Consider the following 288,358-nt stretch of genomic DNA (forward strand, 5'->3'; position numbering starts at 1 on the left):
GCGCAGTGTCATCAAGAAGTTTAAAGCCCATGGCACTGTGGCTAACCTCCCTAGATGTGGATGGAAAAGAAAAATTGACGAGAGATTTCAACGCAAGATTGTGCGGATGGTGGATAAAGAACCTCAACTAACATCCAAACAAGTTCAAGCTGCCCTGCAGTCCGAGGGTACAACAGTGTCAACCCGTACTATCCGTCGGTGTCTGAATGAAAAGGGACTGTATGGTAGGATACCCAGGAAGACCCTACTTCTTTCCCTCGTGAAAAAAAAAAAGCCAGGCTGGAGTTTGCCAAAACTTACCTGAGAAAGCCTAAAATGTTTTGGAAGAATGTTCTCTGGTCAGATGAGACAAAAGTAGAGCTTTTTGGCAAAAAGCATCAACATAGAGTGTACAGGAAAAAAAAAGAGACATTCAAAGAAAAGAACACGGTTCCTACAATCAAACATGGCGGAGGTTCCCTGATGTTTTGGGGTTGCTTTGCTGTCTCTGGCACTGGACTGCTTGACTGTGTGCATGGCATTATGAAGTCTGAAGACAACCAAGAAATTTTGCAGCATAATGTAGGGCCCAGTGTGAGAAAGCTGGGTCTCCCTCAGAGGTCATGGGTCTTCCAGCAGGACAATGACCCAAAACACACTTCCAAAAGCACTATAAAATGGTTTGAGAGAAAGCACTGGAGACTTCTAAGGTGGCCAGCAATGAGTCCAGACCTGAATCCCATAGAACACCTGTGGAGAGATCTCAAAATGGCAGTTTGGAGAAGGCACCCTTCAAATATCAGGGACCTGGAGCAGTTTGCCAAAGAAGAATGGTCTACAATTCCAGCAGAGCATTGTAAGAAACTCATTGATGGTTACCGGAAGCGGTTGTTCTCAGTTATTTTTGCTAAAGCTTGTGCAACCAAGTATTAGGCTGAGGGTGCCAATACTTTTGTCTAGCCCATTTTTGGAGTTTTGTGTGAAATGATCAATGATTTGATTTTTACTTCATTCTCTTTTGTGTTTTTTCCTTGCAAGCAAATGAAATGAAGATAATAATAAAAAAGAATTTGTGATTGCAATCATTTTCAGGAAGAAACTGAGTATTACCTGACAGAATTGCAGGGGTGCCAATACTTTTGGCCAGCACTGTAGTCTCTGCTTAAGACTTGCATCATGGAATGTCTGACTAAGATACTGGTTTGCTGTGAATTCCCTGACAAGAAGGTTTTACGTTGGGCCAAGGGAAGCGTGTTATCACTGATTGTCTATTTTGGTTTCCTGTTCAGTTGTATGCAAGAATTGTAGTTTCCTTTTTGTCTAGCTAATAAATGTGGTGAGTCTTAGTTGCCACACAGAAGACTCTACCTGCTGACAATGCATGTCGCATGTATTTTGTCTCTCTCCCTTCATCGATGAAGTATTTTAATTTGAATCTCACTGGCAATGTGAAGACCCTTTGCTGTCTATTCCAAAGTTCTCCTTAATAACAAAGAGGGTCTCCATAACACAAGTTACGTCAATAAGCTTGCAAGGCATCGTTCCTTAAAGGGAACCTGTCATGTCATTTGTATAATTTAAACTGTCCCCAGGTCACAGTTAGTGATACAATGTGCATCACTAACATGCTTTTTCCATGAAAATCTCTGCTGTACTCATTTGCCCAAACCACTTTATATACTTATAACTTACTTGCTCATTCAGTCATAGGGGTGTTCTTTCCTGTATTCAGTCATGGTAGTCGCCGCCAACTCAAATTTGCATTCTGTCCGAGTGTTTGCGGCGGCTTTCAAATTCCACGCTTGCGCAGTTTTCAGTATTATCCAGCTTGTGTTGTGTGTGTGTGTGTGACATCCGCGCTTGCACAATGTGCAGGTTTAAGCCGCGCTTGCGCATTGTCCAGGGGGTCAAGTACAGCCCAGCATCCACCGCTCGCTTTCCCAATGAATGCAGAGCAGAGGGAAAGCGCGCGGTGGATGCTGGGATTTGACGTGCTGTGAAACCCTGCCCAGAGCCCATCAATCAGCGGGGAGCGCGTCACTGAGTTACGCCCGGCTGCAGCCATTACTAGACATGACATCAGCGGATGCCAGAGCCAGCTGAAGCCGAGTCATGTGATGCCTGGTGAGCGGTCAGCAATAGCGCCACTCACAGGCAAGACGCACAGCAGAAGGTATTTACAAAAAAACTTATTTCTACTGTTTAAATATATTGGAGTATTCTCCATAGTAGTGGATAACCTCTTTAATTAAAACTCCCATGTCCGGTCTGCATGTTGCCTCTTCAGCCCACTTTTCTAGCTGTCCAGGTTACATCTTGTAATATTTTACCTTTAGGGAATAATAATAATCTTTGTTTTTATATAGTACCAACATATTCTGCAGCGCTTTACATACATTAACATCACTGTCCCCATTGGGGCTCACAATCTAAATTCCCTATCAGTATGTCCCCACGAAAACACGGGGAGAACATACAAACTCCTTGCAGATGCCATCTTTGCTTTATTGATAACATTAGAAGAAATAGTGCCTCAGGTGAATTAGGGACGGTTAGGCCAGTTATCCTCTTGAGAAGAAGGACCACTTGTATCCAAAAATTCTTTATTGTAGGACACTCCCACCAAATGTGCGTCATCGTCCCCTCTCCCACTCCACACCTCCAACATCTGGCGACAATGAATGAAATACCGAGCACGCCAAAATACAGCACGCCGAAAGGGTTAATGAGGCATACTCGCTCATCACTAATCTCTACTGATTTTTTCCAGTAGGGGTTTAAAGTTGAGCTTGAATTATTGGGAGAGATCTCTATGAATTTGAATTCCCAGATATTTTATTCCCTGAGTTGGCCAGGCAAAGGAAAAATTAGATTGGATAAACGCCTGTGTATCACTGGAAAAGGAAATGTTTACGCTTCAGATTTGGATGTATTGACCATAAAATTCGACCAGGTGCCAAAGTGATCTATTTCAGCCATAACTGAGGGAATGGATGTGGGTTGGGTAATATATAGCAGAACATCGTCCGCGAACGCCATGCATTTGTATTCTGTCTGCCCTATGGTGATTCCTTTAATATCAGGGCTTTCATGGAGTAACCACATCTGATGCAAGTATATATTTTTAGCTAGCAGAGCCTGTAACCTATTCACCAGCATTTTAGCATATATTTGCAACAGCAAATTTAGAGGGAGCTTCTGTATGCCAATTCTATTAGTTTGTTAGCTTCTTGTTGAGCTGCTACTAGATCTCAAAGTATTGCCGAGGAACGGGCACGTTGGGCCAGCTCAAGGAATTCTACTTTATGGAGAGCGAGGTTAGGATCATGTGACCTATCGAAGTCGATCTCAGCATTTCGGGTGCAAGGGGAGGTGAACGCAATACTCACCTCCTCTCCCGGCCTCCAGCGCTGTCTGCCGCTGCTTCCCGGATGTTGCCATGACAACCCGATGTCGTCATGACAACATCCGAGTCACCAGACAGCAGGAAGATATTTTGATCATGCGCAGTGCATGACCAAAGTATCTTCTGCATCTGCAGTGCTGACAGCCTGTATAGCACAGGGATGGTGCTCCATCCCTATGCTATGTAGGCGATCAGAATTAAAAAGTGAAAGTCCCATAGTGGGACAAAGTATAAAAGTAAAAAAAGTATCAGAAAGTGAAAAAAAAAATAAAAAATTGTAAAAATATAAAAAAATAAAATAAAAAAAATAATCCACCAAATAAAATATAATGTACCCATCAGTAAATATTATTATGAAAAAACAAAACAAAACAATAAAAGTACACATATTTGGTATCGCCGCGTCCTGAACGACCTGACCTATAAAATTGTCCCACTAGTTAGCCCTTTCAGTGAACATGGTAAAAAAATAAATAAAAAACAAAGCAAAAAACAATGCTTTATCACCATACAAAAAATGGAATAACACGCGATCAAAACAACTAATATAAATAAAAATGGTACCGCTGAAAACGTCATCTTGTCCTGCAAAAAACAAGCTGCCATATAGCTCCATCAGCCAAAAAATAAAAAAAGTTCTAGCTCTCAGAATAAAGCTATGCAAAAAAATATTTTTTCTATAAAATAGCTTTTATTGTGTAAAAGCGCCTAAACATAGAAAAATGATATAAATGTGGTATCGCTGTAAACGTACTGACCCGAAAAATTAAGCTACCTTACCAATTTTACCACATGCGGAACAGCATAAAAATTTAAAAAGAAAAAACAGTTCCTGCCTACCAAAAATCGGAATAGAAAGCGATCAAAAAATGTCACATGCCTGAAAATGGCACCAATAAAAACGTCAACTCATCCCGCAAAAAACAAGCCATCACATAACTCTGTCGGCCAAAATATGGAAAAATTATAGCGCTCAAAATATGGCGATGCAAAAACTAGATTTTACAAAAAAATGCGTCTTTTAGTGTGTGACAGCTGTCAATCATAAAAACCCCATATGATTCTAGTATCACTGTAATCGCACCGACCCAAAGAATAAAGTCGTCTAATCACTCATACCACACAAGGAACGGTGTAAAAAATAAACTCTAGGGTTAGGGTTGTGCTACGGTTAGGGTTGGGGTTAGGGTTGGGCTAGGGTTAGGGTTGGGGTTAGGGTTGAGGTTAGGGTTGGGCTAGGGTTAGGGTTGGGCTAGAGTTGCACTAGGGTTAAGGTTGGGCTATGGTTAGGGTTGGGCTAGGGTTAGGGTTGGGATTTTTTTCAAAAGTTAAAAAAGAAAAGATGACAATATGGCGACTAGTGTTGAGCGCAAGTGCTCGCTACTTGAGTTTGCATCGGGTGCTCGGGTATGCACTGAGTATTGCGGGTGCTCGAGTGACATGCTCGAGTCTCCACCCCATATGCTTCGTGGCCAAAAAAAACTCGCGGGAATTGCCCACGATGCACGAGCGATCACCGCATGTTTTTTTTGGGTGTCTAATATCCGTGAAACATGCGGCCGGGTACTGGAACAGGTCACTCGAGCACCCGTAATACATGGTGCATACCTGAGTACCCTATGCAAACTCAAGTAGTGAGCACTTGCGCTCAAGACTAATGACAACTTATTCAATGTGATGACCTAATGTTATCAAATTCTGTGTCATACCTCTGGGTTCAAAATGTTCACTACACCCCTTGATAAAATCCTTGAGGGGTGTAGTTTCCAAAATGGGTCACTTGTGTGGGGTTTCCACTATTTAGGCACATCAGGGGCTCTCCAAACGTGACATGGCGTCCGCTCTCGATACCAGCCAATTTTGCGTTCAAAAAGTCACACAGTGCTCCTTCCCTTCTGAACTCTGCCGTGCGCCCAAACACTGTATTTTCCCCACATATGGGATATTGGCGTACTCAGGAGACATTACACAAAAGTTTTTGATTTCCATTTTCTCCTCTTACCCTTGTGAAAATAAAAAATTGGGGCTAAAACATAATTTTTGTGGAAAAAGTTAGATTTTTTTATTTTCATGGCTCCATGTTTTAAAACTCTGTGAACCACCTGGGGGTTAAGGGTGCTCACTACACATCTAGATAAGTTCCCTGTCTAGTTTCCAAAATGGTGTCACTTGTGGGGGGTTTCCACTGTTTAGGCACATCAGAGGCTCATCCGCTAATTATTCAAGCAAATTTTACATTCAAAAAGTCAAATGGGGCTCCTTCCCTTCCGAACCCTGCCGTATGCCCAAGCAGTGTTTTTCCCCCACATATGGGGTATCTGTTTACTCAGGAGAAATTGCACAACAAACTGCGTGGTGCAATTTGTCCTGTTACCATTATGAAAATGCAAAATTGGGGGCTGAAAAACATTTTTGTGGGAAAAATGTGAAAATTTTATTTTTACGGCTCAATGTTATAAACTTCTGTGAAGCACCTGGGGGTTCAAGGTGCTCACCACACATCTAGATAAGTTCCCTGAGGGGTCTAGTTTCCAAGATGGTGTCACTTGTGGGGGGCTTCCACTGTTTAGGCACATCAGGGGCTCTCCAAACGCAACATGGCGTCCGCTAATTATTCAAGCAAATTTTACATTCAAAAAGTCAAATGGCGCTTCTTCCTTTCCGAACCCTGCCGTGCGCCCAAACAGTGTTTTTTCCCCACATATGGGGTATCTGTGTGCTCAGGGGAAATTGCACAACAAATTTTGGGGTCCATTTTTTCCTGTTACCCCTGCAAAAATAATGAAAATTGGGTCTAAAATAACATTTTTGTGAAAAAAGTTAAATGTTAATTTTTTTCTTCCACATTCCAAAAATTCCTGTGAAGCACCTGAAGGGTTAATAAAGTTCTTGAATGTGGTTTTGAGCATCTTGAGGGGTGCACTTTTTAGAATGGTGTCACTTTTGGGTATTTTCTGTCATAAAGACCTTTCAAAGTGACTGCAAATGTGATGTGGTCCCTAAAAAAATGGTTTTGTAAATTTTGTTGGAAAAATGAGAAATCGCTGGTCAACTTTTAACCCTTATAGCTCCCTAATAAAAAAAAAAATTGGTTCCAAGATTGTACTGATATAAAGTAGACATGTGGGAAATGTTATTTATTAACTATTTTGTGTGACATATCTCTTTGATTTAAGGGCATAAAAATTCAAATTTTGAAAATTGAAAAATTTTTGCCAAATTTCTGTTTTTTTCACAAATAAACGCAAGTGATATCGAAGAAATTTTACCACAATCATGAAGTACAATATGTCACGAAAAAACATTCTCAGAATCAGGGGGATCCGTTGAAGCATTCCAGAGTAATCACCTCATAAAATGACAGTGGTCAGAATTGTAAAAATTGGCCTGGTCATTAACGTGCAAACCACCTTGGGTTGTAAAGGGGTTAATATCCCCCCATATAACTATTAAATGCTGTAATGTTCTAAATCCAGCTACATGACTACCAGTGGATATAGAAAAGGGAGGAGAATATCAGGGTGGAGGAGAGGGAGGGACTGATCCAAAACCTGCCCCTTTAAACTAGTAGATGAGGAAGTTCAGTTTGACACTGACACATGATCATGACTGTCCGGCATTGATGGAGGCAGAAACATAGGGCTTGTTAAATATCACTGTTGTACCACTCACTAACCCCTCTACTGAGTATTTTGTAGATGATTCCAGAGCTTGGAACAACGATCAAGGACGGTTCATCACAGGGTATGCAGCAGTCCACAATGGTAAGGCAGTAATACATGAACCACTCTCCTCCAGCTTCTCTACACCAGAGGCTGAGCTGAAGGTACCCACTGCAGCATGCAATCTGGAAAAAGAGATTAATGCATTTTCAGACTCGAGATATGTTTAAAAGCGTTGCACATGACTTTGGCGCCATTTGGCGGAGCTGTAATTTTCTGGCCTCTGCTGGCTAACCTATGAGGCAGTAGAACAGCTACTCACAGCACTCACCCTTCCCTGAAGGGCATCTATCAGCACACACACTGAACAAACTCCCTTTGCAGTAGGGATTGCCTTTGTCAACCAGGCAGCTAAGGAAGCAGCACGACTACCTTTGACTTGAATATTGGCCATAGCAGACACGGCCCTGCTCGGGAACTCAGTGACCAAAAGTGTGGAAAGCACCCTTTTAACAAAGGAGACTGTCACCGCACCAGCCCCAGTGGCCGTTGATCGTGAACTACTGCAGGTCTTTCAGACCCAGGCTCCCCCACACGAACAGAACGCATGGGCCAAAGCGGGTGCTCTACAGTCAGAGTCAGGGGTATGGCAGGTAAACACCTTGATTTGCCTCCCACGCTGCCTGTTCCCCATGATGGCTGCCCTAGCACATTCCCCCTGTGAACAACTCAAAGGGTGTTATGTGTGCAGTGGTGCTACAAAACTGGTGCTCCCCAGGGTTCCCGAATGCGCCTACAAAGTATGTCTCGTTTGTGCGAACCATAACCCCGGTAGACCTATTTGAGTCCCACAAAATGCACACCAAAAGCAGATTACCCGTTTCAGACACTGCAGGTGGACTACATACAGCTACCTAAGGTGGGTACTTATGAATACATCCTGGTATGCATCAATCTCTTCTCTTGGTTACCTGAAGCTTTGGCCGTGACCAAAACGAACACAAAAGAAAAAATGATAAGTGAGGTGGTTTGTAGATATGGGGTGCCCAAACCATAGAGAGTGACAGAGGCACGCACTTCACTGCAGAACTGATGAAACAGATCATGGCCACTCTGGGGATAAAACAGGTTTTCCATGTTCCCTATCACTCACAAAGTAGTGGGAAGGTGGAACGCCTTAATGGCACTCTGAAATTAAAAATCTAGAAGTGCATGGAGGAAGCACACTTGTCCTGGGTAGATTATATGCCCATTGCATTATATTCATTGAGGACCACCCCAAGGGGTAGAGAGAAGCTGTCACTGTTTGAAATACTAAGACAGGGTTGTATTTCCCTCAGCGGCTGCAGGCCTCCTACAGTTCCCTCACTGAATATGTCTTGGAGTTGCACAAACATTTGACTGTTACTCATAAACGTGTTCTTTCCTCTATCCCAGACCCCAACTGTATAACCGGCACAAACACACATTGGTACCAGGAGACTGGGTCATGGTCAAGAGACATATATGAGGAGACCACTGGAACCCAGATACAGTGAGCCATTTCACATACTACTGACCCCTGCCACTTCTGTCAAGCTCCAAGGCAAAGATGCTTGGATCAACGCCATCCAGTGAAAAAGGTCCTGATCCCCGGCAGCAGCATGCTGATGGCAATTGCATCCCTTGCCCTAACTCTCAATGAAGTACTAAAAGAGGACTGGGACAACAAACTGATAAGTATCACCAAGTCCTGCTGCGAGATATGTGACGCACCCCCTGGGCCATATTCTTTAGGGGAATACCCAGAGCCGGATCAGATGGGGGTTGTAGTCTCCGAGTGGCTGTGACCCGGTCCGTGCCCAGGGTGTCAAGCTCAGAGTATGTGGCAGTCCTACAGATGTTATAAAGTTCTATATGTCGACTACGCCACCCGTTGTATTGCGGTCACTATGGCCGCCGCTGCAGCTGGGTCCGCTGAGGCTGATGGTGTTGGTGCAGCTATTGATGGTATAACCCCCAACGGGTGGGGTATAGCCTCAGGGGGTCAGGTGCAGAGGATGGGGGTTGTGGTGGTGCAGCATAGGTGTTAAATGAAGACAGAGTCGGGTTATGCAGTTTAGGGTATTTACTCACTGCTGATGTTCCGGTCACTCCAGCTTCAAGTGACCTCCCGAGCCGTGCTGCATCCACCAGGTCCTGGATCCAGCCAACCCCCAAGCAAGTCCGGAGCGTGACCCTGAGCTCTCCTTCTGTCCTTTCTCTGGCCGTCCCCACTAGTGATCCACCCAGGTCCAGCTCCCTCGGGCCTTCTGTTGGGAGACCCTTGGCCTTGGGTTCCCTGACCCTCCACGTGGTATGCCTTCGTGGTGGATGTGGTGGGTGGCCGTGGCAGACGCTGCCCACGGCCTCCGGTCTCTGGCTGGGGTGTGTTTTTGCCCCCACCAGCTTGGGTTCCGGTACCCTGATGCCAACTCTTCACCCGCTGATGGACTTTGGGTTCTCAGAGTTCCTTTTCTGTTTCCCCCTCTGGGTCTTTCTTGCTTTCTCCTCTCTCTCTCTCTGGGGCTGCTCTGCTCCTCTTCCTCTGACTTCTCTCAGACTGACCCTGTTCTTTGATGGTGCCCACCTTATATACACCCTCTATGTGTGAGCTCAGGTGACCAGCACCCAATGAGCTCCTATCTTTACCCAGGCTGCTCCCCCTATCTGCCCCTACACTACTCGGGATGTACCACCCCCCTCCCACTCCAGCCAGGAACAGACTCGGTCGTACCTGCACATTTCTAAGTGGGAGTACCGTTGGTCTGTTCCCCGGAAATGGGATGTGTGTAGTGCATGCAGCCTACCGAGCTCAGTTCCACACTCCATCCTTACCCGGGAGTGGAATATCACACCTCTGGGTTGAGGTGCAATACCCCTGTAGCAGCCGAATCCTCAGGGTGCTACATTCCCCCCTGGTAAATCACAGCACGTCCTCGGGCTGTAAGACATAACACCAAAACATACAAATTTTTTTTTTTGCATAAACATATAAAACATATAAAACATATAAAACATTATATATATATATTTCAATTTAAAACATTCTCGTCGCCTCTGGCTCCTCCTCCGGTCACTGTGCAACGTGTGACCGGGTAAAGTGAGACAGTCTCTCTAGAAAACTGGTTTTCCTATAAAACCGGTAGGGGGCGCTTTAGGACGCGCAACTATATACAAGGATATGGCCGCTCTCAGTCCTCGGCCAGGTATTAGGGAGGAATGACCGCTCTCAGTCCTCGGTCAGTGGGATTAAGGGAAATACGGGTAACAGTTCACACATGCTGGTCCCAACGGGGACTATATTAGCAACAACAGTTTTAGTTTCAGTTTACTGTTTCAGTTTCAGTTTCAGTTTACTGTGCCCCGACGGGCAACTATATACAGCTTCTGCTTCGCTGTCCTTAGCGACGGCGTCCTCCTGCTCTTGCTTTATGGTTACCTTTGGCTCTAGTTTCAGACCCGTCCGGGTCCTCTTGTTCTTCCTCCTCACACCGCAGCTCTTCCTCCGTCAGGCGATGCACATGGAGGGCGTAGGGACCTTTGGCACACTTGTGCCGGGTGAAGGTGACCTCGTCCCCGATGTAAAGGTCACGACCTCTGTGTCCCTCCGGTAGGTGGGACTCAACGTCTCTCCTGGTTACGAAGACGTCGCCTAGGGTGTGGTGGTCTCGGATGAAGCCCCACCCATGCTGCAGGTTAAACTTTATCACAGTCCCGGTGGTGCGGGGACTATGCGCTGCACGGGGGTCTCTCCTGGCCCGGCTCTTCTGCTCCGCGCTCTTTACTTGAGCTAGCTGTTCCCGGACCCGCCTCTCTCTCCGCTCCCTCTCGAAATCCTCGAGCTGTTGGCGGCAGCACTCAGCACGCTCCGCTGCAGCTGCCCGAGTCTCTTGAGTGAACCCCATAAGATCTTCTCCGGTGGGGTCCCACTCAAACTGTGCTTCCGCTAGCGGGGGCGAGATCCTCTTTACGGGCTTTGGAGCCGGGATCAGGGGTTCATCCAGGGGTCTCTCTCTCCGGAGTCGGGGATGGTGGAACTCCGGTGGCCATATAAATGGCTGCCCATCCGGGCACGTATGCTGGGCGTACAGGTCCTCTCCCAGATGCGGCACTCTTGGTCTTATGGGCGCGGTGGTGTTAGCGCCCGGGTTGCCCGGGCCTTGCGGCCAGGCCTGGGGTATCTGGAAGGTAAAGGGCACCGTAAGGACGGCGGCGCCCTGGGCTACTTGGCCCTGTGACCAGGCCGGGGGCTCCGCGGAGGTAGGGGGCGCTGTTGGTATTGCGGCGCCCGGGGGTACTAGGCCTTGCGACCAGGCTGGTGGTACTTCCTGCTTGGTCACGCTCGGGGTCGAGGCGTGTGACGTCACAGGGGTCGCGGCTCCCGTTTGAGGCCTAGTCTGTGGCGGTGACGTTGCAGCGACGGGCACGGCAGGATAGACTTCGGGCTCTGCGACGGGGAGCTGGGGCAGGTACGCGGTTTCCCGGTCTGGGGTATAGACGTCCCCTTTACCTGCCTCCACTCGTTCGGCTCCCTTCTCGGCGCCGTCTCCGGCCTTCAATCCTCCCGCGCCATCCTCAGAGGCGGTCTGTCTCCTCGTCTCGGGTGGCGTGCTCCGCTGACAGGTCTCGGTCTGCTGGGCCATCTCACGGCTCCACTCCGCCAACGTCTCTCGCTGCACCCGGGCCATCCTCCTTGCGAGGCCCTCCAGAGCGGTCTGTGCACACTCCCGGTCTCGGGGGAGCTGTGCTAGGACCTCCACTAGGCCTAGTGGGGTCGTTGTTTCCAGCAGGCTCCTGACCAACGGGTCGGTGCTGCTCTGCTCTCCTACAGTCGTCTCCAGCAGGCTCCTGGCCAGCGGGCCGGTGCTGCTCTGCTCTCCCTCCTCGGTTTCTAGCAGGCTCCTGGCCAACGGGCCGGTGCTGCTCTGCTTTCTCGCCATCTCCGGGTAAGCTCCTCCGATACTCTTCTCCAGGCTTCTTGCCTCCGGGTGCGCTCGCTCTAGACTGCTCCAGGCGGCACCCATCTTTGTTCTCTCCTTTCGTCTCCTCCCACCTCGAGGGCGGTCCCGGGGCCACTTGGTGACTGTCAGCTCCAGGGGCAGTTCTTTCACGCTGACAGACACCTCTAGCATCACAGTCTCTGTTGGTGGGGGCGGTTTCCACTTTTGGCGCCATTTTCGGTCCTGGCCCACGATGGGAGGTGGCCTCTTGCCATCCTCTGGCACGCCCATAATGGCGTCCGCTCTCTTCGGAAATGGCGGGAACCGCTTCCCAGTGGCGGGAAACTCTGCAGATGGCGGGAAAAAGCTGTTAATGGCGGACAACCGGCGGGAATCGATCTGTGACGGAGTCCGATGGCGGGGACCCTCCGGAACCGGCAGGAGACTTCTTTCTGAGGTAAACTTGCACTTTTCTTCAGGCACGCAGTACCCGGTTGTTGTGGGCACGTAATCCTGCCGACTACGCCAAAGTTGACGCACCCCCTGGGCCATATTCTTTAGGGGAATACCCGGAGCCGGATCAGATGGGGGTTGTAGTCTCCGAGTGGCTGTGACCCGGTCCGTGCCCAGGGTGTCAAGCTCAGAGTATGTGGCAGTCCTACAGATGTTATAAAGTTCTTTATGTCGACTACGCCACCCGTTGTATTGCGGTCACTATGGCCGCCGCTGCAGCAGGGTCCGCTGAGGCTGATGGTGTTGGTGCAGCTATTGATGGTATAACCCCCAACGGGTGGGGTATAGCCTCAGGGGGTCAGGTGCAGAGGATGGGGGTTGTGGTGGTGCAGCATAGGTGTTAAATGAAGACAGAGTCGGGTTATGCAGTTTAGGGTATTTACTCACTGCTGATGTTCCGGTCACTCCAGCTTCAAGTGACCTCCCGAGCCGTGCTGCATCCACCAGGTCCTGGATCCAGCCAACCCCCAAGCAAGTCCGGAGCGTGACCCTGAGCTCTCCTTCTGTCCTTTCTCTGGCCGTCCCCACTAGTGATCCACCCAGGTCCAGCTCCCTCGGGCCTTCTGTTGGGAGACCCTTGGCCTTGGGTTCCCTGACCCTCCACGTGGTATGCCTTCGTGGTGGATGTGGTGGGTGGCCGTGGCAGACGCTGCCCACGGCCTCCGGTCTCTGGCTGGGGTGTGTTTTTGCCCCCACCAGCTTGGGTTCCGGTACCCTGATGCCAACTCTTCACCCGCTGATGGACTTTGGGTTCTCAGAGTTCCTTTTCTGTTTCCCCCTCTGGGTCTTTCTTGCTTTCTCCTCTCTCTCTCTCTGGGGCTGCTCTGCTCCTCTTCCTCTGACTTCTCTCAGACTGACCCTGTTCTTTGATGGTGCCCACCTTATATACACCCTCTATGTGTGAGCTCAGGTGACCAGCACCCAATGAGCTCCTATCTTTACCCAGGCTGCTCCCCCTATCTGCCCCTACACTACTCGGGATGTACCACCCCCCTCCCACTCCAGCCAGGAACAGACTCGGTCGTACCTGCACATTTCTAAGTGGGAGTACTGTTGGTCTGTTCCCCGGAAATGGGATGTGTGTAGTGCATGCAGCCTACCGAGCTCAGTTCCACACTCCATCCTTACCCGGGAGTGGAATATCACACCTCTGGGTTGAGGTGCAATACCCCTGTAGCAGCCGAATCCTCAGGGTGCTACATATGGACTCTAAAGACTGTCCTAAGAACTGCTGAATATGCACCCATAGCCCAATATCCTGTAATACTATGTCATATCTCGCAGTGACCCTAACCCCATATGAGGCTTTCAACTATAGCTGTTTCCATGAAGAGACTTTTGATACTTCCGGTTACGCTGGAGGAAACCTCACTAGCAGCCATGTGGTATTGGCCAAGATTGTGAGGTGGGTGGAGAGTCCATGGTTACAGATAAATCTTATGGGTAGCTTAAAACATTGATATGAGCTGGACCTAGTACAAGGTAAATTTATAACACACAGGGTTAAGAAGTTTCCAGTAGGTGAGATTCCAGTAAAGCCTGCGATGCCCACACTCCGAGGACTAGGAAAGGTGTGAGAGCACTTCTATGATTCATGATGATAGACTTTTTCAGAAAAATAACCATGGAGTTTTGGACAATAGTGAGTTCTGGCTTACAGATTCTGCCCAGACTTGTGAACGACTTGACCCATTTAATTACCCTTCTGAGTCTAAGACATGCTGAAGGAATGAGGTTGGTTTTCCAAACAACCGAACTTGGTGTGCCAAACCTCCGATGCAAGGACTTTTGACTTATATACATTGTCTTGGGAGACCAATTGATATCATACCCTGCATATTCCCTAAGGATTTATATCTAGTATGTGGTCACCAGGCCTATAAATGGCTTTTCTCAGGTGCAGAGGGAACCCGCACCTTAGCATGCCTTATGCCTGCTGCATTCATACTTCTGCATGGTGACCTAGATATAAATGCTGTCCCCAAATATTCTCTATACAAATGAGCTGCAGACAACCACCCCAGACGTAATGGTAGACCTCATATAGTGGAAATGGGGATAGGGAATAAGAGTATATTTATTTACCCTTTCATTACATAAATGTTGGTACTGCTAATGAATATAACAGCTAGATCTGGTATATTTGTTATGACATCACTATATAGAGAGATGTGCAAGATAAGACATCATAGCCCGTCAGTTAACACTTCAGCAAAATATCACAGTGCTCCTCCAGTAAACACATATGATGACATTTAAACAGGGTATCCGTCGGTGAACGGGATCTGTCCCCTCCAGGTTCACATAGCATGGGGAAGTAGCTGATGGATAAATTGTCTGTAAATAATAAAAAGGAAGGAATTGTTATGGTAAATATTTATACCTTAATTTGATTATTATTTTAAACAATTAAATCTACCTATATATATTTGATAATTTAATATTTTAATATTAGCTTTATAAGTGTTATTCATAAAAGCATTAACACGGGGCATTGTATGTTATATAGAGCTGTCTTTCTGTTACAGCTTTCCTCTGTTTTTTTTTTCCAGTGCATAGTTAATTGGACAGAGCTAGTTTAATTCAAGGACATCTGCATCAGTTTCCAGAATTTACGACATAGTGATTTCCAATTAAAATACTTTCTGTGTTAGGAAAGGCACGTAGTCATCCCCTTTCTTCTGAGGGTGTAATAAAATACTTGTTGCTTGGGATCTGAGGGCAGACAAGAATTGTACACTCAGACAGTGGCTGTGTGTTATTTTCTTTTCTCCGATGCATCGTATTTATTTTATTTTATTTATTTAATTTGTACCAAAGATGGCAGATTTGGAGATAATTTGTATCTCAATCCAAATTAGCTCTTCTTGTAAGGGGCTACCACGACTTTACCTTTGACAGTCGGGTGCGTGAGACGCCATACATAACAGAATTGTAACTGAAGAAAAGCACGTTTTTCTTTTTTGTTAGTTGAGTGGCATAGGGATGCTTTACCTGATAAGTTATCTAAGGTGAGGTCTAATGTTAAATTGAGATCTCCACATAGAATCACTGTACCCTAGACTATGGGAAGTGCTTTGTCTATTAGGTCAAGTAAGAATTGGGCTTGACTTTGATTATCAGCATATGCATTAATAATTGTGAAGAGCCTGTTTTCAATTCTTAACATTAGATCTCAGTGGGTCCAGTGGCCCCTTGTAGAAGGGGGGTACAGTCATGTGTGGCGCCCCTGATGGTTCAGTCGCCACAGAGGTACTGCATCTCACCCAGAGGTGTGGTATCCCACTCTCAGGTAAGGATAGAGTGCTGCCCGGGACCCTAACACCTGCATCCAACACATCCACTTCAGTAGGGCAGGGCGAGATTGCTCCTAAGGGAGAGCACAGTCCCGGGTCCCTGGCTGGACTGGAGGGGAACCAAGTGAGGGGGAACCATGTAGTGGGTGTGGGTGGAGGAAGAAGTTCAGGGGAGCACTTGTTAGGAAGATATAAAAGAGGGAACCATCTTGGAAAGTGAGGAGAGTCCGAGAAGCCAGTCTGAGAAGGAGGAGTAGAGGGAGCAGGGGCTCTGCACGAGCTCTGCACCATTGCGGGCCTAGCCAGGGAGGCCCAAGACTGAGGAGAGGAAGAAAGAGAGAGGAGCAGGAAGGAAGGCTCCAGGAGGAACGAGGGGATTCTAGGGGTACGGGCAGTGCTGGAGGCCACCCGTACGCCCGAATCTACCTGGTGTGGAAGGATCAAGCCACAGAGGGGACCGGCTCCTAAACTAGTGGAGAACTACAAGGCTCAGCTAGAAACCGGAGGCTGCTGTACTTGAAAGGTGCAGTGGCCACAACCACAATTACATCGCCGAAAAGGTGGCCACAGAGGGTCCAGGGGACTGCAGGTCGCCTGACAAGACCCGAGGCTACCGGATTGGGACACTGATTGTGAGACGTAGGGCAGGAGGGCGAGAGCCAGCGCAGAAAGATGACTGAGGAAGGCACATAGAAAGGGGTCCTGTCAGGCACTCTTGAACCACCTGAGGGATTGCTGAACCCCATACCTGGTGAACGCAGCGCGACGTGGGAAGTTACACCGGTACCTGTAACTTGGATTGCAACAACTGTGAGTAAAACCTGAAGACTGCACTCCATTGTCTCCATGAATTACTGCTGCACCATCACCCCCTGCACTACACAGCACTACAACGCCCAGAAACATCCATAACATCTCAGTACAGCCCTGGAGCTAAGCTCTACCTGTGGAGAGCTAAACCAACTCTGCTGCATTTACACCAGCTCCAGAGGACCTGCTCCGCAGCGGTGGCTCCATATAGCCGCATACCACAGGTGGCGTCACGAATAATATTGAGCGAGCACTAAAATGCTCGGGTGCTCGAAGCTCGGGCCAAGCTCACCGTGACACTCGGGTGCTCGACCCGAGCAACGAGCCCAATGTTAGTCTATGGGAGACCCGAGCATTTTTGCGGCAGCACCACCCGGCAATCTGTAGAAAGCCTAAAAGTGCCCAAGACAATAGTGACAGTGCTCAAATGGCATGGGGACAGCATGGGGATCGCCCCAGGAAGCATTTCTGACCCCCAGGTCACTGTTGTCAACAACATGGTCAGAGGTATTAAGCCACTTTTACGGGCTCACAATAAAACGTTCAAAAACTAAACTGAAACTGCTTTCCTGTGAAATATGTTAAGGAAGTTCCTTTCCAGGGTAAAGACTTGTGTATAAGGTAAAATAAATAGCCAAAAACAAAAATACTCCTCCACACCTTGGGCTATGTTCACAAGTAGCATTTTTTATGCATTTTTGCACTTTTGTATTGCTTTCAACCGTGACAAATGCATTCACCAGGAAATGTCATTTTAACATTTTACAACCTTATCTGGCCATGTGCTGTGTGACACATGCATACAGTGCTGAAAAGACATGAGAAGAGCATGGGGAAGACCCCTGGAAGCATCTCCGACACCCAGGTCACTGCCTAAAAGTGTGCCCATCAAAAGTGATCCTTGCCGCATCAGAAGATGCAGACTTGCAACTATCCCCGTGCAAGTCCTTGTCCCAGGGTAGTGTTCAATTGTACCTCCCCCATTCTCTGCCACCCACCCCCAGGCTGCAATACCATACTGCTTGCTTGCTTGCACTTGAAATTGGGCCTTTTAGGCATGTGGAGGCGGAATCTGGCCACCACGTCATGGCTGCGTCGGCGGCCTGGTATCCATACTCAGTCCCCAGCCGCCTGGCGGCCGGGTGTCCACGCTTGGTCTCCAGCCGCCAGGGGGCGGCCGGGTGTCCATACTTGGTCCCCAGCCGCTCTGCGGCCGGGTGCCCACACATGGTCCCCAGCCGCCTGGGGGCGGCCAGGTGTCCATAAGCGGTCCCCAGCCGCCCCTATTTGAAGGACAGCCTAACCACAAACACGTGGACAAGTGAATGTGGCCAGGGATGGTCCATCTCACTGACGCCTTCACACTGGGTTAATATTGTGGAAGCCAGGACACAGTTGGACAATGAGATGCAACACGTCCTTCAGAAATAGAGGATTGCGGGTCCTGGGTCACTCAGGCTTAAACACAAAGTTCAGAAGGTTGACAGCAGCAGTAGTGGGCCTTCTACACAACGAGTAAATTATTCATGATCATGAGGCCATCCATCTCCTTAGCTTTCTGTTCCTTGGAATGCAAGCGCATGTATGTAGTAGCTTCTAGGCCTGAGGTGGTCAGCGTTTTGGCGCATATCCTACCTCCTCCGAGGATTGCTGGATGTTTTCCTGCTACTATCCCAGTTCTATGACTCCCGTTAAAACAAAGCTTCAGGTGATGAATGATGGATGAGGTGGTGGCAAAGAAGAAAGAGCAGGATGAACCCGGACCATTCACATCAATATCAGGCCAGTCAACCACACATGTCTTGTAGGATATGGTTCTGTACCAAAAGGAGCAGTTCGGCTACACAGTTATAGGGCATACAGTGAGTGCAATGCCTACCAAAAATTTCGAGGCACTCCAATGCCCCTTGGAAGTGACATGGAGGTCAGAGGGCCTTAAATAAACCATTTTTTCCATTTATAGCAACTGGGTCTCCTGTACACTGTTGGCCTAAGCAGTGAATGGAAGGCTTTCCAAAAATTATGTGAAACTGTTATGCCCCTTGAAACAGACGCGGATTACAGCGTACTAAAAACCTTCTACCCATTATTGGGGAGTGGGTCTCCCTTAGTGTTCACCTATGCATTGAAAAGCAAAAGCTGACTAAAATTAGGAGGAAATGCATTGCCCGTTGGAAGAGTCGTGGAGGTTAGAGTTAATTAAAAACAACATTTCAATGCTCCTTGGAAGAGCTGTGGAGTTCAGAGTGGTTTAACAAGACGATTTTAATGCCCCTTGGAAGAGACGTGGAGGTCACAGTAGCTTAACAAGACGGTTTTAATGCCCCTTGGAAGAGTGGTGGAGGTTACAATGGAATAAAAAGACAATATCAATGCCCAATGCAAGAGTGGTGGAAGTCGCAGTAGCTTAACAAGATTGTTTTAATGCCCCTTGGAAGAGTGGTGGAGGTCGCAGTGGAATAAAAAGACAATATCAATGATCCTTGGAAGAGTGGTGGAGGTCGCAGTGGAATAAAAAGACAATATCAATGCCCCATGGTAGAGACGTGGAGGTCACAGTAGCTTAACAAGACGGTTTTAATGCCCTTTGGAAGAGACGTGGAGGTCACAGTAGCTTAACAAGACGGTTTTAATGCCCCTTGGAAGAAAGGTGGACGTCACAGTAGCTTAACAAGACGGTTTTAATGCCCTTTGGAAGAGACGTGGAGGTCACAGTAGCTTAACAAGACGGTTTTAATGCCCCTTGGAAGAGTGGTGAAGATCGCAGTGGAATAAAAAGACAATATAATGCCCCATGGAAGAGACGTGGAGGTCTCAGTAGCTTAACAAGACGGTTTTAATGCCCCTTGGAAGAAACATGGAGGTCACAGTAACTTAACAAGACGGTTTTAATGCACTTTGGAAGAGACGTGGAGGTCACAGTAGCTTAACAACACGGTTTTAATGCCCCTTGGAAGAGTGGTGAAGGTCGTAGTTGAATAAAAAGACAATATCAATGCCCCTTGGAAGAGTTGTGGAGGTTGCAGTAGCTTAACAAGACGGTTTTAATGCCCCTTGGAAGAGTGGTGGAGGTCGCAGTGGAATAAAAAGACAATATCAATGATCCTTGGAAGAGTGGTGGAGGTCGCAGTGGAATAAAAAGACAAAATCAATGCCCCATGGAAAAGACGTGGAGGTCACAGTAGCTTAACAAGACGGTTTTAATGCCCTTTGGAAGAGACGTGGAGGTCACAGTAGCTTAACAAGACAGTTTTAATGCCCCTTGGAAGAGACGTGGAGGTCACAGTAGCTTAACAAGACAGTGTTAATGCCCCTTGGAAGAGGGGTGGAGGTCGCAGTGGAATAAAAAGGCAATATCAATGCCCCTTGGAAGAGTGGTGGAGGTCGCAGTGGAATAAAAAGACAATATCAATGCCCCTTGGAAGAGTGGTGGAGGTCGTAGTGGAATAAAAAGACAATATCAATGCCCCGTGGAAGAGACGTGGAGGTCACAGTAGCTCACAAAATGCCCCTTGGAAGAGACGTGGAGGTCACAGTAGCTTAACAAGACAGTTTTAATGCCCCTTGGAAGAGACGTGGAGGTCACAGTAGCTTAACAAGACGGTTTTAATGCCCCTTGGAAGAGTGGTGGAGGTCACAGTGGAATAAAAAGACAATATCAATGCCCCTTGGAAGAGTGTTGGAGGTCGCAGTGGAATAAAAAGACAATATCAATGCCCCTTGGAAGAGTGGTGGAGGTTACAGTGGAATAAAAAGACAATATCAATGCCCCTTGGAAGAGTGGTGGAGGTGGCAGCAGCTTAACAACACGGTTTTAATGCCCCTTGGAAGAGTGGTGGAGGTCGCAGTGGAATAAAAAGACAATATCAATGCCCCTTGGAAGAGTGGTGGAGGTCGCAGTGGAATAAAAAGACAATATCAATGCCCCCTGGAAGAATGGTGGAGGTCGCAGTGGAATAAAAAGACAATATCAATGCCCCGTGGAAGAGACGTGGAGGTCACAGTAGCTTAACAAGACGGTTTTAATGCCCCTTGGAAGAGACATGGAGGTCACAGTAGCTTAACAAGACAGTTTTAATGCCCCTTGGAAAAGACGTGGAGGTCACAGTAGCTTAACAAGACTGTTTTAATGCCCCTTGGAAAAGACGTGGAGGTCACAGTAGCTTAACAAGATGGTTTTAATGCCCCTTGGAAGAGTGGTGGAAGTCGCAGTGGAATAAAAAGACAATATCAATGCCCCTTGGAAGAGACGTGGAGGTCACAGTAGCTTAGCAAGACAGTTTTAATGCCCCTTGGAAAAGACGTGGAGGTCACAGTAGCTTAACAAGACGGTTTTAATGCCCCTTGGAAGAGTGGTGGAGGTCACAGTCGAATAAAAAGACAATATCAATGCCCCTTGGAAGAGTGGTGGAGGTCGCAGTGGAATAAAAAGATAATATTAATGCCCCTTGGAAGAGTGGTGGAGGTTACAGTGGAATAAAAAGACAATATCAATGCCCCTTGGAAGAGTGGTGGAGGTTGCAGTAGCTTAACAAGATGGTTTTAATGCCCCTTGGAAGAGTGGTGGAGGTCGCAGTGTAATAAAAAGACAATATCAATGCCCCTTGGAAGAGTGGTGGAGGTCGCAGTGGAATAAAAAGACAATATCAATGCCCCTTGGAAGAGACGTGGAGGTCACAGTAGCTTAACAAGACGGTTTTAATGCCCCTTGGAAGAGACGTGGAGGTCACAGTAGCTTAGCAAGACAGTTTTAATGCCCCTTGGAAAAGACCTGGAGGTCACAGTAGCTTAACAAGATGGTTTTAATGCCCCTTGGAAAGACGTGGAGGTCACAGTAGCTTAACAAGACGGTTTTAATGCCCCTTGGAAGAGTGGTGGAAGTCGCAGTGGAATAAAAAGACAATATCAATGCCCCTTGGAATAGTGGTGGAGGTCGCAGTGGAATAAAAAGACAATATCAATGCCCCTTGGAAGAGACGTGTAGGTCACAGTAGCTTAACAAGACGGTTTTAATGCCCCTTGGAAGAGTGGTGGAGGTCGCACTGGAATAAAAAGACAATATCAATGCCCCTTGGAAGAGTGGTGGAGGTCGCAGTAGCTTAACAAGATGGTTTTAATGCCCCTTGGAAGAGTGGTGGAGGTCGCAGTGGAATAAAAAGACAATATCAAGGCCCCATGGAAGAGACGTGGAGGTCACAGTAGCTTAACAAGACGGTTTTAATGCCCCTTGGAAGAGACGTGGAGGTCATAGTAGCTTAACAAGACGGTTTTAATGCCCCTTGGAAGAGTGGTGGAGGTCGCAGTGGAATAAAAAGACAATATCAATGCCCCATGGAAGAGACGTGGAGGTCACAGTAGCTTAAGAAGACGGTTTTAATGCCCCTTGGAAGAGACGTGGAGGTCACAGTAGCTTAACAAGATGGTTTTAATTCCCCTTACAAGAGCCATGCAGTACAGGATATTAAAAACATTATTTCCATTATTGGGGAGTGGGTCTCCCACAGTCTATGCCTATGGCTTCCAAACAAAAGCTGCCAAAAATTAGGACAGAGGAACCTGCAATGCTGGCAACACGGACCACAGTCACCCTGGTTGTATAGTGGTCGTGTACGCTGGGGATAAGGAGAAGAGCAAAAAACAGGCGAAATGAGGAAGCGTATACCCATGTGTGGGTGTGAAGCGGTGCATGGGAATACACCTCCTGAAACAACACAGTGGATTTGACTTTATGTTACTCTGCTGTCATTTGGTGGTGATGAAAAGTCTGGCCAATCCAGCCCTTGTTCATTTTGATAAGGGTCAGCTTGTCAGCATTGTCATTTGACAGGCTTATCAGTTATAATTCCCCCAGCGGCACTAAAAACACGCTCCGATAACATAGGCAGGGCAGGCCAGGACCTCCAAGGTGTACAGAGCGAGTTCATTCCAAGTGTCCAGCTTGGATACCCAATAATTAAAAGGCACAGAGGAATCACGGAGGACGCTGGTACGGTCGGCAAGGTACTCCCTCACCATCTTTTGAAACTTTCCACTCCTTGTGAGAGTACCCCGTACCTCAGGGCCTGTAAGATGGGCGGGTCTCAGAAAACTGTCCCAGAACATTGACAGTGTTCCCCTGCCTCTGCTGGATTGGAGTTGCGTCTCTCTCGCCTGTACGCCTTGGTTGGTCAATGAACTGTGACCTCTGCCGCTAGCGTGTTCAGATGGGAATTTTTTTAACAGTTCTGCAGCAAGGGCCTTCTGGTACTGCCCCATTTTTGTAGACCTCTCCACCTCAGGAATAAGAGAGTGAAAGTTCCCCGTGTAGCGGGGGTCTAAAAGTGTCACCAACCAGTAATGACTGTCACCCAACATTTTGACAACGCGAGGGTCATGGTTAAGGCAGCGTAACATAAAGTCAGCCATGCGTGCCAGACTGGTAACGGCCAAGACTTTCGTGTCCTCACCAAGATGACGGCTGACCATGCTCTCCTCCTCCTCCTCCCCCCTGTCCTCAGGCCACCCACGTTGAACCGACGGTATGACAGTTGTACAGGTACTACCGTCTACAGCGCATGATACCAGCTCCTGTTCTTCCTCCTCCTCCTCTCCCTCATTGTCCCCCAATGCACGTTGGGATTAGATGAGGCTGGGCTGTGTGTAATCGCCTGCTATGGGTTCTTGATCCATCTCATCATACTCTGGCTGCAATGCCTCCTCTTTAATTCTCTGCAGAGAGCGTTGCACAAGACAGACAAGTGGGATGCTGACGCTAATGATGGAGTCATCGCCACTCTCCATCTTGGTGGACTCCTCAAAGTTTGTCAGGATGGTACATATGTCAGACATCCAGGTCCACTCCTGAGGGCTTATATGTGGAGTCTGACCTGAATATTGACGGCCTTGTTGCAGCTGGTACTCCACAACTGCTCTCTTCTGCTCACAAATTCTTTGCAACATGTGGAGGGTAGAGTTCCAATGTGTGGGAACATCACACACCAGTCGGTGTGCCTGAAGCTGCAAACGCTGAAGTAACACAGCAAGGGCAGTGGAAGCTGTAGCCGACTTCCAAAAATGAGCTGACAGGCGGCGTACTTTGACGAGCAGATTTGGCAACTCGGGGTACGATTTAAGAAACCGCTGAACCACAAGATTAAGCACATGAGCCAGGCATGGTACGTGTGTGATCTCACCTCGCCTCAGAGCCGCCACCAGGTTACGGCCATTGTACCACACTACCATGCCTGCATGTAGGTTCAGCGGTCTCAGCCACAGATCTGCCTGCTCTTTCACAGCTGTCCACATCTCACAAGCAGTGTGAGGTTTATCACCTAAGCTTATGAGTTTCAGCACAGCCTGTTGCCGCTTGGTTGAGGCAGTACTGCAGTGCTTCCAGCTTGTTGATGATGTGGTGATATCTGAGATGGAGGCTGAACATGAGGAGGAGGAGGATTATATACAGTAGCTGTACACTGTGGGGGAACTCTGACTGACATAGGGCCAGCAATCCTCGGTGTGGGGAGGATGTGTTCCGTCCCAAGATCCGACTGGGTCCTGGCTTCCACTATGTTTACCCAGTGTGCCGTCACGGAGATGTACCGTCCCTGGCCACAAACACCTGTCCACGTGTCCGTTGTCAGGTGGACTCTCCAAGTAACTGCATTGTTGAGGGCGCGGCAGATGTTTTGGGACACGTGCTTGTGTAGTGCGGGGATGGCACACCGGGCAAAATAGTGTCGGCTCGGGACCGAGTACCGAGGGATGGCCACCGCCATAAGGTTGCGGAAGGATTCTGTTTCCACCAGCCTAAAAGGCAGCATTTCCAACGCAAGCAGTCGTGAAATGTGCGAATTTAGGACTGTGGCCTGTGGGGCGTTGGCTGCGAATTTGCACTTTCGTTCAAATCTCTGGGATAAGGACAATTGAACGCTGCGGTGGGATGTGGACGTGGATGTTGATGCTGTTTCTTGAGAAACTGCCATAACAAGTGAAGACTGAGAGGAGGGGGCATTTTTGCATGCTGAATGGACAGGGGATAGCCTTGCACGCACAACAGGGGGTTCTCTTACAGGCACAACAGCGGAAGAAGCAATGGTGACACCCGCTGACACTGGTCGTGGACCCTGGGGTTCGCCCCACAAAGTCGAGTGCTTTGCTGCCATATGCCTGATCATGCTGGTGGTGGTTAGGCTGATAGTTTTGTCACCCCTGCTGATGCTGGCCTGGCAGGTGGTACTGTAGCGCCCCGAGGGTTCGGCCGCTACAGGGGTATAGCACCTCTGCCAGAGGTGTGGTATTCCACTCCCAGGTAAGGATGGAGTATGGACCCGGTCTCAGTTAGCTGCATATAGCACACTCACCCCATTTTCGAGGGACAGCTCAACGGTACTCCCATTAGACAGAAATGCAGGTACGACAGACCATGTCCCTGGCTGGAGTGGGGAGGGGGGAGGAATACCCAGTGATGTAGGAGCAGATAGGGGTTGGTTCCTGAGCGTAGGTAGGAGCCCATTGGTTGCTGGTCACCTGGGCTCATGGCTAGAGGGAGGTATATAAGGTGGGCACCATCTTAGATCAGGGTTCAGTTCAGTCTGTGCGGAGAGAGGAGAAGACAGGGAGTAGAGGCTCTGTAGGAGCTCTACTCCAGAGTGGGCCTAGTGAGAGGCTGAGGAGGAGAGTGGAGAGAGAGAGGAGGTGAAGGGGAGCTGGGGTTACGTCTCAGCCCAGCTCCACGAGAAAGGAGAAGAAGGAGAAACAGAAAAGAGGAGGAAGAGACAGAGGAACAGAGGGGCTCAGGAACAAGAAGGTGGAAGGGACCCTAAGAACCCACGAGAATACAGGCTGAAGGGTCAGACAGATTAAGGGTGCCGGATCCCAAGTTGGTGGAGGAGAAACTACCCTCAGCCAAAGACCGGACGTCGTGATCATTTATTGGTGCGACACCTCATTAAACCTGCTAGGAAGGCACCATATAGAACAGCGGGGAACGGGATCCACGTTTACCCGCACAAGTTTTCGGCAGCTGGACAAAAGTGGGTCACTGGTGAGGCAGGCTAGAGGAAGGATTGAAGGGGGTCCTGAGCCATACTTCTGAGCTGCCTGGGAGTTGACTGAGCCCCTCACCTGGTGGACGCAGCACGGCTTGGGCAGTCATTGCCAGCTGAAGTGACTTGGATATTAACCGTGAGTAATGACCCTGGACTGCAGTACGTTGTCTGTGTGCTTTTTCGCTCCTCCGGCACTACCGGTACTGGGACTCTCACCACCATCACCCCCACCATCCACTACACTGCCCTGGGGCCGCACTCTTCCCGTGGGGAGTCACACCATCCCAGCTGCATACGTCATCAGCCCCAGCGGACTGCCTTGCAGCGGCAGTTCCTAATAACCGCAATCCACGGGTGGCGTAGTCGGACATTATCAACAGCACATAGCAGACTACCATTGGTCTGACCACCCTGAGCCACGGAGCCGGGTTGCCACTACTACCCCCATCGTCTCCCTATTGCCCGGATCCGAGTGCCCCACGGCCCAGGGGGCGAGTCAGTACAAATGGCCTTTTTGGGGTTATCAGCAGAGTCTTTAAAAAACTCCAGACTCTGGAAGACCTACCGGTTGTACTGGCAACGTCCCTCGTGTTGGTGTTACGGGGAACAGTTGCCCGCCTTCTGTCTGCGGCCACCACACTGCTTCTTCCTGCCTGTTGGGGTACTCTGCCTCCCTCCCCCTGTGTGCTGCTGGCCTCGCTCTGCATGTCCTCCTGCCACTTCGGGTCAGTTACTAGATCATCCACCACCTCCTCCTCTTCCACTTCCGCACCACGGTCCTCCTCCTCATTTCGTGGCAATTGTGTCTCGTCATCGTCCACCTCTTGTGACAAATTACCAGCGTCGTCTTTCTGTGGCTGTGGCTGTTCAAATATTTGGCCATCGCTACATGAGATCTCCTCTTCCACCACTTCAAGCGGAGCAGGCGAGGGGCACAAATATGGAAATGGACCAGTGAACAGCTCTTCAGACTGTCCAACTGTGGGATCAGTTGCTGTCTGACGACAGGGAGGAAGGAGCATCAGGGTGAGGAGGAGTATGCAGTCGAGACTCACGGCTACTAAGAATTGACCGTGTGGAAGACAGACCGGAGGTGGTGGTGCCCAGGTAACTGGAAGTATTCTGCTATCCAATTAATATCCTGTTCACACTGATCAGTTCGCAATAGTGGTGCTGTTGTGTGCTTCCCTAGTAATTCGGTCAAGAACTGGGAGCGAGAAGATGTGGCTGTTGGTTGTGGCACATTTTCACCTTGGCCACGGCCCCATCCTCTGCACGCACCATCACCAGAACGTCCAGTTCCACGTCCCTTGCCATGCACCTTGCCCATTGTAAATGAAGTAAAATAGCTTACACTCGCACTATCAATGGCAAAAGGGTCATAAAAAGGAGATTTGAACCGTGGAAGAGGAAAACCACAGTTCTAGTTCTCTGGCCTTACACCAGACTCTTTTAAACAGATATATTGGTGTCTGAATAGTCAGCGAGACACTGAAAATGTTTTTTTTATGCAAAAAAGTGGAGAATACAGAGATTTGAACCGTGGAACTGCAAAACCACAGTTATAATTTCCTGGTGTATACCAGACTTGTTAAAATAGATATATTTGTGTCTGAACAGTCAGCGACACACTCAAACTGTTTTTTTTTTATGGAAAAAAAGGCAAGCAGGTTGATAACACCCAGATTTGAACCGTGGAAGAGGAAAAACACAGTTCTATTTCTCTGGCCTACACCAGACTCTTTTAAACAGATATATTGGTGTCTAAACAGTCAGCGAGACACTGAAAATTGTTTTTTTTTATGCAAAAAAAAGACAAAAAAGGGTAGAATACAGAGATTTGAACCGTGGAACTGCAAAACCACAGTTATAATTTCCTGGTGTATACCAGACTTGTTAAAATAGATATGTGGCACCCCAGAGGGTCTGGTTGCCACAGTGGTAGTAATACCATGTCTGGGAGCAAAACAGGAGTTTCTTGGTCAGGGAACACACTATAGGCAACACCTCCTGCTCCAGACCAGAAAAGGGGAGGATCCTGCCCTATATAACTGGATCTGGAGGTGGGGTTGAGTCTGAGTCTGTTCAGTGTGAGGAGTCAAGCAGGACACTAAGGAGCAAGTGACGCGCCCCCTGGGCTGTGTGTGTTTTGGGATACCCGGAACCGGACCCATTGTGGATGCTGGGGGGTTGTAGTCCTTGCGTGGCGAGGACCCGGTCCCGTGGCTCAGGGTAGTCAACTCCAATGGTCAATTGGCAGCTTACCAGGTCTTGCTCTCATTAGGTAAGCCGGGGTGCAGTTGGTAGAACCCACTGGGATATGGTTATACAAGTCCATCAGAACCGGCAGTTTCTCAGGCCACAGGCTGCGTTCCTCCAGGGGCAACGTCTTGAGCAGGTCCAGTACTACCTGGTTCATTTTCTCACACATCCCGTTGGTTTGGGGGTGGTAAGTCGTTGTCCTTTTCTTCCTGCAGCCATACAGGTTGCAGAATTCCTGGAAGACTTCAGCCTCGAACGCTGGACCTTGATCAGTCAACACTTGCTCTGGATATCCGTGCGGGCGGCAGAAATGCTGCTGAAAGGCTCTGGTGGCCGTCTGAGCGGTTAAGTCTTTGACAGGGACCACCACTAGGAACCGGGAGTAGTGATCTACGATTGTGAGGGCGTAGACGTATCCCGAACTGCTTGGAGCCAGCTTTACGTGGTCCAGGGCCACCAGCTCAAGGGGTTGCTTTGTGATGATGGGCTGCAGTGGAGTCTTCTGGCTGGCGCGGTCCTTCCTCCTTAGGTTGCACGGGCCACAGTCTCTGCACCATCTCTCTATAGCCCCTCTCATGCCTACCCAGAAGAACCGCTCACGCAACAGGAACTCCAGCTTCTTCCATCCAAATTGCCCTGCTCCGTCATGGTATGCTTCTAGGACCATAGCCGCATCCCGCCTTGGGACCACTACCTGCCAGATCAGCTCATGTGTTCGAGAGTTGATGGTTCTGCGGAACAGCCTCCTCTCGTAGAGAAACAGCTTGCTCCTCTCTTTCCACAGCTGATTGGCCTCTTCTGGAGCATCCGGATCAAGGTGGGCATCAGCCTGGGTCAGCATCTCTTTTACCAGGCGGACTGCGGGGTCACTATCTTGTGTCTCTGCCCAGCCGTGGTGGGGTAAGGGATTTAACGTAGCGGTGGCAGAGCACCTCTCCTTTACGCAGTGGGAACACTGGGTGATCCCATGATGGTGGAATGCAGGGAGTTCAATTTCTTCCAGTTCTTCTGGATCCTCTCCCCCGTCCTGCAAGTGAGGCATTCTGGACAATGCATCTGCGTTGGCATTTGCACGCCCTGTCCGGTATTTGATGGTAAATTCATAATTGGACAGCCGGGCCATCCATCTCTGCTCTAGGGCACCAAGTCTTGCAGTGTCCAGGTGTGTCAACGGGTTGTTGTCCGTGTACACCGTGAACTTAGAAGAAGCCAGGTAATGCTTGAAGCGTTCGGTGACTGCCCACACCACTGCCAGGAACTCTAGCTTGAAGGAGCTATAATTCTCAGGGTTTCTCTCTATGGGTCTCAGCTTTCTGCTAGCATAAGCAATTACCCATTCTCTGCCCTGCTGGATCTGGGACAGTACGGCTCCTAGCCCCACATTACTGGCGTCGGTGTAGAGGATAAAAGGCTGGCCGTAATCAGGGTAGGCCAGGATCTAATCCCCTGTGAGGGCCATCTTCAGCTGGCGGAAAGACTCCTCCTCCAGCTTGTCCCACTTAAAGGGCGGCTTCTGACTTTTAGTCTTTGACTGACCTAACAGGAGGTCCTGCATAGGGGCTGCCATTTTGGTGAACCCAGAGATGAATCTTCTGTAGTAGCCTACCAACCCGAGGAACTGCCGCACTTCCTTTATGCTGGAGGGTCTTGGCCAGTCCTTAATCACCGTGATCTTGTCAGGGTCTGGGGCTACTCTGTCAGCACTCACCACGTGTCCCAGGTACTGCACTTTTGGCTTCAGTAGATGACACTTGGAGGGTTTCACTTTTAGGCCGAAGCCTGCCAGGGCATCGAACACCTCTGCCAGGTGCTTTAGATGGTCCTCATAGGTCTTGGAATACACGATGATATCGTCCAGGTAGAGTAGGACCATCTCGAAATTTCTGTGCCCCAGACAGCACTCCATCAGCCTCTGGAAGGTCCCTGGTGCGTTGCAGAGTCCGAATGGCATACAGTTGAATTCACTGAGACCCATCGGGGTGGTGAAGGCGGTCTTCTCCTTGTCCGACTCTGCTACAGGAACCTGCCAGTACCCGCTTGTGAGATCCAAAGTAGAGAAGAAGTTAGCAGATTTTAATGCAGCCAAAGACTCCTCTATCCTAGGTAACGGGTACGCATCTTTGTGTGTTATTCTGTTGACCTTTCTATAATCTACAAACATCCTCATCGTGTCATCCTTCTTTTTTACAAGAACTAGAGGAGCTGCCCTGGTGCTACAGCTATCCCTGATCACCCCAGCCTCCTTCATTTCTCGCAACATACCCTTGGCATTCTTATAGTGTGCAGGGCGTACAGGCCGGTATCTTTCTTTTATGGGTGGATGGTCTCCTGTGGGGATTTGGTGTTCTACCACCTTTACTTGCCCAAAGTCTAGCGGGTGTTTACTAAAGACTCTTTCGTACTCCTGAACCACCAGGTAGACTCCCTGTTTTGCTGTGAGGGAGTGGAGTCGGTGCCCACATGCAGTTTCTGACACCAGTCCTCCATTTGTTTCTTGGAGCCGTTACCCTCCTCTGGTTGAGATGGAGGCAAGGGTTCCACGGCCTTTACAGAGTTCTGGTTAATGGTGAACAATTTGGCTAGAGTGGCATACCGGGACAAGTGTACTTCTCTTTCCCCAATATTTAGGATGCGGACTGGTACCCTCCCATGGCGGACATCAACCACCCCCCATGCTGTCAAAATGGTGGGCCTACTGTCTGAGTAAACGGGTTCTACCATAGCTTGGTAGTCTGGCACCAGATCATCATTTCACTTTTTGAGGGCATGGTGATAGGGAATGGGTCACTCATCCTAACGCTACCAATCTCACCACCAGACAGGTCCACCTGTTGCCGCTTCATCAGGGCTCTGATCTCCTTTTGTAAGACACGCTGCTGGCTGGAGCTGGCATTCATTGCAACCTGCTGTAATATAACAATTATCTCTGAAAGACAATTTTCAATTACGTTAGTACCCAAGGTTATTTTAGGGTGACTTTCACGACGGTCAATGTCCACAATAATCAGTCCTTGCGCCGGCAGTTCAACTTTACCAATTTTGATGGTCACCTCCTTGAACCCCACCTGCGGCACGGGCTGACCATTGCTGGCGATGATGCTCAAGTCATTATCTGGGTAGCGGGTAATATCCGTGTCATCCCAGTACCGCTTGAAAAGCACATAGGGGATGGTGGTTACCTGTGACCCGGTGTCCAACAGTGCACTCATGGGAATGCCATCCAGTACCACAGGCAAGACCGGTCGTACCCCCACATACTTGTCACGCCAGTTTGACGGGCCTGATGATCTTACACCTGGGGGTTGGCCCTCTGCCCCAGGTTTCGCCCGTTTAAATTACAGTACCTCGCAATATGTCCTGGCTGGCTGCAGCGGCGGCAGATGGGTTGTCCATCCTGGTCGTAGCGGTCCGTTGGCTTCCCTCTAGACGGCGGGATCCTCTTCTGTCGGCGCCACGGGACGTCCTCCGGACTGGTAGCCAGCTGGATCTTTCCTGGAGAGGATACCTGTAACGACTGCACAGTCCTGGTTAGTGCGGCAACGCTTTTAGTCAGTTCTTGGACCTGATGGTGCAGGTCTGTAGACGGGGTACTATTCTGTGCGTTGGCTCCTGCAGATTCTGTAGACTGGGGCGCCTCCTCTTGGTGATAAGTGATAGCAGGGCGCCTGGAGGCCGCAACACCACCGGGTACGGGTTCTCGGAGTACCCGGATGGCTCTGTCCTTAAACTGTGCAAAGTCTAACCCAGGGTTCTGCAGGGCCATCAGGCGTAATTGAGTTCTGTGGGTGCTGGACAGCAGACCCTCAATGAATTGTTCAGTCAGCAGTTCATCTGCATTCCTCACACTATCAGGGTCTGCCTGCTTGATGGCTCTCAGGGCCTCTTGCAAGTTCAAAGCATAGTCCCTTATACTGTCTTGGGCCCGCTGCTTGCACCCATAAAATCTCATTTTGATCTCTGCTGAGGTGCGGGTATCAAAAGTGTCCTTTAGACGGGCTAAAATCTCCTTCACGGTCCCCTTGTCCCTGACTGACCAGGACTTTACTTCTCGTTGGGCCGCGCCGGTTAACTGGCCTATCAGTATGGTCACTTTTTGTTCCTCCGTCAGGGGGTACACCTTGAATAGGCTCTCCTTAAAGTCGCTCAGGGTATGCGACTCCCCTGAGTACTGGGGCAACCAGGCCGCTCCGGGGATATAAGGCATCGTGAACGGCATTACTGCGGCAGCGGCCGCGCTGGCGGTGACAGTTCCCTCCGCTTCCGTCATCCTCTTCCCCCCTAGTCAACCATGGCCTACGTTCCATTGCTTTTCTTCTGTAGGCCGCGGCTCCGCAGGGGATCGTCGGGGTTGAGGACCTTGCGCAGCGTCCTGGTGACATCAGCGTCCGCTCGGCTCCTTTCAGGACCTTGCGCAGCGTCCGTGCGTAAGGCGGGGCTCCAGTTCTCGCGCGCCTTCGTCGTCCACGCCCCTCTTCTTCCCGCGCAGCGTCCCAGAGATGGCGCCTGATGGCGAGAAAATGGCCGCGGATGGCGGGAAACTCCACCAAAGTAAGTTTTACAGTCTTTCTTCAGGCACGCTGTACCCGTTGGTGGCGGGCACGAAATCCTGCCGACTACGCCAAAAGTTGACACGCCCCGTGGGCCGTGTGTGTGTGGGGATACCCGGAACCGGACCCGTTGCGGATGCTGGGTGTTGTAGTCCTTGCGTGGCGGGGACCCGGTCCCGTGGCTCAGGGTAGTCAACTCAAATGGTGGTCTATTTGTGTGGTTTTATGATATTTAAATGTCCGACTACGCCACCCGTGGATTGCGGTCAGAGAGTACCGCCGCTGCAGGGCAGACCGCTGAGGCTGATATTGGAAATGCAGCAGAGAATAGTATAACTCCCCACAGGAGGAGTATAGCCTCAGGGCAGAAAGTAGGGATGTTGGTGGTGATGGTGCGCGGGAGCAGCAGTAACCACACGGAGTCTGTCATGCAAGTCAGGGTCTTTACTGTTGGTGGTATTAAAGGACCCATCCGGAATACAGGTTAACAATGGAGGCCTGGTCAGTCTGAGAGCAACTGGGAAATCCCGCTGGTCAGGGGGAGTTTGTAGGCCTACCGTGCTGACTTCACTCTTTCTTGGCTATCCTGCTGTAGTGTAGTCCCTGAGTGTACCGTGTTGTTCTCACCCGTATGACTGGCGACTCGGGCCTTCCGTGCTTCTCACCCCTCCAGGGCAGTAATGGTCCCTCTCGTGTGGCTGAGCCTCCGGGCTTCCTTGGGCCAGAGGACTTGAAGTCCCCTGCGTGGTGGTTTTCTGCTGCTGGGCTTATAACCCTCACAGCCTCGGACTCCAGTGTCCGGCTTAGTAAGTCTCTGGTCAGGACGAACTCTGCTAGTTCCCCTCCTGGCCTCGTGTTCCTCCTCTGCCTACAGGGACTCCTCAGCCTGCTGCTGACCTGTCCCTGTCTCTGGAACTAGACTCTGGCTGGTCTCTGGCTTCACTGACTAACCCCGCCCCAGATCCAGTTTATAAAGGGCCGGTTTCTCTCCTCCCTGGACTGAGGCAGGAGGTGCTGCATGCTAATTGTCCCTAACCAGGGAAGATCCCACCTGCTCTCAGACATGACATTGCTGCCACTGTGGCGACCAGACCTGGGGTGCCACACAAGGAGCTGAGGACTGGAGCTGGCAGAGCTCATCCTGGCCAGTGTACACCGAGAATCGGACACCGGAGTCCAAGGCTGTGGGATCCTTCAAGCCCAGGAGCAGATACCGCAAGGCTGGAGATTGCAGGTCTCCTGGACCCCAGAAGCCCGGAGGCTCAGCCACACGAAAGGACCAGTACCGCCACAGAGGAGCGAAGAATACACGGGATTTGAGTCGCCAGTAGTGTTGAGCGATACCTTCCGATATCAGGAAATATCGTATCGGATTGGATCGGACCGATACCCAAAAAGTATCGGATATCGCCGATTCCGATACCGGAAACCAATGCAAGTCAATGGGACACAAATATCAGAATGAAAATAAACCCTTTCTTTCCTTGTAGGTTAATTCTACATGAAGGAAAACAACTAAGAATAATGTAGAATGTATTACCCGAAAAGCCGACAATTCATCAGCGGCATACACCGGTACCCGACAATTTACAACAGAAAGAATGGAGCTTCACACATAGATTAGATAGATAGAAACATGTCAGTCACATATATATGAAGTACAGTGACAGTGTTGCTTACTGTACTTGTCATTTAGTGTAAAGGATTTATTAAAAAAAATAAGTGTTTTCATGCACCGTCTCTTTAAAAAAGCCGGCCGGCAATTCAGCAGCGGTACCCGACAATTTACAACAGAAAGAATAGAGCATCACACATAGATTAGATAGATAGAAACATGTCAGTCACATATATATCAAGTACAGTGACAGTGTTGATTACTGTACTTGTCATTTAGTGTAAAGGATTTATAAAAAAAAATAATAGTGTTTTCATGCACCGTCTCTTTAAAAAAGCCGGCCGGCAATTCAACAGCGGTACCCGACAATTTAGAATAGAAGGAATAGAGAATCACACATAGATTAGATAGATAGAAACATGCCAGTCACATATATATGAAGTACAGTGACAGTGTTGATTACTGTACTTGTCATTTAGTGTTAAAATAAAGGATTTAATTAAAAAAAAATTGGCGTGGGGGTCCCCGTAATTTTAGGCTCTAGCGGAGGTTAAGCAAACAGCTGGGGCAGATGTTTGAAGCCTGGGAAGGGGGTAATACCCATGGAGCTTCCCAGGCTACTAATATCAGCCCCCAGCTGAATACCTAGCCTTTACTAGCTATTAAAATGGGGGAACCCCCCAAAAAACTGACGTGGGGTCCACCCTAATTTAATAGCTAGCAAAGGCTAGGCAGACAGCTGGGGGCTGATATTAATAGCCCAGGAAGGGTGCCATGAATATTGCCCCCCTCCCAGGCTAGAAACACCAGCCGTCAGCCGCCCCAGAAATGGCGCATCCATAGGATGCGCCAATTCTGGCACTTAGCCTCGCTCTTCCCACTGCCCTGTAGGGGTGGCAGTGGGGTAATAGGGCTGGGGTTGATGTCAGCTTATAATGCCAGCTGACATCAAGCCCAGGTTAGTAATGGAGAGGCGTCTATAAGACACCCCCATTACTAACCCCATAGCCAAAGTTAAAAAAAACACAAACACCCAGAAAAAAGTCCTTTAATTGAAATAAACACACAATTCTTTATTGTTCTAAATTAAACCATACTTACCATTACGCCCATTCCAGCTGAAGCCAACGATCTCCTGCAATAAAAGAAAAATAATAAAGCAACATCATCCTTACCTTTCCATGGTTCCCACGACAGCTTCAGCTCTGCTACATCGAGATGACAGGCTGGACCGCTGCAGAACGCTGCCATCCAGCCTGTCATCCCGCAGACACTGAGAAGCGCAGGCATGCTTGCACTCCTCAGTGTCTCGCTGTGAAGGCATAAAGATGAGCCGAGGTCATGTCCAATGAACTCGGCTCACCTCATGCACGTCACTGACAGCGTGGGAAAATTCTCCTGCACTCAGCGCTTCAGCGTGAGAATTTTCCCACGCTGTCAGTGACGTGCATGAGGTGAGGTCATGTCCAATGATCCCAGCTCACCTCATGCACGTCACTGACAGCGTGGGAGAATTCTCACGCTGAAGCTCTGAGTGCAGGAGAATTTTCCCACGCTGTCAGTGACGTGCATGAGGTGAGCCGAGTTCATTGGACATGACCTCGGTTCATCTTTATGCAGTCACAGCGAGACACTGAGGAGCGCAAGCATGCCTGCTCTTCTCAGTGTCTGCGGGATGACAGGCTGGATGGCAGCGTTCTGCAGCGGTCCAGCCTGTCATCTCGATGTAGCAGAGCTGAAGCTGTCGTGGGAACCATGGAAAGGTAAGGATGAGGTTGCTTTATTATTTTTCTTTTATTGCAGGAGATCGTTGGCTTCAGCTGGAATGGGCATGATGGTAAGTATGGTTTAATTTAGAACAATAAAGAATTGTGTGTTTATTTCAATTAAAGGACTTTATTCTGGGTGTTTGTGTTTTTTTTAAATACTTTACTAGAAATTCATGGTGGTCATGTCTAATATTGGCGTGACCCCATGAATTTCGGGCTTAGGGTCAGCTGATAATGCCAAGCTGGCCCTAACCCCTTTATTACCCAGTGAGCCACCGCACCAGGGCCCTGGATGAGTTGGGTACAGCGCCAAAAGATGACGCTTCTATGAAAGCGCCATTTTCCAGGGTGGCTGCGGACTGCAAATTGCAGCGGGGGTGGCCCAGAAAGCTTGGGCCTCCCAGCGCTGCGGATTCCAGCCCCCAGCTGCCTAGTTGTACCTGGCTGGACACAAAAACAGGGCGAAGCCCCACTTCAATTTTTTTTTAATTATTTCATGAAATAATTTAAAAAAAAAGGGCTTCCCTATATTGTTGTGTCCGGCCAGGTACAAATAGGCAGCTGGTGGTTGTAGGCAGCCCGTTCCTGCCTGCTGTACCTGGCTGGACACAAATATAGGGCGAAGCCCCACGTCAATTTTTTTTTAATTATTTCATGAAATAATTTAAAAAAAAAAGGGCTTCCCTATATTGTTGTGTCCGGCCAGGTACAAATAGGCAGCTGGGAGTTGGGGGCAGCCCGTTCCTGGATGCTGTACCTGGCTGGCATACAAAAATATGGCAAAGCCCACGTCAAAATTTTTGGGAAAAATTAATTAAAAAATAAATAATAATTTAGGGACTGCATCTTTATTAACCCCTCAAGTGTCATTTAGTGTTAAAATAAAGGATTTATTAAAAATTAAATTGGCGTGGGATCCTCCATAATTTTAGTCTCTAGCAGAGGTTAAGCAGACGGCTGGGGCAGATGTTTGAAGCCTGGGAAGGGGGTAATACCCACGGAGCTTCCCAGGCTACTAATATCAGCCCCCGGCTGAATACCTAGCCTTTACTAGCTATTAAAATGGGAGACCCCCCAAAAAAATGACGTGGGGTCCCCCCTATTTTAATAGCTAGCAAAGGCTAGGCAGACAGCTGGGGGCTGATATTAATAGCACAGGAAGGGTGCCATGAATATTGGCCCCCTCCCAGCCTAGAAACACCAGCCGTCAGCCGCCCCAGAAATGACGCATCCATAGGATGTGCCAATTCTGGCACTTAGCCTCGCTCTTCCACGCTGCCCTGGTGCGGTGGCAGGGGGTAATAGTGGTGGGGTTCATGTCAGCGCCAGCTGCCATGAAGCCCAGGTTAGTAATGATGGGCATCTATAAGACACCCCCATTACTAACCTACAAAGTGTTAAAAATAAAAAACACACACTACACCCAGAAAAAAAAAAATTATTTGAAATAAAACACACCATTTTATTTAATTCTTAGTTTACTAAAAAAAAAATAGTTACCTGTCCACGTTCCTGCGCTGATCTCCCATGCACAGCTGTCACATCTGGAGATGTGACAGCTGTCATTGCTGCTGTAAGCTCACGCTGCCGGGAACACGTTCTCTCCCGGCAGCGTGAGCCCTGACTGAGGTCACCGGAGTGCATTCAGTCAGCGCAGCTCCGGAGACCTCCTTTACGGCACTGCTGTACCGTGGGAATTTCTCACGGTACAGCGTGGCCGTAAAGCAGCTAACCGGAGCAGCGCTGCCTGAACTCCGGCGAACCCGCGAGGCTGCTTTACGACCCCATCATTCTAGCCGCGGCGGCGGTTCAGAGCGGTCACATTCTATGTGGCTGCTCTAAACTGGAGATCTTCGTGGGACACTCGTGGACTACTACGAGGGGTAAGGATAAGGTTGTGGTTTATTATTTTATATTTTATTACAGGAGATCGATGGCTTCGGGGAATTAGGTGTCTAGGTGAGTATAGGTGTATTTTTTTATTTTTTATTTTATTTTAGGTGACGATCGGCGGGGACAGGTAATGTATGAACTCATTTATTTTAGGTAACCACTCGCCACCAATGACATGCATTTAAAATTTATTGGGGACCAAAAACAAAAAAAAAATATGGGGGCCTAAAAAAATAAAACATGTATAGGGGCAAAAATATAAACCTATGGGGGCCATAATAACATATGGGGCAGTTTAAATAGCAGGATCAGGCTGATGGGAACTACTGCTCCCATCAAGCTGATCCTGCTGGCACGAGTGGACGGGGGACAGACATAGGCCGATGGGAGTAGTAGTGTCACATCGGCCTATGTTTGCCTGCACGCACACACCCGCAGACATCGCACAGACACCGCGCACACCCGCACACACCCGCAGACATCGCACAGACACCGCACACACACACCGTACACATCGCACAGACACCCACACACACCAATCATGACGGGTCTGGGAGGTGAGGCTGACCTGTGCGGCCGTGGGAAAGTTCATGTGAGTTCATGCAATGCAGTCAAGCATGAACTCACATGAACCCTCCGAGGGCACCGCGGCGACTTCAAATGAACAGCTGATCGGCATCACCTGATACCTCAGCTGTTCATTTGAAATAACCGGCGGGAAAGCGCAGCACAGAACGGGAAAGCCGGCGGTGAAGTCTTTTCACTGCCGGCTTCCCTGCCCTGGTTCTTCGCTCCCCGCTTCTTGGTGCTGTGCTCCCCGCCCGGTCCTAACTTACGATCGGGATGGGAGGTGGCGAGGGGAGCGGAGGATCGGGGTGGGAGGCTGCTGGGAAGCAGTATGGGGCTGTGTGATTGTTTAAAAGCCGGCGGCTTTTTACCGCCCGGCGGCTTTTAAACAATCAGGAGAATTCTCTCACGCTGGGATGGGATTCTGATGACAGGCTGGATCGCAGCTGAGCGCTGCCATCCAGCTTGTCATCCTTGAGAGACACTGCAGAGCGCAGGCATTATGGGAACTTCCGATTCCGGTATTCGATATTCTAAAAGTATCGGAATTAAGTATCGGAATTCCGATACCGCGAATATCGGCCGATACCCGATATTTCAGTATCGGAATGCTCAACACTAGTCGCCAGCCATACGGGTGAGCACAGCACGTCACACTCAGGGACGTGGGCTACAACACGACTATAAGTGGGATAGCCAACAGAGTACAGTCAGAACGGCAGGCCTACAACTCCACCTGGCCAGGGGAATTCTAGGATTGCTCCCAGACTGACCAGGCCCTCATCCCTAGCAAGTACTCCCATTGGGGCCTATATAATTACCACCAGTAAAGACCCTAGGACTGCACTGCAACGACTCCGTGTTATCTTTACTGATCCCGGCACTATCACCACCATCATCCATTCATGCTGCCCTGAAGCTACACTCTTCCTGTGGTGAGTCACATCACCTTGCTGCACACACCATCAGCTTCAGTGGACTGCTCCGCAGCAGCGGTTCCCAATAACCGCATTCCACAGGTGGTGTAGTCGGACTATTTAAACCAGATACACATAGACTACCCTGGTTTGACCACCCTGGGTCACGGACCGGGTCGCCGCCACGGTGACTACTACCCCCAGCATCTACAAGGCCCGGCTCCGGGTATCCCCATGGCCCAGGGGGCGCGTCAGATATATTTGTGTCTGAACAGTCAGCGACACACTCAAACTGTTTTTTGTTTATGGAAAAAAGGCAAGCAGGTTGATAACACCCAGATTTGAACCGTGGAAGAGGAAAACCACAGTTCTAGTTCTCTGGCCTACACCAGACTCTTTTAAACAGATATATTGGTGTCTGAACAGTCAGCGAGACACTGAAAATGTTTTTTTTTTATGTAAAAAAGTGGAGAATACAGAGATTTGAACCGTGGAACTGCAAAACCACAGTTATAATTTCCTGGTGTTTACCAGACTTGTTAAAATAGATATATTTGTGTCTGAACAGTCAGCGACACACTCAAACTGTTTTTGTTTTTTTTTATGGGAAAAAGGCAAGCAGGTTGATAACACCCAGATTTGAACCGTGGAAGAGGAAAAACACAGTTCCAGTTCTATGGCCTACACGAGACTCTTTTAAACAGATATATTGGTGTCTGAACAGTCAGCGAGACACTGAAAATGTTTTTTTTATGCAAAAAAGACAAAAAAGTGGAGAATACAGAGATTTGAACCGTGGAGCTGCAAAACCACAGTTATAATTTCCTGGTGTATACCAGACTTGTTAAAATAGATATATTTGTGTCTGAACAGTCAGCGACACACTCAAACTGTTTTTTTTATGGAAAAAAGGCAAGCAGGTTGATAACACCCAGATTTGAACTGTGGAAGAGGAAAAACACAGTGTTAGTTCTCTGGCCTACACCAGACTCTTTTAAACAGATATATTGGTGTCTGAACAGTCAGCAAGACACTCAATTTTTTTTTTTTTTTGGGGGGGGGGAATACCAAAAGATTAATAAGACAGGCATTTGTACAGTCTGACTGAGGAAAAAAAACAAACAGGATTTAGATGAAAAAAAAAGGATTTTTCCTGGCCCCTGAGACCTGGGGTTAAGTCTAGCAATTTGACCAGCAGGAGCACACAGGACTGTAATGCAGTGTTTGTTGGTATAACCACTGTGTAACCTATACAGCCTGCCTGTCTGATATCTGGGATGGATATTAGTCCTGAGAAGGACTGTTTGTTTGATTTAGCAGGCTTTAGAGACCCTACACTAACTATTTTGCAGTATAAATCTCTCCCTAGCTCTGCAGCACTGACCCTACACTGTCTGATCCGGAGCGACACTAGTCACGAACTGTATGTAAAAACTATAGATCCCCTGTAAATAATCCCCCTTTTGATTGACCGCCCTGGGTCACGGACCGGGTCACCACCACTGTGACATCACCCCTAGCAACGACCGGCCCGGCACCGAGTACCCCACGGCCCAGGGGGCGCGTCACATGCGTCTAGGTTCAAACCCTTGAGCCTGTGCTTTATTGTTAGTTTCTCTGTCCACCAAGCTACAGCAGTTACACCTTTTCTCTGTCTGTTTAGTTTCTGTTATCCTTGCTTCAGTGTTTTTAGGATAACAGGTGTTTTCTTTTACTCATTTGTCTGCCCTATCACCTTTCGGGTGTAGCTTTATATACTTTCCCCCTACTGGTATTTCCTGCTGGTGATAGTCTCATTTGGATGTCTAGCCATACTGCTGTAGTTTTAGCCAGCCAGTGAAAGACCAGCTAGGGTTTATCTCTTTGCTGTTTATGTTCTTTATCCTGCACATATCTTCTGTTTTCTTTTTAGGAAGTAGGCAGCATAATTTCTAACAGTACGTAGTTAATCCTTTATTTTTTATTTCGTGGTTGTTTTACTCCCTTTGGGATCTCTTTCCATTTCAGCACACTTTCCCTTCTATTGTTAATATACATACTACTCTGCCTTCCGGTTCTTTAGGAGTTGTGTGAAGCGCTCAATGACCTTTCAGGCAACCTAGGTCTGAATTTTCATCATCTAGTCTGTGGTTATGGATATCTCAGCTCACATAGTAACCACTAGGGACTGCTGGGTCAGGATCTTCAGTCTGTACAGGAACCGGCAAGGTCAGTTGCAATTTTGAGTGTGTTACCTATTTACCCGAGTGAGTTGCTACACCATCATAACAAGGAGCAGGGGGACACATGTGAGCCCCCGGACAGTCATGTGGGTGGTGGGCACCGCGGCTGTCTATGTGAGCTACAGGATAAGCTCTATTATTAGTCACATACATTTTTGTGGGGCTGTGACCAAGTGATGTTTTGTTTTTGCGCTTTTATTTCCACTCCCCCTTCTTCCAAGAACTGCAATTTTTTTTATTTTTCCATCTAAATAGCCATATATAGGATTGTTATTTGCATGACAAGTTGTAGTTTTGAATGACATCATTAATTTTACCATATAACAAACTGATCAGTGGGATACAAATCAGCACTAGTCACAAGTCTGCCATTACTTTTTGGGCTTCATTTTTACAGCGTTCATTGTTCAGATAAAATTATCTGATAACTTCTTGGTCTACTGAGGCTGTTGATGCTTTTGCTGCACTCACGACAGCTTTCTCTAAAGTTCCTATCCTCAGTCAAGCCGATGTTGATTTCTCTTTGACATAGCTCCCTGGTACTTAGAACAAGGAGTATGAGGGGGAGCTGTTGTTGGGTTCCAGACGTGTCAGACGTCGACGACAATATCACGTTAAATGGAAAGGTTTTGGCCCGGAGAATATTGCTGGGGTTGATGCAAGAGATTTGCATGCTGGCCGCCTAGTGAGGGAGTTCTGTCTGCAGCATCAGCGGTTGGGGATCTCTTCGGGTCCAATGGAACCTCGTAGAAGGGGGGTACTGTCATACTCCTGGATTTGATCCCTTGAGTTTGTGTTCTGTGGTCGGCTCTATTTTCTGCAGAGCCACAGGAGACACACCTTTTCACTGGGTGTTTAGGTTCTGCTATTCTGGCTGCAGTCTGTTTAGCTTAACACGGATGTTTTCATTTCTCTGCCTATCACCTGTTGGGTGCAGCTTTATATTCTGTCCTCCTACTAGCGTTTTCTGCTGGTGATAGTGACGCGCCCCCTGGGCCGTGGGGTACTCGGCGCAGGGCCGGTCGTTGCTAGGGGAGATGTAACAGTGGCGGTGACCCGGTCCGTGACCCAGGGTGGTCAGTAAAAAGGGGATTATTACAGGGGATTTATATATATAGTTTGTGACACCACCTGTGGTATGCGGCTAAAGGGAGCCGCCGCTGTGGAGCAGGTCCTCTGCAGCGGATGTTAGTGCAGCAAAGCTCAGGTTGCACTGTCCAGCTTACAGCCTCCCTCGTCGTGCTGCGTTCACCAAGCAGGGTTCAGCAATCCCTCAGGTAGTTCAAGAGTGCCTGACAGGACCCCTTTCTATATGCCTTCCTCAGTCGTCTTCCTGCGCTGGCTCTCACCCTCCTGCCATGCGCCTCACAATCAGTGTCCCAATCCGGTAGACTCAGGTCTTGTCGGGCGACCTGCAGTCCCCTGGACCCTCTGTGGCCACCTTTTCGGCGATGTAATTGTGGTTGTGGCCACTGCACCTTGCAAGTACAGCAGCCTCCGGTTCCTAGCTGAGCCTTGTAATTCTCCACAAGTTTAGGGGCCGGTCCCCTCTGCGGCTTGATCCCTCCACACCAGGTAGATTCGGGCGTAAGGATGGCCTCCAGCACTGCCCGTACCCCTAGGATCCCTTCATTCCTCTTGGAGCCTTCCTTCCTGCTCCTCTCCTCAGTCTTGGGCCTCTCTGCTAGGCCCACTCTGAGGCAGAGCTCGTGCAGAGCCCCTGCTCCCCTCACTTTCCTCCTCCAACCAACCTGTCTTTTCAAGTTGGTTCCCTCTTTTATATCACTTCCTTTCCTGTGCTCCTCTCATCTACGTCCTCCACCCACACCCACTACATGGTTCCCTCTCACTTGGTTCCCCTCCACTCCAGCCAGGGACCAGGGACTGTGCTCTCCCTTAGGAGCAATCTCGCCCTGCCCTACTGAAGTGGATGTGTTGGATGCAGGTGTTAGGGTCCCGGGCAGCACTCTATCCTTACCTGAGAGTGGGATACCACACCTCTGGATGAGATGCAGTACCTCTGTGGTGACTCAACCCTTAGGGGCGCCACAATAGATTCTGGTGATCTGACATTCTATTGATGTTTGAGCCAGTCTGTGAGGTTTCAGCTAAGGATTTTCACTTTGTTATACTTTGCACCTATCTTTTGTTTATCTTTAGGAAGTAGACAGTGTATTTGTTAACAGTACTTGCTGTACTCTTTGTTTGGTAATTCATTATTTACTTTACTCACTCCGGGATCTTTCGTTTGTTCAGCACACTTCTCTTGTAGGTAATTCACACTCTGCTCTGTCCTCCATTTCTTTAGGAGGAACCTGAAGTTTAGGAGTTGCCATCTCCTAGTATGTGGTTAGGGTTATCACTGTACCCGCAGGCACCACTAGGGACCGCGGAGTCAGGATATCTAGTGTGTACAGGAACCGCCAGAGTCAGTTGCAGTTTTTTAGTATGTAACCTATTTTCCAGAGTGAGTTGCTACACAGGCATAACAGTAGGAGCACTATAATATACCCTTGTGTATGTGGCTCATTCCAGTTAATGAAAGCTTTTTGGTACACTAAGTTTTTTGTCTGGATATTTGAACATACCGTCCTGTGACAGGGTCTGATAGGGCCAGTCAGAGAGAGCCGATGCTGAGTGGGGCCGCCATTTGCGTACTGCGTAGGGTACCAACCTCTGTGGCAAGGCAGGGACACTATAGCTATTTATTAGGGTTGTTATAGCCTTTATGAATTTATCTATTGGGAGCTTCCAGACAAATATATTCGTATTGGCCAGATTTATTTGTTTTTAATTCACTTTAGGAGTTTTTAGAGGTTTAAAATAAAAGTGATGTTTTATCATGACTATTTGACCATAGTGTGTAAGTCGTTGAATATGTTAGAATTGTTCTTGCACTGGTTTGACTATAATTCGGTGAATACTAAATACTGTATTACCCAGTGTGAAATAAAAATAGCATGTACTGAACTCCGTTCCAGCAATGTTGGCACCGGGTCTCCCAAGGTTTGAATGACATTGTTATGCCATGTGAGTGCTGCAGCCAATCAGCAGCTGCTACTTCGCTCTTACTCCCCTTGGACGAAACTTGCATGTGCAAGTGAAGTGAGAGAATTGTAGCCCTTTAGCAACCTCTGATTGACTGCAGCTTTCATGTGGCATAACAATGTCACGTAAGTCCTGGGAGACCTGGCGCCAAAATCGCTGAAAGGTTGCCAATGAGGGAAGTAACTGTTATTTTTATTTTACATTGAAAAATAAAGTATTTAAGAAGTGGTTGTCCAAGTAGTGCACAACCCCTTTAATTAGTGCTATAAAATCTTGTCTCCAAGACATTTGTTAAAGTAAAATTGACAACCACTTTCACAGTATAAAAAGAGATTTAAAGATATTGGGTGTGGGGAGGGGGTGAGGAATTAGTATGCCCAAATTCTTATATTTATTATGCGTTTTAGTCATGATCTGTGGCTCGTACTACTAAGGACGTACCTTTGTGTGACTCAGTATACAATACTGTGCACCAAAAAATGCACCATCATTTTTACTCAAATGTCGGACAAAAATTAATCCTACTAATGGGTGGAGTTAACTTTCAGTAGACAGTCTAGATATGCGCCAATTTCATCAAACAACATGAACCACTGTGATAAATATGTAATAAAGTTTTAAAGGGGGATTTATAATGATGAGCATTTGTGTGCGGGTTATGAACTAACCGCACGCTGCAGTAAGGTGCAGAAATTAAAAAAGGAAAATGAGAGGTACAGCAGCTACAAGCTTTCACCTATTTCAGCTACAATGAATGCCATTTTTCTGGTGTACATTGTAGTATATTTGTCTTGTGGCGGCTGATCCTTTTCCAGTTTTGCTAGCCCCGCTTACATTTTTTTTTAAAAGGGTCAAAGCTGTTGCAAATATTGCAAAATTTTGAGGCAAAGGCCCCTTGCACTAAATTTGGTAACTTTTTGATGCAAGAAAACTAGCACAAAGGGAATGATAAATTCCCCCACACTGTCTAAAAATAGTTTTAGTAAATTGGCTAAATGATTACTGTTATGGTTAATATTTTATAGCTTGATTTGATCATAAATTAAACAATTTATATATATACAGTACAGACCAAAAGTTTGGACACACCTTCTCATTTAAAGATTTTTTCTGTATTTTCATGACTATGAAAATTGTACATTCACACTGAAGGCATCAAAACTATGAATTAACACATGTGGAATTATATACTTAACAAAAAAGTGTGAAACAACTGAAAATATGTCTTATATTCTAGGTTGTTCAAAGTAGCCACCTTTTGATTTGATGACTGCTGTGCACAGTCTTGGCATTCATAGTTTTGATGCCTTCAGTGTGAATGTACAATCTTCATAGTCATGAAAATTCAGAAAAATCTTTCAATGAGAAAGTGTGTCCAAACTTTTGGTCTGCACTATATATATATATATATATATATATATATATATATATATATATATATATATATATGTAGATCTAACCCCCCCAGCTTTGTTTTCACCTTCCTGACGAGGCCACATTTTACAATTCTGACCAGTGTCATTTTATGAGGCAATAACTCTGAAACATTTCAATGTATAACAGTAATTCTGAGAGTTAGTGGTAATTTTAGGCCAATATTTTTTGCGTTTGTTTGTGAAAATATCAGAATCTGGGCGAAAATATTGAAAAGTTTGCAATTTTTAAACTTTTAATTTATATGCCCTTAAACCAGATTGTTATATCAGACAACATAGTTAATAAATAACATTTACCACATGTCTACTTTACATCAGCATCATTTTTAAAATTACATTTTACAGCAAAATTTATAAAAACTATTTTTTTTAGGGACAACATCACATTTGAAGTGACTTTGAGAGGCCTATGTGATAGAAATACCCCAAAGTGACACTATTTTTAATAACTGCAACCCTCAAAGTGCTCAAAACCACATTCAATAAGTTTATTAACCCTTCAAATGCTTCACAGGAATTAAAGCAATGTAAAATAAATACATTTAAATTTAAATTTTTCCCACAAAATTTTTGATTTAGCCCCAAATTTTGCATTTTTCAAGTGTTACAGGAGAAAATGGACCATACAATTTCTTCTGAGTGTGCCGATACCCCATATGTGGTGAAAAACTACTTTTTCGGGGCACTGCAGGACTCGGAAGGGAAGGATCATCATTTGACTTCTGGAACGCAAAATTGACTTGAATCGATAGCAGACACGATGTTGTGTTTGCACAGCCTCTGATGTGCCTAAACAGTGAAACCACCCCACAAGTGGCCCCATTTTAAAAACCATATTCCTTGAGGAACTTATCTAGAGGTGTGGTGAGCACCTTAAACCCAGAGGTGCTTCACAGAATTTTATAATGTTGAGCCATGAAAAGGAAAAAAATAATTGTTTCCCTCAAAAATGTTGGTTTTGCTCCAAATTTTTAATTTTCACAAGGTTAACAGGAAAAAATGGACCATACCATTTCTTGTGCAATTTCTTCTGAGTACACTGATACCCCATATGTGGTGGAAAACTACTATTTGGGTGCACGGCAGAGCTCGGAAGGTAAAAGAGCTCCGTATGACTTTTAGAGCGCAAAATTGGCTGGTATCGAGAGCGGATGCCATGTCGCATTTGCAGTGCCCCTGATGTGCCTAAACAATGGAAACCCCACACAAGTGACTCCATTTTGGAGACTACACCCCTCAAGGAACTTACGTAGAGGTGTGATGAGCACCTTGAATCCACAAGTGCTTTAAAGAATTTTATAACATTGAGTTGTGAAAATGAAAAAATACATGTTTCAAGCAAAAATGTTGGTTTTGCCCCAAATTTTTAATTTTCACAAGGGTAACTGGAGAAAATGGACTGTACAATCTTTTGTACAATTTCTCTTTAGGACATAGATACCCCATATGCGGTGGAAAACTACTGTTTGGGTACATGGCAGGGCTCAGGAGGGAAGGAACGCCAACTGAATACTGGTGCTCAATTTTTGCTGGATACCATGTGACATTTGAAGAGCCCCTAACATGCCAAGACAGCAGACAACCCCAAAAGTGACCCCAATTTAGAAACTACCCCTCTACACATCTAGGGGTGTAGTGAGCATTTTTCACCTTCAGTAGATTCAAAGAATTATATAACATTCGGCTGAATAAATGGAAAATTACCATTTTTTCCACTAAAATGTTGCTTTGCCACCAAGTTTTTAATTTTCAAAAAGGAGAAATAGGAAAAAATGAATGCTACAATTTGTTATGCAATTTCTCCTGAGTACGCCAATACCGCATATGCGGTCAAAAACTTCACAATTGGGCGGTGAAGAATATATAATTGCATTTTTAATTTTTGTAAAGGCTAATAGGAAACATGGACATCACAGTTTGTTGTGCAATTTCTCCTGAGTGAGCCAATACCCTACATGTAATCGGGAACTACTTTTTAGGCACAGTGGAAAGCTCAGAAAGGAAGGAGTGCCATATTAACCCCTTAACAACATTAGATGTACTAATACGTGTCTGTGCCCTGGGACTTAAGAGCCAGACCCGTATTAGTACGTCATATCTTTAATGCGGCACCGCGACTTAAGTCGCGGTGACAGCATTAAAGTTACAGTGCCATCTTACCTCTGGGTAGATGGCGTCATCATCCCGGGGGGTGTCGCCGCCCCCCCCCGCACCAGCGATCGCTGTGATTGGCTGTTCAAATCTGAACAGCCAATCACAGCATTTCTCACTGTTTCCGGCAATGTGATTGCCGGAAACAGTGATCTGCAGCCTAGGATCGGTGCTCCTAAGAGCACCGATCCTAGGCTGTTGTTAGGACACCCCAGCCCTGGCCCCAGGCTGCTATGATCGGTGCGATCGCCGATCACATCGATCACACCGATCATAGCGCGACCGCGTGGTGACAGGGCGGTCATGGGGCGGTGACCGGCTTGTGACCTGCCTGTCACCGACCTATGACCCCCTGTAATGTGATTCAAGCCCCCAGACTGCTGTGATTGGAGCGATCGATGATGACATCGATCGCTCCAATCAGAGTACCTGAATACAGGTGACCGGCGATCACAGGGATGTGTCACCTCTCTGTGACCCCCTGTGGTGCGTGCTCTGCTCCAGCTATGTCTGATTGGTGCAATCAGTGTCACCAATCAGATGGCTGGGGCACAGCATGCACCACAGGGGGTCACAGAGAGGTGATACCTCCCTGTGACCGCCTGGTCACCTGTATTCAGGAACTCTGATTGGAGCAATCAATGTCATCAATGATTGCTCCAATCAGATTACCTCCACCTGTCACCACCCCATCATCACCCTGTGACCGCCCTGCAGACCCTCACACTTGGTGAGGATTTCTACAGAGCGGTCACATCTGATGTGTCTGTGCTGGGCCTTGTAGTGCCACAGAATATTCTGTGACACCACAAGACCATCTTCTCACCCATTCCAGTCGCTGCTGCTGCTGCTGCTCCTGGATCTTCTGCTCCAGCGTCCTGGATCTTCTGCTCCAGCGTCCTGGATCTTCTGCTCCTGACCTGTTGTGGTTCCTGCTCCAGAGCCTGCTGCTGATCCTGCTGCTGATCCTGCTGCTGATCCTGCAGAGAGGACTTTGGTAAGTCTGTTCTCCCCTCATCCACCCCAATCCCCCCTCCCCCCTCTTTTTACCCCCCTTTACCTTTTTTTCTGCTTCCTGCAGCAGTCTCCAGCTCTGGTCTGAGTTTCCAGCTCTGCTCCCGGTCACCAGCTTCGGGTTCCTGGTCACCAGCGCCGGGCTCCCGGTCTCCTGCTCTGGGCTCCCGGCCTCCTGCTCCGGTCTCCTGCTCTGGGTCTTCTGTTCCAGTCCTGCTGACCCTTTGGTAAGTCCATCTCTGATCTCCCCTCATCCACCCCAATCCCCCTCTTCCCACTCCCCTGTCTTTTACCCCTCTTCCCACTCCCCTGTCTTTTTACCCCCCTTCCCATCCCAATTCGCCTCACCCCAGTGTCCCTGTTAATTCTTTTGGTTCTGATCTCCAGCTCCAGTACCGGTTTCCTGCTCCGGGCTCCTGGTCTCCTGCTCTGGGCTCCTGGTCTCCTGCTCCGGGCTCCTGCTCCGGACTCCTGGTCTCCTGCTCCGGGCTCCTGGTCTCCTGCTCCGGGCTCCTGCTCCGGGCTCCTGATCTCCTGCTCCGGGCTCCTGGTCTCCTGCTCCGGGCTCCTGCTCCGGGCTCCCGGTCTCCTGCTCCGGGCTCCCGGGCTCCTGCTCCGGGCTCCCGGTCACCAGCGCCGGGCTCCCGGTCACCAGCGCCAGGCTCCTGCTCCAGGCTCCCGGTCCTGAAAGAAGAACAGAGAGGACTTTGGTAAGTAATCTCTGATCTCCCCTCATCCAACCCAATTCCCCTCTTCCCACTCCCCACACATCTGTGCGCACATCCAGCAGCCGCCGAGTATTGATCGGTGACATAGTTCACCAATCCACACTTGTGCTCGCTGTTTGCACCACATACAGTATTTCCTTTTTCCACACACTCTAAATAAAGTACTGACACACACACACACACTCTCAATAAAGTATTGACACACATGCACCACATACATAACAAACAATGTCCTGCTCATCCCAAACTCGGTATTCAGCGGAGGAGGCATACGCTATTCTTGCCTCCGACACTGACAGCGAGGGTGAGGATCCCACATTTCTTTGTTTTTCCGACTCCTCGTCGTCTTCCTCCTTCTCTTCTTCCTCCTCTTCCTCAGGTTCTGCTGGCCCGCCCCGCCGTCGTCGCAGGAGAGATGTTCCAGCGCCCCCCACTACTGAGCCTATATGGACTTCGCCCCCCGAAAATTATGAGCCGCTGATTCCTGATTTCGTGGCGGAATCAGGAATCAAGTTTGACACCACCGGCCTCACAGAAATAGACTTTTTCAAAGTATTTTTCTCTGAGGATTTTATAAACCTCATGGTGGGCCAAACTAATTTATATGCTCATCAATTTTTAGAACAAAACCCCTCTTCATCATTTTCTAACTGGTCTCCTGTAGACGCAGTATAAATGATGAAGTTTTGGGGCCTGGTCCTTCTTATGGGGATCTTGAAGAAGCCCGAGCTTCGGCAATACTGGAGTGTTGACGTTTTGTATAACACTCCAGTGTTCCGAATGGTCATGCCCCGGACATGCTTTCAGGCCATCTACAAGTTCTTGCATTACCAAGATAATGCAAGGTGTCCTGCACGCGATGACCCGAACTTTGATAGTCTTTTCAAAGTTCGGCCGGTCATCGAACACTTCAACAACAAGTTTGGTGAAGTGTACGTGCCCCAAAGGGACATCTGTGTGGATGAGTCCTTAATTTCTTTTAAGGGGCGGCTTGGATTCCGGCAGTACCTGCCCAGTAAGAGGGCAAGGTACGGGATCAAGCTGTATAAACTTTGTGAGAGTACCTCAGGATACACTCACAAGTTTACAGTTTATGAAGGGAAGGACTCCCGGATTGAACCCCCTGAATGCCTCCCTGTTCTGGGAGTGAGTGGGAAAATTGTATGGGACTTGGTGCACCCACTGCTTGATACAGGTTATCACCTCTACGTGGATAACTTTTATACAAGTATCCTGCTCTTCAAGTCCCTCTCTGCGCGACGTACCGCAGCCTGCGGTACTGTCCGCAAAAATCAGAAAGGTCTCCCAAAGACGCTAATTGGGCAGCTGCTCAAAAGGGGTGAGAGCAGAGCCCAATGTAGCGACCACCTGTTGATGGTCAAGTACAAGGACAAAAGGGATGTCCTTTTCTTGACCACCATATATGGTGATGGCAGCACCCTCAGCACTGTATGAGGTTCCACTACACAGGTCGCCAAACCTGACTGTCTAGTGGGGTACAACAAGTACATGGGGGGAGTTGATCTCTCTGATCAAGTCCTCCAGCCGTACAGTGCTTTGAGAAAGGCCAGAGTGTCGTACAAGAAGCTGGCCGTGTACATTGTACAGATGGCAATGCACAACGCTTTCCTTCTGTCACAATTTGCAGGCCAGACTTCTGCGTCGTATCTTCAGTTTCAGGAAACAGTTATCAAGGCCCTGATATTTGGCAGCGGTGACAGAGCAGGCCCCAGTACTTCTGGAATTGAAGTACCGAGAATTGTACCAGGCCAGCATTTCCCAGGGCAGATCCCTCACAGCGGAAAAAAAGGAAAGTCACAAAAGAGGTGCCGAGTGTGTTATAAAAGTGGAATACGCAAGGTCACCATTTATCAATGTGACACCTGCCCTGACAAACCTGACCTGTGTATGAAAGACTGCTTCAAATGGTACCATACTTCGATGGACTATTAAATTAATTTCTGACGTATGACAACCTGACGAACACTACACAGCTGACATAGTGTTCGTCAGGTTGTCATACGTCAGTTGTGTAGTGTTCGTCAGGTTGTCCTACACAACTGATGTATAACACTACATTACAAAATTCAAAAATCAACTACCACTACCAAAAAGGGGGCACTTGTTGGGCATTTCACTGTTTAGGCACATCAGGGGCTCTGAGAACATGACATGACGCCCGCAGACCATTCCATCAAAGTCTGCGTTCAAAAGCATCACTCCTTCCCTTCCGAGCCCTTACATGTGCCCAAACAGTAGTTTTTTCCAACACATGGGGTATATGCGTACTCAGGAGAAATTGCACAACAACTTATAGGGTGCAATTTCTCCTGGTACCCTTGTGAAAATATTTTTTTTTGCATTTTTGTGGAAAAAAAGTTTTTTTTATTTTCACAAGTCAACATTATGATTTTCTGTGAAGCACCTGGGGGTTCAATGGGCTCACCACACATCTATATAAGTTCCCTGGGGGGTCTAGTTTCCAAAATGGGGTCACTTGTGGGGGAAATCCAATGTTTAGACACACAGGGGCTCTCCAAACGTGACATGGTTCCAATTTGTTAGGGGACACCATGTTGCGTTTGGAGAGCCCCTGTGTGCCCAAACATTGGAGCTCCCCAACAAGTGACCCCATTTTGGAAACTAGACCCCCAAAGGCACCTATCTAGATGCATAATGAGCACTTGGAACCCCCAGGTGCTTCACAAATTGATTCATAAAAATGAAAAAGTGTTGTTTTTTTTCACTTTCTCATTTTTACGAATCAATTTGTGAAGCACCTGGGGGTTCCAAGTACTCACTATGCATCTAGATAGGTGCCCTGTGGGGTCTAGTTTCCAAAATGGGGTTACTTGTGGGGGAGCTCCAATGTTTGGGCACACAGGGCCTCTCCAAATGCAACATTGTGTCCGCTAATAAATTGAATGGAAAATCGGCTCAAATTGTTAGCGGACACCTTGTTGCGTTTGGAGAGCCCCTGTGTGCCCAAACATTGGAGCTCCCCCACAAGTGACCCAATTTTGGAAACTAGACCCCATAGGGCACCTATCTAGATGCATAGTGAGCACTTGGAACCCCCAGGTGCTTCACAAATTGATTCGTAAAAATGAGAAAGTGAAAAAAAAACACTTTTTCATTTTTATGAATCAATTTGTGAAGCACCTGGGGGTTCCAAGTGCTCATTATGCATCTAGATAGGTGCCTTGGGGGGTCTAGTTTCCAAAATGGGGTCACTTGTTGGGGAGCTCCAATGTTTGGGCACACTGGGGCTCTCCAAACGCAACATGGTGTCCGCTAACAATTTGAGCCGATTTTCCATTCAATTTGTTAGCGGACACCATGTTGCATTTGGAGAGTTCCTGTGTGCCCAAACATTGTATCTCCCCCACAAGTGACCCCATTTTGGAAACTAGACCCCCCAAGACACCTATCTAGATGCATAGTGAGCACTTGGAACCCCCAGGTGCTTCACAAATTGATTCGTAAAAATGAAAAAGTGAAAAAAAAAAACACTTTTTCATTTTTACAAATCAATTTGTGAAGCACCTGGGGGTTCCAAGTGCTCACTATGCATCTAGATAGGTGCCTTGGGGGGTCTAGTTTCCAAAATGGGGTCACTTGTGGGGGAGCTCCAATGTTTAGGCTCCTCAGGGGCTCTCCAAACGCAACATGGCGTCCGCTAATTATTCAAGCAAATTTTACAATCAAATGGCGCTCCTTCCCTTCCGAGCCCTGCCGTGCACCCAAACAGTGTTTTTTCCCCACATATGGGGTATCTTCGTGCCCAGGGGAAATTGCACAACAAATTTTGGGGTACATTTTTTCTTGTTACCCCTGTGAAAATAAACAAAATTGGGTCTAAAGTAACATTTTTGTGAAAAAATTTAAGTGTTCATTTTTTTCTTCCACATTCCAAAAATTCCTGTGAAGCACCTAAAGGGTTAATAAAGTTCTTGAATGTGGTTTTCAGCACCTTGAGGGGTGCAGTTTTTAGAATGGTGTCACTTTTGGGTATTTTCTGTCATAAAGACCTCTCAAAGTGACTTCAAATGTGATGTGGTCCCTAAAAAAATGGTTTCGTAAATTTTGTTGGAAAAATGAGAAATAGCTGGTCAACTTTTAACCCTTTTAGCTCCCTAACAAAAAAAAATTTTGGTTCCAAAATTGTGCTGATGTAAAGTAGACATGTGGGAAATGTTATTTTTTAAGTATTTTGTGTGACATATCTCTCTGATTTAAGGGCATAAAAATTCAAAGTTTGAAAATTGCAAAATTTTCAAAATTTTCGCCAAATTTCCGTTTTTTTCCACAAATAAACGCAAGTGATATCGAAGAAATTTTACCACAATCATGAAGTACAATATGTCACGAAAAAACAGTCTCAGAATCAGGGGGATCCATTGAAGAGTTCCAGAGTAATTACCTCATAAAATGACAGTGGTCAGAATTGTAAAAATTGGCTTGGTCATTAACGTGCAAACCACCCTCGGGGGTAAAGGGGTTAAAGTGCAGATTTTGTTGTTATGGTTTGCGGGTGCCATGACCCACTGGAAGAGCCCCTGAGGTGCCAGAGAAGCAGAACCCCCATATAATTGACCCCATTTTACAAACTACACCTATCAATGAATTCATCTAAGGGTGAAGTGATCATATTGACACTATGGGTGTGTCACAGAATTTTTTGACATTGGGCAGTGAAGAAAAAATAATTACATTTTTACCACAAAAAACGTGTTTTAGCACAAAATTTAACATTTTCACACAGGGAAATGGGTAAAAAATGGCACCAAAATGTCTCCCACAATTCACAATTTCTGCTAAACGTGGCAATACCCCATATGTGACTGTACAGTAATGCTTAGCCACACGGCAAGACTCGGGAGGGACTGAGAGCTATTTGACTCTTGGAGAACAATTTATCGTAGAATAGTTTGCAGTTTCCATATACAGAGCCCTTAAGTGCCAGAAGAGCAGAATTCCCCCTCAAGTGACCCCATTTTGTAAATTACACCCCTCTGGGAATTTATCTACAGGTGTAGTGACGATTTTGACTCCATGGGTGTTTTCCAGAAACAAGCAGCAGTGGATGTTGCTGAGTGAAAATTGCAAATCTGCTATTGTAGTGCTTGTACGTTGTAGTGACCAGCACGTTATGCCCAGGTCATGCTTCTGGAGACATGCACTCATAAATTAGGCGGGCTCTCATCACTACAGAAATGACAAACATGTGGATGATAAATGTGATTTAGACTATGTGCCCACGATGCAGAAATTGTCCGGATTTTTTCCTGAGCGTTTCTGCATCTCCCTGGCAGAAAAAACGCATGCGGATTTTACATGCGTTTTTCCTGCCAGGGACAAGCAGAAGTGAAGCGTTCTTCACATGCATTTCCGCATGCAGGTTGTCAAGCGCTTTCCAAGCGATTTTAGCATCACTTGGAAAGTGCTTGACAACTTGGTCACACTATATAAATCCATGCAAACGGCATGGATTTATATAGTGTGACCGTAAAAGAATGGTAAAATATAAAAAATAAATATTATACTTACCTTCTGATGGCCCCCGGTGTCCTTATCCGATCTGTCCTGGCTTGCCAGCAGCTTGCGGTAGTCTAAAAGGACCTGCCATGACGTCATTTAGTCATGTGACGGGTCACGCAACCGCCGACGTCAGCGGTCGCGTGACCCGTCACATGACGAAATGATGTCATGGCAGGACCTTTTAGACGATCGCGAGCTGCCGGCAAGCCAGGACACATCGCTATGGAGACCGGGGGCCATTGACTCGCCCCCTGGGCCGAGGGGCACCCGGAACCGGGCTTCTGGGGTTGTAGTCTCCGTGGCGGCGACCCTGTCCCATGGCTCAGGGTGGTCAGGCCAATGGCGGTCTTTGTGGGGGTTTTAGGGGTTAGTGTCCGACTATGCCACCCGTGGATTGCGGTCAGGGTGTAGCGCCGCTGCGAGGCAGTCCGCTGAGGCTGGTGTGGTGTGCGCAGCAAAAGATGGGATAACTCCCCACGGGAAGAGTATAGCCTCAGGGCAGGGAATGTGGATGATGGGAGTGATGGTGCACGGGCGTCCCAGTACTAGTAGTGCTGTATGCGGTGAGAAAGCAGGAACGACTCAGAGTCTTTGCAGTGCAGTTCAGGGTCTTTACTGGTGACAATAAGGCAGACCCTCCCGGGAGTACTGGCTAGCATAAGGGGCCTGGTCAGTCTGTGAACAAACAGGAGTTCCCCTGGCCAGGTGGAGTTGTAGGCCTCCCCGTCTATCTGCACTCTTCCTGGCTACCTTGCTGTAAGCGAGTGGAAGTAGCCCACGTCCCTGAGTATACCGTGTGGTGCTCACTCGTATGGCTGGTGACTTGGGTTCTTCTGATAGCCTCCGCTCCTCGATGGCGGTGCTGGTCCCTTCCTTGTGACTGAGCCTCCGGGCTTCTATGGCCAGAGGACCTGGAATCCCCTGCCGGCTGGTTTCTGCTGCTGGATGAATATACGTCCCCACAGCCTCGGACTCCGTTGTCCGGTAGTAGTCTCTTCAGCCAGGACGAGCAATATCTCTGCTTCCAGTCCCTGGCACTCAGCTCCTGCTCCTACAGAGCTCCTGCTGTTTCTCTCCCTGTGTCTGCTTGTTCTCCCTAACCCCGCCCCAGATCCAGTTTATAAGGGCAGATTCCTCCCCTCCCAGGACTGGGCAGGAGGTGTTGCATGCTTAAGGGCATTACTGTGGCAACCAGACCCCTGGGGTGCCACACCATCAGAAGGTGAGTATAATGTATATTTTTTATTTTATTCTTTTTTTTTACAGGTACTATAGTACCCGGGTTTGGATGAGAGTCTCTGGATGAGAGCGGAAACGCTTAAAAAACGCATCGTGGGCACACAGCCTTAGACACACTGTGGGGCTCAGGAAGGAGGGAGGCATTTGGATTTGGGAGTGGAGAATTCGCTGGATTTCTTTTGGGTGGGGGCGAGGAGCCAATTTGCTTTTCCAGAGCCTTTGTGCTACCAGTAACGTGGAAGTCCCTATATTTCTGTTAACAGATGATGGACCTGAGTGGGGACTTGCTTTTCTTGTGGACTAAGTTGAAGCTTTTATTGGGAACATTTTACATAACATTTTGGATCACATTTATCCTGTGCTCTATGCTGAACACTTACATTGGGGTTTTCATCTAAATGGCCGAATTGCGTGATTCAGATGAAACCCGCCAGGGATCCATTCACTATAATGAGGCAGCAGAGTTACTCTGGACTCAATCTGGCCTTTGTTCAGCAGTGTCCTGCTTTTCAGAGGTGCTCAAAACTTTGTCCGACCGCCCTTTTATGCACGCTTAAAAAGACGGACACCCCCGGATCATAGGACAGACGGCGTCCACGGTGCCTTCATCTGCCTCATTATAGGGAATCTTCCGTCGTGGGTTCCACCTGAATCACGTCCTTACTGCGATCTTTGGGAGGCAGAATGAACAAATGAACATCAGATCAAGACTTGCTTTTTTTATTTTTTTACGCCGTTGCTCGTGCGGTTTAAGATTACACGACTTTATTCTTCGGGTCGGTGCAATTACAGGGATACCAGATTTATGTCAGGTTTTTATGTTAGTCTGCTATCATATACTAAAAGACACTTTTTTGCAAAAAAAATGTTTTTGCATCGCCATATTTTGAGACCTATAATTTTTCTATATTTCTGCTGACAGAATCATGTGAGGGCTTGTTTTTTTGAGAAGAAGTTGACGTTTTTATAGATACTATTTATACTGAGCTCTCGGCAGCGATCGTATAGGCACTAGAGATGAGCGAATATTTCAATGTTCGGTTCAGATTACAATATTTGCAATATTCACCAAACACCATTGGATTCAATGGGAGGCAAAACCAAACGCATACACAACACCTTCAAACGGGCCCAAAAACTGCCAAAACAGATCAAATTAGGGGCAGACACCAGGAAAGTGGCATCAATTGACCCAGAGTACAAGTAGTATAATTATAATTATTTATTATTTTAGCGCCATTTATTCCATGGCACTTTACATGTGAAAAGGAGTCACCGACTGGTACAAGAAGAGACAGGACCCTGCCCACGTGGGCGTACAAACAATCTACAAGAGATGGGTGAGGATACAGTAGATGAGGGTACAGCTGGTCGTGCAGCAGTATGGTGGAGCAAGGGTTACTGCAGGTTGTACGTTTGTCGGAAGAAGTGGGTGCTCAGCTTCCTTTTGAAGGTTTCCACAGTAGGCGAGAGTCTGATGTGTTGGGGTAGAGAGTTCCATAGTAGGGGAGATGCACAGGATAAATCTTGTAAGCGATTGTGGCAAGAAGAGATAAGAGGGAAGTAGAGAATTAGATCTTGTAAGGATGTGAGGTTGTGCGCAGGTAAGAACAGGCAGACTAAGTTACAGATGTATGGAGGAGGCAGCTTTTTGATGGCTTTGTATGCCAAAGTTAGGCTTTTCAAATATAGTCTCTGGGCAACGGGGAGTCAGCGCAGGGATTGACAGAGGGGAGACGCCAGGGAATAGTGGGGTGACAGATGAGTTAGTCCACCGGCAGAGTTTAGGATAGATTGGCAGGAGTGGTAGAAAGGAGGCCACAGAAAAGGAGGTTGCAGTAGTCGAGGCGGGAGATAATGATGGCATGCACTGGTGGTTTTGTAGATTCATGGTTGAGGAATGTGTGGATCCCGTAGATATTTTGGAGTTGGAGTCAGGAGCAAGTGGAAAGGGCTTGGATCTGTGATTTGAAAGAGAAATCAGAGTCAAGCTTGCGGGACTGGGGAGAGTAGGCAGCCATTGACTTTGATGGATAGTTCAGTTGGGGGGATGAATAAGATCAGGGCCGCCATCAGGGCATTACTGCCCTTACTGTTGTATGGGGCCCAGTGAACAGCAGTAAAGAGCAGGGCCCGGTCCCGGGCCCCCTTGCTCTTGGGCTTCTGCTAACCAGGCCCGGGGGTATCGTGTGCCATTGCTGTGTGCCTGCGTGCCGCCGCCGTCTCCTCCATGCAGGGAACCTTGGAGCTGCACGGCTGTCAAAACTGAACGGACGTGCAGCTCCAGGGGAGTCCCTCCTCCCCTTCAGTGACACGCTGCAGACGGCCGTACGCAATGACGTCATCGCGTACTCTCCGGCATTCAGCGCAAGGATGCTGCCAGGTCAGAAGTGGAGCTACAGAGATCATATAACACTTAAGTATGAAAACTTTATTTTTTTTATAGAACTAAATGGTCTTGGGGGACAGTACATGATGAACTGGGAGTGAGGGAGAGCTAATGATGAACTGAGAGTGTTAGCTAATGATGAACTGGAAGTGGAGGAGGGGAGCTAATGATGAACTGGGAGTGGGGGGTGGGGAGAGCACATGAGAAACTGGGATTGGTGGATGGGGAGAGCTTATGATGAACTGGGAGTGGGGGTGGGGAGAGCACGTGATGAACTGGGAGTGGGGGGTGGGGAGAACAAATGAATAGGGGGTGGGGAGAGCAAATGACGAATTGGGAGTGGGGGTAGTGAGAGCTAATAATGAATTGGAAGTGGGGGTAGTGAGAGCTAATAATGAATTGGGAGTGGGGGTAGGGAAAGCTAATGATGAATTGACAGTGGGGGTGGGGAGAGCACATGATGAACTGAGAGTGGAGGTGGGGAGAGCTAATGATGGATTGGGAGTGGAGGGTGGAAAGAGCAAATGGCGAAGTGGGGGTGGGGAGAGCAAATAATGAATTCTGGGTGGGGGAGCTCAAATAATGATAACTTGGGGGTGGTAGACGGGAGACAGCAAATTATGAATTGAAGGTGTGGGTGGGAAGAGCAAATGATGACTTGACGGTTTAGGGGGAGAGCAAATAATAATGAATTGAGGGTGGGGGCAACAAATGCTGATGAATTAGGGGTGAGGAGAATAAATAATGATGAACTGGGGGTGGGAGAGAGAGAGAGGACATGACAAAACGAATTAGGGTGGAGGGGGGCATGTAAATATAGTGAATCGGGAGAATGGGGAACGTTAAGGATGCAGAAGTGTGACTGGTAATGAATTGAGTGAAAGAGTACAGGTTCTAATTAATTTATATATTTATTAGGTGGGGAAAGTGGCTTTTTACAGTTAGTGGGGGCACAGTGGTGGATTACAATTTATATTTGGAATGGTGTGTTGTATAATAAATATATATTAATGGTGGGTGCATGTCTGTATTCACCTGTGTAGTGTAGAAGTTGGGGAATGTACTCTAGATAACTGTGTGTTATTTAATGCAGAGATGAGTTCTGGTTGGAAGAAGTGATCGCGGTCTGTGCTGGATGAAGGAGAAAAGCGAAGATGAAGGACTTCAACTAGAGACGTCACTGGTAAGTCACTAATTAATTTATATATTTATTAGTTGGGGAAAGTGGCTTTTTACAGTTAGTGGGGGCACAGTGGTGGATTACAATTTATATTTGGAATGGTGTGTTGTATAATAACTATATATTAATGGTGGGTGCATGTCTGTATTCACCTGTGTAGTGTAGAAGTTGGGGAATGTACTCTAGATAACTGTGTGTTATTTTATGCAGAGATGAGTTCTGGTTGGAAGAAGTGATTGCGGTCTGTGCTGGATGAAGGAGAAAAGCGAAGATGAAGGACTTCAACTAGAGACGTCACTGGTAAGTCAATGTGTTATCTGTACACTGACACTATACACTATATACTATGTACAGAGCTCCTTTGTATAATGTCACTGGTGATCACTGTATTACCTGTACACAAACACTATATATAGAGCTCCTGGGTATAATATCACTGATGATCTCTGTATTATCTGTACACTGACACTATATACAGAGCCCCTGTGTATGTCATCATTGGTGATCACTGTATTACCTGTACACTGACACTATACACTGGATACTATGTACAGAGCTCCTGTGAATAATGGCACTCATGGTAATATTAGTATTGTGTTCTTTTTTATTAATGTTCGGTATTGTAGTATTTGGCCACTATGTGGTGGCAATATGTGGTCTGGTCACGGTGTGGAGGTATTTGTTTCTTTTATGTGGTAATATTCGGTCACTATATGGTGGCAATATGTGGTCTGGTCATGGTGTGATGGTATTTATTCCTTGTATGTGGTATTATTCGGTCACTATATGGTGGCAATATGTGGTCTGGTCATGGTGTGACGGCATTTGTTCCTTGTATGTGGTAATATTCGGTCACTATATGGTGGCAATATGTGGTCTGGTCATGGTGTGATGGTATTTGTTCCTTGTATGTGGTAATATTCGGTCACTATGTGGTGGTAATATGTGGTCTGGCCATGGTGTGACGGTATTTGTCCCTTGTATGTGATATTATTGGTCATTTTAAAAAATGTATGTGACACATTCCTTTAAAGAAAAATAAATAAAAATATACCTAAAGAAAGTACTGAATATTTTAAAAAATGTTTAATATGTTAGAGTAGAGTAGAGCCCAGCCAGAACAGTTTCCTTGTTGTGATGGCAGCTTAAAAAATCTTTTAGCCAAAACAAAAGCTGCTGGCTATGTATGTGATATGGTGTTCAATGTGAACTGTTAATGTGTGATTGGTGAGGACATGGTGCAGAAGTGGAGTTTTCCAAGAGTGGGCGGTGGGACTATGGAAGGTTCAAGAATTGGGGGCGGAGCTGGGGTGGAGCCTGGGCGGAATCTCAATGGGGGCCCAAAAATTTTGCCAGTATGGGGCCCTGAAATTTCTAGTGGCAGCCTTGAATGAGATGGTGGAAAGATGATGAATTCATTTTTATTTGATTTGATTTATCCATGTTAAGTTTTAGAAATCTAGCAGAGAAGAAAGATGAAATAGCGGACACACATTGTGGGATTCTGGTTAGTAGGGAGGTTATATCAGGTTCAGAGAGGTCAATCTGTGTGTCCTCAGCATAGAGGTGATACTGAAAACCGTGAGACTCTATGAGCTGTCTCTGGCCGAAGGTGTAGAAGGAGAAGAGTAGGGGTCCTAGAACTGAACCTTGGGGGACACCGACACATAGGGGGCGAGATGAGGAGGTGGTGTGTGAGTGGGAGATACTGAATGTCCTGTCTGTTAGGTACGAGGAGATCCAACAAAGGGCCAAGTCTGTTATGCCAAGAGATCAAAAAGTCTGTAGTAAGAGGGAAAGGTCCACTGTGTCGAAGGCAGATGCCAGGTCCAGGAGGAGGAGGACAAACTAGCATCGCTTGGATTTGGCGGTAAGTAGATCGTTGGTGACTTTAGTCAGGGCAGTTTCAGTCGAATGGTGCGGTCAGAAGCCAGATTTTAAGCGGTCAAAGAGGGAACAGGAGGAGAGGTGGGAGGACAATTAAAAATGGATGTGTTGTTCCAGTAGTTTGGAGGCATAGGGGAGAAGTGAGATGGGGTGATAGCGAGACACAGAGGATGGGTCAAGGGAGGGCTTTTTGAGGATGGGTGTGATCGAGGTATGTTTGAATCATGAGGGGAAGACACAAGTTGTCAGTGACAGGTTGAAGAGGTGGTTTAGGCTTGGGATGAAGACTGTGGTAAGGTTTGGAATGAGGTGGGACAGTATTGGGTCAAGTTCACAGGCAGTGAGATGTGATTTGGAGAGTAAGGCCACGGCCTCACTATCAGTATTTGGTCAGTATTCATTCAATATTTTTTCTCAGGAGTGGGAGCCTATACCACGTGAGGAACAATCAGAGAAAAAGTATAATAGAAACAAGTGCAACAATTCTGTATTTATCACCCCCTCCTGGTTTTGTCTCCCACTCTTGTGACAAAATACTGACTGAATACTGACCAAATACTGATAGTGGGGCTGTGCCCTAAAGATGATCTTCCGTGGCAGCGGAGAAGCTGGTTTTGGAGGAGGAGAGTTGCGTAGTTATTGTTACGGATCAGGGTGGTGGAACCTCTGTGCCGCGGTGCAAAGAGGGACCCAGAGGGGCGTGACTAAGTATCAACTCAGACCGACCCTGGTCGTACGGCGGCTAACGACTCCGTGACCAGGGAGGGACCGAGCAGAGGGACCAGGTGCTACTCTGGGGACGACCTTGTAAGAGAGCAAGTGACTCCCACGGGTCAGCAGACTGGGACTGACTGGTATAGCGGATAGACACAACAGGCAGGCAGAAGTCTCTGGATAGTTGACGGGTGGTCACGGCAAGTGACGGCAGGAGTCTCTAGATGGTCTCGGCAAGTGCTCCCAGGTGGGCGGGCTGGCAGGCACGGCAGGTAACAGGCAGGTAACAGGCAAGTGCTCCCAGGTGAGCGGGCTGGCAGGCACGGCAGGTAACAGGTAGGTAACAGGCAACTGCTCCCAGGTGAACGGGCTGGCAGGCACCGCAGGTAACAGGCAGGTAACAGGCAAGTGCTCCCAGGTGAGCGGGCTGGCTGGCACGGCAGGTAACTGGCAGGTAACAGGCAAGTGCTCCCAGGTGAGCGGGCTGGCAGACACGGCAGGTAACAGGCAAGTGCTCCCAGGTGAATGGGCTGGCAGGCACCGCAGGTAACAGGCAGGTAACAGGCAAGTGCTCCCAGGTGAGCGGGCTGGCTGGCACGGCAGGTAACAGGCAGGTAACAGGCAGGAAACAGGCAGGAAACAGGCTGGCGAGCAAGACTGGTAGTCAGGCTAGCAGCGGGACCTGAGGGCTGAAGCAGAGGTCAGAAACACTGTACAACAACTTTTGCTCGGGCACCTCCATTTTGGAGGAGGCGCCTTATATATGGGAGGACCCTCGGCTATTGGCCGGGGAGTCCTTAGGACGGCGCGCGGCTGTTATGAACTGCTACAAGCACTAAGGAAAGATAGGAAAACTGTCCCTACAATAGGACTAAGCTGATTCCCTATGATGCAGCGGGGGACCTGTTCCTTGTGAACAGACCCACCTAAGTCCTCGGCTAGTCTGAACGCAGACCTCTAGATATAAGGGAGGGGTCCCTACAAGAACTAACGACTGGGATATAGTTGGACACCTCCTAGCAGAAATTGTAGCAGAGCAAAGACAAACAAACAAAAAGTACTAGTGGTCAAAAGACCAAGCAAACTACAGAGTAAGGTACAAGGCACCTGACTAGCTTAATGTACTGACAGTACAGGGGGGTGTACTTACTTATGCTGAACGCTGTATGTATAAAGTACTGAGAGTACAGGGGGGTGTACTTACTTATGCTGAACGCTGTATATATAAACTACTGAGAATACAGGGGGTGTTCTTACTTATGCTGAACGCTGTATATATAACGTACTGAGAGTACAGGGGGGGTGTACTTACTTATGCTGAACGCTGTATGTATAACGTACTGAGAATACAGGGGGGTGTACTGACTTATATTGAATGCTGTATATATAACGTACTGAGAATACAGGGGGGTGTACTCACTTATGCTGAACGCTGTATATATAACGTACTGAGAGTACAGGGGGGTGTACTTACTTATGCTGAGCGCTGTATGTATAAAGTACTGAGAATACAGGGGGGTGTACTCACTTATGCTGAACGCTGCATATATAATGTGCTGAGAATACAGGGGGGTGTACTTACTTATGCTGAACGCTGTATATAAAACGTACTGAGAGTACAGGGGGGTGTACTTACTTATGCTGAGCGCTGTATGTATAAAGTACTGAGAATACAGGGGGGTGTACTCACTTATGCTGAACGCTGCATATATAATGTGCTGAGAATACAGGGGGGTGTACTTACTTATGCTGAACGCTGTATATAAAACGTACTGAGAGTACAGGGGGGTGTACTGACTTATGCTGAATGCTGTATATATAATGTACTGAGAGTACAGGGGGGTGTACTCACTTATGCTGAACGCTGTATATATAACGTACTGTGAATACAGGGGGTGTACTCACTTATGCTGAACGCTGTGTATATAATGTACTGAGAGTACAGGGGGGTGTACTCACTTATGCTGAACGCTGTATATATAACGTACTGTGAATACAGGGGGTGTACTCACTTATGCTGAATGCTGTATATATAATGTACTGAGAGTACAGGGGGGTGTACTTACTTATGCTGAGCGCTGTATATATAACATACTGAGAGTGCAGGGGGTGTACTTACTTATGCTGAACGCTGTATATATAATGTACTGAGAATACAGGGGGGTGTACTCACTTATGCTGAACGCTATATATATAACGTACTGTGAATACAGGGGGGTGTACTCACTTATGCTGAACGCTGTATATATAATGTACTGTGAATGCAGGGGGGTGTACTTACTTATGCTGAGCGCTGTATATATAACGTACTGAGAGTACAGGGGGGTGTACTTACTTATGCTGAACGCTGTAAGTATAAAGTACTGAGAATACAGGGGGTGTACTTACTTATGCTGAACGCTGTATATATAACGTACTGAGAATACAGGGGGGTGTACTTACTTATGCTGAACGCTGTATATATAACGTACTGAGAATACAGGGGGATGTACTTACTTATGCTGAACGCTGTATGTATAACGTACTGAGAGTACAGGGGGATGTACTTACTTATGCTGAACGCTGTATATATAACGTACTGAGAATACAGGGGGTGTACTTACTTATGCTGATCGCTGTACATATAACGTACTGAGAATACAGCGGGTGTACTTACTTATGCTGAGCGCTGTATGTATAAAGTACTGAGAATACAGGGGGTGTACTGACTTATGCTGAATGCTGTATATATAACGCACTGAGAGTACAGGGGGGTGTACTCACTTATGCAGAATGCTGTATATATAACGTACTGTGAATACAAGGGGGTGTACTTGTGTCACCCTGGCCTGGATGCCACAAATATATTAAAGCTGTGTCTGAGAGCAAGTGGGAGGTTCTCTAGTCAGGGGAACATTAGCATGCAATGCCTCCTGTCTCAGGCCAGTAGGGGGAGCTGGCTGCCCCTATAAAAGCTGGTACTGGGGGCAGGGTTATAGAGAACTGGATGACCTGTCTCAGCACTGAGACGTGTCCTGGAGCAGAGCAGGGACAGAAAGTTGTATTGCACCTAAGAGGAAGTGTGGCAGGAGGAGAGCCACAAGCCAGAGACAAGAGGCGAAGTGAGCCTGTCTTGGCAGATAAAGGACTTAATTTACCAGACTTTGGTGTCTGAGGCTGGGAGGATTCCACATTCTCCAGCAGATAACCAGTCCGCAGGGGACTGTATATTCCTTGGCCTAAGAAGCCTGAAGGCCCTGCCACAACAGAAGGGACCAGGAAAGCCGTACCAGGCCGGGAGCAGAAAGGAACCCACGTTGCAGGCCATACAGGCGAGAGTACACGGAGAGCTCGGAAACGTGGGCTGTTACCACTGTTACCACTGTTACTATCTGGAGATAGCCAGAGGGAGCGCAGAAAGCACGGTAGGCCTACACCCTCACCCTGACCAGGGCCAATCTCCCAATTGCTCTCAGACATCCAGGTCCCCTCCTAGCCGGGACTGTTTATGGGTCAGTTTACCTGTTTTAGTAAAGACCCTGGACTGCAACCTGTTGTCTGTGTGCTCCTTCGCGCCTCCAGCACTACTGGTACTGGGACTCTCACCACCATCACTCCCACCATCCATTATACTGCCCTGGGGCTGCACTCTTCCCGTGGGGAGTCACACTACCCTAGCTGCACACCTCATCAGCCCCAGTGGTCTGCATGCAGCGGCGGCACCTAATAACCGCAATCCACGGGTGGCGTAGTCGGACATTATCAACAGCACATAACGGACTACCACTGGCCTGACCACCCTGAGCCACGGACCAGGTCGCCACTACTACTCCCATCGTCTCCCTGTTGCCCGGTTCCGAGTGCCCCACGGCCCAGGGGGCGAGTCAGCTTTGGCGTAGTCGGCAGGATTGTAACCAACCCGCAACAAACGGGTATTGCGTGCCTAGAAAAGACTTTGCACTTACCTGAAAAGAGGTTTCCCGCCATCCGGAGCCGTTTCCCGCCATTTCCAGCCGTCTCCCGCCATCTTCCATCGGTTCCCGCCATCTTCAGCCGTTTTCCCGCCATCGGACGCCATCTTCAGGACGCCGCGCGGGAAGAAGAGGGGCGTGGACGTCCAAACCACACGAGACCCGAAGCTCCGCCCCACGCACCGACGCTGCGCAAGGTCCTGGAAGGGAGAGAGAGCGACGCTGACGTCATCAGGACGCGACGCAAGGTCCTCGTCCAGAGCAGCAGCAGCGGAGCCGCGGCCTACAGAAGAGGATCGTCGGAAGGTAGGCCACGCTTACCTAGGGGTGAGGAAGATGTCGGACACAGAGGCGCCCACTACCACCAACGCAGCTGCAGCAGCGGTGATGCCCTTTTCACTGCCCTACATCCCTGGAGCGGCCTTGCTGCCAAGTACTCAGGGGAGCCCCATGCCCTAACTGACTTTAAGGAAAGGCTGTACAGTTTGTTCCAAGTCTACCCCCTGACAGAGGAACAGAAGGTCAGCATACTAACAGGGCAGTTAACTGGCGCAGCCCAAAGGGAGGTAAAATCATGGCCCACTGAGGAGAAAAGGACTGTGAAGGGTATTCTGGCCCGGCTGCGGGGTACCTTTGACACACGTACCTCTGCTGAGATTAAAATGAGGTTCTATGGATGTAAGCAGTGGGCACAGGACAGCATCAGAGACTATGCCCTAAATCTGCAGGAAGCCTTGAGGGCTATTCAACAAACTGACCCTGGCAGTGTGCAGGAAACGGATAAGCTGCTAACAGAACAATTCATAGAAGGTCTGCTGTCTAGCGCCCACAGGGCCCAACTGCGCCTCATGTTCTTTCAGAACCCCGACCTGACCTTTGCCCAATTTAAGGACAGGGCCATAAGGGTGCTCCGTGAATCTGCAACCAGTGGCGCTATAAACCCCCGGCGCCCTGCTCTCACCTACCCCCAGGCGGCGGCGCCCTCCTCTATGGATCCCGTGGGGCTGATGCACAGGCCCTGAATCAAGCCCCGTCGAAATACCTGCACCACCAAGTCCAGGAGCTGACCAGGAGCGTCGCGGCGTTGACCAGGACCGTCCAGGCGTTGCAAGTGTACCCGTCAAGACCCATCGATTTGGCTTCAAGTCCGGAGGATGTCCCGTGGCGTCGACAGAGGAGGATCCCGTCGTTCCGAGGGAGGCCCACAGACCGCTACGCAGAGGATGGACTGCCCATTTGCCGTCGATGCAACCAGCCCGGACACATTTCCAGGTACTGTAATTTAAACGGGTCCAACCTGGGGCAGAGTGCCAACCCCCAGGCATAAGATCACCAGGCCCTTATAATTGGCGTGATAAGTACGTTGGGGGGCGTCCGGTTTTACCTGTGGTGCTGGACGGTATCCCCATGAGCGCCTTGCTGGATACTGGGTCGCAAGTAACCACTATCCCTTATGTACTTTTTAAGCAGTATTGGACTGATGCTGATATCACACGGTATCCAGACAGTAACTTGAGCATCATCGCCAGTAACGGCTTGCCCGTGCCGCAGATGGGGTTCAAGGAGATGACCATTAAAATTGGTAAAGTTGAACTACCGGCACAGGGAGTAATTATTGTGGACATTGACCGTCGTGAAAGTCACCCTAAAATAACTGTGGGTACTAACGTGATTGAAAATTGTCTTTCAGAGGTAATTGTAATTCTACAACAGGTGGCGGTGAATGCTAGTTCCAGCCAACAGAGAGTCCTCAACAAGGAGATAAAAGCCCTGATGAGACGGCAGCAGGTAGAACTGTCTGGTGGTGAGATCGGTAGCGTAAGACTGAGTGACCCATTCCCCATTTCCATGCCTCCCAAAAGTGAAATGATGATCTGGTGTCGGACTGCAATCATGTTGAGAGGTAGAGACTACCAAGCCATGGTAGAACCCGTGTACTCAGACAGCAGGCCCACCATTTTGACAGCCCGGGGGGTGGTTGATGTCCATCATGGGAGGGTGCCCGTCCGCATCCTCAACATTGGGGAGAGGGAGGTACACTTACCCAGGTACGCTACACTCGCCAAACTGTTTGTTGTCGAACACAAAGCTATCAGGGCCGTGGAACCCTTGCCTCCATCTCCACAGGTGGAGGGTAATGGCTCCCAGAAACAAAAGGAGGACTGGTGCCAAAAACTCCACGTGGGTGCTGACTCCACTCCCCTGCACCAAAAACAAGGAGTCTACCGGGTGGTACAGGAGTACGAGAGAGTCTTTAGTAAGCACCCGCTAGACTTCGGCAGAGTAAAAGGGATAGAACACCACATCCCCACAGGGAGCCACCCACCGATAAAAGAAAGACACCGACCTGTACCCCCTGCACACTATCAGAACGCAAAGGGCATGCTAAGAGAAATGAAGGAAGCTGGGGTCATTAGAGATAGCTGTAGCCCCTGGACAGCCCCCTTGGTTCTGGTGAAAAAGAAGGACTGCACCATGAGAATGTGCGTGGACTATAGACAAATCAACCGTATCACCCACAAAGACGCATATCTGTTGCCTAGAATAGAGGAGTCTTTAACCGCACTAAAATCAGCTAACTTCTTTTCTACTTTGGACCTTACTAGCGGGTACTGGCAGGTTCCTGTGGCAGAGGCTGACAAGGAGAAGACCGCCTTCACCACCCCGATGGGACTGAGCGAATTCAACTGCATGCCTTTCGGGCTCTGCAACGCACCAGGGACCTTCCAGCGGCTGATGGAATGCTGTCTAGGGCACCGAAACTTCGAGACGGTCCTCCTTTACCTGGACGACGTGATCGTCTATTCAAAGACCTACGAGGACCACCTAAAGCACCTGGCCGAGGTGTTCGAAGCCCTGGCAGGCTATGGCCTGAAGGTGAAACCATCGAAGTGTCACCTGCTGAAACCAAAAAGGTGCAGTACCTAGGGCACGTGGTAAGTGCGGAAGGAGTAGCCCCCGACCTTGACAAGGTCACGGCAATCAAGAGCTGGCCAAGCCCCTCGAACATCAAAGAGGTGAGACAGTTTCTCGGGTTGGTAGGCTACTACCGAAGGTTCATCCCCGGGTTCACTAAGATGGCAGCTCCTATGCAGGACCTCCTGATCGGACAGTCTAAGTCCAGGAGTCAAAAGCCACCCTTCAAGTGGGATAAACCGGAAGAGGAGTCCTTCCGCCAGCTAAAGATGGCCCTCACGGGGGATGAGATCCTGGCCTACCCTGATTATGGCCAGCCTTTCATTCTCCACACAGACGCCAGTAATGTGGGACTGGGAGCCGTACTGTCCCAAAACCAACAGGGCAGAGAACGGGTGATCGCATACGCCAGCCGGAAGCTGAGGCCCACCGAGAGGAACCCGGAGAATTACAGCTCATTCAAGCTAGAATTCTTGGCGGTGGTGTGGGCCGTGACGGAACGCTTCAAGCATTACCTGGCCTCCGCGAAGTTCACCGTGTACACGGACAACAACCCGTTGACACACCTGGACAATGCAAGACTGGGTGCCCTGGAACAGCGGTGGATGGCCCGTCTCTCCAACTATGACTTCGTGATCAAGTACCGGGCAGGCAAAACCAATGCCAATGCGGACGCCCTATCAAGAATGCCTCACTTACCTGAAGATGACGAAGACCCAGAAGAGCTGGAGGAGGTAGAACTCCCCGCGTTCCACCAGTATGGAGCCGCTCAATACTCCCACCGCGTGAAGGAGGAGGATCTAACAGCCGTGATGTTCAATCCCCTACCTCACCACAGCTGGGCCGAGACCCAAGATAGTGACCCTGCAGTCCGCCTGGTGAAAGATCTGCTGACCCGGGAAGACGCCCGCTTAGATCCGGACGCCCCAGAGGAAGCCAAGCAGCTATGGAAAGAGAAGAGCAAGCTGTTCCTCTACGAAGGCAAGTTGTGCAGAACGATTGTCAACCACCGGACGCACGAGCTGACCTGGCAAGTCATTGTCCCAAGGCGGGATGCAGCTATGGTCCTGGGGGTTTACCATGACAGAGCGGGGCACTTCGGTTGGAAGAAACTGGAGTTCCTGCTAAGGGGAAGGTTCTTTTGGGTCGGCATGAGTGGAGCTGTAGAAAAATGGTGCAGAGACTGTGGCCCTTGTCACCTAAGGAGGAAGGACCGTGCCAGCCAGAAGACACCCTTGAGGCCCATCGTCACCACGCAGCCTCTTGAGCTGGTAGCTCTGGACCATGACAAATTGGCTCCCAGCCGGTCAGGATACATCTATGCCCTGACAATCGTGGACCACTATTCCCGTTTTCTAGTGGTGGTCCCGGTAAAGGACTTGACAGCCCAAACAGTGGCCAGAGCCTTCCAGCAATACTTCTGCCGTCCACACGGGTATCCGGAACAGGTCCTGACAGACCAGGGTCCAGAGTTCGAGGCTGAAATCTTCCAGGAGTTCTGCAACCTCTATGGCTGTAAGAAAATTCGTACAACGCCTTACCACCCACAAACCAACGGGATGTGTGAGAAGATGAACAATATAGTCATTGATCTCCTGAAGACGTTGCCCCTGGAGGAACGCAGCCTGTGGCCAGAAAAACTGCCGGACCCGATAGACTTATACAATCATATCCCGGTGAACGCTAACAACTGCACCCCGGCTTACCTGATGCGAGCCAGACCAGGTAAGCTGCCCGTAGACCTGGAGATGGGAGTCCTAACACCTGAGGACACCTCCCCGGATGCGGACTGGGATACGGAAAGGCAACTGCAGTACAAGAAGGTACAGGAGAGTGTGGAGAGGAGCCTGGCCCAGGTGAGAGAAAAGCAAGAAAGACTCTTCAACCAACACGCCCCTGCTGGTCCCCTAGAACCTGGTGAGCAAGTCCTAAAGCGAAAAAGAAGACTACATAAGTTGGACGACCAGTGGGAAAGGGAACCCTACACCATACTGCAGTCTGACCACGACAACCCGAAGGTGTGCGTGATCACCAAGGACGGAGGAGAAACCACTAGTACCGTCTCCAGAGACCACCTCAAAAGGTGCCCCGAGCAACTCCGTAGTGCAGAAGAGGATCAGAGTGACCTAGAACCCGCAGAGGACAAGGAAGAAATGATCAGCACCGTTCTCGGAGAGTTCCCTCAGATCTGGACTCGCATAAATGATGCCATAGTGGTTCCCGTCCTGCATTTCCTGCAATCGGCACAGCAACAACCAACACCAGAGCCGGAAGGTGAAGAAGAGCAAGCGGTTCCAGAGGCAGAAGAGCCTGTACCAGCAGCCCAGGAGAGTCAACCCTCTGCTGACAGTGAGCCTGCCATGACTGCGGTAAGCCAAAGGACCCGCAGACAGCTGCCTGCCCTACCTGTACACCCAGCTGGTAGCTGTACCCCTAACGCTAGTGGGGAAAGCCAGGTCAGTCCACCACCAGACTGTGGGTTAAGGAGGTCAACCAGGAGCACAAAGGGGCAGATACCCGCTCGCTGGAAAATATAGGGCGTACTAAAATTGTAAATAACCCTGTTGCCAAATGTTGAATTGTTTGCCAAGTTACATGCGAGATTAGTAATTGTGTGTTTCAGTTCCTTACAGTTGCCGTACAGACTCGAAGGTTATGGACTTTTAATAACCGGGACCTTGTATGGACTGCGTTCGGAGCCTAACCAAGGAATGAACTAAGACTGTAAAGGACTTGGGGTAGGACAGACCCCCACCTGGTTAAGGCTCCCTGTTGTGTTGGTGATATGGACACCCGGTCACAGACCACACTGTGACCTTAAGAACTCAATCTGTGCGTCGTCTGTCTGTTAATGTTTTATGGTCTTGTATATTATCTTTGTTTACTGTTTAGTCCCGGAGTACTAAATTCCACTAGGGGGGAACGTGTCACCCTGGCCTGGATGCCACAAATATATTAAAGCTGTGTCTGAGAGCAAGGGGGAGGTTCTCTAGTCAGGGGAACATTAGCATGCAATGCCTCCTGTCTCAGGCCAGTAGGGGGAGCTGTCTGCCCCTACAAAAAGCTGGTACTGGGGGCAGGGTTAGAGAGAACTGGATGACCTGTCTGAGCACTGAGACATGTCCCGGAGCAGAGCAGGGACAGAAAGTTGTATTGCACCTAAGAGGAAGTGTGGCAGGAGGAGAGCCACAAGCCAGAGACAAGAGGCGAAGTGAGCCTGTCTTGGCAGATAAAGGACTTAATTTACCAGACTTTGGTGTCTGAGGCTGGGAGGATTCCACATTCTCCAGCAGATAACTAGTCCGCAGGGGACTGTATATTCCTTGGCCTAAGAAGCCTGAAGGCCCTGCCACAACAGAAGGGACCAGGAAAGCCGTACCAGGCCGGGAGCAGAAAGGAATCCACGTTGCAGGCCATACAGGCGAGAGTACACGGAAACGTGGGCTGTTACCCTATAAGGAGGAGATAGCCAGAAGGAGCGCAGAAAGCACGGTAGGCCTACACCCTCACCCTGACCAGGGCCAATCTCCCAATTGCTCTCAGACATCCAGGTCCCCTCCTAGCCAGGACTGTTTATGGGTCAGTTTACCTGTTTTAGTAAAGACCCTGGACTGCAACCTGTTGTCTGTGTGCTCCTTCGCGCCTCCAGCACTACCGGTACTGGGACTCTCACCACCATCACTCCCACCATCCATTATACTGCCCTGGGGCTGCACTCTTCCCGTGGGGAGTCACACTACCCTAGCTGCCCACCTCATCAGCCCCAGCGGTCTGCATGCAGCGGCGGCACCTAATAACCGCAATCCACGGGTGGCGTAGTCGGACATTATCAACAGCACATAACGGACTACCACTGGCCTGACCACCCTGAGCCACGGACCGGGTCGCCACTACTACTTCCATCGTCTCCTTGTTGCCCGGTTCCGAGTGCCCCACGGCCCAGGGGGCGAGTCATACTTACTTATGCTGAGCGCTGTATATATAACGTACTGAGAGTACAGGAAGGTGTATTTACTTCTGCTGAACGCTGTATATATAGCGTACTGAGAATACAGGGGGTGTACTTACTTATGCTGAACGCTGTATATATAACGTACTGAGAGTACAGGGGGGGTGTACTTACTTCTGCTAAACGCTGTATATATAACGTACTGTGAATACAGGGGGGGTGTACTTACTTCTGCTAAACGCTGTATATATAACGTACTGTGAATACAGGGGGGTGTACTTACTTATGCTGAGCGCTGTATATATAACGTACTGAGAATACAGGGGGGTGTACTTATGCTGAACGCTGTATATATAACGTACTGAGAGTACAGGGGGGTGTACTTACTTATGCTGAACGCTGTATATATAACGTACTGAGAGTACAGGGGGGTGTACTTACTTATGCTGAACACTGTATGTATAATGTACTGAGAATACAGGGGGTGTACTCACTTATGCTGAACGCTGTATATATAACGTGCTGAGAATACAGGGGGGTGTACTTACTTATGCTGAACGCTCTATATATAACATACTGAGAGTACAGGGGGGTGTACTTACTTATGCTGAACGCTGTATGTATAAAGTACTGAGAATACAGGGGGTGTACTTACTTATGCTGAACGCTGTATATATAACATACTGAGAGTACAGGGGGGTGTACTTATGCTGAACGCTGTATATATAACGTACTGTGAATAAAGGGGGGTGTACTTACTTATGCTGAGCGCTGTATATATAACGTACTGAGAGTACAGGGGGGTGTACTTACTTATGCTGAACGCTGTATATATAACGTACTGAGAGTACAGGGGGGTGTACTTACTTATGCTGAACGCTGTATGTATAAAGTACTGAGAATACAGGGGGTGTACTTGACGCGCCCCCTGGGCCTGTGTTGTGCAGGGGAACCCGGAACCGGGCCGGTTGTAGAATGCTGGGGGTTGTAGTCTCCGTGTGGCGGTGACCCGGTCCTTGCCCAGGGTGGTCAAACCAGTGGCAGTCTTAATGTATAGCAAATGTCCGACTACGCCACCCGTGGATTGCGGTCAGTGGGGACCGCCGCTGCGCTGCCGACCGCTGAGGCTGATGTTGTTTGCGCAGCCGAGTATGGGATAACTCCCCACGGGAGAAGTATTGCCTCAGGGCAGCTAATGTGAGAGATGATGGGAGTGATGGTGTGAGGGTCCCAGTGCTAATAGTGCTGGTGCGGCAAGGAATCACAGAGACGTGAGGTGCAGTTCAGGATCTTTACTGATGGTACAAGGCAGACCCTCCCGGGAGTACTGGCTAGTATAAGGGGCCTGGTCAGTCTGCGAGCAAGCAGGAGTTCCCCTGGCCAGGTGGAGTTGTAGGCCTCCCCGTTTATCTGCACTCTTCCTGGTTACCTTGCTGTCAGCGGTTACAAGTAGCCCACGTCCCTGAGTATACCGTGTGGTGCTCACCCGTATGGCTGGTGACTTGGGGCCTTCTGTTAGCCTCCGCTCCTGGATGGCGGCGCTGGTCCCTTTTTTGTGACTGAGCCTCTGGGCTTCTATGGCCAGAGGACCTGTAATCCCCTGCCGGTTGGTTTCTGCTGCTGGGTATATATCAGTCCCCACAGCCTCGGACTCCTGTGTCCGGTTTTAGTAACTTCAGCCAGGGCGAGCTATATCTCTGCTCACAGCCCCTGGCCTTCAGCTGCTGCTCCTACAGAGCTCCTGTTCTCACTTTCCCTCTCCAGGCTCTGACTGCTCTGCTTGTTCTGCAGGCACTGTCTCTGTCTGCAGCTTCACTCACTAATCCCGCCCCAGACCCAGTTTATAAGGGCAGATTCCTCCCCTCCCAGGTCTGGGTGGGCCGTGTTGCATGTTTAGGGCTCCTGACCAGAGAAACCTCCCACTTGCTCTCAGACATAATATCTCTATTACTGTGGCAACCAGACCCCTGGGGTGTCACATACTTACTTATGCTGAACGCTGTATATATAACGTACTGAGAGTACAGGGGGGTGTACTTACTTATGCTGAACGCTGTATATATAACGTACTGAGAGGACAGGTGGGTGTACTTACTTATGCTGAACGCTGTATGTATAAAGTACTGAGAATACAGGGGGTGTACTTGACGCGCCCCCTGGGCCTCTGTTGTGCAGGGGAACCCGGAACCGGGCCTGTTGTAAAATGCTGGGGGTTGTAGTCTCCGTGTGGCGGTGACCCGGTCTGTGCCCATGGTGGTCAAACCAGTGGCAGTCTTAATGTATAGCAAATGTCCGACTACGCCACCCGTGGATTGCGGTCAGTGGGGACCGCCGCTGCGCTGCCGACCGCTGAGGCTGATGTTGTTTGCGCAGCCGAGTATGGGATAACTCCCCACGGGAGAAGTATTGCCTCAGGGCAGCTAATGTGAGAGATGATGGGAGTGATGGTGTGAGGGTCCCAGTGCTAATAGTGCTGGTGCGACAAGGAATCACAGAGACGTGAGGTGCAGTTCAGGGTCTTTACTGATGGTACAAGGCAGACCCTCCCGGGAGTACTGGCTAGTATAAGGGGCCTGGTCAGTCTGCGAGCAAGCAGGAGTTCCCCTGGCCAGGTGGAGTTGTAGGCCTCCCCGTTTATCTGCACTCTTCCTGGCTACCTTGCTGTCAGCGGTTACAAGTAGCCCACGTCCCTGAGTATACCGTGTGGTGCTCACCCGTGTGGCTGGTGACTTGGGGCCTTCTGTTAGCCTCTGCTCCTGGATGGCGGCGCTGGTCCCTTCTTTGTGACTGAGCCTCCGGGCTTCTATGGCCAGAGGACCTGGAATCCCCTGCCAGTTGGTTTCTGCTGCTGGGTATATATCAGTCCCCACAGCCTCGGACTCCTGTGTCCGGTTTTAGTAACTTCAGCCAGGGCGAGCTATATCTCTGCTCACAGCCCCTGGCCTTCAGCTGCTGCTCCTACAGAGCTCCTGTTCTCACTTTCCCTCTCCAGGCTCTGACTGCTCTGCTTGTTCTGCAGGCTCTGTCTCTGTCTGCAGCTTCACTCACTAATCCCGCCCCAGACCCAGTTTATAAGGGCAGATTCCTCCCCTCCCAGGTCTGGGTGGGCCGTGTTGCATGTTTAGGGCTCCTGACCAGAGACACCTCCCACTTGCTCTCAGACATAATATCTCTATTACTGTGGCAACCAGACCCCTGGGGTGTCACATTCCCCCCTAGTGAATTTTAGTACTCCGGGACTAAACACATTTTTTTAAAGAAACATAAATACAGGGTATAACAATAATACAATAACATATTTACAAGAAGCTTTAGTTCTTTAAAGGTCACGGCGTGTCCTCAACCGGGTGTCCATATCACCCAAGGTGAAGTTTTAAGGGAAGTAGGGGACCTGTCCAAAGCAAACCGCTTGCGTTGTCCTTGGGCGTGGCTGCAAGGCTGGAGCTAGCTACTTTGGGCCGCAAGTAGGTCACGCCAGACAGATTTTCTCTTCCGCGGCCGTCTTCACAAGAGGCACCAAGGTGCAACTATCTGCAAAACTGTTCCGGTTATCCAGCGTCCATAACCTGTTAGTCCATAAAAATCTGCAGGGTAACTGAGAAACATAATTAATAACAGGCAACAAACATAAACCATAAACAGTTAACAGATAAATTCACAGTGCATTAGTTTAGATTCTCCAGCGAGCGGGCATCTGACCTCTAGTGACTCTAGTGGACCTACGGAGCTCACTAACTGGTTCTGCACTACAGGGTGTAGGAGGTGTTATAGGTAAGCTGGGCAGCTGTCTGCGCACTCTTTGGCTCACTAGGGGCACGGCAGGCTCACTACTAGCAGAGGGTTGATCCTCCTGTACTGCTGGTGTGGACTCTTCTGCCTCTTGGGCCGGCTGCTCTTCCAGCTCTACCGGTTCCTCTGTAGGCACTTGCGGGGCTGGCTGGAGAAAGGTGAGGACGGGTACCACGACAGCGCCGTTTACTTGTGTCCAAGACCGGGGGAAGTCTCCGAGTACGGTACTGATCATTTCTTCCCTTTCCTCTGCGGGTTGAGGGTTTCCTTGATCTTCTTCAGGGCTTTGCAGCTGCTCGGGACACTTCTTCAGGTGGTCTCTGGAGACAATGGCTGTGGTTTCTCCTCCATCCTTACTGATTACGCAGATTTTTGGGTTCTCATGGCTTGATGGCAGTACGGTGTACGGGTCCTTCTCCCATTGGTCGTCCAACTTGTGGAGCTGCCTCTTCCTCTTCAAGACCTGCTCTCCAGGTACCAGGGGAACAGCGGGAGCATACTGGTTATAAGCCTTCTCTTGCCTTTCTCTAGCTTGAGACAGACTTCGCTCGACGCTCTCCTGTACTTTCCGATACTGCTGCTGCCGTTCTGTATCCCAGTCTGCCTCTGGCGAGGTGTCCTCAGGCGTCAGGACTCCCATATCCAGGTCAATAGGCAGCTTACCAGGTCTTGCTCTCATTAGGTAAGCCGGGGTACAGTTGGTGGAACCTACAGGGATGTGGATATACAGGTCCACCAGATCGGGCAGTTTCTCAGGCCACAGACTGCGTTCTTCCAGGGGCAATGTTTTTAGCAGATCTATCACCACCTGGTTCATCTTCTCGCAGAGTCCATTGGTTTGAGGGTGATAGGGCGTTGTTCTTATCTTCTTGCAGCCATACAGGTTGCAGAACTCCTGGAAGACCTCCGCTTCGAAGGCTGGTCCTTGGTCTGTCAACACTTGGTCCGGGTACCCGTGTGGACGGCAGAAGTGCTGCTGGAAGGCTCTAGCTGCTGTTTGAGCCGTTAAGTCCTTGACCGGGACCACCACCAGGAACCGGAAGTAATGATCTACGATTGTGAGGGCGTAGACATACCCAGATCTGCTTGGAGCCAGTTTCACATGGTCCAGGGCTACCAGTTCCAGTGGCTGTCTGGTGATGATGGGCTGCAGGGGAGTCTTCTGGCTGGCTCGGTCTTTTCTTCTCAGGTGGCACGGGCCACAGTCTCTGCACCACCTCTCGATGGCTCCTCTCATGCCTACCCAGTAGAACCGTTCACGCAACAAGAACTCCAGCTTCTTCCATCCGAAATGCCCTGCTCCGTTGTGGTATGCCTCCAGAACCATAGCCGCGTCTCGTCTTGGGACCACTACCTGCCAGGTCAACTCATGTGTTCGAGAGTTAACCATTCTCCGGCACAGCTTCTCCCTGTAGAGGAACAGCTTACTTTTCTCCTTCCACAGTTGCTTGGTCTCCTCCAGAGCATCTGGGTCAAGACGGGCATCGGCCTGGGTCAGCATTTCCTTCACCAAATGGACTGCGGGATCACTGTCTTGCGTCTCCGCCCAGTTCTAGTGGGGCAAGGGATTGAACGTCACGGAGCGCCTGTCCTTCACACGGTGGGAATACAGGGTAATCCCATGACGGTGGAACGCAGGGAGCTCAACTTCTTCCAGATTTTCTGGATCTTCCCCTACGTCCGGTAAGTTCGGCATTCTAGACAGGGCATCCGCGTTGGCATTTGAGCGTCCTGCCCGGTATTTGATGGTGAATTCAAAGTTGGACAGGCGGGCCATCCATCTCTGTTCCAGGGCACCGAGCCTTGCAGTGTCCAGGTGTGTCAACGGGTTGTTATCCGTGTACACGGTGAATTTGGAGGAGGCAAGGTAATGCTTGAAACGTTCGGTCACTGCCCACACTACTGCCAGGAACTCCAGCTTGAATGAGCTATAATTCTCAGGGTTCCTCTCCATGGGCCGTAGCTTTCGGCTGGCGTAAGCGATTACCCGTTCTTTCCCTTGCTGGATCTGGGACAGTAAGGCTCCTAGCCCGATGTTGCTTGCGTCCGTGTGGAGGATAAAGGGCTGGCTGTAGTCTGGATATGCCAGGATTTCATCCCTCGTGAGGGCCATCTTCAGCTGGCAGAAGGACTCCTCTTCCAGCTTTTACCACCTAAAGGGCGGCTTCTGGTTTTTGGCTTTCCGAGATTGACCTATCAGGAGGTCCTGCATAGGGGCTGCCATTTTGGTGAAACCGGGAATGAATCTTCGGTAGTAGCCTACCAACCCGAGGAACTGCCGCACTTCCTTTATGCTGGAGGGTCTTGGCCAGTCATTAATCACGGTGATCTTATCAGGGTCGGGAGCCACTCCGTCAGCACTCACCACGTGTCCCAGGTATTGCACCTTTGGTTTCAGGAGGTGACACTTGGAGGGTTTCACCTTTAGGCCGTAGTTTGCCAGAGCTTCGAACACTTCTGCCAGGTGTTTCAGGTGGTCCTCGTAGGTCTTGGAATAGACGATGACATCGTCCAGGTATAACAGGACCATCTAGAAGTTCCGGTGTCCCAGACAGCATTCCATCAACCGTTGGAAGGTTCCTGGTGCGTTGCAGAGCCCGAACGGCATACAGTTAAATTCGCTGAGACCCATTGGGGTGGTGAATGCGGTCTTCTCCCGGTCCGCCTCTGCTACAGGAACCTGCCAGTACCCGCTAGTGAGATCCAAAGTAGAAAAGAAGTTAGCAGATTTTAATGCAGCTAAGGACTCTTCTATCCTTGGTAACGGGTACGCATTTTTGTGTGTGATACGGTTGACCTTCCTGTAGTCTACACACATTCTCATGGTGTTGTCTTTCTTTTTCACTAAGACTAGTGGAGCTGCCCAGGGGCTACAGCTGTCCCTGATTACTAGTGTTGAGCCACCCCCGTAGTGTTCGAGTTCAGTTCGGTTCGTCGAACACCCGTGTGTTCGCCGAACTGTTCGTCGAACTGTTCGTCGAACACCTTCGAACACCGTTAAAACCAATGGCAGGCAAACAAAAACACATAGAAACACATAGAAAACACCTTCAAAGGTGTCCAAAAGCTGACAAACTGCTCAGAAGACACAACTAACACATGGAAAAGTGACAAGTACATATAGTCATGCGAAAAGAAAAGAGGTGGAGGAGTAAAAGGAGGGGGAGACACAGATATAGGCATGTCATGCCCTTCTAAAATCCAAAAAGTGAGAAGCCGACACGTTCAGTCCGCTCCTGCCCGTGCCACCTCCGCGTCGCCGGGTTTGTGCCAGAGCCGCGGTGAACCCTGACGGCCAGCCCCCCTCTCCCAATACTGGTGCCTGTCCGCTGGTGGGTCGAGCGAGCCCCCCTGTGGTGGAGGCAGCTCTAAGCTTTTTAATTTAAATTGTCTCTCTAATTTGAATGAATACACTTTAAATCCATTTACAAGGATCTATTGGAGGGCAAGTCTCATGCCAGCAGCCGCGTAATTCCAGCTCCAGTAGCGTCCACTAAAGCTGCTGCAGTTAAAAAGCTTTTATAAGGATCGAGCTCGGCTGTCCACCGCAAGGCATCCTACTGCCAGTCCCAGCCCCTATGCCTTGGGGTGCCTCCTGATGCTCTTCACTGAGTATCCCGTGGTCCCGAAGCATTTCCTTTGAAAAAATTAAGTGTCCAAACTACAGGTGGTGTAGCTTGCTTAACAGCCGGGATAATCCGCTGACTAGCAGACACTGCTACTAGGCACAAAGTATTTCCTGGGCTAGATGCAGTTAAAAATTTGTAATTAGATACTCTCGTTGGATGCTGAGAAAGCATTCCATAGAGTCTCCTGGCACGCCATATATGATTCTCTTAAAAAGCTTGGGGTAGGGGTCTAGGGGACCCTTTTATAGCCAAAATCACGGCCCTGTATCGCAATACGTCACCTAGGCTGAAGATAAATGGAACTGTAGCACCCTGAGGGCTTGGTTGCTACAGAGGTATTGCACCTCACCCAGAGGTGTGATATCTCACTCTCAGGTAAGGATGTAGTGTGGATCAGGACCCGACACCTGCATGCATTACACCACATTGCCGTGGGGCAGGGCGACCAATATGCCCCTGAGATGGGCACGACAGTCCCTGTCCCTGGCTGGAGTGGGGGGAGGGAACACTGAGGAAGGGGAACCCTGTAGTGCAGGAGCAGGGAGGAAGCAGTTCCTGGGTGCATTGAGAAGGGAGTATAAAAGGTGGGCACCATCTTAGTTCAGTGCAGAGAAGTCTGAGCAGAAGTGGCAGGGAGCAGGGGCTCTGCATGAGCTCTGCTCCGGAGGCGGGCCTAGTAACAGAGGCCCAGGCCTGGAAGAGGGAGAAGGAAGGAAGAGGAGCGGAGAAGGCTCCAGGAACGAGGAACGAAGGGATCCCAGGGGTGCGGACGGGCGAGTCGCCACCGCACGCCCGAATCCACCTGCGTGGAGGGGTCAGGCCAAAGGGGGAGACCGGTCCCCGAAAATAGTGGAGGCAGGAAACGACCCTCAGCTAGAAACAGGAGGCTGTGACATTTTATGTGGCGCAGCCCCTCGCTACACCCGCTAGGAAGGCACCACATAGGGTCAGGGAAACTGGCGCCAAGTTTACCAAGAGGAGGCCCGAGGCAGCCGGACAGAAGGGTTGGTAAGAAAGGCCAGACAAAGGACACACAAAGGGGGTCCTGTGAAGCGCTCCAAAGTTATCTGGGAGTTGTCTGAGCCCCTCACCTGGTGAGCACAGTACGACGTGGGCAGCCGTTACCTGCAGACGTGGTCTGGATAATAAGAACTGTGAGTAAAGGCCCTGGACTGCATCACTGACTCCGTGTCGTTACTGCTGCTGCCCTGCACCATCACCCCCATCCTCCGCATACACTGCCCTGAGGCTATACTCCTCCCGTGGGGAGTTATGCTACGCTCTGCTGCACCCACAACACCAGCCTCAGCGGTCTGCCCTGGAGCGGCGGTTCACTCTGACCGCAATCCACGGGTGGCGTAGTCGGACATTTAAACATCAAAACCACATAAATAGTTCCGCCACTGGTTTGACCGCCCTGAGCCACGGAACCGGGTCGCCGCCACGGAGACTACAACCACCAGCATCCACCAAAAAGGGTCCGGCTCCGGGTGTCCCAAGGCCCAGGGGGCGCGTCAGAACATTTTCATCACCTTTCACAATCACCAATGGGACAAGGCAGGGATGTTCTCTGTCCCCTCTCTTATACATCCTAGTGACGGAGCACCTGCTCTCATCAATTCGCCATAACCCCAATATTAGGTGGATTGAGGTGGGAGGCACCGAGTACAAGTGCTCTCTATTTGCTGATGATGTCCTAGTATATATCACTCAATCACATATATCCATCCATGCTGTTATGGCTGAAATAGATCACTTTGTTACATGGTCAAATTTTAAAATCAATGCAGCGAAGTCTGAGGCCCTCTATGTCTCCCTCCCCAAATCCATATAGGATTCCATCCAGTCCAACTTTCCCTTTGCCTGGCCCTCACAGGGTATCAAATACTTAGGAATTCCTATTCATAGAGACCTCTCCGATCTATGTTATCTTAATTTTGGGCCCTTTATTGAACAACTCCATACAGACCACGGTTGGCAAGTTAGAACTGTAAGATTCACTACGTGAACCACTGGTGTTTTGTGGAAAAGCACATGTACACTGTGTTCCAAATTATTATGCAATAAGTGTTTAGGAGTGATAAGGGAAGAATTTGTTTGTTTGTCAGTTAAACTCATTGATGGTGATGTGTGTCAGGGCTCTTTATATCACTGTAAGCAATTGCAGACACCTGTGCTAATTAGTTTGGCAGGTGTGTCCAATGAAAGGCAAGACTACTTAAGAAGGCTGTCTCACATTATTAAGCAGCCTACATTTTCTGCCAAAATGGGAAAGAAAAAGGATGTGTCAGCTGCTGAGAAACAACAAATTGTGGAGTGTTTAGGTCAAGGCATGACTACAATCAACATTGTGCGATGATCAGGATGAAGTGTCTTGGCAATCAAGAAGTATGTAGCTGATTCACAGTACACACGTGTGCGTGCTGATAAGGGCAAATTGAGGACTCTTTCCTACAGGCAATTACGTCAGGTTGAAAAAAAGCCTTGTCATAGCAGCAGACAAGTTTTTGAAGCTGCTGGTGCCTCCAACGTCCCCCGAACAACAAGATGCAGGGTCCTTCAGAGGTTTGCAGCTGTGCATACGCCATCCTGTCGACCTCCTCTATCCACTTCACACAAGCAGAAACGGCTCCAGTGGGCCAAACATTACATGAAGACTGATTTCAAAACTGTTTTGTTCACGGATGAGTGCCGTGCAGCGCTCGATGGTCCAGATGGATGGAGTGGAGGATGGCTGGTTGATGGACACCCCACGCAAACACGGCTACAGCGCCAACAAGGAGGAGGTGGAGTAATGTTTTGGGCTGGAATCATGGGGAGAGAGATTGTCGGCCCCTTTAGGATCCCTGAAGGCGCTAAAGATGAACTCCATAATGTATGTGGATTTTCTCAAACAGCACTTCCTGCCATGGTTCAAGAAGAAGAACCGTGTATTTCACAGCAAGATCATTTTTTTGCATGATAATGCACCATCTCATGCTGCACATAAAACATCTGCATCTCTGGCTGATATGGGCATAAAAGGGGACAAACTTATGGTGTGACCCCCATGCTCCCCTGACCTCTACCCCATTCAGAACCTTTGGAGCATCATTAAAAGGAGTGTCTATGATGGCGGGAGGCAGTTCACATCTAAGCAACAGCTCTGGGAGGGTATTCTGTCCTCATGCAAAACAATTGAAGCAGAAACCATCCAAAACCTGACAAATTCAATGGACGAGAGAGTTCAGAAGCTCCTTTCGAACAAGGGGTCCTATGTGAAAATGTAACATCACCTAGAATAAAGTTTTGAGTTGAAAACTGTTTGATTTCAGTTTCTAACAACCTGCTAATGCTTATAATTTCAAAAATGACCATTTTTTTGGTCTTTATTAAAATGAAAAGGTTGATCGAAAAGTTTGGGGGATCTAAGAGTGTGGCAACCCAGTAGTCATGATTACTTCGAATTCTGACAATATGAGGGTCATGCTGCAGGTAGTGCAGCAAGAAGGCACTTATGTGTCTTGCGCATCTCGGAGCCCCAAAATTATTTTCCGGGCTAGATGCAGCTAAAAATTGTTATTAATTTTAAATCTGGTGAAGCTTTAGTATAGATGGCCTAATAGGATCTTTGCTGCACACTGCTACAAAGCCCAAATTATTTTCCAGTCAAGATACAGATAAACATGATTAGTAATTTTAAATCTGGTGGAGCTTATTATAGATGGCCTAATAGAATCAGTGCTGCACACTGCTACAAAGCCCAAATTATTTTCCAGCCAAGATACAGATAAACATGATTAGTAATTTGAAAGCTTAAAACGGTTGGTAGGGTGATTTTAACCAATCATCAAGCTTTTACTCTCCCCAGGATGACACAGGGGTAGAAAAGTCGTTTCGGATCCATGATTTGTTCATCTTTATGAACGTGAGTCTGTCTACATTATCAGTGGAGAGCCGCGTGCGCTTATCTGTCAGCACACCACCAGCAGCGCTGAACACACGTTCAGACAGAACGCTGGCTGCGGGGCATGACAAGATCTCCAAGGCGTAAGTGGCTAGCTCCGGCCATTTATCCAGATTGGAAGCCCAAAAAGAGCAAGGGTCCAGTGACACAGTCATGGCTTCAATGTTTACTTGGAGATACTCCTGTACCATCGTCTCTAGGCGTTGACTATGTGTCAGACTTCTTGTCTCCTGTGGCCTTGCAAAGGATGGGCTAAAAAAGTGGTGAAATGATTCCGCAAAATTGATGTTACCAGCAGATACTGTGGTTCTGTTACGGTTTGAGTGCTGAACACTTGACGGTCCCACGGTTGGCAAGTTGGAACTGTGAGATTCACTACGTGCACCACTGGTATTTTGTGGAAAAGCACATGTAAGATTCTGCAACAGTCTCTGCTGATACTCCTGCATGCGTGCATCCCTTTCTATGGCAGGAATAATTTCTGCAAATTTACTTTTGTACCGGGGATCTAACAGTGTGGCAACCCAGTAGTCAGGATTATTTCTAATTCTCACAATTCGAGGGTCATGTTGCAGGTAGTGCAGCAAGAAGGCACTCATGTGTGTTGCGCATCCAGGAGCACCAAGTCCCTGTTGTGTTGGTGGCGAGGTAACAATCATGCTTCCTTCCTCTGTCCTCTCCCCCCAACCTCGCACAACAGAAATGTGATCAAGGTCTCCCTCATCTGATGAGTCTTCCATCAGTTCGTCCTCCACTTCTTCCTGGGCTCCTGCACCTTCCTCACTAGTTTGGCTGCTACCATGCGCCCTGGTAAAACCATCTCCCCCACCCTCACATGCCTGCCGCCTTGGTGCTACCGACCGTCTGGACCTTGCAGATGTTAGCCCTTCCGCATACAACTCCTCCTCCTCTACTTCCTCCACCTCCTCTTGTGCCACCACCTGACTCCGAATTCTGTTTAACATGTGCTCCAGCATGTAAATCACCGGAATAGTCATGCTGATAATGGCATCGTCAGCACTAAACATCTTCGTCGCCATTTCAAAACTGTGCAGAAGGGTGCATAGGTCCCTGATCTGAGACCACTCCTCCAGCGTGATTTGCCCCACCTCTGGATCTCGTTGGCCCAGGCTATACGTCAGAACGTATTGCACCAGGGCTTGTCGGTGCTGCCACAGTCGCTGCAACATGTGCAGAGTTGAATTCCACCGGGTAGGCACATCGCATTTTAGCCGGTGAAGTGGCAGGCCCAACGACTTCTGTAGAGATGTAAGTCGCTGAGCTGCGGGATGCGAACGGCGGAAGTGAGCACACAGCAACCGTGCCCTCTGCAGAAGGCCATCTAGTCTGGGATAGTGGGCTAAAAATTGCTGGACAACCAGGTTCAACACGTGAGCCATACAAGGCACGTGTGTGACATTGCCCCGGCGAAGGGCCGCACCCAGGTTTGCAGCATTGTCGCACACGGCCTTCCCTGGTTTCAGGTCCAGTGGAGACAACCATTCATGAAATTGGTTCTCCAGAGCTGACCACAACTCCTCAGCTGTGTGACTCACATTTCCCAGACATTTCAATGTAAAAACCGCCTGATGACGTTGAGCCCTACTGCCAGCATAGTAAGGAGGTGTGCAGGATTCCTTCTGCGCAGTTAGAAAGCTTGTGGCATGACCAGACAGGCTTTGGGTGCAGGTGGAAGACCGAGAGGAGGTTGAGGAGGCAGAAGCAGTGGAGGAACTTTGACATAAAGAGGATTGACGCACAACTCGTGGGGACGGCAAGACTTGGACAGCAGCCCCTTGTCCTGCTGTCACCATAGTTACCCAGTGCCCAGTCAGCGACATGTAACGCCCCTGTCCATGCCTACTCGTCCAAGTGTCTGTGGTGAAATGCACCCTGTCACACACAGAGTTTCTCAAAGAAGCGGTGATGTTGTGTGCGACATGCTGGTGGAGCGCAGGCACACCTTTCTTTGAGAAGTAGTGCCGACTGGGCATCTGGTACTGGGGCACTGCGACGGACATAAGGTCTCGAAAATCCTCTGTGTCCACCAGGCGGAAAGGCAGCATTTCTGTAGCCAAGAGCTTGCAGATGGTGAAATTCAACCTCTTAGCTTTCTCATGGCTAGGAGGAAATGGTCTTTTACTTGTCCACATCTGAGGGACCGAGGGCTGGCTATTGTGCTTAGACGGGGTTGATAAGGGTGTCCCCGGCAAACTGCCGGTCTGTGAGGAAGATGCAGGCGGACATGTTAGGTTGCCTTGATCCAAAGGTGGTGCTATCGATGTCGGACAGCGCTCAACACCAGCTGGTGTTACCACCTCCAAAGAAAATGATGACCTGCCAATCACGCTGGCTGTTGCGGGTAAAGAGGTGGCAGGTCTGCGCCCCAAAACAGGTGTGACTGCTGTCCCCCCAGTCACAGAGGATGAAGAGGCCGCGGATGCACAAGATATGGCAGACGGTGGTTGGCCCGGCCGGCTAGGCCGCATTGTAGCACACTGAGCTTCCCACTGCAACTTATGCTTCATGTCCATGTGCCGGTTCATGCATGAAGTACTCAAACTATGTATTTTTTGGCCTCTACTTAGCTTTTGCTGACAAATGTTACAGATAACACGAGTTGGGTCATCTTTATCGATCTGAAAAAATGCCCAGGCTATGCAAGGCTTAGCACCCATGCGACCTGAAGAGCCACCACGACTTGTGGTGAGAGGCAGAGTTGTGTTTGAGGATGCAGTTGTTGACGTGCTTCCAGTACTACGTCTCTGTCCAGGAAGGCGCAACCTGACCTCGTCGTCACTAGCATCTTCCTCCACCTCCTCTGCTGACCTCACCTCTTGGCTGACTGTGGGTTGACAGTAAGTGGGATCTCCAACCTCATCATCATCACCCTGTGCGTTATCACACCCGTCGTCCTCAGAGCCAACCTGTTCCTGCCCTGACAAAAAACTAAAGTTGTCGCTCCAATCAGGTATTTGAGTCTTATCATCGTCTTCCTCATTGTCTCCACCAACAGGAGTTACAGTTTGGGAATGAGGGTCTACATTATGGTCAGAACCTTCTGCGTCTGGTCCTGGATCCGACTCATAAAGATTCTGGGCATCAGTGCAGATCATTTCCTCGTCTGGATTCACAGAAGCGCTGGAGTCGACCTCTGATTCCCAGGCTATAGTATGAGTAAACAGCTCTGCAGACTCAACCATCTGTTCTACCTCATACTCAGACGGGCAGCTGGAGATTTGGGAGCTGTGAGGAAGCAAGTGCGATTGGGGTGACACCTTTGAGGACTGGAGTATTTGTGATGTTGAAGTTGATGTGGAGGAGAGCCCACTTAAAGGAGCACTTGATATCCGTTGAAGCACCTGCTGTTTTTGTGCCTCATCTGGAATTTGTAGCGATTGGCGTGGCCGTAAGAAAGGGATCTTATCACATTGTCCGCTAAAAGAAGTAGACATTTTAGTTTGGCTGGAAGATGGTCTTTCTTCTGCAGATGTTACTGTTGCTTTAACACCTACCCCACGGACACAACCTTTTTTCCCCTTCCCAACACGCCTATTCCCCTTTCCACCAGCAGCAGGCCTTTTTCCACTCATTTTGGTGGTTAACTAATTCACAACTCTGGAGTTGTTTGCACAAAAAAACAATGGATGGGAACCGAGCAGAGCTGAGTGGCCAAACTGTGGTATTAGGCCAAAACTATTGGCTGGGTTAGATGCAGAAAAAAATTATATTCAATTTGCAACCTGATGGAGGTCAGTATAGATGGACTAATAGAACAAGTCCCACACACAGCTAGAAGCCCAAATATTTTTTCAGAGGTAGATGCAGAAATTTTTTTTATTCAGTTTGCAACCTGATGGAGGTCTGTATAGATGGATTAATAGAACAAGTCCCACACACAGCTACAAGCCCAATATTTTTTCAGAGGTAGATGCAGAAAAAAAATATATTCAGTTTGCAACCTGATGGAGGTCAGTATAGATGGACTAATAGAGAAAGTCCCACACACTGCTAGAAGGCCAAATATTTTTTCAGAGCTAGATGCAGATAAAAATTATATTCAATTTGCAACCTGATGGAGGTCAGTATAGATGGACTAATAGAATAAGTCCCACACACAGCTAGAAGCCCAAATATTTTTTCAGAGGTAGATGCAGATAAAAATTATTTTTAATTTGCAACCTGATGGAGGTCAGTATAGATGGACTAATAGAGAAAGTCCCACACACTGCTAGAAGGCCAAATATTTTTTCAGAGCTAGATGCAGATAAAAATTATATTCAATTTGCAACCTGATGGAGGTCAGTATAGATGGACTAATAGAGAAAGTCCCACACACTGCTAGAAGGCCAAATATTTTTTCAGAGCTAGATGCAGATAAAAATTATATTCAATTTGCAACCTGATGGAGGTCAGTATAGATGGACTAATAGAACAAGTCCCACACACAGCTAGAAGCCCAAATATTTTTTCAGAGGTACTGTAGATGCAGATAAAAATTATTTTTAATTTGCAACCTGATGGAGGTCAGTATAGATGGACTAATAGAGAAAGTCCCACACACTGCTAGAAGGCCAAATATTTTTTCAGAGCTAGATGCAGATAAAAATTATTTTTAATTTGCAACCTGATGGAGGTCAGTATAGATGGACTAATAGAGAAAGTCCCACACACTGCTAGAAGGCCAAATATTTTTTCAGAGCTAGATGCAGATAAAAATTATATTCAATTTGCAACCTGATGGAGGTCAGTATAGATGGACTAATAGAGAAAGTCCCACACACTGCTAGAAGGCCAAATATTTTCTCAGAGCTAGATGCAGATAAAAATTATATTCAATTTGCAACCTGATGGAGGTCAGTATAGATGGACTAATAAAACAAGTCCCACACACAGCTAGAAGCCCAAATATTTTTTCAGAGGTACTGTAGATGCAGATAAAAATTATTTTTAATTTGCAACCTGATGGAGGTCAGTATAGATGGACTAATACAACAAGTCCCACACACAGCTAGAAGGCCAAATATTTTTTCAGAGCTAGATGCAGAAAAAAATTATATTCAGTTTGCAACCTGATGGAGGTCAGTATAGATGGACTAATAGAGAAAGTCCCACACACTGCTAGAAGGCCACATATTTTTTCAGAGGTAGATGCAGAAAAAAATATATTCAGTTTGCAACCTGATGGAGGTCAGTATAGATGGACTAATAGAGAAAGTCCCACACACTGCTAGAAGGCCACATATTTTTTCAGAGGTAGATGCAGAAAAAAATATATTCAGTTTGCAACCTGATGGAGGTCTGTATAGATGGATTAATAGAACAAGTCCCACACACAGCTAGAAGCCCAATATTTTTTCAGAGGTAGATGCAGAAAAAAATATATTCAGTTTGCAACCTGATGGAGGTCAGTATAGATGGACTAATACAACAAGTCCCACACACAGCTAGAAGCCCAATATTTTTTCAGAGGTAGATGCAGAAAAAAAATATATTCAGTTTGCAACCTGATGGAGGTCTGTATAGATGGATTAATAGAACAAGTCCCACACACAGCTAGAAGCCCAATATTTTTTCAGAGGTAGATGCAGAAAAAAATATATTCAGTTTGCAACCTGATGGAGGTCAGTATAGATGGACTAATACAACAAGTCCCACACACAGCTAGAAGCCCAATATTTTTTCAGAGCTAGATGCAGAAAAAATTATATTCAATTTGCAACCTGATGGAGGTCAGTATAGATGGACTAATAGAATGATGCTATGCCCAAAAGATTTTACTTCACTAGGTGCAGTAAAAAAATTGGTATTCTATACACAGGTGGTATATCTTGCAACACAGATAGGCTACTCCACTGACTAACACACTCTGCAATAGGCCAAAAAGGATTAGCTTTGCTAGATTCAGCCAAATGCTGTGAAAAAAACTTGCACAGCACTGGCACAGACCTGCCTGGCAAAAACTGATAGGAACTGATGTAACCTAGTCCTGAAAAGTACTCCAATTACAATTAGTCTTTACTCCCACAATCTATCTATTTAAGAGCACAGACCTGCCTGATAAAAGTCGTAGGAAATGCTGTAACCTAGTCCTTAAAAGGACTGCAATCACAACTATTCCCTACTCCCAAGCTATCTGTAGATTTGTGCGAAAATTGGCTTGAAATTAACAAGGTATAGCGCACACAGCAACAGCGGTGCCGTCTAACACGCAGCTGCAGCAGTGAGAAAATGGTGGCGACGGGGAAAATGGCTTGGTCTTATAGGGCAAGGACATGTGACATACACTGCCAATGACACATGCCCTTGCTTGTGTGAAAAAAAGCACTTCGCTCCGTGTGTGCGCTGCTGATAGGCTGACAGATTGCACCTCCCCACTGTAAATGCGGGAAAGAGAAAAAAAAAATGGAGATCTTCATTGTTCCTGCAGAGATCCATCCCCTGCCCCTCCCCCCACCCCGCTGTACACTCAAACTGCGTATTAACATTAATTTTCATCATTACTGAGAAAAAATCCAGTTATGATTTTGGTGCACGAACAGTTATCGAACATAACCTCGAACAGCCGAATTTTTCTCAAATTGTTCGTGTTCGCCGAACGGCTCAAACACCGCCCAAAACAGCTCGAATTTGAGATTGGCGAACAGTTCGAGTAGAACAACGCTCATCTCTACTGATTACCCCAGCCTCCTTCATGTCTCTAAGCATCCCCTTGGCGTGTTGGTAGTGTGCCGGGGGTACGGGTCGGTATCTCTCCTTTATGGGAGGATGGTCTCCCGTGGGGATGTGGTGTTCTACCCCCTTTACTCGCCCGAAGTCTAGCGGGTGTTTACTAAACACTCTCTCATACTCTCGAACCACCCGATAGACTCCCTGTTTCTGGTGTGAGGGAGTGGAGTCAGTACCCAAATGCAGTTGCTGACACCAGTCCTCCATTGGTTTCTTAGAGCCGTTACCTTCCTCTTGTTGAGATGGAGGCAAGGGTTCCACGGCCTGTACAGAGTTCTGGTTGATGGTGAACAATTTGGCTAGCGTGGCATACCGGGGCAGGTGTACTTCTCTCTCCCCGATATTTATGATGCGAACGGGCACCCTCCCATGGCGTACATCGACCACCCCCCGTGCTGTCAAAATGGTGGGCCTACTGTCTGAGTAGACGGGTTCTACCATTGCTTGGTAGTCTCTACCTCTTAGACCAATAGCTGCCCGGCACCAAATCATCATCTCATTTTTTGGGGCATGGCAATAGGGAACGGGTCACACATTCTCACGCCACCTATCTCACCACCAGATGGTTCCACCTGTTGCCGCTTCATCAGTGCCCGGATCTCTTTTTGGAGCACACGCTGCTGGCCGGAACTGGCGTTCTTGGCAACCTGCTGTAAAATGAGAATCACCTCTGCAAGACAATTTTCAATCACATTAGTTTCCAAGGTTATTCTAGGGTGACTCTCATGACGTTCTATGTCCACTATAATCAGTCCTTGTGCCGCCAGTTCGACTTTACCGATCTTAATGGTCACCTCTTTGAATCCCACCTGCGGCACGGGCTGACCATTGCTGGCGATGATACTCAGGTCGTCATCTGGGTAGCGGGTTATGTCCGAGTCATTCCAGTACTGCTTAAAGAGCACGTACGGGATGGTGGTCACCTGTGACCCAGTGTCTAGTAGGGCACTCATAGGAATGCCATCCAGTACCACAGGCAAGATTGGATGTCCCCCTACGTATTTATCACGCCAGTTTGATGGGCCTGATGGTCTTATGCCTGGGGGTTGGCCCTCTACCCCAGGTTGTGCCCGTTTAAATGACAGTACCTTGACACATGTCCGGGTTGATTGCAGCGGCGGCAGATGGGTCGTCCGTCCTCGTTGTATCTGTCGCTGGGTCTTCCTCTGGCCGGTGGGGTCCTCCTCAGTCGGCGCCACGGGACGTCCTCCGGTCCGGATGCCAGCTGGATCTTTCCTGGAGAAGAGACCTGTAAAGACTGCACAGTTCTGGTTAGCGCGGCAACGCTCTTAGTCAGCTCTTGGACCTGATGGTGCAGGTCTGTAGCCGGGTCACTGTTTAAAGCCTGCGCATCAGCTCCCACAGGCCCTGCAGACAAGGGCGCCGTCTCCTGGTGGTAAGTGATAGCAGGGCGCCTGTGGGTCACAGCGCCATCTGGTGCCGGTTCTCGGAGCACCCGGATGGCTCTGTCCTTGAACTGTGCAAAGTCCAGGTCAGGGTCCTGTAAGGCCATTGCCCGCAACTGGGTTCGGTGGGCATTGCACAGTAGACCCTCAATAAATTGTTCAGTCAACAGCTTATCTTCATTTCCCACGCTGTCAGGGTCTGCCTGCTTAATGGCTCTCAGAGCCTCTTGTAGGTTTAGAGCATAGTCTCTTATACTCTCATGTGCCCGCTGTTTACACCCGTAAAATCTGAGCTTTATTTCGGCTGAGGTGCGGGTATCAAATGTGTCTTTCAGCCGGGCTAGTATTTCTCTGACAGTCCTCTTCCTCCCAGGTGGCCAGGACTTTACCTCCCTTTGGGCTGCCCCGATTAATTGGGCCACCAGGATGCTAACTTTTTGCTCTTCTGTGAGGGGGTACACCTGGAAGAGGCTATCCAGTCTTTCTCTAAAGTCATTTAGAGTATGTGACTCCCCTGAGTACTGGGGTAGCCAGGTTGCCCCCGGGATATAGGGCATGGTGAATGGCATGACTGCTGCAGCGGATGCGCTGGCGGTGACTGTGGCAGTGGAGCTCCCCTCGGTATCCGGCATCCTCCTCCCCCGTAGTGGACCGTGGCCTACCTTGCGATGCTCTTCTTCCGTAGGCCGCGGCTCCGCAGTCGATCGTCGGGGTTGAGGACCTGGCGTCGCGCTCCGATGACGTCCGCGTCGCTCTTCCTCCCTTCCAGGACCTTGCGCAGCGTCAGAGCGTGGGGCGGAGCGTGGGGCGGAGCTTCGGATCTCGCGCGCTTTCGGCGTCTACGCCCCTCTTCTTCCCGTGCGGCGTCCCGAAGATGGCGTCCGAAGGCGGGAAGCAGCTGCGGATGGCGGGAAGAAGGCAGAAGACGGCGGGAAACGGTCCAAGATGGCGTCTGATGGCGGGAATCGGCTCCGGATGGCGGGAAACGACTCCGGACGGCGGGAAACTTCACCACAGGTAAGTATAAAAGTCTCTTTTTCAGGCACGCAGTACCCGGTGGTTGCGGGCACGAAATCCTGCCAACTACGCCAAAGTTGACGCGCCTCCTGGGCCTGTGTTGTGCAGGGGAACCCGGAACCGGGCCTGTTGTAGAATGCTGGGGGTTGTAGTCTCCGTGTGGCGGTGACCCGGTCCGTGCCCAGGGTGGTCAAACCAGTGGCAGTCTTAATGTATAGCAAATGTCCGACTACGCCACCCATGGATTGCGGTCAGTGGGGACCGCTGCTGCGCTGCCGACCGCTGAGGCTGATGTTGTTTGCGCAGCCGAGTATGGGATAACTCCCCACGGGAGAAGTATTGCCTCAGGGCAGCTAATGTGACAGATGATGGGAGTGATGGTGTGAGGGTCCCAGTGCTAATAGTGCTGGTGCGGCAAGGAATCACAGAGACGTGAGGTGCAGTTCAGGGTCTTTACTGATGGTACAAGGCAGACCCTCCCGGGAGTACTGGCTAGTATAAGGGGCCTGGTCAGTCTGCGAGCAAGCAGGAGTTCCCCTGGCCAGGTGGAGTTGTAGGCCTCCCCGTTTATCTGCATTCTTCCTGGCTACCTTGCTGTCAGCGGTTACAAGTAGCCCACGTCCCTGAGTATACTGTGTGGTGCTCACCCGTATAGCTGGTGACTTGGGGCCTTCTGTTAGCCTCCGCTCCTGGATGGCGGCACTGGTCCCTTCTTTGTGACTGAGCCTCCGGGCTTCTATGGCCAGAGGACCTGGAATCCCCTGCCGGTTGGTTTCTGCTGCTGGGTATATATCAGTCCCCACAGCCTCGGACTCCTGTGTCCGGTTTTAGTAACTTCAGCCAGGGCGAGCTATATCTCTGCTCACAGCCCCTGGCCTTCAGCTGCTGCTCCTACAGAGCTCCTGTTCTCACTTTCCCTCTCCAGGCTCTGACTGCTCTGCTTGTTCTGCAGGCTCTGTCTCTGTCTGCAGCTTCACTCACTAATCCCGCCCCAGACCCAGTTTATAAGGGCAGATTCCTCCCCTCCCAGGTCTGGGTGGGCCGTGTTGCATGTTTAGGGCTCCTGACCAGAGAAACCTCCCACTTGCTCTCAGACATAATATCTCTATTACTGTGGCAACCAGACCCCTGGGGTGTCACATACTTACTTATGCTGAACGCTGTATATATAACATACTGAGAGTACAGGGGGGTGTACTTACTTATGCTGAACGCTGTATGTATAAAGTACTGAGAATACAGGGGGTGTACTTACTTATGCTGAACGCTGTATATATAACGTACTGAGAATACAGGGGGGTGTACTTACTTATGCTGAACGCTGTACATATAACGTACTGAGAATACAGGGGGGTGTACTTATGCTGAAAGCTGTATATATAACGTACTGAGAGTACAGGGGGGTGTACTTACTTATGCTGAACGCTGTATATATAACGTACTGAGAGTACAGGGGGGTTTACTTACTTATGCTGAACACTGTATGTATAATGTATTGAGAATACAGGGGGTGTACTCACTTATGCTGAACGCTGTATATATAACGTACTGAGAGTACAGGGGGTGTATTTACTTATGCTGAACGCTGTATATATAACGTACTAAGAATACTGGGGGTGTAGATACTTATGCTGAACGCTGTATATATAACGTACTGAGAGTACAGGGGGTGTACTTACTTATGCTGAACGCTGTATGTATAAAGTACTGAGAATACAGGGGGTGTACTTACTTATGCTGAACGCTGTATATATAACATACTGCGAGTACAGGGGGGTGTACTTACTTATGCTGAACGCTGTAAGTATAAAGTACTGAGAATACAGGGGGTGTACTTATGCTGAACGCTGTATATATAACGTGCTGAGAATACAGGGTGGTGTACTTACTTATGCTGAACGCTGTATATATAACGTACTCAGAATACAGGGGGGTGTACTTATGCTGAAAGCTGTATATATAACGTACTGAGAGTACAGGGGGGTGTACTTACTTATGCTGAACGCTGTATATATAACGTACTTAGAGTACAGGGGGGTGTACTTACTTATGCTGAACACTGTATGTATAATGTACTGAGAATACAGGGGGTGTACTCACTTATGCTGAACGCTGTATATATAACGTACTGAGAGTACAGGGTGGTGTACTTACTTATGCTGAACGCTGTATATATAACGTACTTAGAGTACAGGGGGGTGTACTTACTTATGCTGAACACTGTATGTATAATGTACTGAGAATACAGGGGGTGTACTCACTTATGCTGAACGCTGTATATATAACGTGCTGAGAATACAGGGGGGTGTACTTACTTATGCTGAACGCTCTATATATAACGTACTGAGAGTACAGGGGGTGTACTTACTTATGCTGAACGCTGTATATACAATGTGCTGAGAGTACAGGGGGTGTAATTACTTATGCTGAACGCTGTATATATAACGTACTGAGAATACAGGGGGCTGTACTTACTTATGCTAAATGCTGTATATGTAACGTGCTGAGAGTACAGGGGGGTGTACTTACTTATTTTGAATGCTGTATATATAACGTACTGAGAGTACAGGGGGTGTACTTACTTATGCTGAGCGCTGTATATATAACGTACTGTGAATACAGGGGGGTGTACTTACGCTGAGAGCTGTATGTATAATGTACTGAGAGTACAGGGGGGTGTACTTACTTATGCTGAACGCTGTATGTATAAAGTACTGAGAGTACAGGGGGGTGTACTTACTTATGCTGAACGCTGTATATTTAGCATACCGAGAATACAGGGGGTGTACTTACTTATGCTGAAAGCTGTATATATAACGTACTGAGAGTACAGGGGGTGTACTTACTTATGCTGAACGCTCTATATATAACGCACTGAGAGTACAGGGGGGTGTACTTACTTATGCTGAACGCTGTATGTATAAAGTACTGAGAGTACAAGGGGGTGTACTTACTTATGCTGAACGCTGTATATATAGCGTACCGAGAATACAGGGGGTGTACTTACTTATGCTGAACGCTGTATATATAACGTACTGAGAGTACAGAGTGGTGTACTTACTTATGCTGAACGCCGTATATATAACGTACTGTGAATACAGGGGGGTGTACTTACTTATGCTGAGCGCTGTATATATAACGTACTGAGAGTACAGAGGGGTGTACTTACTTATGCTGAATGCTGTATATATAACGTACTGAGAGTACAGGGGGGTGTACTTACTTATGCTGAACGCTTTATGTATAAAGTACTGAGAGTACAAGGGGGTGTACTTACTTATGCTGAACGCTGTATATATAGCGTACCGAGAATACAGGGGGTGTACTTACTTATGCTGAACGCTGTATATATAACGTACTGAGAGTACAGAGGGGTGTACTTACTTATGCTGAACGCCGTATATATAACGTACTGCGAATACAGGGGGGTGTACTTACTTATGCTGAGCGCTGTATATATAACGTACTGAGAGTACAGAGGGGTGTACTTACTTATGCTGAATGCTGTATATATAACGTACTGAGAGTACAGGGGGGTGTACTTACTTATGCTGAACGCTGTATGTATAAAGTACTGAGAATACAGGGGGTGTACTTACTTATGCTGAACGCTGTATATATAACGTACTGAGAATACAGAGGGGTGTACTTACTTATGCTGAACGCTGTATATATAACGTACTGAGAATACAGGGGGGTGTACTTACTTATGCTGAACGCTGTATATATAACGTACTGAGAGTACAGGGGGGGTGTACTTATACTGAGCGCTGTATATATAACGTACTGAGAGTACAGGGGGGGGTGTACTTACTTATGCTGAACACTATGTTTAATGTACTGAGAATACAGGGGGGTGTACTTACTTATGCTGAACGCTGTATATATAGCGTACTGAGAGTACAGGGGGGGTGTACTTACTTATGCTGAGCGCTGTATATATAACGTACTGAGAGTACAGGGGGGTGTACTTACTTATGCTGAACACTGTATGTTTAACGTACTGAGAGTACAGGGGGCGTGTACTCACTTATGCTGAACGCTGTATATATAACGTACTGTGAATACAGAGGGGTGTACTTACTTATGCTGAACGCTGTATATATCATGTACTGAGAGTACAGGGGGGTGTACTTGACGCGCCCCTGGGCCTGTGTCGCGCTGCGTTGCGCACGCGGGAGCTTACCCGGAGCCGGATCTCTTGAGGGTTGTAGTCTCGTGGCGGTGACCCGGTCCGTGCCCAGGGAGTCGAACTAAGTGGCAAGTCTATTAGCAGTAGATGTTGGATGACTACGCCACCCGTTGAATGCAGCTTTGGAGCTGCCGCTGCAGGGCAGACCGCTGAGGCCGGTGGAAGTATGGTGCAGCGGGGATGGTATAACCCCCAACGGGAGGGGTATGGCCTCAGGGCAGCCGACGTGGATGATGGGGGTAGCAGGAACCACTCAGAGACGATGCGTGTAGTTCAGGGTCTTTACTTGTGACAAAGATAGACCCTCCCGGAGTACTTGCTAGCGATCGGGGCCTGGTCAGTCCTTGAGCAGATGGGATCTCCCCTGGCCAGGCGGAGTTGTAGGCCTTCCCAGCTAACTGTACTCTTCTGGCTACCTTGCTAGAGGCGGGTAAAAGTAGCCCACGTCCCTGAGTGTACCGTGTGGTGCTCACCCGTATGGCCGGTGACTCGGGGCCTTCTAGTAGCTTCCGCTCAACGACGGCGGTGCTGGTCCCATGCGGGTGACCGTGCCTTCGGGTTTCTTGGCCAGAGGACCTGAAATCCCCTGCCTGACGGATTCTGCTGCTGGATAGGAGTTAGTCCCCACAGCCTCGGACTCCGGGTCCGGTGATAACTTTTCAGTCAGGGCGAGCTCTGCAGCTGCCAGCCCCTGACTCCTTGTAGTACTGCTCCCACAGAGCTCCTGATGTTCTTTTCCTATATCTGCTTCTCTGTCTCTACTTATTCTCTACTCACTAACCCTGCCTCAGCCCTAGGTTTATATAGGGGAAGTTCTTCCCCTCCCAGGACTGGGCAGGAGGTGTGGCATGCACAGGATCCCTGACCAAGAGACCTCCCACCTGCTCTCAGACATAACATTGCCGTTACTGTGGAAACCAGACCCCTGGGGTGCCACATTCCCCCCTAGTGAAATTTAGTACTCCGGGACTAAACATATTTTTAGAAAAACATAGCAAGGTATAAACAATAATAATACAATAAGAAAAACACATAAAGATGGTTACGGCGTGTCCGCAACCGGGTGCAGTCTTTGAAGAAAAGCAAGGTGTCCATTTCACCAAAACAGGGAGACGTAACCAGGTAGGGGTCTGTCCTGCCCCGAGTCCTTAACAGTCTTTAGTCCGTCCTGGGTTACGCTCCAACTATACACAAAGGATTCCCGGTAAATCCACCAAGGACTCCTATAAATAACTAGAAACACAAAATTATACACAAGCAACAAGAAAAACAAGTAACCACAAATAAAACAATTTATACACTTCAAATCCTCCAACGTGCGGGTAACTGGCCTCTAGTGGCCCTAGTGGACCTACGGAGCTGACTGTCTAGCCCTGAACTACAGGGTGTAGGAGCTGTCAAGGGTAAACTGGGCAGCTGTCTACCGGCTCTTTGACTCACTAGGGGTACGGCAGGCTCACTATAAGCAGAGGGTTGATCCTCCTGTTCTGCTTGTGTGGAGTCTTCTGCCTCCTGGACCGGCTGCTCTTCCAGCTCTACCTGTTGCTCCGTAGGCCCTTGGGATGCTGGTTGGAGGAACGTGAGGACGGGTACCACAACTGCACCATTGACTTGAGTCCAGGACCGAGGGAAGTCTCCGAGCACAGTACTAACCATATCTTCCCTTTCCTCTACGGGTCGAGGGTCTTCTTGTTCCTCTTCAGGGTTCCGTAGCTGTTCAGGACACTTCTTCAGGTGATCCCGGGATACAATGGCTATGGTCTCCCCTCCGTCTTTACTGATGGTACAGACTTTCGGGTTCTCGTGGCTTGAGGGCAGTACGGTGTATGGGTCCTTCTCCCACTGGTCGTCCAACTTGTGGAGCCGTCTTTTCCTCTTCAAGACCTGCTCTCCGGGTACCAGGGGAACAGCGGGAGCATACTGGTTGTAAGTTTTCTCTTGTCTTTCCCTATCCTGACAGAGACTTCGCTCCACGCTCTCCTGTACTTTCCGGTACTGCTGCTGCCTCTCTGTGTCCCAGTCTGCTTCTGGTGAAGTGTCCTCGGGTGTCAGGACTCCCATTTCCAGGTCAACAGGTAACTTACCAGGTCTCGCCCTCATTAGGTAAGCCGGGGTACAGTTGGTGGAACCTACCGGGATGTGGTTGTATATTTCCACTAGATCGGGCAGCTTCTCAGGCCACAGACTGCGTTCTTCCAGGGGCAACGTTTTCAGGAGATCCATTACCACCTGGTTCATTTTCTCACAAAGTCCATTAGTTTGCGGATGATAGGGTGTCGTCCTTATCTTCCGGCAGCCATACAGATTGCAGAATTCCCGGAAGACCTCCGCTTCAAAGGCAGGTCCCTGGTCCGTCAGCACTTGGTCCGGGTACCCGTGTGGACGGCAGAAGTGCTGCTGGAAGGCTCTAGCTGCTGTTTGAGCCGTTAAGTCCTTAACGGGGACGACAACCAAGAACCGGGAGTAATGATCCACAATGGTTAACGCGTAGACGTAGCCACTTCTGCTTGGGGTCAGTTTTACATGATCCAAGGCTACCAGTTCCAACGGTTGCCGGGTGACGATGGACTGCAGGGGAGTCTTCTGGCTGGCACGGTCCTTCCTTCTTAGGTTGCACGGGCCACAGTCTCTGCACCACCTCTCGATGGTTCCCCTCATGCCTACCCAGTGGAACCGCCCACGCAGCAGGAACTCCAGCTTCTTCCATCCGAAGTGTCCAGCCCCGTCGTGGTATGCTTCCATCACCATGGCTGCGTCTCTCCGTGGCACCACTACTTGCCAGATTAGTTCATGCGTCCGGGAGTTAACTGTAGCACCCTGAGGATTCGGCTGCTACAGGGGTATTGCACCTCAACCCAGAGGTGTGATATTCCACTCCCGGGTAAGGATGGAGTGTGGAACTGAGCTCGGTAGGCTGCATGCACTACATACATCCCATTTCCGAGGAACAGGCCGACGGTACTCCCACTTAGAAATGTGCAGGTACGACCGAGTCTGTTCCTGGCTGGAGTGGGAGGGGGGTGGTACATCCCAAGTAGTGTAGGGGCAGATAGGGGGAGCAGCCTGGGTAAAGATAGGAGCTCATTGGGTGCTGGTCACCTGAGCTCACACATAGAGGGTGTATATAAGGTGGGCACCATCAAAGAACAGGGTCAGTCAGTCTGAGAGAAGTCAGAGGAAGAGGAGCAGAGCAGCCCCAGAGAGAGAGAGAGGAGAAAGCAAGAGAGACCCAGAGGGGGAAACAGAAGAGAGGACTCTGAGACCCCAAATCCAATCCACGGGTGAAGAGTCGGCATCAGGGTACCGGAACCCAAGCTGGTGGGGGCAAAAACACACCCCAGCCAGAGACCGGAGGCCGTGGGCAGCGTCTGCCACGGCCACCCACCACATCCACCCCGAAGGCATACCACGTGGAGGGTCAGGGAACCCAAGGCCAAGGGTCTCCCAACAGAAGGCCCGAGGGAGCTGGACCTGGGTGGATCACTAGTGGGGACGGCCAGAGAAAGGACAGAAGGAGAGCTCAGGGTCACGCTCCGGACTCGCTTGGGGGTTGGCTGGATCCAGGACCTGGTGGATGCAGCACGGCTCGGGAGGTCACTTGAAGCTAGAGTGACCGGAACATCAGCAGTGAGTAAATACCCTTAACTGCATAACCCGACTCTGTCTTCCTTTAACATCTATGCTGCACCACCACAACCCCCATTCTCTGCACCTGACCCCCTGAGGCTATACCCCACCCGTTGGGGGTTATACCATCAAAAGCTGCACCTACACCATCAGCCTCAGCGGACCCTGCTGCAGCGGCGGCCATAGTGACCGCAATACAACGGGTGGCGTAGTCGACATTAAGAACTTATTAACATCTGTAGGACTGCCACATACAACTGAGTTTGACACCCTGGGCACGGACCGGGTCACAGCCACTCGGAAGACTACAACTCCCATCTGATCCGGCTCCGGGTATTCCCCCTAAAGAATATGGCCCAGGGGGCGCGTCAACTTTGGCGTAGTCGGCAGGATTACGTGCCCGCAACAACCGGGTACTGCGTGCCTGAAGAAAAGAACGAGTGTACCTCAAAAAGAAGTCTCCTGCCGGTTCCGGAGGGTCCCCGCCATCGGACCCCATCACCAGTCGATTCCAGCCGGTTGTCCGCCATTAACCGCGTTTTCCCGCCATCTGCAGAGTTTCCCGCCACTGGGAAGCGATTCCCGCCATTTCCAAAGGTTTCCCGCCTTGGAAGAGCGGACGCCATTATGGGCGTGCCAGAGGGTGGCGAGAGGCCACCTCCCATCGTGGGCCAGGACCGAAAATGGCGCCAAAAGTGGAAACCGCCCCCACCAACAGAGACTGTGATGCTAGAGGTGTCTGTCAGCGTGAAAGAACAGCCACTGGAGCTGACAGTCACCAAGTGGCCCCGGAACCGCCCTCGAAGTGGGAGGAGACGAAAGGAGAGAACAAAGATGGGTGCCGCCTGGAGCAGTCTAGAGCGAGCGCACCCGGAGGCAAGAAGCCTGGAGAAGAGTATCGGAGGAGCTTACCCGGAGATGGCGAGAAAGCAGAGCAGCACCTGCCCGCTGGCCAGGAGCCTGCTGGAGACGACTGTAGGAGAGCAGAGCAGCACCGACCCGTTGGTCAGGAGCCTGCTGGAAACAACGACCCCACTAGGCCTAGTGGAGGTCCTAGCACAGCTCCCCCGAGACCGGGAGTGTGCACAGACCGCTCTAGAGGGCCTCGCAAGGAGGATGGCCCGGGTGCAGCGAGAGACGTTGGCGGAGTGGAGCCGTGAGATGGCCCAGCAGACCGAGACCTGTGAGCGGAGCACGCCACCCGAGACGAGGAGACAGACCGCCTCTGAGGATGGCACGGGAGGACTGAAGGCCGGAGACGGCGCCGAGAAGGGAGCCGAACGAGTGGAGGCAGGTAAAGGGGACGTCTATACCCCAGACCGGGAAACCGCGTACCTGCCCCAGCTCCCCGTCACAGAGCCCGAAGTCTATCCTGCCGTGCCCGTCGCTGCAACGTCACCGCCGCAGACTAGGCCTCAAACGGGAGCCGCGACCCCTGTGACGTCACACGCCTCGACCCCGAGCGTGACCAAGCAGGAAGTACCACCAGCCTGGTCGCAAGGCCTAGTACCCCCGGGCGCCGCAATACCAACAGCGCCCCCTACCTCCGCGGAGCCCCCGGCCTGGTCGCAGGGCCAAGTAGCCCAGGGCGCCGCCGTCCTTACGGTGCCCTTTACCTTCCAGATACCCCAGGCCTGGCCGCAAGGCCCGGGCAACCCGGGCGCCACCACCACCGCGCCCATAAGACCAAGAGTGCCGCATCTGGGAGAGGACCTGTACGCCCAGCATACGTGCCCGGATGGGCAGCCATTTATATGGCCACCGGAGTTTCACCATCCCCGACTCCGGAGAGAGAGACCCCTGGATGAACCCCTGATCCCGGCTCCAAAGCCCGTAAAGAGGATCTCGCCCCCGCTAGCGGAAGCACAATTTGAGTGGGACCCCACCGGAGAAGATCTTATGGGGTTCACTCAAGAGACTCGGGCAGCTGCAGCGGAGCGTGCTGAGTGCTGCCGCCAACAGCTCGAGGACTTCGAGAGGGAGCGGAGAGAGAGGCGGGTCCGGGAACAGCAAGCTCAAGTAAAGAGCGCGGAGCAGAAGAGCCGGGCCAGGAGAGACCCCCGTGCAGCGCATAGTCCCCGCACCACCGGGACTGTGATAAAGTTTAACCTGCAGCATGGGTGGGGCTTCATCCGAGACCACCACACCCTAGGCGACGTCTTCGTAACCAGGAGAGACGTTGAGTCCCACCTACCGGAGGGACACAGAGGTCGTGACCTTTACATCGGGGACGAGGTCACCTTCACCCGGCACAAGTGTGCCAAAGGTCCCTACGCCCTCCATGTGCATCGCCTGACGGAGGAAGAGCTGCGGTGTGAGGAGGAAGAGCAAGAGGACCCGGACGGGTCTGAAGCCAAAGGTAACCATAAAGCAAGAGCAGGAGGACGCCGTCGCTAAGGACAGCGAAGCAGAAGCTGTATATAGTTGCCCGTCGGGGCACCGTGAACTGAAACCGTGAACTGAAACCGTGAACTGGAACTGAAACTGAAACTGAAACTGTTGCTGTTGCTAATATAGTCCCCGTTGGGACCAGCATGTGTGAACTGTTACCCGTATTTCCCTTAATCCCACTGACCGAGGACTGAGAGCGGTCATTCCTCCCTAATACCTGGCCGAGGACTGAGAGCGGCCATATCCTTGTATATAGTTGCGCGTCCTAAAGCGCCCCCTACCGGTTTTATAGGAAAACCAGTTTTCTAGAGAGACTGTCGCACTTTACCCGGTCACACGTTGCACAGTGACCGGAGGAGGAGCCAGAGGCGACGAGAATGTTTTATATTGATATATATATATATAATGTTTTATATGTTTTATATGTTTATGCAAAAATTTGTATGTTTTGGTGTTATGTCTTACAGCCCGAGGACATGCTGTGATTTACCAGGGGGGAATGTAGCACCCTGAGGATTCGGCTGCTACAGGGGTATTGCACCTCAACCCAGAGGTGTGATATTCCACTCCCGGGTAAGGATGGAGTGTGGAACTGAGCTCGGTAGGCTGCATGCACTACATACATCCCATTTCCGAGGAACAGGCCGACGGTACTCCCACTTAGAAATGTGCAGGTACGACCGAGTCTGTTCCTGGCTGGAGTGGGAGGGGGGTGGTACATCCCAAGTAGTGTAGGGGCAGATAGGGGGAGCAGCCTGGGTAAAGATAGGAGCTCATTGGGTGCTGGTCACCTGAGCTCACACATAGAGGGTGTATATAAGGTGGGCACCATCAAAGAACAGGGTCAGTCAGTTTGAGAGAAGTCAGAGGAAGAGGAGCAGAGCAGCCCCAGAGAGAGAGAGAGGAGAAAGCAAGAGAGACCCAGAGGGGGAAACAGAAGAGAGGACTCTGAGACCCCAAATCCAATCCACGGGTGAAGAGTCGGCATCAGGGTACCGGAACCCAAGCTGGTGGGGGCAAAAACACACCCCAGCCAGAGACCGGAGGCCGTGGGCAGCGTCTGCCACGGCCACCCACCACATCCACCCCGAAGGCATACCACGTGGAGGGTCAGGGAACCCAATGCCAAGGGTCTCCCAACAGAAGGCCCGAGGGAGCTGGACCTGGGTGGATCACTAGTGGGGATGGCCAGAGAAAGGACAGAAGGAGAGCTCAGGGTCACGCTCCGGACTCGCTTGGGGGTTGGCTGGATCCAGGACCTGGTGGATGCAGCACGGCTCGGGAGGTCACTTGAAGCTAGAGTGACCGGAACATCAGCAGTGAGTAAATACCCTTAACTGCATAACCCGACTCTGTCTTCCTTTAACATCTATGCTGCACCACCACAACCCCCATTCTCTGCACCTGACCCCCTGAGGCTATACCCCACCCGTTGGGGGTTATACCATCAAAAGCTGCACCTACACCATCAGCCTCAGCGGACCCTGCTGCAGCGGCGGCCATAGTGACCGCAATACAACGGGTGGCGTAGTCGACATTAAGAACTTATTAACATCTGTAGGACTGCCACATACAACTGAGTTTGACACCCTGGGCACGGACCGGGTCACAGCCACTCGGAAGACTACAACTCCCATCTGATCCGGCTCCGGGTATTCCCCCTAAAGAATATGGCCCAGGGGGCGCGTCATAACCATTCTGCGGCACAACTTACCCTTGTAAAGGAACAGTCGACTCTTCTCAGCCCACAGTTGCTTGGCTTCCTCCGGGGCGTCTGGGTCAAGGCGAGCCTCTGGCCGAGTCAGCATCTCCTTCACCAGCCGGACGGCAGGGTCACTGTCTTGCGTTTCCTCCCAGTTGTAGTGAGGCGAGGGGTTAAACGTAGCAGCTTGCTTACTCCTTACCCGATGGGAATACTGGATAGTCCCATGACGGTGGAACGCAGGGAGTTCGACTTCTTCCAGTCCCTCTGGATCTTCTCCTACGTCCGGTAGGTTTGGCATCCTGGACAGGGCGTCCGCGTTGGTATTGGAGCGTCCTGCCCGGTATTTGATTGTGAACTCGTAGTTGGACAGACGGGCCATCCATCTCTGCTCTAGGGCACCGAGTCTTGCAGTGTCCAGGTGTGTCAACGGGTTGTTATCCGTGTACACGGTGAACCGGGAAGAAGCGAGGTAGTGCTTAAAGCGTTCGGTGACTGCCCACACCACTGCCAGGAACTCTAGCTTAAATGAGCTATAATTCTCAGGGTTTCTTTCGGTGGGTCGCAGTTTTCGGCTGGCGTAAGCGATTACTCGTTCTTTCCCCTGCTGGATCTGGGACAGCACGGCTCCTAGCCCGATGTTACTTGCGTCGGTGTAGAGGATAAAGGGCTGGCTGTAATCAGGGTACGCCAGGATTTCATCCCCCGTGAGGGCCATCTTCAGCTGGCGAAAGGACTCTTCTTCTAACTTCTCCCATCTGAAGGGTGGCTTCAGGTTCTTGGCCTTCCGGGACTGGCCTATCAGGAGGTCCTGCATAGGAGCTGTCTTTTTGGTGAAACCGGGGATGAATCTGCGGTAATAGCCTACCAACCCGAGGAACTGCCGCACTTCCTTTACACTGGAGGGACTTGGCCATTCCTTAATTGCGGTGATCTTATCAGGGTCGGGAGCCACTCCATCAGCGCTCACCACGTGTCCCAGGTACTGCACCTTTGGTTTCAGGAGGTGACACTTGGAGGGTTTCACCTTTAGGCCGTAGCTTGCCAGAGCTTTGAACACTTCCGCCAGGTGTTTCAGGTGGTCCTCATACGTCTTGGAATATACGATGACATCGTCCAGGTACAACAGGACCGTCTCAAAGTTTCTGTGGCCCAGACAACACTCCATTAATCGTTGGAAGGTTCCTGGTGCATTGCAGAGTCCGAACGGCATGCAGGTAAACTCGCTAAGTCCCATCGGGGTGGTGAATGCGGTCTTCTCCCGGTCCGCCTCTGCTACAGGAACCTGCCAGTACCCACTAGTGAGATCCAAGGTAGAGAAGAAGTTAGCAGATCTTAAAGCAGCCAAAGACTCCTCTATCCTTGGTAAGGGGTACGCATTCTTGTGTGTGATACGGTTGATTTTCCGGTAATCTACACACATCCTCATGGTGTTGTCTTTCTTTTTGACTTAGACTAGTGGAGCTGCCCAGGGGCTACAGCTATCCCTGATCACCCCAGCCTCCTTCATGTCTCTAAGCATCCCCTTGGCGTGTTGGTAGTGTGCAGGGGGTACGGGTCGATACCTCTCTTTTATGGGAGGATGGTCTCCCGTGGGGATGTGGTGTTCTACTCCCTTGACTCGCCCGAAGTCTAACGGGTGTTTACTAAACACTCTCTCGTACTCTTGCACCACCCGATAGACTCCCTGTTTCTGGTGTGAGGGAGTGGAGTCAGTACCCAAATGTAGCTGCTGACACCAGTCCTCCATTGTTTTCTGAGAGCCGTTACCTTCCTCCGGGGAAGATGGAGGCAAGGGTTCTACGGACTGTATGGAATCTTGATTGATGGTATACAATTTGGCTAGCGTGGATACCGGGGCAGGTACACTTCCCTCTTCCCGATATTTATTATGCGAACGGGCACCCTCCCATGGCGTACATTGACCACCCCCCGTGCTGTCAAAATGGTGGGCCTCCTGTCTGAGTAAACTGGTTCTACCATTGCCTGGTAATCTCTACCTCTCAGACCAATAGCTGCCCGGCACCAAATCATCATTTCACTTTTCGGGGGCATGGCAATAGGGAAAGGGTCACACATTCGCACGCTACCAATCTCACCACCGGAGAGTTCTAGCTGTTGCCGTCGCATCAGTGCCCGGATCTCTTTCTGGAGCACTCGCTGCTGGCCGGAGCTGGCGTTCTTGGCAACCTGCTGTAAAAGGAAAATCACCTCTGCAAGACAATTTTCAATTACATTAGTTCCTAGAGTTATCTTTGGGTGACTCTCGTGTTTGTCAATGTCTACAATGATCAGTCCCTGTGCTGCCAGTTCGACTCTACCGATTTTAATGGTCACCTCTTTAAATCCAATCTGTGGCACGGGCTGACCATTGCTGGCGATGATACTCAAGTCGTCGTCAGGGTAGCGGGTGATATCCGAGTCATTCCAGTACTGCTTGAAGAGCACGTACGGGATGGTGGTGACCTGTGACCCGGTGTCCAGTAGGGCACTCATAGGAATGCCATCCAGTACCACGGGTAAGACTGGACGTCCTCCCACATATTTGTCGCGCCAGTTCGATGGGCTTGGTGATCTTTTTCCTGGGGGTTGGCCCTCTACCCCAGGTTGTGCCAGTTTAAAGGACAGTACCTTGCCATATGTCCGGGTTGATTGCAGCGGCGGCAGATGGGTCGTCCGTCCTCGTTGTATCGGTCGCTGGGTCTTCCTCTGGCCGGTGGGGTCCTCCTAGGTCGACGCCACGGGATGTCCTCCGGTCCGGATGCCAGCTGGATCTTCCCTGGAGTGGAAACCTGTAAAGACTGCACAGTTCGGGTTAGCGCAGCAACGCTTTTAGCTAGCTCTTGGACCTGATGGTGCAGGTCTGGAGCCGGGTCATTGTTCAAAGCCTGCGCATCAGCTCCCACAGGGCCTGCCGACAAGGGCGCCGCCTCCTGGTGGTAAGTGGTAGTGGGGCGTCTGGGGGTCACAACGCCACCTGGTGCCGGTTCTCGAAGCACCCGGATGGCTCTGTCCTTGAACTGTGCAAATCCCAGATGAGGGTCCTGTAAGGCCATTGCCCGCAACTGGGTTGCAATATAAACCCTCTATAAATTGTTCAGTCAACAGCCTGTCCTCGTCTCCCACGCCGTCAGGGTCGGTCTGCTTAATGGCTCTCAGGGCCTCTTGTAGGTTCAGGGCATAGTCCCTTATACTCTCATGTGCCCGCTGTTTGCACCCGTAGAATCTAAGCTTGATCTCGGCTGAGGTGCGGGTATCAAAAGGTGTCCCTCAGCCGGGTTAGTATCCCTGCGACAGTCCTCCCCCCAGGTGGCCAGGACTTTACCTCCCTTTGGGCTGCTCCGGTTAATTGGGCCACCAGGATGCTCACTTTTTGCTCCTCTGTGAGGGGGTACACCTGGAAGAGGCTATCCAGCTTTTCTCTAAAGTCATGCAGGGTATGTGACTCCCCTGAGTACTGGGGTAGCCAGGCTGCCCCCGGGATATAGGGCATGGTGAAAGGCATGACCGCAACAGCGGTGGCGCTGGCGGGGATTGAAGCGGTGAAGCTCTCCTCCGTATCCGACATCCTTCTCCCCCCTAGTGGACCGTGGCCTACCTTGCGATGATCCTCTTCCGTAGGCCGCGGCTCCGCAGTGGATCGTCAGGGATGAGGACCTTCCGTCGCGCTCCTGTGACGTCGGCGTCTGCTGGGCTCCTTCCAGGACCTTACGCAACGTCCGGACGTGAGGCGGGGCTTCAGTTCTCGCGCGCTTTCGGAGTCCACGCCCCTCTTCTTCCCGCGCGGCGTCCTCAAGATGGCGTCCAATGGCGGGAAAACTCCACGTATGGCGGGAAGAAAGCCGAAGATGGCGCCGGATGGCGGGAAAACTCCACCGATGGCGGGAAGGAAGCGGAAGATGGCGCCGGATGGCGGGAATCTTCACCACAGGTAAGTTTGAACAGTCTTTTTCAGGCACGCAGTACCCGGTGGTTGCGGGCACGAGATCCTGCCGACTACGCCAAAAGTTGACGCGCCCCTGGGCCTGTGTCGCGCTGCGTTGCGCACGCGGGAGCTTACCCGGAGCCGGATATCTTGAGGGTTGTAGTCTCGTGGCGGTGACCCGGTCCGTGCCCAGGGAGTCAAACTAAGTGGCGAGTCTATTAGCAGTAGATGTTGGATGACTACGCCACCCGTTGAATGCAACTTTGGAGCTGCCGCTGCAGGGCAGACCGCTGAGGCCGGTGGAAGGATGGTGCAGCGGGGATGGTATAACCCCCAACGGGAGGGGTATGGCCTCAGGGCAGCCGACGTGGATGATGGGGGTAGCAGGAACCACTCAGAGACGATGCGTGTAGTTCAGGGTCTTTACTTGTGACAAAGATAGACCCTCCCGGAGTACTTGCTAGCGATCGGGGCCTGGTCAGTCCTTGAGCAGATGGGATCTCCCCTGGCCAGGCGGAGTTGTAGGCCTTCCCAGCTAACTGTACTCTTCTGGCTACCTTGCTAGAGGCGGGTAAAAGTAGCCCACGTCCCTGAGTGTACCGTGCGGTGCTCACCCGTATGGCCGGTGACTCGGGGCCTTCTAGTAGCTTCCGCTCCACGACGGCGGTGCTGGTCCCATGCGTGTGACCGTGCCTTCGGGTTTCTTGGCCAGAGGACCTGAAATCCCCTGCCTGACGGATTCTGCTGCTGGATAGGAGTTAGTCCCCACAGCCTCGGACTCCGGGTCCGGTGATAACTTTTCAGTCAGGGCGAGCTCTGCAGCTGCCAGCCCCTGACTCCTTGTAGTACTGCTCCCACAGAGCTCCTGATGTTCTTTTCCTATATCTGCTTCTCTGTCTCTACTTCTTCTCTACTCACTAACCCTGCCTCAGCCCTAGGTTTATATAGGGGAAGTTCTTCCCCTCCCAGGACTGGGCAGGAGGTGTGGCATGCACAGGATCCCTGACCAAGAGACCTCCCACCTGCTCTCAGACATAACATTGCCGTTACTGTGGGAACCAGACCCCTGGGGTGCCACATACTTACTTATGCTGAACGCTGTATATATCATGTACTGAGAGTACAGGGGGGTGTACTGACTTATGCTGAACGCTGTATATATAACATACTGAGAATACAGGGGGGTGTAGTGACTTATGCTGAACGCTGTATATATAACGTACTGTGAATAGAGGGGGGTGTACTTACTTATGCTGAACGATGTATATATAACGTGCTGAGAATACAGGGGGTGTACTTACTTATGCTAAATGCTGAATATATAGCGTACTGAGAATACAGGGAGGTGTACTGACTTATGCTGAACGCTGTATGTATAATGTACTGAGAGTACAGGGGGGTGTACTGACTTATGCTGAACGCTGTATATATAACGTGCTGAGAATACAGGGGGGTGTACTTACTTATGCTGAACGCTCTATATATAAGGTACTGAGTACAGGGGGGTGTAATTACTTATGCTGAACGCTGTATGTGTAAAGTACAGAGAGTACAAGGGGGTGTACTTACTTATGCTGAACGCTGTATATATAGCGTACCGAGAATACAGGGGGTGTACTTACTTATGCTGAACGCTGTATATATAACGTACTGAGAGTACAGAGGGGTGTACTTACTTATGCTGAACGCCGTATATATAACGTACTGTGAATACAGGGGGGTGTACTTACTTATGCTGAGCGCTGTATATATAACATACTGAGAGTACAGAGGGGTGTACTTACTTATGCTGAATGCTGTATATATATAACGTACTGAGAGTACAGGGGGGTGTACTTACTTATGCTGAACGCTGTATGTATAAAGTCCTGAGAATACAGGGGGTGTACTTACTTATGCTGAACGCTGTATATATAACGTACTGAGAATACAGAGGGGTGTACTTACTTACGCTGAACGCTGTATATATAACGTACTGAGAATACAGGGGGGTGTACTTACTTATGCTGAACGCTGTATATATAACGTACTTAGAGTACAGGGGGGGTGTACTTACTTATACTGAGCGCTGTATATATAACGTACTGAGAGTACAGGGGGGGTGTACTTACTTATACTGAGCGCTGTATATATAACGTACTGAGAGTACAGGGGGGGGTGTACTTACTTATGCTGAACACTGTATATATAACGTACTGAGAGTACAGGGGGGGTGTACTTACTTATGCTGAGCGTTGTATATATAACGTACTGAGAGTACAGGGGGGTGTACTTACTTATGCTGAACACTGTATGTTTAACGTACTGAGAGTACAGGGGGCGTGTACTCACTTATGCTGAACGCTGTATATATAACGTACTGTGAATACAGAGGGGTGTACTTACTTATGCTGAACGCTGTATATATCATGTACTGAGAGTACAGGGGGGTGTACTGACTTATGCTGAACGCTGTATATATAACATACTGAGAATACAGGGGGGTGTAGTGACTTATGCTGAACGCTGTATGTATAACGTACCGTGAATACAGGGGGGTGTAGTGACTTATGCTGAACGCTGTATGTATAACGTACTGTGAATACAGGGGGGTGTACTTACTTATGCTGAACGCTGTATATATAACGTGCTGAGAATACAGGGGGTGTACTTACTTATGCTAAATGCTGAATATATAACGTACTGAGAATACAGGGGGGTGTACTTACTTATGCTGAACACTGTATATATAACGTACTGAGAGTACAGGGGGGTGTGCTTACTTACGCTGAACGCTGTATATATAACGTACTGAGAATACAGGGGGGTGTACTTACTTATGCTGAACGCTGTATATATAACGTACTTAGAGTACAGGGGGGGTGTACTTACTTATACTGAGCGCTGTATATATAACGTACTGAGAGTACAGGGGGGGTGTACTTACTTATACTGAGCGCTGTATATATAACGTACTGAGAGTACAGGGGGGGGTGTACTTACTTATGCTGAACACTGTATATATAACGTACTGAGAGTACAGGGGGGGTGTACTTACTTATGCTGAGCGTTGTATATATAACGTACTGAGAGTACAGGGGGGTGTACTTACTTATGCTGAACACTGTATGTTTAACGTACTGAGAGTACAGGGGGCGTGTACTCACTTATGCTGAACGCTGTATATATAACGTACTGTGAATACAGAGGGGTGTACTTACTTATGCTGAACGCTGTATATATCATGTACTGAGAGTACAGGGGGGTGTACTGACTTATGCTGAACGCTGTATATATAACATACTGAGAATACAGGGGGGTGTAGTGACTTATGCTGAACGCTGTATGTATAACGTACTGTGAATACAGGGGGGTGTAGTGACTTATGCTGAACGCTGTATGTATAACGTACTGTGAATACAGGGGGGTGTACTTACTTATGCTGAACGCTGTATATATAACGTGCTGAGAATACAGGGGGTGTACTTACTTATGCTAAATGCTGAATATATAACGTACTGAGAATACAGGGGGGTGTACTTACTTATGCTGAACACTGTATATATAACGTACTGAGAGTACAGGGGGGTGTACTTACTTATGCTGAACGCTGTATATACAATGTACTGAGAGTACAGGGGGTGTACTTATGCTGAACGCTGCATATATAACGTACTGAGAATACAGGGGGTGTACTTACTTATGCTGAACGCTGTATGTCTAACGTACTGAGAATACAGGGGGGTGTACTTACTTATGCTGAACGCTGTATGTTTAACGTACTGAGAATACAGGGGGGTGTACTTACTTATGCTGAACGCTGTATATACAATGTACTGAGAGTACAGGGGGGTGTACTTACTTATGCTGAACGCTGTATATATAACGTACTGAGAATACAGGGGGGTGTACTTACTTATGCTAAATGCTGTATATATAACGCACTGAGAATACAGGGGGGTGTACTTACTTATGCTGAACGCTGTATATATAACGTACTGAGAATACAGGGGGGTGTACTTACTTATGCTGAACGCTGTATGTATAACGTACTGAGAGTACAAGGGGGTGTACTTACTTATGCTGAACGCTGTATATACAATGTACTGAGAGTACAGGGGGGTGTACTTACTTATGCTGAACGATGTATATATAACGTACTGAGAATACCGGGGGTGTACTTACTTATGCTAAATGCTGTATATATAACGTACTGAGAATACAGGGGGGTGTACTTACTTATGCTGAACGCTGTATATACAATGTACTGAGAGTACAGGGGGGTGTACTGACTTATGCTGATTGTTGTATATATAACGTGCTGAGAATAGAGGGGGGTGTACTTACTTATGCTGAACGCTGTATATATAACGTACTGAGAGTACAGGGGGGTGTACTTACTTATGCTGAACGCTCTATATATAACGTACTGAGAGTACAGGAGGTGTACTTACTTATGCTGAACGCTGTATATACAATGTACTGAGAGTACAGGGGGTGTACTTACTTATGCTGAACGCTGTATATACAATGTACTGAGAGTACAGGGGATGTACTTACTTATGCTGAACGCTGTATATATAACGTACTGAGAATACAGGGGGGTGTACTTACTTATGCTGAACGCTGTATATATAACGTACTGAGAGTATAGGGGGGTGTACTTACTTATGCTGAACGCTGTATATATAAAGTACTGAGAATACAGTGGGGTGTACTTACTTATGCTAAATGCTGTATATATAACGTACTGTGAATACAGGGGGGGTGTACTTACCTATGCTGAACGCTGTATATATAACGCACTGAGAGTACAGGGGGGTGTACTTACTTATGCTGAGCGCTGTATATATAACGTACTGTGAATACAGGGGGTGTACTTACTTATGTTGAATGCTGTATATACAATGTTCTGAGAGTACAGTGGGTGTACTTACTTATGCTGAACGCTGTATATACAATGTACTGAGAGTACAGGGGATGTACTTACTTATGCTGAACGCTGTATATATAACATACTGTGAATACAGGGGGTGTACTTACTTATGCTGAACGCTGTATGTATAACGTACTGTGAATACAGGGGGGTGTACTTATGCTGAACGCTGTATATATAACGTACTTAGAATACAGGGGGTGTACTTACTTATGTTGAATGCTGTATATATAACGTACTGAGAGTACAGGGGGGTGTACTTACTTATGCTGAACGCTGTATATATAACGTACTGAGAGTACGGGGGGGTGTACTTACTTATGCTAAATGCTGTATATATAACGTACTGAGAATACAGGGGGTGTACTTACTTATGCTGAACGCTGTATATATAACGTACTGAGAATACAGGGGGTGTACTTATGCTAAATGCTGTATATATAACGTACTGTGAATACAGGGGGGGTGTACTTACTTATGCTGAACGCTGTATATATAACGCACTGAGAGTACAGGGGGGTGTACTTACTTATGCTGAGCGCTGTATATATAACGTACTGTGAATACAGGGGGGTGTACTTACTTACGCTGAGAGCTGTATGTATAATGTACTGAGAGTACAGGGGGGTGTACTTACTTATGCTGAACGCTGTATGTATAAAGTACTGAGAGTACAAGGTGGTGTACTTGTGGCACCCCAGGGGTCTGGTTTCCACAGTAATAGCAATATTACGTCTGTGAGCAGGTGGGAGGTCTCCTGGTCAGGAATCCTAAGCATGCCACACCTCCTGCCCAGTCCTGGGAGGGGAAGAACTTCCCCTACATAAACTGGGGCTGAGGCAGGGTTAGAGAGAGGAGTTCCAGACAGAGACGGAGTCTGGTCTGGACACGCAGAAACAGGGACAGATAGACCTCAGGAGCTCTGTAGGAGCCAAGGAGAAGCGCCAGGGGCTGGAGCTGTGCAGAGCTCGCCCTGGGAGAAGATACTAAAACCGGACACAGGAGTCCGAGGCTGTGGGGACTAAGATATACCCAGCAGCAGAATCCATCCGGCAGGGGATTCCAGGTCCTCTGGCCATAAAAGCCCGGAGGCTCAGTCACAACGAAGGGACCAGCACCGCCATCCCGGAGCGGAGGCTAACAGGAGGCCCCAGGTCACCAGCCATACGGGTGAGCACCACACGGTATACCCAGGGACCTGGGCTACTTGTAACCGCCGAAAGCAGGGTAGCCAGGAAGGGTACAGACTAACGGGAAGGCCTACAACTCCACCTGGCCAGGGGGACTCCGGCTTACTCGCAGACTAACCAGGCCCCAACTACTAGCCAGTAATCCCGGGGAAATTTGCCTTGTACCATCAGTAAAGGCCCTGAACTGTACCCTCGCGTTTCCGTGCTTCCTTGTCGCACCGTTAGTGCTGGGACATCCATACCATCACTCCCAACATCATCCACATCCGCTGCCCTGAGGCCATACCTCTCCCGTTGGGGGTTATATCAACATTGCTGCACACCTATACCACCGGCCTCAGCGGTCTGCCCTGCAGCGGCGGTTTCATAACCGCATTCAACGGGTGGCGTAGTCGGACACTAATACCATCATACCAATAACCGCCACTAAGTTTGACCACCCTGGGCGCGGACCGGGTCACCGCCACACGAAGACTACTACCCCCATCGGATCCGGCTCCGGGTATCCCCCTCGCGCCGCACTACAACACTGGCCCAGGGGGTGAGTCATACTTACTTATGCTGAACGCTGTATATATAGCGTACTGAGAGTACAGGGGGGTGTACTTTCTTATGCTGAACGCCGTATATATAACGTACTGTGAATACAGGGGGGTGTACTTACTTATGCTGAACGCTGTATATATAACGTACTGAGAATACAGAGGGGTATACTTACTTATGCTGAACGCTGTATATATAACGTACTGAGAATACAGGGGGGTGTACTTATTTATGCTGAACGCTGTATATATAACGTACTGAGAGTACAGGGGGGGTGTACTTACTTATGCTGAGAGCTGTATATATAACGTACTGAGAGTACAGGGGGGTGTACTTACTTATGCTGAACGCTGTATATACAATGTACTGAGAGTACAGGGGGGTGTACTTACTTATGCTGAACGCTGTATATATAACGCACTGAGAATACAGGGGGGTGTACTTACTTATGCTGAACGCTGTATATATAACGTACTGAGAATACAGGGGGTGTACTTACTTATGCTGAACGCTGTATATATAACGTACTGAGAATACAGGGGGTGTACTTACTTATGCTAAATGCTGTATATATAACGTACTGAGAATACAGGAGGGTGTACTTACTTATGCTAAATGCTGTATATATAACGTACTGAGAATACAGGGGGGTGTACTTACTTATGCTGAACGCTGTATGTATAACGTACTGAGAGTACAGGGGGGTGTACTCACTTATGCTGAACGCTGTATATACAATGTACTGAGAGTACAGGGGGGGTGTACTGACTTATGCTGAACGCTGTATATATAACGTGCTGAGAATACAGGGGGGTGTACTTATGCTGAACGCTCTATATATAACGTACAGAGAGTACAGGGGGTGTACTTACTTATGCTGAACGCTGTATATACAATGTACTGAGAGTACAGGGGATGTACTTACTTATGCTGAACGCTGTATATATAACGTACTGAGAATACAGGGGGGTGTACTTACTTATGCTAAATGCTGTATATATAACGTACTGAGAATACAGGGGGGTGTACTTACTTATGCTGAACGCTGTATATATAATGTACTGAGAGTACAGGGGGGTGTACTTACTTATGCTGAACGCTGTATATATAATGTATTGAGAATACAGTGGGGTGTACTTACTTATGCTAAATGCTGTATATATAACGTACTGAGAATACAGGGGGTGTACTTACTTATGTTGAATGCTGTATATATAACTTACTGAGAATACAGGGGGTGTACTTACTTATGCTGAACGCTGTATATATAACGTACTGAGAATACAGGGGGTGTACTTACTTATGCTAAATGCTGTATATATAACGTACTGAGAATACAGGGGGTGTACTTACTTATGCTGAACGCTGTATATATAACGTACTGAGAGTATAGGGGGGTGTACTTACTTATGCTGAACGCCGTATATATAACGTACTGTGAATACAGGGGGGTGTACTTACTTATGCTGAGCGCTGTATATATAACGTACTGAGAGTACAGGGGGTTGTACTTACTTATGCTGAACTCTGTATATATAACGTACTGAGAGTACAGGGGGGTGTACTTGTTTATGCTGAACGCTGTATATATAACCTACTGAGAATACAGAGGGGTGTACTTACTTATGCTAAATGCTGTATATATAACGTACTGTGAATACAGGGGGGATGTACTTACTTATGCTGAACGCTGTATATATAACGCACTGAGAGTACAGGGGGGGGTACTTACTTATGCTGAGCGCTGTATATATAACGTACTGTGAATACAGGGGGGTGTACTTACTTATGCTGAGCGCTGTATATATAACGTACTGTGAATACAGGGGGGTGTACTTACTTACGCTGAGAGCTGTATGTATAATGTACTGAGAGTACAGGGGGGTGTACTTACTTATGCTGAACGCTGTATGTATAAAGTACTGAGAGTACAAGGTGGTGTACTTACTTATGCTGAACGCTGTATATATAACGTACTGAGAGTACAGGGGGGTGTACTTTCTTATGCTGAACGCCGTATATATAACGTACTGTGAATACAGGGGGGTGTACTTACTTATGCTGAGCGCTGTATATATAACGTACTGAGAATACAGGGGGGTGTACTTACTTATGCTGAACGCTGTATATATAACGTACTGAGAGTACAGGGGGTTGTACTTACTTATGCTGAACGCTGTATATATAACGTACTGAGAGTACAGGGGGGTGTACTTACTTATGCTGAACGCTGTATATATAACGTACTGAGAATACAGGGGGGTGTACTTATTTATGCTGAACGCTGTATATATAACGTACTGAGAGTACAGGGGGGTGTACTTACTTATGCTGAGAGCTGTATATATAACGTACTGAGAGTACAGGGGGGTGTACTTACTTATGCTGAACGCTGTATATACAATGTACTGAGAGTACAGGGGGGTGTACTTACTTATGCTGAACGCTGTATATATAACGTACTGAGAATACAGGGGGTGTACTTACTTATGCTAAATGCTGCATATATAACGTACTGAGAATACAGGGGGGTGTACTTACTTATGCTAAATGCTGTATATATAACGTACTGAGAATACAGGGGGGTGTACTTACTTATGCTGAACGCTGTATGTATAACGTACTGAGAGTACAGGGGGGTGTACTCACTTATGCTGAACGCTGTATATACAATGTACTGAGAGTACAGGGGGGTGTACTGACTTATGCTGAACGCTGTATATATAACGTGCTGAGAATACAGGGGGGTGTACTTATGCTGAACGCTCTATATATAACGTACTGAGAGTACAGGGGGTGTACTTACTTATGCTGAACGCTGTATATACAATGTACTGAGAGTACAGGGGGTGTACTTACTTATGCTGAACGCTGTATATATAACGTACTGAGAATACAGGGGGGTGTACTTACTTATGCTAAATGCTGTATATATAACGTACTGAGAATACAGGGGGGTGTACTTACTTATGCTGAACGCTGTATATATAATGTACTGAGAGTACAGGGGGGTGTACTTACTTATGCTGAACGCTGTATATATAATGTACTGAGAATACAGTGGGGTGTACTTACTTATGCTAAATGCTGTATATATAACGTACTGAGAATACAGGGGGTGTACTTACTTATGTTGAATGCTGTATATATAACGTACTGAGAGTACAGGGGGGTGTACTTATGCTAAATGCTGTATATATAACTTACTGAGAATACAGGGGGTGTACTTACTTATGCTGAACGCTGTATATATAACGTACTGAGAATACAGGGGGTGTACTTACTTATGCTAAATGCTGTATATATAACGTACTGAGAATACAGGGGGGTGTACTTACTTATGCTGAACGCTGTATGTATAACGTACTGAGAGTACAGGGGGGTGTACTCACTTATGCTGAACGCTGTATATACAATATACTGAGAGTACAGGGGGGTGTACTGACTTATGCTGAACGCTGTATATATAACGTGCTGAGAATACAGGGGGGTGTACTTATGCTGAACGCTCTATATATAACGTACTGAGAGTACAGGGGGTGTACTTACTTATGCTGAACGCTGTATATATAACGTACTGAGAATACAGGGGGGTGTACTTACTTATGCTAAATGCTGTATATATATCGTACTGAGATTACAGGGGGGTGTACTTACTTATGCTGAACGCTGTATATATAATGTACTGAGAGTACAGGGGGGTGCACTTACTTATGCTGAACGCTGTATATATAATGTACTGAGAATACAGTGGGGTGTACTTACTTATGCTAAATGCTGTATATATAACGTACTGAGAATACAGGGGGTGTACTTACTTATGTTGAATGCTGTATATATAACGTACTGAGAGTACAGGGGGGTGTACTTATGCTAAATGCTGTATATATAACTTACTGAGAATACAGGGGGTGTACTTACTTATGCTGAACGCTGTATATATAACGTACTGAGAATACAGGGGGTGTACTTAATTATGCTAAATGCTGTATATATAACGTACTGAGAATACAGGGGGTGTACTTACTTATGCTGAACGCTGTATATATAACGTACTGTGAAAACAGGGGGGTGTACTTACTTATGCTGAGCACTGTATATATAACGTACTGTGAATACAGGGGGGTGTACTTACTTACGCTGAGAGCTGTATGTATAATGTACTGAGAGTACAGGGGGGTGTACTTACTTATGCTGAACACTGTATGTATAAAGTACTGAGAGTACAGGGTGGTGTACTTACTTATGCTGAACGCTGTATATATAACGTGCTGAGAGTACAGGGGGGTGTACTTACTTATGCTGAACGCCGTATATATAACGTACTGTGAATACAGGGGGGTGTACTTACTTATGCTGAGCGCTGTATATATAACGTACTGAGAGTACAGGGGGTTGTACTTACTTATGCTGAACTCTGTATATATAACGTACTGAGAGTACAGGGGGGTGTACTTACTTATGCTGAATGCTGTATATATAACGTACTGAGAATACAGGGGGGTGTACTTATTTATGCTGAACGCTGTATATATAACGTACTGAGAGTACAGGGGGGGTGTACTTACTTATGCTGAGCGCTTTATATATAACGTAATGAGAATACAGGGGGGTGTACTTATTTATGCTGAACTCTGTATATATAACGTACTGAGAGTACAGGGGGGGTGTACTTACTTATGCTGAGCGCTGTATATATAACATACTGAGAGTACAGGGGGGGTGTACTTACTTATGCTGAACACTGTATGTTTAATGTACTGAGAATACAGGGGGTGTACTTACTTATGCTGAGCGCTGTATATATAACGTACTGAGAGTACAGGGGGGTGTACTTACTTATGCTGAACGCTGTATATGTGTCACCCTACCTGGATGCCACAAGTGTAATAAAGCTGTGTCTGAGAGCAAGGGGGAGGTTCTCTGGTCAGGGGAACATTAGCATGCAATGCCTCCTGTCTCAGGCCAGTAGGGGGAGCTGGCTGCCCCTATAAAAGCTGGTGCTGGGGGCAGGGTTAGGGAGAACTGGATGGCCTGTCTCAGCACTGAGACGTGTCCCAGAGTGGAGCAGGGACAGAAAGTTGATTGCACCTAAGAGGAAGTGTGGCAGTAGGAGAGAGCCACCAGCCAGAGACAAGAGGCGAAGAGAGCCTGTCTTGGCAGATAAAAGACTTACTTTACCAGACTTTGGTGTCTGAGGCTGGAAGGATTCCACATCCCCCAGCAGAGAACCAGTCCGCAAGGGACTATACATTCCTTGGCCTAAGAAGTCTGGAGGCCCTGCCACAACCGAAGGGACCAGTGAAGCCGTACAAGGCTGGGAGCAGAAAGGAACCCACGTCGCAGGCCATACAGGCGAGAAAGCACGGAAAGCTCGGAAACGTGGGCTGTTACCCTATCAGGAGGAGATAGCCAGAAGGAGCGCAGAAAGCACGGTAGGCCTACACCCTCACCCTGACCAAGGCCAATTTCCCCGTTGCTCTCAGACATCCAGGTCCCCTCCTAGCTGGGACTGTTTATGGGTCAGTTTACCTGTTTCAGTAAAGACCCTGGACTGCAACCTGTTGTCTGTGTGCTCCTTGCTCCTCCAGCACTATCAGCACTGGGACTCTCACTACCATCACTCCCACCATCCACTACACTGCCCTGGGGCCGCACTCTTCCCGTGGGGAGTCACACTACCCTAGCTGCACACCTCATCAGCCCCAGCGGTCTGCATGCAGCGGCGGTTCCTAATAACCGCAATCCACGGGTGGCGTAGTCGGACATAATCAATATAACGGGCTACCACTGGCCTGACCACCCTGAGCCACGGAACCGGGTTGCCACTACTACCCCCATCGTCCCCTATTGCCCGGATCCGAGTGCCCCACGGCCCAGGGGGCGAGTCAGCTTTGGCGTAGTCGGCAGGACTTCGTGCCCGCAACCAACGGGTACTGCGTGCCTGAAAAAAAGACTTTTGTAACTTACCTGTGGCGAAGTTTCCCGCCGTCCGGAGTCTTTTCCCGCCATCCGGAGCCGATTCCCGCCATCAGACGCCATCTTGGACCGTTTCCCGCGGTCTTCTGCCGTCTTCCCGCCATCGGACGCCATCTTCAGGACGCCGCGCGGGAAGAAGAGGGGCGTGGACGTCAAAACCGCGCGAGATCCGAAGCTCCGCCCCACGCACCGACGCTGCGCAAGGTCCTGGAAGGGAGAGAGAGCGACGATGACGTCATCGGAGTGCGACGCCAGGTCCTCGTCCAGAGCAGCAGCGGAGCCGCGGCCTACAGAAGAGGATCGTCGGAAGGTAGGCCACACTTCACTAGGGGGGGAGGAAGATGTCGGACACAGAGGCGCCCCCTACCACCAACGCAGCTGCAGCAACGGTGATGCCCTTTTCCTTGCCCTACATCCCTGGAGCGGCCTGGCTGCCCAAATACTCAGGGGAGCCCCATGCCCTAACTGACTTCAAGGAAAGACTGCATAGTTTGTTCCAAGTTTACCCCCTGACAGAGGAACAGAAGGTCAGCATATTGACAGGGCAGTTAACTGGCGCAGCCCAGAGGGAGGTAAAATCATGGCCCACTGAGGAGAAAAGGACTGTGAAGGGTATTCTGGCCCGGCTGCGGGGTACCTTTGATACACGTACCTCCGCTGAGATTAAAATGAGGTTCTATGGATGTAAGCAGCGGGCACAGGACAGCATCAGAGACTATGCCCTAAATCTGCAGGAAGCCTTGAGGGCTATTCAACAAACTGACCCTGGCAGTGTGCAGGAAACCGATAAGCTGCTGACAGAACAATTCATAGAGGGTCTGCTGTCCAGCGCCCACAGGGCCCAGCTGCGCCTCATGTTCTTCCAGAACCCCGACCTGACCTTTGCCCAATTTAAGGACAGGGCCATAAGGGTGCTCCGTGAATCTGCAACCAGTGGCGCTATAAACCCCCGGCGCCCTGCTATCACCTACCACCAGGAGGCGGCGCCCTCCTCTATGGACTCCGTGGAGGCTGATGCACAGGCCCTGAACCAAGCCCCGTCGAAAGGCCTGCACCACCAAGTCCAGGAGCTGACCAGGAGCGTCGCGGCGTTGACCAGGACCGTCCAGGCGTTGCAAGTGGACCCGTCAAGACCCATCAAGCTGGCTTCAAGTCCGGAGGATGTCCCGTGGCGTCGACAGAGGAGGATCCCGTCGTTCCGAGGGAGGCCCACAGACCGCTACGCAGAGGATGGACAGCCCATTTGCCGTCGATTCAACCAGCCCGGACACATTTCCAGGTACTGTAATTTAAACGGGTCCAACCTGGGGCAGAGGGCCGACCCCCAGGCATAAGATCACCAGGCCCTTATAATTGGCGTGATAAGTACGTTGGGGGGCGCCCGGTTTTACCCGTGGTGCTGGACGGTATCCCCATGAGCGCCTTGCTGGATACTGGGTCACAAGTAACCACTATCCCTTATGTACTTTTTAAGCAGTATTGGACTGATGCTGATATCACACGGTATCCAGACAGTAACTTGAGCATCATCGCCAGTAATGGCTTACCCGTGCCGCAGATGGGGTTCAAGGAGATGACCATTAAAATTGGTAAAGTTGAACTGCCGGCACAGGGAGTGATTATTGTGGACATTGACCGTCATGAAAGTCACCCTAAAATAACTGTGGGTACTAACATCATTGAAAATTGTCTTTCAGAAGTAATTGTAATTCTACAACAGGTGGCGGTGAATGCTAGTTCCAGCCAAAAGAGAGTCCTCAACAAGGAGATAAAAGCCCTGATGAGACGGCAGCAGGTAGAACTGTCTGGTGGTGAGATCGGTAGCGTAAGACTCAGTGATCCATTCCCCATTTCCATGCCTCCCAAAAGTGAAATGATGATCTGGTGTCGGACTGCAATCGGGTTGAGAGGTAGAGACTACCAAGCCATGGTAGAACCCGTGTACTCAGACAGCAGGCCCACCATTTTGACAGCCCGGGGGGTGGTTGATGTCCGTCATGGGAGGGTGCCCGTCCGCATCCTCAACATTGGGGAAAGGGAAGTACACTTACCCAGGTACGCTACACTCGCCAAACTGTTTGTCGTCGAACACAAAGCTATCAGGGCCGTGGAACCCTTGCCTCCATCTCCACAGGCGGAGGGTAATGGCTCCCAGAAACAAAAGGAGGACTGGTGCCAGAAACTCCACGTGGGTGCTGACTCCACTCCCCTGCACCAAAAACAAGGAGTCTACCGGGTGGTACGGGAGTACGAGAGAGTCTTTAGTAAGACTTCGGCAGAGTAAAAGGGATAGAACACCACATCCCCACAGGGAGCCACCCACCAATAAAAGAGAGGCACAGACCTGTACCCCCTGCACATTATCAGAACGCCAAGGGTATGCTAAGGGAGATGAAAGAAGCTGGGGTCATTAGAGACAGCTGTAGCCCCTGGGCAGCCCCCTTGGTTCTGGTCAAAAAGAAAGACGGCACCATGAGAATGTGCGTGGACTATAGACAAATCAACCGTATCACCCACAAAGACGCATATCGGCTGCCTAGAATAGAGGAGTCTTTAGCCGCACTAAAATCTGCTAACTTCTTTTCTACTTTGGACCTTACTAGCGGGTACTGGCAGGTTCCTGTGGCAGAGGCTGACAAGGAGAAGACCGCCTTCACCACCCCGATGGGACTGAGCGAATTCAACTGTATGCCTTTCGGACTCTGCAACGCACCAGGGACCTTCCAGCGGCTGATGGAATGCTGTCTAGGGCACCGAAACTTCGAGACGGTCCTCCTTTACCTGGACGACGTGATCGTCTATTCGAAGACCTACGAGGACCATCTCAAGCACCTGGCTGAGGTGTTCGAAGCCCTGGCAGGCTATGGCCTGAAGGTGAAACCATCGAAGTGCCACCTGCTGAAACCAAAGGTGCAGTACCTAGGGCACGTGGTAAGTGCGGAAGGAGTAGCCCCCGACCCTGACAAGGTCACGGCAATCAAGAGCTGGCCAAGCCCCTCGAACATCAAAGAGGTGAGACAGTTTCTCGGGTTGGTAGGCTACTACCGAAGGTTCATCCCCGGGTTCACTAAGATGGCAGCTCCTATGCAGGACCTCCTGATCGGACAGTCCAAGTCCAGAAGTCAAAAGCCACCCTTCAAGTGGGATAAACCGGAAGAGGAGTCCTTCCGCCAGCTAAAGTTGGCCCTCACTGGGGATGAGATCCTGGCCTACCCTGATTATGGCCGGTCTTTCATTCTCCACACAGATGCCAGTAATGTGGGACTGGGAGCCGTACTGTCCCAAAACCAACAGGGCAGAGAACGGGTGATCGCATGCGCCAGCCGGAAGCTGAGGCCCACCGAGAGGAACCCGGAGAATTACAGCTCCTTCAAGCTAGAATTCTTGGTGGTGGTGTGGGCCGTGACGGAACGCTTCAAGCATTACTTGGCCTCCGCAAAGTTCACCGTGTACACGGACAACAACCCGTTGACACACCTGGACAATGCAAGACTGGGTGCCCTGGAACAGCGGTGGATGGCCCGTCTCTCCAACTATGACTTCGTGATCAAGTACCGGGCAGGCAAAACCAACGCCAACGCGGACGCCCTATCAAGGATGCCTCACTTACCTGAAGGTGACGAAGACCCAGAAGAGCTGGAGGAGGTAGAACTCCCCGCGTTTCACCGGTATGGAGCCGCTCAACACTCTCACCGCGTGAAGGAGGAGGATCTAACAACTGTGATGATGAATCCCCTACCTTACCACAGCTGGGCCGAGACCCAAGATAGTGACCCTGCAGTCCGCCTGGTGAAAGATCTGCTGACCCGGGAAGACGCCCGCCTAGATCCAGATGCCCCAGAGGAAGCCAAGCAGCTATGGAAGGAGAAGAGCAAGCTGTTCCTCTACGAAGGCAAGTTGTGCAGAAGGATTGTTAACCACCGGACGCACGAGCTGACCTGGCAAGTCGTGGTCCCAAGGCGAGATGCAGCTATGGTCCTGGGGGCTTACCATGACCGAGCGGGACACTTCGGTTGGAAGAAACTGGAGTTCCTACTAAGAGGAAGGTTCTTTTGGGTCGGCATGAGAGGAGCTGTAGAAAAATGGTGCAGAGACTGTGGCCCTTGTCACCTGAGGAGGAAAGACCGCACCAGCCAGAAGACACCCTTGAGGCCCATCATCACCACGCAGCCTCTTGAGCTGGTAGCTCTGGACCACGTCAAATTGGCTCCAAGCCGGTCCGGATACATCTACGCCCTGACAATCGTGGACCACTATTCCCGTTTTCTAGTGGTGGTCCCGGTAAAGGACTTGACAGCCCAAACAGCGGCCCGAGCCTTCCAGCAATACTTCTGCCGTCAACACGGGTATCCGGAACAGGTCCTGACAGACCAGGGTCCAGCGTTTGAAGCTGAAATCTTCCAGGAGTTCTGCAACCTCTATGGCTGTAAGAAGATTCGGACAACGCCTTACCACCCCCAAACCAACGGGATGTGTGAGAAGATGAACAATATAGTCATTGATCTCCTGAAGACGTTGCCCCTGGAGGAACGCAGCCTGTGGCCAGAAAAACTGCCGGACCTGGTAGACATGTACAACAATATCCCGGTGAACGCTACAAACTGCACCCCGGCTTACCTGATGCGAGCCAGACCGGGTAAGCTGCCCGTAGACCTGGAGATGGGAGTCCTAATACCTGAGGACACCTCCCTGGATGCGGACTGGGATACGGAAAGGCAACTGCAGTACAAGAAGGTACAGGAGAGTGTAGAGAAGAGCCTGGCCCAGGTGAGAGAGAAGCAAGAAAGACTCTTCAATCAACACGCCCCTGCTAGTCCCCTAAAACCTGGTGAGCAAGTCCTAAAGCGAAAAAGAAGGCTACATAAGTTGGACGACCAGTGGGAAAGGGAACCCTACACCGTACTGCAGTCTGACCACGACAACCCAAAGGTGTGCATAGTCACCAAGGACGGAGGAGAAACCACTAGTGTCGTCTCCAGAGACCACCTCAAAAGGTGCCCCGAGCAACTCCGTAGTGCAGAAGAGGATCAGAGTGACCTTGAACCCGCAGAGGACAAGGAAGAAATGATCAGCACCGTTCTCGGAGAGTTCCCTCAGTCCTGGACTCGCATAAATGATGCTATAGTGGTACCCGTCCTGCATTTCCTGCAACCGGCACAGCAACAACCAACACCAGAGCCGGAAGGTGAAGAGGAGCAAGCGGTTCCAGAGGCAGAAGAGCCTGTTCCAGCAGCCCAGGAGAGTCAACCCTCTGCTGACAGTGAGTCTGCCATGCCTGCGGTAAGCCAAAGAACCCGCAGACAGCTGCCTGCCTTACCTGTACACCCAGCTGGTAGCTGTACCCCTAACGCTAGTGGGGAAAGCCAGGTTGGTCCACCACCAGACAGTGGGTTAAGGAGGTCAACCAGGAGCACAAAGGGACAGATACCCGCTCGCTGGAGAATATAGAGTGTACTAAATTGTAAATAACCCTGTTGCCAAATGTTAAAATTGTTTGCCAAGTTACCTGCATGTTTATTAATAGTGTGTTTCAGTCTCTTGCAGCAACCGTAAGGACTCACAGGTTATGGACTTTTATAACCGGGACCTTGTATGGACTGCATTCTGAGCCTAACCCAGGAATGAACTAAGACTGTAAAGGACTTGGGGTAGGACAGACCCCCACCTGGTTAAGGCTCCTCGTTGTTTTGGTGATATGGACACCCGGTCACAGGCCACACTGTGACCTAAAGAACTCAATTTGTGCGTCGTCTGTCTATTAATGTTTTATTGTTATGCATATTGTCTTTGTTTATTGTTTAGTCCCGGAGTACTAAATTTCACTAGGGGGGAATGTGTCACCCTACCTGGATGCCACAAGTGTAATAAAGCTGTGTCTGAGAGCAGGGGGGAGGTTCTCTGGTCAGGGGAACATTAGCATGCAATGCCTCCTGTCTCAGGCCAGTAGGGGGAGCTGGCTGCCCCTATAAAAGCTGGTACTGGGGACAGGGTTAGAGAGAACTGGATTGCCTGTCTCAGCTTTGAGACGTGTCCCAGAGTGGAGCAGGGACAGAAAGTTGATTGCACCTAAGAGGAAGTGTGGCAGTAGGAGAGAGCCACCAGCCAGAGACAAGAGGCGAAGAGAGCCTGTCTTGGCAGATAAAGACTTACTTTACCAGACTTTGGTGTCTGAGGCTGGAAGGATTCCACATCCCCCAGCAGAGAACCAGTCCGCAAGGGACTATACATTCCTTGGCCTAAGAAGTCTGGAGGCCCTGCCACAACCGAAGGGACCAGTGAAGCCGTACAAGGCTGGGAGCAGAAAGGAACCCACGTCGCAGGCCATACAGGCGAGAAAGCACGGAAAGCTCGGAAACGTGGGCTGTTACCCTATCAGGAGGAGATAGCCAGAAGGAGCGCAGAAAGCACGGTAGGCCTACACCCTCACCCTGACCAAGGCCAATTTCCCCGTTGCTCTCAGACATCCAGGTCCCCTCCTAGCTGGGACTGTTTATGGGTCAGTTTACCTGTTTCAGTAAAGACCCTGGACTGCAACCTGTTGTCTGTGTGCTCCTTGCTCCTCCAGCACTATCAGCACTGGGACTCTCACTACCATCACTCCCACCATCCACTACACTGCCCTGGGGCCGCACTCTTCCCGTGGGGAGTCACACTACCCTAGCTGCACACGTCATCAGCCCCAGCGGTCTGCATGCAGCGGCGGTTCCTAATAACCGCAATCCACGGGTGGCGTAGTCGGACATAATCAATATAACGGGCTACCACTGGCCTGACCACCCTGAGACACGGAACCGGGTTGCCACTACTACCCCCATCGTCCCCTATTGCCCGGATCCGAGTGCCCCACGGCCCAGGGGGCGAGTCATATATATAATGTACTGAGAGTACAGGGGGGTGTACTGACTTATGCTGAACGCTGTATATATAATGTACTGAGAATACAGGGGGTGTACTTACTTATGCTGAACGCTGTATATATAGCGTACCGAGAATACAGGGGGTGTACATACTTATGCTGAACTCTGTATATATAACGTTCTGAGAGAACAGGGGGTGTACTTACTTATGCTGAACGCCGTATATATGACGTACTGAGAGTACAAGGGGGTGTACTTACTTATGCTGAACGCTGTATATATAACATACTGAGAGTACAGGGGGGTGTACTTACTTATGCTGAACGCTGTATGTATAAAGTACTAAGAATATAGGGGGTGTACTTACTTATGCTGAACGCTGTATATATAATGTACTGAGAATACAGAGGGGTGTACTTACTTATGCTGAACGCTGTATATATAACTTACTGAGAATACAGGGGGGTGTACTTACTTATGATGAACGCTGTATATACAATGTACTGAGAGTACAGGGGGGTGTACTTACTTATGCTGAACGCTGTATATATAACGTACTGAGAGTACAGGGGGGGTGTACTTACTTATGCTGAGCGCTGTATATATAACGTACTGAGAGTACAGGGGGGTGTACTTACTTATGCTGAACGCTGTATATATAATGTACTGAGAGTACAGGGGGGTGTACTGACTTATGCTGAACTCTGTATATATAACGTACTGAGAATGCAGGGGGGTGTAGTGACTTATGCTGAACGCTGTATGTATAACGTACTGTGAATACAGGGGGGTGTACTTACTTATGCTGAATGCTGTATATATAACGTGCTGAGAATACAGGGGGTGTACTTACTTATGCTAAATGCTGAATATATAACTTACTGAGAATACAGGGGGGTGTACTTACTTATGATGAACGCTGTATATACAATGTACTGAGAGTACAGGGGGGTGTACTTACTTATGCTGAACGCTGTATATACAATGTACTGAGAGTACAGGGGGGTGTACTTACTTATGCTGAACGCTGTATATACAATGTACTGAGAGTACAGGGGGGGTGTACTTACTTATGCTGAGCGCTGTATATATAACGTACTGAGAGTACAGGGGGGATGGACTTACTTATGCTGAACACTGTATGTTTAATGTGCTGAGAATACAGGGGGGTGTACTTACCTATGCTGAACGCTGTATATATAACGTACTGAGAGTACAGGGGGGGTGTACTTACTTATGCTGAGCGCTGTATATATAACGTACTGAGAGTACAGGGGGATGTACTTACTTATGCTGAACGCTGTATATATAATGTACTGAGAGTACAGGGGGTGTACTGACTTATGCTGAACGCTGTATCTTTAACGTACTGAGAATACAGGGGGGTGTAGTGACTTATGCTGAACGCTGTATGTATAACGTACTGTGAATACAGGGGGGTGTACTTACTTATGCTGAACGCAGTATATATAACGTGCTGAGAATACAGGGGGTGTACTTACTTATGCTAAATGCTGAATACATAACGTACTGAGAATACAGGGGGGTGTACTTACTTATGCTGAACGCTGTATATATAACGTACTGAGAGTAAAAGGGGTGTACTTATGCTGAGCGCTGTATATATAACGTACTGAGAATACAGGGGGGTGTACTTACTTATGCTGAATGCTGTATGTATAACATACTGAGAATACAGGGGGGTGTACTTACTTATGCTAAATGCTGTATATATAACGTACTGAGAATAAAGGGGGGTGTACTTACTTATGCTGAACGCTGTATATATAACCTACTGAGAGTACAGGGGGGTGTACTTACTTATGCTGAAAGCTGTATATACAATGTACTGAGAGTACAGGGGGGTGTACTTACTTATGCTGAACGCTGTATATATAACGTACTGAGAATACAGGGGGGTGTACTTGCTTATGCTAAATGCTGTATATATAACGCACTGACAATACAGGGGGGTGTACTTACTTATGCTGAACGCTGTATATATAACTTACTGAGAATACAGGGGGGTGTACTTACTTATGCTAAATGCTGTATATATAACGTACTGAGAATACAGGGGGTGTACTTACTTATGCTGAACGCTGTATATATAACGTACTGAGAGTACAGGGGGGTGTACTTACTTATGCTGAACGCTGTATATACAATGTACTGAGAGTACAGGGGACTGTACTTACTTATGCTGAACGCTGTATATACAATGTACTGAGAATACAGGGGGGTGTACTTACTTATGCTCAACGCTGTATATACAATGTACTGAGAGTACAGGGGGGGTGTACTTACTTATGCTGAGCGCTGTATATATAACGTACTGAGAGTACAGGGGGGGTGTACTTACTTATGCTGAACACTGTATGTTTAATGTGCTGAGAATACAGGGGGGTGGACTTACCTATGCTGAACGCTGTATATATAACGTACTGAGAGTACATGGGGGGTGTACTTACTTATGCTGAGCGCTGTATATATAACGTACTGAGAGTACAGGGGGGTGTACTTATGCTGAACGCTGTATATATAATGTACTGAGAGTACAGGGGGGTGTACTGACTTATGCTGAACACTGTATATATAACGTACTGAGAATACAGGGGGGTGTACTTACTTATGCTGAACGCTGTATATATAACGTACTGTGAATACAGGGGGGTGTACTTACTTATTATGAACGCTGTATATATAACGTGCTGAGAATACAGGGGGTGTACTTATGCTAAATGCTGTATATATAACGTACTGAGAGTACAGGGGGGTGTACTTACTTATGCTGAACGCTGTATATATAATGTACTGAGAGTACAGGGGGGTGTACTGACTTATGCTGAATGCTGTATTTATAACATACTGAGAATACAGGGGGGTGTACTTACTTATGCTAAATGCTGTATATATAACGTACTGAGAATAAAGGGGGGTGTACTTACTTATGCTGAACGCTGTATATATAACCTACTGAGAGTACAGGGGGGTGTACTTACTTATGCTGAAAGCTGTATATACAATGTACTGAGAGTACAGGGGGGTGTACTTACTTATGCTGAACGCTGTATATATAACGTACTGAGAATACAGGGGGGTGTACTTACTTATGCTAAATGCTGTATATATAACGCACTGACAATACAGGGGGGTGTACTTACTTATGCTGAACGCTGTATATATAACTTACTGAGAATACAGGGGGGTGTACTTACTTATGCTAAATGCTGTATATATAACGTACTGAGAATACAGGGGGTGTACTTACTTATGCTGAACGCTGTATATATAACGTACTGAGAGTACAGGGGGGTGTACTTACTTATGCTGAACGCTGTATATACAATGTACTGAGAGTACAGGGGGGTGTACTTACTTATGCTGAACGCTGTATATACAATGTACTGAGAGTACAGGGGACTGTACTTACTTATGCTGAACGCTGTATATACAATGTACTGAGAATACAGGGGGGTGTACTTACTTATGCTCAACGCTGTATATACAATGTACTGAGAGTACAGGGGGGGTGTACTTACTTATGCTGAGCGCTGTATATATAACGTACTGAGAGTACAGGGGGGGTGTACTTACTTATGCTGAACACTGTATGTTTAATGTGCTGAGAATACAGGGGGGTGTACTTACCTATGCTGAACGCTGTATATATAACGTACTGAGAGTACAGGGGGGGTGTACTTACTTATGCTGAGCGCTGTATATATAACGTACTGAGAGTACAGGGGGGTGTACTTATGCTGAACGCTGTATATATAATGTACTGAGAGTACAGGGGGGTGTACTGACTTATGCTGAACACTGTATATATAACGTACTGAGAATACAGGGGGGTGTACTTACTTATGCTGAACGCTGTATATATAACGTACTGTGAATACAGGGGGGTGTACTTACTTATTATGAACGCTGTATATATAACGTGCTGAGAATACAGGGGGTGTACTTATGCTAAATGCTGAATATATAACGTACTGAGAATACAGGGGGGTGTACTTACTTATGCTGAGCGCTGTATATATAACGTACTGAGAGTACAGGGGGGTGTACTTACTTATGCTGAACGCTGTATATATAATGTACTGAGAGTACAGGGGGGTGTACTGACTTATGCTGAACTCTGTATATATAACGTACTGAGAATGCAGGGGGGTGTAGTGACTTATGCTGAACGCTGTATGTATAACGTACTGTGAATACAGGGGGGTGTACTTACTTATGCTGAACGCTGTATATACAATGTACTGAGAGTACAGGGGGGTGTACTTACTTATGCTGAACGCTGTATATATAACGTACTGAGAGTACAGGGGGGGTGTACTTACTTATGCTGAGCGCTGTATATATAACGTACTGAGAGTACAGGGGGGTGTACTTATGCTGAACGCTGTATATATAATGTACTGAGAGTACAGGGGGGTGTACTGACTTATGCTGAACACTGTATATATAACGTACTGAGAATACAGGGGGGTGTACTTACTTATGCTGAACGCTGTATATATAACGTACTGTGAATACAGGGGGTGTACTTATGCTAAATGCTGAATATATAACGTACTGAGAATACAGGGGGGTGTACTTACTTATGCTGAGCGCTGTATATATAACGTACTGAGAGTACAGGGGGGTGTACTTACTTATGCTGAACGCTGTATATATAATGTACTGAGAGTACAGGGGGGTGTACTGACTTATGCTGAACTCTGTATATATAACGTACTGAGAATGCAGGGGGGTGTAGTGACTTATGCTGAACGCTGTATGTATAACGTACTGTGAATACAGGGGGGTGTACTTACTTATGCTGAATGCTGTATATATAACGTACTGAGAATACAGGGGGGTGTACTTACTTATGCTGAACGCTGTATATATAACGTACTGAGAGTACAGGGGGGTGTACTTACTTATGCTGAAAGCTGTATATACAATGTACTGAGAGTACAGGGGGGTGTACTTACTTATGCTGAACGCTGTATATATAACGTACTGAGAGTACAGGGGGGTATACTTACTTATGCTGAAAGCTGTATATACAATGTACTGAGAGTACAGGGGGGTGTACTTACTTATGCTAAATGCTGTATATATAACGCACTGAGAATACAGGGGGGTGTACTTACTTATGCTGAACGCTGTATATATAACTTACTGAGAATACAGGGGGGTGTACTTACTTATGATGAACGCTGTATATACAATGTACTGAGAGTACAGGGGGGTGTACTTACTTATGCTGAACGCTGTATATACAATGTACTGAGAGTACAGGGGGGTGTACTTACTTATGCTGAACGCTGTATATACAATGTACTGAGAGTACGGGGGGGTGTACTTACTTATGCTGAGCGCTGTATATATAACGTACTGAGAGTACAGGGGGGATGTACTTACTTATGCTGAACACTGTATGTTTAATGTGCTGAGAATACAGGGGGGTGTACTTACCTATGCTGAACGCTGTATATATAACGTACTGAGAGTACAGGGGGGGTGTACTTACTTATGCTGAGCGCTGTATATGTAACGTACTGAGAGTACAGGGGGATGTACTTACTTATGCTGAACGCTGTATATATAATGTACTGAGAGTACAGGGGGGTGTACTGACTTATGCTGAACGCTGTATCTTTAACGTACTGAGAATACAGGGGGGTGTAGTGACTTATGCTGAACGCTGTATGTATAACGTACTGTGAATACAGGGGGGTGTACTTACTTATGCTGAACGCTGTATATATAACGTGCTGAGAATACAGGGGGTGTACTTACTTATGCTAAATGCTGAATATATAACGTACTGAGAATACAGGGGGGTGTACTTATTTATGCTGAACGCTGTATATATAACGTACTGAGAGTACAGGGGGGTGTACTTACTTATGCTGAACGCTGTATATATAACGTACTGTGAATACAGGGGGGTGTACATACTTATGCTGAACGCTGTATATACAATGTACTGAGAGTAAAAGGGGTGTACTTATGCTGAACGCTGTATATATAACGTACTGAGAATACAGGGGGGTGTACTTACTTATGCTGAATGCTGTATGTATAACATACTGAGAATACAGGGGGGTGTACTTACTTATGCTAAATGCTGTATATATAACGTACTGAGAATAAAGGGGGGTGTACTTACTTATGCTGAACGCTGTATATATAACGTACTGAGAGTACAGGGGGGTGTACTTACTTATGCTGAAAGCTGTATATACAATGTACTGAGAGTACAGGGGGGTGTACTTACTTATGCTGAACGCTGTATATATAACGTACTGAGAATACAGGGGGGTGTACTTACTTATGCTAAATGCTGTATATATAACGTACTGAGAATACAGGGGGTGTACTTACTTATGCTGAACGCTGTATATATAACGTACTGAGAGTACAGGGGGGTGTACTTACTTATGCTGAACGCTGTATATACAATGTACTGAGAGTACAGGGGGGTGTACTTACTTATGCTGAACGCTGTATAAACAATGTACTGAGAATACAGGGGGGTGTATTTACTTATGCTCAACGCTGTATATACAATGTACTGAGAGTACAGGGGGGGTGTACTTACTTATGCTGAGCGCTGTATATATAACGTACTGAGAGTACAGGGGGGGTGTACTTACTTATGCTGAACACTGTATGTTTAATGTGCTGAGAATACAGGGGGGTGTAATTACCTATGCTGAACGCTGTATATATAACGTACTGAGAGTACAGGGGGGGTGTACTTACTTATGCTGAACGCTGTATATATAATGTACTGAGAGTACAGGGGGGTGTACTGACTTATGCTGAACACTGTATATATAACGTACTGAGAATACAGGGGGGTGTACTTACTTATTATGAACGCTGTATATATAACGTGCTGAGAATACAGGGGGTGTACTTATGCTAAATGCTGAATATATAACGTACTGAGAATACAGGGGGGTGTACTTACTTATGCTGAACGCTGTATATATAACGTACTGAGAGTACAGGGGGGTGTACTTACTTATGCTGAACGCTGTATATATAACGTACTGTGAATACAGGGGGTGTACTTATGCTGAACGCTGTATATACAATGTACTGAGAGTACAAGGGGTGTACTTATGCTGAACGCTGTATATATAACTTACTGAGAATACAGGGGGGTGTACTTACTTATGCTGAATGCTGTATGTATAACATACTGAGAATACAGGGGGGTGTACTTACTTATGCTAAATGCTGTATATATAACGTACTGAGAATACAGGGGGGTGTACTTACTTATGCTGAACGCTGTATATATAACGTACTGAGAGTACAGGGGAGTGTACTTACTTATGCTGAAAGCTGTATATACAATGTACTGAGAGTACAGAGGGGTGTACTTATGCTGAACGGTGTATATATAACGTACTGAGAATACAGGGGGGTGTACTTACTTATGCTAAATGCTGTATATATAACGTACTGAGAATACAGGGGGGTGTACTTACTTATGCTGAACACTGTATGTATAATGTACTGAGAGTACAGGGGGGTGTACTTACTTATGCTGAACGCTGTATGTATAATGTACTGAGAGTACAGGGGGGTGTACTTACTTATGCTGAACGCTGTATGTATAAAGTACTGAGAGCACAGGGGGGTGTACTTACTTATGCTGAACGCTGTATATATAACGTACTGAGAATACAGGGTGTGTACTTACTTATGCTGAACGCTGTATATATAACGTACTGAGAGTACAGGGGGGGTGTACTTACTTATGCTGAACGCTGTATATATAACGTACTGTGAATACAGGGGGGTGTACTTACTTATGCTGAGCGCTGTATATATAACGTACTGAGAGTACAGGGGGGCGTACTTATGCTGAACGCTGTATATATAACGTACTGAGAATACAGGGTGGTGTACTTACTTATGCTGAACACTGTATATATAACGTGCTGAGAGTACAGGGGGGTGTACTTACTTATGCTGAACGCTGTATGTATAAAGTACTGAGAATACAGGGGGTGTACTTATGCTGAACGCTGTACATATAACGTACTGAGGGTACAGGAGGGTGTACTTACTTATGCTGAGCGCTGTATATATAACGTACTGAGAGTACAGGGGGGTGTACTTACTTATGCTGAACGCTGTATATATAATGTACTGAGAGTACAGGGGGGTGTACTGACTTATGCTGAACGCTGTATATATAACGTACTGAGAATACAGGGGGGTGTACTGACTTATGCTGAACGCTGTATATATAACGTACTGAGAGTACAGGGGGGTGTACTTACTTATGCTGAACGCTGTATGTATAACGTACTGTGAATACAGGGGGGTGTACTTATGCTGAACGCTGTATATATAACGTGCTGAGAATACAGGGGGTGTACTTACTTATGCTAAATGCTGAATATATAACGTACTGAGAATACAGGGGGGTGTACTTACTTATGCTGAACGCTGTATATATAACGTACTGAGAGTACAGGGGGGTGTACGTACTTATGCTGAACGCTGTATATATAACGTACTGTGAATACAGGGGGGTGTACTTACTTATGCTGAACGCTGTATATACAATGTACTGAGAGTACAAGGGGTGTACTTATGCTGAACGCTGTATATATAACTTACTGAGAATACAGGGGGGTGTACTTACTTATGCTGAATGCTGTATGTATAACATACTGAGAATACAGGGGGGTGTACTTACTTATGCTAAATGCTGTATATATAACGTACTGAGAATACAGGGGAGTGTACTTACTTATGCTGAACGCTGTATATATAACGTACTGAGAGTACAGGGGGGTGTACTAACTTATGCTGAAAGCTGTATATACAATGTACTGAGAGTACAGGGGGGTGTACTTACTTATGCTGAACGCTGTATATATAACGTACTGTGAATACAGGGGGGTGTACTTGACGCGCCCTGGGCCTATGTGATGTAGCGTTGCGCACGCAGGGACTACCCGGATCTGATAGGGGTAGTAGTCTCGTGGCGGTGACCCGGTCCGTGCCCAGGGAGTCAGACTAAGTGGCGAGTCTATTAGCAGTAGATGTTGGATGACTACGCCACCCGTTGAATGCAGCTATGGAGCTGCCGCTGCAGGGCAGACCGCTGAGGCCGGTGGAAGGATGGTGCAGCGTGGATGGTATAACCCCCAACGGGAGGGGTATGGCCTCAGGGCAGCCGACGTGGATGATGGGGGTAGCAGGAATCACTCAGAGACGATGCGGTGTAGTTCAGGGTCTTTACTGGTGACAAAGATAGACCCTCCCGGAGTACTGGCTAGCGGTCGGGGTCTGGTCAGTCCTTGAGCTGATGGGATCCCCCTTGGCCAGGCGGAGTTGTAGGCCTCCCCAACTAATTGTACTCTTCTGGCTACCTTGCTAGAGGCGGGTAAAGGTAGCCCACGTCCCTGAGTGTACCGTGTGGTGCTCACCCGTATGGCCGGTGACTCGGGGCCTTCTAGTAGCTTCCGCTCCAAGACGGCGGTGCTGGTCCCACTCTTGTGACCGAGCCTTCGGGTTTCTGGCCAGAGAACCTGAAATCCCCTGCCGGTCGGTTTCTGCTGCTGGGTAGGAGTTAGTCCCCACAGCCTCGGACTCCGGGTCCGGTAAGAAATCTTCAATCAGGGCGAGCTCTACAGCTTCCAGCCCTGACCTCCTCTTAGCACGACTCCCACAGAGCTCCTGATCTTTCTTTCCTATTACTGCTTCTCTTCTTCTCTCTACTCTTCTCACTAACCCTGCCTCAGCCCCAGGTTTATATAGGGGAAGTCCTTCCCCTCCCAGGACTGGGCAGGAGGTGTGGCATGCATAGGATTCCTGACCAAGAGACCTCCCACCTGCTCTCAGACATAACATTGCTGTTACTGTGGAAACCAGACCCCTGGGGTGCCACATTCCCCCCTAGTGAAATTTAGTACTCCGGAACTAAACATATTTTTAGAAAAACATAACCAATACAAACAGAAACGGTACAATAATAAAAAAAAACATATTAGAATGGTCACGGCGTGTCCGCAACCGGGTGCAGTTTTTGAAGAAAAGCAAGGTGTCCATTTCACCAAAACAGGGAGACGTAACCAGGTAGGGGTCTGTCCTGCCCCGAGTCCTTAACAGTCTTTAGTCCATTCCTAAGTTACGCTCCAACCAATTGTACAAGGATTCCCGGTAATCCACCAAGGACTCCTAAAAATAACTAGAAACACATAATTATTTACAAGTAACAGACAGGTGACCACAAATAAAACAATTTAAACACTTCAAATCCTCCAACGTGCGGGTAACTGGCCTCTAGTGGCCCTAGTGGACCTACGGAGCTGACTGTCTGGCCCTGAACTACAGGGTGTAGGAGCTGTCAAGGATAAACTGGGCAGCTGTCTACGGGCTCTTTGGCTCACTAGGGGTATGGCAGGCTCACTATAAGCAGAGGGTTGATCCTCCTGATCTGCTTGTGTGGAGTCTTCTGCCTCCTGGACCGGCTGTTCTTCCAGCTCTACCGGTTGCTCCATAAGTACTTGGGATGCTGGTTGGAGGAACGTGAGGACGGGTTCCACAACTGCACCATTGACTTGAGTCCAGGACCGAGGGAAGTCTCCGAGCACAGTACTAACCACATCTTCCCTTTCCTCTACGGGTCGAGGGTCTTCTTGTTCCTCTTCAGGGTTCCGTAGCTGTTCGGGACACTTCTTCAGGTGATCCCGGGATACAATGGTTGTGGTTTCCCCTCCGTCTTTACTGATGGTACAGACCTTTGGGTTGTCGTGGCTTGAGGGCAGTACGATGTACGGGTCCTTCTCCCACTGGTCGTCCAACTTGTGGAGCCGTCTTTTCATCTTCAAGGCCTGCTCTCCGGGTACCAAGGGAACAGCGGGAGCATACTGGTTGTAAGTTTTCTCTTGTCTTTCCCTAGCTAGACAGAGACTTCGCTCCACGCTCTCCTGTACTTTCCGGTACTGCTGCTGCCTCTCTGTGTCCCAGTCTGCTTCCGGTGAAGTGTCCTCGGGTGTCAGGACTCCCATCTCCAGGTCAACAGGTAGCTTACCGGGTCTTGCCCTCATTAGGTAAGCCGGGGTACAGTTGGTGGAACCTACAGGGATGTAGTTGTATAGGTCCACCAGGTCGGGCAGCTTCTCAGGCCACAGACTGCGTTCTTCCAGGGGCAATGTTTTTAGAAGATCTATCACCACCTGGTTCATTTTCTCACAAAGTCCATTAGTTTGCGGATGATAGGGTGTCGTCCTGATCTTCCGGCAGCCATACAGAGTACAGAACTCTTGGAAGACCTCCGCTTCAAAGGCAGGTCCCTGGTCAGTCAGCACCTGCTCTGGGTAGCCGTGTGGACGGCAGAAGTGCTGCTGGAAGGCTCTAGCTGCTGTTTGAGCCGTTAAGTCCTTGACGGGGACGACAACCAAGAACCGGGAGTAGTGATCCACGATGGTTAATGCGTAGACGTAGCCATTTCTGCTTGGGGTCAGTTTTACATGATCCAAGGCGACCAGTTCCAACGGCTGCCGGGTGACGATGGACTGAAGGGGGGTCTTCTGGCTGGCACGGTCCTTCCTTCTTAGGTTGCATGGGCCACAGTCTCTGCACCACCTCTCGATGGTTCCTCTCATGCCTACCCAATGGAACCGCCCGCGCAGCAGGAACTCCAGCTTCTTCCATCCGAAGTGCCCAGCCCCGTCGTGGTATGCCTCCATCACCATAGCTGCGTCCCTTCTTGGCACCACTACTTGCCAGATCAGTTCATGCGTCCGGGAGTTAACCATTCTGCGGCACAACTTCCCCTTGTAAAGGAACAGTCGACTTTTCTCTGCCCACAGTTGCTTGGCCTCCTCCGGAGCGTCTGGGTCAAGGCGAGCTTCTGGCTGAGTCAGCATCTCCTTCACCAGCCGGACGGCAGGGTCACTGTCTTGCGTTTCCGCCCAGTTGTAGTGAGGTAAGGGGTTGAACGTAGCGGCTTGCTTACCCCTTACACGGTGGGAATACTGGATAGTCCCATGACGGTGGAACGCAGGGAGTTCGACCTCTTCCAAGTCTTCTGAATCCTCACCCTCGTCCGGTAGGTTTGGCATCCTGGACAGGGCGTCCGCGTTGGTATTGGAGCGTCCTGCCCGGTATTTGATTGTAAACTCATAGTTGGACAAGCGGGCCATCCATCTCTGCTCTAGGGCACCGAGTCTTGCAGTGTCCAGGTGTGTCAACGGATTGTTATCCGTGTACACGGTGAACCGGGAAGAAGCGAGGTAGTGCTTAAAGCGTTCGGTGACTGCCCACACCACTGCCAGGAACTCTAGCTTAAATGAGCTATAATTCTCAGGGTTTCTTTCGGTGGGTCGCAGTTTTCGGCTGGCGTAAGCAATTACCCGTTCTTTCCCCTGCTGGATCTGGGACAGTACGGCTCCTAGCCCGATGTTACTGGCGTCGGTGTAGAGGATAAAGGGCTGGCTATAATCAGGGTACGCCAGGATTTCATTCCCCGTGAGGGCCATCTTCTGCTGACGGAAGGACTCTTCTTCCAGCTTCTCCCATCTGAAGGGTGGCTTCTGGTTCTTGGCTTTCCTGGACTGGCCTATCAGGAGGTCCTGCATAGGGGCTGCCTTTTTGGTGAAACCGGGAATGAACCTTCGGTAGTAGCCTACCAACCCGAGGAACTGCCTCACTTCCTTTACGCTGGAGGGGCTTGGCCATTCCTTAATTGCGGTGATCTTATCAGGGTCGGGAGCCACTCCGTCCGCACTCACCACGTGTCCCAGGTACTGCACCTTTGGCTTCAGGAGGTGACACTTGGAGGGTTTCACCTTTAGGCCGTAGCTTGCCAGAGCTTCGAACACTTCCGCCAGGTGTTTCAGGTGGTCCTCATAAGTCTTGGAATATACGATGACATCGTCCAGGTACAACAAAACCGTCTCAAAGTTTCGGTGTCCCAGACAGCATTCCATCAATCGTTGGAAGGTTCCTGGTGCGTTACAGAGCCCGAACGGCATGCAGGTAAACTCACTAAGTCCCATCGGGGTGGTGAATGCAGTTTTCTCCCGGTCCGCCTCTGCTACAGGAACCTGCCAGTACCCGCTAGTGAGATCCAAGGTAAAGAAGAAGTTAGCAGATTTTAAAGCAGCCAAAGACTCCTCTATCCTTGGTAAGGGGTACGCATCCTTGTGTGTGATACGGTTGATTTTCCGGTAATCTACACACATTCTCATGGTGTTGTCTTTCTTTTTGACCAAGACTAGTGGAGCTGCCCAGGGGCTACAGTTATCTCTGATTACCCCAGCCTCCTTCATGTCTCTAAGCATCCCCTTGGCGTGTTGGTAGTGTGCAGGGGGTACGGGTCGATACCTCTCTTTTATGGGAGGATGGTCTCCCGTGGGGATGTGGTGTTCTACCCCCTTGACTCGCCCGAAGTCTAACGGGTGTTTACTAAACACTCTCTCATACTCTTGAACCACCCGATAGACTCCCTGTTTCTGGTGTGAGGGAGTGGAGTCAGTACCCAAATGTAGTTGCTGACACCAATCCTCCATTTGTTGTTTAGAGCCGTTACCTTCCTCCGGAGAAGATGGAGGCAAGGGTTCTACGGACTGTATGGAATTCTGATTGATAGTATACAATTTGGCTAGCGTGGCATACCGGGGCAGGTACACTTCCCTCTTCCCGATATTTATTATGCGAACGGGCACCCTCCCATGGCGTACATTGACCACCCCCCGTGCTGTCAAAATGGTGGGCCTACTGTCTGAGTAAACTGGTTCTACCATTGCCTGGTAATCTCTACCCCTCAGACCAATAGCCGCCCGGCACCAAATCATCATTTCACTTTTTGGGGGCATGGCAATAGGAAAAGGGTCACACATTCTCACGCTACCAATCTCACCGCCGGAGAGTTCCACCTGTTGCCGTCGCATCAGTGCCCGGATCTCTTTTTGGAGCACTCGCTGCTGGCCGGAGCTGGCGTTCTTGGCAACCTGCTGTAAAATAAAAATCACCTCTGCAAGACAATTTTCAATTACATTAGTTCCTAGAGTTATCTTAGGGTGACTCTCGCGCTTGTCAATGTCCACAATGATCAGTCCCTGGGCTGCCAGCTCGACTCTACCGATTTTAATGGTCACCTCTTTAAATCCGATCTGTGGCACGGGCTGACCATTGCTGGCGATGATACTCAAGTCGTCGTCAGGGTAGCGGGTTATATCCGAGTCATTCCAGTACTGCTTGAAGAGCACGTACGGGATGGTGGTGACCTGTGACCCAGTGTCCAGTAGGGCACTCATAGGAATGCCATCCAGTACCACAGGCAAGACTGGACGTCCTCCCACATATTTGTCACGCCAGTTTGATGGGCCTGATGATCTTTTTCCTAGGGGTTGGCCCTCTACTCTAGGTTGTGCCAGTTTAAAGGACAGTACCTTGCCATATGTCCGGGTTGATTGCAGCGGCGGCAGATAGGTTGTCCGTCCTCGTTGTATCGGTCGCTGGGTCTTCCTCTGGCCGGTGGGGTCCTCCTTGGTCGGCGCCACGGGATGTCCTCCGGTCCGGATGCCAGCTGGATCTTCCCTGGAGTAGAAACCTGTAAAGACTGCACAGTTCGGGTTAGCGCAGCAACGCTTTTAGCTAGCTCTTGGACCTGATGGTGCAGGTCGGGAGCCGGGTCATTGTTCAAAGCCTGCGCATCAGCTCCCACAGGCCCTGCCGACAAGGGCGCCGCCTCCTGGTGGTAAGTGGTAGTGGGGCGTCTGTGGGTCACAACGCCACCTGGTGCCGGTTCTCGGAGCACCCGGATGGCTCTGTCCTTGAACTGTGCAAATCCCAGATGAGGGTCCTGTAAGGCCATTGCCCGCAACTGGGTTCGGTGGGCATTGCAATATAAACCCTCTATAAATTGTTCAGTCAACAGCCGGTCCTCGTCTCCCACGCCGTCAGGGTCAGTCTGCTTAATGGCTCTCAGGGCCTCTTGTAGGTTTAGTGCATAGTCCCTTATACTCTCTTGTGCTCGCTGCTTGCACCCGTAGAATCTAAGCTTGATCTCGGCTGAGGTGCGGGTATCAAAGGTGTCCTTCAGCCGGGTTAGTATCCCTGCGACAGTCCTCCCCCCAGGTGGCCAGGACTTTACCTCCCTTTGGGCTGCCCCAGTTAATTGGGCCACCAGGATGCTCACTTTTTGCTCTTCTGTGAGGGGGTACACCTGGAAGAGGCTATCCAGCTTTTCTCTAAAGTCATGCAGAGTATGTGACTCCCCTGAGTACTGGGGTAGCCAGGCCGCTCCCGGGATATAGGGCATGGTGAAAGGCATGACTGCAGCAGCGGTGGCGCTGGCGGGGGTTGAGGCAGTGAAGCTCTCCTCCGTATCCGACATCTTCCTCCCCCCTAGTGGACCGTGGCCTACCTTGCGATGATCCTCTTCCGTAGGCCGCGGCTCCGCAGTGGATCGTCAGGGTTGAGGACCTTCCGTCGCGCTCCTGTGACGTCAGCGTCTGCTGGGCTCCTTCCAGGACCTTACGCGACGTCTGGACGTGAGGCGGAGCTTCAGTTCTCGCGCGCTTTCGGAGTCCACGCCCCTCTTCTTCCCGCGCGGCGTCTTCAAGATGGCGTCCAACGGTGGGAAAACTCCACGGATGGCGGCAAGAAGGCAAAAGATGGCGCCGGATGGCGGGAATCTTCACGGATGGCGGGAAGAAGGCTGAAGATGGCGCCGGATGGCGGGAATCTTCACGGATGGCGGGAAGAAGGCTGAAGATGGCGCCGGATGGCGGGAATCTTCACCACTGGTAAGTTTGAATAGTCTTTTTTCAGGCACGCAGTACCCGGTGGTTGCGGGCACGAAATCCTGCCGACTACGCCAAAAGTTGACGCGCCCTGGGCCTATGTGATGTAGCGTTGCGCACGCAGGGACTACCCGGAGCCGGATCTGATAGGGGTAGTAGTCTCGTGGCGGTGACCCGGTCCGTGCCCAGGGAGTCAGACTAAGTGGCGGTATATTAGCAGTAGATGTAGGACGACTACGCCACCCGTTGAATGCAGCTATGGAGCTGCCGCTGCAGGGCAGACCGCTGAGGCCGGTGGAAGGATGGTGCAGCGTGGATGGTATAACCCCCAACGGGAGGGGTATGGCCTCAGGGCAGCCGACGTGGATGATGGGGGTAGCAGGAATCACTCAGAGACGATGCGGTGTAGTTCAGGGTCTTTACTGGTGACAAAGATAGACCCTCCCGGAGTACTGGCTAGCGGTCGGGGTCTGGTCAGTCCTTGAGCTGATGGGATCCCCCTTGGCCAGGCGGAGTTGTAGGCCTCCCCAACTAATTGTACTCTTCTGGCTACCTTGCTAGAGGCGGGTAAAGGTAGCCCACGTCCCTGAGTGTACCGTGTGGTGCTCACCCGTATGGCCGGTGACTCGGGGCCTTCTAGTAGCTTCCGCTCCAAGACGGCGGTGCTGGTCCCACTCTTGTGACCGAGCCTTCGGGTTTCTGGCCAGAGAACCTGAAATCCCCTGCCGGTCGGTTTCTGCTGCTGGGTAGGAGTTAGTCCCCACAGCCTCGGACTCCGGGTCCGGTAAGAAATCTTCAATCAGGGCGAGCTCTACAGCTTCCAGCCCTGACCTCCTCTTAGCACGACTCCCACAGAGCTCCTGATCTTTCTTTCCTATTACTGCTTCTCTTCTTCTCTCTACTCTTCTCACTAACCCTGCCTCAGCCCCAGGTTTATATAGGGGAAGTCCTTCCCCTCCCAGGACTGGGCAGGAGGTGTGGCATGCATAGGATTCCTGACCAAGAGACCTCCCACCTGCTCTCAGACATAACATTGCTGTTACTGTGGAAACCAGACCCCTGGGGTGCCACATTCTTACTTATGCTGAACATATAACGTAGAGAGTACAGGGGGGTGTACTTACTTATGCTGAACGCTGTATATACAATGTTCTGAGAGTACAGGGGGTGTACTTACTTATGCTGAACGCTGTATATATAACGTGCTGAGAATACAGGGGGTGTACTTACTTATACTGAACGCAGTATGTATAACGTACTGAGAATACAGGGGGGTGTACTTACTTATGCTAAATGCTGTATATATAACGTACTGAGAATACAGGTGGGTGTACTTAATTATGCTGAACGCTGTATATATAACGCACTGAGAATACAGGGAGTGTACTTACTTATGCTGAACGCTGTATATACAATGTACTGAGAGTACAGGGGGGTGTACTTACTTATGCTGAACGCTGTATATATAACGTACTGAGAATACAGGGGGGTGTACTTACTTATGCTGAACGCTGTATATATAACGTACTGAGACTACAGGGGGGTGTACTTACTTATGCTGAACGCTGTATATATAATGTACTGAGAGTACAGGGGGGTGTACTTACTTATGCTGAACGCTGTATATACAATGTACTGAGAGTACAGGGGGGTGTACTTACTTATGCTAAATGCTGTATATATAACGTACTGAGAATACAGGGGTGTACTTATGCTGAACGCTGTATATATAATGTACTGAGAATACAGGGGGGTGTACTTATGCTGAGCGCTGTATATATAATGTACTGAGAATACAGGGGGGTGTACTTACTTATGCTGAGCGCTGTATATATAACGTACTGAGAGTACAGGGGGGTGTACTTATGCTGAACGCTGTATGTATAACGTACTGAGAGTACAGGGGGTGTACTTACTTATGCTGAACACTGTATGTATAATGTACTGAGAATACAGGGGGGTGTACTTACTTATGCTGAACGCTGTATATACAATGTACTGTGAATACAGGGGGTGTACTTACTTATGCTGAACGCTGTATATATAACGTACTGTGAATACAGGGGGTGTACTTACTTATGCTGAACGCTGTATATATAACGTACTGTGAATACAGGGGTTGTACTTACTTATGCTGAACGCTGTATATATAACGTACTGTGAATACAGGGGGGTGTACTTACTTATGCTGAACGCTGTATATATAACATACTGTGAATACAGGGGGGTGTACTTACTTATGCTGAACGCTGTATATATAACGTACTGTGAATACAGGGAGTGTACTTATGCTGAACGCTGTATGTATAACGTTCTGTGAATACAGGGGGTGTACTGACTTATGCTGAGCGCTGTATGTATAACGTACTGAGAATACAGGGGGGTGTACTGACTTATGCTGAACGCTGTATATATAATGTACTGAGAGTACAGGGGGGTGTACTTACTTATGCTGAACGCTGTATATATAACGCACTGAGAATACAGGGGGGTGTACTTACTTATGCTGAACGCTGTATATACAATGTACTGAGAGTACAGGGGGGTGTACTTACTTATGCTGAACGCTGTATATACAATGTACTGAGAGTACAGGGGGGTGTACTTACTTATGCTGAACGCTGTATATACAATGTACTGAGAGTACAGGGGGGTGTACTTACTTATGCTGAACGCTGTATATATAACGTACTGAGAATACAGGGGGGTGTACTTACTTATGCTGAGCGCTGTATATATAACGTACTGAGAGTACAGGGGGGTGTACTTACTTATGCTGAGCGCTGTATATATAATGTACTGAGAGTACAGGGCGGTGTACTTACTTATGCTGAACGCTGTATATACAATGTACTGAGAGTACAAGGGGGTGTACTTACTTATGCTAAATGCTGTATATACAATGTACTGAGAGTACAAGGGGGTGTACTTACTTATGCTAAATGCTGTATATATAACGTACTGAGAATACAGGGGGGTGTACTTACTTATGCTGAGCGCTGTATATAGTACTGAGAATACAGGGGGGTGTACTTATGCTGAGCGCTGTATATATAACGTACTGAGAGTACAGGGGGGTGTACTTACTTATGCTGAACGCTGTATGTATAACGTACTGAGAGTACAGGGGGTGTACTTATGCTGAACTCTGTATGTATAATGTACTGAGAATACAGGGGGGTGTACTTACTTATGCTAAATGCTGCATATATAACGGACTGAGAATACAGGGGGGTGTACTTACTAATGCTGAGCGCTGTATATATAACGTACTGAGAGTACAGGGGGGTGTACTTATGCTGAACGCTGTATATATAACGTACTGAGAGTACAGGGGGGTGTACTTATGCTGAACGCTGTATGTATAACGTACTGAGAGTACAGGGGGTGTACTTACTTATGCTGAACTCTGTATGTATAATGTACTGAGAATACAGGGGGGTGTACTTACTTATGCTGAAAGCTGTATATACAATGTACTGTGAATACAGGGGGTGTACTTACTTATGCTGAACGCTGTATATATAACGTACTGTGAATACAGGGGGTGTACTTACTTATGCTGAACGCTGTATATATAATGTACTGTGAATACAGGGGGTGTACTGACTTATGCTGAACTCTGTATGTATAATGTACTGTGAATACAGGGGGTGTGCTTAGTTATGCTGAACGCTGTATATATAACGTACTGTGAATACAGAGGGGTGTACTTATGCTGAACGCTGTATATATAACGTACTAAGAATACAGGGGGTGTACTTACTTATGCTGAACGCTGTATATATAACGTACTGTGAATACAGGGGGTGTACTTATGCTGAACGCTGTATGTATAACGTTCTGTGAATACAGGGGGTGTACTGACTTATGCTGAGCGCTGTATGTATAACGTACTGAGAATACAGGGGGGTGTACTGACTTATGCTGAACGCTGTATGTATAATGTACTGAGAGTACAGGGGGGTGTACTTACTTATGCTGAACGCTGTATATATAACGTACTGAGAATACAGGGGGGTTTACTTACTTATGCTGAACGCTGTATATATAACGCACTGAGAATACAGGGGGGTGTACTTACTTATGCTGAACGCTGTATATACAATGTACTGAGAGTACAGGGGGGTGTACTTACTTATGATGAACGCTGTATATACAATGTACTGAGAGTACAGGGGGGTGTACTTACTTATGCTGAACGCTGTATATACAATGTACTGAGAGTACAGGGGGTGTACTTACTTATGCTGAACGCTGTATATATAACGTACTGAGAATACAGAGGGGTGTACTTATGCTGAGCGCTGTATATATAACGTACTGAGAGTACAGGGGGGTGTACTTACTTATGCTGAACGCTGTATATATAATGTACTGAGAGTACAGGGGGGTGTACTTACTTATGCTGAACGCTGTATATACAATGTACTGAGAGTACAAGGGGGTGTACTTACTTATGCTAAATGCTGTATATACAATGTACTGAGAGTACAAGGGGGTGTACTTACTTATGCTAAATGCTGTATATATAACGTACTGAGAATACAGGGGGGTGTACTTATGCTGAGCGCTGTATATAGTACTGAGAATACAGGGGGGTGTACTTATGCTGAGCGCTGTATGTATAACGTACTGAGAGTACAGGGGGGTGTACTTACTTATGCTGAACGCTGTATGTATAACGTACTGAGAGTACAGGGGGTGTACTTATGCTGAACTCTGTATGTATAATGTACTGAGAATACAGGGGGGTGTACTTACTTATGCTAAATGCTGCATATATAACGGACTGAGAATACAGGGGGGTGTACTTACTAATGCTGAGCGCTGTATATATAACGTACTGAGAGTACAGGGGGGTGTACTTATGCTGAACGCTGTATATATAACGTACTGAGAATACAGGGGGGTGTACTTACTTATGCTGAACGCTGTATATATAACGTACTGAGAGTACAGGGGGTGTACTTACTTATGCTGAACGCTATATGTATAATGTACTGAGAATACAGGGGGTGTACTTACTTATGGTGAACGCTGTATGTATAATGTACTGTGAATACAGGGGGTGTACTTAGTTATGCTGAACGCTGTATATATAACGTACTGTGAATACAGGGGGTGTACTTACTTATGCTGAACGCTGTATATATAACGTACTGTGAATACAGGGGGGTGTACTTATGCTGAACGCTGTATATATAACGTACTAAGAATACAGGTGGTGTACTTACTTATGCTGAACGCTGTATATATAACGTACTGTGAATACAGGGGGTGTACTTACTTATGCTGAACGCTGTATTTATAACGTACTGAGAATACAGGGGGGTGTACTTACTTATGCTGAACGCTGTATATATAACGTACTGAGAATACAGGGGGTGTACTTACTTATGTTGAACGCTGTACGTATAACGTCCTGTGAATACAGGGGGTGTACTGACTTATGCTGAACTCTGTTTGTATAATGTACTGTGAATACAGGGGGTGTACTTAGTTATGCTGAACGCTGTATATATAACGTACTGTGAATACAGGGGGTGTACGTACTTATGCTGAACGCTGTATATATAACGTACTGAGAGTACAGGGGGGTGTACTTACTTATGCTGAACGCTGTATATATAATGTACTGAGAGTACAGGGGGGTGTACTGACTTATGCTGAACGCTGTATATATAATGTACTGTTAATACAGGGGGGTGTACTTACTTATGCTGAACGCTGTATATATAACGTACTAAGAATACAGGGGGTGTACTTACTTATGCTGAACGCTGTATATACAATGTACTGTGAATACAGGGGTGTACTTACTTATGCTGAACGCTGTATATATAACGTACTGTGAATACAGGGGGTGTACTTATGCTGAACGCTGTATGTATAACGTTCTGTGAATACAGGGGGTGTACTGACTTATGCTGAGCGCTGTATGTATAATGTTCTGAGAGTACAGGGGGGTGTACTTACTTATGCTGAACGCTGTATATACAATTTACTGAGAGTACAGGGGGTGTACTTACTTATGCTGAACGCTGTATATATAACGTACTGAGAATACAGGGGGGTGTACTTACTTATGCTGAACGCTGTATATATAACGTACTGAGAATACAGGGGGGTGTACTTACTTATGCTGAACGCTGTATATATAACGCACTGAGAATACAGGGGGGTGTACTTATGCTGAACGCTGTATATACAATGTACTGAGAGTACAGGGGGGTGTACTTATGCTGAACGCTGTATATACAATGTACTGAGAGTACAGGTGGGTGTACTTACTTATGCTGAACGCTGTATATATAACGTACTGAGAATACAGGGGGGTGTACTTACTTATGCTGAACGCTGTATATATAACGTACTGAGAGTACAGGGTGGTGTACTTACTTATGCTGAACGCTGTATATATAATGTACAGGGGGGTGTACTTATGCTGATCGCTGTATATACAATGTACTGAGAGTACAGGGGGGTGTACTTACTTATGCTAAATGCTGTATATATAACGTACTGAGAATACAGGGGGGTGTACTTACTTATGCTGAACGCTGTATATATAATGTACTGAGAATACAGGGGGGTGTACTTACTTATGCTGAGCGCTGTATATATAATGTACTGAGAATACAGGGGGGTGTACTTATGCTGAGCACTGTATATATAACGTACTGAGAGTACAGGGGGGTGTACTTACTTATGCTGAACGCTGTATGTATAACGTACTGAGAGTACAGGGGGTGTACTTACTTATGCTGAACTCTGTATAACGTACTGAGAATACAGGGGGGTGTACTTACTTATGCAGAATGCTGTATATATAACGTACTGAGAATACAGGGGGGTGTACTTACTTATGCTGAACGCTGTATATATAACGTACTGAGAATACAGGGGGTGTACTTACTTATGCTGAACGCTGTATGTATAACGTCCTGTGAATACAGGGGGTGTACTGACTTATGCTGAACTCTGTATATATAAGGTACTGTGAATACAGGGGGTGTACTTACTTATGCTGAACGCTGTATATATAACGTACTGTGAATACAGGGGGTGTACTTGCTTATGCTGAACGCTGTATATATAACGTACTAAGAATACAGGGGGGTGTACTTATGCTGAACGCTGTATATACAATGTACTGTGAATACAGGGGGTGTACTTACTTATGCTGAACGCTGTATATATAACGTACTGTGAATACAGGGGGTATACTTACTTATGCTGAACGCTGTATATATAACGTACTGTGAATACAGGGGGTGTACTTACTTATGCTGAACGCTGTATATATAACGTACTGTGAATACAGGGGGTATACTTACTTATGCTGAACGCTGTATATATAACGTACTGTGAATACAGGGGGTGTACTTACTTATGCTGAACGCTGTATATATAACGTACTGAGAATACAGGGGGTGTACTTACTTATGCTGAACGCTGTATGTATAACGTCCTGTGAATACAGGGGGTGTACTGACTTATGCTGAACTCTGTATATATAAGGTACTGTGAATACAGGGGGTGTACTTACTTATGCTGAACGCTGTATATATAACGTACTGTGAATACAGGGGGTGTACTTGCTTATAAGATAAGATAAGATATACTTTATTTTATCCCGGTGGAAATTGCTTATGCTGAACGCTGTATATATAACGTACTAAGAATACAGGGGGGTGTACTTATGCTGAACGCTGTATATACAATGTACTGTGAATACAGGGGGTGTACTTACTTATGCTGAACGCTGTATATATAACGTACTGTGAATACAGGGGGTATACTTACTTATGCTGAACGCTGTATATATAACGTACTGAGAATACAGGGGGGTGTACTTACTTATGCTGAGCGCTGTATATATAACGTACTGAGAATACAGGGGGGTGTACTTACTTATGCTGAACGCTGTATATATAACGTACTGAGAATACAGGGGGGTGTACTTATGCTGAACGCTGTATATATAACGTACTGAGAATACAGGGGGTGTACTTACTTATGCTGAACGCTGTATGTATAACGTCCTGTGAATACAGGGGGTGTTCTGACTTATGCTGAACTCTGTATGTATAATGTACTGTGAATACAGGGGGTGTACTTAGTTATGCTGAACGCTGTATATATAACGTACTGTGAATACAGGGGGTGTACTTAAGCTGAACGCTGTATATATAACGTACTGTGAATACAGGGGGTGTACTTACTTATGCTGAACGCTGTATATATAACGTACTGTGAATACAGGGGGGTGTACTTATGCTGAACGCTGTATATATAACGCACTGAGAATACAGGGGGGTGTACTTACTTATGCTGAACGCTGTATATACAATGTACTGAGAGTACAGGGGGGTGTACTTATGCTGAACGCTGTATATACAATGTACTGAGAGTACAGGGGGTGTACTTATGCTGAACGCTGTATATATAACGTACTGAGAATACAGGGGGGTGTACTTACTTATGCTGAACGCTGTATATATAACGTACTGAGAGTACAGGGGGTGTACATACTTATGCTGAACGCTATATGTATAATGTACTGAGAATACAGGGGGGTGTACTTATGCTGAACGCTGTATATATAACGTACTGAGAATACAGGGGGGTGTACTTATGCTGAACGCTGTATATATAACGTACTGAGAGTACAGGGGGGTGTACTTACTTATGCTGAACGCTGTATATATAATGTACTGAGAGTACAGGGGGTGTACTTACTTATGCTGAACGCTGTATATACAATGTACTGAGAGTACAGGGGGGTGTACTTACTTATGCTAAATGCTGTATATATAACGTACTGAGAGTACAGGGGGGTGTACTTACTTATGCTGAGCGCTGTATATATAACGTACTGAGAGTACAGGGGGGTGTGCTTATGCTGAACGCTGTATGTATAACGTACTGAGAGTACAGGGGGTGTACTTACTTATGCTGAACTCTGTATGTATAATGTACTGAGAATACAGGGGGTGTACTTACTTATGCTAAATGCTGCATATATAACGTACTGAGAATACAGGGGGTGCACTTACTTATGCTGAGCGCTGTATATATAACGTACTGAGAGTACAGGGGGGTGTACTTATGCTGAACGCTGTATATATAACGTACTGAGAATACAGGGGGGTGTACTTACTTATGCTGAACGCTGTATATATAACGTACTGAGAGTACAGGGGGTGTACATACTTATGCTGAACGCTATATGTATAATGTACTGAGAGTACAGGGGGTGTACTTACTTATGGTGAACGCTGTATGTATAATGTACTGTGAATACAGGGGGTGTACTTAGTTATGCTGAACGCTGTATATATAACGTACTGTGAATACAGGGGGTGTACTTATGCTGAACGCTGTATATATAACGTACTGTGAATACAAGGGGGTGTACTTACTTATGCTGAACGCTGTATATATAAAGTACTAAGAATACAGGGGGGTGTACTTACTTATGCTGAACGCTGTATATACAATGTACTGTGAATACAGGGGGTGTACTTACTTATGCTGAACGCTGTATATATAACGTACTGTGAATACAGGGGGTTTACTTACTTATGCTGAACGCTGTATATATAACGTACTGTGAATACAGGGGGTGTACTTACTTATGCTGAACGCTGTATGTATAACGTACTGTGAATACAGGGGGTGTACTTACTTATGCTGAACGCTGTATATATAACGTACTGTGAATACAGGGGGTGTACTTACTTATGCTGAACGCTGTATATATAACGTACTGAGAATACAGGGGGGTGTACTTACTTATGCTGAACGCTGTATATATAACATACTGTGAATACAGGGGGGTGTACTTATGCTGAACGCTGTATATATAACGTACTGTGAATACAGGGGGTGTACTTATGCTGAACGCTGTATGTATAACGTTCTGTGAATACAGGGGGTGTACTGACTTATGCTGAACGCTGTATAAATAACGTACTGAGAATACAGGGGGGTGTACTTACTTAAGCTGAGCGCTGTATATATAACGTACTGAGAATACAGGGGGGTGTACTGACTTATGCTGAACGCTGTATGTATAATGTACTGAGAGTACAGGGGGGTGTACTTACTTATGCTGAATGCTGTATATATAACGTCCTGAGAATACAGGGGGGTGTACTTATGCTGAACGCTGTATATATAACGTACTGAGAATACAGGGGGGTGTACTTACTTATGCTGAACGCTGTATGTATAACGTTCTGTGAATACAGGGGGTGTACTGACTTATGCTGAACGCTGTATAAATAACGTACTGAGAATACAGGGGGGTGTACTTACTTAAGCTGAGCGCTGTATATATAACGTACTGAGAATACAGGGGGGTGTACTTACTTATGCTGAACGCTGTATATATAACGTACTGAGAATACAGGGGGGTGTACTTATGCTGAACGCTGTATATATAACGTACTGAGAATACAGGGGGTGTACTTACTTATGCTGAACGCTGTATGTATAACGTCCTGTGAATACAGGGGGTGTACTGACTTATGCTGAACTCTGTATGTATAATGTACTGTGAATACAGGGGGTGTACTTAGTTATGCTGAACGCTGTATATACAATGTACTGTGAATACAGGGGGTGCACTTACTTATGCTGAACGCTGTATATATAACGTACTGTGAATACAGGGGGTATACTTACTTATGCTGAACGCTGTATATATAACGTACTGTGAATACAGGGGGTGTACTTACTTATGCTGAACGCTGTATATATAACGTACTGTGAATACAGGGGGTGTACTTACTGATGCTGAACGCTGTATGTATAACGTCCTGTGAATACAGGGGGTGTACTGACTTATGCTGAACTCTGTATGTATAATGTACTGTGAATACAGGGGGTGTACTTAGTTATGCTGAACGCTGTATATACAATGTACTGTGAATACAGGGGGTGCACTTACTTATGCTGAACGCTGTATATATAACGTACTGTGAATACAGGGGGTATACTTACTTATGCTGAACGCTGTATATATAAGGTACTGTGAATACAGGGGGTGTACTTAGTTATGCTGAACGCTGTATATATAACGTACTGTGAATACAGGGGGTGTACTTACTTATGCTGAACGCTGTATATATAACGTACTGTGAATACAGGGGGTGTACTTACTTATGCTGAACGCTGTATATATAACGTACTGTGAATACAGGGGGGTGTACTTACTTATGCTGAACGCTGTATATATAACGTACTAAGAATACAGGGGGGTGTACTTACTTATGCTGAACGCTGTATATACAATGTACTGTGAATACAGGGGGTGTACTTACTTATGCTGAACGCTGTATATATAACGTACTGTGAATACAGGGGGTATACTTACTTATGCTGAACGCTGTATATATAACGTTCTGTGAATACAGGGGGTGTACTTACTTATGCTGAACGCTGTATATATAACGTACTGTGAAAACGGGGGTGTACTTACTTATGCTGAACGCTGTATATATAACGTACTGAGAATACAGGGGGGTGTACTTACTTATGCTGAACGCTGTATATATAACGTACTGAGAATACAGGGGGTGTACTTACTTATGCTGAACGCTGTATGTATAACGTCCTGTGAATACAGGGGGTGTACTGACTTATGCTGAACTCTGTATGTATAATGTACTGTGAATACAGGGGGTGTACTTAGTTATGCTGAACGCTGTATATATAACGTACTGTGAATACAGGGGGTGTACTTATGCTGAACGCTGTATATATAACGTACTGTGAATACAGGGTTGTACTTACTTATGCTGAACGCTGTATATATAACGTACTGTGAATACAGGGGGGTGTACTTACTTATGCTGAACGCTGTATATATAACGTACTAAGAATACAGGGGGGTGTACTTACTTATGCTGAACGTTGTATATACAATGTACTGTGAATACAGGGGGTGTACTTACTTATGCTGAACGCTGTATATATAACGTACTGTGAATACAGGGGGTATACTTACTTATGCTGAACGCTGTATATATAACGTACTGTGAATACAGGGGGTGTACTTACTTATGCTGAACGCTGTATATATAACGTACTGTGAATACAGGGGGGTGTACTTACTTATGCTGAGCGCTGTATATATAACGTACTGTGAATACAGGGGGTGTACTTACTTATGCTGAACGCTGTATATGTAACGTACTGAGAATACAGGGGGGTGTACTTATGCTGAACGCTGTATATATAACGTACTGAGAATACAGGGGGTGTACTTACTTATGCTGAACGCTGTATGTATAACGTCCTGTGAATACAGGGGGTGTACTGACTTATGCTGAACTCTGTATGTATAATGTACTGTGAATACAGGGGGTGTACTTAGTTATGCTGAACGCTGTATATATAACGTACTGTGAATACAGGGGGTGTACTTATGCTGAACGCTGTATATATAACGTACTGTGAATACAGGGGGTGTACTTACTTATGCTGAACGCTGTATATATAACGTACTGTGAATACAGGGGGTGTACTTACTTATGCTGAACGCTGTATATATAACGTACTGTGAATACAGGGGGTATACTTACTTATGCTGAACGCTGTATATATAACGTACTGTGAATACAGGGGGTGTACTTACTTATGCTGAACGCTGTATATATAACGTACTGTGAATACAGGGGGGTGTACTCACTTATGCTGAACGCTGTATATATAACGTACTGTGAATACAGGGGGTGTACTTATGACGCAGGGGGTTGTAGTCTCCGAGTGGCTGTGACCCGGTCCGTGCCCAGGGTGTCAAGCTCAGTGTGTGGCAGTCCTTACTGATGTTACTAAAGTTCTTTATGTCGACTACGCCACCCGTTGAATTGCGGTCACTACGGCCGCCGCTGCAGCAGGGTCCGCTGAGGCTGATGGTGTTTGTGCAGCTTCGGTAGTATAACCCCCAACGGGAGGGGTATGGCCTCAGGGGGTCAGGTGCAGAGGATGGTGGTTGTGGAAGTGCAGTGAAGATGGTAATGAGAGTCAGAGTCGGGTTGTGCAGTTCAGGGTTCTTTACTTACTGCTGTTCTTGTACCGGTCACTCCGGCCTTGAGTGACCACCCGAGCCGCGCTGCGTCCACCAGGTCCTGGACTCGGCCAACCCCCAAGTAGTTCTGGAGCGTGGTTCTGAGCTCCCTTTCTGTCCTGTCCTCGTCTCTGGCCTTCCCCACCAGGGATCCACCTATGTCCGGCTTCCTCGGGCCTCTTGGTGGTAAACCCTTGTCTCTGGGTTCCCTGACCCTATTCGTGGTCTGCCTTCCGGGTGGATTTAGTGGGTGATCGTGGCAGATCAGTCCTGCCCACGACCTCCGGTTCCTGGCTAAGGTGTGCTGTAGCCTCTGCCAGCTTGGGATCCGGTACCCTGTTGCCAACTCTTCACCCTCTGGTCTAATTTGGGCTCTTGGAGTTCCTTCTTTCTCCCCCTCTGGGTCTTTCTTTCTCCTCTCTCTCTCTGGGCCTGGGGCTGCTCTGCTCTCTTCTGCTCTCTTCCTCTGACTCTGCAAAAGACTGACAGACTGACTGACGTCTCACAGACTGACTGACCCTGATCTAAGATGGTTCCCACCTTATATACTCCCTCTATGTGTGAGCTCAGGTGACCAGCACCCAATGAGCTCCTAGCTTTACCCAGGCTGCTCCCCCTATCTGCCCCTACACTACTGGGATGTTCCACCCCCCTCCCACTCCAGCCAGGAACAGACACTGTCGTACCTGCACATTTCTCTAGTGGGAGTACCATCGGTCTGTTCCTCGGAAATGGGATGTGTGTAGTGCATGCAGCTAACTGAGCTCAGTTCCACACTCCATCCTTACCCGGGAGTGGAATACCACACCTCTGGGTTGAGGTGCAATACCCCTGTAGCAGCCGAATCCTCAGGGTGCTACATTCCCCCCTGGTAAATCACAGCACGTCCTCGGGCTGTAAGATATAAACAGAAACATCCAAAACATACAATTTTTTTTTCATAAACATCAACATATAAACATATAAAACATCATCAGCAGCAATAAACTTTTCATATAAACATTCTTGTCTTCTGGTTCCTCCGGTCACGGTGCAACTTGTGACCGGGTAAAGTGCGACAGTCTCTCTTGGAATAAAACAGTTCCCTATAAAACCGGTAGGGGGCGCTTTAGGAAGCGCAACTATATACAAGGGGATATGGCCGCTCTCAGTCCTCGGCCAGGTATTAGGAAAGGAATGACCGCTCTCAGTCCTCGGTCAGTGGGGATAGGGGAACACACGGGATTCAGTTCAATTTGCTGGTCCCAACGGGGACTATATTTTAACTAAGTAACAGTAACAGTTCTTATACCCTGACGGGTAACTTTATACAGTCTCTTCACTACCGTACTCAACGACGGCGTCCTCCTGCTCTTTCTTTGTGGACAGTTTCAGTTTCAGACCCGTCCGGGTCCTCTTGCTCCTCCTCACACCGCAGCTCCTCCTCCGTCAGGCGATGCACATGGAGGGCGTAGGGTCCTTTGGCACACTTGTGCCGGGTGAAGGTGACCTCGTCCCCTAAATACAGGTCACGACCTCTGTGTCCCTCCGGTAGGTGGGACTCAACGTCTCTCCTGGTCACGAAGACGTCGCCTGGGGTGCGGTGATCCCTGATGAAACCCCACCCATGCTGCAGATTGAACTTTATCACAGTCCCGATGGTACGGGGACCATGCGCTGCACGGGGGTCTCTCCTGGTCCGGCTCTTCTGCTCCGCGCTCTTTATTTGGGCTTGTTGTTCCCGGACCCGCCTCTCTCTCCGCTCCCTCTCAAAGACCTCGAGCTGCCGGCGGCAGCACTCTGCACGCTCCGCTGCGGCTGCCCGAGTCTCCTGGGTGAACCCCATGAGGTCTTCTCCGGTGGGATCCCACTCAAACTGGGTCTCTTCTAGCGGGGGCGAGATCCTCTTCATGGGCTTTGGAGCCGGGATCAGGGGTTCGCACATGGCCCTTGCTTTTTGCAGCTCCAGCTGGATGTATTCCTGGGGCCATACGAAGGGCTGCCCATCCGGGCACGTATGCTGGGCGAACAGGTCCTCACCCAGGTGCGGTACTTTAGGTGTTATGGGCGCCGTGGTGGTAGCGGCGCCCGGGTTAACCAGGCCTTGCGACCAGGCCTGGGCCACCTTGAAAGTAAAGGGCACCGTAAGAACGGCGGCGCCCTGTGTTACTTGGCCCTGCGACCAGGCCGGTGGCTCCGCGGAGGTAGGGGGCGCTGTTGGTATTGCGTCGCCCGGGGGTACTAGGCCTTGCGACCAGGCCGGTGGTATTTCCTGCTTGGCCACGCTCGGGGTCGAGGCGTGTGACGTCACAGGGGTCGCGGCTTCCGTTTGAGGCCTAGTCTGCGGCGGTGACATTGCAGCGACGGGCACGGCAGGGGGTACTTCGGGCTCTGCGACGGGGAGCTGGGGCAGGCACGCGGTTTCCCGGCTCGGGGTAGTGACGTCCCCTTTACCTGCCTCCATTCGTTCGGCTCCCTTCTCGGCGCCGTCTCCGGCCTTCAGTCCTCCTGCGCCATCCTCAGAGGCGGTCTGTCTCCTCGTCTCGGGTGGCGTGCTCCGCTGACGAGTCTCGGTCTGCTGGGCCATCTCTCGGCTCCACTCCGCCAACGTCTCTCGCTGCACCCGGGCCAACCTCTGTGCGAGGCCCTCCAGCGCAGTCTGTGCACACTCCCGGTCTCGGGGGAGCTGTGTTAGGATCTCCAGCAGGCCTTCTGGAGTGGCGACCTGCAACAGGCTCCTGACCACTGGGTCGGTGCTGCCTGGAGTGGCGGCCCGCATCAGGCTCCTGACCTCTGGGTCGGTGCTGCCTGGCTCTCCCTCCATCTCCGGGTGGGCTCTCTCTGGACTCTCTTCCAGACGTCTTGTCTCCGGGTGCGCTCTCTCCAGACTGCTCCAGGCGACACCCATCTTTGTTCTCTTCTTCTGTCTCCGCCCACATCGAGGGTGGTCCCGGGGCAACTTCAGTTCCAGGGGCAGTTCTCTCACGCTGATGGACACTTCCAGCATCACAGTCTCTGTTGGTGGGGGCGGTTTCCGCTTTTGGCGCCATTCTTCGACCTGGCCCACGATGGGAGGTGGCCTCTTGCCACCCTCTGGCACGCCCATAATGGCGTCCGCTCCCCCAAGGCGGGAAATCTTTGGAAATGGCGGGAATCGTCTCCCAGTGGCGGGAAACTCCATGGATGGCGGGAAAAAGCTGCAAATGGCGGACAACCGGAGGGAAACGACCTGTGATGGGGCCCGATGGCGGGGACCCTCCGGAACCGGCAGCAGACTTCTTTTTGAGGTAACGGTGTACTTTTCTTCAGGCACGCAGTACCCGGTTGCTGCGGGCACGTTATCCTGCCGACTACGCCAAAGTTGACGCGCCCCCTGGGCCAGTGCTGTTAGGGGATACCCGGAGCCGGATCAGATGGGGGTTGTAGTCTCCGAGTGGCTTTGACCCGGTCCGTGCCCAGGGTGTCAAGCTCAGTGTGTGGCAGTCCTTACTGATGTTACTAAAGTTCTTTATGTCGACTACGCCACCCGTTGAATTGCGGTCACTACGGCCGCCGCTGCAGCAGGGTCCGCTGAGGCTGATGGTGTTTGTGCAGCTTCGGTAGTATAACCCCCAACGGGAGGGGTATGGCCTCAGGGGGTCAGGTGCAGAGGATGGTGGTTGTGGAAGTGCAGTGAAGATGGTAATGAGAGTCAGAGTCGGGTTGTGCAGTTCAGGGTTCTTTACTTACTGCTGTTCTTGTACCGGTCACTCCGGCCTTGAGTGACCACCCGAGCCGCGCTGCGTCCACCAGGTCCTGGACTCGGCCAACCCCCAAGTAGTTCTGGAGCGTGGTTCTGAGCTCCCTTTCTGTCCTGTCCTCGTCTCTGGCCTTCCCCACCAGGGATCCACCTATGTCCGGCTCCCTCGGGCCTCTTGGTGGTAAACCCTTGTCTCTGGGTTCCCTGACCCTATTCGTGGTCTGCCTTCCGGGTGGATTTAGTGGGTGATCGTGGCAGATCAGTCCTGCCCACGACCTCCGGTTCCTGGCTAAGGTGTGCTGTAGCCTCTGCCAGCTTGGGATCCGGTACCCTGTTGCCAACTCTTCACCCTCTGGTCTAATTTGGGCTCTTGGAGTTCCTTCTTTCTCCCCCTCTGGGTCTTTCTTTCTCCTCTCTCTCTCTGGGCCTGGGGCTGCTCTGCTCTCTTCTGCTCTCTTCCTCTGACTCTGCAAAAGACTGACAGACTGACTGACGTCTCACAGACTGACTGACCCTGATCTAAGATGGTTCCCACCTTATATACTCCCTCTATGTGTGAGCTCAGGTGACCAGCACCCAATGAGCTCCTAGCTTTACCCAGGCTGCTCCCCCTATCTGCCCCTACACTACTGGGATGTTCCACCCCCCTCCCACTCCAGCCAGGAATAGACACTGTCGTACCTGCACATTTCTCTAGTGGGAGTACCATCGGTCTGTTCCTCGGAAATGGGATGTGTGTAGTGCATGCAGCTAACTGAGCTCAGTTCCACACTCCATCCTTACCCGGGAGTGGAATACCACACCTCTGGGTTGAGGTGCAATACCCCTGTAGCAGCCGAATCCTCAGGGTGCTACACTTACTTATGCTGAACGCTGTATATATAACGTACTGTGAATACAGGGGGTGTACTTACTTATGCTGAACGCTGTATATATAACGTACTGTGAATACAGGGGGTGTACTTACTGATGCTGAACGCTGTATATATAACGTACTGAGAATACAGGGGGGTGTACTTACTTATGCTGAACGCTGTATGTATAACGTTCTGTGAATACAGGGGGTGTACTGACTTATGCTGAACACTGTATATATAACGTACTGAGAGTACAGGGGGGTGTACTTACTTATGCTGAACGCTGTATATATAATGTACTGAGAGTACAGGGGGGTGTACGTACTTATGCTGAACGCTGTATATACAATGTACTGAGAGTACAGGGGGGTGTACTTACTTATGCTAAATGCTGTATATATAACGTACTGAGAATACAGGGGGGTGTACTTACTTATGCTGAACGCTGTATATATAATGTATTGAGAATACAGGGGGGTGTACTTACTTATGCTGAGCGCTGTATATATAATGTACTGTGAATACAGGGGGGTGTACTTATGCTGAACGCTGTATATATAACGTACTGAGTACAGGGGGGTGTACTTACTTATGCTGAACGCTGTATATATAACGTACTGTGAATACAGGGGGTGTACTTACTTATGCTGAACGCTGTATATATAACGTACTGTGAATACAGGGGGGTGCACTTATGCTGAACGCTGTATATATAACGTACTAAGAATACAGGGGGTGTACTTACTTATGCTGAACGCTGTATATATAACGTACTGTGAATACAGGGGGTGTACTTATGCTGAAAGCTGTATGTATAACGTACTGTGAATACAGAGGGTGTACTTACTTATGCTGAACGCTGTATATATAACGTACTGTGAATACAGGGGGTGTACTGACTTATGCTGAGCAATGTATGTATAACGTACTGAGAATACAGGGGGGTGTACTGACTTATGCTGAACGCTGTATGTATAATGTACTGAGAGTACAGGGGGTGTACTTATGCTGAACGCTGTATATACAATGTACTGAGAGTACAGGGGGGTGTACTTACTTATGCTGAACGCTGTATATATAACGTACTGAGAATACAGGGGGTGTACTTACTTATGCTGAACGCTGTATATACAATGTACTGAGAGTACAGGGGGGTGTACTTACTTATGCTGAACGCTGTATATATAACGTACTGAGAATACAGGGGGTGTACTTACTTATGCTGAACGCTGTATATATAACGTACTGAGAATACGGGGGGGTGTACTTACTTATGCTGAACGCTGTATGTATAACGTTCTGTGAATACAGGGGGTGTACTGACTTATGCTGAGCGCTGTATGTATAACGTACTGAGAATACAGGGGGGTGTACTGACTTATGCTGAACGCTGTATGTATAATGTACTGAGAATACAGGGGGGTGTACTTACTTATGCTGAACGCTGTATATATAACGCACTGAGAATACAGGGGGGTGTACTTACTTATGCTGAACGCTGTATATACAATGTACTGAGAGTACAGGGGGGTGTACTTACTTATGCTGAACGCTGTATATATAACGTACTGAGAATACAGGGGGGTGTACTTACTTATGCTGAACGCTGTATATTTAACGTACTGAGAGTACAGGGGGTGTACTTACTTATGCTGAACGCTGTATATATAACGTACTGAGAATACAGGGGGGTGTACTTACTTATGCTGAACGCTGTATGTATAACGTTCTGTGAATACAAGGGGTGTACTGACTTATGCTGAGCGCTGTATGTATAACGTACTGAGAATACAGGGGGGTGTACTGACTTATGCTGAACGCTGTATGTATAATGTACTGAGAATACAGGGGGGTGTACTTACTTATGCTGAACGCTGTATATATAACGCACTGAGAATACAGGGGGGTGTACTTACTTATGCTGAACGCTGTATATACAATGTACTGAGAGTACAGGGGGGTGTACTTACTTATGCTGAACGCTGTATATATAACGTACTGAGAATACAGGGGGGTGTACTTACTTATGCTGAACGCTGTATATTTAACGTACTGAGAGTACAGGGGGTGTACTTACTTATGCTGAACGCTGTATATATAACGTACTGAGAATACAGGGGGGTGTACTTACTTATGCTGAACGCTGTATATATAACGTACTGAGAATACAGGGGGTGTACTTACTTATGCTGAACGCTGTATATACAATGTATTGAGAGTACAGGGGGGTGTACTTACTTATGCTGAACGCTGTATATACAATGTACTGAGAGTACAGGGGGTGTACTTACTTATGCTAAATGCTGTATATATAACGTACTGAGAATACAGGGGGGTGTACTTGTGACACCCCAGGGGTCTGGTTGCCGCAGTAATAGAGATATTATGTCTGAGAGCAAGTGGGAGGTTTCTCTGGTCAGGAGCCCTAAGCATGCAACACTGTCCGCCCAGACCTGGGAGGGGAGGAATCTGCCCTTTTAACCCCTTAAGCCCCGCGGGTGGTTTGCACGTTAATGACCGGGCCAATTTTTACAATTCTGACCACTGTCACTTTATGAGGTAATTACTCTGGAACGCTTCAACGGATCCCCCTGATTCTGAGATTGTTTTTTCGTGACATATTGTACTTCATGATTGTGGAAAAATTTCTTCGATATCACTTGCGTTTATTTGTGAAAAAAACGGAAATTTGGCGAAAATTTTGAAAATTTTGCAATTTTCAAAATTTGAATTTTTAAGCCCTGAAATCAGAGCGATATGTCACACAAAAGAGTTAATAAATAACATTTCCCACATGTCTACTTTACATCAGCACAATTTTGGAACCAAATTTTTTTTTTGTTAGGGAGCTATAAGGGTTGACCAGCGATTTCTCATTTTTCCAACAAAATTTACAAAAACATTTTTTTAGGGACCACATCACATTTGAAGTCACTTTGAGAGGTCTTTATGACAGAAAATACCCAAAAGTGACACCATTCTAAAAACTGCACCCCTCAAGGAACCCCCAGGTGCTTCACAAATTGATTCGTAACAATGAAAAAGTGAAAAAAAAAACACTTTTTCATTTTTATAAATCAATTTGTGAAGCACCTGAGGGTTCCAAGTGCTCAAAATGCATCTAGATAGGTGCCTTGGGGGGTCTAGTTTCCAAAATGGGGTCACTTGTGGGGGAGCTCCAATGTTTGGGCACACAGCGGCTCTCCAAACGCAACATGGTGTCGCTAACAATTTGAGCCAATTTTGCGTTAAATTTGTTAGCGGACACCATGTTGCATTTAGAGAGCCGCTGTGTGCCCAAATATTGGAGCTCCCCCACAAGTGACCCCATTTTGGAAACTAGACCACCCAAGGCACCTATCTAGATGCATAGTGAGCACTTGGAACCCTCAGGTGCTTCACAAATTGATTCATAAAAATGAAAAAGTGTTTTTTTTTTCACTTTTTCATTGTTACGAATCAATTTGTGAAGCACCTGGGGGTTCCAAGTGCTCACTATGCATCTAGATAGGTGCCTTGGGGGGTCTAGTTTCCAAAATGGGGTCACTTCTGGGGGAGCTCCAATGTTTGGGCACACAGGGTCTCTTCAAATGCAACATGGTATCCGCTAACAATTTGAGCCGACAATTTGTTAGCGGATACCATGTTGCATTTGAAGAGTCCCTGTGTGCCCAAACATTGGAGCTCCCCCACAAGTGACCCCATTTTGGAAACTAGACCCCCCAAGGCACCTATCTAGATGCATAATGAGCACTTGGAACCCTCAGGTGCTTCACAAATTGATTCGTAAAATTGAATAAGTGAAAAAAAAACACTTTTTCATTTTTATGGATCAATTTGTGAAGCACCTGGGGGTTCCAAGTGCTCACTATGCATCTAGATAGGTGCCTTGGGGGGTCTAGTTTCCAAAATGGGGTCACTTGTGGGGGAGCTCCAATGTTTAGACACACAGGATCTCTCCAAACGCGACATGGTTCCAATTTGTTAGAGGACACCATGTTGCGTTTCGAGAGCCCCTGTGTGTCTAAACATTGGAGCTCCCCCACAAGTGACCCCATTTTGGAAACTAGACCCCCCAGGGAACTTATATAGATGTGTGGTGAGCCCATTGAACCCCCAGGTGCCTCTCAGAAAATCATAATGTTGACTTGTGAAAATAAAAAAAAAACATTTTTTCCACAAAAATGCAAAAAAAAATATTTTCACAAGGGTACTAGGAGAAATTGCACCCCATAAGTTGTTGTGCAATTTCTCCTGAGTACTCATATACCCCATGTGTTGGAAAAAAATTACTGTTTGGGCGCATGTAAGGGCTCGGAAGGGAAGGAGTGACGCTTTTGAACGCAGACTTTGACTGAATGGTCTGCGGGCGTCATGTCATGTTCTCAGAGCCCTTGATGTGCCTAAACAGTGAAATGCCTAACAAGTGCCCCCTTTTTGGTAGTGTTAGTTGATTTTTGAATTTTGTAATGTAGTGTTATACATCAGTTGTGTAGGACAATCTGACGAACACTACACAACTGATGTATGACAACCTGACGAACACTACGTCAGCTGTGCAGTGTTCGTCAGGTTGTTATACTTCAGAAATTAATTCAATAGTCCATCGAAGTATGGTACCTTTTGAAGCAGTCTTTCATACACAGGCCAGGTTTGTCAGGGCAGGTGTCACATTGATAAATGGTGTCCTTGCGTATTCCACTTTTATAACACACTCGGCACCTCTTTTGTGACTTTCCTTTTTTTCCGCTGTGAGGGATCTGCCCTGGGAAATGCTGGCCTGGTACAATTCTTGGTCCTTCAATTCCAGAAGTACTGGGGCCCTCTCTGTCACCGCTGCCAAATATCAGGGCCTTGATAACTGTTTCCTGAAACTGAAGGTACGACGCAGAAGTCTGGCCTGCACATTGTGAGAGAAGGAAAGCATTGTGCATTGCCATCTGTACAATGTGCACGGCCAGCTTCTTGTACCACACTCTGGACTTTCTCAAAGCACTGTATGGCTGGAGGACTTGATCAGAGAGATCAACTCCCCCCATGTACTTGTTGTACCCCACTACACAGTCTGGTTTGACGACCTGTGTAGTGGAACCTCGTACAGTGCTGAGTGTGCTGCCATCACCATGTATGGTGGTCAAGAAAAGGACATCCCTTTTGTCCTTGTACTTGACCAATCAACAGGTGGTCGCTACATTGGGCTCTGCTCTCACCCCTCTTGAGCAGCTGCCCAATTAGCGTCTTTGGGAGGCCTTTCTGAATTTTGCGGACAGTACCGCAGGCTGCGGTACGTCGCGCAGAGAGGGACTGGAAGAGCGGGATACTTGTATAAAAGTTATCCACGTAGAGGTGATAACCTTTATCAAGCAGTGGGTGCACCAAGTCCCACACAATTTTCCCACTCACTCCCAGAACAGGGGGGCATTCAGGGGGTTCAATCCGGGAGTCCTTCCCTTCATAAACTCTAAACTTGTGAGTGTATCCTGAGGTACTCTCACAAAGTTTATACAGCTTGATCCCGTACCTTGCCCTCTTACTGGGCAGGTACTGCCGGAATCCAAGCCGCCCCTTAAAAGAAATTAAGGACTCATCCACACAAATGTCCCTTTGGGGCACGTACACTTCACCAAACTTGTTGTTGAAGTGTTCGATGACCGGCCGAACTTTGAAAAGACGATCAAAGTTCGGGTCATCGCGTGCAGGACACCTTGCATTATCTTGGTAATGCAAGAACTTGTAGATGGCCTGAAAACGTGTCCGGGGCATGACCATTCGGAACACTGGAGTGTTATACAAAACGTCAACACTCCAGTATTGCCGAAGCTCGGGCTTCTTCAAGATCCCCATAAGAAGGACCAGGCCCCAAAACTTCATCATTTCTACTGCGTCTACAGGAGACCAGTTAGAAAATGATGAAGAGGGGTTTTGTTCTAAAAATTGATGAGCATATAAATTAGTTTGGCCCACCATGAGGTTTATAAAATCCTCAGAGAAAAGGACTTTGAAAAAGTCTATTTCTGTGAGGCCGGTGGTGTCAAACTTGATTCCTGATTCCGCTACGAAATCAGGAATCAGCGGCTCATAATTTTCGGGGGGCGAAGTCCATATAGGCTCAGTAGTGGGGGGCGCTGGAACATCTCTCCTGCGACGACGGCGGGGCGGGCCAGCAGAACCTGAGGAAGAGGAGGAAGAAGAGAAGGAGGAAGACGACGAGGAGTCGGAAAAACAAAGAAATGTGGGATCCTCACCCTCACTGTCAGTGTCGGAGGCAAGAATAGCGTATGCCTCCTCCGCTGAATAATGAGTTTGGGATGAGCTGGACATTGTTTGTTATGTATGTGCTGCGTGTGTGTCAATTCTTTGAGAGTGTGTGTGTGTCAGTACTTTATTTAGAGTGTGTGGAAAAAGGAAATACTGTATGTGGTGCAAACAGCGAGCACGAGTGTGGATTGGTGAACTATGCCACCGATCAATACTCGGCGGCTGCTGGATGTGCGCACAAATGTGTGGGGAGTGGGAAGAGGGGAATTGGGTTGGATGAGGGGAGATCAGATTACTTACCAAAGTCCTCTCTGTTCTTTCAGGACCGGGAGCCCGTAGCAGGAGCCCGGCGCTGGTGACCAGGAGCCCGGCGCTGGTGACCGGGAGCCCGGAGCAGGAGACCGGGAGCCCGGAGCAGGAGACCGGCGCTGGTGACCGGGAGCCCGGAGCAGGAGACCGGGAGCCCGGAGCAGGAGACCGGGGGCCCGGAGCAGGAGACCGGGAGCCCGGAGCAGGAGACCGGGAGCCCGGAGCAGGAGACCGGGAGCCCGGAGCAGGAGACTGGCGCTGGTGACCGGGAGCCCGGAGCAGGAGACCGGGGGCCCGGAGCAGGAGACCGGGGGCCCGGAGCAGGAGACCAGCGCTGGTGACCGGGAGCCCGGAGCAGGAGACCGGGGGCCCGGAGCAGGAGACCGGGAGCCCGGAGCAGGAGCCCGGAGCAGGAGACCGGGGGCCCGGAGCAGGAGACCGGGAGCCCGGAGCAGAAGACCGGGGGCCCGGAGCAGGAGACCGGGAGCCCGGAGCAGGAAGACGGGAGCCCGGAGCAGGAAGGCAGGAGCCGGAGCAGGAAGACGGGAGCTCGGAGCAGGAGACCAGGAGCACGGAGCAGGAGACTGGTACTGGAGCTGGAGATCAGAAGCAAAAGAATTAACAGGGACACTGGGGTGAGGCGGATTGGGATGGGAAGGGGGGTAAAAAGACAGGGGAGTGGGAAGAGGGGTAAAAAGACAGGAGAGTGGGAAGAGGGGTAAAAGACAGGGGAGTGGGAAGAGGGGGATTGGGGTGGATGAGGGGAGATCAGAGATGGACTTACCAAAGGGTCAGCAGGACTGGAACAGAAGACCCAGAGCAGGAGCCCGGGAGCCCGGAGCAGGAGACCAGGAGCCCGGTGCAGGAGACCAGGAGCCCGGTGCAGGAGACCAGGAGCCCGGTGCAGGAGACCAGGAGCCCGGTGCAGGAGACCAGGAGCCCGGTGCAGGAGACCGGTACTGGAGCTGGAGATCATAAGCAAAAGAATTAACAGGGACACTGGGGTGGGAAGGGGGGTTAAAAGACAGGGGAGTGGGAAGAGGAGTAAAAAGACAGGGGAGTGGGAAAAGGGGGAAGAGGGGGATTGGGGTGGATGAGGGGAGATCAGAGATGGACTTACCAAAGAATCAGCAGGACTGGAACAGAAGACCCAGAGCAGGAGACCAGGAACCTGGAGCAGGAGACCAGGAACCCGGAGCAGGAGACCAGGAGCCCGGAGCAGGAGACCAGGAGCCCGGAGCAGGAGACCAGGAGCCCGGAGCAGGAGACCAGGAGCCCGGTGCAGGAGACCAGGAGCCCGGTGCAGGAGACCAGGGGCCCGGTGCAGGAGACCAGGAGCCCGGTGCAGGAGACCAGGAGCCCGGTGCAGGAGACCAGGAGCCCGGTGCAGGAGACCAGGAGCCCGGTGCAGGAGACCGATACTGGAGCTGGAGAACAGAAGCAAAAGAATTAACAGGGACACTGGGGTGGGAAGAGGGGTAAAAAGACAGGGGAGTGGGAAGAGGGGGAAGAGGGGGATTGGGGTGGATGAGGGGAGATCAGAGATGGACTTACCAAAGGGTCAGCAGGACTGGAACAGAAGACCCAGAGCAGGAGACCAGGAGCCCGGAGCAGGAGACCAGGAGCCCGGAGCAGGAGACCAGGAGCCCGGTGCAGGAGACCAGGAGCCCGGTGCAGGAGACCAGGAGCCCGGTGCAGGAGACCAGGAGCCCGGAGCAGGAGACCAGGAGCCCGGAGCAGGAGACCAGGAGCCCGGAGCAGGAGACCAGGAGCCCGGTGCAGGAGACCAGGAGCCCGGTGCAGGAGACCAGGAGCCCGGTGCAGGAGACCAGGAGCCCGGTGCAGGAGACCAGGAGCCTGGCGCTGGTGACCAGGAGCCTGGCGCTGGTGACCAGGAGCCCGGCGCTGGTGACCGGGAGTGGAGCTGGAGAGTCGGACCAGAGCTGGAGACCGCTGCAGGACGCAGAAAAAAAAGGTAAGGGGGGGTAAAAAGAGGGGGGAGGGGGGATTGGGGTGGATGAGGGGAGAACAGACTTACCAAAGTCTTCTCTGCAGGATCAGCAGCAGGATCAGCAGCAGGATCAGCAGCAGGCTCTGGAGCAGGAACCACAACAGGTCAGGAGCAGAAGATCCAGGACGCTGGAGCAGAAGATCCAGGACGCTGGAGCAGAAGATCCAGGAGCAGCAGCAGCAGCAGCGACTGGAATGGGTGAGAAGATGGTCTTGTGGTGTCACAGAATATTCTGTGGCACTACAAGGCCCAGCACAGACACATCAGATGTGACCGCTCTGTAGAAATCCTCACCAAGTGTGAGGGTCTGCAGGGCGGTCACAGGGTGATGATGGGGTGGTGACAGGTGGAGGTAATCTGATTGGAGCAATCATTGATGACATTGATTGCTCCAATCAGAGTTCCTGAATACAGGTGACCAGGCGGTCACAGGGAGGTATCACCTCTCTGTGACCCCCTGTGGTGCATGCTGTGCCCCAGCCATCTGATTGGTGACACTGATTGCACCAATCAGACATAGCTGGAGCAGAGCACGCACCACAGGGGGTCACAGAGAGGTGACACATCCCTGTGATCGCCGGTCACCTGTATTCAGGTACTCTGATTGGAGCGATCGATGTCATCATCGATCGCTCCAATCACAGCAGTCTGGGGGCTTGAATCACATTACAGGGGGTCATAGGGCGGTGACAGGCAGGTCACAAGCCGGTCACCGCCCCATGACCGCCCTGTCACCACGTGGTCGCGCTACGATCGGTGTGATCGATGTGATCGGCGATCGCACCGATCATAGCAGCCTGGGGCCAGGGCTGGGGTGTCCTAACAACAGCCTAGGATCGGTGCTCTTAGGAGCACCGATCCTAGGCTGCAGATCACTGTTTCCGGCAATCACATTGCCGGAAACAGTGAGAAATGCTGTGATTGGCTGTTCAGATTTGAACAGCCAATCACAGCGATCGCTGGTGCGGGGGGGCGGCGACAGCCCCCGGGATGATGACGCCATCTACCAGGAGGTAGGATGGCACCGTAACTTTAATGCTGTCACCGCGACTTAAGTCGCGGTGCCGCATTAAAGATATGACGTACTAATACGGGTCTGGCTCTTAAGTCCCAGGGCACAGACGCGTATTAGTACGTCAGATGTTATTAAGGGGTTAAACTGGGTCTGGGGCGGGATTAGAGTAGTCAGAGTCTGGAGAGGGAAAGTGAGATCAGGAGCTCTGGAGGAGCAGTAGCTGAAGTCCAGGGGCTGGAGCTGAGCAGAGTTCGCCCTGGACGAAGACACTAAAACCGGACACAGGAGTCCGAGGCTGTGGGGACTGATATACACCCAGCAGCAGAAACCAACCGGCAGGGGATTCCAGGTCCTCTGGCCATAGAAGCCCGGAGGCTCAGTCACAAAGAAGGGTCCAGCGCCGCCATCCAGGAGCGGAGGCTAACAGAAGGCCCCAAGTCACCAGCCATACGGGTGAGCACCACACGGTATACTCAGGGACGTGGGCTACTTGTAACCGCTGACAGCAAGGTAGCCAGGAAGAGTGCAGATAAACGGGGAGGCCTACAACTCCACCTGGCCAGGGGAACTCCTGCTTGCTCGCAGACTGACCAGGCCCCTTATACTAGCCAGTACTCCCGGGAGGGTCTGCCTTGTACCATCAGTAAAGACCCTGAACTGCACCTCCCGTCTCTGTGATTCCTTGCCGCTCCTGCACCATTAGCACTGGGACCCCCACACCATCACTCCCATCATCTTCCACATTAGCTGCCCTGAGGCAATACTTCTCCCGTGGGGAGTTATCCCATACTCAGCTGCGCAAACAACATCAGCCTCAGCGGTCTGCAGCGCAGCGGCGGTCCCCACTGACCGCAATCCACGGGTGGCGTAGTCGGACACTTATTACAATGCAAATAGACTGCCACTGGTTTGACCACCCTGGGCACGGACCGGGTCACCGCCACGGAGAACTACAACCCCCAGCGATCTGGCTCCGGGTATTCCCCCTGCACAGCAGCAGCAGCGCAGGCCCAGGGGGCGCGTCAACTTTGGCGTAGTCGGCAGGATTTCGTGCCCGCAACCACCGGGTACTGCGTGCCTGAAAAAGACTTTTTGAACTTACCTGTGGTGAAGTTTCCCGCCGTCCAGAGTCGTTTCCCGCCATCCGGAGCCGTTTCCCGCCATCAGACACCATCTTGGACCGTTTCCCGCCGTCTTCTGCCTTCTTCCCGCCATCCGCAGCTGCTTCCCGCCATCGGACGCCATCTTCGGGACGCCGCACAGGAAGAAGAGGGGCGTGGACGCCAAAAGCGCGTGAGATCCGAAGCTCCGCCCCACGCTGACGCCGCGCAAGGTCCTGGAAGGAAGGAAGAGCGACGCTGACGTCATCGGAGTGCGACGCCAGGTCCTCAACCCCAACGATTGACTGCGGAGCCGCGGCCTACGGAAGAAGAGCATCGCAAGGTAGACCACGGTCCACTAGGGGGGAGGAGGATGTCGGACACCGAGGGGAGCTCCACTGCCACAGCCACCGCCAGCGCAACCGCTGCAGCAGTCATGCCATTCACCATGCCCTATATCCCGGGGGCAGCCTGGCTACCCCAGTACTCAGGGGAGTCACATACCCTAAATGACTTTAGAGAAAGACTGGATAGCCTCTTCCAGGTGTACCCCCTCACAGAAGAGCAAAAAGTGAGCATCCTGGTGGCCCAATGAATCGGGGCAGCCCAAAGGGAGGTAAAGTCCTGGCCACCTGGGAGGAAGAGGACTGTCAGAGACATACTAACCCGGCTGAAAGACACATTTGACACCCGCACCTCAGCCGAAATAAAACTAAGATTTTATGGGTGCAAACAACGGGCACATGAGAGTATAAGAGACTATGCTTTAAACCTACAAGAGGCCCTGAGAGCCATTAAGCAGGCAGACCCTGACAGCGTGGGAAATGAAGATAAGCTGTTGACTGAACAATTTATTGAGGGTCTACTGTGCAATGCCCACCGAACCCAGTTGCGGGCAATGGCCTTACAGGACCCTGACCTGGACTTTGCACAGTTCAAGGACAGAGCCATCCGGGTGCTCCGAGAACCGGCACCAGGTGGCGCTGTGACCCACAGGCGCCCTGCTATCACTTACCACCAGGAGACGGCGCCCTTGTCTGCAGGGCCTGTGGGAGCTGATGCGCAGGCTTTAAACAGTGACCCGGCTACAGACCTGCACCATCAGGTCCAAGAGCTGACTAAGAGCGTTGCCGCGCTAACCAGAACTGTGCAGTCTTTACAGGTCTCTTCTCCAGGAAAGATCCAGCTGGCATCCGGACCGGAGGACGTCCCGTGGCGCCGACTGAGGAGGACCCCACCGGCCAGAGGAAGACCCAGCGACAGATACAACGAGGACGGACGACCCATCTGCCGCCGCTGCAATCAACCCGGACATGTGGCAAGGTACTGTCATTTAAACGGGCACAACCTGGGGTAGAGGGCCAACCCCCAGGCATAAGACCATCAGGCCCATCGAACTGGCGTGATAAATACGTAGGGGGACGTCCGGTCTTGCCTGTGGTGCTGGATGGCATTCCTATGAGTGCCCTACTAGACACCGGGTCACAGGTCACCACCATCCCGTACGTGCTCTTCAAACAGTACTGGAATGACTCGGACATAACCCGCTACCCAGATGACGACCTGAGTATCATCGCCAGCAATGGTCAGCCCGTGCCGCAGGTGGGATTCAAAGAGGTGACCATTAAGATCGGTAAAGTCTAACTGGCGGCACAAGGACTGATTATAGTGGACATAGACCGTCATGAGAGTCACCCTAGAATAACCTTGGGAACTAATGTGATTGAAAATTGTCTTGCAGAGGTGATTCTCATTTTACAGCAGGTTGCCAAGAACGCCAGTTCCGGCCAGCAGCGTGTGCTCCAAAAAGAGATCCGGGCACTGATGAAGCGGCAACAGGTGGAACTATCTGGTGGTGAGATAGGTAGCGTGAGAATGTGTGACCCGTTCCCTATTGCCATGCCCCCAAAAAGTGAGATGATGATTTGGTGTCGGGCAGCTATTGGTCTAAGAGGTATAAACTACCAAGCAATGGTAGAACCCGTCTACTCAGACAGTAGGCCCACCATTTTGACAGCACGGGGGGTGGTCGATGTACGCCATGGGAGGGTGCCCGTTCGCATCATAAATATCGGGGAGAGAGAAGTACATCTGCCCCGGTATGCCACGCTAGCCAAATTGTTCACCATAAACCAGAATTCTGTACAGGCCGTGGAACCCTTTCCTCCATCTCAACCAGAGGAAGGTAACGGCTCTAAGAAACCAATGGAGGACTGGTGTCAGCAACTACATTTGGGTACTGACTCCACTCCCTCACACCAGAAACAGGGAGTCTATCGGGTGGTTCGAGAGTACGAGAGAGTGTTTAGTAAACACCCGCTAGACTTCGGGCGAGTAAAGGGGGTAGAACACCACATCCCCACGGGAGACCATCCTCCCATAAAGGAGAGATACCGACCTGTACCCCCTGCACACTACCAACACGCCAAGGGGATGCTTAGAGACATGAAGGAGGCTGGGGTAATCAGGGACAGCTGTAGCCCCTGGGCAGCTCCACTAGTCTTAGTGAAAAAGAAAGACAACACCATGAGAATGTGTGTAGACTACAGGAAGGTCAACCGTATCACACACAAAGATGCGTACCCGTTACCAAGGATAGAAGAGTCCTTAGCTGCATTAAAATCTGCTAACTTCTTCTCTACTTTGGACCTCACTAGCGGGTACTGGCAGGTTCCTGTAGCAGAGGCGGACCGGGAGAAGACCGCATTCACCACCCCGATGGGTCTCAGCGAATTTAACTGTATGCGGTTCGGGCTCTGCAACGCACCAGGAACCTTCCAACGGTTGATGGAATGCTGTCTAGGACACCAGAACTTCGAGACGGTCCTGTTATACCTGGACGATATCATCGTCTATTCCAAGACCTACGAGGACCACCTGAAACACCTGGCAGAAGTGTTCGAAGCTCTGGCAAACTACGGCCTAAAGGTGAAACCCTCCAAGTGTCACCTCCTGAAACCAAAGGTGCAGTACCTGGGACACGTGGTGAGTGCTGACGGAGTGGCTCCCGACCCTGATAAGATCACTGTGATTAAGGACTGGCCAAGACCCTCCAGCATAAAGGAAGTGCGGCAGTTCCTCGGGTTGGTAGGCTACTACCGAAGATTCATTCCCGGTTTCACCAAAATGGCAGCCCTTCAGGTGGGAAAAGCTGGAAGAGGAGTCCTTTTGCCAGCTGAAGATGGCCCTCACGGGGGATGAAATCCTGGCATATCCAGACTACAGCCAGCCCTTTATCCTCCACACGGACGCAAGCAACATCGGGCTAGGAGCCGTACTGTCCCAGATCCAGCAAGGGAAAGAACGGGTAATCGCTTACGCCAGCCGAAAGCTACGGCCCACTGAGAGGAACCCTGAGAATTATAGCTCATTCAAGCTGGAGTTCCTGGCAGTAGTGTGGGCAGTGACCGAACGTTTCAAGCATTACCTTGCCTCCTCCAAATTCACCGTGTACACGGATAACAACCCGTTGACACACCTGGACACTGCAAGGCTCGGTGCCCTGGAACAGAGATGGATGGCCCGCCTGTCCAACTTTGAATTCACCATCAAATACCGGGCAGGACGCTCAATGCCAACGCGGATGCCCTGTCTAGAATGCCGAACTTACCGGACGTAGGGGAAGATCCAGAAGATCTGGAAGAAGTCGAGCTCCCTGCATTCCACCGTCATGGGATTACCCTGTATTCCCACCGTGTGAAGGACAGGCGCTCTGTGACGTTCAATCCCTTGCCCCACTACAACCGGGCAGAAACGCAAGACAGTGATCCCGCAGTCCGTCTGGTGAAGGAAATGCTGACCCAAGCCGATGCCAGTCTTGACCCAGACGCTCCGGAGGAGACCAAGCAACTGTGGAAGGAGAAAAGTAAGCTGTTCCTCTACAGGGAGAAGCTGTGCCGGAGAATGGTTAACTCTCGAACACATGAGTTGACCTGGCAGGTAGTGGTCCCAAGACGAGACGCGGCTATGATTCTGGAGGCATACCACAACGGAGCGGGGCATTTCGGATGGAAGAAGCTGGAGTTCTTGTTGCGTGAACGGTTCTACTGGGTAGGCATGAGAGGAGCCATCGAGAGGTGGTGCAGAGACTGTGGCCCATGCCACCTGAGAAGAAAGGACCGTGCCAGCCAGAAGACTCCCTTGCAGCCCATCATCACCAGACAGCCACTGGAACTGGTAGCCCTGGACCATGTGAAACTGGCTCCAAGCAGATCTGGGTATGTCTACGCCCTCACAATCGTAGATCATTACTCCCGGTTCCTGGTGGTGGTCCCGGTCAAGGACTTAATGGCTCAAACAGCAGCTAGAGCCTTCCAGCAGCACTTCTGCCATCCACACGGGTACCCGGACCAAGTGTTGACAGACCAAGGACCAGCCTTCGAAGCGGAGGTCTTCCAGGAGTTCTGCAACCTGTATGGCTGCAAGAAGATAAGAACAACGCCCTATCACCCTCAAACCAATGGACTCTGCGAGAAGATGAACCAGGTGGTGATAGATCTGCTAAAAACACTGCCCCTGGAAGAACGCAGTCTGTGGCCTGAGAAACTGCCCGATCTGGTGGACCTGTATAACCACATCCCTGTAGGTTCCACCAACTGTACCCCGGCTTACCTAATGAGAGCAAGACCTGGTAAGCTGCCTATTGACCTGGATATGGGAGTCCTGACGCCTGAGGACACCTCGCCAGAGGCAGACTGGGATACAGAACGGCAGCAGCAGTATCGGAAAGTACAGGAGAGCGTCGAGCGAAGTCTGTCTCAAGCTAGAGAAAGGCAAGAGAAGGCTTATAACCAGTATGCTCCCGCTGTTCCCCTGGTACCTGGAGAGCAGGTCTTGAAGAGGAAGAGGCGGCTCCACAAGTTGGACGACCAGTGGGAGAAGGACCCGTACACCATACTGCCATCAAGCCATGAGAACCCAAAAATCTGCGTAATCAGTAAGGATGGAGGAGAAACCACAGCCATTGTCTCCAGAGACCACCTGAAGAAGTGTCCCGAGCAGCTGCAAAGCCCTGAAGAAGATCAAGAAAACCCTCAACCCACAGAGGAAAGGGAAGAAATGATCAGTACCGTACTCGGAGACTTCCCCCGGTCTTGGACACAAGTAAATGGCGCTGTCGTGGTACCCGTCCTCACCTTTCTCCAGCCAGCCCCGCAAGTGCCTACAGAGGAACCGGTAGAGCTGGAAGAGCAGCCGGCCCAAGAGGCAGAAGAGTCCACACCAGCAGTACAGGAGGATCAACCCTCTGCTAGTAGTGAGCCTGCTGTGCCCCTAGTGAGCCAAAGAGTGCGCAGAAAGCTGCCCAGCTTGCCCATAACACCTCCTACACCCTGTAGTGCAGAACCAGTTAGTGAGCTCCGTAGGTCCACTAGAGTCACTAGAGGTCAGATGCCCTCTCGCTGGAGAATCTAAACCAATGCACTGTAAAGTTGACTGTTTATTGAAAAATGTTTATGGTTTATGTTTGTTGCCTGTTACTAATTATGTTTCTCAGTTACCCTGCAGATTTATTTGGACTAACAGGTTATGGACACTGGATAACCGGAACAGTTTTGTAGATAGTTGCACCTTGGTGCCTCTTGCGAAGACGGTCGCAGAAGAGAAAACCTGTCTGGCGTGGCCTACTTGCGGCCCAAAGTAGCTAGCTCTAGCCTTGCAGCCACGCCCAAGGACAACGCAAGGGGTTTGCTTTGGACAGGTCCCCTATTCTGTGCCAAGACTTCGCCTTGTTGGGTGACATGGACACCCCCTTTGTTTCATAAACTTCACCTTGGGTGATATGGACACCCGGTCACGGAAACGCCGTGACCTCCTACAGACTAAAGCTTCTTGTAAATATGTTGTCTTGTTATTGTTATACCTTGTATTTATGTTTCTTCAAAAATGTGTTTAGTCCCGGAGTACTAAAATTTACTAGGGGGGAATGCGACACCCCAGGGGTCTGGTTGCCGCAGTAATAGAGATATTATGTCAGAGAGCAAGTGGGAGGTTTCTCTGGTCAGGATCCCTAAGCATGCAACACGGTCCGCCCAGACCTGGGAGGGGAGGAATCTGCCCTTTTAAACTGGGTCTGGGGCGGGATTAGAGTAGTCAGAGTCTGGAGAGGGAAAGTGAGATCAGGAGCTCTGGAGGAGCAGTAGCTGAAGTCCAGGGGCTGGAGCTGAGCAGAGTTCGCCCTGGACGAAGACACTAAAACCGGACACAGGAGTCCGAGGCTGTGGGGACTGATATACACCCAGCAGCAGAAACCAACCGGCAGGGGATTCCAGGTCCTCTGGCCATAGAAGCCCGGAGGCTCAGTCACAAAGAAGGGACCAGCGCCGCCATCCAGGAGCGGAGGCTAACAGAAGGCCCCAAGTCACCAGCCATACGGGTGAGCACCACACGGTATACTCAGGGACGTGGGCTACTTGTAACCGCTGACAGCAAGGTAGCCAGGAAGAGTGCAGATAAACGGGGAGGCCTACAACTCCACCTGGCCAGGGGAACTCCTGCTTGCTCGCAGACTGACCAGGCCCCTTATACTAGCCAGTACTCCCGGGAGGGTCTGCCTTGTACCATCAGTAAAGACCCTGAACTGCACCTCCCGTCTCTGTGATTCCTTACCGCTCCTGCACCATTAGCACTGGGACCCTCACACCATCACTCCCATCATCTTCCACATTAGCTGCCCTGAGGCAATACTTCTCCCGTGGGCAGTCATCCCATACTCAGCTGCGCAAACAACATCAGCCTCAGCGGTCTGCAGCGCAGCGGCGGTCCCCACTGACCGCAATCCACGGGTGGCGTAGTCGGACACTTATTACAATACAAATAGACTGCCACTGGTTTGACCACCCTGGGCACGGACCGGGTCACCGCCACGGAGAACTACAACCCCCAGCGATCCGGCTCCGGGTATTCCCCCTGCACAGCAGCAGCAGCGCAGGCCCAGGGGGCGCGTCATACTTACTTATGCTGAACGCTGTATATATAATGTACTGAGAATACAGGGGGGTGTACTTACTTATGCTGAGCGCTGTATATATAATGTACTGAGAATACAGGGGGGTGTACTTACTTATGCTGAGCGCTGTATATATAACGTACTGAGAGTACAGGGGGTGTACTGACTTATGCTGAACGCTGTATGTATAACGTACTGAGAGTACAGGGGGTGTACTTACTTATGCTGAACTCTGTATGTATAATGTACTGAGAATACAGGGGGGTGTACTTACTTATGCTAAATGCTGCATATATAACGTACTGAGAATACAGTGGGGTGTACTTACTTATGCTGAGCGCTGTATATATAACGTACTGAGAGTACAGGGGGGTGTACTTACTTATGCTGAACGCTGTATATATAACGTACTGAGAATACAGGGGGTGTACTTACTTATGGTGAACGCTATATGTATAATGTACTGAGAATACAGGGGGTGTACTTATGATGAACGCTATATGTATAATGTACTGTGAATACAGGGGGTGTACTTATTTATGCTGAACGCTGTATATATAACGTACTGTGAATACAGGGGGTGTACTTACTTATGCTGAACGCTGTATATATAACGTACTGTGAATACAGGGGGGTGTACTTACTTATGCTGAACGCAGTATATATAACGTACTAAGAATACAGGGGGGTGTACTTACTTATGCTGAACGCTGTATATACAATGTACTGTGAATACAGGGGGTGTACTTACTTATGCTGAACGCTGTATATATAACGTACTGTGAATACAGGGGGTGTACTTACTTATGCTGAACGCTGTATATATAACGTACTGAGAATACAGGGGGGTGTACTGACTTATGCTGAACGCTGTATATATAACGTACTGAGAGTACAGGGGGGTGTACTTACTTATGCTGAACGCTGTATATATAACGTACTGAGAATACAGGGGGGTGTACTGACTTATGCTGAACGCTGTATATATAACGTGCTGAGAATACAGGGGGGTGTACTTACTTATGCTGAACGCTGTATATATAATGTACTGAGAGTACAGGGGGGTGTACTGACTTATGCTGAGCGCTGTATGTATAACGTACTGTGAATACAGGGGGTGTACTTACTTATGCTGAGCGCTGTATATACAATGTACTGAGAGTACAGGGGGGTGTACTTATGCTGAACGCTGTATATATAACGTACTGAGAATACAGGGGGGTGTACTTATGCTGAATGCTGTATATATAACGTACTGAGAATACAGGGGGGTGTACTGACTTATGCTGAGCGCTGTATGTATAACGTACTGAGAATACAGGGGGGTGTACTGACTTATGCTGAACGCTGTATGTATAACGTACTGTGAATACAGGGGGTGTACTGACTTATGCTGAACGCTGTATGTATAACGTACTGTGAATACAGGGGGTGTACTTACTTATGCTGAACGCTGTATGTATAACGTACTGTAAATACAGGGGGTGTACTTATGCTGAACGCTGTATGTATAACGTTCTGTGAATACAGGGGGTGTACTGACTTATGCTGAACGCTGTATGTATAACGTACTGAGAATACAGGGGGTGTACTGACTTATGCTGAACGCTGTATGTATAACGTCCTGTGAATACAGGGGGTGTACAGACTTATGCTGAACGCTGTATGTATAACGTCCTGTGAATACAGGGGGTGTACTGACTTATGCTGAACGCTGTATGTGACGCGCCCCCTGGGACATATTCCTTTTTGAGGGGAATACCCGGCACCGGATCAGATGGGGGGTTGTAGTCTCCGAGCGGCTGTGACCCGGTCCCGTGCCCAGGGCGTCAAGCTAAGTGTTATTTGGCAGCTTTACAGATGTTACTAAAGTTCTTTTGTGTCGACTACGCCACCCGTTGTGATGCGGTCACTGTGGCCGCCGCTGCTGCAGGGTCCGCTGAGGCTGATGGTGGGTGCGCAGCTTGGTGAGATAACCCCCAACGGGAGGGGTATAGCCTCAGAGGGGACAGGCGCAGAGGATGGGGGTTGTGGTGGTGCGATGCAGCCGGCAATGAAGACAGACTCGGGTTGTGCAGTTAAGGGTGTTTACTTACTGCTGATGTTGTACTGGTCACTCCAGCTGCTAGTGACCACCCGAGCCGTGCTGCGTCCACCAGGTCCTGGATCCGGCCAACCCCCAAACAAGTCCAGAGCGTGGCCCTGAGCTCTCCCTCTGTCCTTTCTTCAGCCGTCCCCACCAGTGATTCACCTAGGTCCAGCTCCCTCGGGCCTTCTTTTGGGACACCCTTGGCCCTGGGTTCCCTGACCCTTCATGTGGTGTGCCTTCGGGGTGAATGTGGTGGGTGACCGTGACAGACACTGCCCACGGTCTCCGGTCTCTGGCTGGGGAATGTCTTTACCCCCACCAGCTTGGGTTCCGGTACCCTGATGCTGACTCCTCACCCGGTGTTCTAATTTGGGTTCTTGGGTCCCTTCAGTCTTCCCCCTCTGGGTCTTTCTCTGCTCCACTCTCTCTCTCTCTCCAGGGCTGCTGTTTCCTTCTCTCTCCTCTCCAACTGACTTGTTCTCAGCGTCTGACCCTGATCTAAGTTGGTGCCCTCCTTATATATCCCTCTATGTGTGAGCTCAGGTGACCAGCACCCAATGAGCTCCTATCACTACCCAGACTGCTCCCCCTATCTGCCCCTACACTACATGGGATGTACCACCCCCCTCCCACTCCAGCCAGGAACAGGCTCGGTTGTACCTGCACATTTCTAAGTGGGAGTACCGTCGGCCTGCTCCTCTGGAATGGGATGTATGTAGTGCATGCAGTCTATCTGAGCTCAGTTCCACACTCCTTCCTTACCCGGGAGTGGAATATCACACCTCTGGGTTGAGGTGCAATACCCCTGTAGCAGCCGAATCCTCAGGGTGCTACATTCCCCCCTGGTAAATCACAGCACGTCCTCGGGCTGTAAGACATAAAACACCAAAACATACAAAATTTTCATATAAACATATAAAACATATAAAACATTATATATATAAAACTTTTTCATATAAACATTCTCGTAGACTTCTCTTGTCTCTGGTTCCTCCTCCGGACACTGTGCAACGTGTGTCCGGGAAAAGTGCGACAGTCTCTTAGAAAAATCTGGTTTTCTTATAAAACCGGTAGGGGGCGCTTTAGGACGCGCAACTATATACAGGGAAAGTTGAAAGTTGGCCGCTCTCAGTCCTCGGCCAGGTAAAGGGAAGGGAATGGCTGCTCACAGTCCTCAGCCTGGTATGGATACGGAATAACGGGTAACAGTTCACTGGTCCCAACGGGGACTATTTTAGCAGCAACAGTTTCAGTTTCTATATACCCCGATTGGGTAACTATTTACAGCTCCTGCTCTGCCGCACTCAACGGCGTCTTCCTCCTGCTCTTTCTTGATATGATGTTTCTTCAGACCCGTCCGGGTCCCCTGGCTCCTCCTCCCCGTACCGCAACTCCTCCTCCGTCAAGCGGTGTACGTGGAGGGCGTAAGGTCCTTTGGCACACTTGTGCCGGGTGAAAGTGACCTCGTCTCCGACGTAGAGGTCACGGCCTCTGTGACCCTCCGGCAGGTGGGACTCGACGTCTCTGCGGGTCACAAAAACGTCACCGCGGTTGTTACGGTCCCGAATAAAGCCCCACCCATGCTGCGGGTTGAACTTTATCACTGTCCCGATGGTGCGGGGACAATGCGCTGCACGGGGGTTCCTCCTAGTCCGGCTCTTCTGCTCCGCGCTCTGGATTTGGGCCTGTTGTTCTCTGACCCGCCTCTCCTCCCGTTCTCTCTTAAACTCTGCCAGCTGTTGACGGCAACACTCTGTACGTTCAGCTGCGGCTGCCCGAGTTTCTCCGGTGAACCCCATCAAATCTTCTCCCGTGGGGTCCCACACGAATTGGGCTTCTGCTAGAGGAGGCGAGACCCGAGCCACGGGCTTCGGAGCCGGGATTAGGGGCTCACACAAGGGCCCTAGTCTTTGCTGCCGCTCCAGCTCAGGGTACCCTTCGGGCCAGATGAAGGGCCGCCCGTCCGGCCATGTGCGCTGGCCGAAGAGGTCCTCCCCCAGGTGTGGCACCCTAGGTGTTGCGGGCGCGGGCGCGGTGGTGGTGGCGCCCGGGTTGCCCAGGCCTTGCGGCCAGGCCTGGGGCACCTGGAAGGTGAAGGGCACCGTTAATACGGCGGCGCCCTGGGCTACCTGGCCTTGCGGCCAGGCCGGAGGCTCCGCGGAGGTAGGGGGCGCTGTTGGTGATGCGACGCCCGGGAATTCTAGGCCCTGCGACCAGGCTGGTGGTACTTCCTGCTTGGTCACGCTCGGGGTCGAGGCGTGTGACGTCACAGGGGTCGCGGCGGTGGCTTCCGGTTGGGGCCTAGTCTGCGTCGGTGACATGGCGTTTTCGGGCACAGCAGGGGGACTTTCGGGCTCTGCGACGGGGAGCTGGGGCAGGTAAGCGGTGTCATGGCTTGGGGTATAGGCGTCCCCTTTACCTGCCTCCATGCGTTCGGCTCCCTCCTCGGCGCCGTCTCCGGCCTTGGGTCCTCCCGCGCCATCCTCAGAGGCGGTCTGCTTCCTCTTCCAGGGTAGCGTGCTCCGTTGACTGGTCTTTGCTTGCTGGGTCATCTCCCGGCCCCACTCCGCCAGTATCTCACGCTGTACCCGGGCCATCCTCCTTGCGAGGCCCTCCAGGGCAGTTTGTGCACACTCCCGGTCTCGGGGGAGCTGCGCTAGGATCTCCGCTAGACCTAGCGGGGTTGTGGACTCTAGCAGGCTCCTGACCATCGGGTCGGTGCTGCTCTGCTCGGCTTCCGGCAGGCTCCTGGCCAGCGGGCCGGTGCTGCTCTGCCCTCCTTCCTCGGTCTCTAGCAGACTCCTGGCCAGCGGGCCGGTGCTGTTCTGCTTTCTCTCCATCTCCGGGTGAGCTCCTCCGCTACTCCTTGTTAGACCTCTTGCCTCCGGGTGCGCTCGCTCTACACTGCTCCAAGCGACACCCATCTTTTCTCTTCTCTTTCGTCTCCTCCCACTTCGAGGGCGGTCCCGGGGCAACTCGGTGACTGTCAGCTCCAGGGGGAGTTCTTTCACGCTGACAGACACCTCCAGCATCACAGTCTCTGTTGGTGGGGGCGGTTTCCACTTTTGGCGCCATTTTCTGTCCTGGCCCACGATGGGAGGTGGCCTCCTGCCCTCCTTTGGCACGCCCATAATGGCGTCCGCTGCTCTTCCAAGGCGGGAAATCTGCGGTTTTGGCGGGAATCGCTTCCCAGTGGCGGGAAACTCTGCAGATGGCGGGAACAAGTTGGAAATGGCGGACAATCGGCGGGAAACGACTGGTGATGGAGTCCGATGGCGTGGACCCTCCGGAACCGGCGGGAGACCTCCTTCTGAGGTAAACTTGCACTTTTCTTCAGGCACGCAGTACCCGGGTGTTGCGGGCACGTAATCCTGCCGACTACGCCAAAGTTGACGCGCCCCCTGGGACATATTCCTTTTTGAGGGGAATACCCGGCACCGGATCAGATGGGGGGTTGTAGTCTCCGAGCGGCTGTGACCCGGTCCCGTGCCCAGGGCGTCAAGCTAAGTGTTATCTGGCAGCTTTACAGATGTTACTAAAGTTCTTTTGTGTCGACTACGCCACCCGTTGTGATGCGGTCACTGTGGCCGCCGCTGCTGCAGGGTCCGCTGAGGCTGATGGTGGGTGCGCAGCTTGGTGAGATAACCCCCAACGGGAGGGGTATAGCCTCAGAGGGGACAGGCGCAGAGGATGGGGGTTGTGGTGGTGCGATGCAGCCGGCAATGAAGACAGACTCGGGTTGTGCAGTTAAGGGTGTTTACTTACTGCTGATGTTGTACTGGTCACTCCAGCTGCTAGTGACCACCCGAGCCGTGCTGCGTCCACCAGGTCCTGGATCCGGCCAACCACCAAACAAGTCCAGAGCGTGGCCCTGAGCTCTCCCTCTGTCCTTTCTTCAGCCGTCCCCACCAGTGATTCACCTAGGTCCAGCTCCCTCGGGCCTTCTTTTGGGACACCCTTGGCCCTGGGTTCCCTGACCCTTCATGTGGTGTGCCTTCGGGGTGAATGTGGTGGGTGACCGTGACAGACACTGCCCACGGTCTCCGGTCTCTGGCTGGGGAATGTCTTTACCCCCACCAGCTTGGGTTCCGGTACCCTGATGCTGACTCCTCACCCGGTGTTCTAATTTGGGTTCTTGGGTCCCTTCAGTCTTCCCCCTCTGGGTCTTTCTCTGCTCCACTCTCTCTCTCTCTCCAGGGCTGCTGTTTCCTTCTCTCTCCTCTCCAACTGACTTGTTCTCAGCGTCTGACCCTGATCTAAGTTGGTGACCTCCTTATATATCCCTCTATGTGTGAGCTCAGGTGACCAGCACCCAATGAGCTCCTATCACTACCCAGACTGCTCCCCCTATCTGCCCCTACACTACATGGGATGTACCACCCCCCTCCCACTCCAGCCAGGAACAGGCTCGGTTGTACCTGCACATTTCTAAGTGGGAGTACCGTCGGCCTGCTCCTCTGGAATGGGATGTATGTAGTGCATGCAGTCTATCTGAGCTCAGTTCCACACTCCTTCCTTACCCGGGAGTGGAATATCACACCTCTGGGTTGAGGTGCAATACCCCTGTAGCAGCCGAATCCTCAGGGTGCTACATATGTATAACGTTCTGTGAATACAGGGGGTGTACTGACTTATGCTGAACGCTGTATATATAACGTCCTGTGAATACAGGGGGTGTACTGACTTATGCTGAGCGCTGTATGTATAACGTACTGAGAATACAGGGGGTGTACTGACTTATGCTGAACGCTGTATGTATAACGTCCTGTGAATACAGGGGGTGTACTGACTTATGCTGAGCGCTGTATGTATAACGTCCTGTGAATACAGGGGGGTGTACTTACTTATGCTGAACGCTGTATATATAACGTACTGAGAATACAGGGGGGTGTACTGACTTATGCTGAACGCTGTATGTATAACGTCCTGTGAATACAGGGGGTGTACTGACTTATGCTGAGCGCTGTATGTATAACGTCCTGTGAATACAGGGGGTGTACTGACTTATGCTGAGCGCTGTATGTATAACGTACTGTGAATACAGGGGGTGTACTGACTTATGCTGAACGCTGTATGTATAACGTACTGTGAATACAGGGGGTGTACTGACTTATGCTGAGCGCTGTATGTATAACGTTCTGTGAATACAGGGGGTGTACTGACTTATGCTGAGCGCTGTATGTATAACGTACTGTGAATACAGGGGGTGTACTGACTTATGCTGAGCGCTGTATGTATAACGTTCTGTGAATACAGGGGGTGTACTGACTTATGCTGAGCGCTGTATGTATAACGTTCTGTGAATACAGGGGGTGTACTGACTTATGCTGAGCGCTGTATGTATAACGTCCTGTGAATACAGGGGGTGTACTGACTTATGCTGAGCGCTGTATGTATAACGTACTGTGAATACAGGGGGTGTACTGACTTATGCTGAGCGCTGTATGTATAACGTCCTGTGAATACAGGGGGTGTACTGACTTATGCTGAGCGCTGTATGTATAACGTCCTGTGAATACAGGGGGTGTACTGACTTATGCTGAGCGCTGTATGTATAACGTCCTGTGAATACGGGGGTGTACTGACTTATGCTGAGCGCTGTATGTATAACGTCCTGTGAATACAGGGGGTGTACTGACTTATGCTGAGCGCTGTATGTATAACGTCCTGTGAATACAGGGGGTGTACTGACTTATGCTGAGCGCTGTATGTATAACGTCCTGTGAATACAGGGGGTGTACTGACTTATGCTGAGCGCTGTATGTATAACGTCCTGTGAATACAGGGGGTGTACTGACTTATGCTGAGCGCTGTATGTATAATGTACTGATAATATAGGAGTGTACTAGTGAATGTGTCTCTCTCTTGCTCTCTCTCTTGTCCTGGACATCTTGTCGTCATGGCGCCACACTGAGCATGCTCAGTCTATCGAGGCTTCGGACCGAAACACACATCCCTTGGTTATATTATTATTTCATTTGGTGTCATAACATTAGTACATTTCTAGAAACAATTATTCCTTAATAATGTTTGCAGCCGCCCAGATCGTCTTCGAGATATAGCTGATCGATTTGGTGTGGATCATGATGCAATGCTCGACAATGTGTTATATGCCCGAGCTTATACAAGTAAGAGACAAAACATGTTTAACCCCTTCACCCCCCAACCCAGTTTTCACCTTCATGACCAGGCCAAATTTTATAATTCTTTCCAGTGTCACTTTATATGGTAATAACTCTGGAACGCTTCAATATATCACAGTGATTCTGATATTCACTGCTCAAAAAAATAAAGGGAGCACTCAAATAACACATCCTAGATCTGAATGAATGAAATATTCTCATTGAATACTTTGTTCTGTACAAAGTTGAATGTGCTGACAACAAAATCACACAAAAATCATCAATGGAAATCAAATGTATTAACCAATGGAGGCCTGGGTTTGGAGTCACCCCCAAAATAAATTAAAGTGGAAAAACACACTACAGGCTGATCCAACTTTGATGTAATGTCCTTAAAACCAGTCAAAATGAGGCTCAGTATTGTGTGCAACCTCCACGTGCCTGTATGACCTCCCTACAACTCCTGGGCATGCTCCTGATGTGGTTGCGGATGGTCTCCTGTGGGATCTCCTCCAAACCTGGACTAAAGCATCCGCCAACTCCTAGACAGTCTGTGGTGCAACGTGACGTTGGTGGATGGAGTGAGACATGATGTCCCAGATGTGCTCAATCGGATTCAGGTCTGGGGAACGGGCGGGCCAGTCCATAGCTTCAATGCCTTCATCTTGCAGGACCTGCTGACACACTCCAGCCTCATGAGGTCTGGCATTGTCCTGCATTAGGAGGAACCCAGGGCCAACCGCACCAGCATATGGTCTCACAAGGGGTCTGAGGATCTCAACTCAGTACCTAATGGCAGTCAGGCTTCCTCTGGCGAGCGCATGGATGGCTGTCATGTCTGTCACATGTGCTCAGTGTAAACCTGCTTTCATCTGTGAAGAGCACAGGGCGCCAGTGGCGACTTTGCCCATCCTGGTGTTCTGTGGCAAATGCAAAGCGTCCTGCACGGTGTTGGGCTGTGAGCACAACCCCCATCTGTGGACGTCAGGCCCTCATACCACCCTCATGGAGTCGGTTTTTAACAGTTTGTGCAGACACATGCACATTTCTGGCCTGCTGGAGGTCATTTTGCTGGGCTCTGGCAGTGCTCCTCCTGTTCCTCCTTGCACAAAGGCAGAGGTAGCGGTCCTGCTGCTGGGTTTTTGCCCTCCTACGGCCCCCTCCACGTCTCCTGGTGTACTAGCCTGTCTCCTGGTAGCGCCTCCAGCCTCTGGACACTACGCTGACAGACACAGCAAACCTTCTTGCCACAGCTCGCATTGATGTGCCATCCTGGATGAGCTGAACTACCTGAGCAACTTCTGTGGGTTGTTGAGTCTGTCTCATGCTACCATAGGTGTGAAAGCTCATCCAACATTCAAAGGTGACCAAAACATCAGCCAGAAAGCATTGGTACTGAGATGTGGTCTGTGGTCCCCACCTGCAGAACCACTCCTTTATTGAGGAGTGGTTCTGCAGGTGATAATTGCCAATAATTTCCATCTATTGTCTATTCCATTTGCACAACAGCATGTGAAATTGATTGTCAATCAGTTTTGCTTCCTAAGTGGACAGTTTGATTCACAGAAGTTTGATTTACTTGGAGTTATATTCTGTTGTTTAAGTGTTCCCTTTATTTTTTTGAGCAGTGTATATGCTAGTTTTCTCGTGACAGTGTACTTCGTGATAGTGGTAAAATTTGTTCGATATGACTTGCGTTTATTTTTGAAAATATTGGAAATTTGGCGAAAATGCTGAAAATGTAGCAATTTTCAAACTTTTAATTCTTATGCCCTTAAACCAGAGTTATGTCACACAAAATAGTTAATAAATAACATTTACTACATGTCTACTTTACGTATGCATCATTTTTTAAACATAATTTTTTTGTTAAGAAGTTAGAAGGGTTAAAAGTTGATCTGCAATTTCTCATTTTTCCAACAAAATTTACAAAACCATTTTTTAGGGACCACATTTGAAGTGACATTAGGGGGCCTATATGACAGAAAATATCCAAAAGTGACACTATTCTAAAAACGGCAACCCTCAAAGTCCTCAAACCACATTCAAGAAGTTTATTAACCCTACAGGTGCTTCACAGGAATTAATGCAACGTGGAAGGAAAAAAAAATGAACATTTTACTTTTTTTTCACAAAAATTTTCCTTTATCCTCATTTTTTTTATTTTCACAATGGTAGTAGGAGAAAGTGAACTCCAAAATTTGTTCAATTTCTCCTGAGTACGCATATACCCCATATGGGGAGGAAAACTACTGTTTGGACGCATGGCAGGGCTCGGAAGGGGAGGAGTTCCGTTTGACTTTTTGAATGCAAAAATGGGTGGTATCAGCAGTGGACGCCATCTTGCGTTTGGAGAGCCCCCAATGTGCCTAAACAGTGGAAACCTTTCACAAGTGACCCCATTTAGGAAACTAGACCCCTCAGGGAAGTTATCTAGATGGGCAGTGAGTGCCATGAACCCCGAGGTGCTTCACAAAAGTTTATAACGTTGAGCCGAGAAAATGAAAACTCATATTTTTCCCACAAAAACTTTTTTTAGCCTCAATTTTTTGATTTTCGCAAGGGTAATAGGAGAAATTGCACCAATTTGTTGAACAATTTCTCCTGAGTACGTTGATACCCCATATGTGTTGGAAAATTACTGTTTGGGTGCACGGCAGGGCTCGGAAGGGAAGGAGCACTGTTTAACTGTCACGCCAGGTATGAGTGCAACACAGAATCACTCCAGGTGTGAGTGCAACACAAGGGCGAAAGGGAGCCCAAACACTAGGGAAAGGGAGAAGTGGTGACCTCCTAAACTGTACTAGCGTCACCCTGACTTCCCCTAATGTCCCTATATAGCCTCTTTAGCTGTCGCCGATCACGTGCCTTGCCCTACTATCTCTGGCGTAAGGCTATAGCTGGAGAAGGAAGGAGATGAGCACTAGTCAACCTCTGCTAGCACTCTAAAGACAAAAGGGGAAGACAACACAGGGGAATTACAACTTAGCTTTAGAAGAAACTCCAACAGGGCACACGGCCTCAAGACTCCAAAGAGGACGTGATGCTACTTCAGCCAAGTTTCAAGTAGGAATGAGTATAACTGCCCACCTGGAGAGACCAGATATATATATATATATATATATATACACACCCAGGCCAGAGGGAGGTAGTCGCTGGGTCTGCAATGCAAAACGTGGAGACCTCCTACAAGCCACTTCAGGACGACTGTCTATCACCTCTGACACACCCGTGACAGTACCCCCCCATCTACGTGTGGCTTCTGGACACTCAGGTTCGGGGTTCCCAGGAAAAGAGGTGTGAAAAGAGCAAACCAATTTGGGAGCGTTCACCTCTGACGCTGAAACCCACGTCCTCTCCACTAGACCATAGACTTTTCAGTGCACCAAGTATTGCAGAGAACGATGTTGGAGACGAGAATCTGCTATCCTTAATCTCGAACTCCAAATTACCATCAACCATTACTGGGGGCGGTGATAGAGGTGAGGGCTCAAGGGGCTCTACGTACCTTTTGAGTAAGGACCTGTCGAACACATTGTGAATCTTAAAGGCCCGAGGAAGTTCAAGACGAAAAGCTGCTGGGTTAATGACGGCGGTAATTTTATAGTGACCAATAAACCTAGGTCCCAGCTTCCAGGAAGGAACTTTCAATCTTATATTCTACACAAAGTCATTCCATTTGGAATCCATTGCCCATCTACAGAATTCCGAACTGTATGTTTCCAATGACCGAATCCCCTGCTGAAGGCGACGTAGCTTAGACTCAGCCAAGGCGACTCGGTCAGGGTCATCAGAGATAAGGGCAAGAGCTCCAAAAAAAACCTCCACAGATTGGAGACAAACTGTCCTGCGGTAATGAAAACGCCCATGACTGAGAATCGCCCTGCAGTAGAGAGATCACAATACCAACCCGTTGCTCCTCATTACCGGAGGAGTAGGGACGAAGTTTTAAGTACAATTTGCATGCCTCCTTAAACACAAAAAACTTGTCTCTACCTCCTGAAAATCTGTCCGGGAGGGCAATCTTGGTTTCAGACTGGACAGGTCTACCAGCAGAAACCCCTACATTGGCGGCCTGTAACCGGTGATACTGCTGCTGAACCTCATGTGCAGCAGGCCTTCATGGTGGTAAAATAGCTGCTAGGAAACCACTGCTAAGGACAGGCAACAAGCAGAAGAGACTTGTTTGGGCTAAAGAACACAAGGAATGGACATTAGACCAGTGGAAATCTGTGCTTTGGTCTGATGAGTCCAAATTTGAGATCTTTGGTTCCAACCACCGTGTCTATTTGCGACGCAGAAAAGGTGAACGGATGGACTCTACATGCCTGGTTCCTACCGTGAAGCATGGAGGAGGAGGTGTGATGGTGTGGGGGTGCTTTGCTGGTGACACTGTTGGGGATTTATTCAAAATTGAAGGCATACTGAACCCGCATGGTTACCACAGCATCTTGCAGCGGCATGCTATTGCATCCGGTTGGCATTTAGTTGGACCATCATTTATTTTTCAACAGGACAATGACCCCAAACACACCTCCAGGCTGTGTAAGGGCTATTTGACCAAGAAGGAGTGGTTTGGGGTGAGCTGGACCGCAGAATGAAGGCAAAAGGTATTGGCACTGTTTGAAAAATCATGTGATGCTTTTCTAATTCGTGTAATTAACAGCACCTGTAACTTACCTGTGGCACCTAACAGGTGTTGGCAATAATTAAATCACACTTGTATTCCAGTTAACATGGATTAAAGTTGACTCAACCTCTGTCCTGTGTCATTGTGTGTACCACATTGAGCATGGAGAAAATAAAGAAGACCAAAGAACTGTCTGATGACTTGAGAAACCAAATTGTGAGGAAGCATGAGCAATCTCAAGGCTACAAGTCCATCTCCAAAGACCTGAATGTTCCTGTGTCTTCCATGCGCAGTGTCATCAAGAAGTTTAAAGCCCATGGCACTGTGGCTAACCTCCCTAGACGTTGAGGTAAAAGAAAAATTTACGAGAGATTTCAACGCAAGATTGTGCGGATGGTGGATAAAGAACCTCGACTAACATCCAAACAAGTTCAAGCTGCCCTGCAGTCCGAGGGTACAACAGTGTCAACCCGTACTATCCGTCAGCGTCTGAATGAAAAGGGACTGTATGGTAGGATACCCAGGAAGACCTCACTTCTTACCCTGAGAAATAAAAAAGCCAGGCTGGAGTTTGCCAAAACTTACCTGAGAAAGCCTAAAACGTTTTGGAAGAATGTTCTCTGGTCAGATGAAACAAAAGTAGAACTTTTTGGCAAAAAGCATCAACATAGAGTGTACAGGAAAAAAAAAGAGGCATTCAAAGAAAAAAACACGGTCCCTACAGTCAAACATGGTGGAGGTTCCCTGATGTTTTGGGGTTGCTTTGCTGCCTCTGGCACTGGACTGCTTGGCCGTGTGCATGGCATTATGAAGTCTGAAGACCACCAACAAATTTTGCAGCATAATGTAGGGCCCAGTGTGAGAAAGCTGGGTCTCCCTCAGAGGTCATAGGTCTTCCAGCAGGACAATGACCCAAAACACACTTCCAAAAGCACTATAAAATGGTTTGAGAGAAAGCACTGGAGACTTCTAAGGTGGCCAGCAATGAGTCCAGACCTGAATCCCATAGAACACCTGTGGAGAGATCTCAAAATGGCAGTTTGGAGAAGGCACCCTTCAAATATCAGGGACCTGGAGCAGTTTGCCAAAGAAGAATGGTCTACAATTCCAGCAGAGCATTGTAAGAAACTCATTGATGGTTACCGGAAGCGGTTGTTCGCAGTTATTTTGGCTAAAGGTTGTGCAACCAAGTATTAGGCTGAGGGTGCCAATACTTTTGTCTGGCCCATTTTTGGAGTTTTGTGTGAAATGATCAATGATTTGATTTTTGATTCATTCTCTTTTGTGTTTTTTCCTTGCAAGCAAATTAAATGAAGATAATAATACCAAAGAATTTGTGATTGCAATCATTTTCAGGAAGAAACGGAGTATTATTTGACAGAATTGCAGGGGTGCCAATACTTTTGGCCACCACTGTAAGACATATTTTCAGTTGTTTCACACTTTTTTGTTAAGTATATAATTCCACATGTGTTAATTCATAGTTTTGATGCCTTCAGTGTGAATGTACAATTTTCATAGTCAAGAAAATACAGAAAAATCTTTAAATGAGAAGGTGTGTCCAAATTTTTGGTCTGTACTGTATATAAAAAAAATGAAAAAGTAATCCAATAAAATAAAAATACTGTACCCATAAATAAATATTATGAAAAAAAAAACAAAACAATAAAAGTACACATATTTGGTATCACCACGTCCATAACGACCTGACCTATAAAACTGTCCCACTAGTTAACCTATTTAGTGAACATGGTAAAGAAAAAAGGAAGCAAAAAACGATGCTTTATCATACCGCCAAACAAAAAATGGAATAAAATGTAATCAAAAATATGAATGTAAATAAAAATGGTACCGCTGAAAACGTCATCTTATCCCGCAAAAAACAAGCTGCCATATAGCTCCATCAGCCAAAAAATAAAAGTTATAGCTCTCAGAATAAAGCAATGCAAAAAAAATATTTTTTCTATAATATAGTTTTTATTGTATAAAAGCGTCAAAACATAAAAAACTCAGGAGATATTGCTCAACAAATTTTGGGGTCCATTTTTTTCCTGTTACCCTTGCAAAAGTAAAAAAATTGGGTCAAAAATAACATTTTTTTGTGAAAATTTTTTCTCCTTCCCCCATGATGGCACCATGGAGAGAAAGGGAATCCGCCCTTAAAGAACAGGAAACCTACAGATAAAAAGGGCGGTACCTCTCTCCCTCATCAGTTGGTTTCCTGTCCTTGACGGGGACCTACAGCGTTCTAAGAAGAAAGAAGAAGCATGGAATGACATACCAGCCCCGGCCAGTCTGGCTCAGGCAGTGGGGGTTCCCTGCCTCAGCTGGCACGGTGTCCTGAAGCGCCACCACTGAGGTCAGTGGGCCTCCAGGGTGGCAGGGAGACGCGGCGCAGAAGAAGGCTGAAGCCGCTGCGTTCTCTGGTGGTGTTGGGTGCCCAGGGCGGTGAGTAGGCCTGGGACTTCTGGGTCCCATTACGCAGAAGCGCGCTCGCCGAGCGCCTCCCCGTGACGCGTGCCCTGATGCACCACTGGGGAGTTGGCGTGACTGGGCACGCGCTTGCCGGTCGCCTCACCCTGACACTAGCCGCAAGGCTGGGTGCGCACACCGGACGTGCCGCGTGCCGCGGTGCATCTCTGGGATCGGCGCATCTGAACGCAGGCACGGGATCCCTGGACACATTGCACCCACTGCCCAACCTGGAGAATAGCAGCAGGGGGGCGTCCCCCACACTGTAGAGGTGCGCGCCCATATCCCCCAGGGGGAGGGTGCAGCACACAAAGGCCCCACGGCTGACTGATGGGAAATTCAAGCCAGGTGAGGAGGGGTGGAGCCCTATAGGGGTTTAAATACTGGGGTTAAGCACTGGGAAAGATCTTCCTTAGCACACTCTGGCACTAGCTATGAGCGAGCAGGAGCTAGAGGAGGTGCAGTCCCTGCACCCCCACTCACCTCCACCACCGCAACAAGGGAAGCGTGCCAAAGGAACCCCCAGTGACCCTTCACTCCAGCACGGCCAAGGTAACAGCGGAAGCGGGCGTAGCGGCAGGTCTTCGCAACGCGGCAAGGACTCCAGTGGGGCATCAACCTCAAGGAAAAACCCATCTACAGGAACGAGTTCCTCTCCAAATCCGGCACTCCCTCTTACAGCAGGATGGTAAGTGATCTTTGTGAAAGCTCACTTTACAATTTGGGCCCCTTCTTTTTCCTCTCTCATCAGGGCAGGAAGAGTACGGGCAAGTCCAAACACACATGGGAGAAGAGACTATGCAGCTCTTGTATTGAACATACAATTTGCGAGGAGACCCCTAAGTTCGCCTCAGAGCTCAGATCCTTGATTAAATCCCAGGTAGAAAATACTTTCAAGTCCCTGCAGAAGGGGGGGGGGGTGGGAAATGGGAGAAAACCCGCAATCTGTCCCCGGTATCAGGATCTAGCAGTTTGGATGGAGAGGGGGTAGACACAGATTCGTCCTTCTTATCCTTATCCTCATCATCTTCCGGGGGTGGAGGGGGATGTAGCTGTTTTCCTATAGAGGCTACAGACAATTTAATTAAAGCAGTTAGGTCCACCATGGGGTTGGTAGATCCTCGCCCCAAGAGATCGGTCCAGGACATGATGTTCAGTGGCCTTGAACAAAAGAAAAGAAGATCTTTCCCTCTCAATGATAAAGTCCACTCCCTGATTAAAAGAGAATGGAAAAAGACGGAAAGAAAGGGCCTGTTGTCCCCAAAGAGGAAATACCCCTTTGAGGACCCGGTATGTTCATTCTGGGGAAAAGCAGCAAAATTAGATGTGGCAAAAGCTAAAGCCTCTAAAAAATTTTCCCTGCCGTTTGAGGACATGGAGGTACTAAAAGACCCAATGGATAAGGAGGCCGCAGGGGGAGGGTTAAAACCCGCAGTTGCAGACACATATACAGCCAAATCATTAATGGTCTGGCTAGACCAACTAGAGGCACAACTTAAAAACAAAACATCCAGGGATAACTTATTAGGCTCCATCCCAGTAATGAAGGGCGCAGCAGCATTTTTGGCTGATGCGTCAGCTGACTCTGTTAGGCTGGCAGCCAGAGCAGCGGGCTTCTCTAATGCAGCCAGATGGGCCCGATGGCTTAAATGCCACCAAACAAAATTAAAGCTGTGTTCCATTCCTTGCGAGGGTGAGTTCCTATTTGGACCTACTCCCTACTCTTGATGATATTCTCAACAAGGCTGGGGATAACAAGAAACGTTTCCCTGTCCTCTCCAGTACTTCATACAAGGAAGCCCTTTCGGAGCAGAAAATTTATACGCTGGAAACCCCCCAAAGACCAGGATAGGTAGGAGGATAGGAAGAAAAAAACTAAAGGATTTATGTTTAACAGATCCCCCCCCCCCAGTGACAACAGAAAACCCGCCCAATAAGGGTCAGACTTCTTCTTTTCCTCCCAGCCTGGGAAAAGATATCAAACAGCTCTTGGATTTTAGACCTGATAAAAACAGGTCTAAAATTTCAGTTTCACTCCATTCCCAGACCAAACTTTGTCATAACCCACAAGAGGTCATCAGAAGTAGAAAAATCAGCACTAGAACAAGAAATCCTAGGTCTAATAGAAAGAGCCGTCCTTCAAGAAGTCTCTGCCCAGGAGAAAGGCGAAGAATTCTACTCCCCTCTGTTCCTAAGGAAAAAACTGGACGGGACTTTCAGAACAATTGTAAACCTGAAGAAATTGAACACATTTCTGAAGGTTCAAACCTTCAAGATGGAGTCAAAATCGTCAGTAAAACTGTTATTCCCAGGCTGTTTTATGGCTATACTGGATCTGAAGGACGCCTATTATCACGTCCCCATACACAGAAATTACCTGAAATTCCTAAGGGTAGCAATATCGATAAAGGGAATAGTCAAACACTACCAGTATACGGCCCTCCCATTCGGTCTAGCTATAGCCCCAAGGGTTTTCACAAAAATAGTGGCGGAGGTAATGGCCCATCTAAGGGAGCAAAACATTCTGATTACCCCTTACCTGGATGATTTGCTGAGGCAACTCTTTCAATCATTGCAAGGACCAACTGGCAAGGGTCATAGATTCCTTGACGAATTTAGGCTGGCTTCTCAACCTAAAAAAGTCCAAGTTGGAGCTGGACCAAGTACAAGAGTATCTAGGCATTTTATTAGATTCGAGGAATCAGGAGTGACGTCTCCCGGCAGGGAATATTCAGAAAATGATAGCTCGGATATCTCAAGTAAAGGACCACCCCTCTATGACTCTGCGAAAAGCAATGTCCCTTCTAGGTTCCATGACAGCCTGTATTCCGGGGGTCCGTTGGGCCCAGGTACCTACCAGGGACTTACAGTGGGAAATCTTGGGGGCAGAGAAATCGCTAAAAGGGCACTTAGAAGGTCAGCTAACTTTGTCATCAATAACCTTAGTCTCCCTAAGATGGTGGGTGGAGGTGGACAATTTAACCCAAGGCGTTCCATGGACAATCTCAGTCTCGCAGGTTCTGACTACAGATGCAAGCCCCAGGGGGTGGGGGGCTCACCTAAACGACCAAATAGCTCAAGGGGTCAGGACAAAGGGCTTAAAAGGTGTATCCTCCAACATGAAGGAACTTCTAGCAGTAAAATTCACCCTCTCAAAATTTCTAAACACTCTACAGGGACACCATGTAAGAGTGTTCTCGGACAACAGGGTAGTAGTAGTAGTAAATCACCAGGAGGGGACCCAGTCCCATTCTCTACTACAAGTAACAAAATCCATCCTCCAGTTAGCCGAGAACAATTTGGGGTCTCTGTCTGCACTCCACATAAAAGGAACAGAAAATCTCACAGCAGACTTCCTGAGCCGAACCCAGCTGAAACAGGGCAAATGGGAGCTGAATCAGTTAGTGTTCAACTAACTCACGAAAATGTGGGGATACCCTTTCATAGACCTATTCGCCAACTGGCAGAACAAAAAAGTAGACATATTCTGCTCAATAAACACCAAGGGGAACCCAGCAGCACTAGATGCATTTACAATCCCATGGAAGCACCAGCTAGCCTATGCCTTTCCCCTGATCGCACTTATTCCGGAAGTTCTGAGGAAAGTCAGGGAAGACAGGGAAAACGTAATTTTGATAGCCCCCTTCTGGCCAAAGAGGCCCTGGTTTTCCTGGCTGAGGATAATGTCCACCTCCGACCACTGGGTTCTTCCGGAAATCCCGGATCTCCTTTTCCAGGGACCGGTCCTCTATCCTCAGGTAGCAAATCTACACATGACAGCCTGGATTTTGAGAGGGCGCTCTTAAGGGATAGAGGTTTTTCCCCAAATTTGATCTCCACTCTACCACAGAGTAGGAAACCCGTAACTACCAGACTTTACGGTAAAACCAGGAAAAAATTCCTCTTATATTCAGGTTCTAAGGTACAAGGGGAAGTCCCCATTGCTTCCATCTTAGAGTTCCTACAAAGGGGGTTAGAACGGGGTCTGGTCACAAGCACACTCAAAGTTCAAGTTGCGGAATTAGGAGCCCTATACAACTGCGACCTGGCCAGAAATAGGTGGATATCTAGATTCATCAAGGCATCATCCAGTTCTAGGCCCATCCCCTCCCGGAATACTCCTCCTTGGGACTTAAACTTAGTCCTTACAACCCTAACCAAACATCCCTTCAAACCTTTAGCGGATGCATCTCTAAAAACCCTATCTCTTAAGACGTCACTCTTAGTAGCTTTCACATCGGCACGAAGAGTTAGCGACATACAAGTTCATCAGCATGGCTCCCCTTCATGCAAATCCCAGAGGACAGGGTGACACTTAGGACTGACCCAGCATACCTTCCTAAGGTGGAATCACACTTTCATAGATCGCACGGGAGAGTAGGAAGGATAAGGCTCTCTTTTGTGTGCTTCCAGGGACCTCTGAAGGGGCAAAAAGCTTCCAAGGGCACACTGGCAAGATGGATAAGAGACGCCATCTCCCTGGCATACTCGTCAAGCGGGGAAACCGGGCCGGAGAATCTAAAAGCTCACTCGACAAGGGCAGTAGCAGCCTCCTGGGTGGGAAAAGCCGGTGCTTCAATAGAACAGATATGTAGAGCTGCAACCTGGTCTTCCCCCTCTACATTCTTCCAAAGGCGGTGAAGGTAGAGATATACGTCCACGCCGCTGAAAAATCCTCAAATCAGGAACATATAATAAAATCCTTGTTTACTGGTAAATGCCTACGCGTTTCTGGGTGTTCCACACCCCTTCATCAGGGCACCAACAGATATATCAATGCATGCACTGAAACACTCCATTTATATACAGACATAAAGTGAAAAAAAAAAAAAGTTGTGTTCAAAAAGGAAGAGCAGAAAAAAAACAAAAAAAACAACAACATAACCTTTGCACCTGAGGCCGTGTGCAAAAACCTTCAACAAAACTTTATCAATGAGTGTCACCAATATAAAAAGTGAGTATAAAAAACATGTATTAAGACACGTATTACAAATAATGTAGTGTAGAGATGTATAAATAATCAATATACAGAATAGTCAAATGTATCAGTCAAATGGAGTAAATACATGAAAGGAATATTACTTACTAATAAGTAAGCGTTCACATTAGGTAAGAACAATATAAATATATATATAACATTAAAATCTCTAATGAGAATACACCCATCAGCTGTCGTTCCATAAAGGGAGATGGAAAACGAAGGAACAAAATAAAAATAAATATAAAAAGTACCCCCATGTAGAAAATAGCCCGTAATAACCTCTGTCAACGGAGGTAGTGAATCACCTGACGTGCGGTGGCGTAGAAGGAGTGAGGTGTGTCTACCTGTTTGTGTATCTCCTTTATCTGTGCCACAGCCTGTGCACTACATCGCGGTGTTTTCTTTAGGTCCTATTACTACACATTAGTCTCTATGTCACTACATGATATATGTCAGATAACCTGTTCCTTGTACCATTCCTCCGTTGATAGAGGTTATTACGGGCTATTTTCTACATGGGGGTACTATTTATTTTTATTTTGTTCCTTCGTTTTCCATCTCCCTTTATGGAACGACAGCTGGATTGCGGTCACGGTGTACCGCCGCTGCGAGGCAGACCGCTGAGGCTGGTGTTGTGTGCGCAGCAGAGAATGGGACAACTCCCCACGGAAGGAGTATAGCCTCAGCGCAGTGAGTGTGGATGATGGGAGTGATGGTGCACGGGTGTAGCGTCTGTCTGCACTCTTCCTGGCTACCTTGCTGTAAGCGAGTGGAAGTAGCCCACGTCCCTGAGCGTACCGTGTAGTGCTCACCCGTATGGCTGGTGACTTGGGGCCTTCTGATAGCCTCTGCTCCTCGATGGCGGTGCTGGTCCCATGCTCGTGACTGAGCCTCCGGGCTTCTATGGCCAGAGGACCTGGAATCCCCTGCCGGCTGGTTTCTGCTGCTGGACTTAGAGATCCTCACAGCCTCGGACTCCGTTGTCCGGTAGTAGTGTCTTCAGCCAGGACGAGCTATATCTGCTTCCAGTCCCTGGCACTCAGCACCTGCTCCTACAGAGTTCCTAGCTGTTGCTTTCCCTGTGTCTGCAACTTCACTCTCTACTCTCTCTGGAGCTTCACTTTCTCCTCTAACCCCGCCCGAGATCCAGTTTATATAGGGCAGGTTCCTCCCCTATCTGGTCTGGGACAGGAGGTGTTGCATGTTCAAGGGCTCCTGACCAGGGAACCTCCCACTTGCTCTCAGACGTGATATTTCTATCACTGTGGCAACCAGACCCCTCTGGTGCCACATTCCCCCCTAGTGAAATTTAGTACTCCGGGACTAAACACATTTTTGAAACATAATATAACAGGGTATAAACAATAATACAACAACATATGTACAAGAAGTTTAGTCTTTAGAGGCCACGGCGCGTCCGTGACCGGGTGTCCATGTCACCCAACGAGGTGAAGTCTTGAACGGTGTGGGGACCTGTCCAAAGCAAACCCAAAATGTTGGCCCTGGGCGTGGCTGCAAGGTGAAGCGAACTACTTTGGACCACATGGGGCCACGCCAGACAGGTTTTTCTTCCGTGGCCGTCTTCGCAAGAGGCACCAAGTGCAACTATTTACAATGTAGTTCCGGTTATTCAGCGTCCATAACCTGACAGTCCAAATAAACCTGCAGGGTAACTAGAGGAACATAATTAATAAACAGGCAACGAAAACATAAACCATTTTCAGCATTTGCAATTTACAGGTTAATCCACATTCTAGATTCTCCAGCGAGCGGGCATCTGTCCTCTAGTGCTCCTGGTGGAACTACGTAACCCACTATCTGGCTCTGCACTACAGGGTGTAGGAAGTGTTGCGGGTAGGCCTGGCAGCTTCCTGCGTACTCTTTGGCTTACTAAGGGCACGACAGGCTCACTACTAGCAGAGGGTTGATTCTCCTGAGCTGCTGGTATGGATTCTTCTGCCTCCTGGGCCGGCTGCTCTTCCGACACTCCCTGTTCTTCTGTAGGCCCTTGAGGGGCTGGCTGGAGAAAGGTGAGGACAGGTACCACGACTGCGCTGTTGATCTGAATCCAGGACCGGGCAAAGTCTCCGAGTACGGTACTGATCATTTCTTCCCTTTCCTCTGCGAGTTGAGAGTTCTCTTGATCTTCGTCAGTGCTTTGCAACTGCTCGGGACACTTTTTCAGGTGGTCTCTGGAGACAATGGCCGTGGTTTCTCCTCCATCCTTACTGATTATACAGATTTTTGGATTCTCATGGCGTGAAGGCAGTACGGTGTACGGTTCTTTCTCCCACTAATCATCCAACTTATGGAGCCGCCTCTTTCTCTTCAAGACCTGCTCTCCAGGTACAAGGGAAACAGCGGAAGCATGCTGGTTATAAGTCTTCTCTTGCCTTTCTCTTGCTTGAGACAGACTTCGCTCGACGCTCTCTTGAACTTTCCGGTACTACTGCTGCCGTTCTGTATCCCAGTCTGCCTCTGGCGAGGTGTCCTCTGGTGTCAGGACTCCCATATCCAAGTCAATAGGCAGCTTACCAGGTCTTGCTCTCATTAGGTAAGCCAGGGTACAGTTGGTGGAACTTACTGGGATGTGGTTATACAGGTCCACCAGATCAGGCAGTTTCCCAGGCCACAGATTACGTTCTTCCAGGGGCAACGTTTTTAGCAAGTCTATCACCACCTGGTTCATTTTTTCACATAGTCCGTTGGTCTGAGGGTGATAGGGCGTTGTTCTTATCTTCCTGCAGCCATACAGGTTGCAGAACTCCTGGAAGACCTCCGCTTCGAAGGCTGGTCCTTGGTCCGTCAACACTTGCTCCGGATACCCGTGTGGATGGCAGAAGTGCAGCTGGAAGACTCTGGCTGCTGTTTGAGCTGTCAAGTCTTTGACAGGGACCACCACCAGGAACCGGGAGTAGTGATCTACGATGGTGAGGGCGTAGATGTACCCAGATCTGCTCGGAGCCAGTTTCACATGGTCCAGAGCTACCAGCTCCAGTGGCTGCCTGGTGATGTTGGGCTGCAGAGGAGTCTTCTGGCTGGCACGGTCCTTCCTTGTTAGGTTGCACGGGCCACAGTCTCTGCACCATCTCTCGATGGCTCCTCTCATGCCTACCTAGAAGAACCGTCCACGCAACAGGAACTCCAGCTTCTTCCATCCGAAGTGCCCTGCCCCGTCGTGGTATGCCTCCAGAACCATAGCCACGTCTCGTCTCGGGACAACTACCTGCTAGGTCAGCTCATGTGTTCGGGAGTTGACCACTCTCCGGCACAGCTTCTCTTTGTAAAGAAACAGCTTACTTTTCTCTTTCCACAGTTGCTTGGTCTCCTCCGGAGCGTCTGGGTCAAGGCGGGCATCAGCCTGTGTCAGCATTTCCTTCACCAGACGGACTGCGATGTCACTGTCTTGCGTCTCCGCCCAGCCGTAGTGGGGTAAGGGATTGAACGTAGCAGAGCGCCTGTCCCTTACACGGTGGGAATACTGGGTAATCCCATGATGGTGGAACGCCGGGAGTTCGATCTCTTCTAGTTCTTCTGGATCTTCTCCTCTGTCCAGTAAGTTTGGCATCCTGGACAGGGCATCCGCGTTGGCATTTGAGCGTCCCGCCCGGTATTTGATGTTGAATTCATAGTTGGACAGGCGGGCCATCTATCTCTGCTCCAGGGCACCAAGTTTTGCAGTGTCCAGGTGTGTCAACGGGTTGTTATCCGTGTACACGGTGAACTTGGAAGAGGCAAGGTAATGCTTGAAACGTTCGGTCACTGCCCACACCACTGCCAGGAACTCTAGCTTGAAGGAGCTATAATTCTCAGGGTTCCTTTCTGTGGGCCTTAGTTTCCGTCTGGCGTAAGCGATTACCCGTTCTCTCCCCTGCTGAATCTGGGACAGTATGGCTCCTAGCCCGATGTTGCTTGCGTCCGTGTGGAGGATAAAGGGCTGGCCGTAGTCAGGGTATGCCAGGACTTCATCCCCCATGAGGGCCATCTTCAGCTGGCGGAAGGACTCCTCTTCCAGCTTTTCCTACCTGAAGGGTGGCTTCTGGGTTTTGGCCTTCCTGGACTGGCCTATCAGGAGGTCCTGCATAGGAGCTGCCATTCTGGTGAAACCGGGAATGAATCTTTGGTAGTAGCCTACCAACCCGAGGAACTGCCGCACTTCCTTTACGCTGGAGGGTCTTGGCCAGTCCTTAATCACGGTGATCTTATCGGGGTCGGGAGCCACTCCGTCAGCACTCACCACGTGTCCCAGATACTGTACTTTTGGTTCCAGTAGATGAGACTTGTAGGGTTTCACCTTTAGGCCGTAGCTTGCCAGGACATCAAACACTTCTGCCAGGTGTTTCAGATGGTCCTCGTAGGTCTTGCAATAAACGATGACATCGTCCAGGTATAACAGGACCGTCTCGAAATTCCGGTGTCCCAGACAGCATTCCATCAACCGCTGGAAGGTCCCCGGTGCGTTGCAGAGCCCGAACGGCATACAGTTGAATTCACTGAGACCCATCGGGGTGGTAAACGCGGTCTTCTCCTTGTCCGCCTCTGCTACAGGAACCTGCCAGTACCCGCTAGTAAGATCCAAAGTGGAGAAGAAGTTAGCAGATTTTAATGCAGCTAAAGATTCTTCTATCCTAGGTAACGGGTACGCATCTTTGTGTGTGATTCGGTTGACCTTTCTGTAGTCTACACACATTCTCATGGTGTTGTCTTTCTTTTTCACTAGAACTAGTGGAGCTGCCCAGGGGCTACAGCTGTCCCTGATTACCCCAGCCTCCTTCATGTCTCGCAACATCCCCTTTGCATGCTGATAGTGTGCAGGGGGTACAGGTCGGTATCTTTCTTTTATGGGTGGATGGTCTCCTGTGGGGATGTGATGTTCTACCCCCTTTACTCGCCCGAAGTCTAGCGGGTGTTTACTAAAGACTCTTTCGTACTCCTGAACCACCCGGTAGACTCCCTGTTTTTGGTGTGAGGGAGTGGAGTCAGTACCCAAATGCAGCTGCTGACACCAGTCCTCCATATGTTTCTTAGAGCCGTTACCTTCCTCTGATTGAGACGGAAGCAAGAGTTCTACGGCCTTTACAGAATTTTGGTTTATGGTGAACAATTTGGCTAGCGTGGCATACCGGGGCAGGTATACTTCTCTCTCCCCGATATTTAAGATGCGGTCAGGCACCCTCCCATGGCGTACATCGACCACCCCCCGTGCTGTCAAAATGGTGGGCCTACTGTCCGAATAGACGGGTTCGACCATTGCTTGGTAGTCTCTACCTCTTAGACCAATAGCTGCCCGCCACCATATCATCATCTCACTTTTCGGGGGCATGGCAATAGGGAACGGGTCACACATTCTCATGCTACCAATCTCACCACCAGATAGTTCCACCTGTTGCCGTTTCATCAACGCCCGGATCTCCTTTTGTAGGACACGCTGCTGGCTGGAACTGGCATTCATGGCAACCTGCTGTAAAATGAGAATTATCTCTGCAAGACAATTTTCAATCACGTTAGTACCGAAGGTTATTTTAGGGTGACTCTCACGACGGTCAATGTCCACAATAATCAGTCCTTGTGCCGCCAGTTCAACTTTACCGATTTTAATGGTCACCTCTTTGAATCCCACCTGCGGCACGGGCTGACCATTGCTGGCGATGATACTCAGGTCGTCATCTGGGTAGCGGGTTATGCCCGAGTCATTCCAGTACCGCTTAAAGAGCACATAAGAGATGGTAGTCACCTGTGACCCGGTGTCTAGTAGGACAATCATAAGAATGCCATCCAGTACCACAGGCAAGACTGGACGTCCCCCTACGTATTTATCACGCCAGTTCGATGGGCCTGATGATCTTATACCTGGGGGTTGGCCCTCTGCCCCAGGTTGTGCCCGTTTAAATGACAGTACCTTGCCATATGTCCTGGTTGATTGCAGCGGCGGCTGATGGGTTGCCCGTCCTCGTTGTATTGGTCGCTGGGTCTTCCTCTGGACGATGGGATCCTCCTCTGTCGGCGCCACGGGACGTCCTCCGGTCCGGATGCCAGCTGGATCTTTCCTGGAGGAGAGACCTGTAAAGACTGCACAGTTCTGGTTAGCGCGGCAACGCTTTTGGTTAGCTCTTGGACCTGATGGTGCAGGTCTGTAGCCGGGTTGTTGTCCAAAGCCTGCGCATCAGCTCCCACAGGCCCTGCAGACAAGGGCGCTGCCTCCTTGGGATAAGTGATAGCGGGGCGCCTTTGGGTTACAGTGCCACCCGGTGCCGGTTCTCGGAGCACCCGGATGGCTCTGTCCATGAACTGTGCAAAATCTAAATCAGGGTCCTGTAGGGCCATTGCCTGCAACTGGGTTTGGTGGGCATTGGACAGTAGACCCTCTATGAATTGTTCAGTCAACAGCTTATGTTCATTCCGCACGCTGTCAGGGTCTGCCTGCTTAATGGCTCTCAGGGCCTCCTGCAAGTTCAAAGCATAGTCCCTTATACTTTCTTGTGCCCGTTGCTTGCACCCGTAAAATCTTAGTTTAAACTCTGCTGAGGTGCGGGTATCAAAAGTGTCCTTTAGACGGGCCAGTATTTCTCTGACAGTCCCCTTCTCCCGTGGTGGCCAGGACTTAACCTCCCTTTGGGCTGCTCCGATTAACTGGCCCACCAAGATGCTCACTTTTTGCTCTTCTGTTAGGGGGTATACTTGGAAGAGGCTGTTTAGCCTTTCCTTAAAGTCACTTAGGGTGTGTGACTCCCCTGAGTACTGGGGTAGCCATGCCGCTCCGGAGATATATGGCATCGTGAACGGCATCACTGCGGCAGCAGCCGCGCTGGCGGTGGGAGCTCCCTCCATTCCTGGTATCTTCCGCCCCCCTAGTTAACCGTGGCCTACCTCTTGTTGCTCTTCCTCCGTCGGCCGCGGCTCCGCAAGTGATCGTCGGGGTTGAGGACCTTGCGTCGCGTGCTGATGACGTCGGCGTCCGCTGTGCTCCTTCCAGGACCTTGCGCAGCGTCCGTGCGTAAGGCGGGGCTTCAGCTCTCGCGCGCTTTCATTGTCCACGCCCCTCTTCTTCCCGCGCGACGTCCCGAAGATGGCGCCTAATGGCGGGAAAACGACTGCGGATGGCGGGAAAACGGCTGCGGATGGCGGGAAACTTCACCACGGCAGGTATGACAGTCTTTTGAAGGCACGCAGTACCCGGTGGTTGCGGGCACAAAATCCTGCCGACTACGCCAAAGTTGATGCGCCCCCTGGGCCGTGTGTGCACGCATGGGGGTTACCCGGAGCTGGGTCTCTAGGGTTTGTAGTCTCCGTGGCGGCGACCCGGTCCCGTGGCTCAGCGTGGTCAAACCAGTGGCAGTCTTTTATATGTTTTAGGTTAATGTCCGACTACGCCACCCGTGGATTGCGGTCAGAGTGTACCGCCGCTGCGAGGCAGACCGCTGAGGCTGGTGTTGTGTGTGCAGCAGAGAATGGGACAACTCCCCACGGGAGGAGTATAGCCTCAGGGCAGTGAGTGTGGATGACGGGAGTGATGGTGCACGGGTGTAGCTGGAACGACTCAGAGTCTTTGCAGTGCAGTACAGGGTCTTTACTGATGATGATAAGGCGTACCCTCCCGGGAGTACTGGCTAGCATAAGAGGCCGGGTCAGTCTGTGAACAAACAGGAGTTCCCCTGGCCAGGTGGAGTTGTAGGCCTCCCCGTCTGTCTGCACTCTTCCTGCCTACCTTGCTGTAAGCGAGTGGAAGTAGCCCACGTCCCTGAGCGTACCGTGTAGTGCTCACCCGTATGGCTGGTGACTTGGGGCCTTCTGATGTCCTCCGCTCCTCGATGGCGGTGCTGGTCCCTTGCTCGTGACTGAGCCTCCGGGCTTCTATGGCCAGAGGACCTGGAATCCCCTGCCAGCTGGTTTCTGCTGCTGGACTTAGAGATCCTCACAGCCTCGGACTCCGTTGTCCGGTAGTTGTGTCTTCAGCCAGGACGAGCTATATCTGCTTCCAGTCCCTGGCACTCAGTTCCTGCTCCTACAGAGTTCCTAGCTGTTGCTTTCCCTGTGTCTGCAACTTCACTCTCTACTCTCTCTGGAGCTTCACTTTCTCCTCTAACCCCGCCCCAGATCCAGTTTATATATGGCAGATTCCTCCCCTATCTGGTCTGGGACAGGAGGTGTTGCATGTTCAAGGGCTCCTGACCAGGGAACCTCCCACTTGCTCTCAGACGTGATATTTTTATCACTGTGGCAACCAGACCCCTGGGGTGCCACAGAAGATGGAGAACAAAATTTCTCCATCCTCTCCATTATCAGTGCTCGGAAATCGGACTGCATCCATAACAAGGAAAGGTAGAGGGCACCACCATAAATAAAGTCGGGATCTACTTATCACATACCCAGTGCAGAACATGGAAAAAGCAAAGAAAAAGAAGGTATGCAAAGACAAGGATCACCTGACTAAAATATATATTTATTTATTAAATGACACCCAAGGCCAAAACAAAGACATATTAAAAAACACTTAAAAAGTAAAAATGGCCATAACAGTATAACAAAGCAAAAAACAACACCTGTTCACACCTATTTCTTGTTTTGGAAGTGCCGTCAGTTTTTTCTGTTTCTATGTATAAACTTTGACTGAGCACTCCGCTTCTATGTCACAGGCGATTTTAATTGCAGCAGGATCTTATTATCCCACACACAAGCAGACATAGTCACTTAGAGATGAGTTTACATTGATAGGGTCCTGGTATTTTTGAGAAACGCCTTACCGTGGCTACCAGGTACACATGAATTGGCCAATTTATGCACTAAGATTTCTCACTTATTTCTATTTTCCCAAAGCAGTAATGCTATTCATATTTCTTATATTTCATGTTTGTATACTTAGCTTCCCAGTGTGCTGCTTTGTTTGTTAATTAATAACAGTATAACGGACCACAACACTATAGTGTTGAAGTCTAATCCACCCGTCTGTAAGATGGTACATAAGGTACCAATGATCAGTAAGCCAAATGTTATGGCCATTTGTGCTTTTTTTTAAGTATTTTTAATATGTCTTTGTTCTGGCTTGTGTGTCATTTAATAAATAAATATATATTTTAGTCAGGTTATCCTTGTCTTTGTACACCTTCTTTTTGCTTGTTTTTTCCATAATCGGACTGCATCCGAATCAGATATCATTTCAGTGTAGTCTGATGGTTTCCATGCACTCATTGCCTTGCAGCGCCAAGTGTGATCCAAATATCGCTTCAAACTTGGACAAGCTGCAATTTTTTTCCTCGGACCAAGCAAAAAATTGGACCTGTGTGCGGCCTCATAGACTAACATTGGTCCGAGTGCAACCTGATGTTTTTTGTTGGATCGCGCTCAGACAGTGGTGTCAGCGATCCCTAAGCCATTCATGCAGAGATTAAAGTATGCTGTTGGTTGAACTGTTGTTTAACAAACTGTTGTAATACCGACAGTGCCATATACATCTTAGTCCATATTGCCCATTCAACTTGGCCATATATATATATGTTCAGTGACAATGGGCACAAAACAAAAATTATTTCTGAAAATATTCTTTCAACAAAAGGTCTTTTATGAATGATTGATCTTTCATTGAACAAAAGATCTTCTTCCAACTTTCAGCCTAAGACTATTTGGTCAGTATTCGGTCAGTATTTTTTCTCAGGAGTGGGAGCCAAAACCAGGAGTGGGTGATAAATGCAGAATTGGTGACTTGTTTCTGTCATACCTTTTCTCTGATTGTTCCTCACCTGGTTTTGGCTCCCACTCCTGAGAAAAAATACTGACCAATTACTGATAGTGGGGCCATGGGCTAATAAACAGAACTGACTTCATTTCAAATGATGATACTCTTTGTTTGGTTGGTTAAAACAATAGTTCGTTCTTCCGTATTTTCCTGAGGAATGTCCGTTTTGGTTGAAAAAATTAATTTTCATTGACTTTAAAGCGAATATGTCACCAGATTTTTGACACCACACCTGAGAGCAGCAAAATGTACAATAGAGCGAGCCAAAGACCGTTTCCAGCGATGTGTCCCTTACATGGCTGCTTGCCGTAGTTTTGATAATCTTCTACAGATAACAGTGATTTTATCACTAGAGGACTAGTAAACTTGCTGTCATGTAGTCCGCCATATTCAGGATCTCTGTATAACCCCGCCCTACCACTGATTGCTAGCTTTCTGCCTATGCACAGTTTACACGGAAAGCTGCCAATCAGTGGTGTGAGTGGATTATACAGAGCTCAGCATTCAGGTAACTGGTAGATCTGCAGCAGATAAAACTGTGATTTTAGCAAAATTGCACCATGCAACCCAATAAGTGACGCATCGTTACAATCAGGGTCTCTGCCTCTACATCATGCTGCTCTGACAGATTCCCGTTAAAGCGAATATGGCAGCAGGATTTACCCCTATTTACTGATTACAGAGCTGCATTTGTCATTTCACACTAATTTCTAGCGACCCCAATGTTTAGGCAAGTTCTTAGCACAATCAGAAAATCACTCTATTATTATTGTGGTGCTAGATATTATAATTAGCTGGACTAGTCTAAGAGGCATGCACTTAGGCCCCTATTCATCATTGTTAAAGGGAATCTGTCACCCCCTGGGACCTATCGGACCTCTAATATGGGCATACAGGTGATAGAAATGTAAATCTATTGTCACGCCAGGTGTGGGAAAGACTTAGTGCAACACTGAGGGAAGAGGGAAAGGGAGCCCAGACACTAGGGAAAGGGGGAAGTGGAGACCTCCTAGTCTAGTCTAGTGTCACCTTGTCTCAACTACCATCCCTATATTGCCTCTACAGCAATTGCTGCACACATGCCTCGCCCTGTCTTTCCCTGGCTTATGGCTAAGGTTAGGGATGGGAGGAGATGAGCACTAGTCGATCTCAGCTAAACACTATAGAAAACAAGGGTAGACAAACAGTGGGGATTGCTTAGCTTTATACGACTCCAAATGTGCACACGGACTCAAGCTTCAGAGAGGACGAAGCACTGCTCCTGCCAAAACCTCACAAGTAGAAATGAATATAGCCGACACCTCCCTCTCAGACACACCAGGTATATATACACCCAGGCCAGGAGCTAATTAGCAAGAGGGAGGTACTGCAACTGCAGGGCAACTGTCTGTCACTTCTGATACACCCGTGACATCTATACATACCTGTATGGCCCATATTAGAGGTCTGCTTGTTTTGAAATATCTTTTTATGAAATTTGTTTTCCTATGCTTGGCATCCGGGGGACGCCAAGAATTCCCTGCATACTTACTTGGAGACGCCAAGAAATCCCCACCTACCTACTTAATTTACATATTCCCCCTTCCTCTGCCATCCCGTGCATGTCACAGGGCCCTGTGATGTGCAGTCTAAGTCTGCATATCCCCCGCATGCGCAATGCGCCTATAACGTAAGGCGTATTTTTTTTTCTCTCGGCCCTATTTTACACTGCTGGGCTCTAGTGCACAGTTTACTTACAATGGTAAAGTATACACTAAAAAGGTAAAAGACAGAATTTAACTGAATCCTTCAACAGATTGAATGCTCATAATGCAAAATAAATGGCAACGAATTTTCAGCCATGTCAGACTATTAAGCAATTTCTATATCCACCGCTCACATTTTCACCATTTTTCTGTTACAATATATATTAATTTGAGACCATGCATTGCCATTTTTTACAGTATGCATTTTTTTTTGACACTTCACAGACTGTAGAAGTGAAATCCTATGTTTTGAATATTTAACTTCTAGTTTTTGAAAATAAAAAGAAGTTATTTTTAACTTATTTAAAGGCTATGCTAACTTTGTCAGTAATGTTCAGGCTATGATCAATTTCTGATCTTGATTTCAGATTATTGATTCAATAATGGCTCTCTTCCGAGTGGATTTTAGTGGGCGTGGAGAGTTGGCTGAAGACAGCAGAAACTAGCTCAGATGCTGTCTAGGCTTCAGAAAATTTCAGAAGGTGAGTTTCCTAAATTAATAACATTTTGTTATTTTAAAAGACAGCAATCACTTCAACAAGCACCTTGCCAAATACTGTCTGCTTTTGTATACAGGATTTATAAGCAAATACTCATACATATGGTGGTATCATGTCACAAGGCAAAATTGATAACTATGTGGCTTGGTGAACAAAACATTGAAATTTTGGATAATTGACCAGGAAACTTCCCAGATCTCAATCACGTTGAGTTGGACTGTGGTCAAGCAAAAAATGGGTGGACAAACAAAAACACCAAAATCGTGATAAAGCACTGATTAGACAAAAATGGGCTGTCATCAGTCAGGATTTGGCCCAGAAAATGATATCCAGCTACCAGAGTGAAGGGCAGATATCTTTAAAAATAACGATCAACCCTGTAAATTTTATGCGTTTGCATAAACTTGATGTATTTGTCAATAAAAGTTAAAAATGTATAAAATGCTGATAATTGTACGTCAGTAACCATAGAAATATCCAACTAAAAGATCTAAAAACACTAGAATTTGTCAGTCTTAAACATTTGGCCGCAACTTTATTTTCATGTGGCACCTGTAACAGCTTATTCTGCAGCCCATTCTTTAAAGCGATTCTGTCAGCACCGAATGACTGTTCAAACCAAGTACAGGCTCTCAGTGCTTCACGGCGGGGCCAATCATTTAAATACACCTTCTCACCTGTTTGGTTTTCATCTATAGGCTGGTCTTCTTTGGCTCTATGAAGGCTGAGCTGTCAATCAAAGAAGAGGGGGACATACAGGGGCAGATACAGGGAAAAACAAGCAGATGGGAAGGTGTACAAGTATTTAAATGATTAGCCCCGCCGTAATGCACCGAGCGGCGGGACTTAGTTTGAACAGTCATTCTGTGCTGTCCGTTCAAGGTCTCATGCAGACAAGAATATTATATAAACATGTGCTATCCAAGCTAAAATTGGCACACGTACATAAAAAACAGACACAGAGAGGGCATATGGATGACAATATGGATGAAAATTGGACGATTTTTCCTATGCTTTTTTAAACTCTGGTTAAGGGCTCGCTCACATGAACGTATAACACGGCCGAGTGCTAGCCGATGTTTTATTACTTGGACCAATGTTATACTGTGGGGCAGTGCACTCAGATGTCATCCGAGTACAGTCCTACATCCGTGGCCACAAACAATGGAGAGGATGGAGAAATTACGTTCTCCATCTTCTCCACCCCTGTGATCCGATTCTCGCATGGGAGATAATCGCATTACACTTAGATTACACTCTCCTGAGTACACCGATACCTCATATGTGGAGGAAAACTACTTTTGAGGCACAGTGCAAAGCCCAGAAGGGAAGAAGCGCCATGTTGGAGTTCAGATGTTGCTGGAATGGTTTGAGGGTGCCATGTCACATTGACAGAGCCCCTGAGGTGTCAGAACAGCGGAAACACTCCATAATTGATGTCATTTTACAAACTACATCTCTCAATGAATTCATCTAGGGGGTGCAGTGAGCATGTTGACACCACATGTGCCTCACAGAAATTTATATCATTGGGTGGTGAAAGATGAAAAATTACATTTTTACCGCTGAACTGTTTTAGCCCCAAATTTTTAATTTTTATAAGGGCTAATAGGAAAAAATGGACATCTCAGTTTGTTGTGCAATTTCTCCTGAGTATGCGAATACCTTACATGTAATCGGGAATTTGAGGCACAGTACAAAACTAAGAAGGGAATGAGTGCCATAATTTAGTGCAGATTTTACTGCCATGATTTTTAGGTGCTATGACCCACTGGGAAAGTGGACTTTGAGGGGGCCTACATATTGGAAATTCCCCAAAAGTGATACCATTTTAAAAACCGCACCCCTCAAATACTTTAAAACTGTTGTTAGGAAATTTTTTAACCCTTCAATTGCTACACAGAAATTAATGCAAAGTGAAAAAAAAAATTCAATTACATTTTACCACTAAAATCTTGCTTTAGCCCCAAATTTCTCACTTTTGCAAGAGGTAACACCAAAAAGTAGACCCTACAGTTTGTTACCCACTTTCTTACAAATGCGTCGATTCCACACATGTAGTCAAAAAGTTCTGTTTGGACAAACGGCAGAGCTCGGAGTGGAAGGAGCAATATTTGAATTTTGGAACACAAATTTGGCTGAAAGTGATGGTGGGCACCATGACGAATTTGCAGGGCTCCTAAGGTGCCTAAACAGCAGAAATCCCCAGATAACTGATCCCATTTTGGAAACTACACCCTCAAGCATTTTATCTAGGGGTATAGTGAGAATTTTTAACCTACAGGTACGACACAGAATTTGATAACATTAGGTGATCATATTGAAAAAGTTAATTTTTTTCACAACAATCTTGCTTTAGCCCAAAATTTCTCACTTTTGCAAGAGGTAACACCAAAAAATGGACCCTACAGTTAGTTACCCATTTTCTTATGAGCGTGGCGATACCCCATATGTACAGGTGCATCTCACTAAATTAGAATATCGTCAAAAAGTTAATTTATTTCAGTTCTTCAATACAAAAAGTGAAACTCATATTATATAGTCATTACAAACAGAGTGATCTATTTCAAGTGTTCATTTGTATTAATGTTGATGATTATGGCTTACAGCCAATGAAAACACAAAAGTCATTATCTCAGTAAATTAGAATACTTTTTAACAGTTTGAAAAATGTTTTTAAAATCCAAAATGTTGGCCTACTGAAATGTATGTTCAGTAAATGCACTCAATACTTGGTCAGGGCTCCTTTTGCATCAATTACTGTATCAATGCGGCGTGGCATGGAGGCGATCAGCCTGTGGCACTGCTGAGGTGTTATGGAAGCCCGGGTTGCTTTCATAGCAGCCTTCAGCTCGTCTGCATTGTTGGGTCTGGTGTCTCTCATCTTCTTCTTGACAATACCCCATAGACTCTCTATGGGGTTAAGGTCAGGCAAGTTTGCTGGCCAATCAAGCACAGTGATACTGTTGTTTTTAAACCAGGTATTGGTACTTTTGGCAGTGTGGACAGGTGCCAAGTCTTGCTGGAGAATGACATTTCCATCTCCAAAAGCTTGTCGGCAGGGAGAAGCATGAAGTGCTCTAAAATTTCCTGGTAGACGGCTGCACCGACTCTGGTCTTGATAAAACACAGTGGACCTACACCAGCAGATGACATGGCTCCCCAAAACATCACTGATTGTGGAAACTTCACACTAGACCTCAAGCAGCTTTGATTGTGGCCTCTCCACTCTTCCTCCAGACTCTGGGACCTTGATTTCCAAATGAAATGCAAAATTTACTTTGCATTTACTTAGTGTCAATGACTGCCTTCTGGACATCTGTCAAGTCAGCAGTCTTCTCCATGATTGTGGAGCCTATTGAAACAGACTAAGGGACCTTTTTAAATGCTTAGGAAGCCTTTGCAGGTGTTTTTTGTTAATCTAATTTACTGAGTTAATGACTTTTGTGTTTTCATTGGCTGTAAGCCATAATCATCAACATTAACACAAATGAACACTTGAAATAGATCACTCTGTTTGTAATAACTCTATATAATATATGAGTTTCACTTTTTGTATTGAAGAACTGAAATAAATTAACTTTTTGATGATGTTCTAATTTAGTGAGATGCACCTGCAGTCAAAAAGTTCTGTTTAGACAAACAGTAGGGCTCAGATCGGAAGGAGCAATATTTGAATTTTGGAGCACAAATTAGCTGAAATAAATTGCGGGTGACATGTCACATTTGCAGGGCCTCTGAGGCGCCCAAACAGCAGAAGCCTCCCACAATTGACCCTATTTTGGAAACTGCACCCACAAGGATAGGGTCCATCACAGTGATCAAATGGAACCAATAGGAAAAATTCCTCCTGTTGCCATGTGACGGCCGACAGGTATCGTCATCTTTTTTCTGGAAAAGGAGACGGAGGGCCAGGGGATGGATCAGCAGGACCCAGGGAATGGCGGAGGTAGCGGGGAGGGGTTTGGGGACATCATTTCTCTCTCCTCTGACATGTACATCATGTCAGAAGAGAGAGAAATTATTTTAATAGCTGGCACACTTTTTTTTTTTTACTTGATCGCCGTTTTTCATTGAATAACAGCGATCACGTGATCGGGGACTGGAAAATATGGCCCTGATCATGTTCTCCCCAGGTAGCTGAGACCCTGGAGATTTTTGGACTCTGGGGGGCGCTATAGACCTATTCCCGATTGCCGTTTTAAAACGGCAATGAGGGAATAAGGCCCCTAAGCGGCCGCTGTTTTAATGTGTATCGGCGGTCGTTAAGGGGTTAAAGCACTGCTTTACAGCTTCCGTGCATATATTTTGTTATGTACATGAGAACAAATCCAATTTGATTCTACAATGAAATAACTTTTCTAATTGTGCCATTTATTTCTTTAGAGTACAATGTTGCTGTATTTATTACAAATCAGATGACTGCTGATCCAGGGGCCACAATGACGTAAGTTACAATTCAAGTTTGAATGGTAGAAATCACAAATTTTACGGTCACATCACTTTGATATGATCTATATCACATCATGTCACATTCAGGGAGAAAAATAAAATGGAGACACCAATATTGGTTTCCAAAAATGATGAAGAAAGGAATCCAGTAGGCAATGTGGTTTGTCCTGATGAAGAAGTCTGTGAACTTTGAAATGCGTTGATAATTAAAAAACACAATTCTCTACACGTTGCCTCTTGGATTCCTTTCTTCATCATTTTTGGAAACCAATATTGGTGTCTTCGGAGCAGAAAAGATCTATTCTCCTTTTTATCCTTCTCTCTGAATGCTTCCTTGGATCTGCAGCAGTAGTTTTCTGAACTTTTTATGGTGTTGTGGACCCACAACCTTCCTTGGTGAGCACATCTCTGCATCTACTGTTCTCCCATTCTCTATCCTTGTAAGACCCTATTTTGCGCTATTGTCGTCCAGCTTTCCTATTGGACATCATATCACATGGCATTCCCACTGATCAGCTGTTATTTGCTCTAGTGGCCACATGAATTAAACACATGTAATAATGCTGCTGGACATATTCATCAAGATTAAGAGTCCACTGCCAGGTATTGCAGAGGAGGTTCTATTCAAAAGACCCAGCATCAGCTGCTACACATTGATTGGAGCTGCACTTTGTTGCTCTGTTCCATGTGCTTACATCTGGCAGCCAACACAGCAAATAACCTATCGGTGGGAGCCCCAGGTATCAGCCACCACCGATATCATATTTATGACCTATCCTTCCGATAGGTCATCAATATGATATAACCAGACAACACCTTTACACCTGTCATGTCCAAGGATTTCAGATATGGCAAAAAAGGCAATGTTTTTTAAATCATCTTTGCGTGTGGCTGTTTATCCTTTATTTGCACCAAATTTGCTCTTTCTCCAATTTTTACTCAATTCCTCCACTTGAGTGAGAATTGCAACTTTTTAAAAACTTCTCCATCCACAAATCAAAAGTGGAAAGAGCAGCATAAAATATATAATTATAACCTCAATTTGACTGAAAAGACTCAATGTCAGGGTATTTACCGTCATCAGTGCAAAATAGGAGTACTGGTTGGCTAGGCAAAAGGGCTTTGTCAGGGAGTCCAAGAAGTATAATTTCTGTTTGTGAAGAGAGCCAAATTGGTGAATGTAAACCCGTAAGACATGCATATTGGATGGATGTAACCCTAATTATCATAAACCTATAAATATACTGAACATTATGAAGTTACTACATAGTGTGTTCCAATCTGAAAACAGAAAAAAGCATGCAGGGTATATATACAGTACATCTGTATAATACCATATGGGGACCAGTATTTTATACGTATCGCCACAGCAACAGGGGTAATTTTGTTGCAATTGTGGCATCCTATTAAAGTACTATCGAGTTCAAGTGAGGGCTTTAGGATGACCCATTATTTCACAAATATTTGTAAGGCCTCACTCAGATATTCATAAATCACGTCTTGTGTTCTATCTGTGTTTCATACCTTTCAAAAGCCATGGTGTGGTTCAGAGTTGGGCTAATTTTTTTGAGTGGAATTGAGTTCTACTTGAATTTTACAAAAATCCGTATTTTCCAGAATGTGGATTTTTTGTAATTCCCTCTTTGCAAACTAAGCAAAATTCAGTCTGATGACCGCCATTTTACTGAACTGGAGTGGGCTGGAATAAGGTTACAAACAATAAATTAAACAATGCTCACCTTGCCGGCCACCTCTACTACTTGCTCATACCCGTATGGTCCTTGGTGCATTTTCTTACCACCGATGTGTGCTGAAACCCCAGGCATCTTCACGCTAGGCCGAGATTTCTGGTTTTGACAAGGCCTGGTATGACACTGCGCATGCGTGAGGATGTCCTTGACCTAGTCGCAGCCAGAAGTCCCTGTCCAGAGTGCATGTCGTAATGTCACGACGTACACTGCGACTTTAGGACCTGCATTCTAGACCGTGACTTCCAGCCCCGACTAGGCAAAGCAGATATCTGCACACGCATGTTATAAGCTTATGATGTGCGACATCTACATCTTACGTTTACTATGCCCTGGGGATCTCTCCAGACCCTAAAGCATAATAAGAGACATTCAATTAATGCAGAATACGGCATGCAAAAACAATCGCAGCATGCTGCTATTGCATCCGTGAATCGGATCACACACACCCATTAAGCCTATGGATGCATGTGAAACATCGCACTGCACTTAGATATCACCCGAGTGCAGTGCGATTCCTGCAGACGCCGGCAATGGAGGAGGTGGAGAAATTAATTTTTCCGTCTCCTCCGCGGCTGTGCTGCGATCTTCTCATGCGAGAGGATTGAAGCACCGAGCACGGACTGTCGGATCCCACTTGCAGCCGAGCAGGAGCATATCCCGCTTGCGTCTCCGGCCTAAGAAATAATCTAGTGCATGCTGTGATTTTTTTCATGTACAAATTTTGTCAGTGAAAAAAAAACGCTCATCTGAGCAGCCAATTGAATAACATTTGGCCATAGTGCTATCCATGTACCGTTCATTTTAACACAGACAGTACTCAGACCGAAAATACGCTCATGTGAACCTACCCTGACAATGACCAAACACTGATGAAACTCAAACTGCTTTGCAAACTAGAAAAAGCACTGATGTTTGAAAGAGGCCTAAAGAAACTTGTGACAATGGGACTGAATGAAAACCCTGAATTTATTATTTAAGAGGTGTGTTCCAATACTTTTGCCTATATAGTATATTTCAGCACAATAAACTGTGCAAGTATGTAAACATTTTTGGGGGTATTTATCATAAGTTTTTTTTTAAGTTAGTATTGTTTATGGCTGCATTTGAACAAAATTTATCAATGTCATACTATGTTTTATGAATGTGGAACATCTTAAGATATTAAAACTTTTGTCTACAAATGTCACTCCTGTGTTTATGCCACCCCATTACTGGAGTGAGTTTGACACTTTTCTTTTAAAATTTTTAGAAAATCACAATTCATACATTTGGCTAAGCTCTCATTTGCATAGATATTTTTAACGTGCTGAAGGGCGGCAGCTGTGGGCAGAGCACTTGTCTGTGGCACCCTGGCACATTACATGAAAGTGGAGGTCCTGGTGGGGTGTGTGGACTTGTGCTGTGTGGACATTACTTCCGTTCAGGCCGCATGTGACCTATGTTGCTGGTTTACCAGGACAAGATGTTTCACAATTCAGTGAGGGAGACCACCATTAAAAAATAAACTGTTTACTGAGCAACAACTTGATGATGATTATATACAAGGGACAGCAGGTACAAAGCCTTATGAACGTTTCCTTTGCAACTTGAAGCATTTTCCACAGTTTACTTCCTCAGTATCTCTATGTCGACTGTTTTTCCCTACTTCACAACTCAGCTTCGACACTACAGTCCTGATCAACAAGTGTCATCTACTTGTTCTGCGGTTCCGCATCCTCTTTCCACTACTGGCGCCCTGAAACTCCTGCTGGGAACCCTTCACTAGTCCCACATACTAAATCCTGCTTAGGCCCGTTACCTTCCAGCATTATAAGCTCGGGGTCTCATGGCTAGGCTTCCTCCCCTAGGAATCGTCTCTGGAAGGCTACTCTGTCTCTTAGTCTCTTGTCATTCGGATCTCGCTATCCCTTCTCTTCAGTCTCCTCTCATTTAGGGTCACCCCTGAATGCGGCTCTGTTCACTCCAGGCCCTATCTAACTCTCTGTTAGGAAGTTCTCCACTGTCTTCCCAGATAGTCCCTCCCATTCTGGGTTAGTCACAAACATTAACTCTAACTGTTCCGATTGTCAAACTACAAATATCTAACACACATCATAATTCACATTACTTATCATTAATACTTATTACATTTTACATGACATCTCACATTACACCATATAAGACATTTCACAACATTGAAACTTCAAGGGGAAAAGTGGGCAGCATGTCCATATACTTAAATAACCACACTCACTTTGAATAGTGGTGGGAGCATTGTAAAATGAGATAAAGTTGCAATTTTTTTGTGCAAAAATTTGGTGTAAAACGCTTCATAAATTTTCCACATTGTATATATTCCTCCAGATACTCATAACTATTTGCAAATGTATGAGATGCATACATTACATTATGGGCTGTGCCCATTACATCAAATGCAATGAACAAATTCTCTGATTGTCCATCAGTTGTATGTGTAAAAGATAAAGTGGCTGTTCCAGGAATAATAATGAGATACATGGAGGGGCGTAATGACTGCGGTCGCCGCTGCGACCGGGCCTGGCAGGTGAGGGCCAAGGCCCGCAAACGCCAGCAAAAGCTTCAGCTGGATGTGCGTCCTATACTACTATGGATGTCTATTTGGGTGCATTATACTACTATGGATGTCTGTGGGGGTGCATTATACTACTATGAATGTCTATGGGGTGCATTATACTACTATGTATGTGTGGCACCCCAGGGGTCTGGTTTTCCACAGTAATGTAATGTTATGTCTGAGAGCAGGTGGGAGGTCCTTTGGTCAGGGATCCTGTGCATGCCACACCTCCTGCCCAGTCTTGGGAGGGGAAGAACTTCCCCTGTATAAACCCGGGGCTGAGGCAGGGTGAGTCAGACAAGGAGAGTGGAGACAAGAAGCAGCATAGGAAACAGCAGAGTTACAAGGAGTCAGGGGCTGGCAGCTGTAGAGTTCGCCCTGACTAAGAAGATTCTTTACCGGACCCGGAGTCCGAGGCTGTGGGGACTAACTCCTACCCAGCAGCAGAATCCGACAGGCAGGGGATTTCAGGTCCTCTGGCCCAGAAGCCCGAAGGCACGGTCACACGCGTGGGACCAGCACCGCCATCGTGGAGCGGAAGCCATTAGAAGGCCCCGAGTCACCGGCCATACGGGTGAGCACCACACGGTACACTCAGGGACGTGGGCTACTTACATCAGCTTCTAGCAAGGTAGCCAGAAGAGTACAGTCAGTTTGGGAGGCCTACAACTACGCCTGGCCAGGGGAGATCCCATCTGCTCAAAGACTGACCAGGCCCCGTTTGCTAGCAAGTACTCCGGGAGGGTCTATCGTTGTTACCAGTAAAGACCCTGAACTACACCGTACCGTCTCTGAGTGGTTCCTGCTACCCCCATCATCCACGTCGGCTGCCCTGAGGCCATACCCCTCCCGTTGGGGGTTATACTATCACGCTGCACAATCCTACCACCGGCCTCAGCGGTCTGCCCTGCAGCAGCAGCTTCCTGGCTGCACTCAACGGGTGGCGTAGTCATCAACTATTTACTACTAATAGACTGCCGTCTAGTTTGACTCCCTGGGCACGGACCGGGTCACCGCCACGAGACTACAACCCTCCACTGATCCGGCTCCGGGTAGGCTCCCGCGTGCGCAACGCAGCGCGACACAGGCCCAGGGGCGCGTCAACTTTGGCGTAGTCGGCAGGATTTCGTGCCCGCAACCACCGGGTACTGCGTGCCTGAAAAGCAAAGACTGTTCAAACTTACCAGTGGTGAAGGTTTCCCGCCATCCGGCGCCATCTTCTACCTTCTTCCCGCCATCCGCGAAGTTTTCCCGCCATCCGGCGCCATCTTCGACCTTCTTCCCGCCATCCGTGGAGTTTTCCCGCCATTGGACGCCATCTTGAGGACGCCGCGCGGGAAGAAGAGGGGCGTGGACTCCGAAAGCGCGCGAGAACTGAAGCCCCGCCTCACGTCCGGACGTTGCGTAAGGTCCTGGAAGGAGCCCAGCAGACGCCGACGTCACAGGAGCGCGACGGAAGGTCCTCAACCCTGACGATCCACTGCGGAGCCGCGGCCTACGGAAGAGGATCATCGCAAGGTAGGCCACGGTCCACTAGGGGGGAGGAAGATGTCGGATACGGAGGAGAGCTTCACTGCCCCAACCCCCGCCAGCGCTACCGCTGCTGCAGTTATGCCCTTCACCATGCCCTATATCCCGGGAGCAGCTTGGCTACCCCAGTACTCAGGGGAGTCACATACCCTGCATGACTTTAGAGAAAAGCTGGATAGCCTCTTCCAGGTGTACCCCCTCACAGAAGAGCAAAAAGTGAGCATCCTGGTGGCCCAACTAACCGGGGCAGCCAAAAGGGAAGTAAAATCCTGGCCACCTGGGAGGAAGACTGTCACAGGGATACTAACCCGGCTGAAGGACACCTTTGATACCCGCACCTCAGCCGAGATTAAGCTTAGATTCTACGGGTGCAAGCAGCGAGCGCATGAGAATATAAGGGACTATGCACTAAACCTACAAGAGGCCCTGCGGGCCATAAAGCAGACCGACCCTGATGGGGTGGGAAACGAGGACAGGCTGTTGACTGAACAATTTATAGAGGGTTTATATTGCAATGCCCACCGAACCCAGTTGCGGGCAATGGCCTTACAGGATCCCCATCTGGACTTTGCACAGTTCAAGGACAGAGCCATCCGGGTGCTCCGAGAACCGGCACCAGGTGGCGTTGTGACCCACAGACGCCCCACTACCACTTACTACCAGGAGGCGGCGCCCTTGTCAGCAGGGCCTGTGGGAGCTGATGCGCAGGCTTTGGACAATGACCCGGCTCCAGAACTACACCATCAGGTCCAAGAGCTAGCTAAGAGCGTTGCTGCGCTAACCCGAACTGTGCAGTCTTTACAGGTTTCCACCCCAGGGAAGATCCAGCTGGCATCCGGACCGGAGGACATCCCGTGGCGTCGACCAAGGAGGACCCCACCGGCCAGAGGAAGACCCAGTGACCGATACAGCGAGGACGGACGACCCATCTGCCGCCGCTGCAATCAACCCGGACATATGGAAAGGTACTGTTCTTTAAACGGGCACAACCTGGGGTAGAGGGCCAACCCCCAGGAAAAAGATCACCAGGCCCATCGAACTGGCGCGACAGATATGTGGGAGGACGTCCAGTCTTGCCTGTGGTACTGGATGGCATTCCCATGAGTGCCCTACTGGATACCGGGTCACAGGTCACCACCATCCCGTACGTGCTCTTCAAGCAGTACTGGAATGACTCGGATATTACCCACTACCCTGACGACGACTTGAGTATCATCGCCAGCAATGGCCAGCCCGTGCCACATATCGGATTTAAAGAGGTGGCCCTCAAAATCGGTAGAGTCGAACTGGCCGCACAGGGACTGATCATTGTAGATATTGATAAACATGAGAGTCACCCAAAAATAACTCTAGGAACTAACGTAATTGAAAATTGTCTTGCAGAGGTGATTTTCCTTTTACAGCAGGTTGCCAAGAACGCCAGCTCCGGCGAGCAGCGGGTGCTCCAGAAAGAGATCCGGGCACTGATGCAACGGCAACAAGTGGAACTCTCCGGCGGTGAGATTGGTAGCGTAAGAATGTGTGACCCTTTTCCTATTGCCATGCCCCCAAAAAGTGAAATGATGATTTGGTGCCGGGCAGCTATTGGTCTGAGAGGTAGAGATTACCAGGCAATGGTAGAACCAGTTTACTCAGACAGTAGGCCCACCATTTTGACAGCACGGGGGGTGGTCAATGTACGCCATGGGAGGGTGCCCATTCGCATAATAAATATCGGGGAGAGGGAAGTGTACCTGCCCCGGTATGCCACGCTAGCCAAATTATATACCACTAATCAAAATTCTATACAATCTGTGGAACCCTTGCCTCCATCTCACCCGGAGGAAGGTAACGGCTCTAAGAAAGACATGGAGGACTGGTGTCAGCAACTACATTTGGGTACTGATTCCACTCCCTCACATCAGAAACAAGGAGTCTATCGGGTGGTTCAAGAGTATGAGAGAGTGTTTAGTAAACACCCGTTAGACTTCGGGCGAGTCAAGGGGGTAGAACACCGCATCCCCACGGGAGATCATCCTCCCATAAAAGAGAGGTATCGACCCGTACCCCCTGCACATTACCAACACGCCAAGGGGATGCTTAGAGACATGAAGGAGGCTGGGGTAATCCGGGATAGCTGTAGCCCCTGGGCAGCTCCACTAGTTTTAGTCAAAAAGAAAGACAACACCATGAGGATGTGTGTAGATTACCGGAAAATCAACCGTATCACACACAAGGATGCGTACCCCTTACCAAGGATAGAGGAGTCATTGGCTGCTTTAAGATCTGCTAACTTCTTCTCTACCTTGGATCTCACTAGCGGGTACTGGCAGGTTCCTGTAGCAGAGGCGGACCGGGAGAAGACCGCATTCACCACCCCGATGGGACTTAGCGAGTTCACCTGCATGCCGTTCGGACTCTGCAACGCCCCAGGAACCTTCCAACGATTAATGGAGTGCTGTCTGGGCCACAGAAACTTCGAGACGGTCCTGTTGTACCTGGACGATGTCATCGTATACTCCAAAACTTATGAGGACCACCTGAAACACCTGGCGGAGGTGTTCGAAGCTCTGGCGAGTTACGGCCTAAAGGTGAAACCCTCCAAGTGTCACCTCCTGAAACCAAAGGTGCAATACCTGGGACACGTGGTGAGCGCTGACGGAGTGGCTCCCGACCCCGATAAGATCACCGCAATTAAGGGATGGCCAAGCCCCTCCAGCGTAAAAGAAGTGCGGCAGTTCCTAGGGTTGGTAGGCTACTACCGAAGGTTTATTCCCGGTTTCACCAAAAAGGCAGCGCCTATGCAGGACCTCCTGATAGGCCAGTCCCGAAAGGCCAAGAACCAGAAGCCGCCCTTCAAATGGGAAGAGCTAGAAGAAGAGTCCTTCCGCCAGCTGAAGATGGCCCTCACGGGGGATGAAATCTTGGCGTACCCGGACTATAGCCAGCCCTTCATCCTCTACACCGACGCCAGTAACATCGGGCTAGGAGCCGTACTGTCCCAGATTCAGCAGGGGAGAGAACGAGTAATCTCCTATGCCAGCCGAAAACTGCGACCCACCGAAAGGAACCCCGAGAATTACAGCTCATTTAAGCTAGAGTTCCTGGCCGTGGTATGGGCAGTCACCGAGCGCTTTAGGCATTACCTCGCTTCTTCCCGGTTCACCGTATACACGGATAACAACCCGTTGACACACCTGGACACGGCAAGACTCGGTGCCCTGGAGCAGAGGTGGATGGCCCGTCTGTCCAACTACGAGTTCACAATCAAATACCGGGCAGGACGCTCCAATACTAACGCGGATGCCCTGTCCAGGATGCCCAACCTGCCGGACGAAGGAGAAGATCCGGAGGGACTGGAAGAAGTTGAACTCCCTGCGTTCCACCGTCATGGGACTATCCAGTATTCCCACCGGGTAAGGGTTAAGCAGGCTGCTACGTTGAACCCCTTACCCCACTACAACTGGGCGGAAACGCAAGACAGCGACCCTGCCGTCCGACTGGTGAAGGAGATGCTGACTCGGCCGGAGGCTCGCCTTGAACCAGACGCTCCGGAGGAAGCCAAACAACTATGGGCGGAGAAGAGTCGACTATTCCTTTACAAGGGGAAGTTGTGCCGCAGAATGGTCAACTCCCGGACGCATGAACTACTCTGGCAAGTAGTGGTGCCACGAAGAGACGCAGCCATGGTGATGGAGGCATACCACGACGGAGCTGGACACTTCGGGTGGAAAAAGCTGGAGTTCCTGCTGCGCGAGCGGTTCCACTGGGTAGGCATGAGGGGAACCATCGAGAAGTGGTGCAGAGACTGTGGCCCGTGCAATCTGAGAAGGAAGGACCGGGCCAGCCAGAAGACTCCCCTGCAGTCCATCGTCACCCGGCAACCATTGGAACTGGTAGCCTTGGATCATGTAAAACTGACCCCAAGCAGAAGTGGCTACGTCTACGCGTTAACCATCGTGGATCATTACTCCCGGTTCTTGGTTGTCGTCCCCGTCAAGGACTTAACGGCTCAAACAGCAGCTAGAGCCTTCCAGCAGCACTTCTGCCGTCCACACGGGTACCCGGACCAAGTGCTGACGGACCAGGGACCTGCCTTTGAAGCGGAGGTCTTCCAGGAATTCTGCAATCTGTATGGCTGCCGGAAGATAAGGACGACACCCTACCATCCGCAAACTAATGGACTTTGTGAAAAAATGAACCAGGTGGTAATGGATCTTCTAAAAACATTGCCCCTGGAAGAACGCAGTCTGTGGCCTGAGAAGTTGCCCGATCTGGTGGACCTATACAACCACATCCCGGTAGGTTCCACCAACTGTACCCCGGCTTACCTAATGAGGGCGAGACCTGGTAAGTTACCTGTTGACCTGGAAATGGGAGTCCTGACACCTGAGGACACTTCACCAGAAACAGACTGGGACACAGAGAGGCAGCAGCAGTACCGGAGAGTACAAGAGAGCGTGGAGCGAAGTCTCTGTCAGGCTAGGGAAAGACAAGAGAAGACTTACAACCAGTATGCTCCCGCTGTTCCCCTGGTACCCGGAGAGCAGGTCTTGAAGAGGAAAAGACGGCTCCACAAGTTGGATGACCAGTGGGAGAAGGACCCGTACACCGTACTGCCCTCAAGCCACGAGAACCCGAAGGTCTGTACCATCAGTAAAGACGGAGGGGAAACCACAGCCATTGTATCCCGGGACCACCTGAAGAAGTGTCCCGAACAACTGAGGAACCCTGAAGAGGAACAAGAAGACCATCGACCCGTGGGAGAAAGGGAAGATATGGTTAGTACCATGCTCGGGGACTTCCCTCGGTCTTGGACTCAAGTCAATGGTGCAGTTGTGGTACCCGTACTCACCTTCCTCCAACCATCATCCCAAGAACCTACGGAGCAACGGGTAGAGCTGGAAGAACAGCCGGTCCAGGAGGCAGAAGACTCCACACGAGTAGAACAGGAGAATCAACCCTCTGCTTATAGTGAGCCTGCCGTACCCCTAGTGAGACAAAGAGCCGGTAGACAGCTGCCCAGTTTACCCTTGACAGCTCCTCCACCCTGTAGTTCAGGGCCAGACAGTCAGCTCCGTAGGTCCACTAGGGCCACTAGAGGCCAGTTACCCGCACGCTGGAGAATTTGAAGTGTAAAAATAGTTTTATTTATGTTTATCTGTGTATTGTTGCTTGTGTATAATTTTGTGTTTCCAGTTGTTTTTAGGAAACCTTGGTGGATTTACCGGGAATCCTTGTATATAGTTGGAGCGTAACCCAGGATGGACTAGACACTGTTAAGGACTCGGGGTAGGACAGACCCCTACCTGGTTACGTCTCCCTGTGTTGGTGAAATGGACACCTTTGCTTTTCTTCAAAGACTGCATCCGGTTGCGGACACGCCGTAACCATCTTATGTGTTTTTCTTATAGTATTGTTATTGTTATACTTTGTTATGTTTTTCTAAATGTGTTTAGTCCCGGAGTACTAAATTTCACTAGGGGGGAATGTGGCACCCCAGGGGTCTGGTTTTCCACAGTAATGTAATGTTATGTCTGAGAGCAGGTGGGAGGTCCTTTGGTCAGGGATCCTGTGCATGCCACACCTCCTGCCCAGTCTTGGGAGGGGAAGAACTTCCCCTGTATAAACCCGGGGCTGAGGCAGGGTGAGTCAGACAAGGAGAGTGGAGACAAGAAGCAGCATAGGAAACAGCAGAGTTACAAGGAGTCAGGGGCTGGCAGCTGTAGAGTTCGCCCTGACTAAGAAGATTCTTTACCGGACCCGGAGTCCGAGGCTGTGGGGACTAACTCCTACCCAGCAGCAGAATCCGACAGGCAGGGGATTTCAGGTCCTCTGGCCCAGAAGCCCGCCATCGTGGAGCGGAAGCCATTAGAAGGCCCCGAGTCACCGGCCATACGGGTGAGCACCACACGGTACACTCAGGGACGTGGGCTACTTACATCAGCTTCTAGCAAGGTAGCCAGAAGAGTACAGTCAGTTTGGGAGGCCTACAACTACGCCTGGCCAGGGGAGATCCCATCTGCTCAAAGACTGACCAGGCCCCGTTTGCTAGCAAGTACTCCGGGAGGGTCTATCGTTGTTACCAGTAAAGACCCTGAACTACACCGTACCATCTCTGAGTGGTTCCTGCTACCCCCATCATCCACGTCGGCTGCCCTGAGGCCATACCCCTCCCGTTGGGGGTTATACTATCACGCTGCACAATCCTACCACCGGCCTCAGCGGTCTGCCCTGCAGCAGCAGCTTCCTGGCTGCACTCAACGGGTGGCGTAGTCATCAACTATTTACTACTAATAGACTGCCGTCTAGTTTGACTCCCTGGGCACGGACCGGGTCACCGCCACGAGACTACAACCCTCCACTGATCCGGCTCCGGGTAGGCTCCCGCGTGCGCAACGCAGCGCGACACAGGCCCAGGGGCGCGTCATATGTATATGGGGGTGCATTATACTACTATAGATGTCTATGGGGTGCATTATACTACTATGGATGTCTATGGGGTGCATTATACTACTATGGATGTGTATAGGGTGCATTATACTACTATGGATGTCTATGTGGGTGCATTATACTACTATGAATGTCTGTGGGGGTGCATTATACTACTATGAATGTCTATGGGGTGCATTATACTACTATGTATGTATATGGGGGTGCATTATACTACTATAGATGTCTATGGGGTGCATTATACTACTATGGATGTCTATGGGGTGCATTATACTACTATGGATGTGTATAGGGTGCATTATACTACTATGGATGTCTATGTGGGTGCATTATACTACTATGGATGTCTGTGGGGGTGCATTATACTACTATGGATGTCTATGGGATTGCATTATAAAACTATAGATGTTTATGGGGTACATTATACTAATATTGATGTCTATGGGGGTGCATTATACTACAGTTGATGCCTATGGGATGCATTATACTACTATAGATGTCTGTGGAGTGCATTAGACTACTATGGATGTCTATGGGGGTGCATTATGCTGCTATAGATGTCTATGGGGTGCATTATACTACAGTCGATGCCTATGGGATGCATTATACTACTATGGATGTCTATGGGGTGCATTAGACTACTATGGATCTATATGGGGGTGCATTATACTGCTAAAGATGTCTATGGGGTGCATTATACTACTATGGATGTCTCTGGGGGTGTGTTATACTACTATGCATGTCTATGTGGTGCATTATACTACTATGGATGTCTGTGGGGTGCATTATACTACTATGGATGTGTCTATGGGGTGCATTATACTACCATGGATGTGTCTATGGGGTGCATTATACTACTATGGATGTCTATGGGGGTGCATTATACTACTGCTGATGTCTATGGGGGTGCATTATACTACTATTGTTGACTATGGGGGTGCATTATACTTTATGGATGACTATGAGCTGTGCATTATACTTTATGGAGGACTATGACCTGTGCAGTATATTATATAGAGAACTATGGAGACTGCGTTTATACTTCTTCTATGGAGCCACATGACTTCTATGTACGCCCCTGGTGAGTACAGTATAATGGTTTATTTTCTTCTCTACATTAAAGAACAGCGGCAGAACGGGGAACATATGTACCAGGATGGGGGATATACAGTATATCATGATGGTGCCAAGGATAAGAGACATCTATACCAGGATGGGGGCAGGGGGCCGGTCCAAATTTTGCACCGGGGCCCATCAGACTATAGCTACGACACTGGATACATGCTTGATACATGGTCCAATGATTTCTTTGGAAAAGATGTCACTAGATTTTTAGTTTTGGTTCTTTATTCCTCTTAGATCTTTTGGAATCTTCTGCGTCTAATCCGTTGTCACCCCCATGCTATGTACAATATGTGCATGATATCCTATGAAATATTATACAAGTTGTCACTGGGTCCTACTCCGGTATCACACAATCAGCAGAGCCAGAGATGAGTGAACAGTGGCAAGAACCTTTATTACATGCAAACCGAAAGGGCCATGAACAATCCACCACACAGAGGGTAAAATACTCCAGGAACATGGATACAGTCCAGTAATGGGATAAATGCCCCGGGGGATAAGAGTCAAGCAATCCACCAGACGGAGGATGAAATAGTCTAGATACGTTTCCATATAGACTCCTCCAGCAGTATTTCCAGGGCAATCCGGGTTTCTCCAAGTCTCTCCGGAGTGCTGGCCTTCACATCAGCGTCCCACAAAGGACCTATCTTGCTGGTTTCTCTCCCCAGAAGGATAGAAAATTCCTCTTCATGCCCACATTTGTGTTTCAAGTCATCATCCACAGGTCAGGGGGGGAGATGACAGGAGCTCACCTCTCATTGTTTGAATATTTAATCAACCTGCATAGTTTGTCCTCCTCTGCTCTGCAGGTCAACAAGCCACAGGGTCCCATACAATGGTCAATCAACATATCAAACATCGATTGTTCAATGATCCTACGTCCCTGTTTTGCAAAGATAGCAGACAATACCCTGTAGGAGCTGATATAAGATGCAAACAGCAGCCATTCAAAAGTATCAAGAGTAAACTTTTAAAACTCATAAGACGACAGTCTTTAGACGTCTGGATAATTAAGATTAAATGCTGTGTAGTCACCTTAGAGGGAATACACAGAATGATACAGAGCAACAAGACAACACTCCGAAATTCAATAAAAATATTAACATAGACAGAATGATACCCCACACACCATATCACACCATCACAAACACTATAAAGACCATGATCACGGTTTGAAATGGTAATATACATAATAATGGTTTAATATATAAGATGATTGTTTATATTTAGTTTTCAAAAACCTCTTTTTCTCTAGCTTTCAAGCAGATCCCAAAAAGCCCATTGGAGGCCATATACTTGCACATGCTTCAACAACAAGAATCAGCTTAAGAAAAGGAAGAGGCGAGCTGCGTATTGGTAAAATTTATGACAGGTGATGACAAAGATGTCCACATTGCTTTTTTTCCATCTATGTGCTCTAATGGAGCATATGAATAGGGGTTGTCCAAGGGCTCATTTAGATGTCACGTTTTCTCATACGAGTGCTATATTTTTCATGTGCGGATTAAATGTGTTTTTACTGCGTTTCTACTGCAGAAATGCACTAAAAGCAAATATGCAATTTTTATCTGTGGATTTTCTGCATCTCATTCAACTTTACGGGTTAAAACAGCAGTTAAAACATATATTTACCGCAATTGAAATGAACATGCTATGGAATTCAAAAACACACCACAGGTTCATTTCTACAGTGTTAAATATCAGCACAGCGGGCATGAGATTTGCATAAAACACATCCACTTTGCTGTTTCTGTAATGTGCTGCATTTTTGTGTGTGAAAATAGCGCAACAAATTCTCACTGTGGGAAACTTAGCCTAAGCATCCACTCACATCTGATTACATATGGGAACCATATTCTTTGTCAGATCCTTTGTACAATTGGATACCACTGGTGCGTGGCAACCTTTTAAACAATAATGTCTTAAGCAGACAGTCTATTTAAACTAATCTGAAATTAGTAACATTTGGCAGATTCTATGAGATTCTGTACACCCCGGTCAGGAAAAAATGGCATGTTTCATCCCCCTCAAGATGAGAATATCTTTCACCATATAGAGCATATATGTTATTGCACATTGGACTCGCTGTATGCCCGAGGCATAGCCCATAAAGGTTGTTTCCAATATAACAAAAGTGATAGCTTATTGCTTTGATATGCCTTTGACGCGCCCCCTGGGCCAGTGCTGTAGTGCGGCGCGCGTGCGCGCGGGGAATACCCGGAGCCGGATCCGATGGGGGTAGTAGTCTTCGTGTGGCGGTGACCCGGTCCGTGCCCAGGGTGGTCAAACTAAGTGGCAGTTATTGGTATGATGGTATTAGTGTCCGACTACGCCACCCGTTGAATGCGGCTATGAAGCCGCCGCTGCAGGGCAGTCCGCTGAGGCCGGTGGTACGGATGTGCAGCGTGGATGGTATAACCCCCAACGGGAGGGGTATAGCCTCAGGGCAGCTGATGAAGCAGGAAAAGATGGTAGTAGTAGTGGTGGTGTGACAAGGAAGCTCAGAGACGTGCAATTGCAGTTTTCACAGCTTTACTCACAGTTCTTTATCAGGTCCCTTGTGTACAGCTAGGACCACCCGAGCCGTGCTGCGTCCACCAGGTCCGGGACTCGGCCAACTCCCAGGCAGTTCCAGAGCGTGGTCCTGAGCTCCCCTCTCTTCCTTTCTACTGGCCGTCCCCACCAGGGATCCACCTTTGTCCAGCTCCCTCGGGCCTTCTGGTGGTGAAACCTTTCCCGGTTTCCCTGACCCTATATGGTATGCCTTCCTGGTAGATATGGCGAGGGGTCGCGCCAAAACTTGTCCACGACCTCCGGTTCCTGGCTAAGGATAATTGGCCTCCACCAGTTTGGGATCCGGCACCCTGTTCTGCCAACCCTTCACCCGTTATTTCGTGGGATCTCAGGGTTCCCTCTCTCTTGCGTCTCTGGGCCTTTCCTGGTGTTTCTGTTCCTTCTTCCTCTGACTTCTCTCTCTCTCCCTCTCTCAGCTTCAGGCCTCCACTCCAGGCCTGACTCTGGAGCTGGGCCCAGACTGAGCCACAGCTCCCTATCAGCCCTCTCTGGCTGAGCTCCTCTCTGCACAGAACAGACCCTGTCCTAAGATGGTGCCCACCTTATATACTCCCTCTGACACCCGAGCCCAGGTGACGAGTAACCAATGGGCTCCTACCTCTGCCCAGAGTCCCTCCCCTCTCTGCTCCTACACCACTAGGATGTTCCTCCCCCCTCCCCACTCCAGCCAGGGACAGAAGCTGTCGTACCTGCACATCTATCTGGTGGGAGTACCGTTGATCTGTCCCCCGGAAATGGGGTGAATGTGGTGCATGCAGCTAACTGAGCCCAGTTCCACACTCCATCCTTACCCGGGAGTGGAATACCACACCTCTGGTCTGAGGTGCAATACCCCTGTAGCAGCCGAGTCCTCGGGTTGCTACACCTTCACTTTGTAACACCTAAATAATACCTAAAAGTAAGGTCCAATAACATAATCTATTACCACTGGAAATCAGTCTCATATTGTTCATATGAGTTTCTATATTTTAGATCCAGCTTCGATAAATTAGCATAATGGTGCTCTAAAACCTAACTTTTGTCAATTTAAAACATTAAAAGTGTGCATTCTCCTTTCAGTGATATATACAAATGCATATTCAATATTTGGTAACCCTCTTTTAATATGTCAACCACACACTGTATCATCTCTCATTGGAAAGGTGATAAATTGGCTTGATGGAGAATGTTTCTTTACATTTTTGAGATATCTATTGAGCATACTGTCTTAATCAATATAGATCTCAGTGTCTGATAAGCCTGTAACTAATATTAAAGTGGTTGTCCACTACTAGTGACGGCACCGTTTCAGCAGTTTTGGCACTGGCTCTCCAAGGGGCTCATGTGACATTGCTGTCACGCAATCCTTGTGGCCATTCAGCGCTGGCTTCACTCTCCTTCTCCTACGGACGTAATTGACATCCTGAGGAAGTGAGAGCTGCGACTGGTCTCTCACTTCCTCCGGATGTCTTGATTTGTGTACTTAATTAGTTGTGTACTTAATTAGTAGCATGACTCTTAAGGGAATACTGTATATTTAGGAATATGCCCATTAATTTTATTACACAATATAACCATATTTTAGAAGTGATTACCATATCTACAGTTAATACACTACATAGATGACATTACTGATTCTGCCAGTCTAACGGAATCCTGAAAGCTGAGGTCAATCAATGGTCACTGATTGGTCACGTGAAATAACTGTCATGGTACAGTCAGCAAATGCAGCGATTGCAGCTATCCCAGGAACGGAGCAGTTGCAGGAGATAAGTAATATTTTCATTTTATGATCGGCTGTGCAGCTATTATAAAGGGATTATCTCTGTGCTTAGTTGCAGGAGGCAGTTCGCTGCTGTAGATTGACAGATTGTCTATCTGTTGCCTCTGGTCTGAATTGAGCATCCTCTCATGCAGCTATCACAAGCAGTTTTGTCTTTGCAACATGGGAAAAGAGCAAGTTCACTGAGCCTGGTTGGATCCAGCGAAACGGTCATTTTCATAGCTGCACGAGGAGGCTATAAAGCATACATATATGTGTGCTTCTTACCTAGGTAACAGGCCACACCAAGACTGCAGGGTAGTCAGGAACCTAGGCAATGAGCTGTACACGATAGAAAAAAAATCTCTGCGTTCTTGAGAACAGAAAATAATTGTAATAAAAAGTAAATAGCAATATTACTTGTTTTTACTACCACATTGCAATTGTAGCCACATACAGTAAAAACGTGAGACAACCTCTTTAAGAATGCGTTGTCCAGTAGTGGACAACCCTTTTAAGAAAGTGTGCACAACAGTCATCCCAAAAATTTAAAGAGACATTCCCCAATATTGAAAGGAGGAAGTATACGATCTACCAAACAAATTGATCACCTTCTTAATTAAAAATAATGTTTAACTTGTATAGCCGGCATAAGCCGCTGAGCCCAGTGAATGGCTATAGCAGCTACATGCGCTTGTACTCACGCCACCGCTACAGTCTGTAAACAATCACTGGGAGCAGCGTCTGAGAGCCATCACTAGAGCAGGGGCCAGTAAGTGGACCTCATTGAAGCCTAATGGATAAAAAATATTAACAGAAAACCCATTTTACTTTGACAAGTATGTTAAATCCTAAAATGAAAAATTAGAAGATATCAGTAAAAAATATTTCCTTTTTTTTGTTGACAGCCCTGAAATGCCAGAAAATGAAGCCACATTTGCAATCACTGCTGGTGGTATTAACGATGCAAAGGAGTGATACCTGATTTATACAAACTATTTAAAAAGGTTTAATATCTACTTGCAGTTTTCTAGTAATTTGATTATATAACTACTGCAGAAATGTTTTAACATATTTTTATTAATTGGTTCAATGGTTTAATTTACAAAAAAGGTTGGTCGTTTAAAGTAATTGTTTTATGTGTGTATTTATGCATATTTATTTATATGCTGACCATAGAAGTATTGTACCTTATAGTTAAACAATCTCTGTAGGATAACACAGGTTTCTTATATATGCAGAAGATATGGTGGTGCTCTGCATCAAATTGCTGTTTCAAGAAAAGATAAAAACCAAGATGGCTCTTGGCAAAAGTAAAATCTCTTTCTTAATACAAAAGGCTTAAAATAGCAGTACTTGCTGTTTAGAGATTTGTAAGCATTGTGGATTAATAAATAAGAAAATATTTTATTTTTGACAAGTGACACATCTTTTGTTATCTCTTGTTGGATTATTAATGTGTAGGTTTGCCTGTATAGATGACTTCTATAGACTCAAAACAGTGATAATATTCAAGAATTAAACAATTGAAAAAATGTTATTTTCATGCTTGATTGCTGTTCATCTTCAAAGAAATAAATAAGCCAAGTTTTACAGGCAGAAGATGCTTCAGGGAATTCTGGTTTCTTTTTTCACCAAGCGTCTTGCGTGTAGTTTTTTCAGTCATTTCCTGTGCGTTTTTTTCTGATGGTTCTGGCCACTGACATGTTTTCCCATGGTTTTTGTGACATCTTTTGTACTGTCGTTTTCCGGTTGTTTTTTTCACTCCATTGAATAATGAAGAAACCGCTAGTGTTTTTTTAAAGCAAAAACAATGTCAAAATGCTTCAAAAAATGTCCGGGCATCGCTTTACTTTTTACATTGATTTGTGTTGTATAGTACAGTGTGGCTTCCGAACAGAAAAAGGCAGAAGAATGGACATGTCACTTAATTGCTTGGCAGTTTTAGAAACCTGAAACGGTTAAAACATGAACATATGCATGTGGCACCCCAGGGGTCTGGTTTCCCACAGTAATGTAATGTTATGTCTGAGAGCAGGTGGGAGGTCCTTTGGTCAGGGATCCTGTGCATGCCACACCTCCTGCCCAGTCTTGGGAGGGGAAGACCTTCCCCTATATAAACCCGGGGCTGAAGCAGGGTTAGTCAGTCAAGGAGAGTAGAGACAAGAAACAGTCACAGGAAGAAACAGCAGAAGCTCAGTGGGAGCAATACTACTACAAGTCAGGGGCTGGCAGCTGCAGAGCTCGCCCTGACTGAGAAGCTTTCTTACCGGACCCGGCGTCCGAGGCTGTGGGGACTAACTCTTACCCAGCAGCAGAAGCCGACCGGCAGGGGATTTCAGGTCCTCAGGCCCAGAAACCCGAAGGCACGGTCACACGCGTGGGACCAGCGCCGCCATCGTGGAGCGGAAGCCATTAGAAGGCCCCGAGTCACCGGCCATACGGGTGAGCACCACACGGTACACTCAGGGACGTGGGCTACTTATATCCGCTTCTAGCAAGGTAGCCAGAAGAGTACAGTCAGTTTGGGAGGCCTACAACTCCGCCTGGCCAGGGGAGATCCCATCTGCTCAAGGACTGACCAGGCCCCGTTCGCTAGCAAGTACTCCGGGAGGGTCTATCGTTGTTACCAGTAAAGACCCTGAATTACACCGCACCGTCTCTGAGTGGTTCCTGCTACCCTCATCTTCCACGTCGGCTGCCCTGAGGCCATACCCCTCCCGTTGGGGGTTATACTATCACGCTGCACAATTCTACACCGGCCTCAGCGGTCTGCCCTGCAGCGGCAGCTCCATAGCTGCAAATCAACGGGTGGCGTAGTCGACACTCAAATAACATCTATCAAGACTGCCACACACTGAGTTGACTTCCTGGGCACGGACCGGGTCCCCGCCACTCGGAGACTACAACCCTCATCTGATCCGGTTCCGGGTAAGCCCCCGTGCGCGAGACGCTGCGCGACACAGCAGGCCCAGGAGCGCGTCATGCACAGCAAGTTCTTTTCAAACACATATGTTCATTGTTTTGAGTATTTTGTGACATGTTTTTCAGGCAGTCGATTGCAGTGTAATAAATTCTGATTTCAATGTTCAAACACTATGAGAGAGAGAGAGCGGTTGCCATGATCATATCGAAACCCCAATTTTAAGATATAACTTTTATTGATCATGTTAAAAAAAGGTCTCAAGACCATAAAAAGACACACAAAACAGTATACACAAAACCACAATAATTTGTGATGACAAAACCTAATTCTTACTGATGTCCTACACTTCCCCTGGACTCTCCCTGCGTACCAGCGGAGGTTGGCACCCTAAGGGGGGAACGTTGTGGCGCCCCTGCTCCTCGGCGGTTCACCCTGTGGTCCCTCACCAAGTCCCTATCTATATATACCGTGAGGAAACCTAGCACTATACAGAGTCCAATCTCAAATACTAAGGGAAAGTGCAGGTACGATAAGGTTAGATCAGAAAATATAAACAAGGATATATAAAGATGTATGGGTAACTCCAACAAAGATCACATGTCTCTGGACAAGGTTTATTTTTTGAAAAAAAACTCTTAGCCCAATAAAAAATACAAAATAGGCCAAATCTTAGTAAAGTGCAGTGTGTTTATATAGACATCTGTTAGTACAAATTAGCGCACATAGGACCTACACCCATATGATTTAGGTGCTGAGATTTAAAATGCAACACATGATAGTATTCTTGATAAATAAAAGGAATTGTACTTATCCAAAGAGATTGTGTCCCTGGTCATAGATATTCCCCTATCACCTCATTGCCTCGACGCGTTTCGCCAAACACTGGCTTATCAGGAGGACCAAAAGATAATGGATGTGTGGATATCAGAAAGAGCGGTTGCCACCTCTCACCACTGCTCTGGATGTAGCAGAGTCGGGGATAGTTGTGGAACCTCCTTATTATGGATTTACGGTGGACCCTTGTAGATTACTTTTATTTTTGCTAATAAATGGGTAAAGGAGGGTAATTGTGCTTTTTACAATTAAAGGACTGTTCTCTGTGTTCGTGTTTATTTCTTTTTCTGACTGATACCTCTCAATTATTAGCCCCTGGGCTTGAGGTCAGCTGACATTACACAGCTGAAATCAACCCCAAAACCATTACCCTGATTGCCCACGCACCAGGGCAATTGGGAAAAGCCGAGGCTAAGCGCCAGAATTGGTGCGTCTAATGGATGCGCCATTTCTGGGGTGGCTGAGGGCTGGTGCTATGAGTCTGGGAAAGGGCCAATATCCATGGGCTCTTCCCAGCCTATTAATATCAGCCCGCAGCTGTCTGCTTAGCCTTTGCTGGTTATTAAAAATAGGGGGAACCCCACATTTTTTTTCTTTTATTTATTCTCTGCTAAATAGAAGTACAGAAACCTATGCACGCAAAACACCGATTATATATCTCACTGACATATATTTATCCTATCTATCCATTCACACTGATATGTACTTGCCACACAGACCTCACTGGTACTGGTTTTTCCTGTACCAGAATCACCAGGACGTGTGAATGGGGCCTAACTCTGTTTACTCATTATACCATACTACAGGAGACTGGTAAGGCTTAGAACCCACATACAGAAACTCACCATGTCTGTGCTAGATTTTTAGAACCCACAATAGAGTGCAATCTAAGCTCCACACTCTAATTTTCTGATACACTTTGGCCATGCTCTTTTCCTATAACTATATATCTGCTCCTTTCTTGCAAAACCAAACTCCCAGAATCCTGAAGAAGTTTGGTTTCATAGTAAATGGGAAGGGAATAGAGGAAGACAAGTGCCACTTCCTAAAGAGTATAGCCTCTGACTATAGTTGACCTATGCTTGTGAAGCCCAGAAGAATCCTTTGCAGGTATGGACAAGTGCACGCACCAAATGGCGTTTAGTGCAGAATACAATTATGTATCTCATGTACAGTGATCACATGACATTCTGGTGTTTTGATATGATGAGCCCTTTGATCTATTCATTCTTAAAATGACCAGATCTTTAGCCATTAACCTGTACTGTAATAAAAATCTAAAGATACAATAGGTTAAACTAAGAATAAGTAGCTTCCAAGAGCGATGGGGTTAGTAATGGGGGTGTCTGACTTACACCTCTCGATTACTAACCCCTGGGCTTGATGTTGGCAGACATTACACAGCTGACATCAGCCCCAAAACCATTAACCCGATTGCCAAAGCACCAGGGCAATCTGGAAGAGCCTAGGCTAAGCGGAAGAATTCTTTATTTACAAATTGCCATAAGGCAAATAAGCCCTAACTAAAGGTTCTGTGATTATTTAAAAGGTAATCTTTATTATTTATTTATCACATGATCAACTTATGTGCAATATTAAAAAACAAGTTTGTGTTGGTCCTTGAAACAATTTCCAAATACTGAGTTAGAGCTTTAGATAATACTTCCAATACCAGTGAAATGGGGAGACTCACAGCCAGAGAGCGAGAGAGATATTGTTGGTGTGGGATAACTCCTAATGGACAAATGTCTCACAGAGATTTGGCTCTAGGCTGTTTCTAGTAGTTGGTCTATCCCTCAATAGCAATCTCATTCATACTGACTTTTGATCTTATACAGTTCCTCAACCAGTACAAAGTAGCTAGTGACATAAATAATCTGGCCAAGTAACAACTGGCTGGTCATTAGTTTCCCCTATTCTATGTAGCTCACTGTGATTATGGTAACACAAAGCAACTCAGTAAATGGTGTGGCCACGGACCAACGCCTCATTGAATAGTATGGACCAACTCTCAAACATTGCTAATAAAAATTATTAGCTGCCTCCCCAACTAGTTTAGCCATCACTGGCTTCATCAGGGAGTTGAGGCTACAATGAAAAGTGGGTGGAACCCTAGGGTTTATAAAACATAGGTTAGTGATGTCATACAGGTCCTGTGAAGGAAATCATCCTTAAATCTAATAACATTGGTAGACCCACATGTCAATCACTAAACAGAACCTAATAGGTTCTCCAAAGTTATAAGGAGGTTACTGACCTGTCCAAGGCCTTTGTCAGTTCACCATCAGCACCAATGGTTAAAATCTTCCAGGTCAAGCTTGTCAATAATAGTTTATTCATCCTTTTGGCGCCAAAATTATCAGGGCCAATGGTAGAGCCCTTCCAAGTTGAACAGCGTGGTGTTTAAGGACCTTCCCGGTCACATGGTATTAATCGCACATGCGCATTTGCGCTCTGATCACAAAGTCTCAGAAAGTACCTGCCATTTACTAGCCACAGTCATATTGCACAATTGTGAAGGACCTGCAGTGTCACATGATCTTATTCGCCGCACCTTATTGGCAGATAGATATTACATCACAAAAGGAACTTTTGGTCACCATTATCTATGCTATAGTGATATAGGCACCCACAGGCCTCCGTACTGAGTGCACGCCGCTTACCATGTGACAGCGCGTCACCCTGCCACTCTCGCGCACTTTCAAGCGAAAGCGCGCCTTCTCACCCTCTCTCTCTCTCCCACTCTGCCTACCCGGAAGCACGCGAGTTGCGGCGGTCACCGGCCGGGACTCCGCTCTCGCTCCGGGCCCCATCACCTCCTGACATCACCGCGGGACTGCAGACTGTAAGTAACCTCGGGCCTCGGCCCCCACCGCCTGCTACCACACGAAACTGCCTGGAATAGATACCCTAACCTCCGCTATTCTATCCTTGGCAGACTTACAGACTACGCGGTCTGCCCTATACTCACCTTGCAACCATAGCCTCCTGCTACATCACAGCATCGTGATAGCATTATCTGACTACCCAGCCAGAGACCCCTGCTATATAAACCCTGCAACCAGAACCTTCTGCTGCACCAGAACACTTTATGGCAGGACCCATCACTGCCTGACCGACTGACCACCCAGTCAGAGCCTCTTACTGTACCCATTTGGCATCCAGGACCAGAGCCTCCTACTATAGAACTATTGCTGCATAAATAATACATCCAGAGCCTCCTGCTGCACCTTCCGTACGACCGGAACACCTGATGCACCTGTCCTCTTATGCCAGCAATATATGAAATAAGGTAAATAACAAGGTTAACAAACATAGAAGCTGCAGACTAATCCTACTATACCTCAAACCCTAACCCTCCCTAAATTTTCAAACAGGACAAAGGGTACAACATAGACACCACGTCGCCAGTACCGCCAGAAGCACCTTGCTGCTCCTCTCCTACAGGGACAGGGACAAGCCAGAGGCACCTGCTGCATCTCTAAAAAGGACAAATATAATTATTAAACCTAAAATAGAATAAGTCTACCTTAGGGTAAGTCCTAACCCTATCGTATCACCCGAAAACCGAGTACCTACAACATTAAACCTATTACTTCTGCGACCCTAGGACCTCGAGCCCTTTTTCAAAAAACCATCCCGGACCAGTCCATCTCCTTAGTTGGCTCCCTGTGGATCACGGTCCAAGAAACACATCCGCACGTCTCTGTTCTTGTTACCCACTGATTGCCACAACAACAGCAGGTAAAGTACAACTCCCACTAGTAACCTTTAGTCAATTACTCCTAAGTTCTAACTTACTTTTCCTGCACCTCAGCTATCTACCATCATCTCCTACTGACACTAGAGTCCATCGTCGAAAGGCCTTCAAGGTTGCCACAAGGAGATACAGACCGATCATAACAGGTAACCCATACCAAAACCAACCTACCAAGAATAGATACCCTAAGTACCGTATTACCATACGGTACTACTATACCCTAACACGGTTCCTCTTCCACCTGGTCCACCCTTCTGCCTCCCAAGTATCGACTACCTCAAGACCCAATGGGAAGCCGTTTTATCAATTAATCTAGAACCATATTTATTTATTTATATTTATTTACTCATTTTTACCAATTCCTTATATTGTCTATTTTAGCCTTTTAGAAAAAATCTTTTTAAGCACCTGTATCAATAAAGTACATTTTAGTTATTTATTCTCCCGAAGTCCTTCATTCACTACCGCTAGCGTGAATTTTAAACCATAGGTTATTTTATCTAGTATATCTACTACGGACACTTAGTGGTTCCCTGTCCAAAAATTCGCTGCCTTTGATAGTGAGTAGCCTAATAGCGCCTCCAACACCTACAACTCTTTAATCCTCATAAACTTCCCTACTATTTCTTATTTTTGTTAGTACTTTTATATTATTAACATCATTGAATGATTTAAACATTATCATAATGAATTTTAATTAATTTTAATTACAGTTAGAAATCGTCACACCCTGTCCATTTTATATATGAAAATCCAGCATTGTAGTTATCAAATAACAGGAACTAACCTTCACAATTACATTAATAAATTAATCATGATTAAATTATGGTCCCATAATTAATAATGCACGTTTTTTACTTTTAATATTTTTAATATATATTTAACGTACATTAAATTAGGCAGGTTCATAATTAGTAATAAGCGTATATCAACTTAATGGTGGTTCTTAAATAAAACAGAGAAATTTCCTCTACTTATCAATAAAGGCTGTATAAGAGAAGCCTTCATTAAGTCCAATGGTGCTTCTAGAATTTAGGCGAAATATACATTTAGATTCCTCTTGGAGGAGCAACCTATCCAAGTTGCTTCCTCGTGGACCCAGGGTCATTTGTCTAATTCGTCAGAAACATAAATTAAGGGGGTCTGTATGATGTTTGGATCTCATATGTAATGATAGAGGTGTGTCCACTTTTGTATTTATGGTACTAATATGTTTAGATATCCTTTGTCTAAACTCTTGGATCGCCTTGCCCACGTATAATTTTGAACAGGGGCATTTTGCTACATAAATTATTCCTCTCGATTTGCAATTAATCTTATCTTTAATAGCAATCTTCCGACCATCATATGGATTAACAAATTCTTTAATGCTAGGTAAGTACTTGCAAAACGTACAGGAATTACATGGATAAGAGCCTGTTTGTGATTTATGGAGCCAATTGGACTTTGGTTGAGATTTAATATCTGGTGTAAAATGGCTATGCACTAGTTGTTCACGTAGATTTGGGCCTCTACGGTAAGTTACTGATGGTATTGTGCCAATAACCTCCTTCAAGTCTGTATCCGCTCTAAGAATCGGCCAGAATTTCTTAAGGATATATTCACCACTTCTGTCGCTTGCCTATCAAATGTGCCGATAAATCTAATTAACAGGTTCTCTTTTTCTCTCCTTGATCTAATAGGGTGTCTCTATCAGTTGCTTTTACTCTATTGAATGCTTTGTATAACATTTTTTAGGATATCCCCTTTCTGTAAAGCGCTTAAAGAGATTACAACATTCTCTACCGAAAATGTTGTTATCCGAACAGTTCCAGCGAGCTCTCAGATTCTGTCCTATTGATATCCCTGCCTTGAGGGGCAGGGGGTGCCAGCTATTCCAGTAAAGGAAACTGTTTGTGGTCGTGGGTTTCCTGAAAATTTCGGTATGGCTATAGATATCATCATTGTAGCCTCAACCCCCTGATGAAGCCATTGATGGCAAAACTAGTTGGGGAGGCAGCAATGTTTGAGAGTTTGTCCATAGCAACACAAACTTGTGTTTTTAATATTGCACATAAGTTGCTAAGGTGACAAATAAATAATAAAGATTACCTTTTAATAATCACAGAACCTTTAGTTAGGGCTTATTTGCCCTATGGCAATTTGTAAATACAGAATCAATACCCTACGCTGGTAACTAGTAATATTTAGTAAAGGCTAAGCAGATAGCTGTGAGCTGATATTAATAGTCTGGGAAGCTCCATGGTTATTGGCCCCTTCCTAGACTATTAAGACCAGCTCACAGCTGTGTTGTTTCCCTTAGCTGGTTATTAAAAATAAGGGTGACCTCAATCTATTTTTTTTTTTTCATTTCTTTTTATTTATTAGCTAAATACATGTACAATAAAATACACACACAAAGCACTGATCATACAGTAGGGAAAATAAGTATTTGATACACTGCCAATTTTGCAAGTTTTCCCACCTACATAGAATGGAGAGGTCTGTAATTTTTATCGTAGGTACATTTCAACTGTGAGAGACCTGTATTAATTGCACCTGTTTGAACCCGTTAACTGTATAAAAGACACCTGTCCACACAATCAATCACACAATCAAAGAGCTGTCTAAGGACACCAACGACAAAATTGTAGACCTGTACTGACTTATTGATGAAGTAATTGATGCAAAAGGAGCCCCGACCAAGTATTGAGTGCATTTACTGAACATACAGTACATTTCAGTAGGCCAACATTACGGATTTTAAAAACATTTTTCAATCTGTTGTTATAAAGTATTCTAATTTACTGAGATAATGACTTTTGTGTTTTCATTGCCTGTAAGCCATAATCATTGACATTATCAGAAATAAACTGTTACGGGTGTGTAAGAGGTGACAGACAGTCGCCCTGCAATGGTTTGCAGGAGATCTCCACGTTTGGCAATGCAGACAGCTGCCTAGATAGGAGGCTGTGTTTAGGACCCAGCGACAACCTCCCTTTAGTCTGGGTGTATATATACCTAGTGTGTCTAGGTGGGCGTCGCCGGTTATATTCATTTCTGCTTTGAACTTGGCTGAAGCAGCATCACGTCCTCTCTGGAGTCTTGAGGCCATGTGTCCTGTTGAAGTTCTTCTAAAGCTGAGTTGTTGTTCCGCTATGTTATCTTTCCCTTTTCTCTTTAGAGTGCTAGTGGAGGTTGACTAGTGCTCATCTCCTTCCACCCCCAGCTATAGCCTTACGCCAGGGATAGTAGGGTGAGGCACGTGATCAGCGACAGCTGAGGAGGCTGTATAGGGACGTTAGGGGGAGACAGGGTGATGCTAGTCCAGATTAGGAGGTCACCTCTTCCCCCTTTCCCTAGTGTCTGGGCTCCCTTTCCCTTTCCCCTCTGTGTTGCACTCACACCTGGCGTGACTCTCTGTGTTGCACTCACACCTGGTGTGACATAAACACTTGAAATAGATCACTCTGTTTGTAATGACTCTTTGTAATATATGAGTTTCACTTTTTGTATTAAAGAACTGAAATAAATTAACTTTTTGATGATATTCTAATTTAGTGAGATGCACCTGTACATACTGAGGTGTTACTCCCTGGCTGCGCTTGTATTAATAAAACACAGTAAAGGGGGACATTTATTAAAACTGGTGAAAGTAAGAGTGAAGCAGTGACCCATAGTAATCAGGAATCAGCCCTGACGAGTACCTGCACTTTACACCTTTGTCTACAAGAATTGGTATTGCTGCACCTACAGAATAACAACCTGAACTATCAAATTTATACATTATTTCTCCTGCACAAATAATTCTTCAAAAAACTCAAAAAGTGTACCAAAGAGGCATTTCTTTCTTCATCCCGTCCTTCAAAAACAGAGTTAACAAACTTATACAGATTAAAAATGAACCAAAAAGTCTGATGTGTCCCAAAATGCTACCAATGAAAAGTACATAAAATGTATCCACACATTACATGTACCCTGTGCTCTTAAGGAGTTAAAGGTAAAATACTTATCCATTCAGATATAAAATAAATCTAGTACTAGCACATGATGGTGAATGGTCCTGTTTATTGCTGGTAAATGTCCTCTTAGGTTCCTCTCGGCCACTAGTGGTTGGTGTGAGCTCCGCCGAGGGCAGAATACGACAAGCTGCCATTCTCTTGTTGTGTTTATCCATTGGCACTCAGGAGAGGAAAAACCCCCTGTGGGGGAAACCTCTAGGGAACCATGGCCTAAGGATAAGTGCCCTTCCCTGGGAGCACTAGGCAGCATGTCATCTAGAAGCGCTGGTCCACGGTCATTTTATTGACTCCTGGTAGGATTTTCTTGGTCTCCAGCTTCTTCTTGTATTCGGACACTGCAGATCGCCATAATCCAGCAAAACCCCCAGCCCGGATTACAGCAGGGAGGAGGAATGGGTATGGCTGCACGTTACACTGCAAGTCACGGCCCTCAGGATACTCCTAGTGGTGATGGTGGAATATCAACCAGTGAACAGTGGTTTTCAGAGCTGTTCACTTCCAGCGTTTTATTCTCCTCCAGAGATTGTGGAAAGCGTTCTTCACAATACTGCCAAATGTTCTGCCAGGAGAGATAATAGGTTAGAAACAATTCTTATATCCCAATAAGACATATAAAATGGGGTTATCCCAATAGTAAAACGCCTCCAGGTTTTTCCTGTGGGCCAATCAGCAGACTGTAAGCAGCAGTCAGTAAGAGGTTTCCCACACTACACTCTGCTGACAGATTCAAAGGATAAGAGAGTAGCCTTGAAAAGCTCCCTAATTCCTGTCCCATTTACACTGACTCACCTGCGATGGGGTATTACAGGTTTTGGTATCTGTTTTATGACCTTCCATCCATCACTGGCAAATGTGAATCCACAGAAGAATTTTTGATCTGTTTCGGCCATTGGTGGTTTAATGGCTTCACTGAAGGACAGGACATCTTTCATTATATTTGATGTCATCACTGGTGGCTGCGGAAAGAAAATACAAGAACCAGTGGTCATAAAGAAGACACACAATAGAGATGTACAGCTGCCACCATCTTCTCTGGGTGATATACGTACAGGTGGTAGTTGGAATGGTGGACACGATCCAGCCCCCTCTATATCTGTCCAGTTGATCTCCATGAAGAAGGGATGATCCCTGATGTTGTCCACAGCTACCTGCCGACTCTCTGGTGACTTATCCAAGAGCTGGAAACAAATAATGAAGAATTCAGTCTCCAGTTGATTTCCATTTGCATTGTTGTGTTTTTCGTTATATTTACCCCTTTTATTACTTAGATGTGTATTTATACTCACCCCCTCTATGATGGCTTTGATATGGGGGTCTAGTCCTTTTGGAAAGGCAGGATCATCATTGATCAGTGCCTTTATGGTGGTGTCATACACTACACCTATATAAAATGGATATCTGCCAGTAGCCATCTCATATATCACCACACCAGCAGAGAACCAGTCCACTGCCGTGTTGTAGGGCTTCTCTAGAAGAATCTGTGAAGACATGAAGACAATAAGAATTTTGTCCAGACACCAGAAGACATGGAGATGTCCTGCCTTGTACTCAATGATAAGCCAGGGATGTGTAGATGCTTCCTTACCTCAGGAGCCATGTATAAAAGACTCCCGACCTGATCTGAAGCCTTCGCATTGCCAAAGATGTTCCTCACGGCCAGACCGAAATCAGCAATCTTCAAGTGACCGTTGCTGTCTAGTAAGATGTTCTCTGGTTTTATGTCTCTGATAGAGGAAAGAGTTTATAAAATATCATAATTATTAGATTAGCCGGGATGAGGACCCAACGATGGCCTGAGATACTAAGTGTCTACAGGGAGCATGAGGATAAGGGTATGGGAGGATTTATATCCGTTTTACACAGAGTAAGACTGCACTTACCTGTGTATGATGCCTCTGGAGTGGAGAAACTGCAGCCCACAGATTATCTCAGCTGCAATAAATCTGATGGGAAAAAAATAGAAAATCATCAACAACCAACATTTCATCCACTAAACTAAGAGACTAATGACTTAAAGCCAGATGTTCCTGACAACCATCATCTTCATCTAATACATCCATATTCTGTCTTACCTGGTGGTTGGAATGGTAAATGGGGCATTTGTTGCCATGAGGTCTCTAAGGTCTCCTCCACTGAGATATTCCATGACATAGAAGACGTAGTCCTGTGATAAAACAGAGGCGATAATAGGGGTTATTGCCATATTCTAGATATGCGGCACTGGTTATAATCTTACAATACATGTAATACTATGGTAGTGACCTAGAACATTGCACACAGATTGGCACATAGACTGACATTCATAGAACACATAGAAGACTCAGAGCTGTTGGATTATGACCTTCTTACCTGGGACTGGAAGGTGGCAAAAGCCCGAGTAATGAATGGACTATTCCTAGTCATCTCCAGGACCTGTCGCTCTATCAGAACGTTGTCTCCTAAGTTCTCAAGTAAGAGCCTCTTCTTCACCATCTTCACTGCCAGTTGTTGTTGGCAGGCCTGGTGTGTGGCCAACATGACCTGTAGGATAGAGAACATTAGAAATGGAGGAAAGGCCTGTTCTGCCACGAGACGTGATGAGAAGATGAGGCAGTGATGTTCCTAGAGTCATATTACATACATGATGATGACGTCACAGCAATTCCGAATACTTACTTTACCATATCCACCCTCTCCAATCATTTTATGGAAGGTGAAGCTCTCCAGTCCAGTCACAATGATGGAGGATTCAGCTGGGGTTGTCCCTGGTAGAGAGAGGAGAAATAAGATGTAACATTCCTATATAGTGCAATGTGGCCTCCAATAAGAATTACAACATATAGGGGTAGAACAATATTAAAGGGTATCAAATAGAAAAGGCACCAAAATCATAATAAGCGGGATCTTCCAAATGTGGACAATCCTGGCAATGGCTACTGTGGGGAATATTGGCTTTCGGTGTCTTAGATCTGAACTCACCTGACAGCTGCTCAGTGTCAGTAATGGGGGACACACTGGATCCATCGTCAGTTTTGTCCCCCATTGCTACTCCCCTTTTCCTCTTGTTCATGATACTCTCCTGTATTGGGCTTCCAGGTCTTTTTGAAGCCTTGATAATGCTTTGGTTGGCGCCATTTTTTTCACTCTCATGTGTTTCTGCTCTCCTCTTTTTTGGCACCTCATCTATTCTCACTCCCTTTCTCTTCCTCCAAATCTCCATATTCAGCGCCATAGATGTCTGTTTGGGCTGAAGAAGGTCCTGTTCACCACCGTAGCGCTCCAGGATGGCCCTTGGAACTGCTCCTCTAACAAGCCTTCTATTATACGGTCTTATATTTTATACAAAACCAAAATTTGCCAAGCGCAAGTAAAAGCTGCCTTCACCCACCAAGTGATGAAGACATGTGAACAATATTCAGGCTGCAGTGACATTTTGATGACTATTCCATGACATCACAAAGTCAATTGTGACATCATCATACTCTAAAGGTCATATGACATGACAGAGGGACCAAAGCCAAAGGTCATGTGACATCACAGAGGGACCAGTGACATCATCAGCCTAGCTGAGAGACATGTGCTCTTCAACAGTTATAAAGTCTCTGTCATTTATCAGTGTTTGTTGAAGCTATTGTAAAAAAATAAACTTTTTCTATACATGAAATTTATTTGATATTTTTTTATTGTTTTTTTTATTGTTTATTTTTTTTGCTCCATTTATCAATCACATTAAATAATCTAAATGATTTAAAGACTTGATTAATACAGTAAAACATCTGTAACGGAAGCTCTTTGTTGCCCATATCAACCAAGCATGGAGCAGCTGTAATTTTAGCAGAGCAATTGAAAGTGTAACTGTTATTTCAGTAGAACTTGCAGCAGAATGTCTTTGTCTGCTTTTAGCTCCTCCTCTGTCTCCATAGAACTATGTGAGCACTAACTGTCATCTCCTATCTTAGTAATGTGAAAATCTGTACACACTGGACCCTGGTTTATCAAGAACTTCTTGCCAGAAATGTCACAAATTTTTAGTGCAACTCAGAGTTGCACAAATGTTTTGCAACTTAAGGGCGTTTTATACCTGCAGTACATTTCTGGAGGAGGCGCAGAGCAATTGTAAGATGCGCAAATTCATTAAGATGAATTTTTTTTTTTACAAATTCAATGTTTATTGAAATATTTTAATATTTTTATCACAAGCCTAAAATGAATATCAAAGGAAGTCATGCACTATTAAAAAAGAAATAATATAACAAATATAATACAATAGGGATATAGGAAAGATATTACATCAACATCAACATTTTGCTGAGCTGCTCATTCTTCTAAGTGGGTGAGATTGGACCAGAGCGATTTATAGGTAAATGAAATATGAATATGAATACGTCCCGGATTACAAGACAAGAGAAATCAATTTGGGGCAAGACAGTATGCATCTGATTCATGGAGTTCAATCCAATCTCTCCATTTCACACAATATTTGTCAACATCGGCAGGTGATTGAGCAACTAGATGTTCCATCATATCAAGAAGTGAAATCTCAGAGAACCACTCCTCCAGGGTGGATCATGGTCTGCTCTTCCAGTGGCGAGGGATACAATTTTTGGCTGCCTGTATAATGTTACCTATCACAGATCTTTTATATTTGAAGTTTATTGATAACATTAGAAGAAATAGTGCCTCAGATGAATTAGGGACGGTTAGGCCAGTTATCCTCTTGATAACAAGGACCACTTGTATCCAAAAATTCTTTATTGTTGGACACTCCCACCAAATGTGCGTCATCGTCCCCTCTCCCACTCCACACCTCCAACATCTGGCGACAATGAATGAAATACCGAGCATGCCAAAATATTCGGCGAGCATCCGAGCGTGCTCGCCAAAAGGGTTAATGAGGCATGCTCGCTCATCACTAATCTCTACTGATTTTTTCCAGTAGGGGTTTAAAGTTGAGCTTGAATTATTGGGAGAGATCTCTATGAATTTGAATTCCCAGATATTTTATTCCCTGAGTTGGCCAGGCAAAGGAAAAATTAGATTGGATAAACGCCTGTGTATCTTTGGAAAAGGAAACGTTTACGCTTCAGATTTGGATGTATTGACCATAAAATTCGACCAGGTGCCAAAGTGATCTATTTCAGCCATAACTGAGGGAATGGATGTGTGCAGTTGAGTAATATATAGCAGAACATCGTCCGCGAACGCCTTGCATTTGTATTCTGTCTGCCCTATGGTGATTCCTTTAATATCAGGGCTTTCATGTATTGATGATAATAGAGGCTCCATTACAAAAATGTATAAGAGGGGGGAAAAGGGAGCATCCCTGTCTTGTTCCATTAGTCATTACGGGTGGCGACGATATAGTTCCATTTATTTTTAATCTGGCAGATTGGTTACAGTAGAGGGCCAATATCTTAGCTATAATAAGATTTCCAATGTTAATTTTTTTTAAGAGAGTTATATATGGCATGCCAAGATACCCTGACAAACGCTTTTCAGTGTCTAGTGAAAGTATTAATAAGGGGGTGTTCTGAGTCTGGGCGTAAGGAATAATGTTGATAGTCTTTAAAGTTTTGTCGTGAACCTCCCTTCCAGGGAGTAACCACACCTGATCCAAGTGTATATTTTTAGCTAGCAGAGCCTGTAACCTATTCACCAGCATTTGCTGGGAACCGGCCTTTTGGACTAGTTACCTGAGCAGCATGGTCCCTGGATGGCTTTTAAATTTATTGTATATTTCCTCTAAAACACTGCAGCGTTTTAGATGAAAACATACCTGGCTAAAATGATGAAACCAACAACATCTGCAAAGGAGTTTGTATGTTCTCTCCATGTTTGTGTGGGTTTCCTCCGGGCACTATGGTTTCTTTCCACACTCCAAAGAAATAGTGAAAGCCAATTTAAATTGTGACCCTCAATGGGAACAGTGATGGGGATGTCTGTAAAGTGCTGTGGAATTAATGGCACCATATAAGTGAGTAAAATAGACTGATTCATATTGCCTGTGGTTTGGGGCAGCATGAATCAACTGTCAGGTTCACTTTAAGGCTAATTGATGTATTGTTGCTGCCCTTAACATCAAGCATGGTGGGTCTGCTGGGGGACGTCAGTCCCTTTGTGTGTTTCTCACTGTGGCTATATGTCATGAGATGGTATCAGAGCCCAAATATACAGTTAGGACCATATATATTTGGACAGAGACAACATTTTTCTAATTTTGGTTCTAGACATTACCACAATGAATTTTAAACAAAACAATTCAGATGCAGTTGAAGTTCAGACTTTCAGCTTTCATTTGAGGGTATCCACATTAAAATTGGATGAAGGGTTTAGGAGTTTCAGCTCCTTAACATGTGCCACCCTGTTTTTAAAGGGACCAAAAGTAATTGGACAGATTAAATAATTGTAAATAATATGTTCATTTCTAGTACTTGGTTGAAAACCCTTTGTTGGCAATGACTGCCTGAAGTATTGAACTCATGGACATCACCAGATGCTGTGTTTCCTCCTTTTGATGCTCTGCCAGGCCTTCACTGCGGTGGTTTTCAGTTGCTGTTTGTTTGTGGGCCTTTCTGTCTGAAGTTTAGTCTTTAACAAGTGAAATGCATGCTCAATTGGGTTGAGATCAGGTGACTGACTTGGCCATTCAAGAATATTCCACTTCTGTGCTTTAATAAACTCCTGGGTTGCTTTGGCTTTATGTTTTGGGTCATTGTCCATCTGTAGAATGAAACGACGACCAATCAGTTTGGCTGCATTTGGCTGGATCTGAGCACACAGTATGGCTCTGAATACATCAGAATTCATTTGGCTGCTTCTGTCCTGTGTCACATCATCAATAAACACTAGTGACCCAGTGCCACTGACAGCCATGCATGCCCAAGCCATCACACTGCCTCCGCCGTGTTTTACAGATGATGTGGTATGCTTTGCATCATGAGCTGTACCACGCCTTCGCCATACTTTTCTCTTTCCATCATTCTGGTAGAGGTTGATCTTGGTTTCATCTGTCCAAAGAATGTTCTTCCAGACCTGTGCTGGCTTTTTTAGATGTTTTTTAGCAAAGTCCAGTCTAGCATTTTTCTTCTTAATGCTTATGAGTGGCTTGCACCGTGCAGTGAACTCTCCGTATTTACTTTCATGCAGTCTTCTCTTTATGGTAGATTTGGATATTGATACGCCTACCTCCTGGAGAGTGTTGTTCACTTGGTTGTCTGTTGTGAAGGGGTTTCTCTTCACCATGGAGATGATTCTGCGATCATCCACCACTGTTGTCTTCCATGGGCGCCCAGGTCTTTTTGCATTGATGAGTTCACCAGTGCTTTCTTTCTTTCTCAGGATGTACCAAACTGTAGATTTTGCCACTCCTAATATTGTAGCAATTTCTCAGAGGTTTTTTTTCTGTTTTTGCAGCTTAAGGATGGCTTGTTTCACCTGCATGGAGAGCTCCTTTGACCGCATGTTTACTTTACAGCAAAACCTTCCAAATGCAAGCACCACATCTCAAATCAACTCCAGGTCTTTTATCTGCTTAATTGAGAATGATATAACGAAGGGATTGCCCATACCTGTCCATGAAATAGCCTTGGAGTCAATTGTCCAATTACTTTTGGTCCCTTTAAAAACAGGGTGGCACATGTTAAGGAACTGGAACTCCTAAACCCTTAATCCAATTTTAATGTGGATACCCTCAAATGAAAGCTGAAAGTCTGAACTTCAACTGCATCTGAATTGTTATGTTTAAAATTCATTGTGGTAATGTCTAGAACCAAATTAGAAAAATGTTGTCTCTGTCCAAATATATATGGACCTAACTGTATACTCATAGAAGCAGGGGTGGATTAAGAGTAGCCAGGGCCCCGGCAGTTTAAAAGGCGTGGGCCCCCCCGCTGACAGAAATAGCAGTGAGTGTACCGCGCCGCACACATTTTCCCCTTATGAACAGCATATGGTAAAAATATATAACATAGCGCCATACATAATAGGGCAGGGGTGGGAGATTAATTTTCAGAAGGGGCCACATGAGAGGCCGTGACTATTGTGGAGGCCGAACAATAGGCTGAAATTAATTCTGCTCAATATTAACATATTAATTATAATTATTTTTAATTTTATTTGTATCACTTAATATTGAGCAGAATTAATATGCTGACGTAACCTATATACAGTACGAGCCCCCACATAGTCCCCTCAATCAATTTCCTACGGGATAAATAAAGTATATCTTATCTTATCTTATCTTATCTTATCAACAACCAAAGCAATCAACCTATGGGGCCTTCATACATGTAAACCATAACAAAACAAAAAAAAACCTCTAAAAAAATTCTCTTTATTTTAAAAACTCAATTCATAAAGACAATAATGATGAGAGAACGGGCTCAGATAACTTGTTATCCCTGCACGCTCGGGTGTTATCCGAGTATCTTGTAGTGCTCGGATAATATATTCGAGTCCCTGCGGCTGCATGTTTTGTTTTTGTCTGTTAGACAACCACAACACTTAACAAACAGGCAATCCCGCATGTGTTGTATCTGTCTAAAAGCAGATACAACATTATATGTATAGACCCTATAGGGCCTGAACAGTTGTGCACTTAGCTTAATGGCATCTTCTTTCGACGCTTTTTCTCCTCCTTTGGTCATTCATTGATTCGTCAGGGAATTCCTTCAATCAGGACAAGAAAAGGAGACCATAAGCCGAACTGCAATGAGGATAACAGCTCACAGGTCCAGGCAATATGCCCCACATAGCCCCCTACATACAATATGAGCCTCCACACAGCCCTCCATATACAGTATGAACCCACACACAGCCCCCTACATACAGTATGAGCCCCCACACAGCCCCTTACATACAATATGAGCCCCCACACAGCCCCCCCATATACAGTAGGAGCCCACACACAGCTGCCTACATACAGTATGAGCCCCCATAGCCCTGTACATACAGTAGGAGCCCACACACAGCCCCCTACATACAGTATAGGCCCCCCATAGCCCTGTACATATAGTAGGAGCCCACACACAGCCCGCTACATACAGTATGAGCCCCCCATAGCGCTTTACATACAGTATGAGTCCACACACAGCCCCTACATACAGTATGAGTCCACACACAGCCCCCTACATACAATATGAGCCCCCACACATCCCTCCATATACAGTATGAGCTCCCACATAACTCTCTTTATACAGTATAAATCCACACAAAGTCCCCTACATACAATGACACCACAGTCCCCCAATATACAGTATGAGCCTCCAACATAGCCCCCTACATACAGTATGAGCTCCTTACATACACTATGACACCACACAGTCCCCCAATATACAGTATGAGCCTCCACATAGCCTCCTATATACAGTATGAGATTCCACACACAGCACCCAATATACAGTATGAGCCCTCACATAGCTAGCAATATGCAGTATGAGCCCCTACATAGCCACAGTAAGAACTCTTGCACAGCCCCATAGATACAGTATGAGCGCACACATATCTCCCTTTATACAGTATGAAACCACACAAAGTCCCCTACATACAATGACACCACAGTCCAATATACAGTATGAGCCCCCTACATACAACATGAACCCCAACACAGCCATGCACATACAGTATGAGTCCTCACATAGCTCCCAATATATGGTATGAGCCCCACATAGCTCTTTGCAGCCCCCAAACCCACAGGATAACATTAATCTGTAGCCCCCAAGATAATATACTATGCAGCCACTAGCAGCCCCCAAGGTCACATACCCTGTGCCCCTTCCCCCATGGTCACATACCATGTGGCCACCACCATGGTCACATACCCTGCTGCCCCCCATGGTCCCATACCCTGCAGCCCTCCCCCCATGGTCCCATACCCTGCTGCCCCCCATGGTGCCATACCCTGCAGCCCTCCCATGGTCATATACCCTGCTGCCCCCCATTGTCACATACCCTGCAACCCCCCCATGGTCACATACCCTGCTTCCCCCCATGGTCCCATACCCTGCTGCCCTCCCCCCATGGTCCAATACCCTGCAGTCCTCTCTTGGTCACATACCCTGCAGCCCCCCCCCATGATCCCATACCCTGCAGCCCTCCCTTGGTCACATACCCTGCTGCCCCCCATGGTCCCATACCCTGCTGCCCCCCATGGTCACATACCCTGCAGGCCCCCCATGGTCACATACAATGCAGCCCTCCCATGGTCATATACCATGCTGCCCCCTCATGGTCACATAACTTGCGCCTCCCCCCATGGTCACATACCCTGTAGCCCCCCCTATGGTCATATGTCTTATGGTCCCCCCCATGATCACATACCCTGCAGCCCACAGTGTGACATGCCCAATTCACTCTCACAGAACAGGAAGCAGTTATTTGCTTCTTACTGTCACCAGGAGCTGTCAGCAGGAGGAAACAGGAAGAAAGGCAGCACTGAACACAAGAGGAGCAGGGGGTGGAGCCAGCACCACAGGGGAATCCCAGGGGCTCCGTGCGTGAGTACAGCAAACGTGGGCACGCAGAGTGTGCTGCGTGTACGTGTCTGCTGCATTGTCCTGTAGGCGGCGCACCTAATATTATAATGAGGGCAGTCTGGCCATGGGCCCCATCGGAGCTCCGGGCCCCAGGCTGTAGCCCAGATTGCCCTCATTATAATCCGCCTATGCATAGAACATATCAGTCCACTTTATGAGCATGAGGTGAACTTTAGTGTTGTATTTGTTCAAATATATGTACAATAGATAGCAGGTACACAATGCATTATTCACATCTACATTTAGGGGAGGCAGAGGCTTTATGATTACAAGTGTTATGGTTAATTTTTTTATATGTAGATTCATTATTTATTTAGGAAAACAATCTATTCTATATGCAGTGGTGGCCAAAAGTATTGGCACAACTACAATTCTGCCAGATAATACTCAGTTTCTTCCTGAAAATGATTGCAATTACAAATTCTTTGGTATTATTATCTTCATTTAATTTGTCTTCAATGAAAAAACACAAAAAGAATTGTCCTAAAGCCAAATTGGATACAATTCCACACCAAACCTAAAAAAGGGGGTGGACAAAAGTATTGGCACTGTTTGAAAAATCATGTGATGCTTCTCTAATTCGTGTAATTAATAGCACCTGTAACTTACCTGTGGCACCTAACAGGTGTTGGCAATAACTAAATCACACTTGCAGCCAGTTATCATGGATTAAAGTTGACTCAACCTCTGTTCTGTGTCCTTGTGTGTACCACATTGAGCATGAAAAAAGAAAGAAGACCAAAGAACTGTCTGAGGACTTGAGAAACCAAATTATGAGGAAGCATGAGCAATCTCAAGGCTACAAGTCCATCTCCAAAGACCTGAATGTTCCTGTGTCTTCCGTGCACAGTGTCATCAAGAAGTTTAAAGCCCATGACACTGTGGCTAACCTCCCTAGATGTGGACGGAAAAGAAAAATTGACGAGAGATTTCAACGCAAGATTGTGCGGATGGTGGATAAAGAACCTCGACTAACATCCAAACTAGTTCAAGCTGCCCTGCAGTCCAAGGGTACAACAGTGTCAACCCGTACTATCCCGTACTCCTTTGGAAGTGCATTGAGGTGAAGGGTACATTGCTGGAAAAGGAAGAAAAAAAAAAAAAAAAACTCTTTAAATCTCTTAGTTTGCGAGTGTGAACGAGCTGCGTGTGTCCGGAGCGTAAGTGCGAACGAAAGTAAGTGTGTGACTTGTTTTTCAGTGAAGAGGTATTTGGGAATCCTGCAGAAAATACCTGTGTGAATTGCGGTGAGTGCTGCATTGTGACCTGCTGAGTGCTTTTCTACCTGTTTAGATTTATTGGGCTTTTTAAAACCTATTTTCTCACTACAGTTTTAGTTTCTTAGTTTACTACCTGTGTATTTAAGGGTTAACTACATTGCACTAAAATCCTGAGGTGTAGATTTACTCACAAGGGGTTAATTAAGGGGAAGGGGGTCATAATTAAGGGTTTATAAGGGGCAGCTGGTTGGACATCAAGTCCTTTGGAAGTGCATTGAGGTGAAGGGTACATTGCTGGAAAAGGAAGAAAAAAAAAAAAAAAAAACTCTTTAAATCTCTTAGTTTGCGAGTGTGAACGAGCTGCGTGTGTCCGGAGCGTAAGTGCGAACGAAAGTAAGTGTGTGACTTGTTTTTCAGTGACTTTGGATTCAGGGAGTTTGGAAGGGAGGACTTAGGACTGAATTGCTAACTGTATTTCATTCTTTCTTTACTTTACTTTTTACTTAATTAATCCACCTGACCTACTTATCTGATTCCCCCGTCCATACTTGACACTTAACTGATCCCCCGCCGATATCTAATTGATACACTTGCACATCCCTGATCGATCCCCGTCCATACACCTATATATAAATAATTGTGTTTTGCACTTGCATATATATACTGACTGTATCCCCATATTTAGAATGACGTCCATTTTGGCCGGAGCCGTGCAGTGTACATCTTGCGCAATGTATGCATTCCGTGAGCAACCGCTCGAGGATCCATACTGCTGCGAGAGATGTGAGCATATCGTGCACTTGGAAGCCCAAATTCTGGATCTAAGTGCTCAGATAGCGGTACTGAGGAGCATCGACAACATGGAACGGAGTTTGCTGCTCACCGAGCAGACACTCAATGGGTCAATACAGGGGGTGGAGCATAGAGGGGAAGTGCAGGCTGAACAGGCAGGGAGCTGGATAACAGTTAGGAGGGATAGAGGGAAGAAGTATAGGAAGGCTGGTTCAGAACCGGCATTATTGGAGCACGACAGATCCTCTGACCGCCGGGGGAGTGTATGCTCCAGTAATGAGGGGGAGGGGGGAAGTGTAGGGCAGGCAAGACAGGTTCTGGTAGTGGGTGACTCTATTATTAGGGGGACAGACAGGGCAATCTGTCACAAAGACCGGAATCGCCGAACGGTGTGCTGCCTCCCTGGCGCTCGAGTCCGGCACATCGCGGATCGGGTTGACAGGTTACTGGGTGGGGCTGGCGAAGACCCAGCGGTCATGGTCCACATCGGCACCAATGACAAAGTGAGTGGTAGATGGAGGGTCCTTAAAATGATTTCAGGGACCTAGGTAGGAAGCTTAGGGCAAGGACCTCCAAGGTAGTTTTCTCAGAAATACTACCAATCCCGCGAGCCACACAGGAGCGCCAACGGGAAGTTAGGGAGGTGAATAAGTGGCTAAAGAGTTGGTGCAAGGCAGAAGGGTTTGGGTTCATGGAGAACTGGGCCGACTTCGCGGTCGGCTACAGGCTCTACCGTAGGGACGGGCTGCACCTCAATGGGGAGGGTGCAGCGGTGCTGGGGAAGAAGATGGCTAATAGGTTGGAGGAGTTTTTAAACTAGAGACGGGGGGGGGAAACCAAGGAAATAGGTGGGATGTGAGGCAAGCAAGGGGGAAGGGGAGAAGTGAATATAATGAGGGTGGAGAGGGGGGTGGGGATAGTACAGTTAGATCGTTAGAGAAGAAAAGGATGCTAAATAACCCCAAAGTTTTATCTTGCATGCTGACCAACGCAAGAAGCCTGACCAATAAGGCGGGTGAGCTGCAGGCGCTTATATCGGAGGAGAGGTATGACATCGTAGGTATAACAGAGACTTGGCTAGACGATAGCTACGACTGGGCGGTAAATTTATTAGATTATAGTTTATTTAGAAGGGACCGGAAACAGGGGAAAGGCGGAGGAGTCTGCTTATATGTAAAGTCATGTCTAAAACCCAGACTAAGGGAAGATATAGGAGAGGGAGAAGAGGGGGTCGAGTCCATGTGGGTAGAGATAGAGGGAACTAAAAATAATAATAAAATATTACTGGGGGTCTGCTATAAGCCACCAAATATAACAGAGGAGAATGAGAATCTGCTATTAGGACAAATAGACAAAGTAGCAAAACATAATGAAGTGATTGTAATGGGGGATTTCAACTACCCGGATATTGACTGGGAAACAGAAACCTGTAGATCTCAGAAAGGAAAAAGGTTCTTGACAAATATTAAGGATAATTATCTCTCCCAACTAGTGCAGGAACCAACGAGAGGGAAGGCCGTGTTGGACTTAATATTGACTAATAGGCCTGATAGAATAACTGAGGTACAGATAGGGGGGCACCTAGGTAATAGCGACCATAATATTATCGACTTCAAAATGCCCTTCAGTAGGGTTATCAATAAGGGAACAACAAAAACATTAAACTTTAGGAGGGCGAAGTTTGATCAGCTGAAAGAAAGCCTTCAACCTATTGACTGGGACAAAGTTCTTAATCAATGGAATACGAATAGTAAATGGGAAACCTTCAAAAGAATTCTGAATACTCAGTGCGAGAGGTATATACCGTATGGGAATAAAAGGGCCAGAAATAAGAGGAAGCCAATATGGTTGAACAAGAACGTAAAAGGGGCGTTAAATAGCAAAAAAGAGGCATTCAAGAGATTAAAACAGGAAAACAGTAAGGAGGCACTAATGTGTTACAAGGAAAAAACGAGAACCTGTAAAAAACAAATAAAAATAGCGAAGGAGGAAACAGAGAAACGTATTGCTAGGGAAAGTAGATCAAATCCCAAACTGTTCTTTACGTATATAAATAGTAAAAGGATTAAATCGGATAATATTGGACCGATAAAAAGTGAGGAAGGCAAAATCATAGAGAAAGATGAGGATAAAGCTAATCTATTAAATAATTTTTTTTCGACAACTTTCACAAAGGAAATCGAACTAACAGGAGAAATGAGAAGTGACAAACTTAATCCTCCACTAAGTATGACAAATCTAACCCAAGCTGGGGTACAGAAACGCCTCAGTAGCATTAAAATAAACAAATCACCAGGACCTGATGGCATACACCCACGGGTACTAAGGGAACTAAGTAATGTGATAGACAGACCGTTATATCTTATATTTAAGGACTCTGTTGAGACTGGGTCTGTGCCACTTGATTGGCGACAGGCGAATGTAGTGCCAATATTCAAAAAGGGAGCGAAAAGTGACGCCGGAAACTATCGGCCGGTGAGTCTGACGTCCGTTGTGGGCAAAATTTTTGAAAGCTTCATTAAAGAGGCAATTACGGAGCATCTTGATGCTAATAATCTTTTAATCCCGAACCAACATGGATTCATGAGGAATCGCTCCTGCCAAACAAACCTGATTGACTTCTACGAGGAGATTAGCTCTCGAGTAGATCAGGGGGAACCAGTGGATGTCGTGTATCTCGACTTCTCAAAAGCGTTCGATAGCGTGCCACATAATAGGTTGGTATACAAAATGAGAATGATGGGGCTGGGGGAAAATGTCTGCAAGTGGGTAGCTAACTGGCTAAAGGATAGAAGGCAGAGGGTGGTTATAAATGGAATATACTCGGATTGGGTAAGCGTCACTAGTGGGGTACCACAGGGGTCTGTACTAGGCCCAATGTTATTTAATATCTTTATTAACGACATAGTCAACGGGATAAATAGTAAAATATCAATATTTGCAGATGACATAAAGTTATGTAAAACAATTAATACAAAAGAGGACAGTGCAGACCTACAGAGGGATTTGGATAAGCTGGGTAGGTGGAGCATTAAATGGCAAATGAGGTTTAACGAGGAGAAATGTAAGGTCATATATATGGGAAGGAAAAATGGAAGTCACCAGTACTCACTGCATGGGAAATCATTGGGGAATTCAGAGATGGAGAAGGACTTGGGCATCTTGATTGATAGCAAACTAAATTGGAGTGCCCAAAGTCAGGCCGCTGCTGTAAGGGCAAACAGGGTAATTGGATGTATCAGAAGAGGTATAGCTGCAAAGGATGAGAACATTGTTCTTCCACTGTACAAAGCACTGGTCAGACCACACTTGGAATACTGTGCTCAGTTATGGGCCCCAATATATAGAAAGGATATAAATGAGCTTGAAAAGGTACAAAGGAGGGCAACAAAATTAATAAAGGGAATGGAGGGACTGCAATACCCAGAGAGGTTGGCAAAACTAGGACTATTCAGCCTGGAAAAGAGAAGGTTGAGGGGGGACATAATAAATGTGTACAAATATGTTAGGGGACAGTATAGAGATCTTGCCCGGGATTTGTTCAAAAGGAGGGTTATTACGGTAACAAGAGGGCACTCACTAAGACTGGAAGAGAAAAGGTTTCAGCACCAGCATAGGAAGGGGTTCTTTACGGTAAGAGCAGAGAGAATATGGAATTCACTGAGTGAGGAGACGGTAATGTCGGATTCACTACACCAGTTCAAGCGGGGACTGGATGCATTTCTAGATACCAGGCAGATTTCAGCATATACTTAAAAATAAAATAAAATAGTAGGTTGATACAGGGATTTATTCTGACTGCTGGTTTCAGAGTCGGTAGGGAATTTTTCCTCAGGTGAAGATTGGCCAAATCATTTGGGGTTTTTGCCCTCCTCTGGATCAACTTTAGCAATTACAGAACTAACAGGTCGAACTTGATGGACGCAAGTCTTTATTCGGCTTTACAAACTATGTTTACAAACTATGTTACTATCCGTCGGTGTCTGAATGAAAAGGGACTGTATGGTAGGATACCCAGGAAGACCCTACTTCTTACCCCGAGACATAAAAAAGCCAGGCTGGAGTTTGCCAAAACTTACCTGAGAAAGCCTAAAACGTTTTGGAAGAATGTTCTCTGGTCAGATGAGACAAAAGTAGAGCTTTTTGGCAAAAAGCATCGACATAGAGTGTACAGGAAAAAAAAAGAGGCATTCAAACAAAAGAACACGGTCCCTACAGTCAAACATGGCGGAGGTTCCCTGATGTTTTGGGGTTGCTTTGCTGCCTCTGGCACTGGACTGCTTGACTGTGTGCATGGCATTATGAAGTCTGAAGACTACCAAGAAATTTTGCAGCATAATGTAGGGCCCAGTGTGAGAAAGCTGGGTCTCCCTCAGAGGTCATGGGTCTTCCAGCAGGACAATGAACCAAAACACACTTCCAAAAGCACTATAAAATGGTTTGAGAGAAAGCACTGGAGACTTCTAAGGTGGCCAGCAATGAGTCCAGACCTGAATCCCATAGAACACCTGTGGAGAGATCTCAAAATGGCAGTTTGGAGAAGGCACCCTTCAAATATCAGGGACCTGGAGCAGTTTGCCAAAGAAGAATGGTCTACAATTCCAGCGGAGCATTGTAAGAAACTCATTGATGGTTACCGGAAGCGGTTGTTCGCAGTTATTTTGGCTAAAGGTTGTGCAACCAAGTATTAGGCTGAGGGTGCCAATACTTTTGTCTAGCCCATTTTTGGAGTTTTGTGTGAAATGATCAATGATTTGATTTTTGCTTCATTCTCTTTTGTGTTTTTTCCTTGCAAGCAAATCAAATGAAGATAATGATAAGAAAGAATTTGTGATTGCAATCATTTTCAGGAAGATACTGAGTATTATCTGATAGAATTGCAGGGGTGCCAAAACTTTTGGCCACCACTGTAGTCTTTGCTTAAGACTTGCATCATGGAATGTCTGACTAAGATACTGGTTTGCTGTGAATTCCCTGACAAGAAGGTTTTACGTTGGGCCAAGGGAAGCGTGTTATCACTGATTGTCTATTTTGTTTTCCTGTTCAGTTGTATGCAAGAATTGTAGTTTCCTTTTTGTCTAGCTAATAAATGTGGTGAGTCTTAGTTGCCACACAGAAGACTCTACCTGCTGACAATGCATTCGCATGTATTTTGTCTCTCTCCCTTCATCGATGAAGTATTTTAATTTGAATCTCACTGGCAATGTGAAGACCCTTTGCTGTCTATTCCAAAGTTCTCCTTAATAACAAAGAGGGTCTCCATAACACAAGTTACGTCAATAAGCTTGCAAGGCATCCTTCCCTAAAGGGAACCTGTCATGTCATTTGTATAATTTAAACTGTCCCAGGTCACAATTAGTGATGCAATGTGCATCACTAACATGCTTTTTCCATGAAAATCTCTGCTGTACTCATTTGCCAAAACCACTATATACTTATAACTTACTTGCTCATTCAGTCATAGGGGTGTTCTTTCCTGTATTCAGTCATGGTAGTCGCCGCCTACTCAAATTTGCATTCTGTCCGAGTGTTTGCGGCGGCTTTCAAATTCCACGCTTGCGCAGTTTTCAGTATTATCCAGCTTGTGCAGTGTGTGTGTGTGTGACATCCGCGCTTGCACAATGTGCAGGTTTAAGCCGCGCTTGCGCGTTGTCCAGGGGGTCCAGTACAGCCCAGCATCCACCGCTCACTTTCCCAATGAATGCAGAGGAGAGGGAAAGCGCGCGGTGGATGCTGGGATTTGACGTGCTGTGAAACCCTGCCCACAGCCCATCAATCAGCGGGGAGCGCGTCACTGAGTCACGCCCGGCTGCAGCCATTACTAGACATGACATCAGCGGATGCCAGAGCCAGTTGAAGCCGAGTCATGTGATGCCTGGTGAGCGGTCAGCAATAGTGCAGCTCACAGGCAAGACGCACAGCAGAAGGTATTTACCAAAAAACGTATTTCTACTGTTTAAATATATTGGAGTATTCTCCATAGTAGTGGATAACCTCTTTAATTAAAACTCCCATGTCCGGTCTGCATGTTGCCTCTTCAGCCCACTTTTCTAGCTGTCTAGGTTACATCTTGTAATATTTTACCTTTAGGCAATAATAATAATCTTTGTTTTTATATAGTACCAACATATTCTGCAGCGCTTTACATACATTAACATCACTGTCCCCATTGGGGCTCACAATCTAAATTCCCTATCAGTATGTCCCCACGAAAACACGGGGAGAACATACAAACTCCTTGCAGATGCCAACCTTGCTTTATTGATAAGTTTAGAAGAAATAGTGCCTCAAGTGAATTAGGGACGGTTAGGCCAGTTATCCTCTTGGGAAGAAGGACCACTTGTATCCAAAAATTCTTTATTGTAGGACACTCCCACCAAATGTGCGTCATCGTCCCCTCTCCCACTCCACACCTCCAACATCTGGCGACAATGAATGAAATACCTTGCACGCCAAAATACAGCACGCCGAAAGGGTTAATGAGGCATACTCGCTCATCACTAATCTCTATTGATTTTTTCCAGTAGGAGTTTAAAGTTGAGCTTGAATTATTGGGAGAGATCTCTATGAACTTGAATTCCCAGATATTTTATTCCGTGATTTGGCCAGGCAAAGGAAAAATTAGATTGGATAAACGCCTGTGTATCACTGGAAAAGGAAACGTTTACGCTTCAGATTTGGATGTATTGACCATAAAATTCGACCAGGTGCCAAAGTGATCTATTTCAGCCATAACTGAGGGAATGGATGTGTGCGGTTGGGTAATATATAGCAGAACATCGTCCGCGAACACCATGCATTTGTATTCTGTCTGCCCTATGGTGATTCCTTTAATATCAGGGCTTTCATGGAGTAACCACACCTGATGCAAGTATATATTTTTAGCTAGCAGAGCCTGTAACCTATTCACCAGCATTTTAGCATATATTTGCAACAGCAAATTTAGAGGGAGCTTCTGTATGCCAATTCTATTAGTTTGTTAGCTTCTTGTTGAGCTGCTACTAGATCTCAAAGTATTGCCGAGGAACGGGCACGTTGGGCCAGCTCAAGGGATTCTACTTTATGGAGAGCGAGGTTAGGATCATGTGACCTATAGAAGTCGATCGCAGCATTGCGGGGGCAAGGGGAGGTGATCGCAATACTCACCTCCTCTCCCGACCTCCTGCACTGTCTGCCGCTGCTTCCCGGATGTTGCCATGACAACCCGATGTCGTCATGACAACATCCGGATCACCAGACACCAGGAAGATATTTTGGTCATGCGCAGTGCATGACCAAAGTATCTTCTGCATCTGCAGCGCTGACAGCCTGTATAGCACAGGGATGGTGCTCCATCCCTATGCTATGCAGGCGATCAGAATAAAAAAGTGAAAGTCCCATAGTGGGACAAAGTATAAAGTAAAAAAAGTATCAGAAAGTGAAAAAAAAAAAAAAATTGGAAAAATATAAAAAAATAAAATAAAAAAAATAATCCACCAAATAATGTACCCATCAATAAATATTATTATGAAAAAAAAAACAAAAAAACCCCAATAAAAGTACACATATTTGGTATCGCCACGTCCTGAACGACCTGACCTATAAAATTGTCCCACTAGTTAACCCCTTCAGTGAACACGGTAAAAAAATAAATAAAAAACAAAGCAAAAACAATGCTTTATCAACATACCACCAAACAAAAAATGGAATAACACGCGATCAAAAAAACTAATATAAATAAAAATGGTACCGCTGAAAACGTCATCTTGTCCTGCAAAAAACAAGCTGCCATACAGCTCCATCAGCCAAAAAATAAAAAAGTTCTAGCTCTCAGAATAAAGCGATGCAAAAAAATATTTTTTCTCTAAAATAGCTTTTATTGTGTAAAAGCGCCTAAACATAGAAAAATGATATAAATGTGGTATCGCTGTAAACGTACTGACCCGAAAAATGAAGCTACAGTGCCGGCAAAAAAAATCTTCACATTTGTGCAGTAAAAAAAAACTTTACGTGTAAAATCCGCATCATGATTTCACTTCTTAAAAGTGCACACAATGAAGGATATAATCAAAAACTATATAATAGCAAAACTGGCTTAGTAAAATGTAAATATCAATACTAATTAATTAAAATACTAATTGTAATGAAATAGCCACAATAAAACACTTGAACGTTAAGATTTTGTGGTTTAGTTGAATTTGTAAAGATTTTTTTTGCCGGCACTGTACCTTATCAATTTTACCACATGCGGAATAGCATAAAAATTAAAAAAAAAAAAACAATTCCTGAATTGTTGGTTTTTGTTTACTCTGCCTACCAAAAATCAGAATAGAAAGCGATCAAAAAATGTCACGTGCCTGAAAATGGCACCAATAAAAACGTCAACTCATCCCGCAAAAAACAAGCCATCAATTGCACCTGTTTGAACCCGTTAACTGTATAAAAGACACCTGTCCACACAATCAATCACACAATCAAAGAGCTGTCTAAGGACACCAACGACAAAATTGTAGACCTCTACTGACTTATTGATGAAGTAATTGATGCAAAAGGAGCCCCGACCAAGTATTGAGTGCATTTACTGAACATACAGTACATTTCAGTAGGCCAACATTACGGATTTTAAAAACATTTTTCAATCTCTTGTTATAAAGTATTCTAATTTACTGAGATAATGACTTTTGTGTTTTCATTGGCTGTAAGCCATAATCATTGACATTATCAGAAATAAACTGTCACGGGTGTGTAAGAGGTGACAGACAGTCGCCCTGCAATGGTTTGCAGGAGATCTCCATGTTTGGCAATGCAGACAGCTGCCTAGATAGGAGGCTGTGTTTAGGACCCAGCGACAACCTCCCTTTAGTCTGGGTGTATATATACCTGATGTGTCTAGGTGGGCGTCGCCGGTTATATTCATTTCTGCTTTGAACTTGGCTGAAGCAGTATCACGTCCTCTCTGGAGTCTTGAGGCCGTGTGTCCTGTTGGAGTTCTTCTAAAGCTGAGTTGTTGTTCCGCTATGTTGTTTTCCCCTTTTCTCTTTAGAGTGCTAGTGGAGGTTGACTAGTGCTCATCTCCTTCCACCCCCAGCTATAGCCTTACGCCAGGGATAGTAGGGTGAGGCACGTGATCAGCGACAGCTGAGGAGGCTGTATAGGTGTAATGCAGGTACCGGAATGCAACGCACAGAGACACAAGGCGAGAACAGTCAGAGATGTTTGTAAACAGTTTTACACAACAGGTATACTGAAACAAGGGATTAGCAGCAAGGGTAATGAACAGTGGTTTGAAATATCAGAAAAATACGAAATTTCTCAAAGTAAGACGCAGTCTCTTAAAATAAGGCGCAGTCTCTTAAAGTAAGGTGATGCCCTCAAGCATGAGAAGCACCACACAAGTTCTTTAACCGTGAATTTGGCCCTAGCGGGGGTCACCGGTTATTCCCGCTAGGCCGTGAGTCTCTTTCCGGATGAATTCAATTAAATCACGTTGTGCTACTTTAGCCCCAACCGTCCCCCTCCCAACCTGAGTACTTAAACCCAATTGTCCCCGGTACCGTGGGTGAGCAGTGGAAGTGACGGCCCTGCTCACGTATGCATCTCCTCTCTGCTTGGCTGTTGGGGGCAGTCTCTCGAGCCTTGGATAGGGGGGTCCAGGCCTCGTCTGTCGGCGGCCGACGTCGGGTTCCGCGAACTCACTCAGCACCGCGATCAGGTTCCTAGTATCCTCAGCAGGCACAGCACTCGAGTCACAACTGTGAGGGATCCGGAGCTCTTTTACCGGTGCCCGGCTGGAGCACCTCTCAGGCCTCTAGATTTGGCCTGTCACGCGGGGTTTCTCAGGACGCAGGGAGCACGTCTGCTCCTCTCTGCTGCTTGGCGCCAAAGACCCCTCAGGTTTGGCGCGCTGGCCTCTTATCTCTCTCAACTCCTTCCTGGAAGTCACCTGATCGGGTCCAGCCTCTGAATCTGCCCTCCCTGCAACTTCCTTTGTATATTTTGGTTCCGCTTTACTGTCTCTGGCCAGTAGATGGCAGTCTCGCTCCATCCTTGAAACGTCATGTTGAAGTTCTTTTACAAGCTTTTTTGCTCGTTCTACATTCCTCCCTCCTTTTTGCTCGCCAGTCCTCGGGCGAGTGGACTCCTCGCAGAATTGATGTCTCCTTCCAGGCAGTGCAAGCTCAGACAGGAGTTGGGCACACTCCTGCTTTTTCTGTTGCATTCGAGACCAGATAAACTCTTCCTGAGCATACCGGTTAGGAGGAATTCCGGCATTAGCCCGCTCAGTTCTGCGGGGCTCTTCTTGCGGAGGAGACTCCGGGAGATCCGAGGAATCAACTACTGGGGATTGCAAATCATTTCCTGACTCATTCTGACTTCCACTCGGGAGTGGCACCAACGGTTCTGACGGGCCCAACTGCATTGTGGCCCATCCTTCTTCATCCCCCAAGGTTCCTGTATGTGGCACTTCAGCCAACACGTCTGAGGGCCCAGCCCTGTTACAGACTTCTGCTTCAGAGGAGCAAGGTCGCAACATATTACGGTGCAACACCCTGGATGTCGCGGCGTCATCCCCTTCGGGCCTAACCTCGTAGACGGGGTTGTCTGGGTGAACCTTCTTCACCACCCGATATGGTATTGCCTCCCAACGATGGTCCAGCTTACTCCCAAATCGTTTAGCCCTCACCAGCACTCGGTCTCCTGGCTGAAGCGATCCACCTGTGGTCGGGGGCCGAACTGCATGCTCTACTTCCTGAAACTTCTGAGCAACCAGTCTTCTCACGGTATGGAGTCGACGCTGGTGTTCTCGAATCCAGGTACTTGGGCTACTGCCCGGACAGGGGTCTTCTGAGTCTAGCTCCAGTTCGGTGATTTCTCGGCCACTTCTTCCAAACAGCAACAAGTAGGGGGTGTAGCCGGTGGTTGCATGAACTCGATTATTATACACCCACACCAGCTCGGACACGAATTCGGGCCACTTCATCTTTTTGTCCACTTCCAGTGTTCGCAACATTTGCAACAGGGTTCGGTTAAAGCGCTCGCATGCACCGTTCCCTTGCGGGTGGTAGGGCGTTGTCCGGGAACGGTCGATCCCATAGATGCGGTATAGCTCATCCATCTCTCGTCCTTGGAAGCAGGCCCCCTGGTCAGAATGTATTCGCTTCGGGCACCCATAAATCCGGATGAAATCTTGACAGATGGCCTTGGCTGCGGCTTCTGCCGTCTGATCTTTAGTGGGCGTCACTACTGCAAACTTGGTGAAGTGATCAGTCATGACTAAACAGTGTGCATAACCGTTGTATGAAGTTCCTACCATCAAGTAGTCAATCATCAAGACTTCCAAGGGGGCAGAAGTTCGGATGGTCTGAATGGGAGCTCTTTGCTCCGGGGGCTTGTTCAACTCACACTGGCGACATGTTCGGCAGACCCCCTCGACTTCTTGTCGCAGTTGAGGCCAATACACCAGCCGTTGCAACCACCGGAAGGTCTTTTCTACTCCGAAGTGAGCACCTCTTCTATGAGCTTCTTGGGCTAGCTGTGTTACTAGCGCTCCTGGAACTACCACTTGCCAGGTAACATCAAACTCTCGAGGCAGCTGGATTCTTCGGCATAGCAAGCCGTCCTTCAGGAGGAGCCTCTCCCACTGGCCTAGGATTTGTAGGGTAGTTGGAAGTGAAGCGGCTCTGGTTTCCTGGTCGGGTCTCTGATTAAGGGCGACCCATTCTCTCAACTTTGCTAGCTCCGGGTCGGATTGCTGCAGATGTATCCATTCGTCTCTTGAACGGCCCAGAATCTGAGTGGGCCTCGGCTCCCCTCTGGTCTCTTGGGCGTCGACCACAGCAGCGGCGAACTGGCTGAAATCCGGGATCTCGTCGCCTTCGAGCTCCTCATCTCTGTCCTTCTTCGGCCCCGCCTGAGTGACCCGGGACAGGGCATCTGCATGCGTGTTCAGGGCCTTGGACCGATAGGCAATTTTATACTGGAATTTGGACATGCTTGCGACCCACCGCTGTTCTAACGCGCCCAGTTTGGCGTTCTCCAAGTGGGCCAAAGGGTTGTTATCTGTCCGCACTTGCACTTCTGACCCTGACAGGTACTCAGCAAACTTCTCGGTCATGGCCCACACCAGTGCCAGTAGCTCCAGCTTAAACGAACTGTAGTTGTCCGGATTCTTCTCCGTATCTCGGAGTGACCTGCTGGCATACGCGATCACTCACTCTTTCCCTCCTTGTACTTAAGCCAGCACTGCTCCCAGCCCATGCAAGCTTCCATCAGTGTACAACATGAATGGCTGCGAAAAGTCAGCGTAGGCCAGAATCGGGGCATCTGTTAGGTCCATTTTCAATGCTCGGAATGCCTCTTCTTGTCGTGGGCCTCACTGAATGGGCTGCCACTTGGCTCCCCCGGCTGTTCCTCTCAGCAATTCATTGAGCGGGTTCGCAATCTTAGCGAAGTCTTTAATGAATCTGCGGTAGTATCCAGCGAGCCCCAGGAATGCCCTTAGTTCCCTTAGATTGGCGGGCGTGGGCCACTTCTGCACGGTAGCTACTTTCTCCGCAGTGGGGTGCACCCCTGCACTGGACACAGTGTGCCCCAGATATTCAATTTCTCGTTTGAAGAGACGACACTTACGAGGCTTAATTTTCAGGCCATGCCTTTGTAGCCGTTCTAACACTTGTTTCAATCGACGGAGATGATCCTCAAACGTTGCGGAATAGATAATTATATCGTCCAGATATATTAAAGTGGCTTCAAAGTTGAGGTCCCCCAAGCATCTCTCCATCAGCCGTTGGAAGGTTCCTGGCGCATTTGTTAGTCCGAACGGCATTCGATTGAACTCAAACAGGCCCATAGGGAGAACAAAAGCTGTCTTCGGACGATCCTTCTCAGCTACTGGGACCTGCCAATAGCCACTGGCCAGGTCGAGGGAGGAGAAGAATTTGGCGCTCCCTAGTGCAGATAGAGACTCTTCGATTCGGGGGAGTGGATAGGAGTCCCGCACTGTACAGGCATTCAGCTTCCGATAGTCTACGCAGAATCTCAGGGTACCGTCCTTCTTTCGGACCAGCACGATCGGAGACACCCAGGGGCTCTGGCTTTCACGGATCACACCGTTCCGCAACATGTGGGCCAACAGCTCTTTCACCTCCTGGTACATTTGAGGCGGGATCTGCCGATATCTCTCTCGGATGGGAGCAGTATTTCCGGTGGGTATTTCGTGCTGAATGTCCCGAGTGCACCCGAAATAATCATCTTCATGCTGTGCAAACACTCCCTGATATCGCTGTAGAAGTTGTTCGATCTGCCTTACTTGTCCAGCAGAAAACTCAGTCAGGTTAGCTTCCATTTCTTCCAGGAGGTGGCGTCCAGCCAACGGTTCTCTTCCATGTTCCTGGCTATTGAGGGACACCTCTAGGGTCCATGGTTTTCCTTCCACAGGTGCCAGCCCTATAGCGTCAGCTCTAGTAAGGGCCTCCGGCATTACGCACACTCGCGCCACCTCTTGTCGGGGCAACAACTGTAAACTGGTGCCACTTAAATTGATGCAGCGCACGGGTACTCGACCGTGCCGCACGGTGGCCAGAGTTCGAGCAATCAGGAGTCCAGAGGGCGCTTCTTCTCCCTCCATTGGTTCAACTTGAATGTCCACGCCCTCTAAGGACACATGTGCCAGCACCGGCAAAGTGAGTACAGTCTGTCCCACCGGCAGTGTCATTGTGGCTTCGGGCGGTATCGATACCTTACCAAGGTACTGGGAGGTAGTGGGCAACTTTTGAATCTGACTGACCCGCACGAGGTGCTGGAACACTCTCTTGTTAGCTGGGTCTCGAGTGGCGTGGGTCCAGTTGTTTTTGCTACAGCCCTCAGCCAGGAACTGTCCGACTTCTTTCAGCACATTCATGCCCAGGGTTACAATGGGCCCATCGCCTCCGGGCCCGGTGGTCAGTACAATCCCTTTTCGACTGAGGTCCTTTCCACATGCCCGCATGGACATCCATACTACTCCCGCTACTGGGATAGGTAGTTGATTAGCCGCCACCAGTTTGACAGTGGGTTCCCGGCAGGAACGAGCGACTTCAGGAAAGTGACTTTGGAAGTACGTCTCAGGCATATTGGTCACTTGAGACCCGGTGTCCATGAAACAGCGGATACGCTGCCCATTGAATTCAGCCCAGATAATGGGCCTCTCGGAGACAATGTCTTCAGAGCTCCCTCTTCTACTCTCTGAAGCTCGAGACCCCACGGTATGCTCCACAACCGTGGGGCATTTTAGTTTAACGGCTGTCCCCTCCTCCTCCTTTCTCGGTTGGGACAGTCTTTGGAGATATGCCCCCTACCTCCGCAGGTCCAGCACTCCGGTCCTCGTTCTGCCGATAGGTCGGGTACATGTCGTGCTGGGGCCGGATAGGAACGTCTTTCTCGTTCTGGTCTCCGTCCGCGTTGAGCAGTACGGTCCGTCGGCAAGAGGGCAGTAGGAGTCTTCCTAATAGAATTCAGCTCACCCCGAATGTCTCGAATTTCCTGACGTATTTCCCGTACCCAATCAGGCTCTTGGTTGGTGAATCCAGGAGCAATTGCCTCATGACTTCTAACTGTGGCTTTGAGAACAGGAACTTCTCTCTCCAGGACTCTAGCTTCAGCCCCTACCTCCAGGAAGCCCATATCAGGGCTCAATCGCAGCCACTCCTTCAGGATCTGCCTCAGGGAAGGGTCTTTCAAGCCAGAAATCAGTTGGTCACGCAACACCTCATCCAATGGTCCCAGTCCTTAGTTCCCATCTCGAGTGTTCTTAGTGATATGGGCCGTCACTTCCTGTAATGCATTAACATACTGATTTACTGTCTCATTTTCCCCTTGGACCCGCTGAAACAACCGTAAGCGCAAGTGTCCCAAATCTGTAGTGTCACCGTGCATGTCCTCTAGAATTTTTATCACTTTATCCACGGTGTCACGGTCCCCAGGTGGGCGGTACATCACAGTCTGTCGGGCCTCTCCATCAAGGGTTAGGAGGGCCAGCTCCGCCTGGGCTAGAGGGTCAAGGGGATACATACGTAGCATACTTCTCAGTCTTTCTGCCCAGTCCCAAAGTGACATGCCATCCCCTGTAAACTTGGGAAGATGGCTGAGCATAGCCCCCAGGGGTATATGGCTCCGACCGGACCCAGCCACAGACTGATCCGCCATCTCTGCATCTGAATGTTGCATCCTGCCGACTACGCCAAATGTAATGCAGGTACCGGAATGCAACGCACAGAGACACAAGGCGAGAACAGTCAGAGATGTTTGTAAACAGTTTTATACAACAGGTATACTGAAACAAGGGATTAGCAACAAGGGTAATGAACAGTGGTTTGAAATATCAGAAAAATACGAAAATACTCAAAGTAAGGCGCAGTCTCTTAAAATAAGGCGCAGTCTCTTAAAGTAAAGTGATGCCCTCAAGCATGAGAAGCACCACACAAGTTCTTTAACCATGAATTTGGCCCTAGCGGGGGTCACCGGTTATTCCCACTAGGTCATGAGTCTCTTTCCGGATGAATTCAATTAAATTACGTTGTGCTACTTTAGCCCCAACCGTCCCCCTCCCAACCTGAGTACTTAAACCCAATTGTCCCCGGTACCGTGGGTGAGCAGTGGAAGTGATGGCCCTGCTCACGTATGCAGCTCCTCTCTGCTTGGCTGTTGGGGGCAGTCTCTCGAGCCTTGGATAGGGGGGTCCAGGCCTCGTCTGTCGGCGGCCGACGTCGGGTTCCGCGAACTCACTCAGCACCGCGATCAGGTTCCTAGTGTCCTCAGCAGGCACAGCACTCGAGTCACAACTGTGAGGGATACGGAGCTCTTTTACCAGTGCCCGGCTGGAGCACCTCTCAGGCCTCTGGATTTGGCCTGTCACGCGGGGTTTCTCAGGACGCAGGGAGCACGTCTTCTCCTCTCTGCTGCTTGGCGCCAAAGACCCCTCAGGTTTGGCACGCTGGCCTCTTATCTCTCTCAACTCCTTCCTGGAAGTCACCTGATCGGGTCCAGCCTCTGAATCTGCCCTCCCTGCAACTTTCTTTGTATATTTTGGTTCCGCTTTACTGTCTCTGGCCAGTAGATGGCAGTCTCGCTCCATCCTTGAAACGTTATGTTGAAGTTCTTTTACAAGCTTTTTTGCTCGTTCTACATAGGGACGTTAGGGGGAGACAGGGTGACGCTAGTCCAGATTAGGAGATCACCTCTTCCCCCTTTCCCTAGTGTCTGGGCTCCCATTCCCTTTCCCCTATGTGTTGCACTCACACCTGGCGTGACATAAACACTTGAAATAGATCACTCTGTTTGTAATGACTCTTTGTAATATATGAGTTTCACTTTTTGTATTAAAGAACTGAAATAAATTAACTTTTTGATGATATTCTAATTTAGTGAGATGCACCTGTACATACTGAGGTGTTACTCCCTGGCTGCGCTTGTATTAATAAAACACAGTAAAGGGGGACATTTATTAAAACTGGTGAAAGTAAGAGTGAAGCAGTGACCCATAGTAATCAGGAATCAGCCCTGACGAGTACCTGCACTTTACACCTTTGTCTACAAGAATTGGTATTGCTGCACCTACAGAATAACAACCTGAACTATCAAATTTACACATTATTTCTCCTGCACAAATAATTCTTCAAAAACTCAAAAAGTGTACCAAAGAGGCATTTCTTTCTTCATCCCGTCCTTCAAAAACAGAGTTAACAAACTTATACAGATTAAAAATGAACCAAAAAGTCTGATGTGTCCCAAAATGGTACCAATGAAAAGTACATAAAATGTATCCACACATTACATGTACCCTGTGCTCTTAAGGAGTTAAAGGTAAAATACTTATCCATTCAGATATAAAATAAATCTACTACTAGCACATGATGGTGAATGGTCCTGTTTATTGCTGGTAAATGTCCTCTTAGGTTCCTCTCGGCCACTAGTGGTTGGTGTGAGCTCCGCCGAGGGCAGAATACGACAAGCTGCCATTCTCTTGTTGTGTTTATCCATTGGCACTCAGGAGAGGAAAAACCCCCTGTGGGGGAAACCTCTAGGGAACCATGGCCTAAGGATAAGTGCCCTTCCCTGGGAGCACTAGGCAGCATGTCGTCTAGAAGCGCTGGTCCACGGTCATTTTATTGACTCCTGGTAGGATTTTCTTGGTCTCCAGCTTCTTCTTGTATTCGGACACTGCAGATCGCCATAATCCAGCAAAACCCCCAGCCCGGATTACAGCAGGGAGGAGGAATGGGTATGGCTGCACGTTACACTGCAAGTCACGACCCTCAGGATACTCCTAGTGGTGATGGTGGAATATCAACCAGTGAACAGTGGTTTTCAGAGCTGTTTACTTCCAGCGTTTTATTCTCCTCCAGAGATTGTGGAAAGCGTTCTTCACAATACTGCCAAATGTTCTGCCAGGAGAGATAATAGGTTAGAAACAATTCTTATATCCCAATAAGACATATAAAATGGGGTTATCCCAATAGGAAAACGCCTCCAGGTTTTTCCTGTGGGCCCATCAGCAGTCTGTAAGCAGCAGTCAGTAAGAGGTTTCCCACACTACACTCTGCTGACAGATTCAAAGGATAAGAGAGTAACCTTAAAAAGCTCCCTAATTCCTGTCCCATTTACACTGACTCACCTACGAAGGGGTATTACTGGTTTTGGTATCTGTTTTATGACCTTCCATCCGTCACTGGCAAATGTGAATCCACAGAACAGTTTTTGATCTGTTTCGGCCATTGGTGGTTTCATGGCTTTACTGAAGGATAGGACATCTTTCATTATATCTGATGTCATCACTGGTGGCTGCGGAAAGAAAATACAAGAACCAATGGTCATAAAGAAGACACACAATAGAGATGTACAGCTGCCACCATCTTCTCTGGGTGATATACGTACAGGTGGTAGTTGGAATGGTGGACACGATCCAGCCCCCTCTATATCTGTCCAGTTGATCTCCATGAAGAAGGGATGATCCCTGATGTTGTCCACAGCTACTTGCCGACTCTCTGGTGACTTATCCAAGAGCTGGAAACAAATAATGAAGAATTCAGTCTCCAGTTGATTTCCATTTGCATTGTTGTGTTTTTCGTTATATTTACCCCTTTTATTACTTAGATGTGTATTTATACTCACCCCCTCTATGATGGCTTTGATATGGGGGTCTAGTCCTTTTGGAAAGGCAGGATCATCATTGATCAGTGCTTTTATGGTGGTGTCATACACTACACCTATATAAAATGGATATCTGCCAGTAGCCATCTCATATATCACCACACCAGCAGAGAACCAGTCCACTGCCGTGTTGTAGGGCTTCTCTAGAAGAATCTGTGAAGACATGAAGACAATAAGAATTTTGTCCAGACACCAGAAGACATGGAGATGTCCTGCCTTGTACTCAATGATAAGCCAGGGATGTGTAGATGCTTCCTTACCTCAGGAGCCATGTATAAAAGACTCCCGACCTGATCTGAAGCCTTCGCATCGCCAAAGATGTTCCTCACGGCCAGACCGAAATCAGCAATCTTCAAGTGACCAGTGCTGTCTAGTAAGATGTTCTCTGGTTTTATGTCTCTGATAGAGGAAAGAGTTTATAAAATATCATAATTATTAGATTAGCCGGGATGAGGACCCAATGATGGCCTGAGACACTAAGTGTCTACAAGGAGCATGAGGATAGGGGTATGGGAGGATTTATATCAGGTTTACACAGAATAAGACTGCACTTACCTGTGTATGATGCCTCTGGAGTGGAGAAACTGCAGCCCACAGATTATCTCAGCTGCAATAAATCTGATGGGAAAAAAATAGAAAATCATCAACAACCAACATTTCATCCACTAAACTAAGAGACTAATAACTTAAAGCCAGATGTTCCTGACAACCATCATCTTCATCTAATACATCCATATTCTGTCTTACCTGGTGGTTGGAATGGTAAATGGGGCATTTGTTGCCATGAGGTCTCTAAGGTCTCCTCCACTGAGATATTCCATGACATAGAAGACGTAGTCCTGTGATAAAACAGAGGCGATAATAGGGGTTATTGCCATATTCTAGATATGCGGCACTGGTTATAATCTTACAATACATGTAATACTATGGTAGTGACCTAGAACATTGCACACAGATTGGCACATAGACTGACATTCATAGAACACATAGAAGACTCAGAGCTGTTGGATTATGACCTTCTTACCTGGGACTGGAAGGTGGCAAAAGCCCGAGTAATGAATGGACTATTCCTAGTCATCTCCAGGACCTGTCGCTCTATCAGAACGTTGTCTCTTAAGTTCTCAAGTAGGAGCCTCTTCTTCACCATCTTCACTGCCAGTTGTTGTTGGCAGGCCTGATGTGTGGCCAACATGACCTGTAGGATAGAGAACATTACAAATAGAGGAAAGGCCTGTCCTGCCACGAGACGCGATGAGAAGATGAGGCAGTGATGTTCCTAGAGACATATTACATATATGATGATGACGTCACCGCAATTCCGAATACTTACTTTACCATATCCACCCTCTCCAATCATTTTATGGAAGGTGAAGCTCTCCAGTCCAGTCACAATGATGGAGGATTCAGCTGGGGTTGTCCCTGGTAGAGAGAGGAGAAATAAGATGTAACATTCCTATATAGTGCAATGTGGCCTCCAATAAGAATTACAACACATAGGGGTAGAACAATATTAGAGGGTATCAAATAGAAAAGGCACCAAAATCATAATAAGCGGGATCTTCCAAATGTGGACAATCCTGGCAATGGCTACTTTGGGGAATATTGGCTTTCGGTGTCTTAGATCTGAACTCACCTGACAGCTGCTCAGTGTCAGTAATGGGGGACACACTGGATCCATCGTCAGTTTTGTCCCCCATTGCTACTCCCCTTTTCCTCTTGTTTATGATACTCTCCTGTATTGGGCTTCCAGGTCTTTTTGAAGCCTTGATAATGCTTTGGTTGGCGCCATTTTTTTCACTCTCAGGTGTTTCTGCTCTCCTCTTTTTTGGCACCTCATCTATTCTCTCTCCCTTTCTCTTCCTCCAAATCTCCATATTCGGCTCCGTAGATGTCTGTTTGGGCTGAAGAAGGTCCTGTTCACCACCGTAGCGCTCCAGGATGGCCCTTGGAACTGCTCCTCTAACAAGCCTTCTATTATACGGTCTTATATTTTATACAAAACCAAAATTTGCCAAGCGCAAGTAAAAGTTGCCTTCACCCACCAAGTGATGAAGACATGTGAACAATATTCAGGCTGCAGTGACATTTTGATGACTATTCCATGACATCACAAAGTCAATTGTGACATCATCATACTCTAAAGGTCACAAGACATGACAGAGGGACCAAAGCCAAAGGTCATGTGACATCACAGAGGGACCAGTGACATCATCAGCCTAGCTGAGAGACATGTGCTCTTCAACTGTTATAAAGTCTCTGTCATTTATCAGTGTCTGTTGAAGCTATTGTAAAAAAAATAAACTTTTTCTATACACGAAATTTATTTGATTTTTTTTTATTGTTTATTTTTTTGCTCCATTTATCAATCACATTAAATAATCTAAATGATTTGAAGACTTGATTAATACAGTAAAACATCTGTAACGGAAGCTCTTTGTTGCTCATATCAACCAATCATGGAGCAGCTGTAATTTTAGCAGCGCAATTGAAAGTGTAACTGTTATTTCAGTAGAACTTGCAGCAGAATGTCTTTGTCTACTTTTAGCTCCTCCTCTGTCTCCATAGAACTATGTGAGCACCAACTGTCATCTCCTATCTTAGTAATGTGAAAATCTGTACACACTGGACCCTGGTTTATCAAGAACTTTTTGCCAGAAATGTCACAAATTTTTAGTGCAACTCAGAGTTGCACAAATGTTTTGCAACTTAAGGGCGTTTTACACCTGGACTACATTTCTGGAGGAGGCGCAGAGCAATTGTAAGATGCGCAAATTCATTAAGATGAATTTTTTTTTTACAAATTCAATGTTTATTGAAATATTTTAATATTTTTATCACAAGCCTAAAATGAATATCAAAGGAAGACATGCATTATTAAAAAAGAAATAATATAACAAATATAATACAATAGGGATATAGGAAAGATATTACATCAACATCAACATTTTGATGAGCTGCTCAATCTTCTAAGTGGGTGAGATTGGACCAGAGCGACTTATAGGTAAATGAAATATGAATATGTCCCGGATTACAACACAAAATAAATCAATTTGGGGCAAGACAGTATGCATCTGATTTTTGGAATTCATTCCAATCTCTCCATTTCGCACAATATTTGTCAACATTGGCAGGTGATTGAGCAACTAAATGTTCCATCATATCAAGAAGCGAAATCTCAGAGAACCACTCCTCCAGGGTGGATCAGGATCTGCTCTTCCAGTGGCAAGGGATAACATTTTTGGCTGCCTGTATAATGTGACCTATCACAGATCTTTTATATTTGGAGAAGTTTATTGATAACATTAGAAGAAATAGTGCCTCAGATGAATTAGGGACGGTTAGGCCAGTTATCCTCTTGAGAAGAAGGACCACTTGTATCCAAAAATTCTTTATTGTTGGACACTCCCACCAAATGTGCGTCATCGTCCCCTCTCCCACTCCACACCTCCAACATCTGGCGACAATGAATGAAATACCGAGCATGCCAAAATATTCGGCGAGCATCCGAGCGTGCTCGCCAAAAGGGTTAATGAGGCATGTGTTAGAACCTTGCTCTTAGGTTTTTTCCTTTGCTGGTCACATGACCTTGTTGGCCTATTTAATCCTGCTCCGCCCTTCTGGCTTTGCTGGACTTCATTGTATAACTACTTTCTAGCTAGCCTGTGCTCTGTATCTAACTCTGTTAGTTTGCTTGGTCTACGGACCTCAGTGTTCTATATATTTTGTTTGTTTGTCTGTCTGCTACTATTTCTGTTAGGAGGTGTCCCATTTTCCTCCCAGTCCTTAGTACTTGTAGGGATTCCTTCCCCACATCTATAGGTCTCCGTACAGACTAGCTTAGGACTTTAGCAGGTCTGATCGCAGGATCAGGTCCCCTGTTACATCGTAGGGATAAAGCTGAGTTCTATCGTAGGGACAGATCTCCTCTCTTTCCTTAGCTCTGGTAGCAGAACATAACAGTAAGTCCAGCCTGCAAATTCTCTAAGGAAAGATTTTTCTGTTCCACCATGGTGTCGGTTCAGGATTTGGCTCATCGCCTGCAGGGACTCTCTCTGGAGGTGGCCGAGCTCCGTCAGCACGTGAGTAACTGTCCTGGAGCACATTTCTTGGAGCCTAAGGTATGTTTGCCGGATTTATTTTTTGGTGAACACCGAGAATTTTTTTCATTTAAAAATGCTTGCTTATTGTATTTTCGTTTGAGACCCAAGTCCTCTGGGGATGAATCCCAGCGCATAGGGTTCATAATGTCACTTTTGCGCAAAGAGCCTCAGGAGTGGGCCTTTTCTTTGCAACCTAGTGATACATGCTTCAGATCAGTGGATAGTTTTTTTTCTGCTTTGGGGCTATTATATGATGATCCTGACCGTGTCGCATCAGCTGAGACTGAGTTAAGACGTTTGAGACAGGGATCAGGTAATGTGGAAAAATATTGTACTCATTTCCGTCGATGGTCTACTCAAACAGGGTGGAACGATTCTGCTCTGAAAAGTCTATTTCTTGCTGGGCTCAATGAAAGGGTTAAAGACCTGCTAATTGCTTATCCTACACCTGAAGATTTGCAACAGGCTATGCAATTAGCTATACGGGTGGATAGGAGACTGCGTGCAAGGGTTAATGAGAGCAAATCCTCTGCTATGTCAGTTTCTGGTTATGAGAATGTGTGTACTAACAGTGGTGAACCGATGGAGATTGGATCGGTGGCACCTCGCTCTCAAGAAAAAGACTGTAGATTTTTTGAAGGCTTGTGTTTCTATTGCGGAAAATCTGGTCATTTGATTAAAGGCTGTGAGCTTCGTATGAAGAAAGAAAAAAAAATGGTCAGTCATGCCCGTATTGCCTGTTTAAATTCCAAGGGTGTATTTTTAGCTGCTTCCACGATTGCTCAGGAAAAATTAATGGAATTTCGGGTGTTTGTCGATTGTGGGTCTACTCTGAATGTAATTGATGGGGGATTCTTGGAAAGACTCAATTTAAAACCCGAACCTTTATCATCCCCCATTGCTGTGGTTTCTGTGGATGGTTCCCCTTTGAAGAATATTACTCTCAAGGTCTGTGAATTTCCTCTCACTATTAATGGTGTTCACCATGAGAAATTGGATTTGGTAGTTTTGAATAACTTGCCTTCTCCAGTAATATTGGGATTGCCCTGGTTAAAATTGCACAATCCTGTACTGGATTGGTCTACCAGTGAAATTAAATCCTGGAGCCATAAATGTTATGACAAGTGTTGTAACGGGCGTATTGCAGCTTTGGATAGGGGAGAATTGCCTGTTCCTATTCAGGATTTTTGGAGAGTTTTTTCTGAGAAGGAATCGCAGGTTTTGCCTCTCCATAGAGACTATGATTGTTCTATTGAATTTGTCCCTGGAGCGACTCTTCCTAAAAGTCGTTTATTTAACCTTACTATTCCTGAGAGGAAGGCTTTGGAGGAATACATACAGACAAGTTTGGCCGCCGGTCACATTAGGCCTTCTAAGTCTCCTGTGGCGGTTGGATTTTTTTTTGTAAAAAAAAAGGACGGCGGTTTACGTCCTTGTCTGGATTTTCGTGAGATTAACAAAATTACTGTACGCAATCCTTACCCACTGCCATTGATTCCTGATTTATTTAACCAGTTAATGGGGGCCAAGTGGTTCTCTAAAATTGACCTTAAGGGGGCATACAATCTGTTGCGCATGAAGGAGGGTGACGAATGGAAGACTGCTTTTAACACTCCTGTGGGTCATTTTGAGAATCTGGTTATGCCTTTTGGTCTTACTAATGCTCCTGCATTTTTTCAGAATCTTATTAATGACATCCTTAGACCTTTGATCGGCTAAAATGTGGTTGTGTATTTGGATGACATTTTGATTTATTCGCCGGATCTGGAGTCTCATTGGCGGAGCGTACGTGAGGTATTACAGTTGTTAATGGACAATTCGCTTTTTGCTAAGCTGGAGAAATGTGAGTTCGCTGTACAGAGAATTAGTTTTTTGGGTTACATTATCTCCAGCGAAGGTTTTGAGATGGACCCGGTTAAAGTTCAAGCTGTACAGGAATGGCCTAGGCCTATTGGTTTGAAATCGATACAGAGGTTTTTAGGTTTCGCCAATTATTACAGAAAATTCATAAAAAATTTTTCTAGTATTGTCAAACCTCTGACCGATCTCACCAGGAAAGGTGCTGATGCGGTTCAGTGGTCTTCTGAGGCTATTGAAGCTTTTGTGTATCTCAAGGAGAGGTTCACCTCTGCTCCCATCCTTATGCAGCCTGATGTGACTAAGCCGTTTTTGGTTGAGGTTGATGCTTCCTCTGTGGGGGTTGGCGCAGTATTGTCTCAGGATAACGGGGATGGATTACATCCCTGTGCCTTTTTTTCAAAAAAATTTTCGGAGACTGAACTGAATTACGATATTGGTAATCGGGAATTATTGGCTATTAAACTCGCATTTGAACACTGGCGCCACTTCTTGGAAGGTGCGGAATTTCCCGTTCAGGTTCTTACGGATCATAAAAATCTGATATATCTTGATGCTGCCAAGCGCCTGAATGCCCGTCAGGCTAGGTGGGCACTGTTTTTCTCGCGGTTTAATTTCTCCGTTACTTACATCCCTGGTACTAAGAATGTTAAGGCGGATGCCTTGTCTCGCAGTTTTTCTCCCATAGTCGGTGCTGAGAAAGAGGAGAACATTTTACAAGAAGGTGTTGTGATAGCTGCTCTGGACTCCGTTTTGGAAGATGAGATTCTTAAAGCACAGGAGAATGCCCCATCTAACACTCCTCATGGGAGGTTGTTTGTGCCTGGGACCTTTAGGAGAGATTTGTTTGTTGAGTGTCACGAATCTCGGTTGGCAGGTCATCCCGGAATCTCTGAGACCAAGAGACTGGTGGGTCGCAGTTTTTGGTGGCCTGAATGGCAGAAGGAAGTCATTAAGTGGGTGCGTCAATGTACTATATGTGCTAGATCTAAGTCCTCACATACTCCTGCTGCGGGGTTGCTTTGTCCTTTGGAGGTTCCCAGTGCTCCTTGGACACATTTGGCTATGGACTTTATAACTGACCTTCCCCCCTCTGAGGGTTTTACTGTCATCTGGGTGGTCGTGGACCGTTTTAGCAAGATGTGTCACTTGGTTCCCTTCGTCAAACTGCCCTGCGCTAAAACTCTCGCTAAGGCCTTTGTCAAGGAAATTGTCAGACTTCATGGCGTTCCTACTGACATTGTTTCTGATAGGGGTCCTCAGTTCGTGGCTCGTTTTTGGCGTGCCTTTTGTGACAGGTTGGGAGTTCATTTATCGTTCTCGTCCGGATATCATCCTGAATCTAATGGCCAGACAGAAAGGAAAAACCAGGATGTTGAGCAGTTCTTGCGTTGTTTTGTGGCAGACAATCAAGAGGGGTGGTCTGAGTTTCTGCCACTTGCTGAATTTGCTCTGAACAATCATACATCTTCTTCTGCTGGTTGTTCGCCTTTTTTTTGTTGTTCTGGGAGACATCCGTCGTTTGGGTCATTCTCCAAGTTGGGATCTGCCGTGCCTGAGGAGGAGAATTTTTCCGGTGATTTGGAGAGAGTTTGGACGGATGTGCGTGGTAATCTTCAGGAGGCCAACAGAAAATCTAAAGACTACTTTGATAGGAAATGACAGGAGGTTTTGTTCGCTGTTGGTGACATGGTTTGGTTGTCCTCTAGGAATCTGCGGTTGAGGATTCCTTCTAAGAAATTGGGTCCCAAGTTTGTAGGGCCCTTTAAGGTGCTTCAAGTTGTCAACCAATCTGCTGTTAGGTTGGAGGTTCCTACCTCCTGGAGAATTAATCCGGTATTTCATGTCTCTCTGTTAAAAAAAGCTGTTGTGTCGGATGGTGACGCCTCTGCCTCTGTTCCTCCGGTGGTGGAGGACGGGGAATATGAAATTTCTCGCATCCTTAACTCTAGACGGTATAGAGGTAGTTTGCAGTATCTTGTGGCCTGGAAAGGTTTCGGACCCGAGGATAACTCTTGGGTGAGGTCAGATGATGTTTCCGCGTCCAGACTTATCAGAGCGTTTCACAGGAGATTTCCTGATAAGCCTGGTCCTAGGGGATCCGGAGGATCCTCTTAGAAGGGGGGGTACTGTTAGAACCTTGCTCTTAGGTTTTTTTCTTTGCTGGTCACATGACCTTGTTGGCCTATTTAATCCTGCTCCGCCCTTCTGGCTTTGCTGGACTTGATTGTATAACTACTTTCTAGCTAGCCTGTGCTCTGTATCTAACTCTGTTAGTTTGCTTGGTCTACGGACCTCAGTGTTCTATATATTTTGTTTGTTTGTCTGTCTGCTACTATTTCTGTTAGGAGGTGTCCCATTTTCCTCCCAGTCCTTAGTACTTGTAGGGATTCCTTCCCCACATCTATAGGTCTCCGTACAGACTAGCTTAGGACTTTAGCAGGTCTGATCGCAGGATCAGGTCCCCTGTTACATAGTAGGGATAAAGCTGAGTTCTATCGTAGGGACAGATCTCCTCTCTTTCCTTAGCTCTGGTAGCAGAACATAACAGCATGCTCGCTCATCACTAATCTCTATTGATTTTTTCCAGTAGGGGTTTAAAGTTGAGCTTGAATTATTGGGAGAGATCTCTATGAATTTCAATTCCCAGATATTTTATTCCCTGAGTTGGCCAGGCAAAGGAAAAATTAGATTGGATAAACGCCTGTGTATCTTTGGAAAAGGAAACGTTTACGCTTCAGATTTGGATGTATTGACCATAAAATTCGACCAGGTGCCAAAGTGATCTATTTCAGCCATAAATGAGGGAATGGATGTGTGCGGTTGAGTAATATATAGCAGAACATCGTCCGCGAACGCCTTGCATTTGTATTCTGTCTGCCCTATGGTGATTCCTTTAATATCAGGGTTTTCATGGATTGATGATAATAGATGATCCATCACAAAAATGTATAAGAGGGGGGAAAAGGGAGCATCCCTGTCTTGTTCCATTAGTCATTACGGGTGGCGACGATATAGTTCCATTTATTTTTAATCTGGCAGATTGGTTACAGTAGAGGGCCAATATCTTAGCTATAATAAGATTTCCAATGTTAATTTTTTTTAAGAGAGTTATATATGGCATGCCAAGATACCCTGACAAACGCTTTTCAGTGTCTAGTGAAAGTATTAATAAGGGGGTGTTCTGAGTCTGGGCGTAAGGAATAATGTTGATAGTCTTTAAAGTTTTGTCGTGAACCTCCCTTCCAGGAAGTAACCACACCTGATCCAAGTGTATATTTTTAGCTAGCAGAGCCTGTAACCTATTCACCAGCATTTTCTGGGAACCGGCCTTTTGGACTAGTTACCTGAGCAGCATGGTCCCTGGATGGCTTTTAAATTGATTGTATATTTCCTCTAAAACACTGCAGCGTTTTAGATGAAAACATACCTGGCTAAAATGATGAAACCAACAACATCTGCAAAGGAGTTTGTATGTTCTCTCCATGTTTGTGTGGGTTTCCTCCGGGCACTCTGGTTTCTTTGCACACTCCAAAGAAATAGTGAAAGCCAATTTAGATTGTGACTCTCAATGGGAACAGTGATGGGGATGTCTGTAAAGTGCTGTGGAATTAATGGCACCATATAAGTGAGTAAAATAGACTGATTCATATTGCCTGTGGTTTGGGGAGGCATGAATCAACTGTCAGGTTCACTTTAAGGCTAATTGATGTATTATTGCTGCCCTTAACATCAAGCATGGTGAGTCTGCTGGGTGACGTCAGTCCCTTTGTGTGTTTCTCACTGTGGCTATATGTCATGAGATGGTATCAGAGCCCACATATACAGTTAGGACCATATATATTTGGACAGAGACAACATTTTTCTAATTTTGGTTCTAGACATTACCACAATGAATTTTAAACAAAACAATTCAGATGCAGTTGAAGTTCAGACTTTCAGCTTTCATTTGAGGGTATCCACATTAAAATTGGATGAAGGGTTTAGGAGTTTCAGCTCCTTAACATGTGCCACCCTGTTTTTAAAGGGACCAAAAGTAATTGGACATATTAAATAATTGTAAATAATATGTTCATTTCTAGTACTTGGTTGAAAACCCTTTGTTGGCAATGACTGCCTGAAGTCTTGAACTCATGGACATCACCAGACACTGTGTTTCCTCCTTTTGATGCTCTGCCAGGCCTTCACTGCGGTGGTTTTCAGTTGCTGTTTGTTTGTGGGCCTTTCTGTCTGAAGTTTAGTCTTTAACAAGTGAAATGCATGCTCAATTGGGTTGAGATCAGGTGACTGACTTGGCCATTCAAGAATATTCCACTTCTTTGCTTTAATAAACTCCTGGGTTGCTTTGGCTTTATGTTTTGGGTCATTGTCCATCTGTAGAATGAAACGACGACCAATCAGTTTGGCTGCATTTGGCTGGATCTGAGCACACAGTATGGCTCTGAATACATCAGAATTCATTTGGCTGCTTCTGTCCTGGTCACATCATCAATAAACACTAGTGACCCAGTGCCACTGACAGCCATGCATGCCCAAGCCATCACACTGCCTCCGCCGTGTTTTACAGATGATGTGGTATGCTTTGAATCATGAGCTGTACCACGCCTTCACCATACTTTTCTCTTTCCATCATTCTGGTAGAGGTTGATCTTGGTTTCATCTGTCAAAAGAATGTTCTTCCAGACCTGTGCTGGCTTTTTTAGATGTTTTTTAGCAAAGTCCAGTCTAGCCTTTTTCTTCTTGATGCTTATGAGTGTCTTGCACCGTGCAGTGAACCCTCCGTATTTACTTTCATGCAGTCTTCTCTTTATGGTAGATTTGGATATTGATACGCCTACCTCCTGGAGAGTGTTGTTCACTTGGTTGGCTGTTGTTAAGGGGTTTCTCTTCACCATGGAGATGATTCTGCGATCATCCACCACTGTTGTCTTCCATGGGCGCCCAGGTCTTTTTGCATTGATGAGTTCACCAGTGCTTTCTTTCTTTCTCAGGATGTACCAAACTGTAGATTTTGCCACTCCTAATATTGTAGCAATTTCTCGGAGGTTTTTTTTCTGTTTTTGCAGCTTAAGGATAGCTTGTTTCACCTGCATGGAGAGCTCCTTTGACCGCATGTTTACTTCTCAGCAAAACCTTCCAAATGCTCCATGGTCCCATACCCTGCAGCTCTCCCATGGTCACATACCCTGCAACCCCCCCATGGTCACATACCGTGCTTCCCCCCATGGTCCCATACCTT

The 288,358-nt window shown here is 47.9% G+C and overlaps 1 pseudogene; it reads left to right on the top strand.

Annotated features, from left to right (window-relative positions):
- The first annotated feature begins 14,145 nt into the window (after window positions 1-14,145).
- Window positions 14,146-236,333, top strand: LOC141157739 (meiotic recombination protein DMC1/LIM15 homolog; annotated as a pseudogene).
- Window positions 236,334-288,358: the final 52,025 nt, after the last annotated feature.

Source organism: Phyllobates terribilis, unplaced genomic scaffold (genome assembly GCF_046119375.1).
Source record: "Phyllobates terribilis strain yellow unplaced genomic scaffold, ASM4611937v1 Scaffold_8__6_contigs__length_399053987, whole genome shotgun sequence".
NCBI lineage: Eukaryota > Metazoa > Chordata > Amphibia > Anura > Dendrobatidae > Phyllobates > Phyllobates terribilis.